Source organism: Scyliorhinus torazame, chromosome 12 (genome assembly GCF_047496885.1).
Source record: "Scyliorhinus torazame isolate Kashiwa2021f chromosome 12, sScyTor2.1, whole genome shotgun sequence".
NCBI classification, from domain to species: Eukaryota; Metazoa; Chordata; class Chondrichthyes; order Carcharhiniformes; family Scyliorhinidae; genus Scyliorhinus; species Scyliorhinus torazame.
In genome coordinates, this window is record NC_092718.1 from 70,040,297 (window position 1) to 70,328,654 (window position 288,358).

Genomic DNA, 288,358 nt, shown 5'->3' on the forward strand with positions numbered 1-288,358 from the left:
AAAGTCTGCTATAATTTGAATTATACACAGGGCCTGCTATTCTCTATAGTATACACAGGGGCGGCTATTCTCTATAATATACACAGGGACTGCTATTCTCTATAATATACACTAGGGGCTGCTCTTCTCTGAATTATACACCAGGCCTGCTATTCTCTATAATATACACAGTGGCTGCTATTCTCTATGATATACACTTGGGGCTGCTACTCTCTATAATATACACAGGGACTGCTATTCTCTGTAATATACACAGGGCCTGCTATTCTCTATAATATACACTAGGTGCTGCTATTTTCTGTAATATACACAGGGTCTGCAATTCTCTAACATATACACTGGGGCTTCTATTCTCTACAATATACACTGGGGGCCGCTATTCTCTATAATATACACTAGGTGTTGCTATCTCTATAATTTCAGCAAGATATCTTTCAACACCAGGTTGAAGTCCAACAGGTTTGTTTTGAATCACTAGATTTTGGAGTACTGCTCGTTCCTCAGGTGAACCTCTTTTATTTGGACTTTCTGAATTCTCCCTCTGTGTACCCAAACAGGTGCCGGAATGTGGCGACTCGGGGATTTTCACAGTAACGTCATTACAGTGTTAATGTAAGCTACGTGGGACAATGATGATTATTAACATACACTAGGACTGCTATTCTCTATAATATATACAGGGCTGATATTCATTATAATATACACAGGGGCTGTTATTCTCTATAATATACACAGGGACTGCTATTCTCTATAATACACACTAGGGGCTGCTATTCTCTATAATATACACAGGGGGCTGCTATTCTCTATAATATGCACTAGGGGCTGCAATTCTATATAATATATACAGGGGCTGCTCGTCTCTATAATATACACTCGGGGCTGCTCTTCTCTATCATATACACTGGCGGTTCTATTCTCTATAATATACACAGGGACTGCTATTCTCTATAATATACACAGGGACTGCTATTCTGTGCAATATACACAGGGGCTGCTATTCTGTATAATACACACAGGGCTGCTATTCTCAAAAATATACGCTAGGGGCTGCTACTCTCTATAATATACACTCGAGGCTGCTATTCTCGATAATATACACTGGGGGTGCTATACTCTGTCATATACACTCGGGGCTACAATTCTCTATAATATACACGAGGGGTTGTTATTCTCTGTAATATACACAGGGGCTGCTATTCTCTGTAAAATACACAGCGGCTGCTATTCTCTATAATATACACAGGACTGCTATTCTCTATAATATACACTAGGGGCTGTTCTTCTCTATTATATATACAGGGACTGCTATTCTCTATAATAGACACAGGGACTGCTATTCTCAATAATATACACCATGGGCTGCTATTCTCCATAATACACACAGGGGCTGCTATTCTCTGTAATATCCACTAGGTGTTGTTATTCTCCATAATATACACAGGGGCTGCTATTCTCTATAATATACACAAGGGGCTGCTATTCTCTATTATATACACTAGGGGCTGCTATTCTCGAGAATATACAACGGGACTGCTATTCTCTATAATATACACTTAGGGCTGCTATTCTCTACAATATACACGGGCTGGTATTCTCCCTAATATACACAGGGGCTGCAATTCTCTATAATATACACCAGGGGTTGCTATTCTCTATAATATACACAGGGGATGCTATTCTATATAATATACACAGGGACCGCTATTCTCTAAAATATACACTAGGGGGTGCTATTGTCTATAATATACACAGAGGCTGCAATTTTCTATACTAAACGCAGGAACTGCTATTCTCTATAATATACACTCGGGGCCGCTATTCTCTATAATAAACACAGGGGCTGCTATTCTCTAAAATATACACCATGGACTGCTATTCTCTATAATAAACTAAGGGACTGCTATTCTCTACAATATACACAGGGACTGCTATTCTCTATAATATACGCTTAGGGCTGCTATTCTCTATCTTATACACAGGGGGCTGCTAGTCTCTATAATATACACAGGGACTGCTATTCTCTATAAATTACACAGAGACTGCTATTCTCTATAATATATACAGGGCTGATATTCATTATAATATACACAGGGGCTGTTATTCTCTATAATATACACAGGGACGGCTATTCTCTATAATACACACTAGGGGCTGCTATTCTCTATAATATACACAGGGGGCTGCTATTCTCTATAATATGCACTAGGGGCTGCAATTCTATATAATATATACAGGGGCTGCTCCTCTCTATAATATACACTCGGGGCTGCTCTTCTCTATCATATACACTGGCGGTTCTATTCTCTATAATATACACAGGGACTGCTATTCTCTATAATATACACAGGGACTGCTATTCTGTGTAATATACACAGGGGCTACTATTCTGTATAATACACACAGGGCTGCTATTCTCAAAAATATACGCTAGGGGCTGCTACTCTCTATAATATACACTCGAGGCTGCTATTCTCGATAATATACACTGGGGGTGCTATACTCTGTCATATACACTCGGGGCTACTATTCTCTATAATATACACGAGGGGTTGTTATTCTCTGTAATATACACAGGGGCTGCTATTCTCTGTAAAATACACAGCGGCTGCTATTCTCTATAATATACACAGGACTGCTATTCTCTATAATATACACTAGGGGCTGTTCTTCTCTATTATATATACAGGGACTGCTATTCTCTATAATAGACACAGGGACTGCTATTCTCAATAATATACACCATGGGCTGCTATTCTCCATAATACACACAGGGGCTGCTATTCTCTGTAATATCCACTAGGTGTTGTTATTCTCCATAATATACACAGGGGCTGCTATTCTCTATAATATACACAAGGGGCTGCTATTCTCTATTATATACACTAGGGGCTGCTATTCTCGAGAATATACAACGGGACTGCTATTCTCTATAATATACACTTAGGGCTGCTATTCTCTACAATATACACGGGCTGGTATTCTCTCTAATATACACAGGGGCTGCAATTCTCTATAATATACACCAGTGGTTGCTATTCTCTATAATATACACAGGGGATGCTATTCTCTATAATAAACACAGGGGCTGCTATTCTCTAAAATATACACCAGGGACTGCTACTCTCTATAATAAACTAAGGGACTGCTATTCTCTACAATATACACAGGGACTGCTATTCTCTATAATATACGCTTAGGGCTGCTATTCTCTATCTTATACACAGGGGGCTGCTAGTCTCTATAATATACACAGGGACTGCTATTCTCTATAAATTACACAGAGACTGCTATTCTCTATAATATACACAGGGGCTGCTATTCTCTATAATATACACTAGGGGATGTTATTCTCTATAATATACACAGGGGATGCTATTCTCTATAATACACACTAGGGGCTGCTATTCTCTATAATATACACAGGGGGCTGCTATTCTCTATAATATACACAGGGGCTGCTATTCTCTATAATATACACAGGGGCTGCTATTCCCTATAATATACACTAGAGGCTGCTACTCTCTATAATATACACAAGGACTGCTATTCTCTATAAAATGCACTCAAGGCTGCTATTCGCTATAATATACACAAAGTCTGCTATTCTTTGAATTATCCACAGGGCCTGCTATTCTCTATAATATACACGGGGCGGCTATTCTCTATCATATACACAGGGACCGCTATTCTCTATAATATACTCTAGGGTCTGCTACTCTCTCTAATATACACTAGGGGCTGCTCTTTGAATTATACACAAGGCCTGCTATTCTCTATAATATACACAGGGTCTGCTATTCTCTATAATATACACAGGGGCTGCTATTCTCTGTGATATACACTTGGGACTGCTACTCTCTATAATATACACAGGGACTGCTATTCTCTGTAATATACACTTAGGGCTGCTATTCTCGATCTTATACACAGGGGGCTGCTAGTCTCTATAATATACACAGGGACTGCTATTCTCTATAAATTACACAAAGACTGCTATTCTCTATAATATACACAGGGGCTGCTATTCTCTATAATATACACTATGGGATGCTATTCTCTATAATATACACAGGAGATGCTATTCTCTGTAATACACACTAGGGGCTGCTATTCTCTATAATATACACAGGGGGCTGCTATTCTCTATAATATACACAGGGCTGCTATTCTCTATAATATACACAGGGGCTGCTATTCTCTATAATATACACTAGAGGCTGCTACTCTCTATAATATACACAAGGACTGCTATTCTCTATAAAATGCACTCAAGGCTGCTATTTGCTATAATGTACACAAGGACAGCTCTTCTCTATAATATACACAGGGGCGGCTATTCTCTATAACATACACAGGGACTGCTATTCTCTATAATATACACTGGGGCTGCACTTCTCTGAATTATACACAAGGCCTGCTATTCTCTATAATATACACTACGGGCTGCTATTCTCTATCATATACACAGGGGCTACTATTCTCTATGATATACACTTGGGGCTGCTACTCTCTATAATATACACAGGGACTGCTATTCTCTGTAATATACACAGGGCCTGCTATTCTCTATAATATACACAGGGCCCGCTATTCTCTATAATATACACTAGGTGCTGCTATTTTCTGTAATATACACAGGGCTGATATTCATTATAATATACATAGGGGCTGTTATTCTCTATAATATACACAGGGACTGCTATTCTCTATAATACACACTAGGGGCTGCTATTCTCTATAATATACACAGGGGGCTGCTATTCTCTATAATATGCACTGGGGGCTGCTATACTCTGTCATATACACTCGGGGCTACTATTCTCTATAATATACACGAGGGGTTGTTATTCTCTGTAATATACACAGGGGCTGCTATTCTCTGTAAAATACACAGCGGCTGCTATTCTCTATAATATACACAGGACTGCTATTCTCTATAATATACACTAGGGGCTGTTCTTCTCTATTATATATACAGGGACTGCTATTCTCTATAATAGACACAGGGACTGCTATTCTCAATAATATACACCATGGGCTGCTATTCTCCATAATACACACAGGGGCTGCTATTCTCTGTAATATCCACTAGGTGTTGTTATTCTCCATAATATACACAGGGGCTGCTATTCTCTATAATATACACAAGGGGCTGCTATTCTCTATTATATACACTAGGGGCTGCTATTCTCGAGAATATACAACGGGACTGCTATTCTCTATAATATACACTTAGGGCTGCTATTCTCTACAATATACACGAGCTGGTATTCTCTCTAATATACACAGGGGCTGTAATTCTCTATAATATACACCAGGGGATGCTATTCTATATAATATACACAGGGACCGCTATTCTCTAAAATATACACTAGGGGGTGCTATTGTCTATAATATACACAGAGGCTGCAATTTTCTATACTAAACGCAGGAACTGCTATTCTCTATAATATACACTCGGGGCCGCTATTCTCTATAATAAACACAGGGGCTGCTATTCTCTAAAATATACACCAGGGACTGCTATTCTCTATAATAAACTAAGGGACTGCTATTCTCTACAATATACACAGGGACTGCTATTCTCTATAATATACGCTTAGGGCTGCTATTCTCTATCTTATACACAGGGGGCTGCTAGTCTCTATAATATACACAGGGACTGCTATTCTCTATAAATTACACAGAGACTGCTATTCTCTATCATATACACAGGGGCTGCTATTCTCTATAATATACACTAGGGGATGTTATTCTCTATAATATACACAGGGGATGCTATTCTCTATAATACACACTAGGGGCTGCTATTCTCTATAATATACACAGGGGGCTGCTATTCTCTATAATATACACAGGGGCTGCTATTCCCTATAATATACACTAGAGGCTGCTACTCTCTATAATATACACAAGGACTGCTATTCTCTATAAAATGCACTCAAGGCTGCTATTCGCTATAATATACACAAAGTCTGCTATTCTTTGAATTATCCACAGGGCCTGCTATTCTCTATAATATACACGGGGCGGCTATTCTCTATCATATACACAGGGACCGCTATTCTCTAAAATATACTCTAGGGGCTGCTACTCTCTCTAATATACACTAGGGGCTGCTCTTTGAATTATACACAAGGCCTGCTATTCTCTATAATATACACAGGGTCTGCTATTCTCTATAATATACACAGGGGCTGCTATTCTCTGTGATATACACTTGGGACTGCTACTCTCTATAATATACACAGGGACTGCTATTCTCTGTAATATGCACTTAGGGCTGCTATTCTCTATCTTATACACAGGGGGCTGCTAGTCTCTATAATATACACAGGGACTGCTATTCTCTATAAATTACACAAAGACTGCTATTCTCTATAATATACACAGGGGCTGCTATTCTCTATAATACACACTAGGGGCTGCTATTCTCTATAATATACACAGGGGGCTGCTATTCTCTATAATATGCACTGGGGGCTGCTATACTCTGTCATATACACTCGGGGCTACTATTCTCTATAATATACACGAGGGGTTGTTATTCTCTGTCATATACACAGGGGCTGCTATTCTCTGTAAAATACACAGCGGCTGCTATTCTCTATAATATACACAGGACTGCTATTCTCTATAATATACACTAGGGGCTGTTCTTCTCTATTATATATACAGGGACTGCTATTCTCTATAATAGACACTAGGGGATGTTATTCTCTATAATATACACAGGGGATGCTATTCTCTATAATACACACTAGGGGCTGCTATTCTCTATAATATACACAGGGGGCTGCTATTCTCTATAATATACACAGGGGCTGCTATTCTCTATAATATACACAGGGGCTGCTATTCCCTATAATATACACTAGAGGCTGCTACTCTCTATAATATACACAAGGACTGCTATTCTCTATAAAATGCACTCAAGGCTGCTATTCGCTATAATATACACAAAGTCTGCTATTCTTTGAATTATCCACAGGGCCTGCTATTCTCTATAATATACACGGGGCGGCTATTCTCTATCATATACACAGGGACCGCTATTCTCTATAATATACTCTAGGGGCTGCTACTCTCTCTAATATACACTAGGGGCTGCTCTTTGAATTATACACAAGGCCTGCTATTCTCTATAATATACACAGGGTCTGCTATTCTCTATAATATACACAGGGGCTGCTATTCTCTGTGATATACACATGGGACTGCTACTCTCTATAATATACACAGGGACTGCTATTCTCTGTAATATGCACTTAGGGCTGCTATTCTCTATCTTATACACAGGGGGCTGCTAGTCTCTATAATATACACAGGGACTGCTATTCTCTATAAATTACACAAAGACTGCTATTCTCTATAATATACACAGGGGCTGCTATTCTCTATAATACACACTAGGGGCTGCTATTCTCTATAATATACACAGGGGGCTGCTATTCTCTATAATATGCACTGGGGGCTGCTATACTCTGTCATATACACTCGGGGCTACTATTCTCTATAATATACACGAGGGGTTGTTATTCTCTGTAATATACACAGGGGCTGCTATTCTCTGTAAAATACACAGCGGCTGCTATTCTCTATAATATACACAGGACTGCTATTCTCTATAATATACACTAGGGGCTGTTCTTCTCTATTATATATACAGGGACTGCTATTCTCTATAATAGACACAGGGACTGCTATTCTCAATAATATACACCATGGGCTGCTATTCTCCATAATACACACAGGGGCTGCTATTCTCTGTAATATCCACTAGGTGTTGTTATTCTCCATAATATACACAGGGGCTGCTATTCTCTATAATATACACAAGGGGCTGCTATTCTCTATTATATACACTAGGGGCTGCTATTCTCGAGAATATACAACGGGACTGCTACTCTCTATAATATACACAGGGACTGCTATTCTCTGTAATATGCACTTAGGGCTGCTATTCTCTATCTTATACACAGGGGGCTGCTAGTCTCTATAATATACACAGGGACTGCTATTTTCTATAAATTACACAAAGACTGCTATTCTCTATAATATACACAGGGGCTGCTATTCTCTATAATATACACTATGGGATGCTATTCTCTATAATATACACAGGAGATGCTATTCTCTGTAATACACACTAGGGGCTGCTATTCTCTATAATATAGACAGGGGGCTGCTATTCTCTATAATATACACGGCTGCTATTCTCTATAATATACACAGGGGCTGCTATTCTCTATAATATACACTAGAGGCTGCTACTCTCTATAATATACACAAGGACTGCTATTCTCTATAAAATGCACTCAAGGCTGCTATTTGCTATAATGTACACAAGGACAGCTCTTCTCTATAATATACACAGGGGCGGCTATTCTCTATAATATACACAGGGACTGCTATTCTCTATAATATACACTGGGGCTGCACTTCTCTGAATTATACACAGGGCCTGCTATTCTCTATAATATACACTACGGGCTGCTATTCTCTATCATATACACAGGGGCTACTATTCTCTATGATATACACTTGGGGCTGCTACTATCTATAATATACACAGGGACTGCTATTCTCTGTAATATACACAGGGCCTGCTATTCTCTATAATATACACAGGGCCTGCTATTCTCTATAATATACACTAGGTGCTGCTATTTTCTGTAATATACACAGGGACTGCAATTCTCTAACATATACACTGGGGCTGCTATTCTCTACAATATACACTGGGGGCCGCTATTCTCTATAATATACACTAGGTGTTGCTATCTCTATAATTTCAGCAAGATATCTTTCAACACCAGGTTGAAGTCCAACAGGTTTGTTTTGAATCACTAGATTTTGGAGCACTGCTCGTTCCTCAGGTGAACCTCTTTTATTTGGACTTTCTGAATTCTCCCTCTCTGTACCCAAACAGGTGCCGGAATGTGGCGACTCGGGGATTTTCACAGTAATGTCATTACAGTGTTAATGTAAGCTACGTGGGACAATGATGATTATTAACATACACTAGGACTGCTATTCTCTATAATATATACAGGGCTGATATTCATTATAATATACACAGGGGCTGTTATTCTCTATAATATACACAGGGACTGCTATTCTCTATAATACACACTAGGGGCTGCTATTCTCTATAATATACACAGGGGGCTGCTATTCTCTATAATATGCACTGGGGGCTGCTATTCTCTATAATATACACAGGGGCTGCTATTCTCTATAATATACACTGGGGGAGCTATTCTCTATAATATACACTAGGGACTGCAATTCTCTATAATATACACTAGGGGCTGTATTTTTATAATATACACTAGGGGCTGCTATTCTGTATAATATACACTATGGCCTGCTATTCTTTATGATATACACTAGGGGTGCTATTCTCTATAATATACACCAGGGGCTGGTACTCTCCATAATATTCACAAGGACTGCTATTCTCTATAATATACACAGGGGCTGCTATTCTCTATGATATACACTTGGGACTGCTACTCTCTATAATATACACAGGGACTGCTATTCTCTGTAATATACACTTAGGGCTGCTATTCTCTATCTTATACACAGGGGGCTGCTAGTCTCTATAATATACACAGGGACTGCTATTCTCTATAAATTACACAGAGACTGCTATTCTCTATAATATACACAGGGGCTGCTATTCTCTATAATATACACTAGGGGATGCTATTCTCTATAATATACACAGGAGATGCTATTCTCTATAATACACACTAGGGGCTGCTATTCTCTATAATATACACAGGGGGCTGCTATTCTCTATAATATACACAGGGGCTGCTATTCTCTATAATATACACAGGGGCTGCTATTCTCTATAATATACACTAGAGGCTGCTACTCTCTATAATATACACAAGGACTGCTATTCTCTATAAAATGCACTCAAGGCTGCTATTTGCTATAATATACACGAGGACAGCTCTTCTCTATAATATACACAGGGGCGGCTATTCTCTATAATATACACAGGGACTGCTATTCTCTATAATATACACTAGGGGCTGCACTTCTCGGAATTATACACAATGCCTGCTATTCTCTATAATATACACTAGGGGCTGCTATTCTCTATCATATACACAGGGGCTACTATTCTCTAAGATACACACTTTCATAGATTTCATAGAATTTACAGTGCAGAAGGAGGCCATTCGGCCCATCGAGTCTGCACCGGCTCTTGGAAAGAGCACCCTACCCAAGCACACAACACCCTATCCCCATAACCCAGTAACCCCACTCAACCAACACTAAGGGCAATTTTGGACACTAAGGGCAATTTAGCATGGCCAATCCACCTAACTTGCACATCTTTGGACTGTGGGAGGAAACCGGAGCACCCGGAGGAAACCCACGCACACACGGGGAGAACGTGCAGACTCTGCACAGACAGTGACCCAGCCGGGAATCGAACCTGGGACCCTGGAGCTGTGAAGCAATTGCGCTAACCGCTATGCTACCGTGCTGCCCCTTTTTATTGTCACAAGTAGGCTTCAAATGAAGTTACTGTGAAAAGCCCCTAGTCGCCACATTCCGGCACCTGTTCTGGGAGGCTGGTACGGGCACTTGGGGCTGCTACTCTCTATAATATACACAGGAGATGCTATTCTCTATAATACACACTAGGGGCTGCTATTCTCAATAATATACACAGGGGGCTGCTATTCTCTATAATATACACAGGGGCTGCTATTCTCTATAATATACACAGGGGCTGCTATTCTCCATAATATACACTAGAGGCTGCTACTCTCTATAATATACACAAGGACTGCTATTCTCTATAAAATGCACTCAAGGCTGCTATTCGCTATAATATACACAAGGACAGCTCTTCTCTATAATATACACTAGAGGCTGCTATTCTCTATAATATACACAAAGTCTGCTATTCTTTGAATTATACACAGGGCCTGCTATTCTCTATAGTATACACAGGGGCGGCTATTCTCTATAATATACACAGGGACTGCTATTCTCTATAATATACACTAGGGGCTGCTCTTCTCTGAATTATACACAAGGCCTGCTATTCTCTATAATATACACAGTGGCTGCTATTCTCTATGATATACACTTGGGGCTGCTACTCTCTATAATATACACAGGGACTGCTATTCTCTGTAATATACACAGGGCCTGCTATTCTCTATAATATACACTAGGTGCTGCTATTCTCTGTAATATACACAGGGTCTGCAATTCTCTAACATATACACTGGGGCTGCTATTCTCTACAATATACACCGAGGGCCGCTATTCTCTATAATATACACTAGGTGTTGCTATCTCTATAATTTCAGCAAGATATCTTTCAACACCAGGTTGAAGTCCAACAGGTTTGTTTTGAATCACTAGATTTTGGAGTACTGCTCGTTCCTCAGGTGTACCTCTTTTATTTGGACTTTCTGAATTCTCCCTCTGTGTACCCAAACAGGTGCCGGAATGTGGCGACTCGGGGATTTTCACAGTAACGTCATTACAGTGTTAATGTAAGCTACGTGGGACAATAATGATTATTAACATACACTAGGACTGCTATTCTCTATAATATATACAGGGCTGATATTCATTATAATATACACTAGGGGCTGCTATTCTCTATAATATACACAGGGGGCTGCTATTCTCTATAATATGCACTGGGGGCTGCTATTCTCTATAATATACACAGGGGCTGCTATTCTCTATAATATCCACTGGGGGAGCTATTCTCTATAATATACACTAGGGACTGCAATTCTCTATAATATACACTAGGGGCTGATATTCTTTATAATATACACTAGGGGCTGCTATTCTGTATAATATACACTATGGCCTGCTATTCTTTATGATATACACTAGGGGTGCTATTCTCTATAATATACACCAGGGGCTGCTACTCTCCATAATATACACAAGGACTGCTATTCTCTATAATATACACAGGGGCTGCTATTCTCTATGATATACATTTGGGACTGCTACTCTCTATAATATACACAGGGACTGCTATTCTCGGTAGTATACACTTAGGGCTGCTATTCTCTATCTTATACACAGGGGGCTGCTAGTCTCTAGAATATACACAGGGACTGCTATTCTCTATAATATACACAGGGGCTGCTATTCTCTATAATATACACTAGGGGGTGCTATTCTGTAAAATATACACTATGGCCTGCTATTCTTTATGATATACACTAGGGGTGCTATTCTCTATAATATACACTGGGGGCTGTTATTCTCTATACTATACACAAGGACTGCTATTCTCTATAAAATGTACTCAGGGCTGCTAGTCGCTATAATATACACAAGGACAGCTATTCTCTATAATATACACTCAGGGCTGCTAATCTCTATAATATACACTAGGGGCTGCGATTCTCTATAATATACACAGTGACTGCTATTCTCTATAATATACACTAGAGGCTGCTATTCTCTATAATATACACAAGTTCTGCTTTTCTCTATAATATAAACTAGGGGCTTCTATTCTCTGTAATATACAAAGGGACTGCTATTCTTTATGAAGTACACGAGGGGCTGCTATTCGCTACTATGTGTTGGGGGCTGCTATTCTCTATAATATACACTCGGGGCTGCTATTCTCTATAATATACACAGGGGCTGCTATTCTCTATAATATCCACTGGGGGAGCTATTCTCTATAATATACACTAGGGACTGCTATTCTCTATAATATACACCAGGGGCTGCAATTCTCTATGATATCCACTAGGGGCTGCTATTCTCTACAATATACACAGGGACTGCTGTTCTCTATAATATGCACAGGGACTGCTATTCCCTATTGTATATACAGGGAATGCTATTCTCTATAACATACACAGGGACTGCTATTCTCTATAATATACACTAGAGGCTTATATTCTCTATAATATACACAAGGTCTGCTACTCTCAATAATATACACTCAGGGCTGCTATTCTCTGTAATATACACAGGGCTGCTATTCTCTATAATATACACTCGGGGCTTCTATTCTCTATAATATACACAGGGGTTGCTATTCTCTATAATATACACAGGGACTGCTGTTCTCTATAATATACACAGGGACTGCAATTCTCTATAATATACAGTAGGGGCTGCTATTCTCTCTAATATACACAGGGGTTGCTATTCTCTATAATATACACAGGGACTGCTGCTCTCTATAATATACACAGGGACTGCAATTCTCTATAATATACAGTAGGGGCTGCTATTCTCTATAATATACACAGGGGTTGCTATTCTCTATAATATACACAGGGGTTGCTATTCCCTATAATATACACAGGGACGACTTCCGGGTGCGGCGATGACCAGCTGAGTCGCACGTTTCGGCAGCTCCCGGTGAAACGGACTTTTGGGCTCTTGATAGGAGCCCCAACGGCAATTTTGACGGCTAAAAACACTGTGCGGTAAACCAGAAGGGAATCCCCCCTGGACACGGATGGAAAAAGGAGGAGAAAGTGGCCAGATTGCAGTGGATCCTTTAGAACAGCGGCAAGGAAGGCAAGCAAAAACCAAGATGGCGTCGGAAGGTGGCAGTTTAACATGGGGCCCTGAACAACAAGAGTTCTTGAAATGCTGTGTGGAAGAGATCAAAAAGGAAATGAAGAAAGAGCTGTTGGCCCCGATACTATAGGCGATCGAAGGGCTAAAGGAGGAACAAAAGACCCAGGAGCGGGAGCTTCGGGTCGTGAAGGCAAAGGCAGCCGAGAATGAGGACGACATACAGGGCCTGGTGGTGAAGACGGAGACGCAGGAGGCACATCAGAAACAATGTGTGGAAAGGTTGGAGGCACTGGAAAACAACGCAAGGAGGAACAACCTGAGGATTCTTGGTCTTCCTGAAGGTGCGGAGGGAGCGGACGTCGTGGCATATGTGAGCACGATGCTGCACTCGTTAATGGGAGCGGAGGCCCCAGCGGGTCCGTTGGAGGTGGAGGGAGCATACCGAGTGATGGCGCGAGGACCGAGAGCAGGAGAAATTCCCAGAGCCATAGTGGTGAGATTCCTCCGTTTTAAGGATAGAGAAATGGTCCTTCGATGGGCGAAGAAAAGACTGGAGTGCGGAGGTGGCGAGAAGGAGGGCGAGCTTTAATCGGGCCAAGGCGGTGCTTCATAAAAAGAAGATAAAATTTGGAATGCTGCAACCGGCAAGACTGTGGGTCACATATCGAGGGAGGCACCACTACTTTGAGACGGCGGATGAAGCGTGGACTTTTATTGTGGAAGAAAAACTGGAATGAGCGGGTTATTAAAAAGAACGTTTGAACAAAGTGGTGGGGCGAATGTGGGGGGCAAAGAAGGGGGTTAAAAAGGGGGGAAAGAGGAGTTTTATGTACTAATCCTGCGATGTGGTAACTTTTCTCTCTCCCACAGGTGGTGATGGGGGGAGGAGGGGAGGTGGAGGAGATGGGGCGTTGGCCATTGGGGGCGGGGCCAAGGGAGAAGCGCGGGCTTGGTTCCCGCGCTATGATAATCATGGCGGGAATAGAGAAGCAGGAAGGAGGGGGCGTCGCACGGTGCGAGCCGAGGTCACGGGGGGAAGCCGAGGTCGGCCAGAGTTTGCTGACTTCTGGGAGCAACATGGGGGGAGTAATTACGCTAGCGGGGGATCTAGCGGGGGGGGGGGGGGGTGGGAGGGGGGAATTACTGGGTTGCTGCTGCTGGGGAGAGGGGGGGAGCTGGTATGGGAGAGGATGGGCGGGGGGGGCACCGCCAGGGGGAGATACAGCTGCGTGGGAACCGGGTGAGGAACTGGAAAAAGGTGATGGCTAATCGACAAGGGGGGGGGTAGGAAGCCCCCCAACTCGGCTGATCACGTGGAACGTGAGAGGGCTGAACGGGCCGATAAAGAGGGCACGGGTACTCGCACACCTTAAGAAACTTAAGGCAGATGTGGTTATGTTACAGGAAACGCACCTGAAACTGATAGACCAGGTTAGGCTACGCAAAGGATGGGTGGGGCAGGTTTCCATTCGGGGCTAGATGCGTGGCTAGATTAGTGGGGAAGCGGGTAATGTTCGAGGCAAAGACTATAGTGGCGGATAACGGGGGCAGATACGTGATGGTGAGTGGCAAACTACAGGGGGAGACGGTGGTTTTGGTAAACGCATATGCCCCGAACTGGGATGATGCCAATTTTATGAGGCGGATGCTAGGACGCATTCCGGACCTAGAGATGGGAAAGCTGATAATGGGGGGAGATTTTAATACGGTGTTGGAACCAGGGCTGGATAGGTCGAAGTCCAGGACTGGAAGGAGGCCGGCAGCAGCCAAGGTACTTAAAGATTTTATGGAGCAGATGGGAGGTGTAGACCCGTGGAGATTTAGCAGACCTAGGAGTAAGGAGTTCTCGTTTTTCTCCTATGTCCATAAAGTCTACTCGCGAATAGACTTTTTTGTGCTGGGTAGGGCATTGATCCCGAAGGTGAGGGGAACGGAGTATACGGCTATAGCCATTTCGGACCACGCTCCACATTGGGTGGACTTGGAGATAGGGGAGGAAACAGGAGGGCGCCCACACTGGAGAATGGACATGGGACTAATGGCAGATGAGGGGGTGTGTCTAAGGGTGAGGGGGTGCATTGAAAAGTACTTGTAACTCAATGATAATGGGGAGGTCCAGGTGGGAGTGGTCTGGGAGGCGTTGAAGGCGGTGGTTAGAGGGGAGCTGATATCAATAAGGGCACATAAAGGGAAGCAGGAGAGTAAGGAACGGGAGCGGTTGCTGCAAGAACTTTTGAGGGTGGACAGACAATATGCGGAAGCACCGGAGGAGGGACTGTACAGGGAAAGGCAAAGGCTACATGTAGAATTTGACTTGCTGACTACGGGCACTGCAGAGGCACAATGGAGGAAGGCACAGGGTGTACAGTACGAATATGGGGAGAAGGCGAGCAGGTTGCTGGCACACCAATTGAGGAAAAGGGGAGCAGCGAGGGAAATAGGGGGAGTGAGGGATGAGGAAGGAGAGATGGAGCGGGGAGCGGAGAGAGTGAATGGAGTGTTCAAGACATTTTATAAAAAATTATATGAAGCTCAACCCCCGGATGGGAGGGAGAGAATGATGGGCTTCTTGGATCGGCTAGAATTTCCCAAGGTGGAAGAGCAGGAAAGGGTGGGACTGGGAGCACAGATCGAGGTGGAAGAAGTGGTGAAAGGAATTAGGAGCATGCAGGCGGGAAAGGCCCCGGGACCGGATGGATTCCCAGTCGAATTCTATAGAAAATATGTGGACTTGCTCGCCCCGGTACTGACGAGGACCTTTAATGAGGCAAAGGAAAGGGGACAACTGCCCCCGACTATGTCTGAAGCAACGATATCGCTTCTCTTAAAGAAGGAAAAGGACCCGCTACAATGCGGGTCCTATAGACCTATTTCCCTCCTAAATGTAGATGCCAAGATCCTGGCCAAGGTAATGGCAATGAGAATAGAGGAATGTGTCCCGGGGGTGGTCCACGAGGACCAAACTGGGTTTGTGAAGGGGAGACAGCTGAACACGAATATACGGAGGTTGTTAGGGGTAATGATGATGGCCCCACCAGAGGGAGAAACGGAGATAGTAGTGGCGATGGATGCCGAGAAAGCATTTGATAGAGTGGAGTGGGATTATTTGTGGGAGGTGTTGAGGAGATTTGGTTTTGGAGAGGGGTATGTTAGATGGGTGCAGCTGTTGTATAGGGCCCCGGTGGCGAGCGTGGTCACGAATGGACGGGGATCTGCATATTTTCGGCTCCATAGAGGGACAAGGCAGGGATGCCCTCTGTCCCAATTATTGTTTGCACTGGCGATTGAGCCCCTGGCGATAGCGTTGAGGGGTTCCAAGAAGTGGAGGGGAGTACTTAGGGGAGGAGAAGAACACCGGGTATCTTTGTATGCGGACGATTTGCTACTATACGTGGCGGACCCGGCGGAGGGGATGACAGAAATAATGCGGATACTTGGGGAGTTTGGGGATTTTTCAGGGTATAAATTGAACATGGGGAAAAGTGAGTTGTTTGTGGTGCATCCAGGGGAGCAGAGTAGAGAAATAGAGGACCTACCGTTGAGGAAGGTAACAAGGGACTTTCGTTACCTGGGGATCCAGATAGCTAAGAATTGGGGCACATTGCATAGGTTAAATTTAACGCGGTTGGTGGAACAGATGGAGGAGGATTTCAAGAGATGGGATATGGTATCCCTGTCACTGGCAGGGAGGGTGCAGGCGGTTAAGATGGTGGTCCTCCCGAGATTCCTCTTTGTGTTTCAGTGCCTCCCGGTGGTGATCACGAAGGCTTTTTTTAAAAGGATTGAAAAGAGCATCATGGGTTTTGTGTGGGCCGGGAAGACCCCGAGAGTGAGGAAGGGATTCTTACAGCGTAGCAGGGATAGGGGGGGGCTGGCACTACCGAGCCTAAGTGAGTATTATTGGGCCGCTAATATTTCAATGGTGAGTAAGTGGATGGGAGAGGAGGAGGGAGCGGCGTGGAAGAGATTAGAGAGGGCGTCCTGTAGGGGGACTAGCCTACAGGCTATGGTGACAGCCCCATTGCCGTTCTCACCGAGGAACTACACCACAAGCCCGGTGGTGGTGGCTACACTGAAGATTTGGGGACAGTGGCGACGGCATAGGGGAAAGACTGGAGCCTTGGGGGGGTCCCCGATAAGAAACAATCATAGGTTTGCCCCGGGGGGAATGGATGGGGGATATGGAATGTGGCAAAGAGCAGGAATAACGCAACTGAAAGATCTGTTTGTGGATGGGAAGTTCGCGAGTCTGGGAGCGCTGACCGAGAAATATGGGTTGCCCCAAGGGAATGCATTCAGGTATATGCAACTGAGGGCTTTTGCGAGGCAACAGGTGAGGGAATTCCCGCAGCTCCCGACACAAGAGGTGCAGGACAGAGTGATCTCAAAGACATGGGTGGGGGATGGTAAGGTGTCAGATATATATAGGGAAATGAGGGACGAAGGGGAGACTATGGTAGATGAACTAAAAGGGAAATGGGAAGAAGAGCTGGGGGAGGAGATCGAGGAGGGGCTGTGGGCAGATGCCCTAAGCAGGGTAAACTCGTCGTCCTCGTGTGCCAGGCTAAGCCTGATTCAGTTTAAGGTATTACACAGGGCACATGTGACTGGAGCACGGCTCAGTAAATTTTTTGGGGTGGAGGATAGGTGTGCGAGGTGCTCGAGAAGCCCAGCGAATCATACCCAGATGTTTTGGTCATGCCCGGCACTACAGGGGTTTTGGATGGGGGTGACAAAGGTGCTTTCAAAAGTAGTAGGAGTCCGGGTCGAACCAAGCTGGGGGTTGGCTATATTTGGGGTTGCACAAGAGCCGGGAGTGCAGGAGGCGAGAGAGGCCGATGTTTTGGCCTTTGCGTCCCTAGTAGCCCGGTGCAGGATATTGCTAATGTGGAAAGAAGCCAAGCCCCCGGGGGTGGAGACCTGGATAAATGACATGGCGGGGTTTATAAAGCTAGAGCGGATTAAGTTCGTCCTAAGGGGGTTGGCTCAAGGGTTCACCAGGCGGTGGCAACCGTTCGTCGAATACCTCGCAGAAAGATAGACGGAATGGAAAAAAGAAGGCAGCAGCAGCAGCCCAGGATCGGGGGTGGGGGGGGGGTGGGGGGTGGTGGGGAGGGGGTGGGGGAGGAGGAACCAGAAGGACTCTCAGGGTTGTTAATATATACTGTATAGTATGTATAGGTCGTTGCTACAGATAATTATATATTGGACTGTTAAATTATATTTTTGGAGAGTGTTACTTGTGACAAGGCAGTTGCCAATTAGGGCTAGTTTTCATTTTTGTTATTTATTATTTATTCATTTTCTGTTTATAAAATAGGTCATTGTTATTTGTGTTGTTATAATATTGTGTAAAGGATGCACAATGTACTGTGTTGGTTGACCAAAAATTTTCAATAAAATATTTAATTAAAAAAAAATATACACAGGGACTGCAATTCTCTATAATATACACTGGGGGCTGCTATTCTTTATAATATACACAGGGGTTGCTATTCCCTATAGTATACACAGGGGTTGCTATTCCCTATAATATACACAGGGACTGCAATTCTCTATAATATACACTAGGGGCTGCTATTCTTTATAATATACACTAGGGGCTGTTATTCTCTATAATATACACCGGGGCTGCTGTTCTCTATAGTATACACAGGGACCACTATTCTCTATAATATATACAGGGGGGTGGATTCTCCAATCGCCGTCACTAAATCGCGTTGGGCGATCGGGGGGAGAATCCCCGTTTACGCCGGAATCGGGGGCGTTGCCGTTTTTGTGATGCTCCGCCCCCTCAACGACATGTACTCAGGGAGTACGCTGCATGCCGTATGGACGGCCTCAAGACGTCAACTGAGGCCCACCACCGATGCTCTGCCCATGATGGGCCGAGTCCCGATGGCGTCGCTTGCGCCTGCTTACACCGTTCGGGGACCTCACATGGGTGCTGCGGACTGAGTCCGGCGCTGACACAGTCGGTGGGGGGGGGGGGATCCGTTCTGCTGGCAGGGGGGGGCTTCGGCGGGGGCTGGGGTGACTGGTGGGGGTTCGTCCGAGGGGGGCAAGGCTTGTTACAGGGGAGGAACTTTTGGCAGGCAGGGTTCACGTGTGGCCGCCGCAGGCCACCGCCATGCGCAGCCATGGACCCGCCCATTCTGCAGCCGTATCAGCAGGTTACGCTGGGCGGCAGCTAGCCCCCCACCAGAAGGAGGATCGGTGCAGGGGCAACGGTGACTTTCTGGTCGTGCCGTACAACATGGCGCCGGCCGTGAGCACACGCACCCACGTCGTTGGGGACTTGGCCCAGCGGGGCGGAGCATCAGGGGAGGGCCAATTGTGAGGCCATCCCAATGGCTTGCAGCATAGTCAGCGATGACACCGTGCCATGGGAGTGTCCTTTAAGAAATGTTTCTGTCTTATCAAATGGCTTCAGTGATGTCATTGTGTTTGTGGAGCTGGGCTGTGGCTCTGGGAGTTGGTTTCACTTTTGCTTTGTATTTGAACTGGTTTTGTTCTGCACAGGTTGAAAAAAGGTTTTTTTTGCTCCATCTGCATTTTAAAAGTTGTTCCCAGACTGCTTGATAACTTGAAAATAAATAACTGTTTTCTGGAAGGAATTCAAACCTGCTGTTTTGGAAAGGAAACAGGAGCGTCCATACCAGGGATGGAGTGCTGTGTTTTGGGCACACCTTTGAAAAGGGGGTACTGGTTTATGGGATCTTGTTATTAAATTGAAACAGTTAAAGGGGGAATTTATTAAGGGTCATACATAGAGTACTGTAGCTGTGTGGGGTATTTATGTTTGAAGTTGATAAAAATGCTTACTGTCTGTATTTATAAAAGTGTGAACTAAATTCGTAGAATAAACTTTGTTTTTGATTAAAGGTGCTTAAGGCCCCCGAAAGGCAGGCCCTTGTGCTCATCGCAACCAAAATCAATAAACAGCTGTAGGTCAGGTGAACTCTATGATATACTTTGGAGTTTTCGAAACCCTGGCCCATAACAAAAAGTCTATCTTTCGTGATTGGGTTGGCTGAGTGAACATAAAGACAGTGAGGGGTGAGCAGATTTGTGTTTGCTTTTCAGGTGTGGCATTATGGTTTAAGTGGGGAGTGTGTTGTGGACAATGGCTCTTTCAGAGTCTCAGAAGATTTTGGGGGTGGAGAAGGTCGCATGCACCACCTTACAAACAGACACTAAAAAAAAGCTTTTAGATTTGGCATAAACATTGCAGTTAATATTGCCGGACAAAATACGAAAAGACGCGATAATTGCAGCGATGGCTGAGCATTTAAAATTGCCTGAGACACAGGCAGAATCATTGGAAATAGCAAGAATTCAATTACAGATCAAGCAGCTTGAACATGAAAAAGAATTAAAGCAGCTTGAATACGAAGAAAGAGAAAAGAAAGAATAGCCCTAGCAGAACAAAAAGAAAGAGAAAGGGAGGTACAGATCAGGGAAAAAGAAAAGGAGAGAGAAAAAAAAGGAAAAAGCAGGAATAGCCCTTGCAGAACAAAAAGCGAGAGAAAGGGAGGTGCAGATCAGGAAGGAGGCTGCCAGCCGCCACCATTCGCCGTGCCGGGGCGCAGTTGGCAGAGGCGGTCAGCGCTGTGGGCAACATTGTCCAGACCAGACAACAGTGCCGTAAAAAACTGCACGTCCTCCTTAGGGCGGCCAGGGTGAGTAGGCAGCACTGTGCCCCTGGCACCAACCCCAGTCCCACACACCCGTATCCCTCCCCTCCCCCACCAGAGGGCGGCAGAACCCCCAACACTACACCACATGTCGGCTCCTATACCAGCCGCCATGGCAAGGTTCCCTCACCACTGAGGCCATCAGCCACCCACCCTCTTGGCTGCATGTGTCGGACTGTCTCACTATCGTTTCCTGTTTCCCCCCACCCCCCAGGAGAAGGCCGCGCACAATCCCCGGGAGCGGGAGTAGACAGTAGGGGGACCACAAGAACTGCGGACCCTCACCCTGGCAAAGCAGAGGGCCCTGGATGTGGTCGATGGCCCGGAGGAATGGGAGGTTGCTGAGGTGGAGTTCCTCCACAGGCGAGGAGTGTGTCAACCCCACCAACACCACCCCACCCCACCCTCACCCCCACCCCACCCTCACCCCCACCAACACCACCCCACCCCACCCTCACCCCCACCAACACCACTCCACCCCACCCTCACCCCCACCCCACCCTCACCCCCACCAACACCACCCCACCCCACCCTCACCCCCCACCCCCACCAACACCACCCCACCCCACCCTCACCCCCACCCCACCCTCACCCCCACCAACACCACCCCACCCCACCCTCACCCCCACCCCCACCAACACCACCCCACCCCACCCGACCAACACCACCCAACCCCACCCTCACCCCCACCCCCACCAACACCACCCCACCCCACCCGACCAACACCACCCCACCCCACCCTCAACCCCACCCCCACCAACACCACCCCACCCCACCCGACCAACACCACCCCCCACCCTCACCCGACCAACACCACCCCACCCCACCCTCACCCCCACCAACACCACTCCACCCCACCCTCACCCCCACCGACACCACCCCACCCCACCCTCACCCTCACCAACACACCCCCACCCCACCCTCACCCCCACCAACACCACCACACCCCACCCTCACCCCCAGCAACACCACTCCACCCCACACTCACCCCCACCAACACCACTCCACCCCACCCTCACCCCCACCAACACCACCCCACCCCACCCTCACCCCCACAAACACCACCCCACCCCACCCTCACCCCCACCACCACCCCACCCCACCGTCACCCCCACCAACACCACCCCACCCCACCTTCACCCCCAGCAACACCACTCCACACCACCCTCACCCCCACCAACACCACCCCCACCCTCACTCCCACCAACACCTCTCAACCTCACCCTCACCCCCACCACCACCACCCCAACCCACCCTCACCCCCACCAACACCACCCCACCCCACTATCACCCCCACCAACATCACCCGACCCCACCCTCACCCTTACCAACACCACTCCACCCCACCCTCACCCCCACCAACACCACCCCACCCCACCCTCACCCCCATCAACACCACTCCACCCCACCCTCACCCGACCAACACCACCCCACACCACCCTCACTCACACCCTCACCCACACTCTCATCCTCACACCACCCTCACCCCCACCCTCACTCAGACCCTCACCCCCACAACCCACACCACCCTCACTCACCCCCTCACACTCACACAACCACACCCCACACCACCCTCACCCACACCCTCACCTACACCCTCACCCCCACACCACCCTCACCCCCACCCTCACCCCGACCAACACCACCCCCGCACCACCTCACCCCACCACTCTCACCCACACTCTCACCCCCACACCACCCTCACCCCACCCTCACTCTTCCCCTCACCCCCACACCACCCTCACTCACCCCCTCACCCCCACACAACCGCACCCCACACCACCCTCACATACACCCTCACCCACACCCTCACCCCCACACCACCCTTACCCACACCCCCACACCACCCTCACTCACCCCCACACCACCGCACCCAACACCACCCTTACCCCCACCCTCACCCCGACCAACACGACCCCCACATCCTCACACCCACCCTCACCCCCCACCATTCACATACTACCTTCACCCCACACCACCCTCACCCCCACCCCCACCTTCACCCCTCCGCCATCCACACCCCACCCTCACCCCACACCATCCTCACCCTCACTCTCACCCCCACCGTCACCCACACCCTCATCCTCACCAACCACCACCCCCACACCACCCTCACCCCCAACATCACCCCCACCCTCACCCCCACACCATCTCACCCCACATCACTCTCTCCCACACCCTCACGCCCCCACCACCCTCACACCACCCTCCTCTCCATCCCCACCCTCACCACTTGCACCCACATGCTCACCCCCCACCACCCCCTGGATCGCGATTATGCAGGCTGGTGATAGGGTGGGCCCATCACTGCCAGAGCCTCCCCCTGAGCCAAGCAGCACCGCGAGCGGCTTAGACACCAGCCCCCCGCCTGAGCCTCAGGAGACCCTGGAGTCGAGTCCGAGGATGACACTGACTTCCCGTCACATCTGTTTCCAACACCCTCCACCATCCCGGAGACACTCACCTCATTGGGCACTTTAGTGAAGAGGCTTCTGGAACAGTATCTGGTGCTCACAACACAGCTGGCCCAGCACAGCAGGTGGCAGGTGGATGTGGGAACATCCGAGGGCAGGCCGAACCCAGGGACTAGCTGCCGTCCGGACGGGTCTCGAGCTTAAACACTTCCATCATTCGCGGAGATGCAGTCGCAGAGCGAGGGACTACATGAGGGGTTGTCTCCGTGCATCCAGCACCTGCGGGTTCGAGGCATCCAACCACGTGCAGCAACCGTGGTGGTGCCGACAATGCGTGCCACCTAGGCCAACGCTGCACGGGTGACGTCCACGGTGGAGACATTAGGGGCGACAGTTTCGATATTGGATCACTGTATCCAAGGCCTTGGGCATTCTGTACAGGCACTGGCAAAGGCCCAGAACAGGGCTAATAACTCACAGGCGACCATGTGCCAGAGCCATGTGGAAATTGCAGCAGCGCCCCTGAGCGTGGCCCAGTCGCAGCAGGCCATGCTGGGACTTTCGGCGGCATTGCCCAGCTGCTGGCGCAGCCACAGAGGGAGGTGGCCCAGTCCTAGAGGGAGATGGCGTTGTTACTGGCTGATGTGACACCAACCCAGAAGGTGGTTGGCACAGTCAATGGGTGATGTGGCGCAGTCCCGGACGGAGATGGTCCACTCTCTGTGCACCAGAGCTTGTCGCAGAATGGGCTGTCATCATCCTCCATCCAATGGACCATACCCACTTTTACTGCTAGCCCAGGGCCTACACCTCATAGCGTGGCAAGTATTTATCACGGAGGGGGTTGTAGGCAGGGTGCGGGGGTGAGGCGGGTGGGGGTGAGAGTGGTGACTGAGGGGGGGGTGGAGTGAGGGTGTGTGTGGGTGGGATGCGGTGTCCGTGCCCCTGACCAGTCCATCCTCTCAGTTGGTGAACCTGAAGGTGATTAGAGTGTCCCATGTCTGGTGATATGCCTGTAGATGATATTACATGTACGCAGCAGTGCGACCTCCCACCAGCAGGTGGCCATGTACTCAGCAGTGTGACCTCCCACCAGTAGGTGGCCATGTATTCAACAGTGTGACCTCCCACCAGCAGGTGGCCATGTACTCAGCAGTGTGACCTCCCACCAGCAGGTGGCCATGTATTCAAAAGTGTGACCTCCCACCAGCAGGTGGCCATGTATTCAACAGTGTGACCTCCCACCAGCAGGTGGCCATGTATTCAACAGTGTGACCTCCCACCAGCAGGTGGCCATGTACTCAGCAGTGTGACCTCCCACCAGCAGTTCTGTGGATTCCTTGCCAGACAAAGAACACTGAACACAACATGGTTCCAGAGTGCTGAAGATTTGAAGATAACGACAATAGTGACAAAGTTAAAATATGGCTGAAGTACCGATCTGGTGAATTGCAGCCATTGCTGACTCAACGCAGTAAAAGACACTGAAGCTCGAGATGGAGGGACTGAAAGCGCCCCACCAGCTTCATGTATCGGGTAACATAGATGTAAACTGGTGTGTCTTCAAGCAGCAGTTTAAACTCTATGTATCAGCCGGGGGTGAGGAGACCGGGCCTGTAAAAGGAGCTGAGTCAGAGGTGGCGGGGCCGGGTAGGTGGAAAGCGCGGGCTTTTTCCCGGGCTGAAGACTGGAGGGGGCGGGGTCGGGGCGGGGAAGCGAGGGTTGATTCCCGCGCTTAGAATGGAAGGGGGAGGGGGAGAGCCTATGGATGGGGACGGGAGAGGAGGGTGTGTCACACAATGGGAGGAGTCGAAGGAGAGGCGGGAGTGGCCGGGGTCAGCTGACTTGCGGAAGTGCAATGGGGGGAGTAAATCAGCTAGGATGGGTCCTAGCCGGGGTGGGGGGGGGGGGGGGAATCGAGTTGCTGCTGCTATGGTCAAGGAGGAGCTGGAACAAGTGGCGGGGGGGGGGGTCGAGACGGGGGTACGCCGCTGTGGGGAACGGGCCAGGTGTGGGGTGCGGGCGCGTGGCTGGCCGAGGAGGGGTCATGGCTAGTCGGCGAGGGAGGGGGGGGCGGGTAGCCCCCTGATCCGGCTGATAACCTGGAATGTAAGGGGACTGAACGGGCCGATCAAGCGGGCCCGCGTGTTCGCGCACCTGAAGGGGCTGAAGGCGGATGTGGTTATGCTCCAGGGGACACACCTGAAGGTGGCAGACCAGGTAAGATTGAGGAAAGGGTGGGTAGGTCAGGTGTTTCACTCGGGGCTGGATGCCAAAAATCGAGGGGTGGCGACCTTGGTGGGAAAGAAGGTGTAATTCGAGGCATCGAGCATTGTGCCAGATAATGGCGGTTGGTACATAATGGTAAGTGGTAAGTTGCAGAGAGAGAGGGTGGTACTGGTCAATGTGTATGCCCCGAACTGGGACAATGCGGGTTTTATGCAGTGCATGTTGGATCGGATCCCAGACTTGGAAGTGGGGGGCCTGATAATGGGGGGAGACTTTAACACGGTGCTGGATCCGGCACTGGATCGCTCCAGGTCTAGGACGGGTAGGAAGCCGGCGGCGGCTAGAGTGCTGAGGGGGTTTATGGACCAGATGGGAGGGGTGGACCCTTGGAGATTTGCAAGGCCGGGGGCTAGGGAATTTTCATTCTTCTCACATGTCCAGAAGGCATATTCCCGAATCGACTTTTTCATTTTGAGTAGGGCGCTGATAGAGTAGAGGATACTGAGTACTCGGCAATAGCCATTTCAGACCACGCCCCGCATTGGGTGGACTTGGAGATGGCGGAGGAGAGGGACCAGCGCCCGCTGTGGCGCTTGGAGGTGGGATTGTTGGCGGACGAGGAGGTGAACGAGCGGGTCCGAGGAAGTATAGAGAGGTACTTGGAGACCAACGACAACGGGGAGGTCCGAGTGGGGATGGTATGGGAGGCACTGAAGGCGGTGGTGAGGGGAGAGCTGATCTCCATTAGGGACCACAAGGAGCGGAGGGAGCGGGGGAGAGGGAGAGGCTGGTGGGGGAGATGGTGAGGGTAGACAGGAGGTATGCGGAGGTGCCCGAGGAAGGATTGTTGAGGAAGAGGCGCAGCCTCCAGGCCGAATTCGACCTAGTGACCAGCAGGAAGGCAGAGATGCAGTGGAGGAAGGCCCAGGGGGGCGATTTACGAGTATGGGGAAAAGGCAAGCCGGATGCTGGCGCATCAGCTTCGGAAGCGGGACGCAGCTAGGGAGATCGGGGGAGTTAAGGGCAGGGGAGGGAGTGTGGTGCGGAGTGGGGTTGGCATCAATGGGGTCTTCAGGGACTTTTACGAGGAATTGTACTGATCCGAGCCCCCATGGGAGGAGGAAGGGATGGGCCGCTTCCTGGACCAATTGAGGTTTCCAAAGGTGGAAGAGGGACTGGTGGCAGGACTGGGGGCCCCGATTGGGCTGGAGGAGCTGACCAAAGGGATAGGAAGCATGCAGGCGGGGAAGGCACCGGGGCCGGACGGTTTCCCGGTCGAATTCTATAAAAATTATATGGACCTGTTGGGCCCGTTGCTAGTCAGGACCTTCAATGTGGCAAGGGAGGGGGGGGCCTTTGCCCCCGACGATGTCCCGGGCACTGATCTCCTTGATCCTGAAGCGGGACAGGGATCCCCTGCAGTGTGGGTCTTAAAGACCAATTTTGTTGCTAAATGTAGATGCCAAGGTGCTGGCGAAGGTCTTAGCCACGAGGATTGAGGATTGTGTGCCGCAGATCATCCATGAAGACCAGACGGGGTTTGTGAAGGGGAGGCAGTTGAACACGAATGTGCGGAGGCTTTTGAATGTTATCGTGATGCCGGCGAGGGAGGGGGAGGCGGAGATAGTGGTGGCGATGGATGCTGAGAAAGCCTTCGATAGGGTAGAGTGGGGATACCTGTGGGAGGTGCTGAAGAGGTTCGGGTTTGGGGAGGGGTTTGTCAGGTGGGTTAGGCTGTTGTATGAGGTCCCGATGGCGAGTGTGGCCACAAACAGGAGGAGGTCCGAGTACTTTCGGTTGCACCGAGGGACGAGGCAGGGGTGTCCCCTGTTCCCCCTGCTCTTCGCACTGGCGATTGAACCCCTGGCTATGGCACTGAGGGAGTCAAGGAACTGGAGGGGGTTGGTGCGGGGTGGGGAGGAGCATAGGGTGTCGCTCTATGCGGACGACCTGCTGCTGTATGTGGCGGACCCGGTGGGGGGAATGCCGGAGGTAATGATGATTCTTAGGGAATTCGGGGACTTTTCGGGGTACAAGCTCAACATGGGGAAGAGCGAGCTGTTCGTGGTTCACCCAAGGGACCAGGAGAGGGGGATTGGCGAGCTCCCACTAAAAAGGGCGGAAAGGATCTTCAGGTATTTGGGGGTCCAGGTGGCTACTGTTTTATTTTGTGGACATGAAAATTGAGTCCACCATAGGAGCGGATGCATGTGAACCCCTGAACTTAGTTGAGCGACTGTATGTCCCAGAAGATGGGTGGCCAGCTGAATACTACAGGTCCACACCAGATATCATAGTGTGCACATTTGATGAGGATTCAGCAGAGGTCCGGACGGAGGACGACAAATCAGACAAAGAAACGGAAGAGCCAGCGAGCCTTCCGCAATTCTGGCTAACAGTCTTCAAGAAGATGTATGTACTCAGTGGTATGAAAGAGGAGCATGACGAGCCCGTATTAAAGCATCTATGACAAGTGAATGTTAAATGTTGAGAGCGTGAACAGCCAATGAACTTCACTCTGGAGTTTAAGTTCCAGCCCAATGAGTATTTCACAAACGAGGTGATTACAAAAGTATACCAGATGGATTCGCGGCCTGACAAGCTTGAATCTTCATTCTTTGATGAACCAAACATAAAGGGGTGCACAGGCTGCCAGATCGACTGGAGGGAGGGCAAAAATATAACGTTGAAAACAATTCAAACTAAACAGAAGCACAAAGGGCTCGCAGAACAGTTACGAAAACTGTACCCAATGAATCGTTCGTTCATTTCTTCAGTCCTCCTGAAGTTCTACAGAGTGGAATGTTAAATAAGAGTACGACAGCAAAACTCGAGGCTGACTTCCATCGGAAGATGAGTGGGAGGAACTGATGATCATCTCGCTATGCAGCTTGATGTATCACACACATATACTCGAGCAGGACCAAGAAAACCCAACATCTGAATTGTCAGGGCCAGAGAGTGTTTGCATCATCATTCTAGTGATTAGGAGTAAGTGAGCGTTGTTTTAGCGAGCCAAGAAGGGGCAGCACCTGTAGTCGTAGCCTCCACCCAGGTACCAGAGAGCGAGGCGCTCCAACACCCAGTTGAGGGCGCAGAATTGGGCATGGTCACACAACCCCATGATGACGGGTTGGCGCATACTCCCATGCACAGGGTGCACACCAGCACTGAACCAGGGGTTGCCACACCCAAACATAAAAAGAGAAGAATTTGCAACCAAGTTGTTAAAACAAGAAGGAGGAAGAGGAGAAGAATGGGAGAGTTGGTACATCCCACTGGCAAAAGCAAAAGAGAAGAAAGCAATGGGATGACTGACAAGCCAGAAACAGAAAAGACAAAAACGCACAACGAAGCAGTAAACAGCACCATTGGAAGGCATGAACATAGAAGAAGCTTGTTACACACGTGTGTCAATTTTGGATGCATGCCTTTCAAAGGCACAGAGTAAAGAGGATAGGAAGCAAGAGACCGGCACGCAACCCAGTCTTCAAAAAGGCCGGCAACAGCCCAAGTGATCACAGGGATGATCCCGCGAGGGAGGCAAAATGACTTGTGCGAAAGGGCCGGACACTGGCCAGCCATATCATGCCCATGGACACCATAGTTAAATCTGTTAAATTGTTATGCACATTACTAATGTATAAAGATAGTAATCATGTTTGTAATGTGGTTTTGGAGGGGTTATCCAGTATGATGCTGGGAGGGTCGCCCGCATCGTGGTGCCCTGCTGCGTCCTCTACAGCAGCTCGCAGCCGAGGGGCGACGTGCTGGAGGAGGAGGATGAACACCAGGCCTTGTCTGATGAGGAAGTTGCTGGAGATGGGGAGGTTGGGCAAGACATGGGGTCCAGGCAGGCACTGGAGGCCCCACGGCGTGGGTGCCAGGGCCAATGTGCACGGGACGCTCTGATCGCCTCCAGGTTCACCGACTGGGGAGGAGGAAACTGGTCAGGGCACAAACACCGCATCCAGCCCCTCCCCTCACCCACCCCCGCCCACCCACCAGCAGCCCCCTCCGTGACACATACCTGCCGTACGGCCGGTTGCGGGCCCTGGGTTGGCAGTAACACCACAGGTCTGGTCCATGGGATGGAGGATGATGACAACCCGCTCTGCGATGAGCTCTGGTGCTCCACATTGTTCGACAATGTTTGACTCCTGCCCATGGTAACACTTTCCACCGTCCACCTGGGTGATCCCTGGGGTAACCATTCCATCACACGATGTCATCGAATACCTGGGGTGATGGTGGTGGGGACGATCAGGAGGTAGGAAGTTAGAGGGGATGGAGCCCAGGCCGACCACGACATCTCCCATTCCCCCACCCACTCCCACCCCGCACCCTCTCCCTGGCCAACCCAGACCAGTCCATCCCTCAGACTCATCTGACAAAGCACCGAGGCAGGTTGTAATACTGTGAACAGGTGTTTAATGTGAACAGAGCTTTGACAAAGAGTCATCGGACTCGAAACGTTCGCTCTTTTCTCTCCCTACAGATGCTGTCAGACCTGCTGAGATTTTCCAGCATTTTCTCTTTCGTTTCAGATTCCAGCATCTGCAGTAATTTGCTTTTATTTAATGTGAACAAATATATATAGAGTCGTGCCTAACTTTCTGGCCTTACATGCACTAAAGCTATGTCCAGGTGAATCCCCAGATGGTACATCAGGAGTGGAGACGGTCTGCTGTGATCCTGCCCTGTGACCTGGGTTCCTCTTGGTGGCTGACTTCTGGGGCAACCGGTCTCGATGGGCCCGGCCGCTGCTCAGCTGTGCCACGTGGCCCTGTTCTACCCGCTGTCCACCAGATGCACCAGGGACCGGAAAGGGAGGGGGAGTCCGAGGTGCTGCAGTGTTCCGGCAGTTCCCCTGCAGGAGTCACCGGCACGGGCCCCATCACCTCCTCCCCCCTCAAGGTGCCCGATGGCCCCTGGGCTACTCCATGGCATGGGGGTGCAAGCAGAGCTATCCCCTGAGGCTCCCCCATCACTTGCTGGTATGGGTGCCAGTATGTCGTGCAGTTTGGCGGTTCGGCCGCCCCCCTGATGGGCCGGTGGGGGGGTGGGTATGGGTGTGTGGGAAGCAGGTTAGTGCCAGGGATACAGTGCTGGCTCCTCACCCTGGCCGCCCTGAGGAGGTCATGCAGAGTTTTACGGCACTGCTGGCCAGACTGGACAGTGCTTACCGCCTCTGCCATCTGCTCACAGGCACAGCTGGCAGCCTCCTTCCTGGGCCAGGGTAGAGGGCCAATAGCCTCTCCTCTATCATGTCCAGGAGGGTCTCTCACTGCCATCGTGTTGGCTAGGATGGTGTGTGTGGGGAGTGCAGTGTGTATATGCGGCTGCAGCTGGTCAGCTTCCTGGCTGTCAATCATAAGTCTGAGGAACCATGCGCCGTCTCTGATTAGAATCGATTGTGTTCCATGTGGCGCCGGCGCTAACCCCCGAACCCTTAGCGGAATCGGTTCAGGTACGGCGCCAGTTTTGCTGTCATGGAACTCCACGAATCCTGTGCCGGAGTCAGCACTTAGTCTCAGGAACAGAGAGTCCAGCTGTCTGAATCCCCCAAAAGCCTGCTGCCTGTGAGTGCTGGTGTTTCTAATCTCCAAAGACCCTGAATGAATGACTCTGCTCTGAAGACCATTACCAGCTGTAAACCATAGACTTTAATCAACTAGCTGTGCTGTGAGGCATGTGTGCTAAAATACCACCACTCACCCACCCACCCCCCACCACCCGCCGCCCACCCTTTGTCTGCCTTGTGTGTGTGAGGAGGGGGTGGGACAGTTAAAGGTGGCAGTAGGTTGGTTTATTGTTATTCAGTGGTATTTAGAATATTGTATTCAGCATATTTCATCAGTATTCTTGTTATGAATAAACTTAATTATGTTTCGACTAACAAACCTGGTGACTGTAATTATTGGACAACCAAGAACCAAAGACCTCAGGAATTATTGGTTAATTGACTTGTGCTGTGACTCCGGGACACATGAGGCTGGAATTGACCGTGCACTAGCCCAGGATGGAGCAACAGGGGTTTCTATTCCGCTATCTGAACAAACGTCCAGCCTCCCTATTTCTGTAACCTCCTTGAGCACCTATAACCTTCACTATCTCTGTAACCTCCTCCAGCACCTTTAACCCTTTCCTTTCTCTTTAACCTCCCCCAGCAACTATATCCTTTCCCTATCTCTGTAACCTTCTACAGCACCTATAACCCTCCCTATCTCTGACACCTACTCCAGCACCTGCAACCCTGCCCTATCTCTGTAACCTCCTCCAGCACTTATAACTCTGTCCTATCTCTTTATCCTCCTCCAGCACTTATAACTCTTTCCTATCTCTTTATCCTCCTCCAGCACCTATAGCCCTTCCCTATCTCTGTTTCTTCCTCAAACACCTATAACCCTTCCCTATCTCTGTTTCTTCCTCAAACACCTATAACCCTTCACTATCTCTGTAACCTCCTCAAACGCCTATAACCCTCCCTATCTCTGTAATCTCCACCAGCCCCTACAGCCCTCCCTATCCCTGTAACCTCCTCCAGCATCTATAACATTTTCCTATCTCTTTAACCTCCTCCAGCACCTATAACCCTTTCCTATCGCTTTAACCTCCTCCAGCACCTAAAACCCTTCCCTATCTCTGTATCCTCCTCGTGCACCTGTAACCCTTCAATGTCTCTATAACCTCCTCGAACACCTATAACCCTTCCCTATCCCTGAAACCTCCTGCAGTCCCTACACCGCTCAGTATCTCTGTAACCTCCTCCAGCCCCTACAACCCTCCCTATCTCCGTAACCTCCTTCAGCCCAGATGACCCTCCCTAACTCTGCAACCTTCTCCAACCCGTACGGCCCTCCCTATCGCTGTAACCTCCTCCAGCCCCTACAAACCTCCCTATCTCTGTAATCACCTCCAGCCCTTACAACCCGTCATCTTTGTAACCTCCCCACCTCTACACTCCTTTCTATCTCTGTAACCTCGTCCACTCAACATCCCTCCCCATCTCTGTAACCTCCTCCAAATGTACAAACCTCCCTATCTCTGTAGCCTCCTCCAGCCCCTTCACCTCTCCATATCGCTGTAACTTCCTCCAGCCCCTTCAACTCTCCCTATCTCTGTAACTTCCTCCAGCTCCTACAACCCTCCCTCTGCCTGAAACCTCCTCCAGCCCTCACAAACCTCACTAGCGCTGTAACCTCCTCCAGCATCTATAACCCTTCCTATCTCTGTAACTTCCTCCAAACCCAACAACCCTCTTTAACTCTGTCACCTCTATCAGCCCCTACAACACACCGTGGATTGGCTTCTCCAGCCGCCGACGCCGAAATCGCGCTCGGCGAACGGTCGGAGAATCCAGGTTTACGACCAGATTGGGGGTGGCGCCGCTTTCGCGATGCAGAGCAGAAGAGGGAGGTGAGCAGGTGGGAGAAGATTAAGGAGAAGTGGGAGGAGGAGCTGGGAGGGGAGATAAACTGGGGAATATGGAGCGAGGTGCTACATAGGGTAAACGCGGCCTCCTCGTGCGCAAGGATGGGCCAGATACAATTCAAGGTGGCGCACAGGGTGCAAATGGCTCGGACGATAATGAGTGGGTTCTTCCAGGGAGTGGCAGGCGAGTGTGAGAGGTGGGTGTGTGAGCGGGGACCAGCGAATCACACACGTATATTTTGGGGCTGCAAGAATAATACTGAGCAGGACGTTTACAGTGCAAACGAAGATTGTGGAGGAGGAGGTTGGGCCGGACCCTTTGGTGGAGGTAATCGGGATGTCGGAGAAGCCGGAACTGATGGAGGGGAGGAAGGTCAATGTCGTGGCCTCCGCATCTCTGTTTGCCCGGCGAAGGATCTTGTTTGAATAGCGGACGGCAACGCCACTGGGGAACGAGGAGACCCAAATAACTTTCTCTGTCTGGAAAAGATTAAATATGAACTGTGGGGTTCAGCGGAGGGCTTTGAGGCGAGGTGAGGATGTTCGTGGCCACGTTTGAGGAGATGTTCGTCGTGGGGGATGGGGGGAGCGGGGTTGAAAATGGGGAATAATTTGTACAAACTGCAAAATTATGTGGTGGGGAGTATATTCCTCGGACTGTTTGTGTTTGCAACCGTTTGAATAAGCCTGGAATAAAATACATTTTTTCAAAAAGTTCACTCCCTGAATGACAGGAAAGGTTTTGAGTCGTAAATCCAGTTCTAAGGAAATGAACCGATTGAAATTCCATCAAAGACAATCATTATCTTGAACCAGTAAACCACACCTGCTTCCAGGAAACATCACCAATTATCATTCTACTCACAACCTTTGATCGCTACCTGTTTCAGATACCGGTGTCCTCTCTAACATTCATTCAATTCTTGGATGCACCAGAGAGGGTATGTACAATATTAACTCTGCAACTTCCTTCAGCCCCTCCAACCCTCCCTATTTCTGTAACCTCCTCCAGCCCCAACAACCCTTCCAACCTCTGTAACCTCCTTCAGCCCAGATGACCCTCCCTATGTCTGCAACCTTCTCCGGCCCGTACGGCCCTCCCTATCGCTGTAACCTCCTCCAGCCCCTACAAACCTCCCTATCTCTGTAATCACCTCCAGCCCTTACAACCCCTCATCTTTGTAACCTCCCCACCTCTACACTCCTTTCTATCTCTGTAACCTCACCCACTCAACATCTCTCCCCATCTCTGTAACATCCTCCCAACCCTCCCTATCTCTGTAACCTCCTCCAGCCCCTCCACCCCTGCCTATCTCTGTAACCTCCTACAGCCCTCCCTATCTCTGTAACCTCCAGCCCCTACAACCCTCCCTATCTCTGTAACCTCCTCCAGCACCCACAACTCTCCCTATCTCTGTAACCTCCTCCAGCCCCTACAACTCTCCCTATCTCTGTAACCTCCTCCAGCCCCTACAACTCTCCCTATCTCTGTAACCTGCTCCAGCTCCTACAACCCTCCCTATCTCTGTAACCTCCTCCAGCCCCTACAACTCTCCCTATCTCTGTAACCTCCTCCAGCCCCTACAACTCTCCCTATCTCTAGAACCTCCTCCAGCCCCTACAACTCTTCCTATCTCTGTAACCTCCTCCAGCCCCTACAGCCTTCCCTATCTCTGTAACCTCCTCCAGCCCCTACAGCCCTCCCTATCTATGTAACTTCCTACAGCCCTCCTTATCTCTGTAACCTCCTCCAGACCCTACAACCCTCCCTATCTCTGTAACCTCCTACAGCCCTCCCTATCTCTGTAACCTCCTCCAGCCCCTACTGCCCTCCCTATCTCTGTAACCTCCTCCAGCCCCACAACCCTCTCTATCTCTGTAACCTCCTCCAGCCCCTACAACCCTCCCTATCTCTGTAACCTCCTCCAGTTCCTACAACCCTCCCTATCTCTGTAACCTCCTCCAGTTCCTACAACCCTCCCTATCTCTGTAACCTCTTCCAGAGCCTACTCCCATCCCTACCTCTGCAATTTCCTCCAGACCCTTCGGCCCTCCCAAGATTTGCAAACTCTTCCATTCCTACAACCCTCACTATTATTGTAACCTCCTCCAGCCCCTACAACCCTCCCTATCTCTGTAACCTCCTCAAGCTCCTGCAACTCTCCCTATCCATGTACATTTTTGTGCAAGTATTTTTGTGTGTTTGTGAGAGTGTATGAGAGTGTGCATGTATTTGTGGCTTGTGTGTATGAGTGTGTGACAGTGTATGTGCGTGGATGAGAGACTGTTGTATGTGAGTGCATGTGTCTGTGTGTGAATGTCTGTGTCTTAGTGAGTGAATGTGTGTAAGAGTGTGTGTGTGTGTGAGTGTGAGTGAGTGTTGTGAAGGATTTAGTTTATTCCGGACCTGATAATACTTTATTAATAACCTATGCTCTAGGTTAACCCACAAAAGATGGAAACCTGTTTCTCTGCTGAGATTCAGAATAGATCTCATGAAGGGTGAATGCTTTTCCGGGTCTCAGACAGTTAAACAGGATCTCAGTTACTTTTTATGGGAAAAGCTCAGATCCGTCACTCATAACTAAATCGTAACCTCTATTGTCGTGGGTCCTTAGTCATTTAAGACTTCCTAAATGAGTGTGTAGGCGTTTAAACTTTGAGAATGAGTCTACACAGTATAATTTTAATCAAAGTATTTTTATTATAAAAAATAGATACAGAATTGCAGAGTTAAAATACAAATCAAATAATAGTCTTTAATTGTCTGTTAACACACTAACTTCTCTTAATAGAATGAGATATCTGAAACGAGGAAAATCCTAAAGTATCTCCTATCAATTTCTTAATACATTTCTAAGAAGTTATACAAAACCATTCTTACAACACCCGTGGTTTTGTCTAACGAGACAAGCTTTTAAGAACAGAACTGACTCTCACGCCGGAGGGGGGTCAGCAGGAAAATGTGTTGGTGTGTTTTTCTGCTAAGATGCCTTCTCGTTATATACATGAAATTCTCTTATCGGTCAAGGGCGGCATCTGTTATCTTGTCACTTATTGTTGGTTAATTACCTATAGCCAAATGGCTAATTGGATGTATTATCATTGATACATCTTTTAATGGTCGTAGGGTCTGTGTAAATGTCAGGTGTCCTAGGATATATTGGCAAAGGGGGACCCTATCTAGGCCTGTCTTTTTTCAGTGTTGTCATGTTCTTTAGATACCAAAACAGACACTTTTGTGAGGGTGTAATTCTAAGCATCAAGAGGTATAGTTAGGGAAAGATTTGTGTATCTGTTGATCTGAAGGGTTCCCTGTCCTTATGTGTTGACTATCTTTAGGTTCAGGTGTAATCTCAAAGAATTTTTATGGCTTATCAAAAGAACAGCCTTTCTTTGCTTGTATTAATGAGTCTTTGAAACCAGCTTCACTTTCTCTTATCAGGTGGTAACCTCTACCTGATCTTTAGCTGAAGTGGTTTTATTCCACATTGAATTAAAAAGCCTTTTGTATTAATGTCTTATTTTAAACCAAATTCTGCGGCGAACGTGATATTCATCACAGTGTGAGTGAGTGTGTGGGTGTGAGTGAGTGAGTGTTTGTACGTGAGCGAGTGTGTGTCTGACTGAGTGTGTGTGTGTCTGACTGAGTGTATGTATGTGTGTGTGTAAGTGAGTGAGTCTATGTGTGTGACTGAGTGTGTATGAGTGAATCTGTATGTGAGTGAGTGTGCATGTGTGTGTGTGTGTGAGTGAGTGTGTGTGAGAGATTGTGTATGTGTGTGACTGTGAGTGAGTATGTGTGTTTGTGAGTGTATGTGTTTGTGAGTGTGTGAGAGTGAGCATGTGTGTGAGTGTATGCGTGTGTGAGTGAGTGAGTGCATGTGTATGAGTGTGTGTGTGTAAGTAAGTGTTTGTGTAAGTGGGTGTTTGTGTGTGTGTGAGAGTGTGTGTGATTGAGGGTGTGTGAGTGAGTCTGTATGTGAGTGAGTTTGTGTGACTGACTGTGCGCGAGTGAGTGTGTGTGTAAGTGAGTGTGTGCATGTGTGTGAGTCAGTGTGTAAGTGGGTGTCTGTGAGAGTGAGTGTGTGAGCATGAGTGTGTGTGTGTGACTGAGTCTGTATGTGAGTGAGTGTGTGTATGTGAGTGTGTATGTGAGTGACTGTGTGTGTGTGAGTGAGTGAGTGTGTGAGTGAATGTGTGGAGGGGTGAGTGAGTGAGTGTGTGAGTGTGTGTGAGTGAGTATGTGAGTGAGTGTGTATGTGTGAGTGAGTGTGGCTGTGTGTGTGTGTGAGTGAGTGTGAGTCAGTGCATGTGTGAGTGTGTGTCAGTGTGTGGGAGTGTCTGTGTGAGTGAGTGAATGTGTGAGATACTGTGTATGAGTGAGTGAGTGTGTGTGTGAGTCTGTATGTGAATGAGTTTGTGTGTGAGTGAGTGAGTGTGTGGGTGTGTGAGTGAGTGTGGGTGTGTGAGTGAGTGTGTGGGTATGTGTGTGAGTGAGTGTGCTTATGTGTCAGTGTGTGTGAGTTAGTGAGTGAGTGAGTGTGTGAGATACTGTGTATGAGTGAGTGAGTGTGTGTGAGTCTGTATGTGAATGAGTTTGTGTGTGTGAGTGAATGTGTGAGTGAGTGTGTATATGAGTGAGTGTATGTGTGAGTGAGTGTGTGGCTGTGTGTGTGTGAGTGTGTGTGAGTGAGTGTGTGAGATACTGTGTATGAGTAAGTGAGTGTGTGTGTGAGTCTGTATGTGAACGAGTTTGTGTGTGAGTGAGTGAGTGTGTGTGTGAGTGAGTGTGAGTCAGCATATGTGTGTGTGTGTGTGTAAGTGTGTGAGTGAGAGTTTGTGTGTGTGTGTGTGAGTGATTGCATGTATGTGTGCATGTGTGACTGTGTGAGTGAGTATGTGTGTGAGTGTGTGCGAGTGCGTATGTGTGTGAGTGAGTGTGTGTGTGAGTGTTTGTGTGTGTGAGAGTGTGTGTAATTGAGTGTGTGTGATTTAGTGTGTGTGGGTGAGTCTGTATGTGAGTGAGTTTGTGTGACTGAATGTGAGTGTGTGAGTGAGTGTGTGTGTATCTGTGAGTGAGTGTGTGTGAGTGAGCGTGTATGAGTGAGTCTGTATGTGTGTGAGAGTGTGTGAGTGAGTGTTTGTGTGGGTGAGTGACTGCGTGTGTCTGTGTGTGTGTGTGTATGCGTATGTGAGTGAGTGTTTGTGCGTGTGAATGTGTGTGAGTGAGTGTGTGTCAGTCTTTGTGTGTGAGTGTGTGTAAGTGAGTGAGTGAGTAAGTGTGTGTGTGAGTGTGTATGTGTGTGAGTCTGTATGTGAGTGAGTGTGTGTGAGTGAGTGTGTGCATGTGTGTAAGTAAGTGTGTATGTGAGTGTATAAGAGTGACTGTGTGTGTGTCTGTGAGTGAGTGTGTGAGTGAGTGTGTACGTGAGTGTTTGTGTAAGTGGGTGTTTGTGTGCGTGAGAGTGTGTGATTCAGTGTGTGTGTGATTGAGGGTGTGTGAGTGAGTCTGTATGTGAGTGAGTTTGTGTGACTGAATGTGCGTGAGTGAGTGTGTGTGTAAGTGATTGTGTGTGTGCTTGAGTGGGTATCTGTGAATGAGTGAGTGTGTGGGTGGTTTTGTGAGTGAGTGTGTGAGTGAGTGTGTGAGTATGTGTGAGTCAGTGTGTAAGTGGGTGTCTGTGAGAGTGAGTATGTGAGCATGAGTGTGTGTGTGTGTGACTGAGTCTGTATGTGAGTGTGTGTATGTGAGTGAGTGAGTGTGTGAGTGAATGTGTGGGGGGTGTGAGTGTGTGTGAGTAAGTCTGTATGTGAGTGAGTGTGTATGTGTGCATGAGTGTGTGGCTGTGTGTGTGTGCGTATGTGAGTCAGTGTGTGGGAATGTCTGTAAGTGAGTGAGTGTGTGTTTGTGAGTGTGTGTGTGAGGGTGTGTGAGTGAGTGCATGTGTGTGATTGTGTGTGCATGTGAGTATGTGTGTCTGAGTGTGTGTGTGCATGTCTGAGCGAGAGTTAGTGTATGTGTGTGAGCGTGTGTGAGTTAGTGTGAGTGAGTGTATATATGTGAGTGAGTGTGTGTGAGTGTGAGTGTGTGTGTGAGAGTGAGTATGTGTGTGAGAGTGTGTGTGAATGAGTGTGTGTGTGTGTGTGTGTAAGTGAGTGTGAGTCCGAGTGAGTCTGTGAGTGTGTGTGGGCATGATACACACATACACACTAACTCGCACTCAGACACGTGTGTGACTGTGTGTGTGAGTGTGTGTATGTGTGTGTGTGCATGAGTGTCTGTGATTGAGGGTGTGTGGGTGTGTGTGTGTGTGTGTGTGAGGGTGTGTGAGTGTGTGTGTGAAGGTGTGTGAGTGTGTCTGCGTGAGTGTGTGCGTGAGTGTGTGTGTGTGAGTATGTGAGTGAGTGTGTATGTGTGAGTGAGTGTGGCTGTGTGTGTGTGTGAGTGAGTGTGAGTCAGTGCATGTGTGAGTGTGTGTCAGTGTGTGGGAGTGTCTGTGTGAGTGAGTGAGTGAATGAGTGTATGTGTGTGAATGAATGTGACTGAGTGTGTGTATGTCTGTGTGAGTGTGTGTGAGTATAAAAGAACAAAGAACAAAGAAAATTACAGCATGCCCTCCCAGCCTGCGCCGATCCAGATCCTTTATCTAAACCTGTCGCCTATTTTCCAAGGATCTACTTCCCTCTGTTCCCCACCCGTTCATATATCCGTCCAGATGCATCTTAAATGATGCTATCCAGGCATTCCAGGCATCCACCACCCTCTGCATGAAAAACTTTCCACGCACATCTCCCTTAAACTTTCCTCGGACTATATTCCTCGGACTGTTTGTGTTTGCAACCGTTAGAATAAGTCTGGAATAAAATACATTTTTTCAAAAAGTTCACTCCCTGAATGACAGGAAAGGTTTTGAGTCGTAAATCCAGTTCGAAGGAAATGAACCGATTGAAATTCCATCAAAGACAATCATTATCTTGAACCAGTAAACCACACCTGCTTCCAGGAAACATCACCAATTATCATTCTACTCACAACCTTTGATCGCTACCTGTTTCAGATACCGGTGTCCTCTCTAACATTCATTCAATTCTTGGATGCACCAGAGAGGGTATGTACAATATTAACTCTGCAACTTCCTTCAGCCCCTCCAACCCTCCCTATTTCTGTAACCTCCTCCAGCCCCAACAACCCTTCCAACCTCTGTAACCTCCTTCAGCCCAGATGACCCTCCCTATGTCTGCAACCTTCTCCGGCCCGTACGGCCCTCCCTATCGCTGTAACCTCCTCCAGCCCCTACAAACCTCCCTATCTCTGTAATCACCTCCAGCCCTTACAACCCCTCATCTTTGTAACCTCCCCACCTCTACACTCCTTTCTATCTCTGTAACCTCGCCCACTCAACATCTCTCCCCATCTCTGTAACATCCTCCCAACCCTCCCTATCTCTGTAACCTCCTCCAGCCCCTCCACCCCTGCCTATCTCTGTAACCTCCTACAGCCCTCCCTATCTCTGTAACCTCCAGCCCCTACAACCCTCCCTATCTCTGTAACCTCCTCCAGCCCCCACAACTCTCCCTATCTCTGTAACCTCCTCCAGCCCCTACAACTCTCCCTATCTCTGTAACCTCCTCCAGCCCCTACAACTCTCCCTATCTCTGTAACCTGCTCCAGCTCCTACAACCCTCCCTATCTCTGTAACCTCCTCCAGCCCCTACAACTCTCCCTATCTCTGTAACCTCCTCCAGCCCCTACAACTCTCCCTATCTCTAGAACCTCCTCCAGCCCCTACAACTCTTCCTATCTCTGTAACCTCCTCCAGCCCCTACAGCCTTCCCTATCTCTGTAACCTCCTCCAGCCCCTACAGCCCTCCCTATCTATGTAACTTCCTACAGCCCTCCTTATCTCTGTAACCTCCTCCAGACCCTACAACCCTCCCTATCTCTGTAACCTCCTCCAGCCCCTACAGCCCTCCCTATCTCTGTAACCTCCTCCAGCCCCTACTGCCCTCCCTATCTCTGTAACCTCCTCCAGCCCCACAACCCTCTCTATCTCTGTAACCTCCTCCAGCCCCTACAACCCTCCCTATCTCTGTAACCTCCTCCAGTTCCTACAACCCTCCCTATCTCTGTAACCTCCTCCAGTTCCTACAACCCTCCCTATCTCTGTAACCTCCTCCAGAGCCTACTCCCATCCCTACCTCTGCAATTTCCTCCAGACCCTTCGGCCCTCCCAAGATTTGCAAACTCTTCCATTCCTACAACCCTCACTATTATTGTAACCTCCTCCAGCCCCTACAACCCTCCCTATCTCTGTAACCTCCTCAAGCTCCTGCAACTCTCCCTATCCATGTACATTTTTGTGCAAGTATTTTTGTGTGTTTGTGAGAGTGTATGAGAGTGTGCATGTATTTGTGGCTTGTGTGTATGAGTGTGTGACAGTGTATGTGCGTGGATGAGAGACTGTTGTATGTGAGTGCATGTGTCTGTGTGTGAATGTCTGTGTCTTAGTGAGTGAATGTGTGTAAGAGTGTGTGTGTGTGTGAGTGTGAGTGAGTGTTGTGAAGGATTTAGTTTATTCCGGACCTGATAATACTTTATTAATAACCTATGCTCTAGGTTAACCCACAAAAGATGGAAACCTGTTTCTCTGCTGAGATTCAGAATAGATCTCATGAAGGGTGAATGCTTTTCCGGGTCTCAGACAGTTAAACAGGATCTCAGTTACTTTTTATGGGAAAAGCTCAGATCCGTCACTCATAACTAAATCGTAACCTCTATTGTCGTGGGTCCTTAGTCATTTAAGACTTCCTAAATGAGTGTGTAGGCGTTTAAACTTTGAGAATGAGTCTACACAGTATAATTTTAATCAAAGTATTTTTATTATAAAAAATAGATACAGAATTGCAGAGTTAAAATACAAATCAAATAATAGTCTTTAATTGTCTGTTAACACACTAACTTCTCTTAATAGAATGAGATATCTGAAACGAGGAAAATCCTAAAGTATCTCCTATCAATTTCTTAATACATTTCTAAGAAGTTATACAAAACCATTCTTACAACACCCGTGGTTTTGTCTAACGAGACAAGCTTTTAAGAACAGAACTGACTCTCACGCCGGAGGGGGGTCAGCAGGAAAATGTGTTGGTGTGTTTTTCTGCTAAGATGCCTTCTCGTTATATACATGAAATTCTCTTATCGGTCAAGGGCGGCATCTGTTATCTTGTCACTTATTGTTGGTTAATTACCTATAGCCAAATGGCTAATTGGATGTATTATCATTGATACATCTTTTAATGGTCGTAGGGTCTGTGTAAATGTCAGGTGTCCTAGGATATATTGGCAAAGGGGGACCCTATCTAGGCCTGTCTTTTTTCAGTGTTGTCATGTTCTTTAGATACCAAAACAGACACTTTTGTGAGGGTGTAATTCTAAGCATCAAGAGGTATAGTTAGGGAAAGATTTGTGTATCTGTTGATCTGAAGGGTTCCCTGTCCTTATGTGTTGACTATCTTTAGGTTCAGGTGTAATCTCAAAGAATTTTTATGGCTTATCAAAAGAACAGCCTTTCTTTGCTTGTATTAATGAGTCTTTGAAACCAGCTTCACTTTCTCTTATCAGGTGGTAACCTCTACCTGATCTTTAGCTGAAGTGGTTTTATTCCACATTGAATTAAAAAGCCTTTTGTATTAATGTCTTATTTTAAACCAAATTCTGCGGCGAACGTGATATTCATCACAGTGTGAGTGAGTGTGTGGGTGTGAGTGAGTGAGTGTTTGTACGTGAGCGAGTGTGTGTCTGACTGAGTGTGTGTGTGTCTGACTGAGTGTATGTATGTGTGTGTGTAAGTGAGTGAGTCTATGTGTGTGACTGAGTGTGTATGAGTGAATCTGTATGTGAGTGAGTGTGCATGTGTGTGTGTGTGTGAGTGAGTGTGTGTGAGAGATTGTGTATGTGTGTGACTGTGAGTGAGTATGTGTGTTTGTGAGTGTATGTGTTTGTGAGTGTGTGAGAGTGAGCATGTGTGTGAGTGTATGCGTGTGTGAGTGAGTGAGTGCATGTGTATGAGTGTGTGTGTGTAAGTAAGTGTTTGTGTAAGTGGGTGTTTGTGTGTGTGTGAGAGTGTGTGTGATTGAGGGTGTGTGAGTGAGTCTGTATGTGAGTGAGTTTGTGTGACTGACTGTGCGCGAGTGAGTGTGTGTGTAAGTGAGTGTGTGCATGTGTGTGAGTCAGTGTGTAAGTGGGTGTCTGTGAGAGTGAGTGTGTGAGCATGAGTGTGTGTGTGTGACTGAGTCTGTATGTGAGTGAGTGTGTGTATGTGAGTGTGTATGTGAGTGACTGTGTGTGTGTGAGTGAGTGAGTGTGTGAGTGAATGTGTGGAGGGGTGAGTGAGTGAGTGTGTGAGTGTGTGTGAGTGAGTATGTGAGTGAGTGTGTATGTGTGAGTGAGTGTGGCTGTGTGTGTGTGTGAGTGAGTGTGAGTCAGTGCATGTGTGAGTGTGTGTCAGTGTGTGGGAGTGTCTGTGTGAGTGAGTGAATGTGTGAGATACTGTGTATGAGTGAGTGAGTGTGTGTGTGAGTCTGTATGTGAATGAGTTTGTGTGTGAGTGAGTGAGTGTGTGGGTGTGTGAGTGAGTGTGGGTGTGTGAGTGAGTGTGTGGGTATGTGTGTGAGTGAGTGTGCTTATGTGTCAGTGTGTGTGAGTTAGTGAGTGAGTGAGTGTGTGAGATACTGTGTATGAGTGAGTGAGTGTGTGTGAGTCTGTATGTGAATGAGTTTGTGTGTGTGAGTGAATGTGTGAGTGAGTGTGTATATGAGTGAGTGTATGTGTGAGTGAGTGTGTGGCTGTGTGTGTGTGAGTGTGTGTGAGTGAGTGTGTGAGATACTGTGTATGAGTAAGTGAGTGTGTGTGTGAGTCTGTATGTGAACGAGTTTGTGTGTGAGTGAGTGAGTGTGTGTGTGAGTGAGTGTGAGTCAGCATATGTGTGTGTGTGTGTGTAAGTGTGTGAGTGAGAGTTTGTGTGTGTGTGTGTGAGTGATTGCATGTATGTGTGCATGTGTGACTGTGTGAGTGAGTATGTGTGTGAGTGTGTGCGAGTGCGTATGTGTGTGAGTGAGTGTGTGTGTGAGTGTTTGTGTGTGAGAGTGTGTGTAATTGAGTGTGTGTGATTTAGTGTGTGTGGGTGAGTCTGTATGTGAGTGAGTTTGTGTGACTGAATGTGAGTGTGTGAGTGAGTGTGTGTGTATCTGTGAGTGAGTGTGTGGCTGTGTGTGTGTGAGTGTGTGTGAGTGAGTGTGTGAGATACTGTGTATGAGTAAGTGAGTGTGTGTGTGAGTCTGTATGTGAACGAGTTTGTGTGTGAGTGAGTGAGTGTGTGTGTGAGTGAGTGTGAGTCAGCATATGTGTGTGTGTGTAAGTGTGTGAGTGAGAGTTTGTGTGTGTGTGTGTGAGTGATTGCATGTATGTGTGCATGTGTGACTGTGTGAGTGAGTATGTGTGTGAGTGTGTGCGAGTGCGTATGTGTGTGAGTGAGTGTGTGTGTGAGTGTTTGTGTGTGTGAGAGTGTGTGTAATTGAGTGTGTGTGATTTTGTCTGTGTGTGTGTGTGTATGCGTATGTGAGTGAGTGTTTGTGCGTGTGAATGTGTGTGAGTGAGTGTGTGTGAGTGAGTGTGTGTGTGAGTATGTGTCAGTCTGTGTGTGTGAGTGTGTGTAAGTGAGTGAGTGAGTAAGTGTGTGTGTGAGTGTGTATGTGTGTGAGTCTGTATGTGAGTGAGTGTGTGTGAGTGAGTGTGTGCATGTGTGTAAGTAAGTGTGTATGTGAGTGTGTAAGAGTGACTGTGTGTGTGTCTGTGAGTGAGTGTGTGAGTGAGTGTGTACGTGAGTGTTTGTGTAAGTGGGTGTTTGTGTGCGTGAGAGTGTGTGTGATTCAGTGTGTGTGTGATTGAGGGTGTGTGAGTGAGTCTGTATGTGAGTGAGTTTGTGTGACTGAATGTGCGTGAGTGAGTGTGTGTGTAAGTGATTGTGTGTGTGCTTGAGTGGGTATCTGTGAATGAGTGAGTGTGTGGGTGGTTTTGTGAGTGAGTGTGTGAGTGAGTGTGTGAGTATGTGTGAGTCAGTGTGTAAGTGGGTGTCTGTGAGAGTGAGTGTGTGAGCATGAGTGTGTGTGTGTGTGTGACTGAGTCTGTATGTGAGTGTGTGTATGTGAGTGAGTGAGTGTGTGAGTGAATGTGTGGGGGGTGTGAGTGTGTGTGAGTAAGTCTGTATGTGAGTGAGTGTGTATGTGTGCATGAGTGTGTGGCTGTGTGTGTGTGCGTATGTGAGTCAGTGTGTGGGAATGTCTGTAAGTGAGTGAGTGTGTGTTTGTGAGTGTGTGTGTGAGGGTGTGTGAGTGAGTGCGTGTGTGTGATTGTGTGTGCATGTGAGTATGTGTGTCTGAGTGTGTGTGTGCATGTCTGAGCGAGAGTTAGTGTGTATGTGTGTGAGCGTGTGTGAGTTAGTGTGAGTGAGTGTATATATGTGAGTGAGTGTGTGTGAGTGTGAGTGTGTGTGTGAGAGTGAGTATGTGTGTGAGAGTGTGTGTGAATGAGTGTGTGTGTGTGTGTGTGTAAGTGAGTGTGAGTCCGAGTGAGTCTGTGAGTGTGTGTGGGCATGATACACACATACACACTAACTCGCACTCAGACACGTGTGTGACTGTGTGTGTGAGTGTGTGTATGTGTGTGTGTGCATGAGTGTCTGTGATTGAGGGTGTGTGGGTGTGTGAGTGTGTGTGTGTGAGGGTGTGTGAGTGTGTGTGTGAAGGTGTGTGAGTGTGTCTGCGTGAGTGTGTGCGTGAGTGTGTGTGTGTGAGTATGTGAGTGAGTGTGTATGTGTGAGTGAGTGTGGCTGTGTGTGTGTGTGAGTGAGTGTGAGTCAGTGCATGTGTGAGTGTGTGTCAGTGTGTGGGAGTGTCTGTGTGAGTGAGTGAGTGAATGAGTGTATGTGTGTGTGTGTGTGTGTGAATGAATGTGACTGAGTGTGTGTATGTCTGTGTGAGTGTGTGTGAGTATAAAAGAACAAAGAACAAAGAAAATTACAGCATGCCCTCCCAGCCTGCGCCGATCCAGATCCTTTATCTAAACCTGTCGCCTATTTTCCAAGGATCTACTTCCCTCTGTTCCCCACCCGTTCATATATCCGTCCAGATGCATCTTAAATGATGCTATCCAGGCATTCCAGGCATCCACCACCCTCTGCATGAAAAACTTTCCACGCACATCTCCCTTAAACTTTCCCCCTCTCACCTTTAAATCGTGACCCCTTGTAATTGACACCCCCACTCTTGGAAAAAGCTTGTTGCTATCCACCCTGTCCATACCTCTCCTAATTTTGTAGACCTCAATCAGGTCCTCCCTCAACCTCTGCCTTTGCAACGAAAACAATCCTAATCTACTCAACCTTTCTTCATAGCTAGCACCTTCCATACCAGGCAACATCCTGGTGAACCTCCTCTGCACCCTCTCTAAAGCATCCACATCCTTCTGGTAATGTGGCGACCAGAACTGCACGCAGTATTCCAAATGTGGCCTAACCAAAGTCCTATACAACTGTAACATGACCTGCCGACTCTTGTACTCAATACCCCGTCCGATGAAGGCAATCATGCTTTATGCCTTCTTGACCACTCTATCGATCTGCGTTGTCACCTTCAGGGTACAATGGACCTGAACTCCCAGATATCTCTGTACATCAAATTTCCCCAGGACTCTTCCATTAACCATATAGTCCACTCTTGAATTAGATCTTCCAAAATGCATCACCTCGCATTTGCCTGGATTGAACTCCATCTGCCATTTCTCTGCCCAACTCTCCAATCTTATCTATATTTTGCTGTATTCTCTGACAGTCCTCCTCGCTATCTGCAACTCCACCAATCTTAGTATCATCTGCAAACTTGCTAATCAGACCACCTATACCTTTGTCCAGATCATTTATTATATCACAAACAACAGTGGTCCGAGCACAGATCCCTGTGGAACACCACTAGTCACCTTTCTCCATTTTGAGACACTCCCTTCCGCCACTACTCTCTGTCTCCTGTTGCCCAGCCCTTTCTTTATCCATCTAGCTAGTACACCCTGAACCCCATACAACTTCACTTTATCCATCAACCTGCCATGGGAAACTTTATCAAACGCCTTACTGAAGTCCATGTATATGACATCAACAGTCCTTCCCTCATCAATTAACTTTGTCACTTCCTCAAAGAATTCTATTAGGTTTGTAAGACATGACCTTCCCTGCACAAAACCATGCTGCCTATCACTGATAAGTCTATTTTCTTCCAAATGTGAATAGATCCTATCCCTCAGTATCTTCTCCAACAGTTTGCCTACCACTGATGTCAAGCTCACAGGTCTATAAATCCCTGGATTATCCCTGCTACCCTTCTTAAACAAAGGGACGACATTAGCAACTCTCCAGTCCTCCGGGACCTCACCCGTGCTCAAGAATGCTGCAAAGATATCTGTTAAGGCCCCAGCTATTTTGTCCCTCGCTTCCCTCAGTAACCTGGGATAGATCCCATCCGGACCTGGGGACTTGTCCACCTTAATGCCTTTTAGAATACCCAAAACTTCCCCCTTCCTTATGCCGACTTGACCTAGCGTATTTAAACATCCATCCCTAGCCTCAACATCCGTCATGTCCCTCTCCTTGGTGAATACCGATGCAAAGTACTCATTAAGAATCTCACCCATTTCCTCTGACTCCACGCTTAAATTCCCTCTTTTTTCTTTGAGTGGGCCAATCCTTTCTCTAGTTACCCTCTTGCTCCTTATATATGAATAAAAGGCTTTGGGATTTTCCTTAACCCTGTTAGCCAAAGATATTTCATGACCCCCTTTAGCCCTCTTTATTGCGCGTTTAAGATTTGTCCCACTTACCCGATATTCCTCCAAAGCTTCATCAGTTTTAAGGCGCCTAGATCATAGATTATCATAGAATTTACAGTGCAGAAGGAGGCCATTTGGCCCATCGAGTCTGCACTGGCTCTTGGAAAGAGCACCCTACCGAAGGTCAACACCTCCACCCTATCCCCATAACCCAGTAACCCCACCCAATACTAAGGGCAATTTTGGACACGAAGGGCAATTTATCATGACCAATCCACCTAACCTGCACATCCTTGGACTGTGGGAGGAAACCGGAGCACCCGGAGGAAACCCACGCAGATACGGGGAGGATGTGCAGACTCCGCACAGACAGTGACCCAAGCCGGAATCGAACCTGGGACCCTGGAGCTGTGAAGCAATTGTGCTATCCACAATGCTACCGTGCTGCTTATGTATGCTTCCTTTTTCATCTAAGCTAGTCTCACAATTCCACCCGTCATCCATGGTTCCCTAATCTTGACATTTCTATCTCTCATTTTCACAGGGACATGTCTGTCCTGCACTCTAATCAACCTTTCCTTAAAAGTCTCCCACATTTCAAATGTGGATTTACCCTTAAACAGCTGCTCCCAAACCACATTCCCTAGCTTCTGCTGAATTTTGTTATACTTGGCCTTTCCCCAATTTAGCACTTTTCCTTTAGGACCGCTCTCGTCTTTGTCCATAAGTATTCTAAAACTTACGGAATTGTGATCGCTGTTCCCAAAGTAATCACCGACTGAAACTTCAACCACCTGGCCGAGATCATTCCCCAATACCAGGTCCAGTATGGCCCCTTCCCGAGTTGGACTATTTACATACTGCTCTAAAAAACTCTTCTGGATGCTCCTCACAAATTCTGCTCCATCTACGCCTCCAACACTACATGAGTCCCATTCAATGTTGGGGAAGTTAAAATCTCCCATCAGGACCACCTTATTGCTCTGACATTTTTCTATAATCTGTCTACATATTTGTACCTCTACTTCACGCTCGCTTTTGGGAGGCCTGTAGTAAAGTCCCAACAATGTTATTGCACCCTTCCTATTTTTTAGCACTACCCATATTGCCTCAGTGCTCGAATCCTCCATCGTGCCCTCCTTAATCACAGCTGTGATATCATCTCTGACCAGTAATGCAACTCCTCCACCCCTTTTACCTCCCTCTCTATCCCTCCTGAAGCATCTATACCCTGGGATATTTAGTTGCCAGTCTTGGCTTCCCTCAACCAAGTCTCAGTAATACCAATAACATCATATTCCCAGGTACTAATCCAAGCCCTAAATTCATCTGCCTTACCTGCTACACTTCTCGCATTAAAACAAATGCACCTCAGACCACCTGTCCCTTTGCGTTCATCATCTCTTCCCTGTCTACTCTTCCCCTTAGTCACATTGAGTTTATTATCTAGTACCTTACTGGCTTTAGTTGCTGCCTCTTTATTGACCTCTAACTTCCTAATCTGGTTCCCATCCCCTGCCACATTGTGAGTATGTGTGAGTGTGTGTGAGTATGAGTGAGTGAGTGTATGTGTGTGTGTGAGTGAGTGTGTGAGTGTGTGGGTGTGAGTGTGTAGGTGTGAGTGTGTGTGAGTGAGTATATGTGTGTGTGTGTGTGGATGAGTGAGTCTGTGTGTGTGTTTGAGTGTGTGTGAGTGAGTCTTTGTGTGTGTATGAGTGTGAGTGCGTGTGTGTGAGTGTGAGTTTGTCTTTGTGTATGAGTGTGTATTTGTGTGTGTGTGAGTGTATGTGAATGTGTGTGTGGGTGCATGTGCGAGTGTGTGTGAGTGTTTGTGTGAGTGTTTGTGAGTGTGTGTGTGTTCACCAGGCCGGAATACCAGCGGAGACGAGGGGAGGGAAACCTCAGCCTCGGAGCCTGCAGCCACAGTGGAGTCTCGGACCCGGGGAGGGCCGACCCCACAGAGCACCCAGCACAGATCCAGGTGCTAAGGGAAGCTGGTGGCTTCATCACCTCTGAGCTCCAGAGACACAGGGTGATGAGGAGAGGCCTCCTGGCAGCCATTGTAATGGCAGTGGAAGCCGTGATGGCCCCCATGAGGAAGGCGATGGTCAATATGGAATGTAGGCTGGAGGCCTCGAGAAGGTCACCACTGACTAAGGGGACCGGATCGCTACACTTGAGTTTGAGGAGACTCAGAAGGGGCTGAACAACAAATTCGCTGGTCGGCGAGGAGGACTTGGCCAAGCCCCTAGAGATAGACCGTTCCCACAGTCGCTTCAGCAGGGGCCCAAGGTGGGGGAGCCACCACGGGCGATAATCGTGAGGCTCCACAGACACCAAGATAAAGAGCAGATCCTGAGGTGGGCGACGAGCGTGAGAGGCTGCAAGTGGGAAGGATATTCCATCTGCTTGTACCGGGACATTGGTGCCGATCTGGTCAAGAACTGGGCAGAATTCAACAGTGCCAAATCTGCCCTGGTCCAAAAGTGGGGTGCGGTTTGGTATTCTCTAGCCTGAAGAGGGGAAGCACGAGGGCAGGAGGTACAGGGGGAGAAACAGACTGGGATAGGGGGAGGGGAGAGGGGGGAGGGCAGAGTGTGATTCCAGCAAACAACACGTAGAGATGGTGAAAATGATGAAGTAGTCGGTGGCCATCTTGGATGGCCTGTGAGCAAGGGCAGGCCCAGACGAACAGGGCCAGGCCCACATGGTGAGTATGGTTGACCCCACAGGAAGGAGGGGAGGAAAGCCCCCCCCTCCAATCTGGTTAATAACGTGGAATGTGAGGGGCCTCAAGGGGCTGGTGAAACGATCCAGAGTCCTCGCCCATCTCAAAAGTCTGAGGGTGGACGTGGCCTTCCTACAGGAGTCCCGCCTGAGAGAGAGGGACTGACAGCGGGTAAGGAAGAGTGGGTGGGGCAAACATTTTATTTATGTTTCATGGCCAAGGGGTGTGGCCATACTAATTAACAGGACTGTTGCATTTGCAGCGACAAAGCACAGTGACGGACCCAGGGGGGGCGATACGCGATGGTCAGCAGGACCCTGGAAGGCAGTCTTGGTAAATGTATACGCCCCGATCTGGGACGATGCTGAATTTGTCAAACAAAATGGCTGAAATCGCGGACCTGGACTCATCATGGGCGGGGAGGACTTTAACTGTGCACTGGACCTGATTTTGGACAGATCCAACCCCAGGACAGGTAACGTGTCAGGCACGGCACAACAATTGAATGCCTTCATGCAGCAGATCAGGTGGTAGACCCGTGAAGGTTCAACCACCCTGGAGAAAAATAATTCTCCCTTTTCTCCCAAGTGCACAAGGCCTACTCACGCATAGATTTTTTTTGTCGTCGGGAAAATGGTGCTTCCAGGATTAACAAAGGCGGAATACTCCGCGATTGTAATCTCCGATCATTCGCCACATTACCGGGATGTGAGGTTGGAGAAGGGATGGGCCCAATGCCCCCCCAAGGAGGCAGGATGCAACTCTCCTTGCCGATAAGGAATTCTGTACAAAGATATCCCAAGCCATCGATGGTTATGTAACCTGCAAGCAGAACAGGGAAGTCTCACCCTCCACATTCTGGGAAGCACTGAAGGCGGTGATCAGGGGGGAAATTATAGCTTATAGAGCCCTTCGGGACAGGAAGGGGAGGAAAGCCAAACAGCGGCTGATCTGGAGGTGGATCGACGGTACTCCACGGCCCCGACCGTGGAACGGTGGAAAGGAAAAAGCTGCAGATGGAGTTTGACCTGCTCTCCATAAGGGAGGCAGTCTACCAGCTGTGGGAGGCACCGGGTGCCGTCTACAAACATGAATACAAGGCCAACCGCATGCTGGTGCACCAGTTGAGAAAACAGGCGGCCGTGAAAGAGAGAGTACAAGTTAGGGATAGCAACAGTGGGATGGTAGCGGCCTCGAACGAGGTTAACGAGGCCTTTACAAACTTTTACCGGGGGCTATATATCTCTGAACTCGGGGATGGAGCAGTTCCTCGACAGACTGGACATACCAGGGCAGCACTGTAGCATTGTGGATAGCACAATTGCTTCACAGCTCCAGGGTCCCAGGTTCGATTCTGGCTTGGGTCACTGCCTGTGCGGAGTCTGCACATCCTCCCCGTGTGTGCGTGGGTTTTCTCCGGGTGCTCCGGTTTCCTCCCACAGTCCAAAGATGTGCAGGTTAGGTAGATTGGCCATGATAAATTGCCCTTGGTGTCCAAAGTTGTCCTTAGTGTTGGGTGGGTTGCTGGGTTGTGGGGATGGGGTGGAGGTGTTGACCTTGGGTGGGGTGATCTTTCCGGGAGCCGGTGCAGACTCGATGGGCCGAATGGCCTCCTTCTGCACTGTACATTCTAATTCTAATACCAGTGGTAGGGGAGGACAGGAAACAAGGACTGAAAGTACCGCTGGGGTTGGGTGAAATCGTGGCATGCATCAACTCCATGTGATCAGGGAAAGTACCAGGACCGGACGTATTACAAAGTATTCTCAGCCGTGCTGGCCCCGCACCTGCGGGAGATGTTCAACCACTCACTGTCAAAGGGGACCCTGTCACCCACACTGGCCCAGGCCTCGAATCCATTGATCCTCAAAAGGGCAAAGACATGACAAAGTGTGGTACAAAACTGTTGTATCCCAATGGAGGTCAGGGCAGATCCAGTCAGCCAGAGAAGGTTAGAAGACGTACATGAGGACAGACGCGTATAGAGATACTTCCCAGGGTGTCTAAAGAAACTCCATGATAACTTGCTCTGTCTCAGATCGTTATCTTACCAAGTGTACATTAATAAAACCCTGTTTGGACAGTCACCAGTAGTTTCCTTGCGAGACAACGAACACTGAACACAACACGGGGATCAGTATAATATGACTTCCCATGACTTCCCGGAGTATAAACTTCTCCTTTAAGGGGGCTGGACTTCCCCTTTAAGGAGGCAGGGCTTCCCCTCTACAAGGACAGCCCAGCTGTATAAAAGCCCTGGCCTAGGTGCAAGTTGGGGAAAGAGACCTTTCAGAGAAGTGGAGGAGTATCAGAATTGTATTGACATAAACCTTGTTCCTAATTTCTCCTATTGTCTATGCATTCTACTTATTGCGGATTCAATACATACAGACCCATATTTCTCCTAAATACTGACACAAAAGTAATGACCCTGTTGTTAACTTTTGGTTGGCTCTTAATTTGGCTCTGTTTAATTACGTTTGCTCAAGAGTCGCCAGGTATCTTTCGACACCGCCACAAGGTTCAGAACCGAATACTGATCAATGACTCGATACACCAGTTAGTAAGTTCAAAAGCAATGCTCATTTATTTACACACAGTCAAATCTACTCATGCATAAACGCTACAAACTAATCTACCACTATTACTAAAGACTATACTTAGCCTCGGGTGCCCACTCCGTCAGAGGAACAATGGCCGTTGCTCGGTTCTGAGGCTGCTGGGTTGAGCTGTTTACAGGGTAGCAACTAGGAGCGTCTATCTCGTAGCGTGCGTTGACTTGGGACTTACTTGGTCTGGTGCAGCTGCTAGGCAGGTCTCTCTCTTCGGTGAGAGCCAAAGCCAAAGGAGGAAGATTCTCCCTTGGGGGATACCTTTTATACTGAAAAGGGCTTCGCACGCTTTTGGACGAGCCTTGAACTTGGCCTTAACTAATTGGGTCTTTCCCAATCAGTCGTATCGATTTTCCTCCAATAGAGGGATGGTTCCCTGATCACTGGGCATGTCCTGGTGACTGTTAGTCTGCTTTGTCTTAGCTTCTTCTGGCGCAGGGGAATCTGTCCTAACATTGTATATCTAAATGTTCCCCTTTTGTCCCTGGAGATGGCTCATTAGTATGTAGATTGTTTGGTAGTTTCTGTCCTGCCTGAGAGTTTAAGGTTCTAATCAACAGACAGAGTTTGCACCTGCTTGTTTCTTAGCATTGTCCAATTTTCCCTGCATCCTTTGCGGGTGTCCATTTTGTAATCGGGACGTGGCCATCCCAGGTGGCTACAACCCCCCCTGGGGTAAGACACCAGAGGTGATTGTCTCCTGGACACTGAGAAAGCCTTTGATCGAGTAGAATGGAGGTACCTCATGGAGGTGCTTGAATGGTTTGGGTTTGAGGTAGGGTTCACCCCGTGGGTAAAGCTCCTGGACAGTACTCCTATGGTGAGCATGCATATTAATGCCATCAGAACCGGCTGCACAGGGGAACGAGGCAGGGATGCCCATTAATCCCGCTCCTGTTCACACTGGCAATTGAGCCGCTGGCTATCGTCCTTAGATCGGTGGAGTGGTGGACGGGTATTCGTAGAGGGTGCAGAGAGCACAGCGTCTCGCTCTCTTTCAGACAGACTCTCGGCGGTTGTGGCAAGGACTAAACAACATAACGGGTTACAAAGCGAAGTCAAACAGTATCTCTGGCAGCAGCGCACCCCTCCCCGATGAACTCAATGCATTCTATGCTCAGTTCGAGCAGGTAACCAACAATCCGCTGTTGAGTGCCCCAGCAGCCCATAATTCACCCATACCCACCATCACAGCTTCCGAAGTCAGATCGGCCTTCCTGAAAGTGAACCCTCGGAAAGCGACGGGCCCAGACGGGATCCCTGGTCGTGCACTCAGAGCCTGCGCGGACCAGCTGGCAGAGGTAGTCGCGGACATCTTTAACCTGTCCCTACTCCACTCCGAGGTCCCCACCTGCTTCAAGAAGACCACCATCATACCGGTACCAAAGAAGAACCAGGCAACGTGCCTCAATGATTACCGTCCAGTGGCCCTGACTTCAGTCGTAATGAAGTGCTTCAAGAGGTTGATCATGAAGCGCATCACCTCCATACTCCCAGAACGCCTTGATCCACTGCAATTCGCATACCGCTGCAACCGGTCCACAACAGACGCCATTTCCCTGGCCCTACACTCATCCCTAGAGCATCTCGAAAACAAGGACTCCTACATCAGACTCCTATTTATTGACTACAGCTCCGCCTTCAACACCATAATCCCAGCCAAGCTCATGTCAAAGCTCCAAAACCTAGGACTTGGCTCCCCACTCTGCAACTGGATCCTCGATTTTCTGACCAACAGACCACAATCAGTAAGAATGAACAACAACACCTCCTCCACAATAGTCCTCAACACCGGGGCCCCGCAAGGCTGTGTACTTAGCCCCCTACTCTACTCCCTGTACACACATGACTGCGTGGCAAAATTTGGTTCCAACTCCATCTACAAGTTTGCTGATGATACAACCATAGTGGGCCAGATCTCGAATAACGACGAGTCAGAATACAGGCGGGAGATAGAGAACCTAGTGGAGTGGTATAGCGACAACAATCTCTCCCTCAATGCCAGCAAAACTAAAGAGCTGGTCATTGACTTCAGGGAGCAAAGTACTGTACACACCCCTGTCAGCATCAACGGGGCCGAGGTGGAGATGGTTAACAGTTTCAAATTCCTACGGGTGCACATCTCCAAAAATCTGTCCTCGTCCACCCACGTCGACACTACCACCAAGAAAGCACAACAGCGCCGATACTTCCTCAGGAAACTAAGGAAATTCGGCATGTCCACATTAACCCTTACCAACTTTTATAGATGCACCATAGAAAGCATCCTATCAGGCTGCATCACAGCCTGGTATGGTAACTGCTCGGCCCAGGACCGCAAGAAACTTCAGAGAGTCGTGGACACCGCCCAGTCCATCACACGAACCTGCCTCCCATCCATTGACTCCATCTACACCTCCCGCTGCCTGGGGAAAGTGGGCAGCATAATCAAAGATCCCTTCCACCCGGCTTACTCACTCTTCCAACTTCTTCCATCGGGCAGGAGATACAGAAGTCTGAGAACACGCACGAACAGACTCAAAAACAGCTTCTTCCCCACTGTCACCAGACTCCTAAATGACCCTCTTGTGGACTGACCTCATTAACACTACACCCTGTATGCTTCATCCGATGCCAGTGCTTATGTAGTTACATTGTATATGTTGTGTTGCCCTATTATGTATTTTCTTTTCTTTCCTTTTCATGTATTTAATGATCTGTTGAGCTGCTCGCAGAAAACTACTTTTCACTGTACCTCGGTACATGTGACAATAAACAAATCCAATCCAATCTATGCGGGTGACCTGCTCCACTATGTGTCAAACCCTCTAGCCAGCATGGGTACGATAACTCAGGGAGTTAGGAGCCTTCTCAGGTTACAAACTCAACCTGGAAAGAGCAGGATCTTCCCGGTGAACCGCTGAGAAGGATGAACGGAGCTGGAGGAATTACCGTTTAATATGACCCAAACTAAGTACAGGTACCTGGGGATGCAAGGGGCCCACACCTGGAAGAGGCTCCTCAAATGGAACCTCGCCATCCTGCTGGAGGATGTGGAGCAGGACCTGAAAAGATGGGCCTTGCTCCCTCTTCCGCTAGCGGGAAGGGTACAGAGGGTCAAAATGAACATGCAGCTCAGATTCCTCTTGGTATTCAGATCATTCCCAATCTTCATCCCCAAATCCTTCATCACCAGGGTCGGCAAGTTAATCATGGCCTTCGTCCGGGGGGGGGGTGGGGGGGGAGAGGCGTTGAGACTCCTTGCACTGAGTGTGTGTATGTAAGTGTGTGTACTCACTTGGTATATATGTTTGCAGAATATTTGTGTGCGTATACTCACTTGGTATACACTGTATACTCTTCAGCAACGTTGATTTGGTCTTCACTCAGTACCTCAAGGAAATAATTGGTTAAACTCTCCAGAGGGATGGTTCTGTTCAAAATCCTTCAGCCTTGAAGTCAGGATTGTGGCAGAATGAATTTGCATTTGTGCGAGTGACCTGGCTCTTGTGACAGGTCACATTTATCACAAGTTAGCTGCCTGCGGCCTGCCTGAAAAGGAGAAACGTAAGAGCACTTGATTTCCACACTGAGATCTAAAAAGAGCATAAACAGGTCAGGGTAATCCCTGGGGCTCTCTGTCTGTGAGCTGTGATCTCCAGAGAGTATAGAGAGATCGGGGAATCTCTGTCTGTGTGCTGTGATCTCCAGAGAGTATAGAGAGATCGGGGAATCTCTGTCTGTGTGCTGTGATCTCCAGAGCGTATAGAGAGATCAGGGGGATCTCAGTCTGTGTGCTGTGATCTCCAGAGAGTACAGAAAGATCTGGAAACTCTGTCTGTGCTGTAACTCCAGAGAGTATAGAGAGATCAGGGGGATCTCTGCCTGTGCTGTGATCTCCAGGGAGTATAGAGAGATCAGGGGGATCTCTGTCTGTGATCTCCAGATAGTATAGAGAGATCAGCGGGATCTCTGTCTGTGCGCTGTGATCTCCAGAGAGTATAGAGAGATCAGCGGGTTATCTGTCTGTAAACTGTGATCTCCAGAGCGTATAGAGAGATCAGGGGTATCTCTGTCTGTGAGCTGTGATCTCCTGAGAGTACAGAGAGATCAGGGGGATCACTCTCTGTGCTCTGATCTCCAGAGAGCTCAGGTGGATCTTTGTCTGAGCTGTGATCTCCAGAGAGTACAGAGTGATCAGTGGGATCTTTGTCTTTGCGTTGTGATTTGCAGACTGTATAGAGAGATCGGGGTGATTACTCTCTGTGCTGTGATCTCCAGAGAGTATAGAGAGCTCAGGGGGATCTCTGTCTGAGCTGTGATCTCCAGAGAGTATAGAGAGCTCAGGGGGATCTCTGTGCGCTGTGACCTCCAGAGTGTATTAAGAGATCAGGGGGATCACTCTCTGTGCTGTGATCTTCAGAGAGTATAGAGAGATCAGGGGGATCTCAGTCTGTGCTGTGATCTCCAGAGAGTATAGAGAGCTCAGGGGGATCTCAGTCTGTGCTGTGATTTCCAGAGAGTATAGAGAGATCAGGAGGATCTCTGTCTGTGAGCTGTGATCTCCAGAGAGTATAGAGAGATCACGGGGATCTCTGTCTGTGGGCTGTGATCTCCAGAGATTATAGAGAGATCAGGGGAATCTCCGTCTGTGTGCTGTGATCTCCAGAGAGTATAGAGAGATCAGGGGAATCTCTGTGCGCTGTGATCTCCAGAGAGGAGAGAGAGATCAGGAGAATCTCTGTCTGTGCTGTGATCTCCAGAGAGTATAGAGAGATCAGGGGGATCTCTGTCTGTGCTGTGATCTCCAGAGAGTATAGAGAGATCAGGGGGATCTCTGTCTGTGCTGTGATCTCCAGAGAGTATAGAGAGATCACAGGGATCTCCGTCTGTGTGCTGTGATCTCCAGAGAGTATAGAGAGATCAGGGGGATCTCTGTCTGTACTGTGATCTCCAGAGATTATAGAGAGATCAGGGGAATCTCCGTCTGTGAGCTGTGATCTCCAGAGAGTATAGAGAGATCAGGGGGATCTCTGTCTGTGCTGTGATCTCCAGAGAGTATAGAGAGATCAGGGGGATCTCTGTCTGTGCTGTGATCTCCAGAGAGTATAGAGAGATCAGGGTGATCTCTGTCTGTGCTGTGATCTCCAGAGAGTATAGAGAGATCACAGGGATCTCCGTCTGTGTGCTGTGATCTCCAGAGAGTATAGAGAGATCAGGGGGATCTCTGTCTGTACTGTGATCTCCAGAGAGTATAGAGAGATCAGGGGGATCTCTATCTGTGCGCTGCGATCTCTAGAGAGTATAGAGAGATCAGTAGGATCTCTGTGCGCTGTGATCTCCAGAGAGTATAGAGAGATCAGGGGGATCTCTATCTGTGCGCTGCGATCTCTAGAGAGTATAGAGACATCAGCGGGATCTCTGTGCACTGTGATATCCAGAGAGTAGAGAGAGATCAGGGGCATTTCTGTCTGTGCTGTGATCTCCAGAGAGTATAGAGAGATCAGGGGGATCTGCGTCTGTGTGCTGTGATCTCCAGAGAGTATAGAGAGATCAGGGGGCTCTCTGTGCGCTGTGATCTGCAGAGTGTATAGACAGATCAGGGGGATGCCTGTCTGTGCGCAGTAATCTCCAGAGAGTATAGAGAGATAAGGTGATCTCTGATTCTGCCCTCTGATCTCCAGAGAGCATAGAGAGATCAGGTGGATCTCTGTCTGTGCTTTGATCTCCAGAGAGTATAGAGAGATCAGCGGCATCTCTGTCTGAGCTGTGATCACCAGAGAGTATAGAGAGGACAGGGGAATCTCTGTGCGCTGTGATCTCCAGAGAGTACAGAGAGATCAGGGGGATCTCTGTGAGCTGTGATCTCCAGAGAGTACAGAGAGATCAGGGGGATCTCTGTCTGCGAGCGCCGATCTCCAGAGAGTGTAGAGAGATCAGGGGGATCTCTGTCTGGGAGCTGTGATCTCCAGAGAGTATAGAGAGATCAGGGGGATCTCTGTCTGTGAGCTGTGATCTCCAGAGAGTATAGAGAGAACAGAGGGATCTCTGTATGAGCTGTGAACTCCAGAGAGTATAGAGAGAACAGAGGGATCTCTGTCTGAGCTGTGATCTCCAGAGAGTAGAGAGAGATCAGGGATTCACTCTCTGTGCTGTGAACTCCAGAGAGTTTAGACAGATCAGGGGGATCTCTGTCTGAGCTGTGATCTCCAGAGAGTCTAGAGAGATCAGGTGGATCTCCGTGTGCTGTGATCTCCAGAGAGTATAGCGAGATTAGGGGGACCTCTGTGTGCTGTGATCTCCACAGAGTATAGAGAGATCAGGGGGATCTCTGTCTGTGATTTGTGATGTCCAGAGAGTATAGAGAGATCAGGGGAATCTGTGTCTGTGATTTGTGATGTCCAGAGAGTATAGAGAGATCAGGGGATCTCTGTCTGGGAGCTGTGATCTCCAGAGAGTAAAGAGTGATCAGGGGGATCTCTGTCTGTGAGCTGTGATCTCCAAAGAGTTTAGAGAGATCAGGGGGATCTCTGTCTGACCTGTGATCTCCAGAGAGTACAGAGTGACCAGGGGGAACTCTGTCTTTGCGCTGTGATCTGCAGGGAGTATAGCGAGATCAGGGATTCACTCTCTGTGAGCTGTGATCTCCAGAGAGTATAGAGAGATCAGGGGGATCGCTGTGAGCTGTGATCTCCAGAGAGTATAGAGAGATCAAGGGGATATCTGTCTGTGTGCTGTGATCTCCAGAGAGCATAGAGAGATCAGGGGGATCTCTGTCTGAGCTGTGATCTCCAGAGAGTACAGAGTGATCAGGGGGATCTCTATCTGTGCGCTATGATCTGTAGAGAGTATAGAGAGATCAGGGATTCACTCTCTGTGCTGTGATCTCCAGAGAGTATAGAGAGATCAAGGGGATCTCTGTCTGTGTGCTGTGATCTCCAGAGAGCATAGAGTGATCAGGGGGATCTCTGTCTGTGCTGCGATCTCCAGAGAGTATAGTGAGATCAGGGGGATCTCTGTCTGTGCTGTGATCTGCAGAGAGAATCGAGAGATCAGGGGGATCGCTGTCTGTGCGCTGTGATCTCCAGAGAGTACAGAGAGATCAGGGGGATCTGTCTGTGCTGTGATCTCCAGAGAGTATAGAGAGATCACAGGGATCTCCGTCTGTGTGCTGTGATCTCCAGAGAGTATAGAGAGATCAGGGGCAACTCTGTCTGTACTGTGATCTCCAGAGAGTATAGAGAGATCAGGGGGATCTCTATCTGTGCGCTGCGATCTCTAGAGAGTATAGAGAGATCAGGGGGATCTCTGTGCGCTGTGATCTCCAGAGAGTATAGAGAGATCAGGGGGATCTCTATCTGTGCGCTGCGATCTCTCGAGAGTATAGAGAGATCAGCGGGATCTCTGTGCACTGTGATATCCAGAGAGTAGAGAGAGATCAGGGGCATTTCTGTCTGTGCTGTGATCTCCAGAGAGTATAGAGAGATCAGGGGGATCTGCGTCTGTGTGCTGTGATCTCCAGAGAGTATAGAGAGATCAGGGGGCTCTCTGTGCGCTGTGATCTGCAGAGTGTATAGACAGATCAGGGGGATGTCTGTCTGTGCGCAGTAATCTCCAGAGAGTATAGAGAGATAACGTGATCTCTGATTCTGCCCTCTGATCTCCAGAGAGCATAGAGAGATCAGGTGGATCTCTGTCTGTGCTTAGATCTCCAGAGAGTATAGAGAGATCAGCGGCATCTCTGTCTGAGCTGTGATCACCAGAGAGTATAGAGAGGACAGGGGAATCTCTGTGCGCTGGGATCTCCAGAGAGTACAGAGAGATCAGGGGGATCTCTGTGTGCTGTGATCTCCAGAGAGTACAGAGAGATCAGGGGGATCTCTGTGAGCTGTGATCTCCAGAGAGTACAGAGAGATCAGGGGGATCTCTGTCTGCGAGCGCCGATCTCCAGAGAGTGTAGAGAGATCAGGGGGATCTCTGTCTGGGAGCTGTGATCTCCAGAGAGTATAGAGAGATCAGGGGGATCTCTGTCTGTGAGCTGTGATCTCCAGAGAGTATAGAGAGAACAGAGGGATCTCTGTATGAGCTGTGAACTCCAGAGAGTATAGAGAGAACAGAGGGATCTCTGAATGAGCTGTGATCTCCAGAGAGTAGAGAGAGATCAGGGATTCACTCTCTGTGCTGTGAACTCCAGAGAGTTTAGACAGATCAGGGGGATCTCTGTCTGAGCTGCGATCTCCAGAGAGTCTAGAGAGATCAGGTGGATCTCCGTGTGCTGTGATCTCCAGAGAGTATAGCGAGATTAGGGGGACCTCTGTGTGCTGTGATCTCCACAGAGTATAGAGAGATCAGGGGGATCTCTGTCTGTGAGCTGTGATCTCCAAAGAGTTTAGAGAGATCAGGGGGATCTCTGTCTGACCTGTGATCTCCAGAGAGTACAGAGTGACCAGGGGGAACTCTGTCTTTGCGCTGTGATCTGCAGGGAGTATAGCGAGATCAGGGATTCACTCTCTGTGAGCTGTGATCTCCAGAGAGTATAGAGAGATCAGGGGGATCGCTGTGAGCTGTGATCTCCAGAGAGTATAGAGAGATCAAGGGGATATCTGTCTGTGTGCTGTGATCTCCAGAGAGCATAGAGAGATCAGGGGGATCTCTGTCTGAGCTGTGATCTCCAGAGAGTACAGAGTGATCAGGGGGATCTCTATCTGTGCGCTATGATCTGTAGAGAGTATAGAGAGATCAGGGATTCACTCTCTGTGCTGTGATCTCCAGAGAGTATAGAGAGATCAAGGGGATCTCTGTCTGTGTGCTGTGATCTCCAGAGAGCATAGAGTGATCAGGGGGATCTCTGTCTGTGCTGCGATCTCCAGAGAGTATAGTGAGATCAGGGGGATCTCTGTCTGTGCTGTGATCTGCAGAGAGAATCGAGAGATCAGGGGGATCGCTGTCTGTGCGCTGTGATCTCCAGAGAGTACAGAGAGATCAGGGGGATCTGTCTGTGCTGTGATCTCCAGAGAGTATAGAGAGATCACAGGGATCTCCGTCTGTGTGCTGTGATCTCCAGAGAGTATAGAGAGATCAGGGGCAACTCTGTCTGTACTGTGATCTCCAGAGAGTATAGAGAGATCAGGGGGATCTCTATCTGTGCGCTGCGATCTCTAGAGAGTATAGAGAGATCAGGGGGATCTCTGTGCGCTGTGATCTCCAGAGAGTATAGAGAGATCAGGGGGATCTCTATCTGTGCGCTGCGATCTCTCGAGAGTATAGAGAGATCAGCGGGATCTCTGTGCACTGTGATATCCAGAGAGTAGAGAGAGATCAGGGGCATTTCTGTCTGTGCTGTGATCTCCAGAGAGTATAGAGAGATCAGGGGGATCTGCGTCTGTGTGCTGTGATCTCCAGAGAGTATAGAGAGATCAGGGGGCTCTCTGTGCGCTGTGATCTGCAGAGTGTATAGACAGATCAGGGGGATGTCTGTCTGTGCGCAGTAATCTCCAGAGAGTATAGAGAGATAAGGTGATCTCTGATTCTGCCCTCTGATCTCCAGAGAGCATAGAGAGATCAGGTGGATCTCTGTCTGTGCTTAGATCTCCAGAGAGTATAGAGAGATCAGCGGCATCTCTGTCTGAGCTGTGATCACCAGAGAGTATAGAGAGGACAGGGGAATCTCTGTGCGCTGGGATCTCCAGAGAGTACAGAGAGATCAGGGGGATCTCTGTGTGCTGTGATCTCCAGAGAGTACAGAGAGATCAGGGGGATCTCTGTGAGCTGTGATCTCCAGAGAGTACAGAGAGATCAGGGGGATCTCTGTCTGCGAGCGCCGATCTCCAGAGAGTGTAGAGAGATCAGGGGGATCTCTGTCTGGGAGCTGTGATCTCCAGAGAGTATAGAGAGATCAGGGGGATCTCTGTCTGTGAGCTGTGATCTCCAGAGAGTATAGAGAGAACAGAGGGATCTCTGTATGAGCTGTGAACTCCAGAGAGTATAGAGAGAACAGAGGGATCTCTGAATGAGCTGTGATCTCCAGAGAGTAGAGAGAGATCAGGGATTCACTCTCTGTGCTGTGAACTCCAGAGAGTTTAGACAGATCAGGGGGATCTCTGTCTGAGCTGTGATCTCCAGAGAGTCTAGAGAGATCAGGTGGATCTCCGTGTGCTGTGATCTCCAGAGAGTATAGCGAGATTAGGGGGACCTCTGTGTGCTGTGATCTCCACAGAGTATAGAGAGATCAGGGGGATCTCTGTCTGTGATTTGTGATGTCCAGAGAGTATAGAGAGATCAGGGGAATCTGTGTCTGTGATTTGTGATGTCCAGAGAGTATAGAGAGATCAGGGGGATCTCTGTCTGAACTGTGATCTCCAGAGAGAATAGAGAGATCAGGGGATCTCTGTCTGGGAGCTGTGATCTCCAGAGAGTAGAGAGAGATCAGGGGATCTCTGTCTGGGAGCTGTGATCTCCAGAGAGTAAAGAGTGATCAGGGGGATCTCTGTCTGTGAGCTGTGATCTCCAAACAGTTTAGAGAGATCAGGGGGATCTCTGTCTGACCTGTGATCTCCAGAGAGTACAGAGTGACCAGGGGGAACTCTGTCTTTGCGCTGTGATCTGCAGGGAGTATAGCGAGATCAGGGATTCACTCTCTGTGAGCTGTGATCTCCAGAGAGTATAGAGAGATCAGGGGGATCGCTGTGAGCTGTGATCTCCAGAGAGTATAGAGAGATCAAGGGGATATCTGTCTGTGTGCTGTGATCTCCAGAGAGCATAGAGAGATCAGGGGGATCTCTGTCTGAGCTGTGATCTCCAGAGAGTACAGAGTGATCAGGGGGATCTCTGTCTGTGCGCTATGATCTGTAGAGAGTATAGAGAGATCAGGGATTCACTCTCTGTGCTGTGATCTCCAGAGAGTATAGAGAGATCAAGGGGATCTCTGTCTGTGTGCTGTGATCTCCAGAGAGCATAGAGTGATCAGGGGGATCTCTGTCTGTGCTGCGATCTCCAGAGAGTATAGTGAGATCAGGGGGATCTCTGTCTGTGCTGTGATCTGCAGAGAGAATCGAGAGATCAGGGGGATCGCTGTCTGTGCGCTGTGATCTCCAGAGAGTACAGAGAGATCAGGGGGATCTGTCTGTGCTGTGATCTCCAGAGAGTATAGAGAGATCACAGGGATCTCCGTCTGTGTGCTGTGATCTCCAGAGAGTATAGAGAGATCAGGGGCAACTCTGTCTGTACTGTGATCTCCAGAGAGTATAGAGAGATCAGGGGGATCTCTATCTGTGCGCTGCGATCTCTAGAGAGTATAGAGAGATCAGGGGGATCTCTATCTGTGCGCTGCGATCTCTCGAGAGTATAGAGAGATCAGCGGGATCTCTGTGCACTGTGATATCCAGAGAGTAGAGAGAGATCAGGGGCATTTCTGTCTGTGCTGTGATCTCCAGAGAGTATAGAGAGATCAGGGGGATCTGCGTCTGTGTGCTGTGATCTCCAGAGAGTATAGAGAGATCAGGGGGCTCTCTGTGCGCTGTGATCTGCAGAGTGTATAGACAGATCAGGGGGATGTCTGTCTGTGCGCAGTAATCTCCAGAGAGTATAGAGAGATAAGGTGATCTCTGATTCTGCCCTCTGATCTCCCGAGAGCATAGAGAGATCAGGTGGATCTCGGTCTGTGCTTAGATCTCCAGAGAGTATAGAGAGATCAGCGGCACCTCTGTCTGAGCTGTGATCACCAGAGAGTATTGAGAGGACAGGGGAATCTCTGTGCGCTGGGATCTCCAGAGAGTACAGAGAGATCAGGGGGATCTCTGTGTGCTGTGATCTCCAGAGAGTACAGAGAGATCAGGGGGATCTCTGTGAGCTGTGATCTCCAGAGAGTACAGAGAGATCAGGGGGATCTCTGTCTGCGAGCGCCGATCTCCAGAGAGTGTAGAGAGATCAGGGGGATCTCTGTCTGGGAGCTGTGATCTCCAGAGAGTATAGAGAGATCAGGGGGATCTCTGTCTGTGAGCTGTGATCTCCAGAGAGTATAGAGAGAACAGAGGGATCTCTGTATGAGCTGTGAACTCCAGAGAGTATAGAGAGAACAGAGGGATCTCTGTCTGAGCTGTGATCTCCAGAGAGTAGAGAGAGATCAGGGATTCACTCTCTGTGCTGTGAACTCCAGAGAGTTTAGACAGATCAGGGGGATCTCTGTCTGAGCTGTGATCTCCAGAGAGTCTAGAGAGATCAGGTGGATCTCCGTGTGCTGTGATCTCCAGAGAGTATAGCGAGATTAGGGGGACCTCTGTGTGCTGTGATCTCCACAGAGTATAGAGAGATCAGGGGATCTCTGTCTGTGATTTGTGATGTCCAGAGAGTATAGAGAGATCAGGGGATTCTGTGTCTGTGATTTGTGATGTCCAGAGAGTATAGAGAGATCAGGGGGATCTCTGTCTGAACTGTGATCTCCAGAGAGAATAGAGAGATCAGGGGGATCTCTGTCTGGGAGCTGTGATCTCCAGAGTGTAGAGAGAGATCAGGGGATCTCTGTCTGGGAGCTGTGATCTCCAGAGAGTAAAGAGTGATCAGGGGGATCTCTGTCTGTGAGCTGTGATCTCCAAACAGTTTAGAGAGATCAGGGGGATCTCTGTCTGACCTGTGATCTCCAGAGAGTACAGAGTGACCAGGGGGAACTCTGTCTTTGCGCTGTGATCTGCAGGGAGTATAGCGAGATCAGGGATTCACTCTCTGTGAGCTGTGATCTCCAGAGAGTATAGAGAGATCAGGGGGATCGCTGTGAGCTGTGATCTCCAGAGAGTATAGAGAGATCAAGGGGATATCTGTCTGTGTGCTGTGATCTTCAGAGAGCATAGAGAGATCAGGGTGATCTCTGTCTGAGCTGTGATCTCCAGAGAGTACAGAGTGATCAGGGGGATCTCTGTCTGTGCGCTATGATCTGTAGAGAGTATAGAGAGATCAGGGATTCACTCTCTGTGCTGTGATCTCCAGAGAGTATAGAGAGATCAAGGGGATCTCTGTCTGTGTGCTGTGATCTCCAGAGAGCATAGAGTGATCAGGGGGATCTCTGTCTGTGCTGCGATCTCCAGAGAGTATAGTGAGATCAGGGGGATCTCTGTCTGTGCTGTGATCTGCAGAGAGAATCGAGAGATCAGGGGGATCGCTGTCTGTGCGCTGTGATCTCCAGAGAGTACAGAGAGATCAGGGGGATCTGTCTGTGCTGTGATCTCCAGAGAGTATAGAGAGATCACAGGGATCTCCGTCTGTGTGCTGTGATCTCCAGAGAGTATAGAGAGATCAGGGGCAACTCTGTCTGTACTGTGATCTCCAGAGAGTATAGAGAGATCAGGGGGATCTCTATCTGTGCACTGCGATCTCTAGAGAGTATAGAGAGATCAGGGGGATCTCTGTGCGCTGTGATCTCCAGAGAGTATAGAGAGATCAGGGGGATCTCTATCTGTGCGCTGCGATCTCTCGAGAGTATAGAGAGATCAGCGGGATCTCTGTGCACTGTGATATCCAGAGAGTAGAGAGAGATCAGGGGCATTTCTGTCTGTGCTGTGATCTCCAGAGAGTATAGAGAGATCAGGGGGATCTGCGTCTGTGTGCTGTGATCTCCAGAGAGTATAGAGAGATCAGGGGGCTCTCTGTGCGCTGTGATCTGCAGAGTGTATAGACAGATCAGGGGGATGTCTGTCTGTGCGCAGTAATCTCCAGAGAGTATAGAGAGATAAGGTGATCTCTGATTCTGCCCTCTGATCTCCAGAGAGCATAGAGAGATCAGGTGGATCTCTGTCTGTGCTTAGATCTCCAGAGAGTATAGAGAGATCAGCGGCATCTCTGTCTGAGCTGTGATCACCAGAGAGTATAGAGAGGACAGGGGAATCTCTGTGCGCTGGGATCTCCAGAGAGTACAGAGAGATCAGGGGGATCTCTGTGTGCTGTGATCTCCAGAGAGTACAGAGAGATCAGGGGGATCTCTGTGAGCTGTGATCTCCAGAGAGTACAGAGAGATCAGGGGGATCTCTGTCTGCGAGCGCCGATCTCCAGAGAGTGTAGAGAGATCAGGGGGATCTCTGTCTGGGAGCTGTGATCTCCAGAGAGTATAGAGAGATCAGGGGGATCTCTGTCTGTGAGCTGTGATCTCCAGAGAGTATAGAGAGAACAGAGGGATCTCTGTATGAGCTGTGAACTCCAGAGAGTATAGAGAGAACAGAGGGATCTCTGTCTGAGCTGTGATCTCCAGAGAGTAGAGAGAGATCAGGGATTCCCTCTCTGTGCTGTGAACTCCAGAGAGTTTAGACAGATCAGGGGGATCTCTGTCTGAGCTGCGATCTCCAGAGAGTCTAGAGAGATCAGGTGGATCTCCGTGTGCTGTGATCTCCAGAGAGTATAGCGAGATTAGGGGGACCTCTGTGTGCTGTGATCTCCACAGAGTATAGAGAGATCAGGGGGATCTCTGTCTGTGATTTGTGATGTCCAGAGAGTATAGAGAGATCAGGGGGATCTGTGTCTGTGATTTGTGATGCCCAGAGAGTATAGAGAGATCAGGGGGATCTCTGTCTGAACTGTGATCTCTAGAGAGATCAGGGGGATCTCTGTCTGGGAGCTGTGATCTCCAGAGAGTAGAGAGAGATCAGGGGATCTCTGTCTGGGAGCTGTGATCTCCAGCGAGTAAAGAGTGATCAGGGGGATCTCTGTCTGTGAGCTGTGATCTCCAAAGAGTTTAGAGAGATCAGGGGGATCTCTGTCTGACCTGTGATCTCCAGAGAGTACAGAGTGACCAGGGGTAACTCTGTCTTTGCGCTGTGATCTGCAGGGAGTATAGCGAGATCAGGGATTCACTCTCTGTGAGCTGTGATCTCCAGAGAGTATAGAGAGATCAGGGGGATCGCTGTGAGCTGTGATCTCCAGAGAGTATAGAGAGATCAAGGGGATATCTGTCTGTGTGCTGTGATCTCCAGAGAGCATAGAGAGATCAGGGGGATCTCTGTCTGGGAGCTGTGATCTCCAGAGAGTAGAGAGAGATCAGGGGATCTCTGTCTGGGAGCTGTGATCTCCAGAGAGTAAAGCGAGATCAGCGGGATCTCTGACTGTGCGCTGTGATCTCCAGAGAGTAAAGAGAGATCAGAGGGATCTTTGTCTGAGCTGTGATCTCCAGAGAGTACAGAGTGATCAGGGGGATCTCTGTCTGTGCGCTATGATCTGTAGAGAGTATGGAGAGATCAGGGATTCACTCTCCGTGCTGTGATCTCCAGAGTGTATAGAGAGATCAGAGGGATCTCTGTCTGAACTGTGATCCCCAGAGAGTATAGAGAGATCAGGGTGATCTCTGTGAGCTGTGATCTCCAAAGAGTATAGAGAGATCAAGGGGATCTCTGTCTGTGTGCTGTGATCTCCAGAGAGCATAGAGTGATCAGGGGGATCTCTGTCCGTGAGCTGTGATCTCCAATGAGTATAGAGAGATCAGGGGAATCTCTGTCTGTGCTGCGATCTCCAGAGAGTATAGTGAGATCAGGGGGATCTCTGTCTGTGCTGTGATTAGCAGAGAGAATCGAGAGATCAGGGGGATCTCTGTCTGTGCGCTGTGATCTCCAGAGAGTATAGTGAGATCAGGGGGATCTCTGTATGTGCTGTGATCTCCAGTGAGTATAGAGAGATCAGGCGGATATCTGTCTCTGCGCTGTGACCTCCAGAGAGTATAGAGTGATCAGGGGGATCTCTGTCTGTGCTGTGATCTCCAGAGAGTATAGAGAGACCAGGGGGATCTCCGTCTCTGCACTGTGATCGCCAGAGAGTATAGTGAGGTCAGGGGGATCTCTGTCTGTGCTGTGATCTGCAGAGAGAATTGAGAGATCAGGGGGATCTCTGTCTGTGCGCTGTGATCTCCAGAGAGTACAGAGAGATCAGGGGGATCTGTCTGTGCTGTGATCTCCAGAGAGTATAGAGAGATCAACTGGATCCCTGTCTGAGCTGTGATCTTCAGAGAGTATAGAGGGATCAGGGGGATCTCTGTGTGCTGTGATCTCCAGAGAGTATAGAGAGATCAAGGGGATCTCTGTCTGTGTGCTGTGATCTCCAGAGAGCATAGAGAGATCAGGGGGATCTCTGTCTGCGAGCGGTGATCTCCAGAGAGTATAGAGAGATCAGGGGATCTCTGTGAGCTGTGATCTGCAGAGAGTATAGAGAGATCAGGGGATCTCTGTGAGCTGTGATCTCCAGAGGGTGTGGAGAGATCAGGGGGATCTCTGTCTGTGTGCTGTGATCTCCAGAGAGTATAGAGTGATCGGGGGATCTCTGTCTGAGATGTTGTCTCCAGAGAGTATAGAGCGATCACGGGGATCTCTGTCTGTGCCGTGACCGCCAGAGCCTATAGAGAGATCGGGGAGATCTCTGACTCTGCCCTGTGATCTCCAGAAAGTATAGAGAGATCAGGCGGTTCTCTGACTGTGCTGTGATCTCCAGAGAGTATAGAGAGATCAGGGGGATCTCTGTCTGAGCTGTGATCTCCAGAGAGTACAGAGAGATCAGGGGATCTCTGTCTGTGCTGTGACCTCCAGAGAGTATAGAGAGATCAGGGGGATCTCTGCCTTTGCTGTGATCTCCAGAGAGTGTAGAGAGATCAGGGGGATCTCTGTCTGTGAGCTGTGATCTGCAGAGAGTTCAGAGAGATCAGGGCCATCTCCGTCTGTGCGCTGTGATCTCCAGAGAGTACAGAGAGATCAGGGGGATCTCTGTCTGTGCTTTGATCTCCAGAGAGTATAGAGAGATCAGCGGGATCTCTGAGCTGCGATCTCCAGAGAGTACAAATAGATTAGGGGGATCTCTGTCTGTGAGCTGTGATCTGCAGAGAGTATAGAGAGATCAGGGGGATCTCTGCCTGTGCAGTGATCATCAGGGGGATCTCTGTCTGTGCTGTGATCTCCAGAGAGTACAGAGAGATCAGGGGGATCTCTGTCTGTGAGCTGTGATCTGCAGAGAGTATAGAGAGATCAGTTGGATCTCTGCCTGAGCTGTGATCTCCAGAGAGTATAGAGAGATCAGGGGAATCTCTGTCTGTGCATTGATCGTCAGGGAGATCAGGGGGATCTCTGTCTGTGAGCTGTGATATCCAGAGAGTATAGAGAGATCAGGGGGATCGCTGTGAGCTGTGATCTCCAGAGAATATAGAGAGATCAAGGGGATATCTGTCTGTGTGCTGTGATCTCCAGAGAGCAAAGAGAGATCAGCGGGATCTCTGACTGTGCGCTGTGATCTCCAGAGAGTAAAGAGAGATCAGAGGGATCTTTGTCTGAGCTGTGATCTCCAGAGAGTATAGAGAGATCAGGGATTCACTCTCTGTGCTGTGATCTCCAGAGTGTATAGAGTGATCAGGGGGATCTCTGTCTGTGCGCTGTGATCTGTAGAGACTATAGAGAGATCAGGGATTCACTCTCTGTGCTGTGATCTCCAGAGTGTATAGAGAGATCAGGGTCATCTCTGTGAGCTGTGATCTCCAGAGAGTATAGAGAGATAAAGGGGATCTCTGTCTGTGAGCTGTGATCTCCAGAGAGTATAGAGAGATCAGGGGGATCTTTGTCTGAGCTGTGATCTCCAGAGAGTACAGAGTGATCAGGGAGAACTCTGTCTTTGCGCTGTGATCTGCAGAGTGTATAGAGAGATCAGGGATTAACTCTCTGTGTGCTGTGATCTCCAGAGAGTATAGAGAGATTAGGGGGACCTCTGTGTGCTGTGATCTCCAGAGAGTATAGAGAGATCGGTGGGATCTCTGTTTGAACTGAGATTTCCAGAGTGTATGGAGAGATCAGGAAGATCTCTGTCTCTGCGCTGTGATCTCCAGAGAGTATAGAGAGATCAGAGGGATATCTCTCTGTGCAGTGATCTCCATGGAGTATAGAGAGATCAGTGGGATCTCTGTCTGAGCTGAGATCCCCAGAGAGTATAGAGAGATCAGTGGTAATCTCCGTTTGAACTGTGATCTCCAGAGAGTATGGAGAGATCAAGGGGATTTCTGTCTGTGCTGTGATCTCCAGTGAGTATAGAGAGATCAGGCGGATATCTGTCACTGCGCTATGACCTCCAGAGAGTATAGAGTGATCAGGGGGATCTCTGTCTGTGCTGTGATCTCCAGAGAGTATAGAGAGATCAGGGGGATCTCCATCTCTGCGCTGTGATCTCCAGAGTGTATAGTGAGATCAGGGGATCTCTGTCTGTGCTGCGATCTGCAGAGAGAATCGAGAGATCAGGGGGATCTCTGTCTGTGCGCTGTTATCTCCAGAGAGTACAGAGAGATCAGGGGGATCTGTCTGTGCTGTGATCTCCAGAGAGTATAGAGAGATCAACGGGATCTCTGTCTGAGCTGTGATCTTTAGAGAGTATAGAGGGATCTGGGGGATCTCTGTGTGCTGTGATCTCCAGAGAGTATAGAGAGATCAGGGGATCTCTGTGAGCTGTGATCTCCAGAGAGTATAGAGAGATCAAGGGGATCTCTGTCTGTGTGCTGTGATCTCCAGAGAGCATAGAGAGATGAGGGGGATCTCTGTCTGCGAGCGGTGATCTCCAGAGAGTATAGCGAGATCAGGGGGATATCTGTCTGGGAGCTGTAATCTCCAGAGAGTAGAGAGAGATCAGGATCTCTGTCTGTGAGCTGTGATCTCCAGAGAGTATAGAGAGATCAGGGTGATCTCTGACTGTGAGCTGTGATCTGCAGAGAGTATAGAGCGATCAGGGGATCTCTCTCTGTGCTGTGATCTCCATAGAGTATAGAGAGATCAGTGGGATCTCTGTCTGAGCTGAGATCCCCAGAGAGTATAGAGAGATCAGGGTGATCTCTGACTGTGAGCTGTGATCTGCAGAGAGTATAGAGAGATCAGTGGGATCTCTGTCTGAGCTGAGATCCCCAGAGAGTATAGAGAGATCAATGGTAATCTCTGTTTGAACTGTGATCTCCGGAGAGTATGGAGAGATCAACGGGATTTCTGTCTGTGCTGTGATCTCCAGTGAGTATAGAGAGATCAGGCGGATATCTGTCACTGCGCTATGACCTCCAGAGAGTATAGAGTGATCAGGGGGATCTCTGTCTGTGCTGTGATCTCCAGAGAGTATAGAGAGACCAGGGGGATCTCCGTCTCTGCGCTGTGATCTCCAGAGAGTATAGTGAGATCAGAGGGATCTCTGTCTGTGCTGTGATCTGCAGAGAGAATCGAGAGATCGGGAGGATCTCTGTCTGTGCGCTGTTATCTCCAGAGAGTACAGAGAGATCAGGGGGATCTGTCTGTGCTGTGATCTCCAGAGAGTATAGAGAGATCAACGGGATCTCTGTCTGAGCTGTGATCTTTAGAGTGTTTAGAGGGATCAGGGGGATCTCTGTCTGTGTGCTGTGATCTCCAGAGAGCATAGAGAGATGAGGGGGATCTCTGTCTGCGAGCGGTGATCTCCAGAGAGTATAGCGAGATCAGCGGGATATCTGTCTGGGAGCTGTAATCTCCAGAGAGTAGAGAGAGATCAGGGGGATCTCTGTCTGTGAGCTGTGATCTCCAGAGAGTATAGAGAGATCAGGGTGATCTCTGACTGTGAGCTGTGATCTGCAGAGAGTATAGAGAGATCAGGGGATCTCTGTGAGCTGTGATCTCCAGAGAGTGTAGAGAGATCAGGCGGTTCTCTGTCTGTGTGCTGTGATCTCCAGAGAGTGGAGAGTGATCAGGGGGATCTCTGTCTGAGATGTTCTCCCCAGAGAGTATAGAGAGATCACGGGGATCTCTGTCTGTGCCGTGACCGCCAGAGCCGAGAGACAGATCGGGGGATCTCTGACTCTGCCCTGTGATCTCCAGAAAGTAAAGAGAGATCAGGTGGTTCTCTGACTGTGCTGTGATCTCCAGAGAGTATAGAGAGATCAGGGGGATCTCTGTCTGAGCTTTGATCTCCAGAGAGTACAGAGAGATCAGGGGGATCTCTGTCTTGGCACTGTGATCTCCAGAGAGTATAGAAAGATCAGGGGGATCTCTGTCTGTGCTGTGATCTCCAGAGAGTATAGAGTGATCAGGGGGATCTCTGTCTGTGCTGTGATCTCCAGAGAGTATAGAGAGATCAGGAGGATCTCTGTCTGTGCTGAGATCTCCAGAGAGTGTAGAGAGATCAGGGGGATCTCTGTCTGTGAGCTGTGATCTGCAGAGAGTTCAGAGAGATCAGGGCCATCTCTGTCTGTGCGCTGTGATCTCCAGAGAGTACAGAGAGATCAGGGGGATCTCTGTCTGTGCTTTGATCTCCAGAGAGTATAGAGAGATCAGCGGGTCTCTGAGCTGTAATCTCCAGAGAGTACAGAGAGATCAGCGGGATCTCTGAGCTGTGATCTCCAGAGAGTACAGATAGATCAGGGGGATCTCTGTCTGTGAGCTGTGATCTGCAGAGAGTATAGAGAGATCAGTGGGATCTCTGTCTGAGCTGTGATCTCCAGAGAGTATAGAGAGATCAGTGGGATCTCTGTCTGTGCTGTGATCTCCAGAGAGTACAGAGAGAACAGGCGGTTCTCTGACTGTGCTGTGATCTCTAGAGAGTACAGAGCGATCAGGGGGATCTCTGTCTGAGCTGTGAGCCCCAGAGAGTATAGAGATATCAGGTGGTTCTCCGTCTGTGTGCTGTGATCTCCAGAGAGTATAGAGTGATCAGGGGGATCTCTGTCTGAGATGTTGCCTCCAGAGAGTATAGAGCGATCACGGGGATCTCTGTCTGTGCCGTGACCGCCAGAGCCTACAGAGAGATCGGGGGGATCTCTGACTCTGCCCTGTGATCTCCAGAAAGTATAGAGAGATCAGGCGGTTCTCTGACTGTGCTGTGATCTCCAGAGAGTATAGAAAGATCAGGGGATCTCTGTCTGTGAGCTGTGATCTCCAGAGAGTATAGAAAGATCAGGGGGATCTCTGTCTGTGCTGTGATCTCCAGAGAGTATAGAGAGATCAGGAGGATCTCTGTCTGTGCTGAGATCTCCAGAGAGTGTAGAGAGATCAGGGGGATGTATGTCTGTGAACTGTGATCTGCAGAGAGTTCAGAGAGATCAGGGCCATCTCTGTCTGTGCGCTGGGATCTCCAGAGAGTATAGAGAGATCAGGGGGATCTCTGTCTGTGCATTGATCGTCAGGGAGATCAGGGGGATCTCTGAGCTGTGATCTCCAGAGAGTACAGAGAGATCAGAGGGATCTCTGTCTGTGAGCTGTGATCTGCAGAGAGTATAGAGAGATCAGTGGGATCTCTGTCTGAGCTGGGATCTCCAGAGAGTATAGAGAGATCAGGGGGATCTCTGTCTGTGCATTGATCGTCAGGGAGATCAGGGGGATCTCTGTCTGTGCTGTGATCTCCAGAGAGTATAGAGAGATCAGGGGGGTCCCTGTCTGAACTATGATCTCCAGAGGAAATAGAGAGATCAGGGGGATCTCTGTGAGCTGTGATCTCCAGAGAGTATAGAGAGATCAGGGGGTTCTCTGCGTGCTGTGATCTCCAGAGAGTATAGAGAGATCAGGGGGATCTCTGTTTGTTTGCTGTGATCTGCAGAGAGTATAGAGAGATCAGAGGGATCTCTGTCTGAGCTGTGATCTCCAGAGAGTATAGATAGATCAGGGGGATATTTGTCTGAGCTGTGATGTCCAGAGAGTACAGAGTGATCAGAGGGAGTACTCTCTGTGCTGTGATCTCCTGAGAGTATAGAGAGATCAGGGGGATCTCTGTTTGTTTGCTGTGATCTGCAGAGAGTATAGAGAGATCAGAGGGATCTCTGTCTGAGCTGTGATCTCCAGAGAGTATAGATAGATCAGGGGGATATTTGTGTGAGCTGTGATGTCCAGAGAGTACAGAGTGATCAGAGGGAGTACTCTCTGTGCTGTGATCTCCTGAGAGTATAGAGAGATCAGGGGGATCTCTGCGCGCAGTGATCTCCAGTGAGTACAGATTGATCACGGGGATCTCTGTCCGTGCCGTGACCACCAGAGCCTATAGAGAGATCGGGGGGATCACTGACTCTGCCCTGTGATCTCCAGAGAGTAGAGAAATATCAGGGGGATCTCTGTCTGTGCTGTGATCTCCAGAGAGAACAGAGAGACCAGGGGGATCTCTGTCTGTGCTGTGATCTCCAGAGAGTATAGAGAGATCAGGGGGATCTCTGTCTGTGCTGTGATCTCCAGAGAGTGTAGAGAGATCAGGGGGATCTCTGTCTGAGCTGTGATCTCCAGAGAGTATAGAGAGATCAGGGGGATCTCTGTCTGTGCGCTGTGATCTCCAGAGAGTATAGTGAGATCAGGGGGATCTCTGTCTGTGCTGTGATCTGCATAGAGAATAGAGAGATCAGGGGGATCTCTGTCTGTGCGCTGTGATCTCCAGAGAGTACAGAGAGATCAGGGGGATCTCTGTCTCTGAGCTGTGATCTGTAGAGAGTATAGAGAGATCAGTGGGATCTCTGTCTGAGCTGTGATCACCAGAGAGTATAGAGAGACCAGGGGGATCTCTGTCTGTGCTGTGATCGTCAGGGAGATCAGGGGGATCTCGGTCTGTGCTGTGATCTCCAGAGAGTACAGAGAGATCAGGGGGAACTCTGTGTGCTGTGATCTTCACAGAGTATAGGGAGATCAGGGAGATCTCTGTCTGTGTGCTGTGATCTCCAGAGAGCATAGGGAGATCAGAGTGTCTCTGTCTGAGCTGTGATCTCCAGAGAGTATAGAGAGATCAGGGGGATCTCTGTCTGTGTGCTGTGTGATCTCCAGAGAGCATAGGGAGATAAGGGGGTTCTCTGTCTGTGTGCTGTGATCTCCAGAGAGCATAGGGAGATCAGAGTGTCTCTGTCTGAGCTGTGATCTCCAGAGAGTATAGAGAGATCAGGGGGATCTCTGTCTGTGTGCTGTGTGATCTCCAGAGAGCATAGGGAGATAAGGGGGTTCTCTGTCTGTGTGCTGTGATCTCCAGAGAGCATAGGGAGATCAGAGTGTCTCTGTCAGAGCTGTGATCTCCAGAGAGTATAGAGAGATCAGGGGGATCTCTGTCTGTGTGCTGTGTGATCTCCAGAGAGCATAGGGAGATCAGGGGGTTCTCTGTCTGTGTGCTGTGATCTCCAGAGAGTATAGAGTGATCAGGGGGATCTCTGTCTGAGATGTCGTCTCCAGAGAGGATAGAGAGATCACGGGGATCTCTGTCCGTGCCGTGACCACCTGAGCCTATAGAGAGATCGGGGGGATCTCTGTCTGAGCTGTGATCTCCAGAGAGTATAGAGAGATCAGGGCATCTCTGTCTTGGCAGTGTGATCTCCAGAGAGTATAGAAAGATCAGGGGGATCTCTGTCTGTGCTGTGATCTCCAGAGAGTATAGAGAGATCAGGGGGATCTCTGCCTGTGCTGTGATCGCCAGAGAGTATAGAGAGATCAGGGGGATCTCTGTCTGTGCTGTGATCTCCAGAGAGTGTAGAGAGATCAGGGGGATCTCTGTCTGAGCTGTGATCTCCAGAGAGTATGGAGAGATCTGGGGGATCTCTGTCTGTGCGCTGTAATCTCCAGAGAGTATAGTGAGATCAGGGGGATCACTGTCTGTGCTGTGATCTGCAGAGAGAATAGAGAGATCAGGGGGATCTCTGTCTGTGCGCTGTGATCTCCAGAGAGTACAGAGAGATCAGGGGATCTCTGTCTGTGAGCTGTGATCTGCAGAGAGTATAGAGAGATCAGTGGGATCTCTGTCTGAGCTGTATTCTCCAGAGAGTACAGAGAGATCAGGGGGATCTCTGTCTGTGAGCTGTGATATCCAGAGAGTATAGAGAGATCAGGGGGATCTCTGTCTGAACTGTGATCTCCAGAGAATATAGAGAGATCAGGGGGATCTCTGTGAGCTGTGATCTGCAGAGAGCATAGAGAGATCAGGGGGAATCTCTGCGTGCTCTGATCTCCAGAGGGTATAGAGAGAATAGTGGGATTTTGGTTTGTTTGCTGTGATCTCCAGAGAGTATAGAGGGATCAGAGGGATCTCTGTCTGAGCTGTGATCTCCAGAGAGCATAGAGAGATCTGAGGGATCTCTATCTGAGCTGTGATCTCCAGAGAATATAGAGAGATCGGGGGATCTCTGTCTGAGCTGTGATCTCCAGAGAGTATAGAGAGCTCAGAGGGATCTCAGTCTGTGCACAGGGAGCTTCAGAGACGACTGAGAGATCAGTGGAATCTCAGTCTGGCCACTGGTAGCTCCAAAGATTACAGAGATGTAGTGAATCTCAGGATAAAAGCTAATTACTGCAGATGCTGGAATTTGAAACCAAAAGAGAAAATGCTGGAAAATCTCAGCAGGTCTGGCAGCATATTTAGGCAGAGAAAAGAGCTAACGTTTCGAGTCCAGATGATCCTTTGGCAAAGCTTTTGTCTCTTTTGGTACGAGGGATCTCTGTCTGGGCACTGGGATCTCCAGAGAGTACAGAGAGATTTGGGGGGTGTCTGTCAGAGAGATCAGCGGTTCTCAATCTGTGCACTGGGATCTAAAGACAGCAAAAAGAGGTCAAGGGGAGGATCTCCAACATGTCAGCGGGCTTGAGATCCATGGGGGGATCGTAGAAACCTGAATCAAAACTGCTCAGATCCCTGGACCTATCCGAAACCGCTGGCTTCAGGTCTGGGTCACACACATCAGAAGGGAGATATAGTCCTGGGAGAGGGCAAAGAAAGCAGCTCAGATTCACCAGAATGATCCCAGGGCTGAAAGGGTTAACTTCTGGGGCAGGCCTCACAGGCTTGTGTTCCCTCCGGTCCAGGAGATGAAGTGGGTGATCGAATTGAGGGGGAGGGGTGTGTGGTGGGGTTGAGATGATTAAAGGATTCGATAGGGTCAATTGAGAGAAACGGTGATAATGATTGGATTATATACTCGGTTTGTTCTCACTGGAACGAAGGAGGTTGAGGGGCGACCTGATAGAGGTATACAAAATTATGAGGGGCATAGACAGAGTGGATAGTCAGAGGCTTTTCCCCAGGGTAGAGGGGTCAATTACTAGGGGGCATAGGTTTAAGGTGAGAGGGGCAAAGTTTAGAGTAGATGTACGAGGCAAGTTTTTTACGCAGAGGGTAGTGGGTGCCTGGAACTCACTACCGGAGGAGGTAGTGGAAGCAGGGACGATCGGGACATTTAAGGGGCATCTTGACAAATATATGAATAGGATGGGAATAGAAGGATACGGACCCAGGAAGTGTAGAAGATTGTAGTTTAGTCGGGCAGTATGGTCGGCACGGGCTTGGAGGGCCGAAGGGCCTGTTCCTGTGCTGTACATTTCTTTGTTCTTTGTTGTTCTATTACTCTGTCACACGGGTTGGTTTTGTATCTTCCAGGATGGAAGTGAAGATGAAGATTTTGTCCAGAATCCTGATCTGCCTCTGGGCCAGTGGAGTTCTCAGCTTCCAGCCCTTGACCAGCAAAGGCAGCGTCACCCACAGTGACATCACGAAAAAAGGAGCCCTGCGAATCACCCGCACAGTGTTCCAGCAAATTCCCAACTTCCAGGGCCAGCTCCTCGCTCCCAACTCCGTCACGGTGAGTATGGGCCTGGCGGCCTGCTCCTAGCTCAGGCTCGTTGTGGCGACAGCCGCCAGGCACACTTCAGCTCAGATTCACTGCTAACACGTGAGGCAGATGGCAGAGTGGGTGTCCGTAGATCCGCTACCCCACCATCTCTCAGCTTTACTCTGTATCTAACCTCGTGCTGTACGTGCCCCAGGAGTGTTTGATGGAGACAGTGTAGAGGGAGCTTTACTCTGTATGTAACCCCGTGCTGTACCTGTCCTGGGAGTGTTTGATGGGGACAGTGTACATAGAACGATACAGCGCAGTACAGGCCCTTCGGCCCACGATGTTGCACCGAAACAAAAGCCATCTAACCTACACTATGCCATTATCATCCATATGTTTAGCCAATAAACTTTTAAATGCCCTCAATGTTGGCGAGTTCACTACTGTAGCAGGTAGGGCATTCCACGGCCTCACTACTCTTTGCGTAAAGAACATACCTCTGACCTCTGTCCTATATCTATTACCCCTCAGTTTAAAGCTATGTCCCCTCGTGCCAGCCATTTCCATCCGCGGGAGAAGGCTCTCACTGTCCACCCTATCCAACCCCCTGATCATTTTGTATGCCTCTATTAAGTCTCCTCTTAACCTTCTTCTCTCCAACGAAAACAACCTCAAGTCCATCAGCCTTTCCTCATAAGATTTTCCCTCCATACCAGGCAACATCCTGGTAAATCTCCTCTACACCAGCTCCAAAGCCTCCACATCCTTCCTATAATGCGGTGACCAGAACTGTACCAATACTCAAAATGCGGCCGTACCAGAGTTCTGTACAGCTGCAACATGACCTCCTGACTCCGGAACTCAATCCCTCTACCAATAAAGGCCAACACTCCATAGGCCTTCTTCACAACCCTATCAACCTGGGTGGCAACTTTCAGGGATCTATGTACATGGACACCTAGATCCCTCTGCTCATCCACACTTCCAAGAACTTCACCATTAGCCAAATATTCCGCATTCCTGTTATTCCTTCCAAAGTGAATCACCTCACACTTCTCTACATTAAACTCCATTTGCCACCTCACAGCCCAGCTCTGCAGCTTATCTATATCCCTCTGTAGCCTGCTACATCCTTTCACACTATCGACAACACCACCGACTTTAGTATCGTCTGCAAATTTACTCACCCACCCTTCTGCGCCTTCCTCTAGGTCATTGATAAAAATGACAAACAGCAACAGCCCCAGAACAGATCCTTGTGGTACTCCACTTGTAACTGAACTCCATTCTGAACATTTCCCATCAACCACCACCCTCTGTCTTCTTTCAGCTAGCCAATTTCTGATCCACATCTCTAAATCACCCTCAATCCCCAGCCTCCGTATTTTCTGCAATAGCCTACCGTGGGGAACCTTATCAAACGCTTTGCTGAAATCCATATACACCACATCAACTGCTCTACCCTCGTCTACCTGTTCAGTCACCTTCTCAAAGAACTCAATAAGGTTTGTGAGGCATGACCTACCCTTCACAAAGCCATGTTGACTATCCCTGATCATATTATTCCTATCTAGATGATTATAAATCTTGTCTCTTATAATCCCCTCCAAGACTTTACCCACTACAGACGTGAGGCACACCGGTCTATAGTTGCCGGGGTTGTCTCTGCTCCCCTTTTTGAACAAAGGGACCACATTTGCTATCCTCCAGTCCTCTGGCACTATTCCTGTAGCCAATGATGACATAAAAATCAAAGCCAAAGGTCCAGCAATCTCTTCCCTGGCCTCCCAGAGAATCCTAGGATAAATCCCATCAGGACCCGGGGACTTATCTATTTTCAGCATGTCCAGAATTGCTAACACCTCTTCCCTACATACCTCAATGCCATCTATTCTATTAGCCTGGGTCTCAGCATTCTCCTCCACAACATTATCTTTTTCCTGAGTGAATACTGACGAAAAATATTCATTTAGTATCTCTCCTATCTCTTCAGACTCCACACACAACTTCCCATCCCTGTCCTTGACTGGTCCTACTCTTTCCCTAGTCATTCGCTTATTCCTGACATACCTATAGAAAGCTTTTGGGTTTTCCTTGATCCTACCTGCCAAATACTTCTCATGTCCCCTCCTTGCTCGTCTTAGCTCTCCCTTTAGATCCTTCCTCGCTACCTTGTAACTATCCATCCCCCCAACTGAAACTTCACACCTCATCTTCACATAGGCCTCCTTCTTCCTCTTAACAAGAGATTCCACTTCTTTGGTAAACCACGGTTCCCTCGCTCGACGCCTTCCTCCTGCCTGACCGGTACATACTTATCAAGAACACGCAGTAGCTGATCCTTGAACAAGCTCCACTTATCCAGTGTGCCAACACTTGCAGCCTACTTCTCCACCTTATCCCCCCCAAGTCACGTCTAATGGCATCATAATTGCCCTTCCCCCAGCTATAACTCTTGCCCTGCGGTGTATACTTATCCCTTTCCATCATTAACGTAAACGTCACCGAATTGTGGTCACTGTCCCCAAAGTGCTCTCCTACCTCCAAATCCAACACCTGGCCTGGTTCATTACCCAAAACCAAATCCAACGTGGCCTCGCCTCTTGTTGGCCTGTCAACATATTGTGTCAGGAAACCCTCCTGCACACACTGTACAAAAAACGACCCATCTAATGTACTCGAACTATATCTTTTCCAGTCAATATTTGGAAAGTTAAAGTCTCCCATAATAACTACCCTGTTACTTTCGCTCTTATCCAGGATCATCCTCGCCATCCTTTCCTCTACATCCCTAGAACTATTTGGAGGCCTATAGAAGACTCCCAACAGTGTGACCTCTCCTTTCATGCTTCTAACCTCAGCCCATACTACCTCGGAAGATGAGTCCCCATCTAGCATCCTCTCCGCCACCGTAATACTGCTCTTGACTAGCAGCGCCACACCTCCCCCTCTTTTGCCTCCTTCTCTGAGCTTACTAAAACACCTAAACCCCGGAACCTGCAACATCCATTCCTGTCCCTGCTCTATCCATGTCTCCGAAATGGCCACAACATCGAAGTCCCAGGTACCAACCCATGCTGCCAGTTCCCCTACCTTATTTCGTATACTCCTGGCATTGAAGTAGACACACTTCAAACCACCTACCTGAACACTGGCCCCCTCCTGCGACGTCAAATCTGTGCTCCTGACCTCTATACTCTCATTCTCCCTTACCCTAAAACTACAATCCAGGTTCCCATGCCTTTTGTTTAGTTTAAACCCCCCCCAAAGAGCACTAACAAATCTCCCCCCCAGGATATTTGTGCCCCTCAGGTTCAGATGTAGACCATCCTGTCTGTAGAGATACACCTTCCCCAGAAAGAGCCCCAGTTATCCAGAAATCTGAATCCCTCCCGCCTGCACCATCCCTGTAGCCACGTGTTTAATTGCTCTCTCTCCCTATTCCTCATCTCACTATCACGTGGCACGGGCAACAACCCAGAGATAACAACTCTGTTTGTTCTAGTTCTGAGCTTCCATCCTAGCTCCCTGAAAGCCTGCCTGACATCCTTGTCCCCTTTCCTACCTATGTCGTTAGTGCCAATGTGGACCACGACTTGGGGCTGCTCCCCCTCCCCGCTAAGGACCCGGAAAACACGATCCGAGACATCACGTACCCTTGCACCTGGGAGGCAACATACCAAACGCGAGTCTCTCACGCTCCCACAAAATCTCCTATCTGTGCCCCTGACTATCGAGTCCCCAATTACTAATGCTCTGCTCCTCTCCCCCCTTCCCTTCTGAGCAACAGGGACAGACTCCGTGCCAGAGGCCCGTACCCCATGGCTTACCCCTGGTAAGCCGTCCCCCCCACAAGTATCCAAAGCGGTATACTTGTTTCTCAGGGGAACGACCGCAGGGGATCCCTGCACTGACTGCTTCTTCCCAGTCCCTCTTACAGTTACCCATCTATCTCCAATCTTTGGTGTAACTAATTCCTTGAAGCTGCTATCTATGACCCCCTCTGCCTCCCGAATGATCCGAAGTTCTTCCAACTCCAGTTCCAGTTCCCTAACTCGGTCTTGGAGGAGCTGGAGATGGCAGCACTTCCTGCAGGTAAAATCAGCAGGGACACTAACGGCATCCCTCACCACAAACTTCCTGCAGGAGGAACATTGCACTCCCTTCCCTGCCATCCCTCTAACTTTCTACCAAGATCTGGCTAACAACTAAATTAAATTTTAAAAAAAAAAATAATAATAATAAAATATGGTACTTACCTCACACCAATGGGTTTTATTATTAGGTTAGAGGAGGAGGGCGGGTGGGAGACACTACACGTGTAGTGTCTCGGGTTTCCTCTCCACCAGAATTTATTGGTGAGGGTCTTCCCAGAAGTCCGCGGTTCGAACTTCCTGTTCCCGCCTTAAACACTAAAATTTAAAAAAAACAGCAAAGAGGGACCGAAAACGGGACCAGGTAAGTGTTTACCGCTGAAATTGACTAGCCTGCTCCTGTGAAGGTCTCCCAGAAATCACTAACGCACCGCTCCCGCTGAAATCGACTGGCCTGCTCCTGCAAAGACAAGTGTTTTTAAAGGAGAGACTTACCTCCCAGAAATCACTTGCGCACTGCTCCCGCTGAAATTGACTAGCCTGCTCCGCTCCCGCTGAAATCGACTGGCCTGCTCCTGCAAAGACAAGTGTTTTTAAAGGAGAGACTTACCTCCCAGAAATCACTTGCGCACTGCTCCCGCTGAAATTGACTAGCCTGCTCCACTCCCGCTGAAATCGACTGGCCTGCTCCTGCAAAGACAAGTGTTTTTAAAGGAGAGACTTACCTCCCAGAAATCACTTGCGCACTGCTCCCGCTGAAATTGACTAGCCTGCTCCGCTCCCGCTGAAATCGACTGGCCTGCTCCTGCAAAGACAAGTGTTTTTAAAGGAGAGACTTACCTCCCAGAAATCACTTGCGCACTGCTCCCGCTGAAATTGACTAGCCTGCTCCACTCCCGCTGAAATCGACTGGCCTGCTCCTGCAAAGACAAGTGTTTTTAAAGGAGAGACTTACCTCCCAGAAATCACTTGCGCACTGCTCCCGCTGAAATTGACTAGCCTGCTCCGCTCCCGCTGAAATCGACTGGCCTGCTCCTGCAAAGACAAGTGTTTTTAAAGGAGAGACTTACCTCCCAGAAATCACTTGCGCACTGCTCCCGCTGAAATTGACTAGCCTGCTCCGCTCCCGCTGAAATCGTGTTTTTAAAGGAGAGGGAGCTTTACTCTGTATCTAACCCCGTGCTGTACCTGTCCTGGGAGTGGTTGATGGAGACAGTGTAGAGGGAGCTTTACTCTGTATCTAACCCTGTGCTGTACCTGTCCTGGGAGTGGTTGATGGAGACAGTGTAGAGGGAGCTTTACTCTGTATGTAACCCCGTGCTGTCCCTGTCCTAGGAGAGTTTGATGGGAACAGTGTAGAGGGGGCTTTACTCTGTATCTAACCCTGTGCTGTACCTGTCCTGGGAGTGGTTGATGGAGACAGTGTAGAGGGAGCTTTACTCTGTATCTAACCCTGTGCTGTACCTGTCCTGGGAGTGGTTGATGGAGACAGTGTAGAGGGAGCTTTACTCTGTATGTAACCCCGTGCTGTCCCTGTCCTAGGAGAGTTTGATGGGAACAGTGTAGAGGGGGCTTTACTCTGTATCTAACCCCTTGCTGTACCTTTCCTGGGAGTGTTTGATGGGGACTGTGTAGAGGGGGCTTTACTCTGTATCTAACCCCGTGCTGTCACTGCCTGGGAGTGTTTGATGGAGACAGTGTAGTGGGAGCTTTACTCTGTATGTAACCCCGTGCTGTCCCTGTCCTGGGAGTGTTTGATGGGGACAGTGTTGAGGGAGCTTTACTCTGTATCTAACCCTGTGCTGTACCTATTCTGGGAGTGTTTGATGGAGAAAGTGTAGAAGGTGCGTTTGATGGGGACGTTTTGCATTGGTCTGAATGTTAACCCTTTACCCTTTCAGGATGATCAGTTGACGGCAGAGTATTTATTCCAAGCATATTACGAGGGAACGGTTTCCCCTTCGCTGTTCAATCAGGTACTGGATGAGTTGGCCTTGCACAATGCTGCTGTTGATGTCTTGTATGTCCTCTCCTCCAAACGTCACTTCGATTCCGAGACGCTACTGGAGGGAAAGGAGCAGATCCTGGAACTGCTACAATCAGTTATTCGGGGCATCCAGCAGGAGAATCTTCAAACCGCTCGGAAAAACATGGGCCGACTGTTGCACACACTGCAGGTAATTGAGGAACGTCGCAGGGAAGCATTCCCCACCATCCCCCTTCCCAGCTCCCACTCGGGTTTTCCAATTTACCTTTTTCCATGGGTTCGAACATCCTCCTCCCAAAAAACACCAGACTCAGCTCCAGCTGAGAGAACAATATAGATATTGCACCAGGAGGGGCTTCACGATTAGCAGATGTGCTCGTCGGGAACGCTGTGACAATTTACCAGAACGGGACCAGCACCCTAAGGGTTAAAATGCGAGGAGAGGTTAAAGACAAGCTAGCCTCGTATTTCCAGGAATTTAGAAAGTCAAGGCGGTGGGATTTGATTGAAATGGAAAGAAACGCTGGTGAGGCCACAACTGGAGTATTTGTGTGTCGTTCTGGTCACCACATTACAGGAAGGGCGATATTGCTCTGGAGAGAATGCAGAGGAGGTTTACAAGAATGTTGCCACGGCTGGAAAAGCACATCTACGAAGAGAGATTGGATAGGTTGGGGTTATTTTCCTTCGAACAAAGAAAGCTGAGAGGTAACTTAATTGAGGTGGAAAGAACTATGAGGGGAAGAGATAGAGTGGGCAGGATCAAATTGTTTCTCTTGGTGGAGGATTCTAGAAGCAGGAGACATAGATTCAAGATAAGTGGCAGAAGGTATCGAGAGGGCATGAGGAAGAATCTTTTTACTGGAAGGTAGTGGGAGTCTGGAATTGTGCTTGAGTTGGTGGTGGAGGCAATGACCCGAAATACTTGTAAAAAGTAATTAGATCTGCATCTTAAGTGCTGTAAGATACAGGGCTATGGACTGGGTGCAGGAAGGTGGGATTGGAAAGAGCACCTTGGTGTCCTTGGGGTGGCATGGACAAGATGGGCCGAATGGCCTATTTCTACACTGTGACGTTTCTATGGTTCTATGGCTCAGGATATTAAGGGGAACAGATAGGGGTCCATAGAGAGAAATAAGTTACACCCGTTGGGCGGGGGGGGGGGTCGCTGACCAGGGGCCGGACTCTAAATGTGCGAGGCAGTTCTTTCAGGAGTGGAATTCGGAAACATTTCTACACACACAGGAAGGGGGAAGGTTGGGACTTCTCTTCCTCAAACAATAATCAATAGATTGTTCATTTTAAATCTGACATTCTGGGTGCGATTCTCCGCTCCCGCGCCGGTTGGGAGAATCGCCTGGGTCGCCAAATTTTCCCGCCATGCCGGTCCGACGCCCTCCCGCGATTCACGGGAGCGGCCAGATTGGCACAATCGCGTTTTGCGTGGCGCAGTCCAGTGAATCGCCCGAGACAGCCAAAATGGCGATTCACCGGTACCCCCGCGATTCTCAGTGCAGATGGGCCGAGCGGCCAGCCCAAAACGGCGGGTTCCCCCCGGCGCCGTCCACACCTGGTCGCTGCCGGCGGGAACAGCGCGGGAAAGCTGGGGGGGGCCGCCTGCGGGGGGAGGAGAGGGGATCCTGCACCCGGGGGGGGGGGCCTCAATGGGGTCTGGCCCGCGATCGGTGTCCACCGATCGTTGGGCCGGCCTCTCTGAAGGAGGACCTCCTTTCTTCCACAGCCCCGCAAGATCCGTCGGACATCTTCTTGCGGGGCGGACTCGGAGAGGACGGCAACCATGCATGCGCAGGTGATGCCAGTTATGTGGCGCCGGCGGCGTCATGCATGCGGCGCCGCCTTTACGCGGCGCCAAGGCCTGGCGCGCGTAAATGACGCGGCGCCGCTCCTAGCCCATTATCCGGCCCTGAATCGGTCGGGATAGGGGCCGTTTCGCGCCGTCGTGAACCTCGACGGCGTTCACGACGGCGCGAACAGTCTGTCTCCATTTCGGAGAATCCCGCCCAGAGGATTTTGTGATCCAAAGGTTCACATTGAACAGTGAAGAGACTCGAGGGGATGAATGGGCCTCCTCTTGTTCCTGTCTAACAGTAACGGCACAGTAGCACAGAGGTTAGCACTGTGCTTCACAGCGCCAGGGACCCGGGGCGGGGGGGCGAATGGGCCTCCTGTTCTTGGGTGAAATTAACCATTTTTCTAACTGCACCTTTATTTTCAGGATTTTTACAGCCACAGTAACTGGATTGAATTGGGTTTCGCCGAACCAAACAGCAACATCATCATTCCAGACCGAGACATCGGACTGAGGGCAGGTAGGAACCCAACCTGAATCACACTTAATCTCACTGCGGTGAGAGGAGACCATTCAGCCCTTCTCGAGCCTGTTACACATGAACAGGAGGAGACCCATTGCACCCCCTCAATCCTGTTACACAGGAACAGGAGGAGGCCATTCAGCCCCGTATGACCATAAGACCATAAGGCATTGGAGCAGAATTAGGCCATTCGGCCCATCGAGCCTGCTCCACCATTCCATCATGGCTGATATGTTTCTCATCCCCATTCTCCTTCTCCCCATAACCCTGATCCTCTTATTGATCAAGAACTTATCTATCTCTGTCTTAAAGACACTCAGTGAGTGTGCACAGCCTCCACAGCCTTCTGTGGCAAAGAGTTCCACAGATTCACCACCCTCTGGCTGAAGAAATTCCTCCTCATTTGGTTTTAAAGGATCGTCCCTTCAGTCTGAGGCTGTGTCCTCGGGTTCTAGTTTTTCCAACTAATGGAAACATCCTCTCCACATCCACTCTATCCAGGCCTCGCAGTATCCTGTAAGTTTCAATAAGATCTCCCCCAACCTTCGAAACTCCAACGTGTACAGGCCCAGGGTCCTCAACTGCTCTTCATATGACAAGCTTTTCATTTCAGGGATCATTCTTGTGAAGCTCCTCTGGACCCTTTCCAAGACCAACTAATATCTTTAGATATGGGGCCCAAAACTGCTCACGATACTCCAAATGGGGTCTGACCAGAGCCTTATACAGCCTCAGAAGTACATCCCTGGTCTTGTGTTCTCGCCATGGTTCGAACCCATGGAAAAAGGTAAATTGGAAAACCCGAGTGGGAGCTGGGAAGGGGGATGGTGGGGAATGCTTCCCTGCGACGTTCCTCAATTACCTGCAGTGTGTGCAACAGTCGGCCCATGTTTTTCCGAGCGGTTTGAAGATTCTCCTGCTGGATGCCCCGAATAACTGATTGTAGCAGTTCCAGGATCTGCTCCTTTCCCTCCAGTAGCGTCTCGGAATCGAAGTGACGTTTGGAGGAGAGGACATACAAGACATCAACAGCAGCATTGTGCAAGGCCAACTCATCCAGTACCTGATTGAACAGCGAAGGGGAAACCGTTCCCTCGTAATATGCTTGGAATAAATACTCTGCCGTCAACTGATCATCCTGAAAGGGTAAAGGGTTAACATTCAGACCAATGCAAAACGTCCCCATCAAACGCACCTTCTACACTTTCTCCATCAAACACTCCCAGAATAGGTACAGCACAGGGTTAGATACAGAGTAAAGCTCCCTCAACACTGTCCCCATCAAACACTCCCAGGACAGGGACAGCACGGGGTTACATACAGAGTAAAGCTCCCACTACACTGTCTCCATCAAACACTCCCAGGCAGTGACAGCACGGGGTTAGATACAGAGTAAAGCCCCCTCTACACAGTCCCCATCAAACACTCCCAGGAAAGGTACAGCAAGGGGTTAGATACAGAGTAAAGCCCCCTCTACACTGTTCCCATCAAACTCTCCTAGGACAGGGACAGCACGGGGTTACATACAGAGTAAAGCTCCCTCTACACTGTCTCCATCAACCACTCCCAGGACAGGTACAGCACAGGGTTAGATACAGAGTAAAGCTCCCTCTACACTGTCTCCATCAACCACTCCCAGGACAGGTACAGCACAGGGTTAGATACAGAGTAAAGCCCCCTCTACACTGTTCCCATCAAACTCTCCTAGGACAGGGACAGCACGGGGTTACATACAGAGTAAAGCTCCCTCTACACTGTCTCCATCAACCACTCCCAGGACAGGTACAGCACGGGGTTAGATACAGAGTAAAGCTCCCTCTCCTTTAAAAACACGATTTCAGCGGGAGCGGAGCAGGCTAGTCAATTTCAGCGGGAGCAGTGCGCAAGTGATTTCTGGGAGGTAAGTCTCTCCTTTAAAAACACTTGTCTTTGCAGGAGCAGGCCAGTCGATTTCAGCGGGAGCGGAGCAGGCTAGTCAATTTCAGCGGGAGCAGTGCCTACCTAACTGCTGATTGAACCTGCACGTTAACCTTAAGAGAGTCTTGAACTCGGACTCCTCAGTGTCTTTGTGCTTCTGATTTCCGAAGCCTTTTCCCCATTTAGAAAATAGTCTATGGCTCCATTGTTCCGACCAAAGTGCATAACCTCACACATTGTATTCCATCTGCCACTTCTTTGCCCACTCTCCGAGCCTGTCCCAACTCCTTCTGCAGCCCCCCCGCTTCTTCAATACCACATGTCCCTCTGCAGAGGTTTGTATCATCTGCAAACTTAGCAACAGTGCCCTCAGTTCCTTCTTCCAGATCATTCGTGTATCTGTGAAAAGTTGTGGTCCCAGCACAGACCCCTGAGGCACACCATGAGTCACCGGCTGCCATCCTGAAAAAGACCCCGTTATCCCCACTCTCTGCCTTCTGCCAGTCAGCCAATCCTCTATCCGTGTCAGTATCCGACCCTTAACACGATAGGCTCTTAACTTATTTAACAGCCTCCTATACGCACCTTGTCAAAGGCCTTCTGGAAATCTAAATAGATCACGTCCACTGGTTCTCCTTTGCCTAACTTCTTTGTTACGTCCCCAAAGAATTCTAACAGATTTGTCAGACGTGTCCTCCGCTTGACGGAGCCGTGCTGACTCAGTCCTATTATATCATGCACTTCCAAGAACTCTGTAACCTCATCTTTAATAATGGACTCTAAAATCTTGGCAATGACCGAAGTCAGGCTAACCGGCCTATCATTTCCCATCTCAGTGAAACCACTTATCTTCCCAGGCTGCTGTTCGGATTTCTCATGCTCTGCTCAGTTCCGGTCTCATTACTACCATTAGAGCCCGACAGATTATAAACCACAAAACATATTTTCAAACTATAAGTGATAAAAGTTGGAAAGATTGACCTACCTTGTCCATCACTTAGCTCTCAGCTCTCTCCATTGTATCCTCAGCTGCAGCAGGGCAAGACCCCTTTCTGAAGATTTAAAAGTTACAAAGCAAGGAGAAAACGCAAAGAGCACCTCTTGCAACTCTGGAACGAATTACTACTCAGCTTCAAATTCACAAGTTTAAAGCTCCCTCTGCCTGTGCCTCCCTCCGGATGTGGCCTCTCTCACTGCTAATGCGCAAAGCCCCCCGCCTCGAGCCTGTTACACAGGAACAGGAGGAGGCACAGAAAACAGTTTCACTCTCTCGACCCTATTGAATCCTTTAGTCATCTTAAATCTGTCCATTAGATCACCCCCTTCATCTTCCTGACCAGGGGGTACTCAAGCCCATTCTGTGCGACCTGCCCTCATAATTTAACCCTTTCAGCCCGAGAACAGTCTGGTGAACCTGAGGTGCCCCACCTCAAAGGTCAATATCTCCTTTCTGAGATGCAGGGGCCCAGAACGGAACCCGGTGGACTCCCGATGTGGGTGGGATCTGAGCAGAGGTTGATAAATCTAGAAGATCATGGCGCCGAGGACCCGAGTTTGATTCTGGCCCTGGGTCACTGTCCGTGTGGAGTTTGCACATTCTCCCCGTGTCTGCGTGGGTCTCACCCCCACAACCCAATGATGTGCAGGGTAGGTGGATTGGCCATGCTAAATTCGCCCTTAATTGGAAACAAAATTAAAGATAAATCTGGAAGGATATTTGGATTGTAGGTGTCCGATTGGAGCGGGTTATCCGGAACATGGAGGCGGAGCCCGCGACTGAATTTAATCCCTTATGTGCCTGACAGGAAAGGACGAGAGGACGTGCAGCAACTGCGGGACCGATGTTTGTCACGGTAACATTCCCGAAAGTATCAAATTCAGGAAGGTCCTCACCACCGGATATTTCAACATCCTGCCATTGGGCAAGCCGGAAGGTGAGTGCGTGAAGGCCCGGTGGAGGGGAGGGTGTTGGGTTCACAGAGTCTAAAGTGCCTCAGTCTGCGGACTCCGCCAACTGCAGTGCTGGACTCCCAAGAAGGTTCTCAGGAACTCTGGACCTTGGCAACAGAGCAGCTCCCAGGAATCTGGAATGAAACCCAGTGTGTAAATATGATTTACTGGGATGTTCACTAGGGTAAAGATTGTGTATAAATATGATTCACTCGGATAAAGGTAGTGTATCAATATGATTTTGATGACTCTATTGTGGTTTCAGGTAAATGTAGCCATGGAGGCAAACTCGACGGGACGCGTCACAGCGATGCTGAGGGTGGGATTAATAAAGATACTGTCAGCTCTCCTCATGGATACCTGCACAGTGAAGCAGCCCGCGTGGCCATTCTAGCAACTGAAGAGGCATTTGGGCATATCCGCGAAGCGGTTGGTGACAAACATTTCCTGAGGTGAGGCAGGGTCCATGGCTGATCGAAGCCCAATTGAAACACAGATCGAGTGTATTCAGAGTTATCTACGGGGATGGGAATCCCGCTCGGCGTTAGATTCACTGGACCAGTAATGCAGCGGCCCAGTTAAACCTCCGGGAACATGGGTTCAAATCCTAAACATGGAAGCCGATGAAATTGAAATTTAGTTAAGAAAATCCAGATTCGAAAGTTCGTCTCAGTAATGGTGACCCCCCATGACAATGTCCACCTGTCTCAGCAATGGTGACCCCCCACATGACAATGTCCACCTGTCTCAATAATGGTGACCCCCCATGACAATGTCCACCTGTCTCAGCAATGGTGACCCCCCACATGACAATGTCCACCTGTCTCAATAATGGTGACCCTTCATGCAAATGTCCACCTGTCTCAGTAATGGTGACCCCCCATGACAATGTCCACCTGTCTCAGTAATGGTGACCCCCATGAAAATGTCCACCTGTCTCAGTAATGGTGACCCCCCATGAAAATGTCCACCTGTCTCAGTAATGGTGACCCCCCATGACAATGTCCACCTGTCTCAGTAATGGTGACCCCCCATGACAATGTCCACCTGCCTCAGTAATGGTGACCCCCTATGACAATGTCCACCTGTCTCAGCAATGGTGACCCCCATGACAATGTCCACCTGTCTCAGTAATGGTGACCCCCCATGACAATGTCCACCTGTCTCAGTAATGGTGACCCCCCATGACAATGTCCACCTGTCTCAGTAATGGTGAGCCCCCATGAAAATGTCCACCTGTCTCAGTAATGGTGACCCCCCATGACAATGTCCACCTGTCTCAGTAATGGTGAGCCCCCATGACAATGTCTACCTGTCTCAGTAATGGTGACCCCCATGAAAATGTCCACCTGTCTCAGTAATGGTGACCCCCCATGACAATGTCCACCTGTCTCAGTAATGGTGACCCCCCATGAAAATGTCCACCTGTCTCAGTAGTGGTGACCCCCCATGAAAATGTCCACCTGTCTCAGTAATGGTGACCCCCCATGACAATGTCCACCTGTCTCAGTAATGGCGACCCCCCATGACAATGTCCACCTCTCTCAGTAATGGCGACCCCCCATGACAATGTCCACCTGTCTCAGTAATGGTGACCCCCCCCATGACAATGTCCACCTGTCTCAGTAATGGTGACCCCCATGACAATGTCCACCTGTCTCAGTAATGGTGACCCCCATGACAATGTCCACCTGTCTCAGTAATGGTGACCCCCCATGAAAATGTCCACTTGTCTCAGTAATGGTGACCCCCCATGACAATGTCCACCTGTCTCAGTAATGGTGACCCCCCATGACAATGTCCACCTGTCTCAGTAATGGTGACCCCCCATGACAATGTCCACCTGTCTCAGTAATGGTGACCCCCCATGACAATGTCCACCTGTCTCAGTAATGGTGAGCCCCCATGAAAATGTCCACCTGTCTCAGTAATGGTGACCCCCCATGACAATGTCCACCTGTCTCAGTAATGGTGAGCCCCCATGACAATGTCTACCTGTCTCAGTAATGGTGACCCCCATGAAAATGTCCACCTGTCTCAGTAATGGTGACCCCCCATGACAATGTCCACCTGTCTCAGTAATGGTGACCCCCCATGAAAATGTCCACCTGTCTCAGTAATGGTGACCCCCCATGAAAATGTCCACCTGTCTCAGTAATGGTGACCCCCCATGACAATGTCCACCTCTCTCAGTAATGGCGACCCCCCATGACAATGTCCACCTGGTCCAGCAATTTCCCCTTCACAGAAGGGAATTTCCTTGTGAAACTCGGTGTGGAGTACACAGGTCAGGTGCCCCGAACCTGACGGACTGCGTACGGGTCTCCTGAATGGGCCGGAAGGAACCTGCACGTATGCAGTTCTGCCCCCTCGCGTTCTTCGGGCTCGGGACAGCTCCCTGCCCATTTCTGTCCAAAGAGAAAAGCAGAAGGGTGACCGAGTGCAGAGTACCAGAGCGGAACAGCGGAAGCAGACAGAGAGAGGTCCCGGCCTGGGAGTTCCAGCTAAGAGGCAGAGATCTGTTTTGATTACATTTGGTATTTGGGTGTGCCACATGATGTGCTTGAGCACAATCCGCCTGTTAATTCACATGGAAGTCAAACTAACCCCGAATGTTAGAGCATAAGACAGACATTGATCATTGTTTAGAAGTATTATCATTAGAAGTATTTAAAGTGGAGGTGCATAAATGTTTGATAGATCGAGGAACAGGGCTACGGGAAACGATCAGCCATGATCATATCGAATGGCGGGGCAGGCATGTGACCTCCTTTTGCTTCTGATTCTTGTGTTCTTTTGTCTTCTTGACCTCGCTTGATAAAGTTCATTTTATTTGTTCGGAACCCAGGGAAGCACATAGTTCACATCACCGAGCAAGTCGTTGGAGTCTCAAACCTTGGCTGACTTTAGTCAAAACGCTATCAGCCACTAACTGGACCTTAGGCGGGGCAGGCGGGCGGGAGATCAAGCCGAGGATGGTAACAACTTGCCGTCCTCGCCCATATCTAGGCCGAGGGGGGACGCCAGACTGGCTGCAATGCGATGGACACTTTAATTGACCTATGTCTGATATGGCTGGGCCCAGACCCTCCGCCGAAACAGGGGCGGACTGCAAAATGATCCGGCACACCCAGCCAGGCACACCCACATGCCGCGGAGAATACCCACCGCAGATTGTGAGAATCAGAGGATTGTGAGGGGGCAGGAGGAGGCCATTCGGCCCATCATGTCTGCATCGACTCTCCAAATGAGCATCCTGATTGATGCGACCATCAATTCACACGAAATCAGGAGTAGAAGTAAACTGTGGCTTTAATCAACTAGAACAGTGCCTGCCTGCGACTGATCTGTTAGTGGGTGCCGCCTACAGGATGACTCTTCTTATACCTCACCTCAAGGGGCGGAGCCAGGGGCAGAGCCCACACAGGCCCCAACATGCTACATCATAGGTAATACCTTACAATGGTCCATAGGTGGAGCCCACATGGGCAACAGCATAATACAGATATGTATATGGTGAATTGTTACAGCAATACATTCACCACACTGACTTAATGCCTTTCCCCTGCTTTTTCCCCGGACCCCTGCACATTGTTTCTGTTCAAGTAATTACGTAATAGCCCCTCGAGCCTCTCGATTGAACCTGCCCCCACCACACTTCCAGGCAGAATGTTCCAGATCACAACCATTCACTGTGTAGGAAAAGGTTTTCTCTCACATCAGATTTGCTTCTTTTAAGAATCACTTTAAATCTATGCCCTCTCGTTCTTGATGCTTTTACAATTCTCCCCTTCTACTCTGTCCATCCCCTCCATCCCCTCATGATTCAGAACATCTCTATCAAATCGTCTCTCAGCCTCCTTGTGTCCAAGGGGAACAGCTCCAACCTCTCCAATCTATCCTCATAACTGATGTTTCTCACCCCTGGTGGATGTGGTCAGGAGTGAATGGTGAGTGAAGTCTGCTGCTCTGCCTTGTGTTAAATGACTCACTGGACTGTTGTCGCCCGATGTCCATGTTGCAGGTTTCTGAATGCTGACAGCCCCTCAGCCCTGAGCTTTGTCATCGACACCACGCGGAGCATGGCAGCAGAGATCAAGGCGGTGAAAGAGATAGCCAGCTCCATCATTGACAGCAGACAGGGGACCCTTCAGGAGCCCAACTTCTATGTATTGGTGCCCTTCAACGATCCAGGTCAGAGCACTGCGCCGGAAGCAGAGTGAGGCAGGGTACCTGGGAAAGAGCTTGATAGAGTGACAAGCGTTTACAGTGCAGCACCAGGCCCTCTGTGCCCTTCTGTTTCTTGCCGATGCTGACCATGCAGTGACTGCCTCAGCATCCACGACAATCCCAGGGAATCATTAGCCTAGAATCTTCTGCGAGTGGCTGCACACGGCAGTGCCCGGATGTTGACTCAGTCCCGTCCACACCCGCCTGCCCGCCAGCATTCACTCGCTGACACGGATTGAGTCCCAGAACGGCAACGCTGCAATTCTAAAGCTGTCGTTGTTTTCAAATCTCTCCTCATCCCGCACACTGGGCTGGATTCTCCGCATTGCGTTCGGTGACAGGACGGAGAATTTGTTTTCCTGCACAAAATCGGGACCGGCGGCAGTTTCGGAATTCTCCGCCACCGAAAACCAGCGTACGCGCCGAGTATCCACCGCCTCAGGCAATTTGCCTGAGGCCCGCCCAGCGATTCTCCGTCCACAACCGGCCGAATTCCCGACGGCGTGGACCTATCATGGTCCCACTGTCCGATATCCTCGCGTAGTGGCTGCGGACTCAGTCCGGGATCGCTACAGTCGGGGCAGGGCCAATCGGAGCGCGGGGGGGGGCCTCATTCGGGACTGGGGGACTATGTGTGTGGGCGGTCCGGGGCAGGCAAGCGCCCAATGCAAGGCACTATTTTGTTGGTCCAGGTCCGCAGGCTGAGTCTGCCATGGAGCACAGTGCGTGCCCATGCATGACCCCTGATCCAGAAGTGCAGGGGGCAGTATCGGCAGCTACAGCTGCGAGCTCTGACAGCTGCCTGCTAGCCCCCTGCAAGACGGTGAATCTGTGGCCTTTTGAAGCCTGTTTTCCTGGCGTAAAAAGACCACAGTTTTCACGATGGCGTGGGGACATACTCTGAAACGTCCTCCAGTCCCTGCAACCCACCCTATCTCTGTAACCTCCACCAACAACCCCTAAAAATCTTCCTATCACTGTAACCTCCCCCAGCCCCTACAACCCACCCTATCTCTGTAACCTCCTCCAGCCCGACAACCCTCCCTATCTCTGTAGCCTCCCCCAGCCTCTACAGCCCTCCTTATCTCTGTAACCTCCTCCAGTCCCTACATCTCTTCCTATCTCTGTAATCTCCTCCAGCCCCTACAACCCTCCCTATCTCTGTAATCTCTTCCAGTCCCTATATCTCTTCCTATCTCTGTAACCTCCTCCAGTCCCTACAACACTCCCGATCTCTGTAACCTCCTCCCCCCTAGAACCCTCAGTAGCTGTGTAACCTCCTCCAGCCCCTACAACCCTCCCTCTCTCTGTAACCTCCCCCAGCCACTACAACCCTCCCTATCTCCGTAACCTCCTCCAGCCCAACAACCCTCCCTATCTCTGTAACCTTCTCCAGCCCTACATCGCTCCCTATCTCTGTAACCTCCCTTGGCCCTACAAGCGTCCCTACCTCTGTAACTTCCTCCAGTCCGACAACACTCCCTATCTCTGTAACTTCCTCCAGCTCCTACAACCCTCCCTATATCTGTAACCACCTCCAGCCCCTGAAACCCTCCCGATCTCTGTAACCTCCTCCAGGCCCTACAATCCTCCGAGATCTCTGCACCCCTCCAATTCCGCCCTCTCGATCATCCCGCGATTCCAATCGCTCCATCATTGGTTGCCTTGCATTCAGCTGCCTGGGGAGGCGCTAAGCTCTGGAATTACCCCCTAAACCTCTCCACGTCTCTGTCATGATATGCAAACACGCAACCAGTGAACACTCAGAATAGGACACAACCAATGGACAGTCAGGATACTCAGAGGTGGCATCACCACAAGGGGGCATGACATAAACACTATAAAAGGGATGAGGGACTCACACCCTGCCTCTTTACACAGACAGACATCTAGAGAGTTAGACAGGGTTGATCAGTAGCATCACAACCCAGCACGTGGCTTAGAGCAAGCTGGTACAGTTAGACTGAGTTACTACAGTTAGATTAGCAGAGAGTCGAACTCATTTGAGAACTGTGTTAATAGTTCAATAAACACGTTGAACACATTTCAGAGTCTGGAGCATCCTTTAGTTAAAACTGCATCAAGTAGCAGCCTGTGTTATCCAAAGCAGCAAAACACAACATGATACCAGGAGTGACTGTTCAATCTATTTAGTTCAACTCAGCAAGATCCGTGACAACCAGCTACTGCATACAGGCACAATGGACAAGATTCAGGCTCCTCATCAGCTCAGGACCACCGGCAATCTTAGTGCCAACTGGCGATCATTCAAGCAGAAATTTCAACTATACATGGAAGCATCCGACCTCAATGGCGCGACCGATGCTCGGAAGATAGCTCTTCTACTCATTACTGCGGGTGACCATGCAATAGAGATCTTCAACTCCTTTCACTTTTCTGAAGGGCAGGACAAAACGAAGTACCAAACCATCCTGGACAAATTCGACAGCCACTGCAAGGTGGACAAGAACAAAATCTTTGAGCGCTACATCTTCAAGCAGAGGATGCAAGGTAAAGCCGAATCCTTCACCTCCTATCTAATGACTGCTAGCGTGATCCTGCAACTTCGGTGATATCACTGACTCCATGATCAGAGACCAAATCGTTTTTGGAGTCCACGCAGATCCTCTGCGAGAGCAATTGTTGAAAATCATGCACATGACCCTGCCAGTCGTGATTGAAACGTGTACTGTGCATGAGCACTCTAAAAATCGCTAATCACAGTACAAAACGGCAGAAAGTGAAAAACAAGCCTCCCACGAGGTGGAGAGTGTTCAGGCCATCTCCCGGATGCAGCGCCTCCACATTGGCGTAAACGGCCATTTTGCGCGCTCTTCCAGGGGCCCGACGCATGCGCAATGCAATCGGGAACACGAAACGGCCAAAAACCGCACTGCGCTGGTGCAGACGTCTATGAACCGCACCGCGCATGCGCAACAACGCACTGAGCAGACGTCATGATGTGTGCGAACTGCGGCACCGTGCATTTTTTAAAAAACTGCCCTGCAAGAGGCAGACGCTGTTTAAACTGTGGGAAACCAAACCACTATGCAGCCCTGTGCAGATCTGCACCACCAGTCAGGAGCCAGCGCTCCCAATTCCGACAGCGGTAGGGTAGGGTGCTCTTTCCAAGAGCCGGTGCAGACTCAATGGGCCGAAGGGTCTCCTTCTGCACTGTAAATTCATTGTTAATTAGAGATAGTATAACAGCTGCAGAAAGGCAGTTCGAGGAGTATCAGCCTACTGAGGTAGTATGGGTTGAAGTCAGAAATAGGAAAGGAGCAGTCACCTGGATAGGAGTTTTCTATAGGCCCCCCAATAGTAGCAGAGATGTGGAGGAACAGATTGGGAAACAGATTTTGGAAAGGTGCAGAAGTCACAGGGTAGTAGTCATGGGTGAGTTTAACTTCCCAAATATTGAGTGGAAACTCTTTAGATCAAATCGTTTGGATGGGGTGGTGTTTGTGCAGTGTGTCCAGGAAGCTTTTCTAACACAGTATGTAGATTGTCCGACCGAGGAGGGGCAATATTGGATTTAGTACTTGGTAATGAACCAGGACAAGTGATAGATTTGTTAGTGGGGGAGCATTTTGGAGATAGTGACCACAATTCTGTGACTTCCACTTTAGTAATGGAGAGGGATAGGTGCGTGCAACAGGGCAAGGTTTACAATTGGGGGAAGGGGAAATACGATGTTGTCAGACAAGAATTGAAGTGCATAAGTTGGGAACATAGGCTGTCAGGGAAGGACACAAGTGAAATGTGGAACTTGTTCAAGGAACAGGTACTACGTGTCCTTGATATGTATGTCCCTGTCAGGCAGGGAAGAGATGGTCGAGTGAGGGAACCATGGTTGATAAGAGAGGTTGAATGTCTTGTTAAGAGGAAAAAGGAGACTTATGTAAGGCTGAGGAAACAAGGTTCAGACAGGGCGTTGGAGGGATACAAGATAGCCAGGAGGGAACTGAAGAAAGGGATTAGGAGAGCTAAGAGAGGGCATGAACAATCTTTGGCGGGTAGGATCAAGGAAAACCCCAAGGCCTTTTACACATATGTGAGAAATATGAGAATGACTAGAGCGAGGGTAGGTCCGATCAAGGACAGTAGCGGGAGATTGTGTATTGAGTCTGAAGAGATAGGTGAGGTCTTGAACGAGTACTTTTCTTCTGTATTTACAAATGAGAGGGGCCATATTGTTGAAGAGGACAGTGTGAAACAGACTGGTAAGCTCGAGGAAATACTTGTTAGGAAGGAAGATGTGTTGTGCATTTTGAAAAACTTGAGGATAGACAAGTCCCCCGGGCCTGACGGGATATATCCAAGGATTCTATGGGAAGCAAGAGATGAAATTGCAGAGCCGTTGGCAATTATCTTTTCGTCCTCACTGTCAACAGGGGTGGTAACAGGGGATTGGAGAGTGGCGAATGTCGTGCCCCTGTTCAAAAAAGGGAATAGGGATAACCCTGGGAATTACAGGCCAGTTAGTCTTACTTCGGTGGTAGGCAAAGTCATGGAAAGGGTACTGAAGGATAGGATTTCTGAGCATCTGGAAAGACACTGCTTGATTAGGGATAGTCAGCACGGATTTGTGAGGGGTAGGTCTTGCCTTACAAGTCTTATTGAATTCTTTGAGGAGGTGACCAAGCATGTGGATGAAGGTAAAGCAGTGGATGTAGTGTACATGGATTTTAGTAAGGCATTTGATAAGGTTCCCCATGGTAGGCTTATGCAGAAAGTAAGGAGGCATGGGATAGTGGGAAATTTGGCCAGTTGGATAACGAACTGGCTAACCGATAGAAGTCAGAGAATGGTGGTGGATGGGAAATATTCAGCCTGGATCCCAGTTACCAGTGGTGTACCACAGGGATCAGTTCTGGGTCCTCTGCTGTTTGTGATTTTCATTAATGACTTGGATGAGGGAGTTGAAGGGTGGGTCAGTAAATTTGCAGACGATACGAAGATTGGTGGAGTTGTGGATAGTGAGGAGGGCTGTTGTCGGCTGCAAAGAGACATAGATAGGCTGCAGAGCTGGGCTGAGAAGTGGCAGATGGAGTTTAACCCTGAAAAGTATGAGGTTGTCCATTTTGGAAGGACAAATATGAATGCGGAATACAGGGTTAACGGTAGAGTTCTTGGCAATGTGGAGGAGCAGAGAGATCTTGTGGTCTATGTTCATACATCTTTGAAAGTTGCCACTCAAGTGGATAGAGCTGTGAAGAAGGCCTATGGTGTGCTAGCGTTCATTAACAGAGGGATTGAATTTAAGAGCCGTGAGGTGATGATGCAGCTGTACAAAACTTTGATAAGGCCACATTTGGAGTACTGTGTACAGTTCTGGTCGCCTCATTTTAGGAAGGATGTGGAAGCTTTGGAAAAGGTGCAAAGGAGATTTACCTGGATGTTGCCTGGAATGGAGAGTAGGTCTTACGAGGAAAGGTTGAGGGTGCGAGGCCTTTTCTCATTAGAATGGAGAAGGATGAGGGGCGACTTGATAGAGGTTTATAAGATGATATGGGGAATAGATAGAGTAGACAGTCAGAGACTTTTTCCCCGGGTGGAACAAACTATTACAAGGGGACATAAATTTAAGGTGAATGGTGGAAGATATAGGGGGGATGTCAGAGGTAGTTTCTTTACCCAGAGAGTAGTGGGGGCATGGAATGCACTGCCTGTGGAAGTAGTTGAGTCAGAAACATTAGGGACCTTCAAGCAGCTATTGGATAGGTACATGAATTACGGTAAAATGATATAGTGTAGATTTATTTGTTCTTAAGGGCAGCACGATAGCATTGTGGATAGCACAATTGCTTCACAGCTCCAGGGTCCCAGGTTCGATTCCGGCTTGGGTTACTGTCTGTGCGGAGTCTGCACATCCTCCCCGTGTCTGCGTGGGTTTCCTCTGGGTGCTCCGGTTTCCTTCCACAGTCCAAAGATGTGCAGGTTAGGTGGATTGGCCATGATAAATTGCCCTTAGTGTCCAAAATTGCCCTTAGTGTTGGGTGGAGGTGTTGACTTTGTGTAGGGTGCTCTTTCCAAGAGCCGGTGCAGACTCAATGGGCCGAATGGCCTTCTTCTGCACTGTAAATTCAATGATAATCTATGATTAATCTAGGACAAAGGTTCGGCACAACATCGTGGGCCGAAGGGCCTGTTCTGTGCTGTATTTTTCTATGTTCTAGCAGTGCACCAGAAGTGTGCAACACCGAATGCATGACTCTGATCCAGGCAGTGCGGCGGATCCAGATGATGAATACCTGGACAACACTTACCGAGTGGGCATTATTACGAAGTGCGAATACGCCACACCGGACACATCGCGAGTCCAATCAATCCTGGCCGTGGATTCTGAGGACGAATGGCATGCAGTGATGAAGGTCAACGACTGCCCCACTCAGTTCAAACTGGACACAGGTGCCTTCGCCAACCTGATTTTGCAGGTGGACTTCAAGGGAATCGAGAAGCCCCCCACAATCCTTCCAGCTGCCTGCAAACTCCTGGACTACAATGGAAACTCAATCAAGGCACTGGGGTCCTGCCATCTGCAGGTGTCCAGCTGACACACACAAGCAAGCTTACGCTTCGAGATTGTTAAACCAGACAGGGCGTCCCTGCTAGGTGCGCACGCCTGCAAGCAACTGAACCTCATTCAAAGGGTCTACACCATGACGCCGTCCCATTCGGATCTTCAGACCAGCATCGATGACATCCTAACCCAGCACCCAGATGTATTTAGTGGGATGAGCAAACTGCCGTACGAGTACAAGATTCTACTGCAGCCTGATGCCAAGCCAGTGGTCCATGCACCACGACGAGTCCCTGCTCCACTGAGAGAGCGCCTGAAAGCAGAGTTCACGAGTCTACAACAAAAAGGCATCATCTCCAAGGTCACTGAACCAACCGACTGGGTCAACTCGATGGTGTGCGTAAAGAAACCTTCGGGGGACCTACGCATCTGCATTGACTCCAAGGATCTAAACAAAAACATTATACGGGAACGTTACCCCATCCCTAAGAGGGAAGAAATCACGAGTGAGATGGCACACGCGCGCTTCTTCACAAAATTGGACGCATCCCAAGGATTTTGGCAAATCCAACTTGAAGAATCCAGCAGAAGGCTCTGCACCTTCAACAGGCCTTTTGGCAGGTTCTGCTACAACCGAATGCCATTTGGCATCATCTCGGCATCAGAGATTTTCCATCGCATCATGGAACAGATGATGGAGGGAACAGAAGGGGCTCGTGTCTTTGTTGACGATGTCATAATCTGGTCCACAACCCCAGAGGAACATGTGTCGTGACTCAAGAAAGTATTCCGATGCATACATGAACATAGCCTCAAGCTAAACATGCCACCGATCTGGACGTGTTATCCCCGGCAGACACACTCAGGATCAAGATACCGGATGGTGGGTGGTCTGCTCCAGCTGTTGTTGTTCGACAGGCCGCGCCCAGATCCTGTGTCATACGTATGGCTGATGGCTCCATTGTGCAAAGGAATCGAAGGGCTCTGCGAAAAGTTTCTTGTCCACAACCACTTTCCCCTCCATTTCCACATGTCGAATTGCCACCTCCAGACATCTTGAACCACGAGGCCACCAGTCGTGCCTCACACTCGCCTGTCAAGACACCGTCATTCCCTCCACCACCTCTCCGGCGATCCATGAGGATCAGACGCAAGAGTCAGAGACTGGACTTATCAGCATTTGTTCTGTTTGTTCTGTTCTGTATTCCTCAGTCAGTCACATTAGACGGACACATTCACATGTATATACATCTCAAAAAAAGGGGGAGATGTCATGATATGCAAACATGCAACCAATGAACACTCAGAATAGGGCACAACCAATGGGCAGTCAGGACACTCAGAGGTGGCATCACCACAAGGGGACATGACATAAACACTATAAAAGGGATGAGGCACTCACACCCTGCCTCTTTCCACAGACAGACATCTAGAGAGTTAGACAGGGTTGATCAGCAGCATCACACCCCAGCACGTGGCTTAGAGCAAGCTGGTACAGTTAGACTGAGTTACTACAGTTAGATTACCAGAGAGTCGAACTCATTTGAGAACTGTGTTAATAGTTCAATAAACACGTTGAACACATTTCAGAGTCTGGAGCATCCTTTGTTAAGACTGCATCAAGTAGCAGCCTGTGTTATCCGAAGCAGCAAAACACAACAGTCCCTCCCCCTCTCTCTCTCTCTGTCTCTGTCAGACATAGCTTGCAGTGAGGGTTTCTTGGAGTGAAAAAGGCTGGGAGGTACTCGCTGTGTGTTCCTCATTGCGGAGGGGGCTGGTGACATGCGTGGGGAATTGGGAGGGGGGAATGTGCGGGGTCGGGGTTGGCATGGCCACAGATGGTTACTAACATCCGTGCTGATTCTCCCGCAGATTTCGGTCCCGCCTTCAAGACCACCAACTCGGATAAATTCAAACGGAAACTCTCATCACTGATAGCTAGAGGAGGAGGTGGTGGAACAGAAATGAGTCTGAGCGGAATACAGGCCAGTCCTCTCAAAATACTGCTACACCTGGGGATGTCTCTCTAAATACCCACCCCCCTCCCCCCACCGCCATTACACTCCTGTATCTGGGGAGGTCTCTCTAAACCTCTCCGTATCTCTCTCACACTCCTGTATCTGGAGAGGTCTCTCTAACCCTCTCTCTCTCTCTCACTCCTGTATCTGGAGAGGTCTCTCTAACCCTCTGTCTCTCTCACTCCTGTATCTGGGGAGGTCTCTCTAACCCTCTCTCTCTCTCTCTCATTCCTGTATCTGGTGAGGTCTCTCTAACCCCCTCTCTCTCACACTCCTGTATCTGGGGGGGTCTCCCTAACCCTCTCTCTCTCTCTCTCACTCCTGTATCTGGAGAGGTCTCTCTAACCCTCTCTCTCTCTCTCTCATTCCTGTATCTGGTGAAGTCTCTCTAACCCCCTCTCTCTCACACTCCTGTATCTGGGGAGTTCTCTCTAACCCTCTCTCTCTCTCTCTCTCTCACTCCTGTATCTGGGGAGGTCTCTCTAACCCTTTCTCTCTCGCACTCCTGTATCTGGTGAGGTCTCTCTAACCCTCTCTCACACTCCTGTATCTGGGGCGATCTCTCTAACCCTCTCTCTCTCATACTCCTGTATCTGGGGAGGTCTCTCTACCCCTCTCTCTCTCTCACTCCTGTATCTGGGGAGGTCTCTCTAACTCTCTCTCTCTCACACTCCTGTATCTGGAGAGGTCTCTCTAACCCTCTCTCTCTCTCTCACTCTTGTATCTGGGGAGGTCTCTCTAAACCTCTCTCTATCTCTCTCACACTCCTGTATCTGGGGAGGTCTCTCTAATCCTCTCTCTCTCTCACACTCCTGTATCTGGGGAGGTCTCTCTAACCCTCTCTCTCTCTCTCACTCCTGTATCTGGAGAGGTCTCTCTACCCCTCTCTCTCGCACACTCCTGTATCTGGGGAGGTCTCTCTAACCCTCTCTCTCTCTCACTCCTGTATCTGGGGAGGTCTCTCTAAACCTCTCTCTATCTCTCTCACACTCCTGTATCTGGGGAGGTCTCTCTAATCCTCTCTCTCTCTCACACTCCTGTATCTGGGGAGGTCTCTCTAACCCTCTCTCTCTCTCACTCCTGTATCTGGGGAGGTCTCTCTAACCCTCTCTCACTCACACTCCTGTATCTGGAGAGGTCTCTCTAACCCTCTCTCTCTCACACTCCTTTATCTGAAGAGATCTCTCTAACTCTCTCTCTCTCACACTCCTGTATCTGGGGAGGTCTCTCTAACCCACTCTCTCTCACACTCCTGTATCTGGGGAGGTCTCTCTAACCATCTCTCTCTCTCAATCCTGTATCTGGGGAGGTCTCTCTAACCCTCTCTCTCTCACACTCCTGTATCTGGGGAGGTCTCTCTAACCCTCTCTCTCTCTCAATCCTGTATCTGGGGAGGTCTCTCTAACCTCCTCTCTCTCACACTCCTGTATCTGGGGAGGTCTCTCTAAACCCCCCCCCCCCCCCCCCCGTCTCTCTCTGACACACATTCCTGTATCTGGGGAGGTCTCTCTAACCCTCTCTCTCTCTCACTCCTGTATCTGGGGATGTCTCTCCAACCCTCTCTCTCTCTCTCACTCCTGTATCTGGGGAGGTCTCTCTAATCCTCTCTCTCTCTCACTCCTGTATCTGGGGAGGTCTCTCTAACCCTCTGTCTCTCTCTCTCCTGTATCTGGGGAGGTCTCTCTAATCCCTCCCTCTCTCTCACTCCTTTATCTGGGGAGGTCTCTCTAACACCACCCCCCTCCCTCTCTGACACACAGTCCTATATATCTGGGGAGGTATCTCTAACCACCCCCCTCCTCTCTCTCACTCCTGTATCTGGGGAGGGCTCTCTAACCCGCCACCCCTCCCTCTCTGACACACTCTCCTGTATCTGGGGAGGTCTCTCTAACCCCCCCCTCTCTCTATGACACACACTCCTGTATCTGGGAGGTGTCTCTAACCGCTGTTGCTAACTTTTGGTTGGCTCTTAAATGTTGTTTGTTGTGTCTTTCCTTAATTTGCTCTGTTTCTATAACCTTTGCTCTTGAGTCACCAGGTACCTTTATGATACCACCACTATGTTCAAGTTCAAGTGCTGATCAATATCTCAATACACCAGTTAGTACGTTTCAAGTCAAAACACATTTTTTATACACAGTCAATCACTACTCATGCATAAAACTCTACTTACTAGACTATCTCTAACACTAAAAGGCCTATACTTAGCTTTGGAACTGGCCCACCAGGTCAGGGGAACAAATGGCCTTTCATTCGATTCTGAGTCTGCTGGCTTCAAAGCTGGTATAGACTGGTAGCTAGGAGCGCCTATCACATAGCATGCGTTGACTGGAGACTTTCTTGTTGGTGCAGCCACTAGGCAGGTTACGGTCAAGGGTTGTTTCGAGCTGCTGAGAGACCCTGCCAAGAAGGACAAATTGAACATGGAGACTCTATTTTATAGTCCCCAGGGGCTTTACGCCCTTTTGGGCGGACCCCGTACCTGGTTCCAAGTGATTGGACTAAGTTCTGATCACTTGGATCGATTTCTCCAATACTGGAGCTGTTCCCTGATCGCTGGGCGGTTCCTAAGTGTCCGTTGGCCTTCCTTAGTCTTGGCTCCTGCTGGCGCCGAGGAGTCTGGCTTGGCCTTGTTTACCTTAACTGTTTCCAATTGTTCCCGGGGATCGCTCATTAATATGTAGATAGTTGTTAGTTTCAGTGCTGTCTGGGTTCCTGCAAGTTCTGATATACAGGAAACTTTGCACCTACTTGTTTTTCCTGTGTTTGACTGAATTTCCCTGCATTCTTAGCGGATCTCCATTTTAAAGTCGGGAAGATGCCAACCCAAGTGGCTACACACCCTCCTTGTGATCCCTAACGCGAAGCGTGAAGGATCACGTAACTGCGTCGTCTTCACTCCCTGACCCAGCGAGCACTCTTCCCTGGCCTTTACACTGACCATAACTATGCAAGAAATTTTTAACTGACAATTCTAAGTGTCGCCATGTCACAACAGGGACATGCAGTACAACATATATATAAAAATACGGTACCTCTAACTATCTTCCATAAACTACACTCACTTAAACATCCAATCATACTAACTTCCTAACAATACAAAAATAATAGCAGCATTCACATTTCCCTCTGGCTTGGTGGTCAAGCTCAGAGTTGTACAATCTTTCAGTTGCAAATGAGACATATTCCTTTATTCACAAATGACACAAAACAAATGTCCTTTATTGTAGATCAAGGGGTTCGGGGGCCTGGTGAAAACCAAAAGTAGAGGATCTTATCCTGTATACCAGGGTACGAGAGCGGTAGGCTCTCCTTCACCATTTTCTCATGCGGATAGTCTGCACGATGCTGCAGAATATCGCCAGTGCTAAAAGGGATTCAATTACATATGAAAGGGAGTACCACGTTATAAACCTATCACACCATGATGGTGTGTTGTTACTTGTCACTGGGCTCTGGGTGCTGTGGGGAAGTGAATCATTGACTGCTGGGGGGAGTTGCGGTCAGGGGGTTCGCGTTTGCGCGTAACCGAATACAAATGACAATGATAACGAAAAACACGTATGATGTCTTCATTGTTCTCTTCTTTCTTCTCTCCTCTTCCTTTTCATCTCTTCTCTCTTCCTGGAGCTTCTGGAATTCTGTGGATCAAGCATAGTTTCTGTTACTATCTTGTTTAATACCTTGCACGTTAGCATGTCTGTCTTTTAGTGCCAATTTCCCTTTATAATTGGTCACCATGTGTGACTCCCTCATTTAAATTTTTTTTTAAAAAACCGAATATTTGGACAAGACATCTAAGAAAATACTGCGGTACTGCGAGCCGTCTCGCAGCCTGTGTGATTTACCATCCCAGTGTTGGAGGATGTAAATAGCAGAGGGAAGCAACCTTAGGGTTGCCAAAACCAAACAAAAGAACTTTGAACGTAACGAGCCAAAATGGGGTGCGTATGGGCCGCGGCGGGTAAGATTTGGATGGAATCCCCGGGTAGGACGGTGATCAATGCCGTATATGCTCTACCCGAGCGGAGCTGACCAGAGGGGGGTCCTCAGGCAGGGCGGGGTTCAAAGCCGTTTCTCCACTGCCTGGGCAACCGGCAAGGACGGGTAAGAATGTGGTCGTCGTGGGGGCTGCCTCTCGAATTAGGAGAGCAACTATGAGTCGGGTTCTGTCGACAGGCTAGTTCCTCTGAACTATTGTCTGGGACAAACTTGTTCCATTAACAATTTTCTGTCGACAAACTAATTCCTCTGAACTATTGTCTGGGACAAACTTGTTCCATTAACAGCCGGGGGGCGTTAAAGGAGTGGTGGCATGGGGCCGTGAAAAACTTTCCGAGTTTATACACAACACTTAATGATAACACTAATTGAACAAACATTCAACAAACATGGTGCAGGTTCTATCAGAAAGGACACAGTTTCTCCCAAGCGGTTCCTTTTAAAATATCATCTGGACACCTCAGTTATCGGTTGCGAACAGGGTCGCAAAGAGGTTCTCGTTTTGGGAGTCAGACTCAATGTCATCCTCTTCTCCCGGATGCCATACTCTTGAATGGATGAGGGTTGCTAAAGCTGCATGGTGTAACTTAGGGTCCATCTCGTCGTTTCGTACAAGCCTGTACGAATTGTCACGGTGCCAAATAGTCGTGTCTAATTCTGTGGAGATGGAGTCGGGGTCGTCATCGTAGGGTGATTAAGGAATGTGATCATGAAGGGATCACTCGAATCGTGTTCAGATTCGCTGGGTGTGGGGCCTGTTGCATGGGGATAGTAGGGAGGCGTGCTGTGGCTAACGTCTTTGCCACAGTCGCTGTCGCTGCTGCTACTGTCTGTGGGCGTTCCGGGGCGGAGTCTAGAGTTCGGGGGTGGAGTCGAGGTCGAGTCCATGGATGGGGTGGACGTGTTGGGGGAGGGTAGGGATTCGTTGGCTGTGGCCGGGGCGTGGTCTGCTGCGGTGAGTATGACGTGCTGTGCGTGGTTAGACTGCGAGCCATATGCCTTGAGCTGGTTAATATGAAACCATGCGGTCCTCCCTTTGGGGTACTTAATCTTATAAACGGAGGGGCTTACTTTGTTCACAATGGAGTACGGACCCGAATACTTGGGTGACAGGAACATGCTGGGGTTGTAAATGGATAGCTAGACCTGCTGTCCTACATCAAACTCAGTCGCATGCACTGTCTTGTCGAAACAGGCCTTGCTCTGTTTCTTCCTGGTGCCTAATTTTACTGCGGCTGCTAGCTGAGCCCTTTTTACATTCTCTACTAATTGTTTCACTGCGTTCTCGTGTGTGAGGGCCGCCACTTCGGGGCTGGTCAAGTCAAGTCCTAATAAAAATTCTGTGCCTTTCATGGGGCGTCCGGTCATGAGAGTGTGTGGGGTGTGTCCTGTGGATGTCGAAACAGTGTTACACAAAAACATTAGAGCAAAAGGGAGGACTGAATCCCAAGTGGTGCTGTTTTGTTGGACCATTTTCCTGAGGGTTGCTTTTAGGGTCCGATTCATTCACTCCACGATACCACTTGACTGGGGGTGGTATGCGATGTGGAATTTTTGGGTAATGCCAAATATCGTGAGGACGTTCTTCATGACACGTCCAGTAAAATGGGAACCTTGGTCGGATTCAATGCTGCGGGGGAGTCCCCATCTCGTAAAGATGTGGTGGGTTAAAAGCTTGGCTGTAGTCTTTGCCGTGTTTGTTCTAGATGGGAATGCTTCTACCCATTTCGTAAACGTGTCTATAACAACTAACACATACTTGTAACCATTCCTGCAAGGGGGCAATGGTCCTATAAAATCAATCTGGAGGTTAGTCCAGGGGCCATTAACGGGGTGGGTGTGGATAAGCTGAGCTTTCTTCGCATATCTGTCCGGATTGTTTTGGGCACAGATAAGGCAATTTTCCACATAGTGCGTGACGTCTTCCTTTAAATTCAGCCACCAAGAGAGCTGCCTGAGGTGGGCTGTAGTGGGGTCAATTCCCTGATGCCCATGATTATCATGGAACAAACAAATAAGCTGATTCCTGTCCTGTTCAGGAACCACATAAAGAGTGTCTTTTAGGACCACACCGTCATGTGTGGTCAGTGCATTTTTAAACCTATCGTATGGGGCTGGAAACTTTCCTTTTAAAATCTCCCTGAGATTACGATCTTGCTTCTGGGCCTGCACTAAATCTTCGATATTTGTCTGTGAGACCTGAACTGCACTCACTGGGGCGCTTTCGGGGGGTTCCAAAAATATCCATGTCTGGAACCTGCTTTAGCCAGTGCGTCGGCTTTTACATTTCCAGGTGGGGAGGAACGGTGGTGACTTCGTACTTTAATAATACCAAATATCCTGTCCTGTGCTTTGTCCAAAATGTGTCGGAACAATGGGGCTGAAGGGAGGGGTTTTCCATCCACGGAAACAAATCCTCTTGCTTTCCACAGGGGTAAGAATTCTGTGAGGCTGTTACAGACATAGAGGCTGTTCGAGTATATGTCTGCTGGGCTGGGGAAGGAATCTGGGTGATCGATAATGTATGCAATGGCTGCTAGTTCTGCCGCCTGTGCGCCTAAGTGTCCTGGCAGTTTTAACGAGATTTCTTCTAGGGCGCGTCCCTGCGCGTCCTCAACATAGATGCCGCATCCTGTAATGCGCTTCCCGTTTAATATAGTGGAAGAACCATCCACATATATTCTCAAGAGTCTGTGTGTTGGGGGCTCTGGGGTGAACTACCTATCATTTTGGGGGGGGTTTCGCGATAAAGGGGCCTGTGTTGTGGTGCGGTGAGATGATTTCACATTTGTGGGGGGTGCTTGGGTACTGAAGGTTGTCGGCTAGGAAAGTGTGGGTCTTGGTCCTTTTAACAGTGATGTCCCATCCCTGCAAAAGAAGGGTCCATCTGGCTGCTCTGATCTGACTTACTGTACCGTTCTTAAGTCGTCCGTCTAGTAAAAGTTGGGTCGGGGTGTGTTCCGTGAGGATTGTGATGGGGTTTAGTCCGGTGATATATGAAAAGTATTGAACTGCCCAGAAAACTGCGAGCAGGTGCCTTTCACAGGCCGAAAATCCCTGCTCCACAGGATCTAAAACTCTGGAGGCGTAAGCCACGGGTCTTAACTGTTTGTGCCGTTCCTGGAGGAGCACGGCCGAAAGGGTATGATCTGTGCTAGCTATCTCTATAGCAGAGGAGGAAAGCGGGTCTGGAACCTGTAGTGCGGGGGTGCGATGAGTGCGCGCTTTAAAGCATCTACGGCATCCGTGTGCCGCGGAAGCCATTCCCAAGGGGCTCCTTTCTTTAGGAGTTCCGAGAGGGGTGCTGCTTTGGTGGCGAAACCGTCAATATGGTTTCGGCAGTAGCCAACCAGTCCTAAATACAACCAGAGGGTGGAAACATTCTGGGGAAGGGGCAATTTGATAATCGAGTCAATTCTTTTATGCTCGATCTCGCGTTTACCAAACGTGATAATCGTTCCCAAATATACCACTTTGTTTTCCAAAATTTGGGCCTTCTTGGGTTTCACTTTACATCCAATTCGCTGTAGGAGTTCCAGGAGTTCGGACAGAAGCGCGATGTGCTCTGCCTTGGTGTCTTGTCTGCAGTAATAGGTCGTCTACATACTGGACCAGACATTCGGGGCGAGAAAATTTTGATAAACCATTGGCCAGCTGTCGGTGGAAAATGGAGGGGGAGTTGTGGAATCCTTGTGGAAGGCATATCCACGTGTACTGCTGACCTTTAAAAGTGAAGGCAAATTTGTACTGGCACGCTTTTGCCAATGGAATGGACCAGAATCCGTTACTGATGTCCAAAACCGTAAAATATCGTGAGTTGAGTCCCTGTTTGAGCATGGTCTCGGGACTCGTGGCTACCGCGGGGGCTGCTGCGGGGGTGACTTTGGTAATCAATGGTCAGTCACCATGATCCATTGGGCTTTCTCACTGGCCAAATCGTGGCATTATTAGTAGAGGCTACTGATCTTAAGACCATAAGACCATAAGACATAGGAGTGGAAGTAAGGCCATTCGGCCCACGAGTCCACTCCACCATTCAATCATGGCTGATTTCAACTCCATTTACCCGCTCTCTCTCCACAGCCCTTAATTCCTCGAGAAATCAAGAATTTATCAACTTCTGTCTTAAAGACACTCAACGTCCCGGCCTCCACCGCCCTCTGTGGCAATGAATTCCACAGACCCACCACTCTCTGACTGAAGAAATTTCTCCTCATCTCTGTTCTAAAGTGACTCCCTTTTATTCTAAGGCTGTGCCCCCAGGTCCTAGTCTCCCCTGCTAATGGAAACAACTTCCCTACATCCACCCTATCTAAGCCATTCATTATCTTGTAAGTTTCTATTAGATCTCCCCTCAACCTCCTAAACTCCAATGAATATAATCCCAGGATCCTCAGACGTTCATCGTATGTTAGGCCTACCATTCCTGGGATCATCCGTGTGAATCTCCGCTGGACCCGCCAGTGCCTGTATGTCCTTCCTGAGGTGTGGGGCCTAAAATTGCTCACAGTATTCTAAATGGGGCCTAACTAATGCTTTATAAAGCTTCAGAAGTACATCCCTGCTTTTATATTCCAAGCCTCTTGAGATGAATGACAACATTGCATTTGCTTTCTTAATTACGGACTCAACCTGCAAGTTTACCTTTAGAGAATGCTGGACTAGGACTCCCAAGTCCCTTTGCACTTCAGCATTATGAATTTTGTCACCGTTTAGAAAATAGTCCATGCCTCTATTCTTTTTTCCAAAGTGCAAGACCTCGCACTTGCCCACGTTGAATTTCATCAGCCATTTCTTGGACCACTCTCCTAAACTGTCTAAATCTTTCTGCAGCCTCCCCACCTCCTCCATACTACCTGCCCCTCCACCTATCTTTGTATCATCAGCAAACTTAGCCAGAATGCCCCCAGTCCCGTCATCTAGATCGTTAATATATAAAGAGAACAGCTGTGGCCCCAACACTTAGTACGCCTTGTTCTAATAAACTATCAATAACTTTTGAGATTTCTCCCTCTGCCTCTTGGGGAAATCCATATTGCTTCTGGGGTCTAGGGTCAGGTCCTGTTATTTGAACCGAACCAACCATCCTGCTGCAGTCATGTTTATGACTTGCAAATGCGGTCCTGTTCTTCTGGAGAACTGCCCTAACCTGTTTGTCTGCGCTAATCGTGGTCGGGTCAAACCAAAAATCGCCGACTGTGCTAATCTTATCAGCATACTCACCTACTGTGAGCGTTGCGGGGGCTCTTGCTGACTTTGTCATTTTCCAGACACATTGATTTACTGGGTCAAATGACAGGTTGTGGGAGTTCATGAAATCGATGCCCAAAATGTGTTCTGCTGTGTGGGGCAGATCGACCAAAAGTACGGGGTGTTTTGTTGTAATGTTGCCAATTTGAATGGGTACAGGGGCTGTGATGTGTCCCTGCTGCGAGTGACCTGTGAAGCCGCTGAGGGTGATTGTGGCTGCAGTGGGCCTCGTGTCTTTTTGGAACATGGTGGAGGAATTAATTGTGGTACGGGACCCTCCTGTGTCCCAGAGAAATTCGATGGGCTGTCCCCGTATTTTCGCTGCAACGACTGGTCGGCCGGACCTATCCCAAAGGGTGTCGCAGACCCAAGTGGGGGAGCCCGAACACCGTCAGTCAGTTCCGTTCATGTCTGTCTGGTCTGAACGGGTGCTTACACTATGTATGGGCTTTGTCCTGTTACTATTCAGAGTGCCTGCCTGCTGGGCTCTCTGTGGCTTTCGTGGGGCATTGCATTCTCGTGCAAAGTGACCTAATTGTCCACAGTTGTAACACTCCTGTGGTTTCTGTGGGGGGCTGTTCATGCCTTCGTTCACCCATGCGAGGTTCTGGTGCACTTTAACTGCTTGGATATCTGCCTCTGCCTGCTGTTCTTCGGGTTTCCTAATCGCGGGTTTGTTGTGGACAGATTGCTCCCAGGGGCGGGACAACCTTTTTAAAACGCACTTTTCGTTGTTTGTTTCTTCCGAGTGGTCATAATTAGTACAAGCTTTTTGTCCTGCCTCTGTGGCATGGGAGATAAGGGTACGGGTCCATTTGCCCATGTTGTCTGGGGACAAATGGGCGCGGTCTAAGTTTCCGAAAACAGCTGTAAAATGGATCCACAGGCGTCCAGCAAACGCTGTGGGGTGTTCTGTTTTCTTCTGCCTGCACTTATTCAGGCCTTCTACTGGGTCACCTCTGTTATAACCGATCGCGTCTAGAATCGCCGTGTGCATCTCTGCAAGGGTGCCTCCTCCTACATTCTGTGGGTCGGGAAGGGCTGCTACAACAGAAGGGTCTAAGCTTAAAACTGTGAGCTTCACTTGCTCATGCTCATCCAGGCCGTACATGGTCGCCTGCTGCTTCACTCTAGCAAAGAAGTGGTGGGGGTCTGAGGTGGGGAGGAACGGTGTGATCTTTTTGCACGCGTCCCGTAATTGGGTCACGGTTAAGGGGGTGGTGTAAAGAAATTCTGCCTCTCCGTCCAATGTGACTGTGCAGTGGGTAGTTACTGGATTCATGGGTGCCTGATCTATCTGCTCTGTGGGGGGTTGGGTGCTTTTCTCCTTTGGGGCTTTCCTTGCGCACATGTTCACTGTATATATCTATGCGCGGTTTTGTTTAGTTCTTGCCAATCAGGGCCGTCTTCTTCATCTAATTATGATCCAAAGGTGCTTTGAAACCCATTTTGCACTGAAAGCAAAGACTGCAGGTCCGCAATCTGCTTCCGGCATTTTGCATGATCCACTGAGCTTTGTCTGTGCTCCGTGGTGGCAGTATGGAGTGCTCTTAATGCTGCCTTTAGATCGCTGCACTGCCTTTGCAATGCCTCTACCTGTTTCTCTGTCTCTTCTCTGACCAGGACTGTACGTTGCGTGTCCTTATTGTATTGGGTTTGGAAGCTGCTCAGATGCGCTAGACAAGACTGGTGTGCCCGCTTGGCATCATCCACCTCTCCGTCCTTTGCTGCCAACTTCCTTCTCAATTCTACATTCGCTCTCTCGATCTCACTAACATCGACCTTGCTCATTCGATGTCTCTCTTCTATCTCTTTGCGGAGCGTCCGAACGACCTCCTCTGTGCCTCACAATTGTGCCAGACAGGACACGATTGCCATCGGCTTGCGAGCTTTCCCTAAGTTCTTCTTATGGATTTCGCTCAGGTTCTCCCACCATATAGATCCTATACTCCCGGGACCTGTTTCCTTATTTGAACAAAAGTCACTCCAAAGGGGCCATCCCTTCCCTTTGAGGTACCTTCTAATCTCAACTTCCCAAACGGGACACTGACCTACTCTGCTGCTGGTCGCTGCGACCACGAATTCTTGGGGTTCATGAGGCGTTCCATTGCCTTCATTGCCATTTTTCCGATCTGAATGCTCTCTTTTAAAATTTGGAACGAGGGGTACTAAGGCGGTGCTGTAAACACGGGTACGGCGTTCGCTACTTTCCGGAATACAAACTCCCGACAGTTTTTCGCAACAAAACCTATCAGTTTTACCTTAAAGCCCTGTTAGTTACGCATGCATTAACACGCTTCCGGATTATGAGGATTGATCAGAACACTTGTGAATGTCTCTGTTCCCAATTGGATTTTCCATTCAAATTTTGGGTTCTCCCGGAGTGGTTAGGCCACTTCTAAGTCAGGTCCCGTCAGATGTCACCAGTAAATGTTGCTAACTTTTGGTTGGCTCTTAAATGTTGCTCGTGTCTTTCCTTAAGTTTCTCTGTTTCTATAACGTTTGCTCCAGAGTCGCCAGGTATCTTTATGATACCACCACGAGGTTCAAGTTCAAGTGCTGATCAATAACTCAATACACCAGTTAGTACGTTTCAAATCAAAACACATCTTTTATACACAGTCAATCACTACTCATGCATAAAACTCTACTTTCTAGACTATCTCTATCACTAAAAGGCCTATACTTAGCTTTGGAACTGGCCCACCAGGTCAGGGGAACAAATGGCCTTTCGTTCGATTCTGAGTCTGCTGTCTTCAAAGCTGGTATGGACTGGTAGCTAGGAACGCCTATCACATAGTGTGCGTTGACTGGAGACTTACTTGGTTGGTGCAGCTACTAGGCAGGTCACGGTCAAGAGTTGTTTCGAGCTGCTGAGAGACCCTGCCAAGAAGGATGAATTGAATTGGGGACTCTACTTTATAGTCCCCAGGGCCTTTGCGCCCTTCTGGGTGGACCCCGTATCTGGTTCCAAGTGATTGGACTAAGTTCTGATCACTTGGATCGATTTCTCCAATACTGGAGCTGTTCCCTGATCGCTGGGCGGTTCCTAAGTGTCCGTTGGCCTTCCTTTGTCTTGGTTCCTGCTGGCGCGGAGGAGTCTGGCTTGGCCTTGTTTACCTTAACTGTTTCCAATTGTTCCCGGGGATCGCTCATTAATATGCAGATGGTTGTTAGTTTCAGTGCTGTCTGGGTTCCTGCAAGTTCTGATATACAGGAAACTTTGCACCTGCTTGTTTTTCCTGTGTTTGACTGAATTTCCCTGCATTCTTAGCGGATCTCCATTTTAAAGTCGGGAAGTAGCCAACTCAGATGGCTACACCGCCCCCACCCGGTCATGATAGGTTCATCTGTACCTCAGATCACCCAACACCACACACCCACTCTCTCTCTCTCTCTCTCTCTGTGACACACTCTCCTGTATCTGAGGGGGTCTCTCTAACCACCCCCCCCCCCGCCCCCCCCGCCCCCCCCCCCCCCCCCCCGGCTCTCTCTCTAACACCCCCCCCCTCTCTCTCTCTCTGACACACTCTCCTGTATCTGAGGGGGTCTCTCTAACCACCCCCCCCGCCCCCCCGCCCCGGCTCTCTCTCTAACACCCCCCCCCCCTCTCTCTCTCTCTGACACACTCTCCTGTATCTGAGGGGGTCTCTCTAACCACCCCCCCCGCCCCCCCCCCCCCGGCTCTCTCTCTAACACCCCCCCCCCCCTCTCTCTCTCTCTGACACACTCTACAGTATCTGAGGGGGTCTCTCTAACCCCCCCCCCCCGGCTCTCTCTCTAACACCCCCCCCCTCTCTCTCTCTGACACACTCTCCTGTATCTGAGGGGGTCTCTCTCACCCCCCCCCCCACCCCCCCCCCCCCCCCCCCCACCCCGGCTCTCTCTCTAACACCCCCCCCCCCTCTCTCTCTCTGACACACTCTACAGTATCTGAGGAGGTCTCTTTAAACCCCGCCCCCCCATCTCTCACTCTAACACTCCCCCCCCCCCCCCACCCCTCTCTCTGACACACTCTCCTGTATCAGAGGTCTCTCTAACCACTCCCCCCACCCGTCTCTCTCTCTCTCTCTAACAGCCCCCCCCCCTCTCTCTCTGACACACTCTACTGTGTCTGAGGAGGTCTCTCTAAACTTCCCACCCCGCCGTCCCTCTCTCTAACCCTCTTCCCCCCCCCCCCCCCCCCCCCCCGCCTCGCTCTCTCTGACACACACTCCTGTATCTGGGGAGGTCTCTAACCCCCCCCCCCCCCCCTCCTCCCCCGTCTCTCTCTCTCTCTAACAGCCCAACCCCCTCTCTCTCTCTCTGACACACTTTACTGTATCTGAGGAGGTCTCTCTAACCGCCCCCCCCTCTCTCTCTCTGACACACTCTCCTGTATCTGGGGAGGTCTCTCGAACCGCCACCCCCTCTCTCTCTCTGACACACTCTCCTGTATCTGAGGAGGCCTCTCTAACCCCCCCCCCCGTCTCTCTCCCTAACCCCCACCCCCCCCTCTCTCTCTCTGGCACACTCCTGTATCTGGGGAGGTCTCCCTAACCCTCTCTCTCTCTCTCTCTCTCTCTCACTCCTGTGTCTGGGGAGGTCTCTCTAACCCTCTCTCTCTCACACTCCTGTATCTGGAGAGGTCTCCCTAACCCTCTCTCTCTCACTCCTGTGTCTGGGGAGGTATCCCTAACCCTCTCTCTCTCACACTCCTGTATCTGGGGAGGTCTCTCTAACTCTCTCTCTCTCTCACACTCCTGTATCTGTGGAGGTCTCTCTAACCCTCTCTCTCTCACACTCCTGTATCTGGGGAGGTCTCCCTAACCCTCTCTCTCTCTCACTCTTGTATCTGGGAAGGTCTCTCTAACCCTCTCTCTCTCTCACACACGCCTGTATCTGGGGAGGTCTCTCTAACCCTCTCTCTCTGACACACTCCTGTATCTGGGGAGGTCTCTCTAACCCATCCCCCCCCCCTCTCTCTCTCTGATACTCTCTCCTGTATCTGGGGCGATCTCGCTAACCCTCTCTATCTCTCACACTCCAGTATCTGGGGAGGTCGCTCTAACCCATCCCCCCCCCCCCCCCCCCGCCCCCTCTCTCTCTCTCTGACACTCTCTCCTGTATCTGGGGCGATCTCTCTAACCCTCTCTCTCTCACTCCTGTATCTGGGGAGGTCTCTCTAACCCTCTGTCTCTCTCACTCCTTTATCTGGGGAGAGACGTGTCTCTCTAACCCCCCCTCTCTCTCTCGCTGACACACACTCCTGTATCTGGGGAGGTCTCTCTAACCCTCTCTTTCTCTCACACTCCTGTATCTGGGGCGATCTCTCTAACCCTCTCTCTCTCACTCCTGTATCTGGGGAGGTCTCTCTAACCCTCTGTCTCTCTTACTCCTTTATCTGGGGAGAGACGTGTCTCTCTAACCCCCCCTCTCTCTCTCGCTGACACACACTCCTGTATCTGGGGAGGTCTCTCTAACCCTCTCTTTCTCTCACACTCCTGTATCTGGCGAGGTCTCTCTAACCCTCTCTCTCTCACTCCTGTATCTGGGGAGGTCTCTCTAACCCTCTGTCTCTCTCACTCCTTTATCTGGGGAGAGACGTGTCTCTCTAACCCCCCCTCTCTCTCTCGCTGACACACACTCCTGTATCTGGGGAGGTCTCTCTAACCCTCTCTTTCTCTCACACTCCTGTATCTGGCGAGGTCTCTCTAACCCTCTCTCTCTCTCACACTCCTGTATCTAGGAAGGTCTCTCTAACCCTCTCTCTCTCTCTCACTCCTGTATCTGGGGAGGTCTCTCTAACCCTCTCTCTCTCTCTCACTCCTGTATCTGGGGAGGGTCTCGCCAACTCTCTCTCTCATACTCCTGTATCTGGTGAGGTCTCTCTAACCCTCTCTCTCTCTCACACCCCTGTATCGGGGTAAGTCTCTCTAACCCTCTCTCACACTCCTGTATCTGGGGAGGTCTCTCTAACCCTCCCTCACACTCCTGTATCGGGAAAGGTCTCTCTACACCCCCTCTCTCTCTCTCCTCTCTCAATGACACACACTCCTGTATCTGAGGGGGTCTCTCTAACCACCCCCCTCTCTCTCTCTGACACACACTCCTGTATCTGGGGAGGTCTCTCTAACCCTCTCTCTCTCTCACATCCCTATATCGGGGGAGGTCTCTCTAACCCTCTCTCACACTCCTGAATTGGGGGAGGTCTCTCCAACCCCCCCCCCCCGCCTCTCTCTCTCTCTCTGGCACACTCTCCTGTATCTGGGGAGGTCTCTTTAACTCTCGCTCTCCCTCTCACACTCCTGTATCTGGGGAGGTCTCTCTAACCCTCTCTCCATCTCACACTCCTGTATCTGGGGAGGTCTCTCTAATCCTCTCTCTCTCACACTCCTGTATCTGGGGAGGTCTCTCTAACCCTCTCTCACACACTCCTGTATCTGGGGAGGTCTCTTAACCCTCTCTCTCTCTGACACTCCTGTATCTGGGGAGGTCTCTCTAACCCTCTGTCTCTCTCACTCCTGTATCTGGGGAGGTCTCTCGAACCCTCTCTCTCTCAGACTCCTCTATTTGTGGAGATCTCTCTAACCCTCTCTCTCTCACACCCCTGTAGCTGGGGGGTCTCTCTAACCCTCTCCCTCTCACACTCCTGTATCTGGGGAGGACATAGATCATAGAAAATACAGCACAGAACAGGCCCTTCGGCCACGATGTTGTGCCGAACCTTTGTCCTAGATTAATCATAGATTATCATTGAATTTACAGTGCAGAAGGAAGCCATTCGGCCCTTTGAGTCTGCACCGGCTCTTGGAAAGAGCACCCTACCCAAATTCAACACCTCCACCCAACACCAAGGGCAATTTTGGACACTAAGTGCAATTTATCATGGCCAATCCACCTAGCCTGCACATCTTTGGACTGTGGGAGGAAACCGGAGCACCCGGAGGAAACCCACGCAGACACGGGGAGGATGTGCAGACTCTGCACAGACAGTGACCCAAGCCGGAATCGAACCTGGGACCCTGGAGCTGTGAAGCAATTGTGCGATCCACAATGCTACCGTGCTGCCCTTAAGAACAAATAAATCTACACTATATAATTTTACCGTAATCCATGTACCTATCCAATATCTGCTTGAAGGTCCCTAATGTTTCCGACTCAACTACTTCCACAGGCAGTGCATTCCATGCCCCCACTACTCTCTGGGTAAAGAACCTACCTCTGATATCCCTCCTATATCTTCCACCTTTCACCGTAAAATAATGTCCCCTTGTAATGGTTTGTTCCACCCGGGGAAAAAGTCTCTGACTGTCTACTCTATCTATTCCCCTGATCATTTTATAAACCTCTATCAAGTCGCCCCTCATCCTTCTCCGTTCTAATACGAAAAGGCCTAGCACCCTCAACCTTTCCTCGTAAGACCTACTCTCCATTCCAGGCAACATCCTGGTAAATCTTCTTTGCACCTTTTCCAAAGCTTCCACATCCTTCCTAAAATGAGGCGACCAGAACTGTACACAGTACTCCAAATGTGGCCTTACCAAAGTTTTGTACAGCTGCATCATCACCTCACGGCTCTTAAATTCAATCCCTCTGTTAATGAACGCGAGCACACCATAGGCCTTCTTCACAGCTCTATCCACTTGAGTGGCAACTTTCAAAGATGTATGAACATAGACCCCAAGATCTCTCTGCTCCTCCACATTGCCAAGAACTCTCCCGTTAACCCTGTATTCCGCATTCATATTTGTCCTTCCAAAATGGACAACCTCATACTTTTCAGGGTTAAACTCCATCTGCCACTTCTCAGCCCAGCTCTGCATCCTATCTATGTCTCTTTGCAGCCGACAACAGCCCTCCTTACTATCCACAACTCCACCAATCTTCGTATCGTCTGCAAATTTACTGACCCACCCTTCAACTCCCTCATCCCAAGTCATTAATGAAAATCACAAACAGCAGAGGACCCAGAACTGATCCCTGCGGTACGCCACTGGAAACTGGGATCCAGGCTGAATATTTGCCATCCACCACCACTCTCTGACTTCTATCGGTTAGCCAGTTCGTTATCCAACTGGCCAAAGTTCCCTCTATCCCATGCCTCCTTACTTTCTGCAGAAGCCTACCATGGGGAACCTTATCAAATGCCTTACTAAAATCCATGTACACTACATCCACTGCTTTACCTTCATCCACATGCTTGGTCACCTCCTCAAAGAATTCAATAAGACTTGTAAGGCAAGACCTACCCCTCACAAATCCGTGCTGACTATCCCTAATCAAGCAGTGTCTTTCCAGATGCTCAGAAATCCTATCCTTCAGTACCCTTTCCATTACTTTGCCTACCACCGAAGTAAGACTAACTGGCCTGTAATTCCCAGGGTTATCCCTAGTCCCTTTTTTGAACAGGACCACGACATTCGCCACTCTCCAATCACCTGGTACCACCCCTGTTGACAGTGAGGACGAAAAGATCATTGCCAACGGCTCTGCAATTTCATCTCTTGCTTCCCATAGAATCCTTGGATATATCCCGTCAGTCCCGGGGGACTTGTCTATCCTCAAGTTTTTCAAAATGCACAACACATCTTCCTTCCTAACAAGTATTTCCTCGAGCTTACCAGTCTGTTTCACACTGTCCTCTCCAACAATATGGCCCCTCTCATTGGTAAATACAGAAGAAAAGTACTCGTTCAAGACCTCTCCTATCTCTTCAGACTCAATACACAATCTCCCGCTACTGTCCTTGATCGGACCTACCCTCGCTCTAGTCATTCTCATATTTCTCACACATGTGTAAAAGGCCTTGGGGTTTTCCTTGATCCTACCCGCCAAAGATTGTTCATGCCCTCTCTTAGCTCTCCTAATCCCTTTCTTCAGTTCCCTCCTGGCTACCTTGTATCCCTCCAGCACCCTGTCTGAACCTTGTTTCCTCAGCCTTACATCAGTCTCCTTTTTCCTCTTAACAAGACATTAACCTCTCTTGTCAACCATGGTTCCCTCACTCGACCATCTCTTCCCTGCCTGACAGGGACATACATATCAAGGACACGTAGTACCTGTTCCTTGAACAAGTTCCACATTTCACTTGTGTCCTTCCCTAACAGCCTATGTTCCCAACTTATGCACTTCAATTCTTGTCTGACAACATCGTATTTCCCCTTCCCCCAATTGTAAACCTTGCCCTGTTGCACGCACCTATCCCTCTCCATTACTAAAGTGAAAGTCACAGAATTGTGGTCACTATCTCCAAAATGCTCCCCCACTAACAAATCTATCACTTGCCCTGGTTCATTACCAAGTACTAAATCCAAATATTGCCCCTCCTCTTGTCGGACAATCTACATACTGTGTTAGAAAAGCTTCCTGGACACACTGCACAAACACCACCCCATCCAAACGATTTGATCTAAAGAGTTTCCACTCAATATTTGGGAAGTTAAAGTCACCCATGACTACTACCCTGTGACTTCTGCACCTTTCCAAAATCTGTTTCCCAATCTGTTCCTCCACATCTCTGCTACTATTGGGGGGCCTATAGAAAACTCCTAACAAGGTGACTGCTCCTTTCCTATTTCTGACTTCAACCCATACTACCTCATTAGGGTGATACTCCTCAAACTGCCTTTCTGCAGCTGTTATACTATCTCTAATTAACAATGCCACCCCCCCCCCCACCTCTTTTACCACCCTCCCTAATCTTATTGAAACATCTATAACCAGGGACCTCCAACAACCATTTCTGCCCCTCTTCTATCCAAGTTTACGTGATGGCCACCACATCGTAGTCCCAAGTACCGATCCATGCCTTAAGTTCACCCACCTTATTCCTGATGCTTCTTGCGCTGAAGTATACACACTTCAACCCATCTCCGTGCCTGCAAGTACTCTCTTTTGTCAGTGTTCCCTTCCCCACTGCCTCATTACACGCGTTGGCGTCCTGAATATCGGCTACCTTAGTTGCTGGACTACAAATCCGGTTCCCATTCCCCTGCCAAATTAGTTTATACCCTCCCGAAGAGTACTAGAAAACCTCCCTCCCAGGATATTGGTGCCCCTCTGGTTCAGGTGCAACCCGTCCTGCTTGTAAAAGGTCCCACCTTCCCCAGAATGCGCTCCAATTATCCAAATACCTGAAGCCCTCCCTCCTACACCATTCCTGCAGCCACGTGTTCAACTGCACTCTCTCCCTATTCCTCGCCTCGCTATCACGTGGCACCGGCAACAAACCAGAGATGACAACTCTGTCTGTCCTGGCTTTTAACTTCCAGCCTAACTCCCTAAACTTGTTTATTACCTCCACACCCCTTTTCCTACCTATGTCGTTGGTACCAATGTGCACCACGACTTCTGGCTGCTCCTCCTCCCCCTTAAGGATCCTGAAGACACGATCCGAGACATCCCTGGCCCTGGCACCCGGGAGGCAACGTACCTTCCGGGAGTCTCGCTCGCGACCACAGAATCTCCTATCTATTCCCCTAACCATTGAATCTCCTACAACTATTGCTTTTCTATTCTCCCCCCTTCCCTTCTGAGCCCCAGAGCCAGACTCAGTGCCAGAGACCTGGCCGCTAGGGCCTTCCCCCGGTAGGTCATCCCCCCCAACAGCATCCAAAACGGTATACTTGTTTTGAAGGGGAACGGCCACGAGGGATCCCTGCACTGTCTGCCTGTTTGTTTTTTTCCCCCTGACTGTAACCCAGCTATTCTTGTCCTGTACCTTGGGTGTGGTTACCTCCCTGTAACTCTTCCAAATCACCCCCTCTGCCTCCCGGATGATCCGAAGTTCATCCATCTTCAGCTCCAGTTCCCTAACACGGTCTTTGAGGAGCTGAAGTTGGGTGCACTTCCCGCAGGTATAGTCAGCGGGGACACCGGTGGTATCCCTCACCACCCACATCCTACAGGAGGAGCATGCAACTGGCCTAGCTCCATCACCTCTTACCTGACAGAATATAGCTGCCCTGTGGACCAACTAGATCTCCGCCCTCCGACTCTGCTCCCAGTCAGCTACACTTTCTGTAAACTCCTGGCTCTCTTCTCACTCTTTGCGGAAATGTCAGAAACAAAATGAAAGGAGCACCTTACTCCCTCCTCACCTAACTCCCACGGTCACCAAACTCTTACTATAGCACTCAAAAAGCACCAAATTCAGCACTCCCTCGGTCACCAAACTCTCACTATAGCACTCAAAATGCACCAAATTCAGCACTCCCTCGGTCACCAAACTCTTATTATCGCACTCAAAATGCACCAAATTCAGCACTCCCTCGGTCACCAAACTCTTACTATAGCACTCAATGCACCAAATTCAGCACTCAGTGCAAACAAAGTCTGCACTGTAGGGGATCACTTTTATACTGTGAATCTCGCCTCTGAAAACTGACCTAATCCAATTAACTAATTAACAAGCTCCAGCTGCAAGTGCCTACAAGTAGAAGCTTGTTTAAAGCTGATTGAAAATTCACCTTCTAAACCAAACAGCAACTTTTAAGTTAATTAACTAAATAAAAGAAAGACTAAACTTTAGATAAAAACGAAGCCTTATACTCCCTCGGTCACCAAACTCTAACTATAGCACTCAAAATGCACCAAATTCAGCACTCAGTGCAAAACCCACTCACATTCGTGTATCTGGGGCGGTCTCTCTCACCCTCTTCTTCTCACACCCCTGTATCTGGGGAGGTCTCTCTAACCCTCTCTCTCTCACACTCCTGTATCTGGGGAGGTCTCTCAAACCCTCTCTCTCTCACACTCCTGTATCTGTGGAGGTCTCTCTAACCCTCTCTCTCTCTCTCTCTCACCCTTGCACCTGGGGAGGGTCTCTCTAACCCTCTCTCACACTCCTGTAATGGGGGAGGTCTCTCTAATCCCCCCCTCTCTCTCTCGTCTCTCTCTGACACACACTCCTGTATCTGAGGGGGTCTCTCTAACCACCCCCTCCTCTCTCTCTGACACACACTCCTGTATCGGGGGAGGTCTCTCTAACCCTCTCTCACACTCCTGAATCGGGGGAGGTCTCTCCAACTCTCCCTCCCCCCCCTCCCCCCCCCCTCTCTCTCTCTCTCTGACACACTCTCCTGTATCTGGGGAGGTCTCTCTAACTCTCTCTCTCCCTCTCACACTCCTGTATCTGGGGAGGTCTCTCTAATCCTTTCTCCCTCTCACACTCCTGTATCTGGGGAGGGTCTCTCCAACTCTCTCTCTCATACTCCTGTATCTGGGGAGGTCTATCTAACCCTCACTCTCTCTCACAATCCTGTATCTGGGGATGTCTCTCTAACCCTCTCTCACACTCCTGAATCGGGGGAGGTCTCTCCAACCCTCCCCCCCCCCCCCCCCCTCTCTCTCTCTCTCTGACACACTCTCCTGTATCTGGGGAGGTCTCTCTAACCCCCTCTCCCTCTCACACTCCTGTATCTGGGGAGGGTCTCTCCAACTCTCTCTCTCATACTCCTGGATCTGGGGAGGTCTCTCTAACCCTCTCTCTCTCTCACACTCCTGTATCTGGGGAGGTCTCTCTAACCCTCCCTCTCTCACACTCCTGCATCTGGGGAGGTCTCTCTAACCCTCTCTCTCACACTCTTGTTTCTGGGGAGGTCTCTCTAATGCTCTCTCTCTCACACTCCTGTATCTGGGGAGGTCTCTCTAACCCTCTCTGTCTCTCACACCCCTGTATCGGGGGAGGTCTCTCTAACCCTCTCTCACACTCCTGAATCGGGGGAGGTCTCTCCAACTCTCCCCCCCCCCCTCTCTCTCTCTCTCTGACACACTCTCCTGTATCTGGGGAGGTCTCTCTAACTCTCTCTCTCTCCCTCTCACACTCCTGTATCTGGGGAGGTCTCTCTAACCCTCTCTCCCTCTCACACTCCTGTATCTGGGATGGGTCTCTCCAACACTCTCTCTCATACTCTTGTATCTGGGGAGGTCTCTTAACCCTCTCTCTCTCTGACACTCCTGTATCTGGGGAGGTCTCTCTAACCCTCTCTCTCTCTCTCACACTCCTGTATCTGGGGAGGTCTCTCTAAGCCTCTCTCTCTCACACTCCTGCATCTGGGGAGGTCTCTCGAACCCTCTCTCTCACACTACTGTATCTGGGGAGGTCTCTCTAACCCTCTCTCACACACTCCTGTATCTGGGGAGGTCTCTTAACCCTCTCTCTCTCTCTGACACTCCTGTATCTGGGGAGGTCTCTCTAACCCTCTCTCTCTCTCTCACACTCCTGTATCTGGGGAGGTCTCTCTAAGCCTCTCTCTCTCACACTCCTGCATCTGGGGAGGTCTCTCTAACCCTCTCTCACACACTCCTGTATCTGGTGAGGTCTCTCTAACCCTCTCTCTCTGACACACTCTCCTGTATTTGGGGAGGTCTTTCTAACCCTCCCCCTCTCTCTCTCTCTCTCTGACACACACTCCTGTATCTGGGGAGGTCTCTCTAACCCACCCGCCTCCTCTCTCTCACCCCTGTGTCATGATATTCAGGTAAACATCATAACACATACATACATACTGATGGACAGATCCAGGGACCAATCAACACACAACACGACAGCCAATCACAGGCAAGAGCATACACTGTACAAAACAGGGAACACGACACTTCCTGGGGACTCGAGCAGGAGACGGCTCAGGGCACAGAGCTCATTGCAGGCCGCTCAGACATCCCACATGTGCTGAGTGCCAGTAACAAGATAGAATTAGGAATAGGTCCACAGAATCAAGGGTCAGGATCGACCCTCAGTAAACAGTTTACCAGTGTGAATAGATGTTTGAAATAAAACTGTGTTGTACCATTCACAACCGTGTTGGTTCATCTGTGTAGCAGAGCACCCAACACTTCACCCTGTATCTGGGGAGGTCTCTCTAACCCACCCCCTCCTCTCTCTCTCTCTCTCTGACACAGTCTCCTGTATCTGAGGAGGTCTCTATAACACCCCCCCCCCCTCTCTCTGACACACACTCCTGTATCTAGGGAGGTCTCTCTAACCCACCCCCTCCTCTCTCTCACCCCTGTATCTGGGGAGGTCTCTCCAACCCAACCCCCCCCCTCTCTCTCTCTCTCTCTGACACAGTCTCCTGTATCTGAGGAGGTCTCTATAACACCCCCCCCCCCTCTCTCTGACACACACTCCTGTATCTAGGGAGGTCTCTCTAACCCACCCCCTCCTCTCTCTCACCCCTGTATCTGGGGAGGTCTTTCTAACCCTCCCCCCTCTCTCTCTCTCTCTCTCTCTCTGACACACAGTCCTGTATCTGGGGAGGTCTCTCTAACCCTTCCTGTCTCACACTCCTGTATCTGGGGAGGTCTATCTAACCCTCTGAGGGGGTCTCTCTAACCCCCCCCCCCACCCCCCCCCCCTCTCTCTCTCTCTCTGACACACTCCTGTACCTGGGGAGGTCTCTCTAACCCACCCCCCTCTCTCTCTCTGACACACTCCTGTATCTGGGGAGGTCTCTCTAACCCCCCCTCCCCCCTCTCTCTCTCTCTCTCTGACCCTCTCCTGTATCTGGGAAGGTCTCTATTACCCTCTCTCTCACACCCTCCTGTATCTGGGGAGGTCTCTCAACCCCCCCTCCCCCCCCCTCTCTCTCTCTGACACACTCCTGTACCTGGGGAGGTCTCTCTAACCCACCCCCCTCTCTTTCTCTCTGACACACTCCTGTATCTGGAGAGGTCTCTCTAACCCACCCCCCTCTCTCTCTCTCTCTCTGACATACTCTGCTGTATTTGGGGAGGTCTCTGAAATTCTCGTATCAGGGAATTGTTTCTCTCAGAACACTGATAATCGTCATAAATAAATTTCCCTTCCTTGTGTTCCAGCTCGCACTCACCAACTCCGCTCCAAGCTCCCTGATCTATGTGTTCACTGATGCCTCAGCACACGATGGATTCCTGGAGAATACAATCCGAGCCCTCGTTCAGGAAACCAACTCACAGGTCAGAATTACCAAGAAGTTTCTAAACTTCCTCATGTCAATCCATGTGGGACCCATCCCCCAGTGAGAGTCAGTGGGCAGGATTCTCCGTCCACTGACACCAGAATGGGAAAACGCAATTGGGCGGAGAATCGTTTTTAAAAAATATTTTATTCAGGAATTTGCATAAACAAACACCAATGAACCAAACAAAGCACAAGTAAAATTATAAAATGTAATAAATAACCAACACCCACTCCCTTTCCCACCGTACCCCCTCCTCCCATCCTGCCTTCCCCATTTTAACCCCCTCTCCCCTCCGTTCTCCCTCTGCTAACACCTGAGGAAGGAGCAGCGCTCCGAAAGCAAGTGTTTGAAACAAACCTGTTGGACTTTAACCTGGTGTTGTAAGATTTCTTACTGTGCTCCTTAAAGAAGTCAATGAACGGTTTCCACCTCCGAACCCATCAAACGACCCCCTCAGGACGAACTGAACCTTCTCGAGCCTCAGACGTTCCGCCAGGTCGATCATCCACACCCCTGCTTTCGGCAGCTCAGAGTCCCTCCATCCAAGTAGAATCCGTCTCGGGGCTATCAGGGAGGCAAAGGTCAAAACATCGGCCTCTCTTGCCCCCTGGACTCCCGGGTCTTCCAACACCCCAAACATCGCTACCTCTGGACTCAGGGCCATCCTCACCTCTACACCTGAAATGAAATGAAATGAAAATCGCTTATTGTCACAAGTAGGCTTCAATGAAGTTACTGTGAAAAGCCCCTAGTCGCCACATTCCGGAGCCTGTTCGGGGAGGCTGGTACGGGAATTAAACCGTGCTGCTGGCCTGCCTTGGTCTGCTTTAAAAGCCAGCGATTTAGCCCAGTGTGCTAAACCACCTCGGACATTACTGTTACGTTCTAGTGCGTAGCAATGATTGAATCAGTGCACCAAAGAACGTCTAGTTCGTGGCTAGTTAAGGTTTATTAAATTACAATAAGATGCGTAGAAAACAACACTACCACTGCTAATGAACTGTAAACTGTTCACAACTAGAATAGAAGAACTAATACTGAACACGACTATCCGCGATGACTCCTCACTCAGACTCCCCGAGGTTGCAGCGTCACGTGGTGTAGTTCTACTGCCACCTGCTGGTTAGAGGTCTATTATATTAACATACAGAAATCCTTACGCATATAATTACATCCCCTTTCCTTTAGATTTATACAAAAATATAATATACATCATTCTAACCAATTATCATACATATGGGGCTGGATTCTCCAATTCTGGGGCTATGTCCCCACGCCGGCGTGGAACGGTGGCAAGAAAACTGCCGCAAAATGGCCACCGATACACCATTTTGCTGGGGGCAACAGTGTCTACTGTACGTGCAGAGCAAAACGCATTGATGCCATTTTTGAGGAGACGGAGAATCGCGATTTGGCGTCAAATCGGCACCTTTCCCGATTTCAGTGTCAGCCAATGGAGAATCCCGCCCATGATATGCATAGCATAACAATTCTGATTATTTACAATTGCAGTGTCCACTACAGATTCAGTCTGTCAGGATTCTTTTGATGTCTCGTTGACCTTCTAAGATTTTGTTCATCCGCCGATTCTGCTTGACATTCTAGTGGCTCTGAAGATGCCTCTGTTGGAACTGAATTACTCTGTGCATCTTTAATCTTTAATCTTTAATCTTCACTTGATTCTTGTTCAGTTTGAGTAGGTTTGGATAGATAGAAGTTTGACACAAATCATCTGCAGACAGTGAAGTAACTGGTTGCTGAATTTTTAGCAAGGCTCTTCTGTTCTTGTTCTGTGATGACTGTTCGTCGATCAGTAGACTTTTTTTAGTAGAACTGTTTCTAAGTTCTTTACTTCAGATCTTCATTCGTAGATCACCACTTCTGGTGACATGTTACATTCTAATGCGTTGCAATGATCGAGTCAGTGCACCAAAGAATGTCTAGTTCATGACCAGTTAGATTTATTAAATTACAATAACAGTGGATAGAAAACAATACTAATACAACTAAACTGTTAATAGCTAGAATATGAGAGCTAATACAAAACATGACTATCCATGATGACTCCTCACCCAGACGCCCTGAGGTTGCAATGTCACGTGGTATAGTTCTACTGCCACCTGCTGGTTGGAGGTCTAACATATTAGCATGCAGAATTGCTTATGCATATCATTACTATTACGTCCACAAAGCCCTGCCAGAACCCCTTTAGCTTCAAACATGCCCAAAACATGTAGACATGATTCGCCAGCCTCCCCGGGCAGTGCCCACATCTATCCTCTACTCCCTCAAAGAACCCACTCACCCTCACCACCGTCATATGTGCCATGTGGACTACTTTAAACTGAATAAGACTGAGCCTCACACACGACAAGGAAACATTCATCCTCCGCAGAGCCTGCTCCCACGTCCTGGCCTCCACCTCCCTACCCAGCTCCTCTTCCCACTTCCGCATAATGTCCCCCATCTGGGCTTCCTCCTAATCCATCAACTCCTTGTTACCTGAAACCATTCCCCCTGGGCAGCTCATACTCGTCCTCCAGGTCCTCTAATTTCACAAAGCTGCCCCCCATGAACAGGTCCCTGAATCGCTCAATCCCTGCCTGCCACCAACCCCAAAACCTGGCATCCAGCATCCCCCCTGATGCAAACCAATGATTACCACAGATCTGTGCTAAGGCTGAGGCCCTCCGCCCACCAGCCCCAAATGCTGCCTCCACTGCCCCCATACCCTCAAGGCCGACACCATCACTGGGCTCACGGAGTACCTGGCGGGCGAGAACGGCAATGGCGCCGTTAGCAATGCTCGTTCCCTACAATAGGCCATCTCCATCTGCCCCCATACCAACTCCTCCCCCACTACCCATTTCCTAACCATAACGATGTTTGCCGGCCAGTAGTAATTCATTATATTCGGCAATGCCAGCCCCCCCACTCACCCAGTTCCAAAAAAGCCCTTTTGATCCGCGGGGTTTTCCCCACCCATACAAACTCAGAGGTCAGCGCATTAACCTTTTTAAAGAATGACTTTGGGACAAATGTGTCCAAGGCGTTGCACATCGGTGACGGCCATGTTTGAGGGTCTCGGCAAAATATCTGCCTCGCTGGGGGATGTCACCCAATACTAGGCCGACCTTGATGGGGTTCTGCGGGACATGTCCCGCTCTCAGACGGGCAAGGCCGAGGCACTGCCGAACACGTCCCAGTCACTGAGGAGCATGGTTGAGGGCGTCAACACCATGGTCCAGGCATCGGGGAGCCACCAGGGCGAGCAGAGCCAGATGACCCAGGGCAGCTGGGGCTTGAACCAGCTGCCGCTCCATCCCATGGTAAACCCCAGGGCCCTATGGGCACCTACCGGGAGGAGGGGACTCTGAGTGCCAACCCGGACCCATCCCTTGGAGTGGGGATGGTGACCATCAGCGTCCCCCAGACCCGCCCCACTGATAAAGCCGCGTCTTGCAGCCAGCACACGGGACAAGGAGGCATGACTGCACACGTGCCGCCAAGTGAGCCGGGGCCCTCGGCCCCAGAGCCCCCAGAGGACGTCCACCAGAGGCATTGAAGGCCATGGGACGAGGTAGGTAGCTGGCTGCCTCCACCTCAGGTGTGCATCTTGGGGAGACACCTAGACGTAGGGCCAAGCACATCGAGGATCACTGAGGGCACCGGGGGGAGGGGGGAATGGGGAGTGGGGGGGGATAGGTGGGGGTGAGAGGGGTGGGGCAGGCAGCACCTTCGGGAGAGTGGGGAATTGTTAAACACAATAAACAGCCTTGTGCACAGCCAGTATGACGCCTTTGTCACTTTCTTCCACAATGCGGGCCGACCTCGGAATCCTTGGCTCATCTCTCCAGGCATCCCCCCCTCCCCGGGCACACCGTGGGTAGGTGATGGGTGTGAGCGAGCACTCAGCAGACAGGCAGGGGTCAGACTCTGGCATAGATTGAGGAGCATCACCGCCCAGCTCTCTGCGGGTTATCATCACCCCCCTGCCCCTATCAGTGACCCGCTGACAGTGCCAACACAGTCCCAGCACCCTTGAGTGATGTGAAAGATACCCTGGGAGGGTGGGAAATGGGGGTGGGGGGTCACGGACCAGGCCATGTCCTGAGTGAATTGGGCGAGTCTGAGGGTCTCCCTGGCACTCCGGGATTGCCGGACCCTTGCCGCTGCCGCCTGTCCTGCAGCCTCCGGCTGGTCCTCAGGTTCCTCCCCGGCCTTATCCTCCAGCCCCTGCTGGTCCGGCGCCTCATCATCATCCTCGTCCTCCTCTTCCTCGGAGGTGGCCAGATGTTCCTCATCACCAACCTCCATCTCGTCGCCCCGTTGCTTTGGCAGATTGTGGAGGACACAGCAGACCACCACAAAGGGGGTGACCTTCCGGGGGGTGTACTGGAGGGCACCACTAGAGCAGTCGAGGCATCAGAACCACATCTTGAGGAGTCCAATGCACCGCTCGATCACAGCCCGGGTGGCCACATGGGCCTCGTTGTACTGGGTCTTCGCCTCGGTCTCTGGTCTCTGTACTGGCATCAGGAGCCAGGGCCTCAGCGGCCTTTATCCCCCAAGAGACAGCCGCCCATCCTGGGTGATCCTCAAAGAGGCTAGTAATGTCTGACTGCCCCAGGATGGAGCTGTCGTGGGACACTGGGAAGCGCGCACAACTCTTCATCTGGTGGTTGGTCACCAGCTGTATGCTGAGGGAGCGGAACCCTTTTTGGTTACCGTTGGGCACTCCCAGATGGCGGAGAAACCCGCTGCCCGGGCATCTTGTTGGGCTTGGTCCATGTCGAAGATGATATCATTTTCCGCCCGGGCAAACAAGGCATCCGGATGCACCTGTGGGCTGTGGCCTGTGAGATGCCCTGGAAGGATCCCGAGGTGTAAAAGTTCAGGGCTGTAGTGACCTTGACTGCCACTAGGAGCAGCTGTCCTCCTCCCCCATGTGGTGCCAAGTCCGCAAGGACATAGCACAGGGCCGCGCCGTCTCCTTGTTGAGGCAGAGCATCCTGCAGCATGCGCTGTCTGTCACCTTGTCGAATGACCAGCAATGCCTGTACACCCCGGGCAGCCGCAGGTCTCCCCCCGCAACTCCTGATGTGTTGGGTGTTCTGGGTCACAAACAGGTCACCAACACTGGAAGTGGTGCAACTCTATATTCTTATAAGGTTAACTATATTAACATACTTGAACTGTTGGTAAATGCAATACCAGCTTAACTATTGACCCTTGCCTAGTCCTAACCAGGTGATGCACTCAGCACATGGTGAATGTCTGTGTTGCAGGCTGTGAGCTCTGTGCTCTGAGCTGGCTGCTACTAGAATGAGCGGGAACTCTCCTGTCCCCTGTCTTTATAGTGCTCTCCCTGTCCGTGGCTTCGAGGAAGAGCTGGAAGCGCTGTTTAAAAATCTTCCAATTGACCCCGAGATTGCCGGCGATGCGGAGCGGCGGCGGATTGATGTTCTCCATACTTCAGGATGCCGGAATGCTGATTAGTTGCAGGCGGGTCTCAGAAGTGCTCGTATGCAACCACTCCTTGTACCATGATGTGTTGGGTGTTCTGGATCACAAACAGGTCACCAACACTGGAAGTGGTGCAACTCTATTAACATACTTGAACTGTGGGTAAATGCAATACCAGCTTTAACTATTGACCCTTGCCTAGTCCAAACCAGGTGATGCACTCAGCACATGGTGAACGTCTGTGTTGCAGGCTGTGAGCTCTGTGCTCCGAGCTGGCTGCTACTAGTGCGTGTGCTCTCACTGGTGATTGGCTGCGGTGTTGTGAATGCTGATTGGTCCCACTGCATGTCCATCAGTGTGTGTGTGTGTGTCTGCACCATAATATACTGGTGTATATTATGACATCCTCCCTTTTATATAAATAACATGTGCCTGCGTGACAATAAATATCGTGTAGTGAATGTACCTGACTATGTGTGTGCGTGTTATTTACATGACTATGTACATGAGGCTAATCTATTTACACGGGAAGGTGCCTAGTGCAGAGAAATAGGGTGTCACACCAACAACGAAATGAACATTCTATACAAACTACTGGAACGATGAAACAGGATAACAGAACAGATCAAAGAGTCCAACATTGTAAAACTCATAAGTCAAGTCTCTGAGGTGGGCGACGAATTCTGGTTGACCGCCTCAAGGGTGGGTCAGGAGCCACCGGCTGAGGAATGGGCTGGGCCACGGCAGAGTGAGGAGGATGCAAAGTATTCGGAATCTCCACATAGTCGAGGTTGGGGACAACAGGAGGGCGTGGCACCGGTGGAGGATCACGTAGCGAGCGTGGAAAGAGACGAAAGGCACGCCGATTGCGGCGGCGAATGGAACCATCTGGCAGACGAACCAGGAACGAGCGGGGAGACACCTGCCGAAGTACCACAGAAGTTGCAGACCAGCCACCGTCCGGAAGGTGGATGTGGACGTTGTCATCCGGCACCAGAGCAGGGAGATCAGTCGCCCGAGCGTAATGCGCCGCCTTGTGTTGTGCACAAAACTTGCATCCGCTGAAGGACCGGAACGTGGTCGAGGTCTGGGACGTGAATAGACGGCACCGTGGTCCTGAAGGTGCGACCCATGAGCAGCTGGGCTGGCAACAGGCCCGTGGAGAGTGGGGCCAAACGATAGGCCAGCAAGGCAAGGTAGAAGCCGGATCCTACATCGGCAGCCTTGCAGAGGAGCCGTTTGATGATGTGGTCGCCCTTTTCCGCTTTGCCATTGGATTGGGGGTGCAGGGGACTGGATTTCACATGCACAAAGTTGTACCTGCTGGCAAAGTTTGACCATTCCTGGCTCGCGAAGCAGGGGCCACTGTCCGACATCACAGTGAGTGGGATGCCGTGACGAGCAAAGGTCTCCTTGCAGGCACGGATGACCGCCGATGATGTGATGTCGTGCAGGCGTATGACTTCCGGGTAGTTCGAAAAATAGTCTACAATCAGAACTTAGTCACTGCCGAGTGCATGGAACAGGTCAACGCCTACCTTAGCCCAAGGGGACGTGACCAACTCATGGGGCTGTAGGGTCTTACGTGGTTGGGCCGGCTGGAACCGCTGACAGGCGGGGCAGTTGAGCACTGTGTTGGCGATGTCCTCATTGATGCCAGGCCAGTACACAGCCTCTCGGGCCCTCTTCGACACTTCTCCACGCCAAGATGGCCCTCGTGTAGCTGTTCCAAAATGAGCTGGCGCATGCTGTGCGGGATCACGATGCGGTCCAGCTTCAGGAGGACACCATCGACTACTGCCAGATCGTCTCTGATATTGTAGAACTGCGGGCATTGGCTCTTGAGCCACCCGTCCGTCAGGTGGCGCATGACACACTGTAGTAGGGGGTCAGCCGCAGTCTCGCAGCGAATGTGGATAAGGCGTTCATCCGTGGCCGGCAGATTGGAGGCCGTGAAGGCCACATGGGCGTCAACCTGGCAGACAAACCCCTCTGGGTCACACGGGGTGTTGACTGCCCTGGACAGAGCGTCGGCTATGATCAGGTCCTTGCCCGGGGTGTATAACAGCTGGAAATCGTACCACCGGAGTTTAAGGAGAATGTGCTGGAGGCGAGGGGTCGTATCATTCAGGTCTTTTTGTATAATGTTGACCAGCGGGCGATGGTCGGTCTCGACAGTGAATTGGGGGAGGTCGTACACGTAATCATGAAATTTGTCGACCCCAGTCAACAGGCTCAGGCACTCCTTTTTGACCTGCGCGTCGCGCTGTTCCGTGGGGGTCATGGCACGTGACGCATATGCAATGGGGGCCCATGATGAGGCCACATCGCGTTGCAGGAGCATCGCCCTGTTGCTCTTATTAGCCTTGTTTTTATTAACTCTAATTCTGTCACCTTTGCTCACGAGTCACCAGGTATCTTTCTGATCCGCCACGTGGTTCAAGCTCAAGTAATGATTAATAATACAGCACACCGCTGAGTAAATGTTATTTCAACGATCATTTATTATATACAGCAATAAATACTTATACAATAATCCTACTTCTAGACTATTACCTATCACTAAAGGCCAATACTTAACTTTGGTGATGGCCCACCAGGTCAGGGAAACGAATGGTTTATCGAATTGGGTCTGGCCTGCGGGATTCAAAAAGGCTGGTACGGGTCGATAGTCTGGAACACCTATCTGGTAGCGATCGCTGGAGTAAGACTTACTTGTTCTTTTGCCGAAGGATCTCGAAGGTTGCGAGTAGGAGAAGAAGGGTTGATCTGAACTTGGCCCCTATCTTTATAGTTCCCAGGGGCTTCCCGCCTCTCGGGGCGGACCTTGACCCTGGTCCCAAGTGATTGGACTTGTTCCCAATCACTGGGTTTGATATGCTCCAATAATGGGGCGATTCCTTGATCGGGGTCGTTCACCTGTCTTTGTCTCGGCCACTGCTGGCGCCGAGAGGTCTGGATCGGCATTCAATTGCTAATTTGTAGCAATTGTTCCCGGGGATCGCCGATTAAACTGCAGATGTCTGTGTTGATGTGCTGCTGATGGTTGCAGGTATCGGTCTGGGCCGACTTCCCCAGAGCCGAATACGCTGTTCTGCCTGCAGCTGTCCGTTTTGAGTCCTGTTGGCTGATTTTCCCATCAGCCTCTTTAGTTCACCATTTTACATCGGGGTTTGGCCAAATTAATCGTGAATCAGCCATTTTAGGTGGCGACAGCCCCAATGCCGGATTGGCTGGCACCCGTTGAAATTTTTGTTCCTTCGTGGGCTCAAAAAATGCCAATACCGGGGCCGTGGTAAGCTTGGTCTTAAGCTCCTCCCATTCGTGCTCGTGGGCGGGAAGCCATTGGAAGTCTGTCATCTTCCTGACCAGGTTCCGGAGAGCTGTGGTATGGGAGGCGAGGTTGGGGATGAACTTGCCCAGGAAGTTGACCATGTCCAAAAATCGGAGGACCGCCTTCTTATCCACTGGCTTCTGCATGGCCGTGAGGGCTGCCACCTTGTCCGCATCCGGCCGCACACCCAACCGGGAGATGTGGTCCCCGAGGAACTTGAGTTCCGTCTGGCCGAAGGAACATTTGGCTCTGTTGAGGCGAAGGCCTTGGTCCCGTATTCGTTTGAAAACGCGCTGTAGGCGACTGATATGCTGTAGGCAAATGATAATGTCATCAACATAGACGCACACACCCTCAATGCCCTCCATCATTTGCTCCATGATCCGGTGGAATACTTCTGATGCCGATATAATCCCAAACGGCATCCTGTTGTAGCAGTATCTGCCAAACGGGGTATTAAAGGTCCACAGCTTTCTGCTGGACCTGTCTAGTTGAATTTGCCAGAATCCTTTCGAGGCGTCAAGTTTGGTGAAGATGTTGGCCCGAGCCATCTCGCACGTGATCTCCTCGCGCTTGGGGATAGGGTAATGCTCCCTCATTATGATGCGATTCAGATCTTTTGGGTCAATGCAGATCCGGAGCTCGCCGGAAGGCTTCCTTACGCACACCATGGAATTGACCCAGTCGGTTGGTTCCATCACTCTGGAGAGCACTCCTTGGTCCTGGAGGTCCTGTAGCTGCTGCTTGAGGAGGTCCCAGAGGGGTGCTGGGACTCTGCGAGGTGCATGAACCACAGGCGTAGCGTCTTGTTTGAGCAGGATTTTGTAAATGTATGGAAGCGTGCCCATGCCTTCGAAAACGTTGCGGTGCAGGTCGATGATGGCATTGAGTTGCGCCCTGAAGTCCGCATCCTGGAAGGCAGACGTGTCCTCTGGAGAGAGAGAGTGTACTCGTTGAACGAGGTTTAGGAGTTTGCACGCCTGTGCGCCTAGCAGAGAGTCCTTCGAGGAGCCCACGATCTCGAAGGGAAGTTGTGAGTTGTGCGTCACTTCGAGTTGGCATGAACTGGTAGCAGGAATGACGTTGCCATTGTAGTCCACTAGTTGGCAGGTCGATGGAAGAATGGTTGGTTTAACCCCAAGGGTCTGAAAGGCTGACCACGCTAGGAGATTAGCGGAAGCACCAGTGTCCACGCGGAATCGTATCTGGGATCGGTTGACCGTCAGGGTGGTACACCACTCGTCTGGATCATTGCTGTGCACCGACAGCGGCTGGTGGTTTTGATTCGGGGACAGCCTGTTCTTTGTTATAACAGCGACTCGAAAAGGCTCCCTCGGGTCCACTGATCTGCGGGAAGTCGGAATCGGACTCAGTGAACGTGGGTTGAATTGCCCGAACGTTCCAGCGAGGCTGGCTGAAGCGATGCGAATTGGCAGGCTGAGCTGCTCGACAGCAGGCAGCATAGTGGCCAAGTCTGCCACATCGTAGGCATTGTCACGATTTTGCAGGACATTGCCGCTTTAAATGGGCGGAGCCACAGTTGCCGCATGTTGTGACGTCAGTACGCTCGTTGCGCCACCGCGCATGCGCGGTGCGGTCCTGCGTGGTGCGTGTCTGCGCATCACTTTCCTCCACGTCACCGTCCCCTCGTTTGGCGCGTACAAGCGTGGGAGGCCGCGAAAAGCGCGCGAAATGGCTGCTCTCATCCAGGCTGCAGCCTTGGAGGTGTTCAATTGTTTGGACCCGTTCCGCCTCGTGGGGACCTTGCCGCGCCGTTTCAGCTGCCTGTATGTGGGAGTGCCGGCTGGTGGCATTTTCATGCAGGACACAGATCTCGATGGCAGTCGCTAGGGTGAGTTGCTTAACTTTGAGGAGCTGCTGACGCAGGACACTAAATACGATCTGGTCGCATATCATGGAGTCGGAGGTGGGCCCATAGCCGCAGGACTGCACAAGGATGCGGAGGTGTGTTAAAAAGGATTGGAAAGGCTCGTCCTTACCCTGCAAGCGCTGCTGGAACAGGTATCTTTCGAAGCTTTCATTGACCTCTATGCTGAAGTGGGTATCGAATTTGAGGAGAACCGTCTTGTACTTTGTCTTGTCCTCGTCGTCTGTGAATGTGAGGGAGTTGAAGATGTGGATGACGTGTTGCCCGGCCGTGGAGAGGAGCAGAGCAATCTTCCTGGTGTCCGAGGCGTTCTCCCTGTCCGTGGCTTAGAGGAAGAGCTGGAAGCGCTGTTTAAAAATCTTCCAATTGACCCCGAGATTGCCAGCGATGCGGAGCGGCGGCGGGTTGATGTTCTCCATACTTCAGGATGCCGGAATGCTGATTAGTTGCAGGCGGGTCTCAGAAGTGCTAGTATGCAACCACTCCTTGTACCATGATGTGTTGGGTGTTCTGGATCACAAACAGGTCACCAACACTGGAAGTGGTGCAACTCTATTAACATACTTGAACTGTGGGTAAATGCAATACCAGCTTTAACTATTGACCCTTGCCTAGTCCAAACCAGGTGATGCACTCAGCACATGGTGAACGTCTGTGTTGCAGGCTGTGAGCTCTGTGCTCCGAGCTGGCTGCTACTAGTGCGTGTGCTCTCACTGGTGATTGGCTGCGGTTTTGTGTATGCTGATTGGTCCCACTGCATGTCCATCAGTGTGTGTGTGTGTCTGCACCATAATATACTGGTGTATATTATGACAACTCCCCTCTTGGTCCCTCCCCGGCCGAATGGGCAACCAGGTCCTCAGGGTGTGGGGCGGGGTACAACACATGATCCACCACCTCGAGCCTCTGCAGACGCTGCTGTTGCCGCCATCTCCGGCGTCAGGCCGCCCGGCCTAGCAGCAGCACTAATCGGGCAAGTACTGGGTCCAATATCCCTGCCATAGTGTTCCATATCCTTAAAGACTTGGGGGAGGGTGTTAGACTGGCAAACAGCGGTGGCCCCCACCCCAGGACCCTCCATTCCCCCACTGATTCCCCCCACCCATCCTACCTGGAACGCTCTGCCCACACACAGCCGGCCGCAGCGGGCCCCCGTCACCGGACCCCAGACCTTGTACCCCGGACACCCGCTCATAACGTCACCTGGGCTTGGTGCTGGTCCCCTCCCCTTTGAACTCACCCACCCTCTAGCCGTGGACATGTCCCCGGAGCTGTGTCCCAAACCCTGGGTTTTTGGATGTTGGCTGCTGCGTCTGTGGTGTTGCCTCCCACATTGTTCAGGTAGTGTCCAGGCATCGCGGTCTGATTGGGATGCTAGGCAATGGCTCGCACATGCTACATGGTCTGCTCACCCATGGAAATCCACTTGGGTTGTGTGAAGTGCTCACTTAACCATGATTGCAAATTCCCTCTTAACAATAGCCGATTAGCAATAGCCTTCAACCGCACGACCAGAGGCCTCGGCACTCGGTTGGAGTTATGGGTGGTCGGTGGGGCAGATGGCGAGGGACAAGGTTTGCCCCTGGAACTGGTACACATGATCCAGAGGTTGGCATGGTGGTGCCGCGAGCGGTTGCCCCCCCAGACCCTCCCCCCACCCCCCCATGTTGTCCACCCCAGCCAGGGATATCACCTCCCCAGCACCCCCCCAGACGAGGGTCCCCACCAACCACCGAGCACTGGGGTGCCAAGCCCAGCGCCCCGGGGCACTTTGCCTGTGAGCAAAGATGGCTACTCACCTCTTCTGCTGCCCATGGAAACTCTTCCGCCAGGTTCACGTTTCTCAAAAGGAGTACTAATCGGTGCCAGCGTAACCACCTGCTGGGAGGTCAATGAATGACGGGAGGCCGTTGGATACGTGGTGGCTCCCATTAATTGTATGAAAATAGGGCTTATGTGGTGATGTCTGGTCACCCATGCTACTACGAGATTCCGATTTTGCCTACAGGAGCAGGCCGGTAAACCCCAAACTGTTTGGCGCCTGGCGCAGTTCTTCTTTTTGGCCTGCCCCGCTGTTCATTATGCTTGGGCGAGAGCATAACAAGGGGAATCCCGCCCTTAGTCTCAGGAACAGAAAATCCTGCTAAGTGTGTGTGGACCCATTCTCCAGTGAGAGTCAGTAGGCGGTATTCGCTTCCCAACGCCAAAATCGCGTTCGACGACGGGGCGGAGAATCCGTTTTTCCACCGAAATCGAAAGGGGCGCCGGTTTCTGAGTTGTCCGCCCCCTGAAAAGCGGCGTATTCTAGGAGTGAGCCGCGCCGAGCATCCACCGCCTCAGGCCAGTGCCTGAGGTCCGTCCCACGCTGCTCCGTCACCGACCGGTCAAATTCCCGATGGCGTGGGTTATGTGTGCTCATACCGTCCTGGAAGCTCGCGTGGTGGCTGCGGACTCAGTCCGGGACCATCACAATCGGGGGAGGGCCGAGTGGCGGGCAGGGGGGGTTCATTCGGGGTGGGGGGCAATGTGGGCAGGGGGTGCGGGGCACGCGAGCGGCCAATGGGGGGCACTACTTTGGCAGCCCAGGTCTACAGGCTGGGTCAGCCATAGAGCATGGCGCAGCCACTGCAGGCTCCCGCCGTCCGCATGCGCGTCTCTGAACCTGAAGTGCTGGGGGCCGAATTGGCAGCTAGAGCTTCGGGCTCAACACTGCCGCCCTGCTAGCCCCCAGCAAAACGGCGAATCGGTGGCCTTTTCGCACCTGTTTTCCTGCCATAAAAGACCACCTTTTTCACGCCGGCGTGGGGGCTTAGTCTCCAATACGGAAAATTCAGCCCAGTGCGCGTGGAACCTGTACCCCAGTGAGAGTCAGTGTGTGTGGAACCCGTTCCCCAGTGAGAGTCAGTGTGTGTGGAACCCATACCCCAGTGAGAGTCAGTGTGTGTGGAACCCGTACCCCAGTGAGAGTCAGTGTGTGGAACCCATACCCCAGTGAGAGTCAGTGTGTGTGGAACACGTACCCCAGAGAGAGTCTGTGTGTGTGGAACCCGTATCCCAGTGAGAGTCTGTGTGTGTGGAACCCGTACCCCAGTGAGAGTCAGTGTGTGTGGAACCCATACCCCAGTGAGAGTCAGTGTGTGTGGAACCCATACCCCAGTGAGAGTCAGTGTGTGTGGAACCTGTACCCCAGTGAGAGTCTGTGTGTGTGGAACCCATACCACAGTGAGAGTCAGTGTGTGTGGAACCTGTACCCCAGTGAGAGTCTGTGTGTGTGGAACCCATACCCCAGTGAGAGTCAGTGTGTGGAACCCGTACCCCAGTGAAAGTCAGTGTGTGTGGAACCCATACCCCAGTGAGAGTCAGTGTGTGGAACCCGTACCCCAGTGAAAGTCAGTGTGTGTGGAACCCATACCCCAGTGAGAGTCAGTGTGTGTGGAACCCGTACCCCAGTGAGAGTCAGTGTGTGTGGAACCCATAACCCAGTGAGAGTCAGTGTGTGTGGAACCCATACCCCAGTGAGAGTCAGTGGGTGTGGAACCCGTACCCCAGTGAGAGTCAGTGGGTGTGGAACCTGTACCTCAGTGAGAGTCAGTGTGTGTGGAACCCGTACCCCAGTGAGAGTCAGTGTGTGTGGAACCCGTACCCCAGTGAGAGTCAGTGTGTGTGGAACCCGTACCCCAGTGAGAGTCAGTGTGTGTGGAACCCGTACCCCAGTGAGAGTCAGTGTGTGTGGAACCCATACCCCAGTGAGAGTCAGTGTGTGTGGAACCTGTACCCCAGTGAGAGTCTGTGTGTGTGGAACCCATACCCCAGTGAGAGTCAGTGTGTGTGGATCACGTACCCCAGAGAGAGTCAGTGTGTGTGGAACCCATACCCCAGTGAGAGTCAGTGTGTGTGGAACCCGTATCCCAGTGAGAGTCAGTGGGTGTGGAACCCATAACCCAGTGAGAGTCAGTGTGTGTGGAACCCATACCCCAGTGAGAGTCAGTGTGTGTGGAACCCATACCCCAGTGAGAGTCAGTGTGTGTGGAACCTGTACCCCAGTGAGAGTCTGTGTGTGTGGAACCCGTACCCCAGTGAGAGTCAGTGTGTGTGGAACACATACCCCAGAGAGAGTCAGTGTGTGTGGAACCCATACCCCAGTGAGAGTCAGTGTCTGGGGAACCCATACCCCAGTGAGAGTCAGTGTGTGTGGAACCTGTACCCCAGTGAGAGTCAGTGGGTGTGGAACCCATAACCCAGTGAGAGTCAGTGTGTGTGGAACCCATACCCCAGTGAGAGTCAGTGGGTGTGGAACCCGTACCCCAGTGAGAGTCAGTGGGTGTGGAACCTGTACCTCAGGGAGAGTCAGTGTGTGTGGAACCCGTACCCCAGTGAGAGTCAGTGTGTGTGGAACCCGTACCCCAGTGAGAGTCAGTGTGTGTGGAACCCGTACTCCAGTGAGTCAGTGTGTGTGGAACCCATACCCCAGTGAGAGTCAGTGTGTGTGGAACCCGTACCCCAGTGAGAGTCAGTGTGTGTGGAACCCGTACCCCAGTGAGAGTCAGTGTGTGTGGAACCCGTACCCCAGTGAGAGTCAGTGTGTGTGGAACCCGTACCCCAGTGAGAGTCAGTGTGTGTGGAACCCGTACCCCAGTGAGAGTCAGTGTGTGTGGAACCCGTACCCTAGTGAGAGTCAGTGTGTGTGGAACCCGTACCCCAGTGAGAGTCAGTGTGTGTGGAACCCGTACCCCAGTGAGAGTCAGTGTGTGTGGAACCCGTACCCCAGTGAGAGTCAGTGTGTGTGGAACCCGTACCCCAGTGAGAGTCAGTGTGTGTGGAACCCGTACCGCAGTGAGAGTCAGTGTGTGTGGAACCCGTACCCCAGTGAGAGTCAGTGTGTGTGGAACCCGTACCCCAGTGAGAGTCAGTGTGTGTGGAACCCGTACCCCAGTGAGAGGCAGTGTTTGTGAAATCTGTACCTCAGTGAGAGTCCGTGAGTGTGGATCCCGTACCCCAGTGAGAGTCAGTGTGTGTGGAACCCGTACCCCAGTGAGAGTCAGTGTGTGTGGAACCCGTACCCCAGTGAGAGTCAGTGGGTGTTTTCCAGTCTTGATCCTCGGCTTATCTTTGTGTTTCACAGGTTTATTTCCTCCTGACCACACAAGATACAAAGCGGAACGGCGGTTTATTGGAACGTTTGCTCACAGAGACTGTTGCTGGTTTTCGTCTTTATCGCAGAATCGCCATCTCCTCCGGGGGTCTCGCTATATCCCTTTCCAAGCAACATTTGTTTGATGTCACTTCGATCATTGAGGAAAGCACAACTTCCATGCTGGTAATGTGTCCTGGAGGGAACAGCCTTTCCCCTGGGTGTCTGTATCACGGGGAGACACTGTTCCCCTGCGGGTCTGTATCCCGGAGAGAGACTATTCCCCTGAGTGTCTGTATCCCTGAGAGAGACTGTTCCCTGTGGGTCTGTATCCCGGGGAGAGACTATTCCCCTGGGAGTCTGTATCCCTGAGAGACACTGTTCCCCTGGGGGTCTGTATCCCGGGGAGAGACTATTCCCCTGGGGTTCTGTATCACGGGGAGACACTGTTCCCCTGGGGGTCTGTATCACGGGGAGACACTGTTCCCCTGCGGATCTGTATCCCGGGTAGAGACTATTCCCCTGGGGGTCTGTATCCCAGAGAGAGACTGTTCCCTGTGGGTCTGTATCCCTGAGACTGTTCCCCTGAGGGTCTGTATCCCTGAGACTGTTCTCCTGTGGGTCTGTATCCCGGGGAGAGGCTAATCCCCTGAGGGTCTGTATCCCTGAGAGAGACTATTCCCCTAGGGGTCTGTTACCCGGAGAGACACTGTCCCCTGGGGGTCTGTATCCCGGAGAGACACTGTTCCCCTGAGGTCCTGTATCCCAGAGAGACACTGTCCCCTGGGGGTCTGTATCCCAGAGAGAGACTGTTCCCTGTGGGTCTGTTACCCAGAGAGACACTGTTCCCCTGGGGATCTGTATCCCAGAGAGACACTGTTCCCCTGGGGGTCTGTATCCCGGAGAGACACTGTTCCCCTGGGGGTCTGTATCCCGGAGAGACACTGTTCCCCTGAGGGTCTGTATCCCGGAGAGACACTGTTCCCCTGAGGGTCTGTATCCCGGAGAGACACTGTTCCCCTGGGGGTCTGTATCCCGGAGAGACACTGTTCCCCTGGGGGTCTGAATCATAAGAACATAAGAACTAGGAGCAGGAGTAGGCCATCTGGCCCCTCGAGCCTGCTCCACCATTCAATGAGATCATGGCTGATCTTTTGTGGACTCAGCTCCACTTTCCGGCCCGAACACCATAACCCTTAATCCCTTTATTCTTCAAAAAACTATCTATCTTTATCGTAAAAACATTTAATGAAGGAGCCTCTACTGCTTCACTGGGCAAGGAATTCCATAGATTCACAACCCTTTGGGTGAAGAAGTTCCTCCTAAACTCAGTCTTAATCTACTTCCCCTTATTTTGAGGCTATGCCCCCTAGTTCTGCTTTCACCTGCCAGTGGAAACAACCTGCCCACATCTATCCTATCTATTCCCTTCATAATCTTATATGTTTCTATAAGATCCCCCCTCATCCTTCTAAAATTCCAACGAGTATAGTCACAGTCTACTCAGCCTCTCCTCGTAATCCAACCCCTTCAGCTCTGGGATTAACCTAGTGAATCTCCTCTGGACACCCTCCAGTGCCAGTACGTCCTTTCTCAAGTAAGGAGACCAAAACTGAACACAATACTCCAGGTGTAGCCTCACTAACACCTTATACAATTGCAGCAGAACCTCCCTAGTCTTAAACTCCATCCCTCTAGCAATGAAGGACAAAATTCCATTTGCCTTCTTAATCACCTGTTGCACCTGTAAACCAACTTTTTGCGACTCATGCACTAGCACATCCAGGTCTCTCTGCACAGCAGCATGTTTTAATATTTTATCATTTAAATAATAATCCCTTTTGCTGTTATTCCTACCAAAATGGATAACCTCATATTTGTCAACATTGTATTCCATCTGCCAGACCCTAGCCCATTCAAATCCCTCTGCAGACTTCCAGTATCCTCTGCACTTTTTGCTTTACCACTTATCTTAGTGTCGTCTGCAAACTTGGACATGTTGCCCTTGGTCCCCAACTCCAAATCATCTATGTAAATTGTGAACAGTTGTGGGCCCAACACTGATCCCTGAGGGACACCACTAGTACTGATTGCCAACCAGAGAAACACCCATTAATCCCCACTCTTTGCTTTCTATTAATTAACCAATCCTCTATCCAAGCTACTACTTTCCCCTTAATGCCATGCATCTTTATCTTATGCAGCAACCTTTTGTGTGGCACCTTGTCAAAGGCCTTCTGGAAATCCAGAGATACCACATACATTGGCTCCCCGTTATCTACCGCACTGTTAATGTCCTCAAAAGATTCCACTAAATTAGTTAGGCATGACCTGCCCTTTATGAACCCATGCTGCGTCTGCCCAATGGGACAATTTCCATCCAGGTGCCTCGCTATTTCTTCCTTGATGATAGATTCCAGCATCTTCCCGACTACCGAAGTTAAGCTCACTGGCCTATAATTACCTGCTTTCTGCCTACCTCCTTTTTTAAACAATTTTGCTAATTTCCAATCCGCTGTAACCACCCCAGAGTCTAGTGAATTTGGGTAAATTATCACGAGTGCATTTGCAATTTCCCTAGCCATCTCTTTTAGCACTCTGGGATGCATTCCATCAGGTCCAGGAGACTTGTCTACCTTTAGCCCCATTAGCTTGCCCATCACTACCTCCTTGGTGATAACAATTCTCTCAAGGTCCTCACCTGTCATAGCCTCATTTCCATCAGTCCCGGGGAGAGTCAGTGCTCTGGGAGTCTGTGTCCCGGAGAGAGTCAGTGCCCTGGGAGTCTGTATCCCGGGGAGAGACAGTGCCCTGGGAGTCCGTATCCCGAGGAGAGTCAGTGCTCTGGGGGTCTGTATCACGGGGAAAGTCTGTGCCCTGGGGCCTGTATCCCGCTGAGACTCAGTGCCCTGGGAGTCTGTATCCCGGGGAGAGTCAGTGCCCTGGGGTCTGTATCCCGGGGAGAGTCAGTGTCCTGGGGTCTGTATCCCGGGGAGAGTCCGCGCCCTGGGTGTCTGTATAACGGGGAGAGTCAGTGCCCTGGGGTCTCTATCCCGGGGAGATTCAGTGCCCTGGGAGTCTGTATCCCGGGGAGAGACCGTGCCCTGAGGGTCTACATGCCGTGGTGAGTCCGTACCCTGGGAGTCTGTATCCTGGGGTGAGTCATTGCCATGGGAGTCTGTAACCCAGGGAGAGTCAGTGCCCCGGTAGTCTGTATCCCGGGGAGAGTCAGTGTCCTGGGGGTCGGCATCCCGGGGGAAAACAGTGCCCTGGGAGTCTCTATCCCGGGTAGGTCCTGGGAGTTTGTATCCCGGGGAGAGTCAGTGCCCTGGGAGTCTGTATCCTGGGGAGAGTTGGTGCCCTGGGGGTCTATATGCTAGGGGTAGTCAGTGCCCTGGGAGACCGTATCCCGAGGAGAAACAGTGCCCTGGGGTCTGTATCGCGGGGAGATTCAGTGCCCTGGGAGTCTGTATCCTGGGGAGAGTCAGTGCCCTGGGAGTCCATATCCTGAGGAGAGTCAGTGCTCTGGAGTCTGTATCACGGGGAAAGTCTGTGCCCTGGGAGTCTGTATCCCGGCGAGAGCCAGTGCCCTGGGGGTCTAATTGCCGGGGAGTGTCAGTGCTCTGGGAGTCTGTGTCCTGGGGAGAGTCAGTGCCCTGGGAGTCCATATCCTGAGGAGAGTCAGTGCTCTGGAGTCTGTATCCCGGCGAGAGCCAGTGCCCTGGGGGTCTAATTGCCGGGGAGTGTCAGTGCTCTGGGAGTCTGTGTCCCAGGGAGGGACAGTGCCCTGGGAGTCTGTATCCCGGGGAGAGTCGGTGCCCTGGAGGTTTGTGTCCTGTGGCGAGTCAGTGCCCTGGGAGTCTGTATCCTAGGAAGAGACAGTGTCCTGGGGGTCTATATGCCGGGGTGAGTCCGTGCCCTGGGAGTTTGGATCCATGGAGAGTCAGTGCCCTGGGAGTCTGTATCCCGGGGAGAGTCAGTGCCCTGGGGGCCGGCATCACGGGGGGAGACAGTGCCCTGGGAGTCTGTATCCCGGGGAGGACGTGGGAGTTTGTATCCCGTGGAGACTCAGTGCCCTGGGAGTCTGTATCCTGGGGAGAGTTGGTGCCTGGGGGTCTATCTGCTGGGGATAGTCAGTGCCCTGGGAGTCTGTATCCTGGGGAGAGTTGGTGCCCTGGGAGTCTATATCCCGGGGGGAGTCAGTGCCCTGGGAGTCAGTATCCCGGGGAGGGTCAGTGCCTTGGGAGTCTGTATCCCGGGGAGGGTCAGTGCCTTGGGAGTCTGTATCCCGGGCAGAGTCAGTGCCCTGGGGGTCTGTATCCCGGGGAGAGTCAGTACTATGGGAGTCTGTATCCCAGGGAGAATCAGTACCCTGGGAGTCTGTATCCCGGGGAGAGTCAGTGCCCTGGGAGTCTGTATCCCGGGGAGAGTCAGTGCCCTGGGAGTCTGTATCGCAGGGAGAATCAGTGCCCTGGGAGTCTGTATCGCAGGGAGAGTCAGTGCCCTGGGAGTCTGTATCCCGGGGTGTGTAGGTACCCTGGGAGTCTGTATCCCGGGGAGAGTCAGTGCCGTGGGGGTTTATATGCCGGGGTGAGTCCGCACCCTGGGGGTTTGTATCCCGGGGAGAGTCAATGCCCTGGGAGCCTGTATCCCGGGGAGAGTCAGTACCCTGGGAGTCTGTATCCCGGGGAGAGTCAGTGCCCTGGGGGGTCTATATGCCGGGGTGAGTCCGTGACCTGGGGGTCTGTATCCCGGGGAGAGTAAATGACCTGGGGGTCTGTATCCCGTGGAGAGTCAGTGCCCTGGGGGTCTAGATGCCGGGGTGAGTTCGTGACCTGGGGGTCTGTATCCTGGGGACAGTCAGTGCCCTGGGAGTCTGTATCCCGGGGAGAGACAGTGCCCTGGTAGTCTGTATCCCGGGGAGAGTCAGTGTCCTGGGGGTCGGCATCCCGGGGGGAAACAGTGCCCTGGGAGTCTCTATCCCGGGTAGGCCCTGGGAGTTTGTATCCCGGGGAGAGTCAGTGCCCTGGGAGTCTGTATCCTGGGGAGAGTTGGTGCCCTGGGGGTCTATATGCTGGGGGTAGTCAGTGCCCTGGGAGTCCGTATCCCGGGGAGAAACAGTGCCCTGGGGTCTGTATCCCGGGGAGAATCCACGCCCTGGGTGCCTGTATCCCGGGGAGATTCAGTGCCCTGGGAGTCTGTATCCCGGGGAGGGTCAGTGCCCTGGGAGTCCATATCCTGAGGAGAGTCAGTGCGCTGGAGTCTGTATCACGGGGAAAGTCTGTGCCCTGGGAGTCTGTATCCCGGCGAGAGCCAGTGCCCTGGGGGTCTATATGCCGGGGAGTGTCAGTGCTGTGGGAGTCTGTGTCCCAGGGAGGGACAGTGCCCTGGGAGTCTGTATCCCGGGGAGAGTCGGTGCCCTGGAGGTTTGCGTCCTGTGGAGAGTCAGTGCCCTGGGAGTCTGTATCCTAGGAAGAGACAGTGTCCTGGGGGTCTATATACCAGGGTGAGTCCGCGCCCTGGGAGTCTGTATCCCAGGGAGAGTCAGTGCCCTGGGAGTCTGTATCCCGGGGAGAGTCAGAGCCCTGGGAGTCTGTATCCCGTGGAGAGTCAGTGCCCTGGGGGTCTAGATGCCGGGGTGAGTTCGTGACCTGGGGGTCTGTATCCTGGGGACAGTCAGTGCCCTGGGAGTCTGTATCCCGGGGAGAGACAGTGCCCTGGTAGTCTGTAACCCGGGGAGAGTCAGTGCCCTGGGAGTCTGTATCCCGGGGAGAGTCAGTGCCCTGGGAGTCTGTATCTGGGGAGAGTCAATGACCTGGGGATCTGTATCCCGGGGAGGGTCAGTGCCCTGGGGGTCTGTATCCCGGGGAGAGTCAGTGCCCTGGGGGTCTGTATCCCGCGGAGAGTCAGTGCCTTGGGAGTCTGTATCCCGGGCAGAGTCAGTGCCCTGGGGGTCTGTATCCTGTGGAGAGTCAGTGCCCTGGGAGTCTGTATCCCAGGGAGAGTCAGTGCCCTAGGAGTCTGTATCCCGGGGAGAGTCAGTGCCCTGGGAGTCTGTATCCCGGGGAGACTCAGTGCCCTGGGAGTCTGTATCGCAGGGAGAATCAGTGCCCTGGGAGTCTGTATCGCAGGGAGAGTCAGTGCCCTGGGAGTCTGTATCCCGGGGTGTGTAGGTACCCTGGGAGTCTGTATCCCGGGGAGAGTCAGTGCCGTGGGGGTTTATATGCCGGGGTGAGTCCGCACCCTGGGGGTTTGTATCCCGGGGAGAGTCAATGCCCTGGGAGCCTGTATCCCGGGGAGAGTCAGTACCCTGGGAGTCTGTATCCCGGGGAGAGTCAGTGCCCTGGGGGGTCTATATGCCGGGGTGAGTCCGTGACCTGGGGGTCTGTATCCCGGGGAGAGTCAATGACCTGGGGGTCTGTATCCCGTGGAGAGTCAGTGCCCTGGGGGTCTAGATGCCGGGGTGAGTTCGTGACCTGGGGGTCTGTATCCTGGGGACAGTCAGTGCCCTGGGAGTCTGTATCCCAGGGAGAGACAGTGCCCTGGTAGTCTGTATCCCGGGGAGAGTCAGTGTCCTGGGGGTCGGCATCCCGGGGGGAAACATTGCCCTGGGAGTCTCTATCCCGGGTAGGCCCTGGGAGTTTGTATCCCGGGGAGAGTCAGTGCCCTGGGAGTCTGTATCCTGGGGAGAGTTGGTGCCCTGGGGGTCTATATGCTGGGGGTAGTCAGTGCCCTGGGAGTCCGTATCCCGAGGAGAAACAGTGCCCTGGGGTCTGTATCCCGGGGAGAATCCACGCCCTGGGTGTCTGTATCCCGGGGAGATTCAGTGCCCTGGGAGTCTGTATCCCGGGGAGGGTCAGTGCCCTGGGAGTCCATATCCCGAGGAGAGTCAGTGCGCTGGAGTCTGTATCACGGGGAAAGTCTGTGCCCTGGGAGTCTGTATCCCGGCGAGAGCCAGTGCCCTGGGGGTCTATATGCCGGGGAGTGTCAGTGCTGTGGGAGTCTGTGTCCCAGGGAGGGACAGTGCCCTGGGAGTCTGTATCCCGGGGAGAGTCGGTGCCCTGGAGGTTTGCGTCCTGTGGAGAGTCAGTGCCCTGGGAGTCTGTATCGCAGGGAGAGTCAGTGCCCTAGGAGTCTGTATCCCGGGGAGAGTCAGAGCCCTGGGAGTCTGTATCCCGTGGAGAGTCAGTGCCCTGGGGGTCTAGATGCCGGGGTGAGTTCGTGACCTGGGGGTCTGTATCCTGGGGACAGTCAGTGCCCTGGGAGTCTGTATCCCGGGGAGAGACAGTGCCCTGGTAGTCTGTATCCCGGGGAGAGTCAGTGCCCTGGGAGTCTGTATCCCGGGGAGAGTCAGTGCCCTGGGAGTCTGTATCTGGGGAGAGTCAATGACCTGGGGGTCTGTATCCCGGGGAGAGTCAGTGCCCTGGGAGTTTGTATCCCGGGGAGTGTCAGTACACTGGGGGTCTGTATCCCGGGGACAGTCAGTGCCCTGGGAGTCTGTATCCCGGGGAGAGTCAGTGCCCTGGGGGTCTATATGCCGGGGTGAGTCCGTGACCTGGGGGTCTGTATCCCGGGGAGAGTCAATGACCTGGGGGTCTGTATCCCGGGGAGAGTCAGTGCCCTGGGATCTGTATCTGGGGAGAGTCAATGACCGGGGGGGTCTGTATCCCGGGGAGAGTCAGTGCCCTGGGGGTCTAGATGCCGGGGTGAGTTCGTGACCTGGGGGTCTGTATCCCGGGGACAGTCAGTGCCCTGGGAGTCTGTATCCCGGGGAGAGACCGTGCCCTGAGGGTCTATATGCCATGGTGAGTCCATGCCCTGGGAGTCTGTATCCCAGGGAGAGTCAGTGCCCTGGGAGTCTGTATCCCAGGGAGAGACAGTGCCCTGGGAGTCTGTATCCCGGGGAGAGTCAGTGCCCTGGGAGTCTGTATCTGGGGAGATTCAATGACATGGAGGTCTGTATCCCAGGGTGATTCCGTGCCCTGGGAGTCTGTATCCCGGGGAGAGTAAGTGCCCTGGGGGTCTAGATGCCGGGGTGAGTTCGTGACCTGGGGGTCTGTATCCCTGGGACAGTCAGTGCCCTGGGAGTCTGTATCCCGGGGAGAGACAGTGCCCTGGGAGTCTGTATCCCGGGGACAGTCAGTGCCCTGGGAGTCTGTATCCCGGTGAGGCCGTGGGAGTTTGTATCCCGGGGAGAGTCAGTGCCCTGGGAGTCTGTATCCCGGGGAGAGTCCATGCCCTTGGCGTCTATATGCTGGTGATAGTCAGAGCCCTGGGAGTCTGTATCCTGGGGAGAGGTGGTGCCCTGGGAGTCTGTATCCCGGGGAGAGTCCGCGCCCTGGGAGTCTGTATCCCGGGGCGAGTCAGTGCCCTGGGAGTTTGTATCCCTGGGAGAGTCAGTGCCCTGGGGGTCTGTATCCCGGGGAGAGTCAGTGCCGTGGGGGTTTATATGCCGGGGTGAGTCCGCACCCTGGGGGTTTGTATCCCGGGGAGAGTCAATGCCCTGGGAGCCTGTATCCCGGGGAGAGTCAGTACCCTGGGAGTCTGTATCCCGGGGAGAGTCAGTGCCCTGGGGGGTCTATATGCCGGGGTGAGTCCGTGACCTGGGGGTCTGTATCCCGGGGAGAGTCAATGACCTGGGGGTCTGTATCCCGGGCAGAGTCAGTGCCCTGGGGTCTAGATGCCGGGGTGAGTTCGTGACCTGGGGGTCTGTAACCTGGGGGTCTGTATCCTGGGGACAGTCAGTGCCCTGGGAGTCTGTATCCCGGGGAGAGACAGTGCCCTGGTAGTCTGTATCCCGGGGAGAGTCAGTGTCCTGGGGGTCGGCATCCCGGGGGGAAACAGTGCCCTGGGAGTCTCTATCCCGGGTAGGCCCTGGGAGTTTGTATCCCGGGGAGAGTCAGTGCCCTGGGAGTCTGTATCCTGGGGAGAGTTGGTGCCCTGGGGGTCTATATGCTGGGGGTAGTCAGTGCCCTGGGAGTCCGTATCCCGAGGAGAAACAGTGCCCTGGGGTCTGTATCCCGGGGAGAATCCACGCCCTGGGTGTCTGTATCCCGGGGAGATTCAGTGCCCTGGGAGTCTGTATCCCGGGGAGGGTCAGTGCCCTGGGAGTCCATATCCCGAGGAGAGTCAGTGCGCTGGAGTCTGTATCACGGGGAAAGTCTGTGCCCTGGGAGTCTGTATCCCGGCGAGAGCCAGTGCCCTGGGGGTCTATATGCCGGGGAGTGTCAGTGCTGTGGGAGTCTGTGTCCCAGGGAGGGACAGTGCCCTGGGAGTCTGTATCCCGGGGAGAGTCAGTGCCCTGGGGGTCTGTATCCCGGGGAGAGTCAGTGCCGTGGGGGTTTATATGCCGGGGTGAGTCCGCACCCTGGGGGTTTGTATCCCGGGGAGAGTCAATGCCCTGGGAGCCTGTATCCCGGGGAGAGTCAGTACCCTGGGAGTCTGTATCCCGGGGAGAGTCAGTGCCCTGGGGGGTCTATATGCCGGGGTGAGTCCGTGACCTGGGGGTCTGTATCCCGGGGAGAGTCAATGACCTGGGGGTCTGTATCCCGGGCAGAGTCAGTGCCCTGGGGGTCTAGATGCCGGGGTGAGTTCGTGACCTGGGGGTCTGTATCCTGGGGACAGTCAGTGCCCTGGGAGTCTGTATCCCGGGGAGAGACAGTGCCCTGGTAGTCTGTATCCCGGGGAGAGTGAGTGTCCTGGGGGTCGGCATCCCGGGGGGAAACAGTGCCCTGGGAGTCTCTATCCCGGGTAGGCCCTGGGAGTTTGTATCCCGGGGAGAGTCAGTGCCCTGGGAGTCTGTATCCTGGGGAGAGTTGGTGCCCTGGGGGTCTATATGCTGGGGGTAGTCAGTGCCCTGGGAGTCCGTATCCCGAGGAGAAACAGTGCCCTGGGGTCTGTATCCCGGGGAGAATCCACGCCCTGGGTGTCTGTATCCCGGGGAGATTCAGTGCCCTGGGAGTCTGTATCCCGGGGAGGGTCAGTGCCCTGGGAGTCCATATCCTGAGGAGAGTCAGTGCGCTGGAGTCTGTATCACGGGGAAAGTCTGTGCCCTGGGAGTCTGTATCCCGGCGAGAGCCAGTGCCCTGGGGGTCTATATGCCGGGGAGTGTCAGTGCTGTGGGAGTCTGTGTCCCAGGGAGGGACAGTGCCCTGGGAGTCTGTATCCCGGGGAGAGTCGGTGCCCTGGGAGTCTGTATCTGGGGAGAGTCAATGACCTGGGGGTCTGTATCCCGGGGAGAGTCAGTGCCCTGGGAGTTTGTATCCCGGGGAGTGTCAGTACACTGGGGGTCTGTATCCCGGGGACAGTCAGTGCCCTGGGAGTCTGTATCCCGGGGAGAGTCAGTGCCCTGGGAGTCTGTATCTGGGGAGAGTCAATGACCTGGGGGTCTGTATCCCGGGGAGAGTCAGTGCCCTGGGAGTTTGTATCCCGGGGAGTGTCAGTACACTGGGGGTCTGTATCCCGGGGACAGTCAGTGCCCTGGGAGTCTGTATCCCGGGGAGAGTCAGTGCCCTGGGGGTCTATATGCCGGGGTGAGTCCGTGACCTGGGGGTCTGTATCCCGGGGAGAGTCAATGACCTGGGGGTCTATATGCCATGGTGAGTCCATGCCCTGGGAGTCTGTATCCCAGAGAGAGTCAGTGCCCTGGGAGTCTGTATCCCAGGGAGAGACAGTGCCCTGGGAGTCTGTATCCCGGGGAGAGTCAGTGCCCTGGGAGTCTGTATCTGGGGAGATTCAATGACATGGGGGTCTGTATCCCAGGGTGATTCCGTGCCCTGGGAGTCTGTATCCCGGGGAGGCCGTGGGAGTTTGTATCCCGGGGAGAGTCAGTGCCCTGGGAGTCTGTATCCCGGGGAGAGTCCATGCCCTTGGCGTCTATATGCTGGTGATAGTCAGAGCCCTGGGAGTCTGTATCCTGGGGAGAGGTGGTGCCCTGGGAGTCTGTATCCCGGGGAGAGTCCGCGCCCTGGGAGTCTGTATCCCGGGGCGAGTCAGTGCCCTGGGAGTTTGTATCCCTGGGAGAGTCAGTGCCCTGGGGGTCTGTATCCCGGGGAGAGTCAGTGCACTGGGAGTCTGTAACCCAGGGAGAGTCAGTACGCTGGGAGTCTGTATCCCAGGGAGTCAGTGGCCTGGGAGTCTGTATCCCGGGGAGAATCAGTGCCCTGTGAGTCTGTATCACAGGGAGAGTCAGTGCCCTGGGAGTCTGTATCCCAGGGAGAGTCAGTGCCCTGGGAGTCGGTATCGCAGGTACAGCCAGTGCCCTGGGAGTCCGTATCCCGGGCAGAGTTAGTGCCCTGGGCTTCTATATACCAGGGTGAGTCCGCGCCCTGGGAGTCTGTATCCCAGGGAGAGTCAGTGCCCTGGGAGTCTGTATCCCGGGGAGAGTCAGAGCCCTGGGAGTCTGTATCCCGGGGAGTGTCAGTACACAGGGTGTCTGTATCCCGGGGAGATTCAGTGCCCTGGGAGTCTGTATCCCGGGGAGGGTCAGTGCCCTGGGAGTCCATATCCCGAGGAGAGTCAGTGCGCTGGAGTCTGTATCACGGGGAAAGTCTGTGCCCTGGGAGTCTGTATCCCGGCGAGAGCCAGTGCCCTGGGGGTCTATATGCCGGGGAGTGTCAGTGCTGTGGGAGTCTGTGTCCCAGGGAGGGACAGTGCCCTGGGAGTCTGTATCCCGGGGAGAGTCGGTGCCCTGGAGGTTTGCGTCCTGTGGAGAGTCAGTGCCCTGGGAGTCTGTATCGCAGGGAGAGTCAGTGCCCTAGGAGTCTGTATCCCGGGGAGAGTCAGAGCCCTGGGAGTCTGTATCCCGTGGAGAGTCAGTGCCCTGGGGGTCTAGATGCCGGGGTGAGTTCGTGACCTGGGGGTCTGTATCCTGGGGACAGTCAGTGCCCTGGGAGTCTGTATCCCGGGGAGAGACAGTGCCCTGGTAGTCTGTATCCCGGGGAGAGTCAGTGCCCTGGGAGTCTGTATCCCGGGGAGAGTCAGTGCCCTGGGAGTCTGTATCTGGGGAGAGTCAATGACCTGGGGGTCTGTATCCCGGGGAGAGTCAGTGCCCTGGGAGTTTGTATCCCGGGGAGTGTCAGTACACTGGGGGTCTGTATCCCGGGGACAGTCAGTGCCCTGGGAGTCTGTATCCCGGGGAGAGTCAGTGCCCTGGGGGTCTATATGCCGGGGTGAGTCCGTGACCTGGGGGTCTGTATCCCGGGGAGAGTCAATGACCTGGGGGTCTGTATCCCGGGGAGAGTCAGTGCCCTGGGATCTGTATCTGGGGAGAGTCAATGACCGGGGGGGTCTGTATCCCGGGGAGAGTCAGTGCCCTGGGGGTCTAGATGCCGGGGTGAGTTCGTGACCTGGGGGTCTGTATCCCGGGGACAGTCAGTGCCCTGGGAGTCTGTATCCCGGGGAGAGACCGTGCCCTGAGGGTCTATATGCCATGGTGAGTCCATGCCCTGGGAGTCTGTATCCCAGGGAGAGTCAGTGCCCTGGGAGTCTGTATCCCAGGGAGAGACAGTGCCCTGGGAGTCTGTATCCCGGGGAGAGTCAGTGCCCTGGGAGTCTGTATCTGGGGAGATTCAATGACATGGAGGTCTGTATCCCAGGGTGATTCCGTGCCCTGGGAGTCTGTATCCCGGGGAGAGTAAGTGCCCTGGGGGTCTAGATGCCGGGGTGAGTTCGTGACCTGGGGGTCTGTATCCCTGGGACAGTCAGTGCCCTGGGAGTCTGTATCCCGGGGAGAGACAGTGCCCTGGGAGTCTGTATCCCGGGGACAGTCAGTGCCCTGGGAGTCTGTATCCCGGTGAGGCCGTGGGAGTTTGTATCCCGGGGAGAGTCAGTGCCCTGGGAGTCTGTATCCCGGGGAGAGTCCATGCCCTTGGCGTCTATATGCTGGTGATAGTCAGAGCCCTGGGAGTCTGTATCCTGGGGAGAGGTGGTGCCCTGGGAGTCTGTATCCCGGGGAGAGTCCGCGCCCTGGGAGTCTGTATCCCGGGGCGAGTCAGTGCCCTGGGAGTTTGTATCCCTGGGAGAGTCAGTGCCCTGGGGGTCTGTATCCCGGGGAGAGTCAGTGCCGTGGGGGTTTATATGCCGGGGTGAGTCCGCACCCTGGGGGTTTGTATCCCGGGGAGAGTCAATGCCCTGGGAGCCTGTATCCCGGGGAGAGTCAGTACCCTGGGAGTCTGTATCCCGGGGAGAGTCAGTGCCCTGGGGGGTCTATATGCCGGGGTGAGTCCGTGACCTGGGGGTCTGTATCCCGGGGAGAGTCAATGACCTGGGGGTCTGTATCCCGGGCAGAGTCAGTGCCCTGGGGTCTAGATGCCGGGGTGAGTTCGTGACCTGGGGGTCTGTAACCTGGGGGTCTGTATCCTGGGGACAGTCAGTGCCCTGGGAGTCTGTATCCCGGGGAGAGACAGTGCCCTGGTAGTCTGTATCCCGGGGAGAGTCAGTGTCCTGGGGGTCGGCATCCCGGGGGGAAACAGTGCCCTGGGAGTCTCTATCCCGGGTAGGCCCTGGGAGTTTGTATCCCGGGGAGAGTCAGTGCCCTGGGAGTCTGTATCCTGGGGAGAGTTGGTGCCCTGGGGGTCTATATGCTGGGGGTAGTCAGTGCCCTGGGAGTCCGTATCCCGAGGAGAAACAGTGCCCTGGGGTCTGTATCCCGGGGAGAATCCACGCCCTGGGTGTCTGTATCCCGGGGAGATTCAGTGCCCTGGGAGTCTGTATCCCGGGGAGGGTCAGTGCCCTGGGAGTCCATATCCCGAGGAGAGTCAGTGCGCTGGAGTCTGTATCACGGGGAAAGTCTGTGCCCTGGGAGTCTGTATCCCGGCGAGAGCCAGTGCCCTGGGGGTCTATATGCCGGGGAGTGTCAGTGCTGTGGGAGTCTGTGTCCCAGGGAGGGACAGTGCCCTGGGAGTCTGTATCCCGGGGAGAGTCAGTGCCCTGGGGGTCTGTATCCCGGGGAGAGTCAGTGCCGTGGGGGTTTATATGCCGGGGTGAGTCCGCACCCTGGGGGTTTGTATCCCGGGGAGAGTCAATGCCCTGGGAGCCTGTATCCCGGGGAGAGTCAGTACCCTGGGAGTCTGTATCCCGGGGAGAGTCAGTGCCCTGGGGGGTCTATATGCCGGGGTGAGTCCGTGACCTGGGGGTCTGTATCCCGGGGAGAGTCAATGACCTGGGGGTCTGTATCCCGGGCAGAGTCAGTGCCCTGGGGGTCTAGATGCCGGGGTGAGTTCGTGACCTGGGGGTCTGTATCCTGGGGACAGTCAGTGCCCTGGGAGTCTGTATCCCGGGGAGAGACAGTGCCCTGGTAGTCTGTATCCCGGGGAGAGTCAGTGTCCTGGGGGTCGGCATCCCGGGGGGAAACAGTGCCCTGGGAGTCTCTATCCCGGGTAGGCCCTGGGAGTTTGTATCCCGGGGAGAGTCAGTGCCCTGGGAGTCTGTATCCTGGGGAGAGTTGGTGCCCTGGGGGTCTATATGCTGGGGGTAGTCAGTGCCCTGGGAGTCCGTATCCCGAGGAGAAACAGTGCCCTGGGGTCTGTATCCCGGGGAGAATCCACGCCCTGGGTGTCTGTATCCCGGGGAGATTCAGTGCCCTGGGAGTCTGTATCCCGGGGAGGGTCAGTGCCCTGGGAGTCCATATCCTGAGGAGAGTCAGTGCGCTGGAGTCTGTATCACGGGGAAAGTCTGTGCCCTGGGAGTCTGTATCCCGGCGAGAGCCAGTGCCCTGGGGGTCTATATGCCGGGGAGTGTCAGTGCTGTGGGAGTCTGTGTCCCAGGGAGGGACAGTGCCCTGGGAGTCTGTATCCCGGGGAGAGTCGGTGCCCTGGGAGTCTGTATCTGGGGAGAGTCAATGACCTGGGGGTCTGTATCCCGGGGAGAGTCAGTGCCCTGGGAGTTTGTATCCCGGGGAGTGTCAGTACACTGGGGGTCTGTATCCCGGGGACAGTCAGTGCCCTGGGAGTCTGTATCCCGGGGAGAGTCAGTGCCCTGGGAGTCTGTATCTGGGGAGAGTCAATGACCTGGGGGTCTGTATCCCGGGGAGAGTCAGTGCCCTGGGAGTTTGTATCCCGGGGAGTGTCAGTACACTGGGGGTCTGTATCCCGGGGACAGTCAGTGCCCTGGGAGTCTGTATCCCGGGGAGAGTCAGTGCCCTGGGGGTCTATATGCCGGGGTGAGTCCGTGACCTGGGGGTCTGTATCCCGGGGAGAGTCAATGACCTGGGGGTCTATATGCCATGGTGAGTCCATGCCCTGGGAGTCTGTATCCCAGAGAGAGTCAGTGCCCTGGGAGTCTGTATCCCAGGGAGAGACAGTGCCCTGGGAGTCTGTATCCCGGGGAGAGTCAGTGCCCTGGGAGTCTGTATCTGGGGAGATTCAATGACATGGGGGTCTGTATCCCAGGGTGATTCCGTGCCCTGGGAGTCTGTATCCCGGGGAGGCCGTGGGAGTTTGTATCCCGGGGAGAGTCAGTGCCCTGGGAGTCTGTATCCCGGGGAGAGTCCATGCCCTTGGCGTCTATATGCTGGTGATAGTCAGAGCCCTGGGAGTCTGTATCCTGGGGAGAGGTGGTGCCCTGGGAGTCTGTATCCCGGGGAGAGTCCGCGCCCTGGGAGTCTGTATCCCGGGGCGAGTCAGTGCCCTGGGAGTTTGTATCCCTGGGAGAGTCAGTGCCCTGGGGGTCTGTATCCCGGGGAGAGTCAGTGCACTGGGAGTCTGTAACCCAGGGAGAGTCAGTACGCTGGGAGTCTGTATCCCAGGGAGTCAGTGGCCTGGGAGTCTGTATCCCGGGGAGAATCAGTGCCCTGTGAGTCTGTATCACAGGGAGAGTCAGTGCCCTGGGAGTCTGTATCCCAGGGAGAGTCAGTGCCCTGGGAGTCGGTATCGCAGGTACAGCCAGTGCCCTGGGAGTCCGTATCCCGGGCAGAGTTAGTGCCCTGGGCTTCTATATACCAGGGTGAGTCCGCGCCCTGGGAGTCTGTATCCCAGGGAGAGTCAGTGCCCTGGGAGTCTGTATCCCGGGGAGAGTCAGAGCCCTGGGAGTCTGTATCCCGGGGAGTGTCAGTACACAGGGAGTCTGTATCCCGGGGAGAGTCAGTGCCCAGGGAGTTTTGTATCCCGAGGAGAGTCAATGCTCTGGGAGTCTGTATCCCAGGGAGAGTCAGTGCCCTGGGAGTCTGTATCCCGGGCAGAGTCAGTGCCCTGGGCGTCTATATACCAGGGTGAGTCCGCGCCCTGGGAGTCTGTATCCCAGGGAGAGTCAGTGCCCTGGGAGTCTGTATCCCGGGGAGAGTCAGAGCCCTGGGAGTCTGTATCCTGGGGAGAGTCAGTGCCCTGGGAGTCTGTATCCCAGGGAGAGTCAGTGCCCTGGGAGTCTGTATCCCGGGGAGTGTCAGTACACTGGGAGTCTGTATCCCGGGGAGAGTCAGTGCCCAGGGAGTTTTGTATCCCGAGGAGAGTCAATGCTCTGGGAGTCTGTATCCCAGGGAGAGTCAGTGCCCTGGGAGTCTGCATCCCAGGGAGAGTCAGTGCGCTGGGAGTTTGAATCCCTGGGAGAGACAGTGCCCTGGGAGTCTCTATCCCGGGGACAGTCAGTGCCCTGGGAGTCTGTATCCCGGGGAGGCCGTCGGAGTTTTTATCCCGGGGAGAGTCAGTGCCCTGGGAGTCTGTATCCCGGGGAGAGACCGTGCCCTGGGAGTCTGTATCCCGGGGAGAGTCAGTGCCCTGGGAGTCTGTATCCCGGGCAGAGTCAGTGCCCTGGGGGTCTGCATCCCAGGGAGAGTCAGTGCGCTGGGAGTTTGTATCCCGGGGACAGTCAGTGCCCTGGGAGTCTGTATCCCGGGGAGAGACCGTGCCCTGAGGGTCTATATGCCATGGTGAGTCCATGCCCTGGGAGTCTGTATCCCAGGGAGAGTCAGTGCCCTGGGAGTCTGTATCCCGGGGAGAGTCAGTGCCCTGGGAGTCTGTATCCCGGGGAGAGTCAGTGCCCTGGGAGTCTGTATCTGGGGAGAGTCAATGACCTGGGGGTCTGTATCCCGGGGAGAGTCAGTGCCCTGGGAGTTTGTATCCCGGGGAGTGTCAGTACACTGGGGGTCTGTATCCCGGGGACAGTCAGTGCCCTGGGAGTCTGTATCCCGGGGAGAGTCAGTGCCCTGGGGGTCTATATGCCGGGGTGAGTCCGTGACCTGGGGGTCTGTATCCCGGGGAGAGTCAATGACCTGGGGGTCTGTATCCCGGGGAGAGTCAGTGCCCTGGGATCTGTATCTGGGGAGAGTCAATGACCGGGGGGGTCTGTATCCCGGGGAGAGTCAGTGCCCTGGGGGTCTAGATGCCGGGGTGAGTTCGTGACCTGGGGGTCTGTATCCCGGGGACAGTCAGTGCCCTGGGAGTCTGTATCCCGGGGAGAGACCGTGCCCTGAGGGTCTATATGCCATGGTGAGTCCATGCCCTGGGAGTCTGTATCCCAGGGAGAGTCAGTGCCCTGGGAGTCTGTATCCCAGGGAGAGACAGTGCCCTGGGAGTCTGTATCCCGGGGAGAGTCAGTGCCCTGGGAGTCTGTATCTGGGGAGATTCAATGACATGGGGGTCTGTATCCCAGGGTGATTCCGTGCCCTGGGAGTCTGTATCCCGGGGAGAGTAAGTGCCCTGGGGGTCTAGATGCCGGGGTGAGTTCGTGACCTGGGGGTCTGTATCCCGGTGACAGTCAGTGCCCTGGGAGTCTGTATCCCGGGGAGAGACAGTGCCCTGGGAGTCTATATCCCGGGGACAGTCAGTGCCCTGGGAGTCTGTATCCCGGTGAGGCCGTGGGAGTTTGTATCCCGGGGAGAGTCAGTGCCCTGGGAGTCTGTATCCCGGGGAGAGTCCATGCCCTTGGCGTCTATATGCTGGTGATAGTCAGAGCCCTGGGAGTCTGTATTCTGGGGAGAGGTGGTGCCCTGGGAGTCTGTATCCCGGGGAGAGTCCGCGCCCTGGGAGTCTGTATCCCGGGGCGAGTCAGTGCCCTGGGAGTTTGTATCCCTGGGAGAGTCAGTGCCCTGGGGGTCTGTATCCCGGGGAGAGTCAGTGCCGTGGGGGTTTATATGCCGGTGTGAGTCCGCACCCTGGGGGTTTGTATCCCAGGGAGAGTCAATGCCCTGGGAGCCTGTATCCCGGGGAGAGTCAGTACCCTGGGAGTCTGTATCCCGGGGAGAGTCAGTGCCCTGGGGGGTCTATATGCCGGGGTGAGTCCGTGACCTGGGGGTCTGTATCCCGGGGAGAGTCAATGACCTGGGGGTCTGTATCCCGGGCAGAGTCAGTGCCCTGGGGGTCTAGATGCCGGGGTGAGTTCGTGACCTGGGGGTCTGTATCCTGGGGACAGTCAGTGCCCTGGGAGTCTGTATCCCGGGGAGAGACAGTGCCCTGGTAGTCTGTATCCCGGGGAGAGTCAGTGTCCTGGGGGTCGGCATCCCGGGGGGAAACAGTGCCCTGGGAGTCTCTATCCCGGGTAGGCCCTGGGAGTTTGTATCCCGGGGAGAGTCAGTGCCCTGGGAGTCTGTATCCTGGGGAGAGTTGGTGCCCTGGGGGTCTATATGCTGGGGGTAGTCAGTGCCCTGGGAGTCCGTATCCCGAGGAGAAACAGTGCCCTGGGGTCTGTATCCCGGGGAGAATCCACGCCCTGGGTGTCTGTATCCCGGGGAGATTCAGTGCCCTGGGAGTCTGTATCCCGGGGAGGGTCAGTGCCCTGGGAGTCCATATCCCGAGGAGAGTCAGTGCGCTGGAGTCTGTATCACGGGGAAAGTCTGTGCCCTGGGAGTCTGTATCCCGGCGAGAGCCAGTGCCCTGGGGTCTATATGCCGGGGAGTGTCAGTGCTGTGGGAGTCTGTGTCCCAGGGAGGGACAGTGCCCTGGGAGTCTGTATCCCGGGGAGAGTCAGTGCCCTGGGGGTCTGTATCCCGGGGAGAGTCAGTGCCGTGGGGGTTTATATGCCGGGGTGAGTCCGCACCCTGGGGGTTTGTATCCCGGGGAGAGTCAATGCCCTGGGAGCCTGTATCCCGGGGAGAGTCAGTACCCTGGGAGTCTGTATCCCGGGGAGAGTCAGTGCCCTGGGGGGTCTATATGCCGGGGTGAGTCCGTGACCTGGGGGTCTGTATCCCGGGGAGAGTCAATGACCTGGGGGTCTGTATCCCGGGCAGAGTCAGTGCCCTGGGGGTCTAGATGCCGGGGTGAGTTCGTGACCTGGGGGTCTGTATCCCGGGGACAGTCAGTGCCCTGGGAGTCTGTATCCCGGGGAGAGACCGTGCCCTGAGGGTCTATATGCCATGGTGAGTCCATGCCCTGGGAGTCTGTATCCCAGGGAGAGTCAGTGCCCTGGGAGTCTGTATCCCAGGGAGAGACAGTGCCCTGGGAGTCTGTATCCCGGGGAGAGTCAGTGCCCTGGGAGTCTGTATCTGGGGAGATTCAATGACATGGGGGTCTGTATCCCAGGGTGATTCCGTGCCCTGGGAGTCTGTATCCCGGGGAGAGTAAGTGCCCTGGGGGTCTAGATGCCGGGGTGAGTTCGTGACCTGGGGGTCTGTATCCCGGTGACAGTCAGTGCCCTGGGAGTCTGTATCCCGGGGAGAGACAGTGCCCTGGGAGTCTATATCCCGGGGACAGTCAGTGCCCTGGGAGTCTGTATCCCGGTGAGGCCGTGGGAGTTTGTATCCCGGGGAGAGTCAGTGCCCTGGGAGTCTGTATCCCGGGGAGAGTCCATGCCCTTGGCGTCTATATGCTGGTGATAGTCAGAGCCCTGGGAGTCTGTATTCTGGGGAGAGGTGGTGCCCTGGGAGTCTGTATCCCGGGGAGAGTCCGCGCCCTGGGAGTCTGTATCCCGGGGCGAGTCAGTGCCCTGGGAGTTTGTATCCCTGGGAGAGTCAGTGCCCTGGGGGTCTGTATCCCGGGGAGAGTCAGTGCCGTGGGGGTTTATATGCCGGTGTGAGTCCGCACCCTGGGGGTTTGTATCCCGGGGAGAGTCAATGCCCTGGGAGCCTGTATCCCGGGGAGAGTCAGTACCCTGGGAGTCTGTATCCCGGGGAGAGTCAGTGCCCTGGGGGGTCTATATGCCGGGGTGAGTCCGTGACCTGGGGGTCTGTATCCCGGGGAGAGTCAATGACCTGGGGGTCTGTATCCCGGGCAGAGTCAGTGCCCTGGGGGTCTAGATGCCGGGGTGAGTTCGTGACCTGGGGGTCTGTATCCTGGGGACAGTCAGTGCCCTGGGAGTCTGTATCCCGGGGAGAGACAGTGCCCTGGTAGTCTGTATCCCGGGGAGAGTCAGTGTCCTGGGGGTCGGCATCCCGGGGGGAAACAGTGCCCTGGGAGTCTCTATCCCGGGTAGGCCCTGGGAGTTTGTATCCCGGGGAGAGTCAGTGCCCTGGGAGTCTGTATCCTGGGGAGAGTTGGTGCCCTGGGGGTCTATATGCTGGGGGTAGTCAGTGCCCTGGGAGTCCGTATCCCGAGGAGAAACAGTGCCCTGGGGTCTGTATCCCGGGGAGAATCCACGCCCTGGGTGTCTGTATCCCGGGGAGATTCAGTGCCCTGGGAGTCTGTATCCCGGGGAGGGTCAGTGCCCTGGGAGTCCATATCCCGAGGAGAGTCAGTGCGCTGGAGTCTGTATCACGGGGAAAGTCTGTGCCCTGGGAGTCTGTATCCCGGCGAGAGCCAGTGCCCTGGTGTCTATATGCCGGGGAGTGTCAGTGCTGTGGGAGTCTGTGTCCCAGGGAGGGACAGTGCCCTGGGAGTCTGTATCCCGGGGAGAGTCAGTGCCCTGGGGGTCTGTATCCCGGGGAGAGTCAGTGCCGTGGGGGTTTATATGCCGGGGTGAGTCCGCACCCTGGGGGTTTGTATCCCGGGGAGAGTCAATGCCCTGGGAGCCTGTATCCCGGGGAGAGTCAGTACCCTGGGAGTCTGTATCCCGGGGAGAGTCAGTGCCCTGGGGGGTCTATATGCCGGGGTGAGTCCGTGACCTGGGGGTCTGTATCCCGGGGAGAGTCAATGACCTGGGGGTCTGTATCCCGGGCAGAGTCAGTGCCCTGGGGGTCTAGATGCCGGGGTGAGTTCGTGACCTGGGGGTCTGTATCCTGGGGACAGTCAGTGCCCTGGGAGTCTGTATCCCGGGGAGAGTCAGTGTCCTGGGGGTCGGCATCCCGGGGGGAAACAGTGCCCTGGGAGTCTCTATCCCGGGTAGGCCCTGGGAGTTTGTATCCCGGGGAGAGTCAGTGCCCTGGGAGTCTGTATCCTGGGGAGAGTTGGTGCCCTGGGGGTCTATATGCTGGGGGTAGTCAGTGCCCTGGGAGTCCGTATCCCGAGGAGAAACAGTGCCCTGGGGTCTGTATCCCGGGGAGAATCCACGCCCTGGGTGTCTGTATCCCGGGGAGATTCAGTGCCCTGGGAGTCTGTATCCCGGGGAGGGTCAGTGCCCTGGGAGTCCATATCCCGAGGAGAGTCAGTGCGCTGGAGTCTGTATCACGGGGAAAGTCTGTGCCCTGGGAGTCTGTATCCCGGCGAGAGCCAGTGCCCTGGGGGTCTATATGCCGGGGAGTGTCAGTGCTGTGGGAGTCTGTGTCCCAGGGAGGGACAGTGCCCTAGGAGTCTGTATCCCGGGGAGAGTCGGTGCCCTGGGAGTCTGTATCTGGGGAGAGTCAATGACCTGGGGGTCTGTATCCCGGGGAGAGTCAGTGCCCTGGGAGTTTGTATCCCGGGGAGTGTCAGTACACTGGGGGTCTGTATCCCGGGGACAGTCAGTGCCCTGGGAGTCTGTATCCCGGGGAGAGTCAGTGCCCTGGGAGTCTGTATCTGGGGAGAGTCAATGACCTGGGGGTCTGTATCCCGGGGAGAGTCAGTGCCCTGGGAGTTTGTATCCCGGGGAGTGTCAGTACACTGGGGATCTGTATCCCGGGGACAGTCAGTGCCCTGGGAGTCTGTATCCCGGGTAGAGTCAGTGCCCTGGGGGTCTATATGCCGGAGTGAGTCCGTGACCTGGGGGTCTGTATCCCGGGGAGAGTCAATGACCTGGGGGTCTATATGCCATGGTGAGTCCATGCCCTGGGAGTCTGTATCCCAGAGAGAGTCAGTGCCCTGGGAGTCTGTATCCCAGGGAGAGACAGTGCCCTGGGAGTCTGTATCCCGGGGAGAGTCAGTGCCCTGGGAGTCTGTATCTGGGGAGATTCAATGACATGGGGGTCTGTATCCCAGGGTGATTCCGTGCCCTGGGAGTCTGTATCCCGGGGAGGCCGTGGGAGTTTGTATCCCGGGGAGAGTCAGTGCCCTGGGAGTCTGTATCCCGGGGAGAGTCCATGCCCTTGGCGTCTATATGATGGTGATAGTCAGAGCCCTGGGAGTCTGTGTCCTGGGGAGAGGTGGTGCCCTGGGAGTCTGTATCCCGGGGAGAGTCCGCGCCCTGGGAGTCTGTATCCCGGGGCGAGTCAGTGCCCTGGGAGTTTGTATCCCTGGGAGAGTCAGTGCCCTGGGGGTCTGTATCCCGGGGAGAGTCAGTGCACTGGGAGTCTGTAACCCAGGGAGAGTCAGTACGCTGGGAGTCTGTATCCCAGGGAGTCGGTGGCCTGGGAGTCTGTATCCCGGGGAGAATCAGTGCCCTGTGAGTCTGTATCACAGGGAGAGTCAGTGCCCTGGGAGTCTGTATCCCAGGGAGAGTCAGTGCCCTGGGAGTCTGTATCGCAGGTACAGCCAGTGCCCTGGGAGTCCGTATCCCGGGCAGAGTCAGTGCCCTGGGCTTCTATATACCAGGGTGAGTCCGCGCCCTGGGAGTCTGTATCCCAGGGAGAGTCAGTGCCCTGGGAGTCTGTATCCCGGGGAGAGTCAGAGCCCTGGGAGTCTGTATCCCGGGGAGTGTCAGTATACAGGGAGTCTGTATCCCGGGGAGAGTCAGTGCCCAGGGAGTTTTGTATCCCGAGGAGAGTCAATGCTCTGGGAGTCTGTATCCCAGGGAGAGTCAGTGCCCTGGGAGTCTGTATCCCGGGCAGAGTCAGTGCCCTGGGCGTCTATATACCAGGGTGAGTCCGCGCCCTGGGAGTCTGTATCCCAGGGAGAGTCAGTGCCCTGGGAGTCTGTATCCCGGGGAGAGTCAGAGCCCTGGGAGTCTGTATCCTGGGGAGATTCAGTGCCCTGGGAGTCTGTATCCCAGGGAGAGTCAGTGCCCTGGGAGTCTGTATCCCGGTGAGTGTCAGTACACTGGGAGTCTGTATCCCGGGGAGAGTCAGTGCCCAGGGAGTTTTGTATCCCGAGGAGAGTCAATGCTCTGGGAGTCTGTATCCCAGGGAGAGTCAATGCCCTGGGAGTCTGCATCCCAGGGAGAGTCAGTGCGCTGGGAGTTTGTATCCCTGGGAGAGACAGTGCCCTGGGAGTCTCTATCCCGGGGACAGTCAGTGCCCTGGGAGTCTGTATCCCGGGGAGGCCGTGGGAGTTTTTATCCCGGGGAGAGTCAGTGCCCTGGGAGTCTGTATCCCGGGGAGAGACCGTGCCCTGGGAGTCTGTATCCCGGGGAGAGTCAGTGCCCTGGGAGTCTGTATCCCAGGGAGAGTCAGTGCCCTGGGAGTCTGTATCCCGGGGAGTGTCAGTACACTGGGAGTCTGTATCCCGGGGAGAGTCTGTGCCCTGGGAGTTTTGTATCCCGAGGAGAGTCAGTGCCCTGGGAGTCTGTATCCCGGGCAGAGTCAGTGCCCTGGGGGTCTGCATCCCAGGGAGAGTCAGTGCGCTGGGAGTTTGTATCCCGGGGACAGTCAGTGCCCTGGGAGTCTGTATCCCGGGGAGAGACCGTGCCCTGAGGGTCTATATGCCATGGTGAGTCCATGCCCTGGGAGTCTGTATCCCAGGGAGAGTCAGTGCCCTGGGAGTCTGTATCCCAGGGAGAGACAGTGCCCTGGGAGTCTGTATCCCGGGGAGAGTCAGTGCCCTGGGAGTCTGTATCTGGGGAGATTCAATGACATGGGGGTCTGTATCCCAGGGTGATTCCGTGCCCTGGGAGTCTGTATCCCGGGGAGAGTAAGTGCCCTGGCGGTCTAGATGCCGGGGTGAGTTCGTGACCTGGGGGTCTGTATCCCGGGGACAGTCAGTGCCCTGGGAGTCTGTATCCCGGGGAGAGACAGTGCCCTGGGAGTCTGTATCCCGGGGACAGTCAGTGCCCTGGGAGTCTGTATCCCGGTGAGGCCGTGGGAGTTTGTATCCCGGGGAGAGTCAGTGCCCTGGGAGTCTGTATCCCGGGGAGAGTCCATGCCCTTGGCGTCTATATGCTGGTGATAGTCAGAGCCCTGGGAGTCTGTATCCTGGGGAGAGGTGGTGCCCTGGGAGTCTGTATCCCGGGGAGAGTCCGCGCCCTGGGAGTCTGTATCCCGGGGCGAGTCAGTGCCCTGGGAGTTTGTATCCCTGGGAGAGTCAGTGCCCTGGGGGTCTGTATCCCGGGGAGAGTCAGTGCACTGGGAGTCTGTAACCCAGGGAGAGTCAGTACGCTGGGAGTCTGTATCCCAGGGAGTCAGTGCCCTGGGAGCCTGTATCCCGGGGAGAATCAGTGCCCTGTGAGTCTGTATCACAGAGAGAGTCAGTGCCCTGGGAGTCTGTATCCCAGGGAGAGTCAGTGCCCTGGGAGTCTGTATCGCAGGGACAGCCAATGCCCTGGGAGTCCGTATCCCGGGCAGAGTCAGTGCCCTGGGAGTCTGTATCCCGGGGTGTGTAGGTACCCTGGGAGTCTGTATCCCGGGGAGAGTCAGTGCCGTGGGGGTTTATATGCCGGGGTGAGTCCGCACCCTGGGGGTTTGTATCCCGGGGAGAGTCAATGCCCTGGGAGCCTGTATCCCGGGGAGAGTCAGTACCCTGGGAGTCTGTATCCCGGGGAGAGTCAGTGCCCTGGGGGGTCTATATGCCGGGGTGAGTCCGTGACCTGGGGGTCTGTATCCCGGGGAGAGTCAATGACCTGGGGGTCTGTATCCCGTTGAGAGTCAGTGCCCTGGGGGTCTAGATGCCGGGGTGAGTTCGTGACCTGGGGGTCTGTATCCTGGGGACAGTCAGTGCCCTGGGAGTCTGTATCCCGGGGAGAGACAGTGCCCTGGTAGTCTGTATCCCGGGGAGAGTCAGTGTCCTGGGGGTCGGCATCCCAGGGGGAAACAGTGCCCTGGGAGTCTCTATCCCGGGTAGGCCCTGGGAGTTTGTATCCCGGGGAGAGTCAGTGCCCTGGGAGTCTGTATCCTGGGGAGAGTTGGTGCCCTGGGGGTCTATATGCTGGGGGTAGTCAGTGCCCTGGGAGTCCGTATCCCGAGTAGAAACAGTGCCCTGGGGTCTGTATCCCGGGGAGAATCCACGCCCTGGGTGTCTGTATCCCGGGGAGATTCAGTGCCCTGGGAGTCTGTATCCCGGGGAGGGTCAGTGCCCTGGGAGTCCATATCCCGAGGAGAGTCAGTGCGCTGGAGTCTGTATCACGGGGAAAGTCTGTGCCCTGGGAGTCTGTATCCCGGGGAGAGTCAGAGCCCTGGGAGTCTGTATCCCGGGGAGTGTCAGTGCCCTGGGAGTCTGTATCCCGGGGAGAGTCAGTGCCCTGGGAGTCTGTATCCCGGGGAGAGACCGTGCCCTGGGAGTCTGTATCCCGGGGAGAGTCAGTGCCCTGGGAGTCTGTATCCCAGGGAGAGTCAGTGTCCTGGGAGTCTGTATCCCGGGGAGTGTCAGTACACTGGGAGTCTGTATCCCGGGGAGAGTCAGTGCCCTGGGGGTCTGCATCCCAGGGAGAGTCAGTGCGCTGGGAGTTTGTATCCCGGGGACAGTCAGTGCCCTGGGAGTCTGTATCCCGGGGAGGCCGTGGGAGTTTGTATCCCGGGGAGAGTCAGTACCCTGAGGGTCTATATGCCATGGTGAGTCCGTGACCTGGGGGTCTGTATCCCAGGGAGTGTCAGTACCCTGGGAGTCTGTATCTGGGGAGATTCATTGACATGGGGGTCAGTATCCCAGGGTGATTCCGTGCCCTGGGAGTCTGTATCCCGGGGAGAGTCCGCGCCCTGGGAGTCTGTATCCCGGGGCGAGTCAGTGCCCTGGGAGTTTGTATCCCTGGGAGAGTCAGTGCCCTGGGGGTCTGTATCCCGGGGAGAGTCAGTGCACTGGGAGTCTGTAACCCAGGGAGAGTCAGTACGCTGGGAGTCTGTATCCCAGGGAGTCAGTGCCCTGGGAGTCTGTATCCCGGGGAGAATCAGTGCCCTGTGAGTCTGTATCACAGGGAGAGTCAGTGCCCAGGGAGTTTTGTATCCCGAGGAGAGTCAATGCTCTGGGAGTCTGTATCCCAGGGAGAGTCAGTGCCCTGGGAGTCTGTATCCCGGGCAGAGTCAGTGCCCTGGGCGTCTATATACCAGGGTGAGTCCGCGCCCTGGGAGTCTGTATCCCAGGGAGAGTCAGTGCCCTGGGAGTCTGTATCCCGGGGAGAGTCAGAGCCCTGGGAGTCTGTATCCTGGGGAGAGTCAGTGCCCTGGGAGTCTGTATCCCAGGGAGAGTCAGTGCCCTGGGAGTCTGTATCCCGGGGAGTGTCAGTACACTGGGAGTCTGTATCCCGGGGAGAGTCAGTGCCCAGGGAGTTTTGTATCCCGAGGAGAGTCAATGCTCTGGGAGTCTGTATCCCAGGGAGAGTCAGTGCCCTGGGAGTCTGCATCCCAGGGAGAGTCAGTGCGCTGGGAGTTTGTATCCCTGGGAGAGACAGTGCCCTGGGAGTCTCTATCCCGGGGACAGTCAGTGCCCTGGGAGTCTGTATCCCGGGGAGGCCGTGGGAGTTTTTATCCCGGGGAGAGTCAGTGCCCTGGGAGTCTGTATCCCGGGGAGAGACCGTGCCCTGGGAGTCTGTATCCCGGGGAGAGTCAGTGCCCTGGGAGTCTGTATCCCAGGGAGAGTCAGTGTCCTGGGAGTCTGTATCCCGGGGAGTGTCAGTACACTGGGAGTCTGTATCCCGGGGAGAGTCAGTGCCCTGGGGGTCTGCATCCCAGGGAGAGTCAGTGCGCTGGGAGTTTGTATCCCGGGGACAGTCAGTGCCCTGGGAGTCTGTATCCCGGGGAGGCCGTGGGAGTTTGTATCCCGGGGAGAGTCAGTACCCTGAGGGTCTATATGCCATGGTGAGTCCGTGACCTGGGGGTCTGTATCCCAGGGAGTGTCAGTACCCTGGGAGTCTGTATCTGGGGAGATTCATTGACATGGGGGTCAGTATCCCAGGGTGATTCCGTGCCCTGGGAGTCTGTATCCCGGGGAGAGTAAGTGCCCTGTGGGTCTAGATGCCGGGGTGAGTTCGTGACCTGGGGGTCTGTATCCCGGGGAGAGTCAATGACCTGGGGGTCTGTATCCCGGGAAGAGACAGTGCCCTGGGAGTCTGTATCCCGGGGAGAGACAGTGCACTGGGAGTCTGTATCCCGGGGAGAGTCAGTGCCCTGGGAGTTTTGTATCCCGAGGAGAGTCAGTGCCCTGGGAGTCTGTATCCCAGGGAGAGTCAGTGCCCTGGGAGTCTGCATCCCAGGGAGAGTCAGTGCGCTGGGAGATTGTATCCCTGGGAGAGTCAGTGCCCTGGGAGTCTATATCCCGGGGAGAGTCCGCGCCCTGGGAGTCTGTATCCCAGGGAGAGTCAGTGCCCTGGGAGTTTGTATCCCTGGGAGAGTCAGTGCCCTGGGGGTCTGTATCCCGGGGAGAGTCAGTGCACTGGGAGTCTGTAACCCAGGGAGAGTCAGTGCCCTGGGAGTCTGTATCCCGGGGAGTGTCAGTACACAGGGAGTCTGTATCCCGGGGAGAGTCAGTGCCCAGGGAGTTTTGTATCCCGAGGAGAGTCAATGCTCTGGGAGTCTGTATCCCAGGGAGAGTCTGTGCCCTGGGAGTCTGTATCCCAGGGAGAGTCAGTGCCCTGGGAGTCTGTTACCCGGGCAGAGTCAGTGCCCTGGGCGTCTATATACCAGGGTGAGTCCGCGCCCTGGGGGTCTGTATCCAAGGGAGAGTCAGAGCCCTGGGAGTCTGTATCCCGGGGAGAGTCAGAGCCCTGGGAGTCTGTATCCTGGGGAGAGTCAGTGCCCTGGGAGTCTGTATCCCAGGGAGAGTCAGTGCCCTGGGAGTCTGTATCCCGGGGAGTGTCAGTACACTGGGAGTCTGTATCCCGGGGAGAGTCAGTGCCCAGGGAGTTTTGTATCCCGAGGAGAGTCAATGCTCTGGGAGTCTGTATCCCAGGGAGAGTCAGTGCCCTGGGAGTCTGCATCCCAGGGAGAGTCAGTGCGCTGGGAGTTTGTATCCCTTGGAGAGACAGTGCCCTGGGAGTCTCTATCCCGGGGACAGTCAGTGCCCTGGGAGTCTGTATCCCGGGGAGGCCGTGGGAGTTTTTATCCCGGGGAGAGTCAGTGCCCTGGGAGTCTGTATCCCGGGGAGAGACCGTGCCCTGGGAGTCTGTATCCCGGGGTGAGTCAGTGCCCTGGGAGTCTGTATCCCAGGGAGAGTCAGTACCCTGGGAGTCTGAATCCCGGGCAGAGTCAGTGCCCTGGGCGTCTATATACCAGGGTGAGTCCGCGCCCTGGGAGTCTGTATCCCAGGGAGAGTCAGTGCCCTGGGCGTCTATATACCAGTGTGAGTCCGCGCCCTGGGGGTCTGTATCCAAGGGAGAGTCAGAGCCCTGGGAGTCTGTATCCCGGGGAGAGTCAGAACACTGGGAGTCTGTATCCCGAAGAGAGTCAGTGCCCTGGGAGTTTTGTATCCCGAGGAGAGTCAGTGCCCTGGGAGTCTGTATCCCAGGGAGAGTCAGTGCCCTGGGAGTTTGTATCCCTGGGAGAGTCAGTGCCCTGGGAGTCTGTATCCTGGGGAGAGGTGGTGCCCTGGGAGTCTGTATCCCGGGGAGAGTCAATGCTCTGGGAGTCTGTATCCCAGGGAGAGTCAGTGCCCTGGGAGTCTGCATCCCAGGGAGAGTCAGTGCGCTGGGAGTTTGTATCCCTGGGAGAGACAGTGCCCTGGGAGTCTCTATCCCGGGGACAGTCAGTGCCCTGGGAGTCTGTATCCCGGGGAGGCCGTGGGAGTTTTTATCCCGGGGAGAGTCAGTGCCCTGGGAGTCTGTATCCCGGGGAGAGACCGTGCCCTGGGAGTCTGTATCCCGGGGAGAGTCAGTGCCCTGGGAGTCTGTATCCCAGGGAGTGTCAGTACACTGGGAGTCTGTATCCCGGGGAGAGTCTGTGCCCTGGGAGTTTTGTATCCCGAGGAGAGTCAGTGCCCTGGGAGTCTGTATCCCGGGCAGAGTCAGTGCCCTGGGGGTCTGCATCCCAGGGAGAGTCAGTGCGCTGGGAGTTTGTATCCCGGGGACAGTCAGTGCCCTGGGAGTCTGTATCCCGGGGAGGCCGTGGGAGTTTGTATCCCGGGGAGAGTCAGTACCCTGAGGGTCTATATGCCATGGTGAGTCCGTGACCTGGGAGTCTGTATCCCGGGGAGAGTCAGTACCCTGGGAGTCTGTATCTGGGGAGATTCATTGACATGGGGGTCAGTATCCCAGGGTGATTCCGTGCCCTGGGAGTCTGTATCCCGGGGAGAGTAAGTGCCCTGGGGGTCTAGATGCCGGGGTGAGTTCGTGACCTGGGGGTCTGTATCCCGGGGAGAGTCAATGACCTGGGGGTCTGTATCCCGGGAAGAGACAGTGCCCTGGGAGTCTGTATCCCGGGGAGAGACAGTGCACTGGGAGTCTGTATCCCAGGGAGAGTCAGTGCCCTGGGAGTCTGTATCCCGGGGAGTGTCAGTACACTGGGAGTCTGTATCCCGGGGAGAGTCAGTGCCCTGGGAGTTTTGTATCCCGAGGAGAGTCAGTGCCCTGGGAGTCTGCATCCCGGGCAGAGTCAGTGCCCTGGGAGTCTATATCCCGGGGAGAGTCCGCGCCCTGGGAGTCTGTATCCCAGGGAGAGTCAGTGCCCTGGGAGTTTGTATCCCTAGGAGAGTCAGTGCCCTGGGGGTCTGTATCCCGGGGAGAGTCAGTGCACTGGGAGTCTGTAACCCAGGGAGAGTCAGTACCCTGGGAGTCTGTATCCTGGGGAGAGTCAGAGCCCTGGGAGTCTGTATCCGGGGAGAATCAGTGCCCTGGGAGTCTGTATCGCAGGGAGAGTCAGTGCCCTTGGAGTCTGTATCTCAGGGAGAGTCAGTGCCCTGGGAGTCTGTATCCCAGGGAGAGTCAGTGCCCTGGGAGTCTGTATCGCATGGAGAGCCTGTGCCCTGGGAGTCTGTATCCCGGGGTGAGTCAGTGCCCTGGTAGTCTGTATCCCAGGGAGAGTCAGTACCCTGGGAGTCTGAATCCCGGGCAGAGTCAGTGCCCTGGGCGTCTATATACCAGGGTGAGTCCGCGCCCTGGGAGTCTGTATCCCAGGGAGAGTCAGTGCCCTGGGAGTCTGTATCCGGGGGAGAGTCTGTGCCCTGGGAGTCTGTATCCCAGGGATAGTCAGTGCCCTGGGAGTCTGTATCCCGGGGAGTGTCAGTACACTGGGAGTCTGTATCCCGAAGAGAGTCAGTGCCCTGGGAGTTTTGTATCCCGAGGAGAGTCAGTGCCCTGGGAGTCTGTATCCCAGGGAGAGTCAGTGCCCTAGGAGTCTGTATCCCGGGGAGAGTCAGTGCCCTGGGAGTTTGTATCCCTGGGAGAGTCAGTGCCCTGGGAGTCTGTATCCTGGGGAGAGGTGGTGCCCTGGGAGTCTGTATCCCGGGGAGAGTCAGTGCCCTGGGAGTCTGTATCGCAGGGAGAGTCAGTGCCCTGGGAGTCTGTATCCCAGGGAGAGTCAGTGCCCTGGAAGTCTGTATCCCAGGGAGAGTCAGTGCCCTGGGAGTCTGTATCCCGGGGTGAGTCAGTGCCCTGGGAGTCTGTATCCCAGGGAGCGTCAGTACCATGGGGGTTTATATGCCGGGGCGAATCCGTACCCTGGGAGTTTGTATCCCGGGGAGAGTCAGTGCCCTGGGAGATTGTATCCCGGGGAGAGTATATGCCCTGGGAGTCTGTATCCCAGGGAGAGACCGTGCCCTGAGGGTCTATATGCCGTGGGGAGTCCGTGCCCTGGGAGTCTGTATCCTGGGGAGAGTCAGTGCCATGGGAGTCTGTAACCCAGGGAGAGTCATTGCCCTGGGAGTCTGTATCCCGGGAAGAGTCAGTGCCCTGGGAGTCTGTATCCCGGGGAGAGTCAGTGCCCTGGGAGTCTGTATCCCAGGGAGAGTCAGTGCACTGGGAGTCTGTAACCCGGGAAGAGTCAGTGCCCTGGGAGTCTGTATCCCGGGGAGAGTCAGTGCCCTGGGAGTCTGTATCCCAGGGAGAGTCAGTGCACTGGGAGTCTGTATCCCGGGGAGAGTCAGTGCCCTGGGAGTCTGTATCCCAGGGAGAGTCAGTGCACTGGGAGTCTGTAACCCAGGGGGAGTCAGTACCCTGGGAGTCTGTATCCCGGGGAGAGTCAGAGCCCTGGGAGTCTGTATCCCGGGGAGAGTCGGAGCCCTGGGAGTCTGTATCCCGGGGAGAGCCAGTGCCCTGGGAATCTGTATCCCGGGGAGAGTCAGTGCCCTGGGAGTCTGTATCCCAGGGAGAGTCAGTGCCCTGGGAGTCTGTATCCCGGGGAGTGTCAGTACACTGGGAGTCTGTATCCCGGGGAGAGTCAGTGCCCTGGGAGTTTTGTATCCCGAGGAGAGTCAGTGCCCTGGGAGTCTGCATCCCGGGCAGAGTCAGTGCCCTGGGAGTCTATATCCCGGGGAGAGTCAGTGCACTGGGAGTCTGTAACCCAGGGAGAGTCAGTGCCCTGGGAGTCTGTATCCCGGGGAGTGTCAGTACACAGGGAGTCTGTATCCCGGGGAGAGTCAGTGCCCAGGGAGTTTTGTATCCCGAGGAGAGTCAATGCTCTGGGAGTCTGTATCCCAGGGAGAGTCTGTGCCCTGGGAGTCTGTATCCCAGGGAGAGTCAGTGCCCTGGGAGTCTGTTACCCGGGCAGAGTCAGTGCCCTGGGCGTCTATATACCAGGGTGAGTCCGCGCCCTGGGGGTCTGTATCCAAGGGAGAGTCAGAGCCCTGGGAGTCTGTATCCCGGGGAGAGTCAGAGCCCTGGGAGTCTGTATCCTGGGGAGAGTCAGTGCCCTGGGAGTCTGTATCCCAGGGAGAGTCAGTGCCCTGGGAGTCTGTATCCCGGGGAGTGTCAGTACACTGGGAGTCTGTATCCCGGGGAGAGTCAGTGCCCAGGGAGTTTTGTATCCCGAGGAGAGTCAATGCTCTGGGAGTCTGTATCCCAGGGAGAGTCAGTGCCCTGGGAGTCTGCATCCCAGGGAGAGTCAGTGCGCTGGGAGTCTGTATCCCGGGGAGAGTCAGTGCCCTGGGAGTCTGTATCCCGGGGAGTGTCAGTACACTGGGAGTCTGTATCCCAGGAAGAGTCAGTGCCCTGGGAGTCTGCATCCCAGGGAGAGTCAGTACCCTGGGAGTCTGTATCCCGGGGAGAGACCGTGCCCTGGGAGTCTGTATCCCGGGGAGAGTCAGTGCCCTGGGAGTCTGTATCCCGGGGAGAGTCAGTGCCCTGGGGGTCTGTATCCCAGGGAAAGACCGTGCCCTGAGGGTCTATATGCCGTGGGGAGTCCGTGCCCTGGGAGTCTGTATCCTCGGGAGAGTCAGTGCCCTGGGAGTCTGTATCCCGGGGAGAGTCAGTGCCTTGGGAGTTTGTATCCCAGGGAGAGTCAGTGCCCTGGGGGTCTGTATCCTGGGGAGAGTCAGTGCCCTGGGGGGTCTGTATCCCGGGGAGCGTCAATGACCTGGGGGTCTGCATCTCAGGGAGAGACCGTGCCCTGAGGGTCTATATGCCGTGGGGAGTCCGTGCCCTGGGAATCTGTAACCCAGGGAGAGTTATTGCCCTGGGAGTCTGTATCCCGGGAAGAGTCAGTGCCCTGGGAGTCTGTATCCAAGGAAAGTCAGTGCCCTGGGAGTCTGTATCCTGGGAAGAGTCAGTGCCCTGGGGGTCTGTATCTCGGGAAGAGTCAGTGCCCTGGGGGTCTGTATCTCAGGGAGAGGCAGTGTCCTGGGGCTCTGCATCTCGGGGAGAGTCAGTGCCCTGGGGGTTTATATCTTGAGGTGAGTTGGTCCTCAGAGGAACCCCAACCCCAGGGACAGTAATATACAACAACATGGTGCTTCCATTCCGCAGGTCACCGTGTTGCAAATATCGAGCAGGCAAAGCCATTTGGAAAATCCACTCAACTGTTCACTGGACCAAACGATCAAGAACATCACTATTTACATAACCGATAATCCACAAACTATCACATTGACAAACCCCAAAGGTAAGAACAAATACTGATACCATTAAAACTGCAGGATGGGTTCCACACACACTGACTCTCACTGGGCTACGGGTTCCACACACACTGACTCTCACTGGGGTACGGGTTCCACACACACTGACTCTCACTGGGCTACGGGTTCCACACACACTGACTCTCTCTGGGGTACGGGTTCCCCACACACTGACTCTCACTGGGGTACGGGTTCCACACACACTGACTCTCACTGGGCTACGGGTTCTACACACACTGACTCTCACTGGGGTACGGGTTCCACACACACTGACTCTCACTGGGGTACGGGTTCCACACACACTGACTCTCATTGGGGTACGGGTCCCACACACACTGACGTTCACTGAGGTACGGGTTCCACACACTGACTCTCACTGGGGTACGGGTTCCACACACACTGACTCTCACTGGGGTACGGGTTCCACACACACTGTCTCTCACTGGGGTGCGGGTTCCACAAACACTGACTCTCACTGGGATAGGGGGTTCCACACACACTGACTCTCACTGGGGTACGGGTTCCACGCACACTGACTCTCACTGGGGTACGGGTTCCACACACACAGACTCACACTGGGGTATGGGTTCCACACACATTGACTCTCACTGGGATACGGGTTACACACACACTGACTCTCACTGGGGTACGGGTTACACACACACTGACTCTCACAGGGGTACGGGTTCCACACACACTGACTCTCACCGGAGTACGGGTTCCACACACTGACTCTCACTGTGGTACGAGTTCCACACACACTGACTCTCACTGGGGTATGGGTTCCACACACACTGACTCACACTGGGGTACGGGTTCCACACACACTGACTCTCACTGGCGTACAGGTTCCACACACTGACTCTCACTGGTGTACGGGTTCCTCACACACTGACTCTCACTGGGGTACATGTTCCACTCACACTGACTCTCACAGGCGTACAGGTTCCACACACTGACTCTCACTGGTGTACGGGTTCCTCACACACTGACTCTCACTGGGGTATGGGTTCCACACACACTGACTCTCACTGGGGTACGGGTTCCACACACATTGACCCTCACTGTGGTATGGGTTCCACACACACTGACTCTCACTGGGGTACGGGTTCCACACACACTGACTCTCACTGAGGTACGGGTTCACACACACTGACACTCACTGGGGTATGGGTTCCACACGCACTGACTCTCACTTGGGGATGGGTTCCACACACACTGACTCTCACTGGGGTAGGGGTTGCACACACACTGACTCTCACTGGGGTACAGGTTCCACACACACTGACACTCACTGGGGTACGGGTTCCACACACACTGACTATCGCTGGGGTACGGGTTCCACACACACTGACACTCTCTGGAGTACATGTTCCACACACACTGACTCTCACTGAGGTACAGGTTCCACACACACTGACTCTCACTGGGGTACAGGTTCCACACATACTGACTCTCACTGGGGTACGGGTTTCACACACACTGACTCTCAGTGACGTACAGGTTCCACACACTCTGACTCTCACTGGGGTATGGGTTCCACACACTGACTCTCACTGGGGTACGGGTTCCACACACACTGACTGTCGCTGGGGTACGGGTTCCACACACACTGACACTCTCTGGAGTACAAGTTCCACACACACTGACTCTCACTGAGGTACAGGTTCCACACACACTGACTCTCACTGGGGTACAGGTTCCACACATACTGACTCTCATTGGGGTACGGGTTCCACACACATTGACTCTCACTGGGGTACAGTTCCACACACACTGACTCTCGCTGGGGTACGGGTTCCAGACATACTGATTCTCACTGGGGTACGGGTTCCACACACACTGACTCTCGCTGGGGTACGGGTTCCAGACATACTGATTCTCACTGGGGTACGGGTTCCACACACACTGACTCTCATTGGGGCATGGGTTCCACTCACACTTACTCTCACTGGGGTACGGGTTCCACACACACTGACTCTCACTGGGGTACGGGTTCCACAAACACTGACTCTCACTGGGGTACGGGTTCCACACAGACTGACTCTCACTGGGGTACAGGTTCCACACACACTGACTCTCACTGGGGTACGGGTTCCACACACACTGACTCTCACTGGGGTACTGTTCCACACACATTGACTCTCACTGGGGTACGGGCTCCACACACACTGACTCTCACTGGGGTACGGGTTCCACACACACTGACTCTCTCTGGGGTACGGGTTCCACACACACTGACTCTCACTGGGGTACGGGTTCCACACACACTGACTCTCACTGGGGTACGGGCTCCACACACACTGACTCTCACTGGGGTACGGGTTCCACACACACTGACTCTCTCTGGGGTACGGGTTCCACACACTAACTCTCACTGGGGTACGGGTTCCACACACACTGACTCTCACTGGGGTACGGGTTCCACACACTGACTCTCACTGGGGTACAGGTTCCACACACACTGACTCTCACTGGGGTATGGGTTCCACACACACTGACTCTCACTGGGGTACGGGTTCCACACACACTGACTCTCACTGGGGTATGGGTTCCACACACACTGACTCTCACTGGGGTACGGGTTCCACACACACTGACTCTCACTGGGGTACGGGTTCCACACACACTGACTCTCACTGGGGTACGGCTCCACACACACTGACTCTCACTGGGGTACGGGTTCTACACACACTGACTCTCTCTGGGGTACGGGTTCCACACACTGACTCTCACTGGGGTACGGGTTCCACACACACTGACTCTCACTGGGGTACGGGTTCCACACACACTGACTCTCACTGGGGTACGGGTTCCACACACTGACTCTCACTGGGGTACAGGTTCCACGCACACTGACCCTCACTGGGGTACGGGATCCACACACACTGACACTCACTGGGGTACGGGTTCCACACACACTGACACTCTCTGGAGTACAACTTCCACACACACTGACTCTCACTGGGGTACAGGTTCCACACACACTGACTCTCACTGGGGTACAGGTTCCACGCACACTGACCCTCACTGGGGTATGGGTTCCACACACACTGACACTCACTGGGGTACGGGTTCCACACACACTGACTATCGCTGGGGTACGGGTTCCACACACACTGACACTCTCTGGAGTACAAGTTCCACACACACTGACTCTCACTGAGGTACAGGTTCCACACACATTGACTCTCACTGGGGTACGGGCTCCACACACACTGACTCTCACTGGGGTACGGGTTCCACACACACTGACTCTCATTGGGGAACGGGTTCCACACAAACTGACTCTCACTGGGGTGCGGGTTTCACACACACTGACTCTCACTGGGGTACAGGTTCCACACATACTGACTCTCACTGGGGTGCGGGTTTCACACACACTGACTCTCACTGAGGTACAGGTTCCACACACACTGACTCTCACTGGGGTATGGGTTCCACACACTGACTCTCACTGGGGTACGGGTTCCACACACACTGACTGTCGCTGGGGTACGGGTTCCACACACACTGACTCTCACTGGGGTATGGGTTCCACACACTGACTCTCACAGGGGTACGGGTTCCACACACACTGACTCTCACTGGGGTATGGGTTCCACACACACTGACTCTCACTGAGGCACAGGTTCCACACACACTGACTCTCACTGGGGTACAGGTTCCACACATACTGACTCTCTTTGGGGTACGGGTTCCACACACATTGACTCTCACTGGGGTACAGTTCCACACACACTGACTCTCGCTGGGGTACGGGTTCCAGACATACTGATTCTCACTGGGGTACGGGTTCCACACACACTGACTCTCGCTGGGGTACGGGTTCCAGACATACTGATTCTCACTGGGGTACGGGTTCCACACACACTGACTCTCATTGGGGCATGGGTTCCACTCACACTTACTCTCACTGGGGTACGGGTTCCACACACACTAACTCTCACTGGGGTACGGGTTCCACACACACTGACTCTCACTGGGGTACGGGTTCCACACAGACTGACTCTCACTGGGGTACGGGTTCCACACCCACTGACTCTCGCTGGGGTACGGGTTCCAGACATACTGATTCTCACTGGGGTACAGGATCCACACACACTGACTCTCACTGGAGTACGGGTTCCACACACACTGACTCTCACTGGGGTACGGGTTCCACACAGACTGACTCTCACTGGGGTACGGGCTCCACACAGACTGACTCTCACTGGGGTACTGGTTCCACACACACTGACTCTCACTGGGGTACTGTTCCACACACATTGACTCTCACTGGGGTACGGGCTCCACACACACTGACTCTCACTGGGGTATGGGTTCCACACACACTGACTCTCACTGGGGTACAGGTTCCACACACACTGACTCTCACTGGGGTACGGGTTCCACACACACTGACTCTCACTGGGGTACGGGCTCCACACACACTGACTCTCACTGGGTTACGGGTTCCCCACACACTGACTCTCTCTGGGGTACGGGTTCCACACACTAACTCTCACTGGGGTACGGGTTCCACACACACTGACTCTCACTGGGGTACGGGTTCCACACACACTGACTCTCACTGGGGTACGGGTTCCACACACTGACTCTCACTGGGGTACAGGTTCCACACACACTGACTCTCACTGGGGTATGGGTTCCACACACACTGACTCTCACTGGGGTACTGGTTCCACACACACTGACTCTCACTGGGGTACGGGTTCCACACACACTTACTCTCACTGGGGTACGGGTTCCACACACACTGACTCTCACTGGGGTACGGGTTCCACACACACTTACTCTCACTGGGGTACGGGCTCCACACACACTGACTCTCACTGGGGTACGGGTTCCACACACACTGACTCTCTCTGGGGTACGGGTTCCACACACTGACTCTCACTGGGGTACGGGTTCCACACACTGACTCTCACTGGGGTACAGGTTCCACGCACACTGACCCTCACTGGGGTATGGGTTCCACACACACTGACACTCACTGGGGTAAGGGTTCCACACACACTGACTATCACTGGGGTACGGGTTCCACAAACACTGACACTCTCTGGAGTACAAGTTCCACACACACTGACTCTCACTGAGGTACAGGTTCCACACATACTGACTCTCACTGGGGTACGGGTTTCACACACACTGACTCTCACTGAGGTACAGGTTCCACACACTCTGACTCTCACTGGGGTATGGGTTCCACACACACTGACTAACGCTGGGGTATGGGTTCCACACACACTGACTCTCACTGAGGTACAGGTTCCACACACACTGACTCTCACTGGGGTACAGGTTCCACACATACTGACTCTCATTGGGGTATGGGTTCCACACACATTGACTCTCACTGGGGTACAGTTCCACACACACTGACTCTCGCTGGGGTACGGGTTCCAGACATACTGATTCTCACTGGGGTACGGGTTCCACACACACTGACTCTCGCTGGGGTACGGGTTCCAGACATACTGATTCTCACTGGGGTACGGGTTCCAGACATACTGATTCTCACTGGGGTACGGGTTCCACACACACTGACTCTCATTGGGGCATGGGTTCCACTCACACTTACTCTCACTGGGGTACGGGTTCCACACACACTGACTCTCACTGGGGTACGGGTTCCACACACACTGACTCTCACTGGGGTACGGGTTCCATACAGACTGACTCTCACTGGGGTACGGGTTCCACACACACTGACTCTCGCTGGGGTGCGGGTTCCACACACACTGACTCTCGCTGGGGTACGGGTTCCAGACATACTGATTCTCACTGGGGTACAGGATCCACACACACTGACTCTCACTGGGGTACGGGTTCCACACACACTGACTCTCACTGGGGTACGGGTTCCACACAGACTGACTCTCACTGGGGTACGGGCTCCACACAGACTGACTCTCACTGGGGTACTGGTTCCACACACACTGACTCTCACTGGGGTACTGTTCCACACACATTGACTCTCACTGGGGTACGGGCTCCACACACACTGACTCTCACTGGGGTATGGGTTCCACACACACTGACTCTCACTGGGGTACGGGTTCCACACACACTGAGTCTCTCTGGGGTACGGGTTCCACACACACTGACTCTCACTGGGGTACGGGTTCCACACACACTGACTCTCACTGGGGTACGGGCTCCACACACACTGACTCTCACTGGGGTACGGGTTCCACACACACTGACTCTCTCTGGGGTACGGGTTCCACACACTGACTCTCACTGGGGTACGGGTTCCACACACACTGACTCTCACTGGGGTATGGGTTCGACACACACTGACTCTCACTGGGGTACGGGTTCCACACACTGACTCTCACTGGGGTACAGGTTCCACACACACTGACTCTCACTGGGGTACAGGTTCCACACATACTGACTCTCATTGGGGTATGGGTTCCACACACATTGACTCTCACTGGGGTACAGTTCCACACACACTGACTCTCGCTGGGGTACGGGTTCCAGACATACTGATTCTCACTGGGGTACGAGTTCCACACACACTGACTCTCGCTGGGGTACGGGTTCCAGACATACTGATTCTCACTGGGGTACGGGTTCCAGACATACTGATTCTCACTGGGGTACGGGTTCCACACACACTGACTCTCATTGGGGCATGGGTTCCACTCACACTTACTCTCACTGGGGTACGGGTTCCACACACACTGACTCTCACTGGGGTACGGGTTCCACACACACTGACTCTCACTGGGGTACGGGTTCCATACAGACTGACTCTCACTGGGGTACGGGTTCCACACACACTGACTCTCGCTGGGGTGCGGGTTCCACACACACTGACTCTCGCTGGGGTACGGGTTCCAGACATACTGATTCTCACTGGGGTACAGGATCCACACACACTGACTCTCACTGGGGTACGGGTTCCACACACACTGACTCTCACTGGGGTACGGGTTCCACACAGACTGACTCTCACTGGGGTACGGGCTCCACACAGACTGACTCTCACTGGGGTACTGGTTCCACACACACTGACTCTCACTGGGGTACTGTTCCACACACATTGACTCTCACTGGGGTACGGGCTCCACACACACTGACTCTCACTGGGGTATGGGTTCCACACACACTGACTCTCACTGGGGTACGGGTTCCACACACACTGACTCTCACTGGGGTACGGGCTCCACACACACTGACTCTCACTGGGGTACGGGTTCCACACACACTGACTCTCTCTGGGGTACGGGTTCCACACACTGACTCTCACTGGGGTACGGGTTCCACACACACTGACTCTCACTGGGGTATGGGTTCGACACACACTGACTCTCACTGGGGTACGGGTTCCACACACTGACTCTCACTGGGGTACAGGTTCCACACACACTGACTCTCACTGGGGTATGGGTTCCACACACACTGACTCTCACTGGGGTACGGGTTCCACACACACTGACTCTCACTGGGGTACGGGTTCCACACACACTGTCTCTCACTGGGGTACGGGTTCCACACACACTGACTCTCACTGGGGTACGGGTTCCACACACACTGACTCTCACTGGGGTACGGGCTCCACACACACTGACTCTCACTGGGGTACGGGTTCCACACACACTGACTCTCTCTGGGGTACGGGTTCCACACACTGACTCTCACTGGGGTACGGGTTCCACACACACTGACTCTCACTGGGGTACTGGTTCCATACACACTGACTCTCACTGGGGTACGGGTTCCACACACTGACTCTCATTGGGGTACAGGTTCCACACACACTGACTCTCACTGGGGTACGGGTTCCACACACACTGACTCTCACTGGGGTACGGGTTCCACACACACTGACTCTCACTGGGGTACGGGTTCCACACACACTGACTCTCTCTGGGGTAGGGGTTCCCCACACACTGACTCTCACTGGGGTACGGGTTCCACACACACTGACTCTCACTGGGGTACGGGTTCCACACACACTGACTCTCTCTGGGGTAGGGGTTCACCACACACTGACTCTCTCTGGGGTACGGGTTCCACACACACTGACTCTCTCTGGGGTAGGGGTTCCCCACACACTGACTCTCACTGGGGTACGGGTTCCACACACACTGACTCTCACTGGGGTACGGGTTCCACACACACTGATTCTCACTGGGGTGCAGGTTCCACACACACTGACTCTCACTGGGGTACGGGTTCCACACACATTGACTCTCACTGGGGTACGGGTTCCACACACACTGACTCTCACTGGGGTACGGGTTCCACACACACTGACTCTCACTGGGGTACTGGTTCCACACACACTGACTCTCACTGGGGTATGAGTTCCACACACACTGACTCTCACTGGGGTATGAGTTCCACACACACTGACTCTCACTGGGGTACGGGTTCCACACACACTGACTCTCACTGGGTACGGATTCCACACACACTGACTCTCTCTGGGGTAGGGGTTCCCCACACACTGACTCTCACTGGGGTACGGGTTCCACACACACTGACTCTCACTGGGGTACGGGTTCCACACACATTGACTCTCACTGGGGTACGGGTTCCACACACATTGACTCTCACTGGGGTACGGGTTCCACACACACTGACTCTCACTGGGGTACTGGTTCCACACACACTGACTCTCACTGGGGTATGGGTTCCACACACACTGACTCTCACTGGGGTACGGGTTCCACACACACTGACTCTCACTGGGGTACGGGTTCCACACACACTGACTCTCACTGGGGTACGGGTTCCACACACACTGACTCTCACTGGGGTACGGGTTCCACACACACTGACTCTCACTGGGGTATGGGTTCCACACACACTGACTCTCACTGGGGTACGGGTTCCACACACACTGGGCTGGATTCTCCGATTTTGAGACTGAGTGCCGATGCTGGCGTGGGGACTGTGGTGTTTTGCGACAAAAAACACAGCGCACCTGCGGCACCGATTCAGCTACTCTAAATGGGCTCGCACCATCGGCACGTGGAACACAACTAATTCCATGGAAAACGGTGCCCGACTCACCGCGCCCATGATTGGCGCACATGGGGCTCACACGCCACAGCCACACTTAACCGATCCATCCCCCCACAGACACACCGTCCCAGTCAGCAAGGTGGCTGGAGGAGCAGTGCCACGGTCCAGGGACGCTGAGCTGGACACCCTCCTGGACGCCGTGGAGGAGAGGCAGGTGATCCTGTACCCCAGCCCAGGAGGATGGCCGCCAGGTACCAGACAAAACTCCACGACCTCCTCAGGGCGTCCCCGGTGAGTTGGCTGCTCCATGCCCCTGGCACTAACCCCGCCCCCCACACACACCCGTAACCCGGCCCCTCACCCCCGGGGGATGGCCAAACCCCCAACCTGCCCCACCTGCCAGCACCTATGACAGTCGCCATGGCTGGGTGCCCTGGCCACTGAGGCCATCATCTACCCAACCCCTGGGCTGCATGCGTCAGACTGTCTAACGGTGTTGTTTGTGTTTGCGCCCCCACCCCCTCAGGAGAAGGCCGCACACAACTGCTGGGAGTGGGAGAAGACCGGATGCAGAGGGCACTGGATGTGGTCGGCGACCCGGAGGAAAGGGAGGTTGCCGAGGTGGATTTCGGTGGCAGGCGAGGAAGTGAGACCCTCTGCTTAGTTGCGCATCCCCATGACACATGTTAGAACAAACACCCCCCTCGCCCGCAATCCACACATCCGTCAGCCCACACACCCCTTAGCCTCCCCCCCTCCCCCCGCCCCTCTGCCCGCTCTCTAACCATACATGCCGTCTTGTGTCCTACAGGACCTGCCGAAGATAGTGTTGATCCATCCGGAGCCCCTCGCCCCAGCCAGTGCCAGAGCCGGTGCCCCCCCAGACAGCCGAGCACTGGCGGGGAGAGCAGCCCGGACACCAGCCCTCCGCCCGAGACTAGGAGACCCCGGAGCTCGGGTCGGAGGAGGACACGGACTTTCCGTCACTGCTGTCTCCAACACCCTCCACCATCCCAGAGACTATCCCCTCGGTTGGGCACATTAGTGAAGAGGCTCCTGGGACACTATCTGCTGCGCACCACACATCACATCCAGCACAGCAGGTGGAGGTAGGAGCAGCCGAGGGGCCAGACGGTCAGAGGGCAGCCCAGCCCCAGCAGCCAGCTGCCGACCAGACGGGTCCCGGGCTCCTGGAACATCCAGTCCCAGCCACAGTGGAGATGCAGTCAGAGGCCCAGGGACAGCAAGAGGGGATGACGGCCGGCTTCCAGCACCTGCAGGCGCAGGTGGAGGAGTCCATCCACGTGCAGGAGCAGGGGGTGATGCCAGTCATGCATTCCACCCAGTCCAACAGCACGCGGGTGGAGTTCGCGATGGAGGCATTGGGGCCAACGGTGTCGGATATGGGTCAGCGTGTCCAAGGCCTGGGGCATTCTGTGCAGGCGGGGACCGAGGCCCAGGACAGGGCTGCCCTCTCACAGGCAGCCACCTGAACTTTGCAGCAGCCCCCCTCAGCATGGCCCAGTCACAGCCATGGCTGGGAACGTCAGCGGCATTGCCCAGGCGCTGTACAGCGTTGCACAGACATTGGGCAGGCACGCCCCATTCCAGAGGGTGGTGGTTCAGTCCCAGGGCAAGGTGACCCAGTCACTGGCTGATGTGGCACAGACCCTCAGGATGGTGGCACAGTCACAATGTGATGTGGTGCAGTACCAGACAGAGATGGTCCACTCCCTGTGCTCCATGGCCGCGAACGTGCAGACCCTTGTCGAGACCAGAGCTTGGCTCCAGGACTGGCAGCAACAGGTGGCGGGGGGCCCTCAGGGGATGGCTCCGCTCGCACCCCCGTCCCATGGAGTAGCCCGGGGCCATCGGGCACCCCGAGGGAAGAGGAGGCGATGGGGCCTGAGCTGGTGACTCCCGTAGGGGAGGTTCCGGAACACCGCAGTACCTCAGATACCATCCCCCCCACACCCTCCTGTCCCTGGTGCATCTGTTGCGCAGCGGGTAGAACAGGGTGGCACCATAGCCCTGGGACACCCGAGCTGCGGCCAGGCCCATCCAGGCCAGGTCGCCCCAGGAGACTTGCGCCAACGGGGACCCTTGTCGCAGGGCAGGAGTCACAGCAGGCCGCCTCCACTTCTGCTGTACCATCTGGGGAACCACCAACGCATAGTGTTAGGGCCCCGTTGGGGCTGTTTTAGCACACTGGGGCTAAATCGCTGGCTTTGAAAGCAGACCAAGGCAGGCCAGCAGCACGGTTCAATTCCCGTACCAGCCTCCCCTAACAGGCTCTGGTGCTCCATATCATATGACAATGTCTGACTCATGCCCACAGTAGCACCTTCCACCTGGGTGATTCCTGCATGCGAGCTGGCCAGTCCATCACACGGTCCCGTCGAATCGCTGGGGTGAGGGTGCTGGGGACAGTCTGGGCATGGTCTTCCCACAGGGCCTGCACTGGTCTCCCCCCTCCGGACAGCCCGGACCAGGCCATCCCCACACCCAGCAGACTGAGCACCGAGGCAGGTTTCAACGGCGGTAACAGGTGTTTATTGTGGAGGAATCTACACAGTCTGTGCCCTCGCACCTCTCACTCAACTGTGCCCTGCACCCATGCCAGCTTAACTGGTGTTTAACTTCCTGGCCTTATGAATGAATGAATGAATGAAAATTGCTTATTGTCACAAGTAGGCTTCAAACAAAGTTACTGTGAAAAGCCCATAGGCGCCACATTCCGGCGCCTGTTCGGGGAGGCTGGTACGGGAATTGAACCGTGCTGCTGGCCTGCCTTGGTCTGCTTTCAAAGCCAGCTATTTAGCCCAGTGTGCTAAACCAGCTGTAATGATCCGCCTGGGCATATAGGGCATCTGTGATGGCGCGGATGCACCTATGCACCGAAGTCTGTGAGATCACGGCCAGGTCCTCACTCGGCGACTGGAAGGACCCCGTCGCGTAGAAGTTCAGGGCGGCCATCAGGAGCGGGTGTCCTCCCCCCATACCCCTGCTCCTCTGCAGCCTGCTCCTCTCCAGCCTGCTCCTCTGCAGTCTGCTCCTCTCCAGCCCGCTCCTCTGCAGCCCGCTCCTCTCCAGCCTGCTCCTCTCCAGCCCGCTCCTCTGCAGCCCGCTCCTCTCCAGCCCGCCCCTCTGCAGCCCGCTCCTCTCCAGCCCGCTCCTCTGCAGCCTGCTCCTCTCCAGCCCGCCCCTCTGCAGCCCGCTCCTCTCCAGCCCGCCCCTCTGCAGCCCGCTCCTCTCCAGCCCGCTCCTCTCCAGCCCGCTCCTCTGCAGCCCGCTCCTCTGCAGCCCGCTCCTCTCCAGCCCGCCCCTCTGCAGCCCGCTCCTCTCCAGCCCGCTCCTCTCCAGCCCGCTCCTCTGCAGCCCGCTCCTCTCCAGCCTGCTCCTCTCCAGCCCGCTCCTCTGCAGCCCGTTCCTCTGCAGCCCGCTCCTCTCCAGCCCGCCCCTCTGCAGCCCGCTCCTCTCCAGCCCGCTCCTCTCCAGCCCGCTCCTCTGCAGCCCGCTCCTCTCCAGCCTGCTCCTCTGCAGCCCGCTCCTCTGCTGGCTGTTCCGCTGCTGCCTGCTCTACAGCTGCCCACTCCGCTATGCCCACTCCACTGCTGCAGCTTCCCCCTCCTCTCCGCACGGAGAGCATTGCCACGGCGGCCAGCATTGCTGGTTGACCACCAAATGCCATTGTCTGCAGGCATGGAAGGCCAACATGTTAGCATGTTCTAAGGGCTACACGGTGGCCCAGGTTGGCATTGCGAGCCCCGCCCACCCATATCCCTCCCCCACTCCCGCACCCCATCCCGTCGGTATCCGGCAATGTCGGTGCCCCCGGTCCTGGCGCCCGTCCCTGCTGCCGGGATACCGTTGGCTGGCACTGCCCTCACTGGGGGCTGCCGGAGGTGTGGCCCTGGGTGGTCCCCCGCTGGATGGCGGCTAGTTGGGCGGGGTGTTTGATGCCGGGGAGAGCGGGCTGAGGCGGGGCGTGAGGTTCAGGGGTGGGCGCATCCATACAGCCGGTGTCACTGTGTCGAACCAGGAGTCGAGGTGGGTGGTCAGTGGGCGCGCAGCAAGATGGCCGCCGTAATGGGGGTCGGTGCCTGGGCACCTCCCCAGTCCTGCGAGTAAGCCGCTTTTCAGGGGCGGGGTGGACAGCTGCATACACTGCATACCTGCTTTAAACCCTAACCCTCGGTTGTATAGGTGACCCCCCCCTGAGTGCCCTCTGGCCCCAACTGACCCAGCAGCTGTATGGGCACTCCGACACAACCTACCCCATCTTTTTGGCCCCGATCAGTGTGCATGTGTAGGGTGCGTATGTTTTAAAAAAAAAAAAATTTACAGTACCCAATTCAATTTTTCCAATTAAGGGGCAATTTAGCGTGGCCAATCCACCTACTGCACATTTTTTGGAATGTGGGGGCGAAACCCCGCAGACAGGGGGAGAATGTGCAAACTCCACACGGACAGTGACCCAGAGCCGGGACCGAACCTGGGACCTCGGCGTCTTGAGGCAGCAGTGCTAGCCACTGCGCCACCGTGCTGCCTTGGGTGCGTATGTTTAAGCGCGGCAGCAGCTTGTCAGCCCTGAGAATGTCCATTTCAGACCCGGCAAATCCCGCACTGTTTTTCCTGAGATTCGACGGTGTTCCAGGCAGCACCGGTGCTAGCCCCTCACCGGTATCAGATTCGGTGCAGGTGTGCCGCCAATTTTCCTGTCATAAAGGGACACAGATTCTCCATTGGTGTCAAGACTTAGTTGCAGAAACGGAGAATCCAGCCCACTGACTCTCATTGGGATATGGGTTCACACACACTGATCCGGTTCGACACTTTGCTTGAAGGCAGTATGATTTATTTCTAGGTATAAGTCAGTCGATTGTGGATGGTGCTGGAAACTTGGCCAATACTAAAACGTTTGGGAATTTAAAAGTGATCCGGCTGCACTCAACAATCGATCCTGGAGTCTGGAAACTGAAATTCACAACTGACTCGGATTATTCAGTGAAAATCACTGGTTAGTACAAGGAAATATACACCACAAACCCCGACCGCCAAACACCCCGAACCCAAAACACCCCGACCCCTAAACACCCTGACCCACAAACACCCCGACCCCCAAACACCCAGACCCCCAAACACCCCGACCGCCAAACACCCCGAACCCAAAACACCCCGACCCCTAAACACCCTGACCCACAAACACCCCGACCCCCAAACACCCAGACCCCCAAACACCCCGACCGCCAAACACCCCGACCCACAAACACCCCGAACCCAAAACACCTCGACCCCTAAACACCCTGACCCCCAAACACCCCGACCCCGAAACACCCCGACCCCGAAACACCCCGACCCCGAAACACCCAGACCCCGAAACACCCTGACCCCTAAACACCCTAACCCCCAAACACCCCGAACCCCAAATACCCCGACCCCAAAACACACCGCCCCAAAAACACCCCGATCCCCAAACACCCCAACCCCCAAATACCCCGATCCACAAACACCCTGACCCCTAAACACCCGACCCCTAAACATCCCGAACCCCAAATATCCCGACCCCAAAACACCCTGACCTCCCAAACACACCGACACCTAAACACCCCGACCCCCAAACACCCCGCACCCCAAATATCCCAACCCCGAAACACACCGACCCCCAAACACACCGACCCACAAACACCCCGACCCCAAACACCCCGAATCCCAAACACCCCAACCACCAAACACCCCGGCACCAGAACACTCCGACCCCAAACACCACAACCCCCAAACACCCCAAACCCCAAACACCCCGAACCCCAAACACCACAACCCCCAAACACCCCAAACCCCAAACACACCGAACCCCTAAAACCCCAACCACCAAACACACCGACCCCCAAACACCCCGACCCCCAAACACCCCGACACCCGAACACTCCGACCCCAAACACCCCGAACCCCAAACACACCATGCCCCAAACACCCCAAACCCCAAACACACCGAACCCGTAACACCCCAACCACCAAACACACCGACCCCCAAACACCCCGACCCCCAAACACCAAACACACCGACCCCCAAACACACCATCCCCCAAACACCCCGAATCCCAAACACCCCAAACCTCAAACACCCCGAACCCTAAACACCCCGAACCCCAAACATCCCGAACCCCAAACACCCCAAACACCCTGACACCCAAACTCCCCGAACCCCAAACACCCCGACCCCCAAAACATCAAACACACCGACCCCCAAACACCCCGAACCCCAAACACCCCAAACCTCAAACACCCCAACCCCCAAACACCCCAACCACCAGACACCCTGACACCCAAACTCCCCGAACCCCGAACTCCCCGAACCCCAAACACCCCGAACCCCAAACTCCCCGAACCCCAAACATCCCGAACCCCAAACACCCTGACCACCAAACACCCTGACACCCAAACTCCCCAAACCCCAAACACCCCAACCCCCAAACACCCTGACCCCCCAAACCCCCCAACCACCAAACACCCAAACACTCCGACCCCAAACATCCCAAACCCCAAACACCACGACCCCCAAACACCCAAACCCCAAACACACCGAACCCCAAACACCCCAAACCTCAAACACCCCGACCCCCAAACACCCCGACCCCCAAACACCCCGAACCCCAAATACCCCGACCCCAAAACACACCAACCCACAAACACCCCGATCCCCAAATACCCCGACCCCCAAACACCCTGACCCCCAAACACCCCGAACCCCAAACACCCCGACCCCAAAACACACCGACCCACAAATACCCCGATCCCCAAATACCCCGACCCCAAACACCCTGACCCCCAAACACCCTACCCCTAAACACCCCGAACCCCAAATACCCGACCCCAAAACACCCTGACCCCCCAAACACACCGACACCTAAACACCCCGACCCCCAAACACCCTGCACCCCAAATATCCCAACCCCGAAACACACCGACCCCCAAACACACCGACCCACAAACACCCCGACCCCCAAACACCCCGACACCCAAACACTCTGACCCCAAACACCCCGAACCCCAAACACCCCGACCCCCAAACACCCCGACCCCCAAACACCCCGAACCCCAAATACCCCGACCCCAAAACACACCGACCCACAAACACCCCGATCCCCAAATACCCCGACCCCCAAACACCCTGACCCCCAAACACCCCGAACCCCAAACACCCCGACCCCAAAACACACCGACCCACAAACACCCTGATCCCCAAATACCCCGACCCCCAAACACCCTGACCCCTAAACACCCTACCCCTAAACACCCCGAACCCCAAATATCCCGACCCCAAAACACCCTGACCCCCCAAACACACCGACACCTAAACACCCCGACCCCCAAACACCCTGCACCCCAAATATCCCAACCCCGAAACACACCAACCCCCAAACACACCGACCCACAAACACCCCGACCCCCAAACACCCCGAATCCCAAACACCCCAACCACCAAACACCCTGACACCCAAACACTCCGACCCCAAACACCCCGAACCCCAAACACCCCGACCCCCAAACACCCCGAACCCCAAACACCCGAACACTCCGACCCCAAACACCCCGAACCCCAAACACCACGACCCCCAAACACCCCAAACCCACCGAACCCCTAACACCCCAAACCTCAAACACCCCGACCCCCAAACACCCCGAACCCCAAACACCCGAACACTCCGACCCCAAACACCCCGAACCCCAAACACCACGACCCCCAAACACCCCAAACCCACCGAACCCCTAACACCCCAAACCTCAAACACCCCGACCCCCAAACACCCCGACCCCCAAACACCCCAAACCCACCGAACCCCTAACACCCCAAACCTCAAACACCCCGACCCCCAAACACCCCGAACCCCAAACACCCCAAACCTCAAACACCCCGAACCCTACAAACACCACAACGCCCAAACACATGCCTCCCAAACACACCGACCCCTCAACACCCCGAATCCCAAACATCCCAACCCCCAAACACTCCGCCCAGCAAACACCCCGACCCCCAAACATTCCAACCCCCAAACACCCCGACCCCCAAACACCCCGACCCCCAAACACCCCAACCCCCAAACACCCCGACACCCGAACACTCCGACCCCAAACACCCCGAACCCCAAACACCACGACCCCCAAACACCCCAAACCCACCGAACCCCTAACACCCCAAACCTCAAACACCCCGACCCCCAAACACCCCGACCCCCAAACACCAAACACACCGTCCCCCAAACACACCATCCCCAAACACCCTGAACCCCAAACACCCCAAACCTCAAACACCCCGAACCCTAAACACACCGACTCCCAAACTCCCCGAACCCCAAACATTCCGACCCCCAAACGCACCGACCCCGAAACACCCCGAATCCCAAACACCCCGAACCCCCAAAACACCAACACCCAAACACCCCGAACCCCAAACACCCCGACCCCCAAACACCACAAACCACAACCACCCCGACCCCCAAACACCCCGACCCCCAAACACACCGACCCCCAAACACACCGACCCCCAAACACACCGACCCCCAAACACACCGACCCCCAAACACACCGACCCCCAAACGCACCGACCCCTAAACACCCCGAATCCCAAACACCCCGAACCCCCAAAACACCAACACCCAAACACCCCGAGCCCCAAACATCCCGACCCCCAAACACCCCGACCCCCAAACACCACAACGCCCAAACACCCGCCTCCCAAACACCCCGACCCCCAAACACCCCGACCCCCAAACACCACAACGCCCAAACACCCGCCTCCCAAACACCCCGACCCCCAAACACCCCGACCCCCAAACACCACAACGCCCAAACACCCGCCTCCCAAACACCCCGACCCCCAAACACCCCGACCCCCAAACACCACAACGCCCAAACACCCGCCTCCCAAACACCCCGACCCCCAAACACCCCGACCCCCAAACACCCCGACCCCTAAACACCCCGAACCCCAAACACCCCGACCCCCAAACACACCGACCCCCAAACGCACCGACCCCTAAACACCCCGAATCCCAAACACCCCGAACCCCCAAAACACCAACACCCAAACACCCCGAACCCCAAACACCCCGACCCCCAAACACCACAACGCCCAAACACCCGCCTCCCAAACACCCCGACCCCCAACCACCCCGACCCCTAAACACCCCAAACACCCCGAACCCCAAACACCCCGACCCCCAAACACCACAACGCCCAAACACCCGCCTCCCAAACACCCGCCTCCCAAACACCCCGAACCCCAAACTCCCCGACCCCTAAACACCACAACGCCCAAACACCCGCCTCCCAAACACCCCGAACCCCAAACACCCCGACCCCCAAACACCCCGACCCCTAAACACCCCGAATCCCAAACACCCCGAACCCCCAAAACACCAACGCCCAAACACCCGCCTCCCAAACACACCGACCCCCAAACGCACCGACCCCCAAACACCCCGAATCCCAAACACCCCGAACCCCAAACACACCGACCCTCAAACACCCCGACCCCCAAACACACCGACCACCAAACGCACCGACCCCTAAACACCCCGAATCCCAAACACCCCGAACCCCCAAAACACCTACACCCAAACACCCCGACCCCCAAACACACCGACCCCCAAACGCACCGACCCCCAAACACACCGACCCCCAAACGCACCGACCCCTAAACACCCCGAATCCCAAACACCCCGAACCCCCAAAACACCAACACCCAAACTCCCCGACCCCTAAACACCACAACGCCCAAACACCCGCCTCCCAAACACCCCGAACCCCAAACACCCCGACCCCCAAACACCACAACGCCCAAACACCCGCCTCCCAAACACACCGACCCCCAAACGCACCGACCCCCAAACACCCCGAATCCCAAACACCCCGAACCCCAAACACCCCGACCCCCAAACACCACAACGCCCAAACACCACAACGCCCAAACACACGCCTCCCAAACACCCTGACCCCCAAACACCACAACGCCCAAACACCCGCCTCCCAAACAACCCGACCCCCAAACACCCCAACCCTCAAACACCCCGACCCCCAAACACCACATTGCCTAAACACCCGCCTCCCAAACACTCCGCCCAGCAACCACCCCGTCCCCCAAACATCCCAACCCCCAAACACCCCGACCCCCAAACACCACAACGCCCAAACACCCGCCTCCCAAACACTCCGCCCAGCAACCACCCCGTCCCCCAAACATCCCAACCCCCAAACACCCCGACCCCCAAACACACCGACCCCTAGACACCCCGAAACCCAAACACCCGCCTCTCAAACACCCTGACCCCCAAACACCACAACGCCCAAACACACGCCTCCCAAACACCCCGACCCCCAAACACCACAACGCCCAAACACCCCGCCTCCCAAACACCCGAATCCCAAACACCATGAACCCCCAAAACACTGATCCCTAAACACCCCAAACCCCAAACAAACCGACCTCCAAACACCCTGACCCCCAAACACCCCAACCCACAAACACCCCGACCCCCAAACACACCGAACCCCAAACACCCGGAACCCCAAACACCTCGAACCCCAAACCCAAAACACCCCAACCCCCAAACACACCAAACCCCAAACACCCCGAACCCCTAACACCCCGAACCCCTAACACCCGGAACTCAAACACCTCGAACCCAAACCCAAAACACCCCGACCCCCAAACACACCGAACCCCAAACACCCCGAACCCCTAACACCCCAAACCCAAAAAACCCTGATCCCCAAACACCCTGAACCCCAAACACCCCGAACCCCAAACACCCTGAACCCCAAACACCACAAACATCCCGAACCCCCAAACTCTGAACACCTAACACCCCAACCCCAAACACCCCGAACCCACAAAACCCTGACCCACTAACACCCCGCCCCCAAACATCCCAACCCCCAAACACCCCAAGCACCAAACAGCCCGAACCCCAAACACCCCGACCTCCAAACACCCCGAACCCCAAACACCCCGAACCCCAAACACCCCGAACCCCAAACACCCCAACCCCTAAACACCCCAACCCCCAAACACCCTGAACGCCTAGCACCCCAAACCCCCAAAACCTGACCCCAAACACCCTGAGCCCCAAACACAGCAAACATCCCGAACCCCTAAACACTGAACCCCTAACACCCCAACCCAAACACCCCGAACCCCAAAAACCCTGACCCCAAACACCCCGATCCGAATTGTCCCGCCCCCAAACACCCCAGATCCCAAACCCCAAAAACCCTGACCCACTATCACCCCGCCCCCAAACACCACGACCCCCAAACACCATGACGCCAATTATCCTGCCCCCAAACACCCCAGACCCCAAACACCCCAACCCGAATTATCCCGCCCCCAAACACCCAAGATCCCAAACACTCCGACCCACAAACAGCCCGAAAGCCAAAAAAATCCGACCCCCAAACCCCGACACCTAAACACCCCGACTCCCAAACACACCGACCCCCAAACACCCTGACCCCCAAACACCCCGAACCCCAAACACCGCGAACCCCAAACACTCCAACTCCCAAACACTCCGAGCCACAAACACCCTGACCACCAAACATCCCAACCCCCAAACACCCCGTCTCCCAACCACCCCAACCCCCAAACACCCCGACCCCCAAACACCCCAACCCCCAAACACCCCAACCCCCAAACACCCCGAACCCCAAACCACCGACCCGCAAACACACCAACCCCCAAACCCCAAACATCCCAACCCCCAAACACTCCACCCAGCAAACACCCCGACCCCCAAACATCCCAACCCCCAAACACCCCGACCCCCAAACACACCGACCCCTAAACACCCCGAATCCCAAACATCCCACCCCCAAACACTCCGCCCAGCAAACACCCCGACCCCCAAACATCCCAACCCCCAAACACCCCAACTCCCAAACACCCCAACCCCCAAACACCCCGACCCCCAAACACCACAACGGCCAAACACACGCCTCCCAAACACCCCAACCTCCAAACACCACAACGCCCAACCACCCCGCCTCCCAAACACCCCGAATCCCAAACACCGCGAACCCCCAAAACACCGACCCCTAAACACCCCAAACCCCAAACAAACCGACCTCCAAACACCCTGACCCCCAAACACCCCAACCCACAAACACCCTGAACCCCAAACACCCCAAACCTCAAACACCCCGAACCCTAAACACACCGACTCCCAAACTCCCCGAACCCCAAACATTCCGACCCCCAAACGCACCGACCCCTAAACACCCCGAATCCCAAACACCCCGACCCCCAAACACCACAAACCACAACCACCCCGACCCCCAAACACCCCGACCCCCAAACACCCCGACCCCCAAACACCACAACGCCCAAACACCCGCCTCCCAAACACACCGACCCCCAAACGCACCGACCCCCAAACACCCCGAATCCCAAACACCCCGAACCCCAAACACCCCGACCCCCAAACACCACAACGCCCAAACACACGCCTCCCAAACACCCTGACCCCCAAACACCACAACGCCCAAACACCCGCCTCCCAAACAACCCGACCCCCAAACACCCCAACCCACAAACACCCCGACCCCCAAACACACCGAACCCCAAACACCCCGAACCCCTAACACCCCGAACCCAAAAAACCCTGATCCCCAAACACCCTGAACCCCAAACACCGCAAACACCCCAAACCCCCAAACTCCGAACCCCTAACACCCCAACCCCAAACACCCCGAACCCCAAAAACCCTGACCCACTAACACCCCGCCCCCAAACACCACGACCCCAAACACCACGACCCCAATTACCCCGCCCCCAAAAACCACGACCCCCAAACAGCGCAAACCCCAAACACCCCAACCCAAATTATCCCGCCCCCAAACACCCCAGATCCCAAACACCCCGAACCCCAAATAACCTGACCCACTAACACCCCGCCCCCAAATACCATGACCCCGAAACTCCACGACCACAATTATCCCGCCCCCAAACACCCCGACCCAAATTATCCCGTCCCCAAACACCCCAGATCCCAAACACTCCGACCCACAATCAGCCCGAAGCCCAAATAAATCCAACCCCCAAACCCCGACACCTAAACACCCCGACCCCCAAACACTCCAACTTCCAAACACCCCAACCCCCAAACACCCCAACCCCCAATCACCCCGAACCCCAAACACACCGACCTGCAAACACACCAAACCCCAAACACCCTGACCCCCAAACATCCCAACCTCCAAACACCCCGCCTCCCAAACACCCCGACCCCCAAACACCCCAACCCCCAAACACCCCAACCCCCAATCACCCCGAACCCCAAACACACCGACCTGCAAACACACCAACCCCCAAACACCCCAACCCCCAAACATCCCAACCCCCAAACACTCCGCCCAGCAAACACCCCGACCCCCAAACACCCCGACCCCCAAACATCCTAACCCCCAAACACCATGACCCCCAAACACCCCGACCCCCAAACACCACAACGCCCAAACACATGCCTCCCAAACACACCGACCCCTAAACACCCCGAATCCCAAACATCCCAACCCCCAAACACTCCGCCCAGCAAACACCCCGACCCCCAAACATCCCAACCCCCAAACACCCCAACTCCCAAACACCCCAACCCCCAAACACCCCGACCCCCAAACACCACAACGCCCAAACACACGCCTCCCAAACACCCCGAACCCCAAACACCACAACGCCCAACCACCCCGCCTCCCAAACACCCCGAATCCCAAACACCGCGAACCCCCAAAACACCGACCCCTAAACACCCCAAACCCAAAACAAACCGACCTCCAAACACCCTGACCCCCAAACACCCCAACCCACAAACACCCCGACCCCCAAACACACCGAACCCCAAACACCCCGAACCCCTAACACCCCGAACCCAAAAAACCCTGATCCCCAAACACCCTGAACCCTAAACACTGCAAACACCCCAAACCCCGAACCCCAAACACCCCGAACCCCAAAAACCCTGACCCACTAACACCCCGCCCCCAAACACCACGACCCCAATTACCCCGCCCCCAAAAACCACGACCCCCAAACAGCGCAAACCCCAAACACCCCAACCCAAATTATCCCGCCCCCAAACACCCCAGATCCCAAACACCCCGAACCCCAAATAACCTGACCCACTAACACCCCGTCCCCAAACACCATGACCCCGAAACACCACGACCACAATTATCCCGCCCCCAAACACCCCGACCCGAATTATCCCGCCCCCAAACACCCCAGATCCCAAACACTCCGACCCACAACCAGCCCGAAACCCAAATAAATCCAACCCCAAAACCCCGACTCCTAAACACCCCGACCCCCAAACACTCCAACTTCCAAACACCCCGTTCCCCAAACACCCTGACCCCCAAACATCCCAACCTCCAAACACCCCGCCTCCAAAACACCCCAACCCCCAAACACCCCGACCCCCAAACACCCCAACCCCCAAACACCCCAACCCCCAATCACCCCGAACCCCAAACACACCGACCTGCAAACACACCAACCCCTAAACACCCCAACCCCCAAACATCCCAACCCCCAAATACTCCGCCCAGCAAACACCCCGACCCCCAAACATCCCAACCCCCAAACACCCCAACCCACAAACACCACAACGCCCAAACACCCCGCCTCCCAAACACCCCGAATCCCAAACACCGCGAACCCCCAAAACACTGACTCCTAAACACCCCAAACCCCAAACAAACCGACCACCAAACACCCCGACCACCAAACACCCCAACCCACAAACACCCTGACCCCCAAACACACCGAACCCCAAACACCCTGACCCCCAAATACCCCGAACACCAAACACCCGAAACACCCCAACCCACAAACACCCCGACCCCCAAACACCCCGACCCCCAAACACACCGAACCCCAAACACCCCGAACCCTTAACACCCGAACCCAAAAAACCCTGATCCCCAAACACCCCGAACCCCCAAACACTGAACCCCTAACACCCCAAACCCAAACACCCCGAACCGCAAAAACCCTGACCCACTAACACCCCGCCCCCAAACACCACGACCCCAAACACCACGACCCCAATTACCCCACCCCCAAACACCACGACCCCCAAACACCACAACGCCCAAACACATGCCTCCCAAACACACCGACCCCTAAACACCCCGAATCCCAAACATCCCAACCCCCAAACACTCCGCCCAGCAAACACCCCGACCCCCAAACATCCCAACCCCCAAACACCCCAACTCCCAAACACCCCAACCCCCAAACACCCCGACCCCCAAACACCACAACGCCCAAACACACGCCTCCCAAACACCCCGAACCCCAAACACCCCAACCCAAATTATACCGCCCCCAAACACCCCAGATCCCAAACACCCCGAACCCCCAAGTCCCTGACCCACTAACACCCCGCCCCCAAACACCATGACCCCCAAACACCCCAGACCCGAAACACCCCGACCCGATTTATCCCACCCCAAACACCCCAGATCCCAAACACTCCGACCCACAAACAGCCCGAAACCCAAAAAAATCCAATCCCCAAACCTCGACACCTAAACACCCCGACCCCCAAACACACCGACCCCCAAGCACCCTAACCCCCGAACCCCAAACACCCCGAACCCAAAAACCCTGATCCCCAAACACCCTGAACCGCAAACACCCCGAACCCCCAAACTCTGAAACCCTAACACCCCAACCCCAAACACCCCGAACCCCAAAAAACCCTGACCTACTAACACCCCGCCCCAAAACACCACGACCCCAAACACCCCGACCCGAATTATCCCGCCCCCAAACACCCCAACCCCCAAACACCCCGACCCCCAAGCATCCCGACCCCCAAGCATCCCGACCACCAAACACCCCGACCCCCAAACATCCCGACCCCCAAACACCCCGACCCCCAAACACACCGACCCCTAAACACACCGCATCCCAAACACCGCGAACCCCCAAAACACCGACCCCTAAACACCCCAAACCCCAAACAAACCGACCACCAAACACCCTGACCCCCAAACACCCCAACCCACAAACACCCCGACCCCCCAAACACCCCAACCCCCAAACACCCCGACCCCCAAACACTACAACGCCCAAACACCCCGCCTTCCAAACACCCCGAATCCCAAACTCCGCGAGCCCCCAAAACGCTGACCCCTAAACACCCCAAACCCCAAACAATCCGACCGCCAACAACCCTGAGCCCCAAACACCCCAACCCACAAACACCCCGACCCCCAAACACCCCGACCCCCAAAGAACCCCAAACCCCAAACACCCTGACCCCCAAACACCCCGAACCCAAAACACCTTGAGCCCCAAACACCCCGAACCCCAAATATCCTGACCCCCAAACATTCTGACCCCCAAACACCCCGACCCACAAACAACCCGACCCCTAAACACACCGACACCCAAACACCCCGAGCCCCAAACACCCCGAACCCAAACCCCCAAACACCCCAAATCCCAAACACCCCCAAATCCCAAACACCCCTAACCCGAAACACCCCAACCCCCAGACACCCTGAACCCCAAACACCAGGACCCCAAAACACCCCGAACCCCAAACACCACAACCCCCAAACACCCTGACCCACAAACAACGCGAACCTCAAACACCCCGAACCCTAAACACCCCGATATATAAACACCCCGAACAACAACACCCCGATATGGGAACACCCAGAACACCAACACCCCGATGCATAATCACCCCGAACACCAACTCCCTGATATATAAACACCCCGAACACCAACACCCCGATATATAAACACCCCGAACACCAACACCCCGATATATAAACATCCCGAACACCAACACCCCAATACATAAAAACCCTGAACACCAACACCCCGATATATAAACACCCCGAATACCAACACCCCGATACATAAACACCCCAAACACCAACATCCCGATACATAAACACCCAGAACATCAACACCACGATATATAAACGCCCCGAACATCAACACCCCGATATCTAAACACCCCGAACACCAACACCCCAATACATAAACACCCTGAACACCAACACCCCGATATATAAACACCCCGAACACCAACACCCCGATACATAAACACCCCGGACACCAACACCCCGATATATAAACACCCCGAACACCAACACCCCGAACACCAACACCCCGATATATAAACACCCCGAACACCAACACCCCGATACATAAACACCCCGAACACCAACACCCTGATATATAAACACCCCGAACTCCAACACCCCGATATATCAACACCCCGAACACCAGCACCCCGATATATAAACACCCCGAACACCAACACCCCGATATATAAACACCCCGAACACCAACACCCCGATATATAAACACCCCGAACACCAACACCCCGATATATAAACACCCCGAACACCAACACCCCGATATATAAACACCCCAAACACCGTCACCCCGAACACCAACACCCCGATACATAAACACCCCGAACACCAACACCCCGATATATAAACACCCCGAACACCAACTCCCCGATATATAAACACCCCGAACACCAACACCCCAATATATAAACACCCCGAGCACCAACACCCCGATATATAAACACCCCGAACACCAACACCCCGATATATAAACACACCGAACACCAACACCCCGATATATAAACACCCCAAACACCAACACCCCAATATATAAACACCCCGAACACCAACACCCCGATATATAAACGTCGCGAACACCATCACCCGATACATAAACACCCCAAACTCCAACACCCCGATACATAAACACCCCGAACACCAACACCCCGATATATAAACACCCAGAACACCAACACCCCAATATATAAACACCCCGAACACCAACACCCCGATATATAAACACCTCGAACACCAACACCCCGATATATAAACACCCCAAACACCAACACCCCGATATATAAACACACCGAACACCAACACCCCGATATATAAACACACCGAACACCAGCACCCCGATATATAAACACCCCGAACACCAACACCCCGATATATAAACACACCGAACACCAACACCCCGATATATAAACACCCCGAACACCAACACCCCGATATATAAACACACCGAAACCAGCACCCCGATATATAAATACCCCGAACACCAGCACCCCAATATATAAACACCCCGAGCACCAACACCCCGATATATAAACACCCCAAACACCAAAACCCCGATATATAAACACCCCAAACACCAACACCTCGATATATAAACACCCCGAACACCAACACCCCGATATATAAACACCCCGAAACCGACACCCCGATATATAAACACCCCGAACATCAACACCCCGATATATAAACACCTCGAACACCAACACCCCGATATATAAACACCCCGAGCACCAACACCCCGATATATAAACACCCCGAACACCAACACCCCGAACACCTACACCCCGATATATAAACACGCCGAGCACCAACACCCCGATATATAAACACCCCGAAAACCAACACCCCGATATATAAACACACCGAACACCGACACCCCGAACACCAACACCCCAAACACCAACACCCTGATATATAAACACCCCAAGCACCAACAACCCGATATATAAACACCCCGAACACCAACACCCCGATATATAAACACCCCGGACACCAACACCCCGATATATAAACACCCCGAACACCAACTCCCCGATATATAAACACCCCGAACACCAACGCCCCGATATATAAACACCCCAAACACCAACACCCCGATATATAAACACCCCGAACACCAACACCCCGATATATAAACACCCCGAACACCAACACCCCGATATATAAACACCCCAAACACCAACACCCCGATATATAAACACACCGAACACCAACACCCCGATATATAAACACCCCGAACACCAACACCCCGATATATAAACACCCCGAACACCAACACCCCGATATATAAACACCCCAAGCACCAACACCCCAATATATAAACACCTCGAACACCAACACCCCAATATATAAACACCCCGAACACCAACACCCCGATATATAAACACCCCGAGCACCAACACCCCGATATATAAACACCCCGAACACCAACACCCCAATATATAAACACCCCGAGCACCAACACCCCGATATATAAACACCCCGAACACCAACACCCCGATATATAAACACCCCAAACACCAACACCCCGATACATAAACACCACGAACACCGACACCCCGATATATAAACACCCCGAACACCAACACCCCGATATATAAACACCCCAAACACCAACACCCCGATACATAAACACCCCGAACACCGACACCCCGATATATAAACACCCCAAACACCAACACCCCGATACATAAACACCCCGAACACCGACACCCCGATATATAAACACCCCGAACACCAACACCCCGATATATAAACACCCCAAGCACCAACACCCCGATACATAAACACCCCGAACACCGACACCCCGATATATAAACACCCCGAACACCAACACCCCGATATATAAAAACCCCGAACACCAACACCCCGATATATAAACACACCGAACACCAACACGCCGATATATAAACACCCCGAACACCAACACCCAGATATATAAACACCCCGAACACCAACACCCCGATATATAAAAACCCCGAACACCAACACCCCGATATATAAACACCCCGAACACCAACACCCCGATATATAAACACACCGAACACCAACACCCCGATATATAAACACCCCGAACACCAACACCCCGATATATAAACACCCCGAACACCAACACCCCGATATATAAACACACCGAACACCAACACCCCGATATATAAACACCCCGAACACCAACACCCCGATATATACACACACCGAACACCAACACCGCGATATATAAACACCCCAAACACCAACACCCCGATATATAAACACCCCGAACACCAACACCCGATACATAAACACCCCGATATATAAACACCCCGAACACCAACACCCCGATATATAAACACACCGAACACCAACACCCCGATATATAAACACACCGAATACCAATACCCCGATATATAAACACCCGAACACCAGCACCCCGATATATAAACACCCCGAGCACCAACACCCCGATATATAAACACCCCGAACACCAACACCCCAATATATAAACACCCCGAGCACCAACACCCCGATATATAAACACCCCAAACACCAACACCCCAATATATAAACACCCCGAGCACCAACACCCCAATATATAAACACCCCGAGCACCAACACCCCGATATATAAACACCCCGAACACCAACACCCCGATATATAAACACCCCAAACACCAACACCCCGATATATAAACACCCCGAACACCAACACCCCGATATATAAACACCCCAAACACCAACACCCTGATACATAAACACCCCGAACACCAACACCCCGATATATAAACACCCAGAGCACCAACACCCCGATATATAAACACACCGAACACCAATACCCCGATATATAAACACCCCGAACACCAACACCCCGATATATAAACACCCCAAACACCAACACCCCGATATATAAACACCCCAAACACCAACACCCCGATATATAAACACCCCGAACACCAGCACCCCGATATATAAACACCCCAAACACCAACACCCCGATATATAAACACACCGAACACCAACACCCCGATATATAAACACCCCGAACACCAACACCCCGATATATAAACACCCCAAACACCAACACCCCGATATATAAACACCCCGAACACCAACACCCCGATATATAAACACCCCAAACACCCCGATATATAAACACCCCAAGCACCAACACCCCGATATATAAACACCCCGAACACCAACACCCCGATATATAAACACCCCAAACACCAACACCCCGATATATAAACACCCCGAACACCAACACCCCGATATATAAACACCCCGAACAACAACACCCCGATATATAAACACCCAGAACACCAACACCCCGATACATAAACACCCCGAACACCAACACCCCGATATATAAACACCCAGAACACCAACACCCCGATATATAAACACCCCGAACACCAACACCCCGATATATAAACACCCCAAACACCAACACCCCGATATATAAACACCCCAAACACCAACACCCCGATATATAAACACCCCGAACACCAACACCCCGATATATAAACACCCCAAACACCAACACCCCGATATATAAACACACCGAACACCAACACCCCGATATATAAACACCCCGAACACAAACACCCCGATATATAAACACCCCAAACACCAACACCCCGATATATAAACACCCCGAACACCAACACCCCGATATATAAACACCCCAAACACCAACACCCCGATATATAAACACACCGAACACCAACACCCCGATATATAAACACCCCGAACACCAACACCCCGATATATAAACACCCCGAACACCAACACCCCGATATATAAACACCCGAACACCAGCACCCCGATATATAAACACCCCGAACACCAACAACCCGATATATAAACACACCGAACACCAACACCCCGATATATAAACACCCGAACACCAGCACCCCGATATATAAACACCTCGATCACCAACACCCCGATATATAAACACCCCGAACACTAACACCCCGATATATAAACACCCCGAACACCAACACCCCGATATATAAACACCCCAAACACCAACAACCCGATATATAAACACACCGAACACCAACACCCCGATATATAAACACCCGAACACCAGCACCCCGATATATAAACACCTCGATCACCAACACCCCGATATATAAACACACCGACCACCAACACCCCGATATATAAACACCCGAACACCAGCACCCCGATATATAAACACCTCGATCAGCAACACCCCGATATATAAACACCCCGAACACCAACACCCCAATATATAAACACCCCGAGCACCAACACCCCGATATATAAACACCCCGAACACCAACACCCCAATATATAAACACCTGGAGCACCAACACCCCGATATATAAACACCCCGAACACCAACACCCAGATATATAAACACCCCGAACACCAACACCCCGATATATAAACACCCCGAACACCAACACCCCGATATATAAACACCCCGAACACCAACACCCCGATATATAAACACCCCGAACACCAACACCCCGATATATAAACACCCCGAACACCAACACCCCGATATATAAACACCCCAAACACCAACACCCCGATATATAAACACCCCGAACACCAACACCCCGATATATAAACACCCGAACACCAACACCCTGATATATAAACACCCCGAACACCAACACCCCGATATATAAACACCCCGAACACCAACACCCCGATATATAAACACCCGGAACACCAGCACCCTGATATATAAACACCCCGATATATAAACACCCCGAACACCAACACCCCGATATATAAACACCCCGATATATAAACACCCCGAACACCAACACCCCGATATATAAACACCCCGAACACCAACAGCCCGATACATAAACACCCGGAACACCAGCACCCTGATATATAAACACCCCGAGCACCAACACCACGATATATAAACACCCCGAACACCAACACCCCGATATATAAACACCCCGAACACCAACTCCCCGATATAGAAACACCCCGAGCACCAACACCCCGATATATAAACACCCGAACACCAACACCCCGATATATAAACACCCCGAGCACCAACACCCCGATATCTAAACACCCCGAACACCAACACCCCGATATATAAACACCCCGAACACCAACACCCCGATATATAAACACCCCGAACACCAACACCCCGATACATAAACACCCCGAACACCAACACCCCGATATATAAACACCCCGAACACCAACTCCCCGATATATAAACACCCCGAACACCAACACCCCGAACACCAGCACCCCGATATATAAACACCCCGAACACCAACACCCCGATATATAAACAACCCGAACACCAACACCCCAATACATAAACACCCCGAACACCAACACCCCGAACACCAGCACCCCGATATATAAACACCCCGAACACCAACACCCCGATATATAAACATCCCGAACACCAACACCCCGATATATAAACACCCCAAGCACCAACACCCCGATATATAAACACACCGAACACCAACACCCCGATATATAAACACCCCGAACACCAGCACCCCAATATATAAACACCCAGAACACCAACACCCCGATATATAAACACCCCAAACACCAACACCCCGATATATAAACACCCCGAACACCAACACCCCGATATATAAACACACCGAACACCAACACCCCGATATATAAACACCCCGAACACCAACACCCCGATATATAAACACCCCGAACACCAACACCCCGATATATAAACACCCCGAACACCAACACCCCGATATATAAACACCCCGAACACCAACACCCCGATATATAAACATCCCGAACACCAACACCCCAATACATAAACACCCCGAACACCAACACCCCGATATATAAACACCCCGAACACCAACACCCCGATATATAAACACCCCGAACACCAACACCCCGATATATAAACACCCCGAGCACCGACACCCCTATATATAAACACCCCGAACACCAACACCCCAATACATAAACACCCCGAACACCAACACCCCGATATATAAACACCCCGAACACCAACACCCCAATACATAAACACCCCGAACACCAACACCCCGATATATAAACACCCCGAACACCAACACCCCAATACATAAACACCCCGAACACCAACACCCCGATATATAAACACCCCGAACACCAACACCCCGATATATAAACACCCCGAACACCAACACCCCGATATATAAACACCCCGAACACCAACACCCCGATATATAAACATCCCGAACACCAACACCCCGATACATAAACACCCCGAACACCAACACCCCGATATATAAACATCCCGAACACCAACAGCCCGATATATAAACACCCCGAACACCAACACCCAGATATATAAACATCCCGAACACCAACACCCCAATACATAAACACCCCGAACACCAACACCCAGATATATAAACATCCCGAACACCAACACCCCGATACATAAACACCCCGAACACCAACAGCCCGATATATAAACACCCCGAACACCAACACCCCGATATATAAACACCCCGAACACCAACACCCCGATATATAAACATCCCGAACACCAACACCCCAATATATAAACACACCGAACACCAACACCCCGATATATAAACACCCCGAACACCAACACCCCGATATATAAACACCCCGAACACCAACACCCCAATACATAAACACCCCGAACACCAACACCCCGATATATAAACACCCCAAACACCAACACCCCGATATATAAACATCCCGAACACCAACAGCCCGATATATAAACACCCCGAACACCAACACCCCAATACATAAACACCCCGAACACCAACACCCCGATATATAAACACCCCAAACACCGACACCCCGAACACCAACACCCTGATATATAAACACCCAGAACACCAACACCCCGATATATAAACACCCAGAACACCAACAGCCGATATATAAACATCCCGAACACCAACACCCAGATATATAAACATCCCGAACACCAACACCCCGATATATAAACACCCCGAACACCAACACCCCGATATATAAACATCCCGAACACCAACACCCCAATATATAAACACACCAAACACCAACACCCCGATATATAAACACCCCGAACACCAACACCCCGATATATAAACACCCCGAACACCAACACCCCAATACATAAACACCCCGAACACCAACACCCCGATATATAAACACCCCAAACACCAACACCCCGATATATAAACACCCCGAACACCAACACCCCGATACATAAACACCCCGAACACCAACACCCCGATATATAAACACCCCAAACACCAACACCCCGATACATAAACACCCCGAACACCAACACCCCGATACATAAACACCCCGAACACCAACACCCCGATATATAAACACCCCAAACACCAACACCCCGATATATAAACACCCCGAACACCAACACCCCGATATATAAACATCCCGAACACCAACACCCCAATATATAAACACACCAAACACCAACACCCCGATATATAAACACCCCGAACACCAACACCCCGATATATAAACACCCCGAACACCAACACCCCAATACATAAACACCCCGAACACCAACACCCCGATATATAAACACCCCAAACACCGACACCCCGAACACCAACACCCTGATATATAAACACCCAGAACACCAACACCCCGATATATAAACACCCAGAACACCAACAGCCGATATATAAACATCCCGAACACCAACCCCCGATATATAAACACCCCGAACACCAACAGCCCGATATATAAACACCCCGAACACCAACACCCCGATATATAAACAACCCGAACACCAACACCCCGATATATACACACCCAGAACACCAACACCCCGATATATACACACCCAGAACACCAACACCCCGATATATAAACACCCCAAACACCAACACCCCGATATATAAACACCCCAAACACCAACCCCCCGATATGTAAACACCCCGAGCACCAACACCCCAATATATAAACACCCCGAACACCAACACCCCGATATATAAACACCCCGAACACCAACACCCCGATATATAAACACCCCGAACACCAACACCCCGATATATAAACACCCCGAACACCAGCACCCCGATATATAAACACCTCGAACACCAACACCCCGATATATAAACACCCCGAGCATCAACACCCCGAACACCAACACCCCGATATATAAACACCCCGAACTCCAACACCCCGATATATAAACACCCCGAACACCAACACCCTGATATATAAACACCCCGAGCACCAATGCCCCGATATATAAACACCCCGAGCACCAACACCCCGATATATAAACATCCGGAACACCAACACCCCGATATATAAACACCCCGAACACCAACACCCCGATATATAAACACCCCGAGCACCAACACCCCGATATATAAACACCCCGAACACCAACACCCCGATATATAAACACCCCGAACACCAACACCCCGATATATAAACACCCCGAACACCAACACCCCGATATATAAACACCCCGAACATCAACACCCCGATATATAAACACCCAGAACACCAACACCCCAATATATAAACACCCGAAACACCAACACCCCGATATATAAACACCCCGAACACCAACATTGAGAACATCAACAACCCGATATAGAAACACCTTGATCACCAATCCATAAGAATTAAAACCTTGCAAATTTCTTTGTTAGGGCAGAGTCTGATCGATTTTTCGTACAGATTTATTGAGCCTTCTGATGGACCGCACCCTGATTTCTCTTCCATCTCTGGTCAACCAATTTCAGGTATGTTTGCTCCAAGCTCCTTTCTTCAAGCTGTAAAACTCCCTCAACACTGTGTTATGGGCTAGGGTTTAGAGAACCCCAAAGTGTATCATGGAGTTCACCTGACCCATAACTTTTAATAGATTGTGGTATGGGGAACACACTGCCCACTCTACAGGTGTGGTAGAGCAGAAATGGAAAAGTATTTTTTAAAGCAAAACAATGTTTATTTTATGAACTCAAGTTAACCTTTTTAAAACATACAGTGAACATCTTAACAACCATTAATTCAAATACAACCCCAAAGAATACAACACTAAGTAATCCTTTAAGCTTTCCTTTTAACATACGTAAGACTTAAAACACCTTTTACCAGAAGCACATCAGGTTAAAGTCACTACCGTTATTAGTTTTAAATCACCAGGATCGATTTACAGTCTTTAGATTACAGAGAGAGATTCATACACCTTCTGGCTGTGACTGCAGCGATCCAGCTCTGAAAACGAAACTAAAACACACCCTGCAACAAACAGCCTAAAATGAAAGTAAAAAGCTGACAGACAGCCCAGCTCCACCCACTCTCTGACATCACTGCAGTAGTAAACACCCATTTCTTAAAGGTACTCTCACTACAGATACTCGTATACACACCCATTTATAAACACCCATTTCTTAAAGGTACTCTCACATGACAACTGTCCCCATCAAATACTCCCAGATCAGGTACATCACGGGGTTAGATACCGAGTAAAGCTCCCACTGCACTGTCCCCATCAATCAATCCCAGGACAGGTACATCACGGGGTAAAGCTCCCTCTACACTGTCCCCATCAAACACTCCCAGGTCCAAGAAGGTGCGGAGCTGGGTCAGAGGGGTTGATTCCCAGTGGGTCAGAGTGGAGGAGAGTTTGTGCAGGGGGTCGGGATTGAAAGCACGAGCAACAGCGCCGCTCCGATGGCCCCGGGGAAATACTCAGAGAGTCATGTATTAATAGCTTCATTGAGAATTTGGAGGCAGGTTCGCCAACGCTCCGGGGTGGGGGCAGGGTCAAGAGAAATGCCGATTCGGGGGAAGCACAGATTTGGGCCAGGGAGGTGGGATGGAAATTTTCGGAAATGGGAGGAGGAGGGGATTAAGACACTAAAATATTTGTTTCTTAGGGGTCGGTTTGCAGGATTGAAGGAGCTGGAAGCGAAGTATGGGCTGGAGCAGGGGGAGATGTTCAGATACATGCAGGTTCGAGATTTTGCCAGAAAGGAGATACAGAGCTTCCCGGTGGAGCCGGCCTCCCCATTGCTGGAGGAGGTGCTGACGACAGGAGACTGGAGAAGGGGTTGGGTCAGCGGTTTACGGAGCTATTTTGGAAGAGGAGAAGGCACCACTGGAAGGGATCAAAGCAAAGTGGGAGGAAGAGTTGGGAGAGGATAATATGGAGGAGGGGTTCTGGTGTGAGGTGTTCCAGAGAGTGAACGCCTCCATCTCGTGCGTGAGGCTGGGGCTGGTACAGTTGAAGGTGGTATACAGAGCACACCTCACGAGGGCGAGGATGAGCTGATTCTTTGAAGGAGTAGAAGATGTGTGTGAACGTTGCGGGGGGGGGGGGCGGGGGGCGCTAATCACGTTCACAAGTTTTGGTCCTGTCCAAAACTAGAGGATTACTGGAAGGAGGTTTTTAGGGTAATTTCTAAAGTGGTGCACTTGAATCTGGACCCGGGCCCTCGGGAGGCCATATTCAGAGTGTCGGACCAGCCAGGGTTGGAGATAGGTGCGGAGGCAGATGTTGTAGCTTTCGCCTCGTTGATCGCCCGAAGGCGATTCCTGATAGGTTGGAGAGCAGCCTCTCCACCCTGTGTCCTGGCGTGGCGGGAGGACCTGTTGGAATTCTTAACTCTTGAGAAGGTTAAGTTTGAACTGAGGTGAAGGATGGAGGGGTTCTACAATTCATGGGCATTATTCATTTTGCACTTTCAAGATCTGGATAACATCGAACATTAGTTGGGGCGTGTGGTTGGGAGGGTTGGGGGAGGGGGGCTGTGTGTGTTAATGGCGACCATGGGTGATCCCTAATTCTTTTTTGTCATTTGTGTGAACATGCGGGCTAAAGTTTGGGGTTTGGTGGGAGGATGGGATCGTTGTTATTGATATGGGGATTGACATATTTGTTACTGATTATTGTTTATTGTTGGTGGGTGTAAATCTGGGGGAAAATGTGAAAAAGTAGGAGAATAAAAAATATTTTTTTAAAAACACTCCCAGGTCAGGTACATTACGGGGTTAAATACAGAGTAAAGCCCCCTCGACACTGTCCCCATCAAACACTCTCAGAACAGGTACAGCACGGGGTTATATACAGAGTAAAGCTCCCTCTGCACTGTCCCCATCAAACACTCCCAGGACAAGTACAGCACAGGGTTAGATACAGAGTAAAGCTCCCTCTACACTGTCCCCATCAAACACTCCCAGGACAGGTACAGCACGGGGCTAGATACAGAATAAAGCTCCCTCTACACTGTCCCCATCAAACACTCCCAGGACAGGTACAGTACGGGGTTAGATATAGAATAAAGCTCCCTCTACACTGTCCCCATCAAACACTCCCAGGATAGGTACAGCACAGGGTTAGATAAAGAGTAAAGCTCCCTCTGCATTATCCCATCAAACACTCCCAGGACAGGTACAGCATGGGGTTCGATATAGAATAAAGGTCCCACTGCACTGTCCCCATCAAACACTCCCAGGACAAGAACAGAACAGATTAGATACAGAGTAAAGCTGCCTCTATACTGTCCAGATCAAACAGTCCCTAGCCAGGAACAGTACAGGTTTAGATACAGAATAAAGTTCCATCTATACAGCCCCCATCAAACTCTCACAGGAGAGGTATAGCACAAGTTTAGGTACAGAGTAAAGCTCCCTCTACACTGTCCCCATCAAACTCTCCCGGGACAGGTACAGCACGGGGTTAGATACAGAGTAAAGCTCCCTCTCCCTGCCCCCATCAAATACTCCCATGACAGGTACATCACAGGGTTAGACACAGACCAAATTTGACTCTATATTGTCCCCATCATACACAGCAAATACAGGTATGTCACACGGTTAGATACAGATTAAAGCTCCCTCTACACTGTCCCCATCAAACACTCCCAGGACAGGTACAGCACGGGGTAGATAAAGAGTAAAGCTCCCTCTACACGGCCCCATCAAACACTCCCAGGATGGGCATAGCATGGGGTTAGAACCACAAGGATCTGTTTTGGGGCCACTGCTGTTTGTCATTTTTATATATGACCTACAGGAGGGCATAGAAGGATGGGTGAGTAAATTTGCAGATGACACTAAAGTCAGTGGAGTTGTGGACAGTGCGGAAGGATGTTACGAGTAACAGAGGGACATAGATAAGCTGCAGCGCTGGGCTGAGAGGTGGCAAATGGAGTTTAATGCAGAAAAGTGTGAGGTGATTCATTTTGGAAGGAATAACAGGAAGACCGAGTACTGGGCTAATGATAAGATTCTTGGCAGTGTGGATGAACAGAGATCTCGGTGTCCATGTACATAGATCCCTGAAAGTTGCCACCCAGGTTGAGAGGGTTGTTGAGAAGGCGTACAGTGTGTTAGCTTTTATTGGTAGAGGGATTGAGTATCGGAGCCATGAGGTCATGTTGCAGCTGTACAAAACTCTGGTGCGGCCGCATTTGGAGTATTGCGAGCAATTCTGGTCGCCGCATTATAGGAAGGATGTGGAAGCATTGGAAAGGGTGCAGAGGAGATTTACCAGAATGTTGCCTGGTATGGAGGGAAGATCTTATGAAGAAAGGCTGAGGGACTTGAGGCTGTTTTCATTAGAGAGAAGAAGGTTAAGAGGTGACTTAATTGAGGCATACAAGATGATCAGAGGATTGGGTAGGGTGGACAGTGAGAGCCTTTTTCCTCAGATGGTGATGTCTAGCACGAGGGGACATAGCTTTAAATTGAGGGGAGATAGACATAGGACAGATGTCAGAGGTAGGTTCTTTACTCAGAGAGTAGTCAGGGTGTGGAATGCCATGCCTGCAACAGTAGTGGACTCGCCAACACTAAGGGCATTCAAATGGTCATTGGATAGACACATGGACGATAAGGGAATAGCGTAGATGGACTTTAGAGTGGTTTCACAGGTCGGCGCGACATCGAGGGCCGAAGGGCCTGTACTGCGCTGTAATGTTCTATGTTCTATGTACTGCACAGTTCCCATCAAACACCCCCAGGGCAGTACACACGGGGTTAGATACAGAGTGAAGCTCCCTCTACACTGTCCCACCAAACACTCCCAGGACAGGTATCGCACAGGGTTAGATACAGAGTAAAGCTCCCTCTACACTGTCCTCATCAAACACTCCCAGGACAGGTACAGCACGGAGTTAGATACAGAGTAAAGCTCCCTCTACACTGTCCTCATCAAACACTCCCAGGGCAGGTATAGAACGGGGTTAGATTCAGAGTAAGGCTTCCTTTACGCTGTCCCAATCAAACACTGCCAGGACAGGTACAGCAAAGGATTGATTCAGGGCAAATTGCCCTCTACACCATCCTATCAAACACTACCAGGACAGGTACAGCAGGGGGTTAGATACAGAGTAAAGCTCCCACTGCACTGTCCTCATCAAACACACCCAGGACAGGGACAGCACAGGATTAGATACATAGCAAATTTCCCTTTATGCTGTCCCCATCAAACTCTCCCAGGACAGGTATAGTAGGGGGTTAGATACTCCAGAGTAAAGGTCCCACTGCACAGTTCCCATCAAACACTCCCAGGACAGGTACAGCACGGGGTTAGATACAGAGTAAAGCTCCCTCTGCACTTTCCCCATCAAACATTCCCAGAACAGGTACAGCATGGGCAGAGATGAAGAGTTAAGCTCCCTCAACACTTTTCCCATCAAACATTCCCAGGACATACCCAGCACAGGGTTAGATACAGAGTAAAGCTCACTCAACTCTGTCCCCATCAAACATCCCAGGACAGATACAGCACCGGGTTAGATACAGGGTCATGCTCCCTCTGCACTGACCCCATCCAGCACTCCCAGGGCAGGTACAGCACGGGGTTAGACAGAGTAAAGCTCACTCTCCCCGTCCCCATCAAATACTCCCATGACAGTTACATCTCAGGATTAGACACAGTCCAAAGTTCTCTCCACGCTGTCCTCATCATACACACCCAAGACAAGTACGTCACAGCGTTAGATACAGAGTACAGCTCACTCTACAGTATCCCCATTAAACACTCCCAGGTATCATAGATAGTTTTTTGAAGAATAAAGGGATTAAGGGTTATGGTGTTCGGGCCGGAAAGTGGAGCTGAGTCCATAAAAGATCAGCCATGATCACATTGAATGGCGGAGCAGGCTCAAGGGGCCAGATGGCCTACTCCTGCTTATGTTCTTATGTTCTAACACAGGGTTGGATAAATACTCGCTCAACACTGTCCCCATTAAACATTTCGAGGACATGGGGTTATATCATGAGGTGCAGAGTAAAGCTCCCTCAACTATGTCCCCATCAAACATCCCAGAATAGATACAGGACCGGGTTAGATACAGAAAAATGCTCCATCTACACTGTTCCCATCAAACATCCCAGAATAGATACAGGACAGGGTTAGATACAGAATAATGCTCCGTCTACACTGTTCCCTTCAAAAACTCCCAGGACAGGTACAGCACGGGATTAGATACAGAGTAAAGCTCCCTCTACACTGTCCCCATCAAACACTCCCAGGACAGGTACAGCACAGGGTGAGATACAGAGTTAAGCTCCCTCTGCACTTTCCCCATCAAACACTCCCAGGACAGGTACAGCACAGGGTGAGATACAGAGTTAAGCTCCCTCTACACTGTTCCCTTCAAAAATTCCCATGACAGGTACAGCACGGGCTAGATACAGAGTAAAGCTCCCTCTACACTGTCTGCATCAAACACTCCCAGGACAGGTACAGCACGGGGTTAGATACAGAGTAAAGCTCCCTCTACACTGTCTGCATCAAACACTCCCAGGACAGGTACAGCACGAGGTTAGATACAGAGTAAAGCTCCCTCTACACTGTCCCCATCAAACATTCCCAAGACGGGTATAGCACAGGGTTACATGCAGAGTGAGTTCAGCCTGTTGATTTCCCAGTTTTGTGCCAATCCGATTGCTCACTGATTATTTCTCTGACCTTTTCCCTCTGCCAGGTCGGAATGCGACACTAATGATCTCAGTGACTGGTCTCTCTGTCTTTCACAACTCATTGATATCTCATGTTCTGCTGCTCGATGTGAACGGGGAGATCTTGCAGGTCGGAAAGGTCCTGAACTTGACGGAATCTACCCAGACCCTCCTGGTGGATATTGAGATGGTCCCAAGGGCGTCGTTCTTTCTGCTTGTCCGAGGAGAGGATGGGATGGGGAATGTGTTCCAAAGGCAGTCCAGCACCTTGATCTCCACCTCTCTAGCTACGCTGACGGTACCTGTTCAAAATAGACCCTGTGGCCCCTGCTGAAACTTCAAACCAGAAGCTAATCCTTTCCTTGAGAACCACTCTGTGTACAGATTGCAGGATTACAAATGTCTGCCTCTTACTTCACAACCTAGTGCTGCAGCAGTCTCTCTTTATATGTACTCTATGTCCTGCTCTGCAAATATTTGACAACACAATCAACCGACCCTTAACAACTGACTTTCATGCCTGAAGACAGGTCTGCATATCTCCGGCATCATTCAGACCCCCCCCCTCCCCCACCCCCAGCCATCCCCCCTCACCCCCCAGCATGCACCGAATCCTCCCACCTCCAGTGAAGGACTGGTTTTGTATTGAGGTCATTGTTGCAATGTAGGATCTCTGCAGATAATCTACGCACAGCAAGATCCCACAGATGACAATGTGATAGACATAGAAACATAGAAGATAGGTGCAGGAGTCGGCCATTCAGCCCTTCGGGACTGCACCACGATTTAATTTGGGCAGCATGGTAGCATAGTGGTTACCACAGTTGCTTCACAGCTCCAGGGTCCCAGGTTCGATTCCCGACTTGGGTCACTGTCTGTGCGGAGTCTGCACCTTCTCCCCGTGTCTGTGTGGTTTCCTCCGGGTGCTCCGGTTTCCTCCCACAATCCAAAGATGTGCAGGTTAGGCAGATTGGCCTTGCTAAATTGCCCTTAGTGTCCAAAAAGGTTGAGTGGGGTTGGGTTATGGGGATAGGGTGGAGGTGTGGGCTTGGGTAGGGTGCTCTTTCCAAGGGCCGGTGCACTCGATGGGCCGAATGGCCTCCTTCAGCACTGTAAATTCTATAATTCTATGATAATATGATCATGGCTGATCATGTAAATTCAGTATCCCACTCCCGCTTTCTCTCCATTCCCCATGATCCCTTTAACTGCAAGGGCCATGTCCAGCTCCCTCTTGAATATATCCAACAAACTGGCCCCAACAACTTTTTGTGGCTGAGAATTCCACAACTTCACAACTCTCTGAGAGAAGAAGTTCTTCCTCATCTCGGTCCTGAAATGCTTACCCCTTATTCTTAGGCTGTGACCCCTAGTTCTGGACGTCCCCAACATCGGGAACATTCTTCCTGCATCTAGCTTCTCCAGTCCCATCAGGATTTTATATGTTTCTATGAGATTCCCTCTCATTCTTCTAAACTCCAGTGAGTACAAGCCCAGTCGATCCAGTCTTTCTTCATATGTCAGTCCTGCCATTCTGGGAATTAGTCAGGTGAACCTTCACTGGACACCCTCAAGAGCAAGAATGTCCTTCCTCAGACTAGAACAAAACTGCATACACAATTCAAGGTGTGGCCTCACCAAGGCCCTGTATAACTGCAGCAAGACATCCTTACTCCCATACTCAAATCCTCTCACTATGAAGTCCAGCAAACCATTAGCTTTCCTCACCGCCTGCTGTACCTGCATGCCAACCTTCAGCGACTGTTCCACCATCACACCCAGGTCTCGTTGCACTTCCCCTTTTCCTAAACTGCCGCCATTCAGATAATAATCTGCCTTCCTGTTTTTGCCACCAGAGTGGATAACCTCACATTTATTCACATTATTTTGCATTTGCCAAATATTTGCCCACTCAGCCAGTCTGTCCAAGTCACCCTGCAGCCTCTTTTACCCTCCTCACAGCACACACTGCCACCCAGCTTAGTGTCGTCTGCAAAGTTGGAGATGCTGCATGCAATTCCTTAAACAAATCATGAATGTATATTGTGAACAGCTGGGATCCCATCACTGAACCCTGTGGTACCCCACTAGTCACTGCCTGCCACTCTGAAAAGGACCCATTTATTCCCACTCTCTGCTTCCTGTCTGTCAACTATTTCTCTATCCACATCAATACATTACCCCCAATACCATGAGTTTTAATTTTGCTCACAAATCTCTTGTGTGGGATCTTGTCAAAAGCCTTTTGAAAGTCCAAATACACAACATCCATTGGTTCACCCTTATCCACTCTACTGGTCACATCTTCAAAAAATTCCTGAAGATTTGTCAAGCATGATTTCCCTTTCGTGAATCTTTGCTGACTTGGACCGATCCTGTCCCCACATTCCAAATGCTCATTTATTTCATCCTTAATAATTAACTCCAGAATTTTTCCCATCACCGATAACAGGCTAACCAATCTATAATTCCCCATTTTCTCTCTCCCACCTTTTTTAAAAAGTGGGGTTACATGAACTATCCTTGTAGCACTGCAGCCTCATGACAATGAGGTCCCAGGTTCGATCCGGTTCTGGGTCACTGTCAGTGTGGAGCTTGCACATTCTCCCCATGCTTGCGTGGGTTTCGCCCCCACAACCCAAAGATGTGTAGGTCGATTGGCCACGCTAAAATGCCCCTTAATTGAAAAAATTAATTGGGTACTCTAACTTAATAAAAAGAAAAAGAAAATAAAACATTAGCTGTCCTCCAATCCATTGGAGCTCTTCAGAGTCTATAGAATGCTGGAAAATGATCACCATTGCATCCACTATTTCTAGGGCCACTTCCTTAAGTACTCTGGAATGCAGAGCATCAGGGCCTGGGAACTTATTGGGCATTAATCCCATCAATTTCCCCGATATAATTTCCTGACTAAGAAGGATTTCTTTCAGTTCCTCCTTCATGCTAGACCCTCTGTCCCCTAGTATTTCTGGAAGGTTATTTTTGTCCTTAGTAAAGACAGATTGAAAGTAATTGTTCAACTGGTCTGCCATCTTCTTTTTTGCCCAGTGTGAATTCACCTGATCCTAACTATAAGGGACCTACATTTGTCTTCACCAGTCTTTTTCTTTTTCTCTTTGCATATCTATAGAAGCATTTGCAGTCCGTTTTTTATATTTTCTGCAAGCTTATTCTTGTTTTCTATTTCCCCCTTCCGAATTAAACCCTTTGTCCTCCTCTGCTGAATTGTAAATTTCTCCCAGTCCTCAGGCTTGCTGCTTTTTCTGGCCAATTTATATGCCTCTTCTTTAGCTTTAACACTATTCCTGATTTCCCTTGTTAGCCATGGTTGAACCACCTTCCCCGTCTTACTCTTGCTCCAGACAGGGATATATAATTCCCGCAGTTCATCCCTGTGTTCTTTAAATATCTGCCATTGCCTATCCACTGTCAACCCCTTAAGTATCCTTTGCCAGTTTATCCTAGCCAATGCACGTCTCATACCATCAAGGTGAGCTTTCTTTAAGTTCAGGACCTTAGTCACAGACTTAACTGTATCACTCTCCATCTTAATGAAGATGTCTACCATATTATGGTCACTCTTCCCAAAAAGATCTCACACCACAACATTGCTAATTAATCCTCTCTCATTGCACAATACCCAGTCTAGGATGGCCTGCACTCTCTAGTTGGTTCCTCAACATATTGGTCGAGGAAACCATCCCTTATACATTCCAGGAAATCCTCCTCCAGCGCATTGCTACTAGTTTGATTAGTCCAATCAATATGCAGATTGAAGTCACCCATAATAACTGCTGTAGCCTTACTGCACGCATCTCTAATTTCCTGTTGATTGCCATCCCCAACCTCACAACTCCTGTTTAGTGGTTGGTGGGCCCACTAACGCCTTTTGCCCTTTAGTGTTCTGCAGCTTCACCCATACAGATTCCACATTGTCCAGGCTAATGTCCTTCCTTACTATTGCGTTAATCTCCTCTTTAACCAGCAACACTACCCCACCTCCCTTTCCTTTCCTTCTATCTTCCCTGAATATTGAATACATCTGGATGTTGAATCCCCATGCTTGGTCACCCTGGACCCAGGTCGCCGTGATCCCAATTACATCATATCCGTTAATGATTGTCAGCGCAGTTAATTCATCAACCTTATTACAAATGAACTTCACATTGAGCCACAGAGCCATCAGGCTTGTTATTTTGACATTTGTTGCACTTTTAGATTATGATGTAATGCGGCCCTTTTTGATTTTTGGCTTTGGTTTCCCTGCCTTCCACTTTTCCCTTTCCTGTCTTTTGTTTCTGTTCCCACTGTACTTCCCCCCCAACTTCCTGCATCATTTCCCATCCCCCTGCCACATTAGTTTAAACCCTCCCCAACAACACTAGCAAACACTCCCCATTGGACATTGGTTCCGGTCCTGCCCAGGTGCAGACAGTCCGGTTTGTACTGGTCCCAACTCCCCCAGAACAGGTTCCAATGTCCCAGAATTTGAATCCCTCCCTCTTGCTCCATCCCTCAAGCCATGTATTCATCTTAGATATCCTGCCATTTCTACTCTGACTAGCACGTGGCACTGGTAGCAATCCTGAGATCACTACTTTTGAGGTCCCGCTTTTTAGTTTAACTCCTAACTCCCTAAATTCAGCTTGTAGGACCACATCCCATTTTTTGCGTATATCATTGGTGCCTATATGCACCACGACAGCTGGCTGTTCACCCTCCCCCTCCAGAATGTCCTGCGGCCGCTCCGAGATATCCTTGACCCTTGCACCAGGGAGGCAACATACCATCCTGAAGTCTCATTTACGGCCGCAGAACCGCCTGTCTATTCCCCTTACCATTGAATCCTCTATCACTAGAGCTCTGTCACTCTTTTTCCTGCCCTCCTGTGCAGCAGAGCCAGCCATGTTGTTATGAACCTGGCTGCTGCTGCCTTCCCCTGATGAGCCATCTCCCCCAACAGTACCCAAAACAATATATCTGTTTTCGAGGGGGGTGACCGCAGGGGACCCTGCACTGCCTACCTACTCTTCCTCTGTCTGGTGGTCACCCATTCCCTATCTTCCTCAGTAATTTTTATCTGCGGTGTAACCAACTTACAAACGTGCTATCCACGACTTCCTCAGCATCGCGGATGCTCCAAAGTGAATCCACCTGTAGCTTCAGAGCCGTCAAACGGTCTGACAGGAGCTGCAGTTGGACACACTTCCTGCACATGAAGGAGTCAGTGACACCAGAAGGGTCCCTGAATTCCCACATCGCACAAGAGGGGCATGACACAGGTCTGGGATCTCCTGCCATGACTTAACCTTTAAGTTAACTTTCCAACAAAGCCAAGAGAGAATAAGTGAAAAGGAAATAGAAAATAAAAATAAAAACTACTTGCAAGTCACCAGCCCATCACTTCCCTGCTAGTTGTGATGTCACGGATCGATTTCTTCCTTGCGGCTGTGGTCAGGTTCCCAGTACCTTCTCAGCTACAACAAATTTTCTCGCAACCTCTCTCAATCTCTCTCTCCCTTTTTTGTGTTAGAGGAAGAGGGAAGGATGGACACTACACTAATGTTTGGGGCTTACCGTTCCTTGACACCGGGTTCTTCCGCGATCCGCTGTTCAGTCGTGGTGACTGCGCCGACTACTCCCAGAATGCACTCAGTGACATCTCTCCGCCACCTTCTTACTTGTCCTCCTCACAGTGCTTTTTTTTTTGGTCAGAGGAGGAGGGAGGAAGGGAAACACTAATGTAGTGTTTCGGGCTTAACCGCTCCTTGGCATCACTCCTTCGGCTCCCCACAGTACAGTCGAGGTGACTTAGTTGACTTCTCCCAGAATCCTCTTCTGCTGGATGATAATGACCCAGATCATCTATATATTCGGCGATGTTGATCAAGGGAGAAATATTGGGCCCCAGGGCACCATGGAGAATGTCCGCACCATCCCCCACCTCCCACCCCCTCACCCCATGACCACTTCTTCCAAATAGTGACCGGGGGGTATTTGACACCCACCCAAGCAGGCAGGTGGAACCTTGGTTTAATGTCATATCCTGAAAGTGTAAATTAAAAGTACATCAGATTCTAAGGGCCCCCTCTTAATGAGGATGTTTCCACACCAGCAATGGCAGTTACAGAGGAATCATCCCATTCTCTCTCAGCCACCCCATGCCTCTCACCCTCTCTGGATCACATTCTCACTGTCTGTCTGTCTGTCTCTCTATCCTTCTCTCTGCCTTTCTCTCCCTCTGTCATTGCCTGTCATTGGGCGGAATGGTAGCACATTAATTAGCACTGTTGCTTCATTGCACCGGGGTCCCAGGTTCGATTCCCAGCTTGGGTCACTGATTGTGCGGAGTTTGCACGTTCCCCCCGTGTCTGTGTGGGTTTCCTCCAGTTGCTCCGGTTTCTTCCCCCAAGTCCGAAAAACATGCGGTTCGGTGAATTGGACATTCTGAATTCTCCCTCTGTGTACCCGAACAGGGGCTGGAATATGGCGACTCGGGCTTTTCACAGTAACTTCATTGCAGTGTTAATGTAAGCCTACTTGTGACAATAAAGATTATTACTAATTACCTTTATCTGTCTGGCTCTTTCCCTCTCTGTGTCTCCTATTCCTCCAGCTCCCTCTCTCTTCTGCTTTCTTTCACTCAATTCTCTCTCACTCCCTCTCTTTCTGTCACTCTCCACTCTCTTCCGTCTATCTCTTCCAATCTCTTCTCTGTCCCTCTCTTTGTGTTCCTCTCACTGTTTCTCTTTCCTCCCATTTTATTTCTTTCATTTCCTCAGTTTTTCTCAGTCTCTCTCCCTCTGTATCTCTCTCTGTTTTTCTCTCTCTCTCCCTCCTTCTCTCGCTCTCAATTTCTCTCTAAGTTTCTCTCTCTTCTCTCCCTTCTCTCGCTCTCTCCATGGAGCCCGGTCACAGAAAGGATGTTGTACACTGATGTGTAGACCAGGAGGTGCAGCCGATATGTAACATTCTGGGACTCTCTCTCCAACCAGGTACAGGATAAGGAAATTATCCAATCAGGACAGGATTTCAACTTGACATTTACTCTGAAATCAGAGGCTCCGTCTTCAACCTACAACCTGGTTGTCAGAGATGATCAGAATTTCGCCAAAGGAATCAGCCCTTCCAGGTAACAACTCATCACAGCATGGGGTTAGCTTCAGGGTAAGGCTCCCTCTACATTTTCCCATCATTGGGGCCGTTTTAGCTCAGTTGGCTGGGCAGCTGACTTGTGATACAAAGCAAAACCAACAACGCAGGTTCAATTCCCAAAGCGGCTGAGGTAATTCATGAAGGCCTCGCATTCTCAACCTGACATGAGCTGTGGTTTGGGCAGCATGTAGTGGCACATGTAGTGATCTCTATGTGTGCATGTACACAAGGGGTTAACGTGCAATCAGTAGCACCACATGATCACTAGAGGGCCAGACCAACAGGGATATAAAAGGCAGCACTGGGTCTCTCTTGGGTGCACTGTGATCAAAGCAACAGCAGACTAGTTTAGATGGCCAGTGGAGTTACGTATAGTTACGATAGTTAGATCTTGTTAACCTTATCACTAGTATCAAAGTTAAAGGAAAGAACTCATGTCAATATTGTTGAAGTTACTCAATAAACCTTTTGTTTCTACTGGAAGAGTTCGAATCTTCTTCATCGGGATTCAGAATACCTCATCACTAACCAAGGATTGAGTAGCACATGTTACCTACCACATAGGTAACAAAACATGGTACCAGGTCAGTGGCTTTAACAGAACTAGTTAGATTAGGTTAGACAAAAAGAGATTAGACAAAAAGGGAAGAAAAAGAGAAGACTGGACTTTCGACTGTGGAAGGCTTCGCACAAATGGATCCTCAACGACTAACAATGGGACTCATTGTACCTCTAGGGCAGCTGGAAACAACCGGTAATTTAAGTTATGACTGGAAAAGATTTGAACAGATATTCCAAATATTTATCGCAGCTAATGGTTTAAGCACGGTCTCTAACGCAATGAAAATAGCACTACTACTCTCAATAGGAGGGCATGAAGCTAGAGAAATCTATAATTGCTTTAATTACTTAGAAGGTGAAGACGACACCGAAATAGAAATAATACTCAAAAAATTTGATGAACACTATAAGAGTCAGTCTGGTGAGATGCTGGAAAGATTTAACAATTGTCATAAATTCCAGAGAAACGGAGGGACCATCACTGATTTTATTAATCTCAAATTAATCTATAAATCTCAAGTTAATACCACAAGGCTGTGATTATGCTGATTTCAGAGACAATGTGATAATGAACCAATTAATTTCTGGACTATCTGATAAAAATTTGAGGGAAGAACTATCACAAAATAAGTGTCTAACTCTAGAAATCGCTATACAAAAATGCCTTGCTTATGAACAAAAACAAAATCAATACTTTGAGTCTCTTCAAACACAGAATCATTATTTAGAAAACAAAATCAATAAAAAGGGCGCGAATACTCACCACGAGGCAGAGTTGAAATTTAAGAAGACGGAAGTTCTGAGCGGCAGCCATCTTGAGAAAGGAGCCGCACATGCGCACTTCCCTAAAAGAAGCAAACCAGCAACCGCGCATGCGCAGTTGCAAAAAGAGGCGCACAGCACAGGAAACTCGGAGTGGGCCCGCGCAAGCGAGTCTTACGCATGACGTCACTAGCGTCATGACGTCATGGACCGTGACCACTCCCACTTAAAAGGGAAATGCACAAAAATGAACAAAACAAAATTTAAAGCTGCAAAACCTAATTTTCTTACCTCAAAAGACAGAACAATGCCCGAACTTACACCAGCAGTTGAAAATAACTTTCACAATACCCTGGAACAAGCAGTCTGCACCACCCAAAGTGAAGCGCACAATGAAAAATCCGAAACCAAGGAAGATGATTTGTTCATTGAACATTAAGAGAACGATAACAACTCCAAAACAAAAATAGATGATTTGTCTACTGAACAATACACACAATACTACTCAGACATGGCTAAGTTATTCGGATATGCTGATCACAGCATCAGCCACAAGGTTGAAAAGCTCAATACGACTCTTCTCATGGTAGATGAATCCAATACCATGATGCCATGGCAGATCGTCTATACATTGGATGACAGCAATACCCAAGAAGAAGACGACACCACACAGAGAGCACAGATCGACTATACAGCGAGAACACTGCACGACTCCACAGAGAGAGCGATGACAGACTCCACAGAGAGAGCGATGAAAGACTCCACAGAGAGAGCAATGAAAGACTCCACAGAAAGAGCGATGAAAAACTCCACAGAGAGAGCGATGAAAGACTCCACAGAGAGACCGACACCAGCCTCCACAAAGAGAGCGACACAAGCCTCCACAAAGAGAGCGACGCCCGCCTCCACAAAGAGAGCGATGCCCGCCTCCACAAAGAGGGCGATGCAAGCCTCCACAGACAGCTTGGTGACAGACTCAAAAAGGGAAGCAAGCAAACACTCCATAGCGAACGCCATACATGAACAAGACCATGAAGATCTATCAAGCTTATTTGAGCCACCAGAAGAAGACACTGAATGTCTACCCACTGTATGTGAGACAAGTGACGAAGAAATCACAATTCCCATACAGGATGTGCAGGATCACAGCGGGACTGACATATCTCAGCTCGTCTGCACAGAAGCACTCAACAATCAGAGGGATGGCTACTCACTCAGGGCAGCACGGTAGCATCGTGGATAGCACAATTGCTTCACAGCTCCAGGGTCCCAGGTTCGATTCCGGCTTGGGTCACTGTCTGTGCGGAGTCTGCACATCCTCCCCGTGTGTGCGTGGGTTTCCTCCGGGTGCTCCGGTTTCCTCCCACGGTCCAAAGATGTGCAGGTTAGGTGGATTGACCATGCTAAATTGCCCTTAGTGTCCAAAATTGCCCATAGTGTTGGGTGGGGTTGCTGGGTTATGGGGATAGGGTGGAGGTGTTGACCTTGGGTAGGGTGCTCTTTCCAAGAGCCGGTGCAGACTCGATGGGCCGAATGGCCTCCTTCTGCACTGTAAATTCTATGAATCTATGAATCATGAGTCCAGAGAGACCACGTCAATAGAAATCTTGAAAATTTTGACTCCAGAAGAGGAGCACCAAGAAACCAAAGGTGATTCAAATGAAACAAAAATAACACCAGAAGAGCACAAAGAGATCACAGATGATTCAAATGAAACAAAAATAACACCAGAAGAGGAGCACAAAGAGATCACAGATGATTCAAATGAACCAGAAATGACTCCAGAAGAGGAGCACCAAGAGATCATAGATGATTCAAGTGAACCAGAAATGACTCGAGAAGAGGAGTACCAAGGAAGCAAAGAAGAGGAATCGAATCCACCACAAATGACTGATGTCACCAACATCAATGCAACATCAGATCATTCTCACAATTCTCAAGAAGAAACGCTCAATGTAGCAGATACCACAAATACACTGACACCAATAACTGTGACAATGACTCACATCATCCACACAGAACACTCATTGAGCGCAACAGGAACAACAAAAACCACAAGAAGCACAGCAGAAACAAGAACAACGACAGCAACATCAAAAACTACAAGCACAACAACAAATACTACAAGAAGCATAACAAAAACAGAAACAACAAGCACGACAAAAACAACAACAAGAACGACAACAAGAAGAACGACAATGAAAACGACCAAGACAGAAACGACAACAATGAAACAACGACCTGTACAACATGGTACAACTCTGCACATGAAGGACACTGCCATAGCACGCTGCAAAACAATGGCGAGTGTACAAACATGCCATGGCATGGCAACAAATCTCACAAATTCAAATTTGCTCCACAACAAACAAGCAAATCAGCTTTCAAGAATAATGACATGCAGAATCAATACCACAAACGCAGGAAAAAGTCCATGCCAGACAACAAATATGTAACACAGAAGGCAAAGCAAATAAAAAAGTTAGGAGATTAAAAGTATTAACACTTGACGGACCAACTCATTGATTTTATGTAATGCCTTTGCAAACTGCATCCATTATGTTTGTTCAATTTTCTTTACAACAGACAGAAAATATGTAACACAAAAAAAAGGGGGATGCGGTGATCTCTATGCATGTACACAAGGGGTTAATGTGCAATCAGTAGCACCACATGATCACTAGAGGGCCGGACTAACAGGGATATAAAAGGCAGCCACATTGGGTCTCTCTCTCCCTCGGGTGCACTGTTATCAAAGCAACAGCAGATTAGTTTAGATGGCCAGTGGAGTTACGTATAGTTACCATAGTTAGATCTTGTTAACCTTATCATTAGTATCAAAGTTAAAGTAAAGAACTCATGCAAATATTGTTGTAGTTACTCAATAAACCTTTTGTTACTACTGTAAGAGTTCAAATCTTCTTCATCGGGATTCAGAATACCTCATCACTAACCAAGGATTGAGTAGCACATGTTACCCACCACACAGGTAACAAAACAGCACAGTGGTTTGAACTGTTGCCTCACAGCACCAGGGACCCAGGTTCGGTTCCAACCTCAGATGACTTGCCATGTGGGGTTTGCACTTTCTCCCCATGTCTGCGTGGGTTTCCTCTGGGTGCTCCGGTTTTCTCCCACAGTCCAAAGATAGGCAGGTTTGGTGGTTGGCCATGCTAAATTGGCCCTTAGGGTGGGATTGCAGGAATAGGGTGGGGGTTTGGGCCTGGGTAGGGTGCTCTTTCAAAGAGTCGGTACAGACTTGATGGGCTGAATGGCCTCCTCCTGCACTGGAGGGATGTGTCCACTGCATTTCCTCCTCTCCTTTTTGCACCAATTCTCAATTTTCACCGGCTGACTGACCTCCATCACTCCGGTAACCTGCAACTCTGGATAAACCTGGACAAACAGCAGGGCCATTTTAGATACAGAGTAAAGTTCCCTCCACAGTGTCCCCATCAAACACTCCCAGGACAGGTACAGCACGGGGTTAGATACAGAGTAAAGCTCCCTCTACACTGTTCCCATCAAACGCTCCCAGGACAGATACAGCACGAGGTTAGATACAGAGTAAAGCTCCCTCTACACTGTCCCCGTCAAACCCTCCCAGGACAGGTACAGCATGGGGTTAGATACAGAGTAAAGCTCCCTCTATCTACACTGTCTTATAAAAAGGACCGAGAGGCACTCTACAGCATGCAAAACAGTTCACAAGGATACTACCTGAACTGAGAGGTTATAATCATTGGGAAAGAGCGAACAGGTTGAGGGAGAAGGCTGAGAGGGTGACCTGATTGAGGTCTTTAAAATTCAAAGAGATGTGAATGCATCTTCGTCATGTGCTAGGCTTAGCCTTATTCAGTTTAAAGTGGTCGATAGGGCACACATGACTGTGGCTTGGATGAGCAGGTTCTTTGAAGGGGTGGAGGATAGGCGTGGGCAGTGCGTGTGTGGGCCCGCGAAACATGTCCACATGTTTTGGGCCTGTCCGAAGCTTGGGGGATTCTGGTGGGGATTTGTCGATGTTATGTCGGTAGTCTTGGGGGTGAAGGTGGTCCCAAGTCTAGAAGTAGCGATCTTTGGAGTGTCAGAAGACCCGGGGGTCCAGGGAGTGAGAGAGGCTGAGGTCCTGAACTTTGCCTCCCTGATGGCCTGGAGACGGATCTTATTGGAATGGAGGGATTCGGGGCTCCCGAAACCGGGGGTGTGGGTGAGTGACCTGGCAGAGTTCCTCAGACTGGAGAAGATATAGTTCGCCTTGAGAGGGTCTGTGGAGAAGTTTGCCCGGAGATGGCAACCGTTCATCGACTTTTTCGAAAACAGTTAAGATGTCAGCAGTGGGGGGGAGGGGTGGGGGGGTTAAAAAAGGAGGTAGGGGAGCTGGGGATAGGGAGGTGGGACAGAGGGGTGTTAGATATTTATTTGTTTTGATTATTTGCATTCCTGTTTGCTTGCTTTTTTATGGTTGTGTTTGATGTATATATATAGAAATGCTTCAATAAAATGTCTTTCAAAACAAAAATTTGGAAAGGGTTTCCATAGCGTCGACGTGGAGATGTTTATATTTGTATGTGAATGTGTATATTTGACTATGTGAATGACTATGAATTAGTAGCCGTTACTGAAACATGGTTAAAGGATGGTCACGACTGGGAGTTAAATGTCCAAGGGCATCAAACTATTCGGAAGGACAGAGTAGATGGTAAGGGAGGTGGTGTAGCTCTGTTATTTAAGGATGACATCCGGGCAACAGTAAGGGATGACATCGGTGCTATGGAGGATAAGGTTGAATCCATTTGGGTGGAAATCAGGAATAGTAAGGCGAAAAATTCACTGATAGGAGTAGTCTATAGTGTTATGGGTTAGGGTTGACAGAACCCCAAAGTGTTTCACGGAGTTCAACCGACCCACAACTTTTAGTAGATTGTGGTGTGGGAAGCACACGGCGTACTCTCCAGGTGTGATACTGCAATTATGGACAAATGGTTTTTAAAATAAAACAATGTTTATTCTATGAACTCAATTTAACCTTTAAAAAACAAACATTGAATATCTGAACACCCATTCCTTCAAAGATAACCTCAAAAGACTACACCACTAAATAATCTTCAACCTGTTCCTTTAAACAACCAAAAGACTTCAACCTTCAAAAACAGACATGAGGTTACATTCAATATATTTATAGTCTTTGGATTTGCAGACATCCACAGACCAGCTCTGTTTCTTCCTGCAGCTCTCAGCAAAACACACAGACACTCCCAGCTGCCTCCTCAAACTGAAACCAAAAGCAGAAGTGAGCTCAGCTCCCCCCACCCTCTGACAATACTAATATAAACAGTAAGATAGATTATGAGAGTAAACTTGCTCAGAATATAAAAACAGATAGTAAAAGTTTCTACAAATATGTAAAACAAAAAAGAGTGGCTAAGGTAACTATTGTTCCTTTAGAGGATGAGAAGGGAGATTTAATAATGGGAGATGAGGAAATGGCTGAGGAACTGAACAGGTTTTTTGGGTCGGTCTTCACAGTGAAAGACACAAATAACATGCCAGTGACTGATGGAAATGAGGCTTTAAAAGGTGAGGACCTTGAGACGATTGCTATCACTAAGTGATGGGGCTAAAGGTAGACAAGTCTCCTGGCCTTGATGGAATGCATCTCAGGGTACTAACAGAGATGGCTAGGGAAATTGCAAATGCACTCAGGATAATTTACCAAAATTCACTAGACTCTGGGGTGGTCCCGGCGGATTGGAAATTAGCAAACGTGACACCACTGTTTAAAAAAGGAAGTAGGCAGAAAGCGGGTAATTATAGGCCAGTTAGCTTAACTTCGGTAGTAGGGAAGATGCTGGAATCTATCATCAAGGAAGAAATAGCGAAGCATCTGGATGGAAATTGTCCCATTGGGCAGACGCAACATGGGTTCATAAAGGGCAGGCCGTGCCGAACCAATTTAGTGGAATCTTTTGAGGACATTACCAGTGCGGTAGACAACGGGGAGCCAATGGATGTGGTATGTCTGGATTTCCAGAATACTTTTGACAAGGTGCTGCATAAGATAATGATGCATGGCGTTAAGGGGAAAGTAGTAGCATGGATAGAGGATTGGTTAATTAATAGAAAGCAAAGAGTGGGGTTTAATGGGTGTTTCTCTGGTTGGCAATCAGTAGCTAGTGGTGTCCCTCAGGGATCAGTGTTGGGCCCACAACTGTTCACAATTTACACAGATGATTTGGAGTTGGGGACCAAGGGCAATGTGTCCGAGTTTTCAGACGACACTAAGATGAGTGGTAAAGAAAAAAGTGCAGAGGATACTGGAAGTCTGCAGAGGGATTTGGATAGTTTAAGTGAATGGGCTAGGGCCTGGCAGATGGAATACAATGTTGAAAAATGTGAGGTTATCCATTTTGGTAGGAATAACAGAAAAAGGGATTATTATTTAAATGATAAAATATTAAAACATGCTGCTGTGCAGAGGGACCTGGGTGTCTTAGTGCATGAGTCACAAAAAGTTGGTTTACAGGTGCAACAGGTGATTAAGAAGGCAAATGTAGTTTGTCCTTCATTGCTAGAGGGATGTAGCTTAAGACTAGGAAGGTTATGCTGCAACTGTATAAGGTGTTAGTGAAGCCACACATGGAGTATTGTGTTCAGTTCTGGTCTCCTTACCTGACAAAGGACGCACTGGCACTGGAGGGTGTGCAGATGAGATTCACTAGGTTAATCCCAGAGTTGAGGGGGTTGGATTGCGAGGAGAGGTTGAGTAGACTGGGACTGTACTCGTTGGAATTTAGAGGGATGCGGGGGCGGGGCTCTTAAAGAAACATATAAAATTATGAAGGGAATAATAAGATAAATGCAGGGAGGTTATTTTTACTGGCGGGTGAAAGCAGAACTAAGGGGCATAGCCTCAAAATAAGGGGAAGTAGATTTAGGACTGAGCTTAGGAGGAACTTGTTCACCTAAAGGGTTATGAATCTATGGAATTCCCTGCCCAGTTACGCAGTTGAGGCTCCTTCATTAAATGTTTTCAAGATAAAGATAGATAGTTTTTTGAAGAATAAAGGATTATGGTGTTTGGGCGGGAAAGTGGAGCTGAGCCCACAAAAGATCAGCCATGATCTCATTGAATGGCGGAGCAGACTCAAAGGGCCAGATGGCTTACTCCTACTCCTGCTCCTAGTTCTAGGGCGGGATTCTCCGACCCCCCGCCGGGTCGGAGAATCGCCGGGGGCTGGCGTGAATCCCGCCCCCGCCGGTTGCCGAATACTCCGGCACCGGATATTCGGCGGGGGCGGGAATCGCGCCGCGCTGGTTGGCGGCCCCCCCCGGCGATTCTCCGGCCCGCGATGGGCCAAAATCCCGCCACTGTCAACCCACGGCAGCCAGCGTGGATTGAACCACCTTTGGGACGACGGGACACGGCGGAACGGGCGGGCTCCAGGGTCCTGGGGAGGGCGCGGGGTGATCTGGCCCCGGAGGGTGCCCCCACGGTGGCCTGGCCCGCGATCGGGGCCCACCGATCCGCGGGCGGGCCTGTGCCGTGGGGGCACTCTTTTCCTTCCACCTTCGCCATGGTCTCCACCATGGTCTCCACCACTGCGCCTGCGCGGGGATGCCGTGAGCGGCAGCTGACGCTCCCGCGCATGCGCCGCCCGGCAAAGTCATTTCCGCGGCAGCTGCCGGGGCACCAAAGGCCTCTCCCGCCAGCTGGCGGCGCGGAAATCAGTCCGGCTCGGGCCTAGCCCCTCAAGGTGAGGGGTCGGCCGCTCAAGATACGGAGGATTCCGCAACTTTGGGGCGGCGCGATGCCGGACTGATTCGCGCCGATATTGGTGCCGGTCGGCGGACGCCACGCTGATATCAGAGAATGCCGCCCCTTATGTTCATATATATCAGAGGAGAGACCAGGGGCAAAATTCTCCGTAATTGGCGCGATGTCCGCCGACCGGCGCCAAAAACAGCGCAAATCAGTCCGACATCGCGCCGCCCCAAAGGTGCGGAATCCTCCGCATCTTGCCGGGCCGAGCCCTAACCTTGAGGGGCTAGGCCCGAGCCGGACTGATTTCCGCCCCGCCAGCTGGCGGGAAAGGCCTTTGGTGCCCCGCCAGCTGGCGCGGAAATGACATTGCCGGGCGGCGCATGCGCGGTAGCGTTAGCGGCCGCTCACGGCATCCCCGCGCATGCGCAGTGGAGGGGGTCTCTTCCGCCTCCGCCATGGTGGAGATCATGGCGAAGGCGGAAGGAAAAGAGATGCCGGACTGATTCGCGCCGTTTTTGGCGGACATCGCGCCGATTGCGGACAATCCCGCCCCAGAATTCAGACCATCAATATGTGGCAGTCACTAATGTACCGATGGGGAATTCAGGGGAAACTGCCTTTACCAAGAGAGTGGAGAGAATGTGGTACTCATTCCCACAGGGAATGGGGAAGAAAGTGGGACTAGCTCCCACAGGGAGTGGGGAGAATGTGGGACTCACTCCCAGAGGGAGTGGGGAGAATGTGGGACTCGCTCCACAAGGTGTGCAGAAGAATGTGGGACTCGCTCCCACAGTGAGTGGGGAGAATGTGGGACTCGCTCCCACAGAGAGTGGGGAGAATGTGGGACTCGCTCCGAGGGGGAGTGGGGAGAATGCGGGACTCGCTCACACAGGGAGTGGGGAGAATGTGTCAGTGGCTCCCACAGGGAGTGGGGAGAATGTCAGACTCTCTCGAGTGGGAGTGGGGAGAATGCGGGATTCGCTCCACAAGGTGTGCGGAAGAATGTGGGACTCGCTCCCACAGTGGGTGGGGAGAATGTGGCACTCGCTCCGAGGTGGAGTGGGGAGAATGCGGGACTCGCTCCCACAGGAAGTGGGGAGAATGTGGGACTCGCTCCGAGGTGGAGTGGGGAGAATGCGGGACTCGCTCCCAGAGGGAAAGGGGAGAATGTGGGACTCTCTCCACAAGGTGTGCGGAAGAATGTGGGACTCGCTCCCACAGGGAGTGGGGAGAATGTGGGACTCGCTCTCACAGAGAGTGGGGGGAATGTGGGACTCGCTCCGAGGTGGAGTGGGGAGAATGCGGGACTCGCTCCCAGAGGGAGTGGGGAGAATGTGGGACTCGCTCCACAAGGTGTGCGGAAGAATGTGGGACTCGCTCCCACAGTGGGTGAGGAGAATGTGGGACTCGCTCCGAGGGGGAGCGGGGAGAATGCGGGACTCGCTTCCACAGTGGGTGGGGAGAATGTGGGACTCGCTCCGAGGGGGAGCGGGGAGAATGCGGGACTCGCTCCCACAGGGAGTGGGGAGAATGTGGGACTCGCTCCGAGGGGGAGTGGGGAGAATGCTGGACTCGCTCCCACAGGGAGTGGGGAGAATGTGTCAGTGGTTCCCACAGGGAGTGGGGAGAATGTGTCAGTGACTCCCACAGGGAGTGGGGAGAATGTGTCAGTGGCTCCCACAGGGAGTGGTTGAGGTGAATTGTGTTAACAATAAACAAAGAACAAAGAAATGTACAGCACAGGAACAGGCCCTTCGGCCCTCCAAGCCCGTGCCGACCATGCTGCCCGACTAAACTACAATCTTCTACACTTCCTGGGTCCGTATCCTTCTATTTCCATCCTATTCATATATTTGTCAAGATGCCCCTTAAATGTCCCTATCGTCCCTGCTTCCACCACCTCCGCCGGTAGCGAGTTCCAGGCACCCACTACCCTCTGCGTAAAAAACTTGCCTCGTACATCTACTCTAAACCTTGCCCCTCTCACCTTAAACCTATGCCCCCTAGTAATTGACCCCTCTACCCTGGGGAAAAGCCTCTGACTATCCACTCTGTCTATGCCCCTCATAATTTTGTATACCTCTATCAGGTCGCCCCTCAACCTCCTTCGTTCCAGTGAGAACAAACCGAGTTTATTCATTTATGGGTGTTGATGTATTTCAGGGGAAAATTGGATAAACACATGAGGAGAGATAAATAGGAGGATATGGTGATGGGGCGAGATGGGGTGGGAGGAAGCTCGTGTGGGGCAGGGAAAACAGCACATGGCAGATGGGCCGAATGGCCTGGTTCTCTAATGTACATTCTCTGTAAATCACTTTCTCTCTTCCAGTGTGCCTCTTCAGGAGGGCGAGAGTGTCAAAGGTGTTGCCTTCTTCTCCATCCCAGACCATGCACCCGATGGAACGACCATGACTATCATCATCGAAGCGTCGTCCAAGGAAACCAGTGACTTCAACTACGGTCTGCTCCGTCTGACCGTCACGAACTTCGGGACCCAGCGCTGGAGCAAGTCCAGTATTTACTGTCAAATAGCTTCATGTCTGATTCTCAGTCTCCTCGTGTCCATCTTGTAAACAATTGGTTTGCAAGTTGCCAGGCAACATCTCTGTGGGTTCTGGGTGTCTCTGGGTGTCGGGTGTCTCTGGGTGCTGGGCTTTGGGTGCTGGGTACTGGGCTCTGGGTGCTGGGTTCTGGGTGCTGGGCTCTGGGTGCTGGGCTCTGCGTGCTGGGCTCTGCGTGTTGGGCTCTGGGCGCTGGGCTCTGGGTGCTGGGCTCTGGGTACTGGGCTCTGGGTTTCGGGGTTCTGTGTGCTGGTTTCTGGGTGCTGGGCTCTGCGTGCTGGGCTCTGCGTGCTGGGCTCTGGGCGCTGGGCTCTGGGTGCTGAGCTCTGGGTACTGGGCTCTGGGTTTCAGGGTTCTGTGTGCTGGTTTCTGGGTGCTGGGCTCTGGGTGCAGGGCTCTGGGTGCTGGGCTCTGGGTGCCGGGCTCTGGGTGCCGGGCTCTGGGTGTCTCTGGGTGCCGGGCTCTGGGTGCTGGGCTCTGGGTGCCGGGCTCTGGGTGTCTCTGGGTGCCGGGCTCTGGGTGCTGGGCTCTGGGTGTCTCTGGGTGCTGGGCTCTGGGTGCTGGGCGCTGGGTGCTGGGTTCTGGGTACTGGGCTCTGGGTGCTGCGCTCTGGGTGCTGGGTTCTGGGTGTTGAGCTCTGGGTGCTGGGCTCTGGGTGCCGGGCTCTGGGTGCTGGGCTCTGGGTGTCTCTGGGTGCCGGGCTCTGGGTGCTGGTTTCTGGGTGCTGGGCTCTGGGTGCCGGGCTCTAGGTGCTGGGTTCTGGGTGCTGGGCTCTGGGTGCTGGGTTCTGGGTGTCTCTGGGGGTCTGGTTCTGTGTTCCGGGCTCTGGGTGTCAAGCTCTGGGTGTCTCTGGGTGCCGGGCTCTGGGTGCTGGGCTCTGGGTGCCAGGTTCTGGGTGTCTCTGTGCCCTGGGCTCTGTGCCCTGGGCTCTGGGTGCTGGGCTCTGGGTGCTGGGTTCTGGGTGCTGGGCTCTGGGTGCCGGGCTCTGGGTGCTGGGCTATGTGTGCCAGGCTCTGGGTGCTGGGCTCTGGGTGTCTCTGGGTGCCGGGCTCTCTGTGCTGGGTTCTGGGTGCTGGGCTCTGGGTGCTGGGCTCTGGGTGCTGGGCTCTGGGTGCTGGCTTCTGGGTGCTGGGCTCTGGTGCCGGGCTCTGGGTGCTGGGCTCTGGGTGCTGGGCCCTGGGTGTCTCTGAGTGCCGGGCTCGGGGTGCTGGGCTCTGGGTGTCTCTGGGCGCCGGGCTCTGGGTGTCTCTGGGTGCCGGGCTCTGGGTGCTGGGTTCTGGGTGCTGGGCGTCTCTGGGTGCCGGGCTCGGGGTGCTGGGCTCTGGGTGCTGGGCTCTGGGTGCTGGGTTCTGGGTGCTGGGCTCTGGTGCCGGGTTCTGGGTGCTGAGCTCCGTGTGCTAGGCTCTGGGTGCTGGGCTCTGGGTGTCAGGTGTCTCTGGGCGCTGGGCTCTGGGTGCCAGGCTCTGGGCGCTGGGCTCTGTGTGCCAGGCTCTGGGCGCTGGGCTCCAATAGGATTAGCCGCACCTCCCCTAGGTGATGTTAGGAGGTGGTTGCGTTTGAAAATGTTCTTGTTAACAGTGATATGCAGGCAGTCTCCACTCCAGGTTAATTGAATACTAATTCTTTTTTTTAATAAACAGTTTTAATGAGGTATTTTTTGGCATTGTAAACAGTAGAATTACAGAACGAGAAAACAAAAGGACTGTACAGTAAACAAAGTACATAGTGCAATTGCCGTAGCCCGTCCCACCCAGATCTGCCTAATTGACCCCCTGTACTACATTCCCCTAACCCTCCCTCCCCCCCTCCGACGATTAATTCTCCGCAAAGAAGTCAATGAATGGTTGCCACCTTCGGGCGAACCCTAACAACGACCCTCAAAGCGAACTTGATTTCCTCTAAGCCCAGGAAACTCGCCATGTCTGACAGTCAGGCTTCCGACTTCAGGGGCTTTGAGTCCCCCCAAGCTAGAAGTATCCATCTCTGGGCTACCAGGGAAGCAAAGGCCAAAACGTCGGCCTCTTTCTCCCCCTGGACTTCCGGGGCCTCTGAAACCTCAAAAATCGCCACCTCTGGACTCATTGCCAACTTCGTGTTCAGTACTCTAGTCATGACGTCCTCGAACCCCTGCCAGTATCTCCTCAGTTTTGGACACGCCCAAAACATGTGGACATGGTCTGCCGGTCCTCTCAGACACTTTACACACCTGTCCTATACGCCGAAGAATCTGTTCATCTGGGACACTGTCATGTGGGCCCGGTGGACGACCTTAAATTGAATCAGGCTGAGCCTGGCACATGTTGCAGTCCCATTGACCCTGCTCAGCGCGTCCGCCCACAGGCCTTCCCCAATCGCCCCTCCCAACTCCTCCTCCCATTTATGCCTCAGCTCCTCGGTCTGCGTCTCCTCCGCCCCCGTGAGCTCCTTGTAAATATCCGAGACACTTCCCTCCCCCACCCATCCTTGAGACACTACCCTATCATGGATCCCTGTTAGTGGCAAGAGTGGAAAAGATGGCACCTGCCTGCGCAAAAAGTCCCGCACCTGAATATACCGGAATTCATTCCCCCTCGACAACCCAAACTTGGCCTCCAGCGCCCTCAAGCTAGGGAAGCTCCCTTCCAAAAACAAATCTCCCATCCGCTCAATCCTCCCCCCCCTCCACCATACCCGAAGCCCCCTGTCCAACCTCCCCGGAGCAAACCGATGGTTGTCACATATCGGGGACCAGACCGATGCTCCCGTTGCTCCCACGTGCCTCCTCCACTGTCCACAGATCCAAAGGGCCGCCACCACTACAGGACTGGTGGAGAAGCGCGCCGGCGGAACGGCAGAGGCGCCGTCACCAACGCCCCCAGACTGGTACCCCTACATGAGGCTGCCTCAACCCACTCCCAAGCCGACCCTCCCCCCACCACCCACTTCCTTATCATGGCTATGTTGGCCGCCCAATAATAGCTGCTGAAATTCGGTAGTGCAAGCCCCCATTCCCTCCGGTGCCACTGGAACATCACCCTCTTCACTCGCGGGGACTTGCCCGCCCATACAAAGCCCAAAATGATCTTGCTTACCCTCTTAAAAAAGGAACGTGGAATGAAAATGGGGAAACACTGGAACATGAATCTCGGGAGGACCGTCATTTTAACTCATCATCATAGAATTTACAGTGCAGAAGGAGGCCATTCGGCCCATCGAGTCTGCACCGGCTCTTGGAAAGAGCACCCTACCCAAGGTCAACACCGCCACCCTATCCCCATAACCCAGTAACCCCACCCAACACTAAGGGCAATTTTGGACACTAAGGGCAATTTATTATGGCCAATCCACCTAACCTGCACATCTTTGGACTGTGGGAGGAAACCGGAGCACCCGGAGGAAACCCACGCACACACGGGGAGGATGTGCAGACTCCGCACAGACAGTGACCCAAGCCGGAATCGAACCTGGGATCCTGGAGCTGTGAAGCAATTGTGCTATCCACAAGGCTACCGTGCTGCCCCTGTCTGTACTCTCCCAGCTAACGACAGCGGGAGCGCATCCCACCTCCGGAACTCCCCTCGCATTTGATCTACCAGCCGGGACAGGTTCAGCTTGTGTAGTCATCCCCAATCCCGCGCCACTTGTATTCCCAGGTACCTGACACTGTCCCCAACTAACCGGAACTGCAGCTCCCTCAGCCGGTCCCCTCGGCCCCTCTCCTGAACTACAAACATTTCACTTTTTGTCATATACAATTTGCACCCTGAAAACCGGCTGAATTCCCCCAGGGTCGCCATGATTCCATCCATCCCCGCCAAGAGCAGGTCACCTGCATTCAATGAAACTTTATGCTCCACCCCCCCCCCCCCCCCACCGCGCCCCCCCCCCCCCCTGAACCAGCCCCTTCCAACTCTCTGAAGCCCTCAGAGCAATTGCCAGTGGCTCTATAGCTAGCGCAAACAGCAGTGGGGAGAGGGGGCACCCCTTTCTCATCCCGTGGTGCAGTCTAAAATAGTCATAAGTCGTCCTGTTTGTCCTCACACTTGCCTCCAGGGCCTGATATAGCAGCCTGATCCAGTCGATGAAACCCACCCCAAATCCAAACCCAGCACCTCCCATAAGTAGTCCCACTCTACCCGGTCAAACGCCTTCTCCGTGTCCATTGCCACCCCTACCTCTACCTCCTTTCCATCTGGGGGCATCATGATCACATAGAGCAATCTTCTTATATTCGCCACCAGTTGCCTACCTTTAACCTGTTTGGTCCTCCCTAATAACACTCGGCACGCAATCCTCAATCCTCGTGGCCAAAAGCTTTGCCAGCAGTTTAGCATCCCCGTTAAGAAGGGAGATCGGCCTATAAGATCCACACGACTCTGGGTTCTTGTCCCGTTTTAGAATCAAGGAGATGGCAGCCTGCGACATCATCTGGGGCAGCACCCCTCTGTCCCTTGCCTCGGGGCTTTTCACAGTAACTTCATTTGAAGCCTACTTGTGACAATAAACTATTTTCATTTCATTAAAAATCTTGACCAGCAGCGGCCCCAATATCCCAGAGAACTTTTTATAAAATTCTACCGGGTACGCATCCGGCCCCGGGGCTTTTCCTGACTGCTTGGCCTTTAAGCCCTCAAATATCTCCTCAGCTCTGATCGGGGTGCCCAGCCTTTCTACTAGCCCCCAACCCACTTTTGGGAATGTCAAGCCGTCTAAGAAGCATCTCATCCCCTCCGCGGGGGGGCTCTGAGCTATAGAGTCTGCTATAAAAGTCCTTGAGAGCCCTGTTCACACCCGCCGCATCCCCTACCAAGTTACCGCCTCCATCCACCACTTTACCTATTGCCCTAGCCGCCTCCCTCTTTCTGAGTTGCTGAGCCAGCATCCTGCTGGCTTTCTCCCCATGTTCATATACCGCACCCCTCGCCTTTCTGAGCTGCTCCACTGCCTTACCCGTGGACATCCCCCCCAAACTCCGCCTGCAGCCTCCTCCGTTCCCTCAAGAGCTCCGTACTCGGGGTCCCCGCGTACCTCCTGTCAATCTGCAGGATCTCCACTAACAGTCGGTCCGTTACTGCCCTGTCCATCTTGTCTCTGTGAGCCCGGATTGAAATCAGCTCCCCTCTCACAACTGCCTTGAGCACCTCCCACACCACCGCTGCTGAGACTTCCCCCGTATCGTTGACCTGCAGGTAGTTTTGTATACACTTCCTCACCCTCTCGCACACCCCTTCGTCTGCCAGCAGTTCCATATCCAGCCTCCACTGCGGGCGCTGGAAGCTCTCTTCACTCACCTGTAGCTCGACCCAATGCGGGGCATGGTCGGAAATGGTGATTGCCGAATACTGCGCATCCACCATCCCTGTCAGTAGATCCCTACTCAGTATTAAAAAATCGATCCGGGAGTAGACCCTATGGACGTGCAAGAAAAAGGAGAACTCCTTCCCTGTCGGCCTTCTAAACCTCCACGGGTCGACCCACCACCATCCCCCTCACAACATAGAAAACCCCCCAAAATCGAATAATTTTTAAATGACTTTCCCCTTCTTAAACAAAACAATTATCGAAGGGAAAAGCCAAGAACGAAAACGAATGAACGAGTAAATCAGTGCAAACAGCATTTAGAACGAACAGGAAAAAACAGTTTCTCAAACTCAGAGCAGAAGTCTCTCAAGTTGGCACCAGTCCTTTCCTCCTGGCGAACTCCATAGCGTCCTCGGGCGACTCAAAGTAATGATGTTGGTCCTCATGCGTAACCCAGAGTCGCGCCGGATACAACAGTCCGAACTTAACCTGCTTCTTGAACAGGATCGACTTTACTTGATTAAAGTCTGCCCTCCTCTTGGCTACCTCCACGCTTAAACCTTGATACACCCGCAAAATGCTGCTGTCCCACTTACAGCTCCGCGTGCTCTTGGCCCACTGGAGAATGCAATCCTTATCCAGGTACCTGTGGAACCTGACCACCATCATCTGAGGGGGGTCTCCCTGCCGCGGCTTCCTTGCCAGCGCTCTGTATGCCCGATACACCTCCAACGGTCGGGGGAAAGCCCCATCTCCCAGCAGCTTCTGGAACATGTTCGCCACAAACTCCCCGGCATAAGCCCCCTCCGCCCCCTCCGGGAGGCCAACAATCCTTAGGTTTTGCCTATGGGACCTGTTTTCCAAATCCTCTACCTGTTCCAGCAGCCTTTTTTGCCGGTCCCTCAGCATCCCCACCTCCATCTCCACAGCCGTCTGGTGTTCCTCCTGTTCAGCTAGCGCCTTCTCCAGTTTCTGGATCGCCCGGTCCTGGGCATCTAGCCTCCGCTCCATCCTCTCCACCGTTTCCTTAATCGGGTCCAGGCATTCCCGTTTCTGTCGAAGCCTTCCCGGATGACCTGCATCAGCTTATCCGTTGGTGGTTGGGCCGAAGCCCCAGGGGTCTGGACACCGGCCATCTTGTCCGCTGCTGCAGCCAACACCCAGCTCGAGCCTGTCTTTTTGTTTCTTCCCTTTCGATCGCTTCGGGCTCTCTGTTCCATAAACTAACATATACACCAGACACTTGTTCACTGCTTCTTCAAGTCCAGTGCTTAAAAACGCAAACAAAATCGGGGGGAAAGGTCCGAATGTCTAGCCAGAGGGGGAGCCACCAAATGTGCGGCCTACTCCCTCATAGTCGCCACCGGAAGCCTTGAATATTAATTCTGTATAACTGTTTGAAGCTGGTGGGGAATCACTTGAATTTTCTAGATAAAACCAGGCATCAGCAGTTACTCTTGGATTAGGAGGTGTGTGCATGTAATGTGTATTTCTTGCAAACAAATGAAGCGTGTAAGGATAGGCTCCAGCTCCATCTTTCAACACCTGGCTTTCAGTCAGTGTGCCTGTTTAAAAAAAAAAAATTTAGAGTACCCAATTCTTTTTTTTCCAATTAAGGGGAAATTTAGTGTGGCCAATCCACCTGCCCTGCACATCTTTTGAGTTGTGGGGGCTAGACCCATGCAGACACGGGAGAATGCACAAACTCCACATGGACAGCAATCCGGCGCTGGGATCGAACACCGGGCCCTCGGTGCCATGAGGCAGCACTGCGCCACCATGCCACCTTCAGTCAGTGTGTCTGTGTGAGAATGCGGGAGAGTATTTGTGTGTGTGTGTGTGAGGGTGTATGTGAGAGAGAATCTATGTGTGGTGTGTGTGTGTCTGTGTGCGAGTGTGTGTAATAGTGTTTGAAAAATTGAGTGTGTGAGAGGGAGTGCCTGTATGTGGTGCATGTGTGTCTGTCTGTGTGTATAAAGACTGTGTGTGTGTGTGTTTGTGTGAGTCTGTATGTGTGTGGGAAAGAATGTGTGAGGGACTGTGTGAGGAAGTGTGTGTGGGAGTTGGAGTGTGTATGGGGGGGGGAGTGTGTGTGAGTGTGCAATTGTGTGGCTGAGTATGGGAGTTGGAGTGTATGTCTGCGTGAGAGTTTGTGCGTAGGAGTTGGGTGGGGTGTGGTGGCGTGTGAGTATGTGCGAGAATGTGTGTGTGCGGGAGTGTGCGCGCAGGAGTGCACGCACACGGGAGAGTGCGTGCGCACGGGAGTGTGTGTGGGTGTATTTGAGTGTAAGGAGTGTGGAAGTGTGTGAGCGAGTGTGGGAGTTGGAGTGTGTGTGTGGGGGTTGTGGTGTTCTTTGATTTTTGAATCAGAATGGCTTTGAAGTGTAGTGTCTCACAAAGAATATCAAACGATGTATTGAACAAAGCTAATTTAATTACACGACAACTAAATAGATTTGACTTGCTTGCTGAGATATAAAAGATAACAGATGGACTGAAACTATGATTCTAAATAAAGAGGTCCTGATAACACGATTACTCACTATCTTGCCGAACAACCTTCCTCCTGAATCAAGAGTATCACTTAATCCACGTGTATGCACTTGATCGCCATCTTGTGGTTGGATGTGGTGTTACAGTAAATTGTTAACCCTTCACTATTCTTACAATACACATGTTGTCACAGTCCTCTTTCTTTTGAAGTTGTTGGATATGCATTCCGACATTTTTACAGTACATGATGCTTGTTGAGGTTAGACATGGTTTCACAATGCTATTGTCCATCTGGTTGTTATGGACCAGGGTTTAGAGAACCCCAAAGTGTATCATGGAGTTCACCTGACCCACAACTTTTAATAGATTGTGGTATGGGGAGCACACGGCCCACTCTACAGGCGTGGTAGAGCAGAAATGGAAAAGTATTTTTTAAAGCAAAACAATGTTTATTCCATGAACTCAAGTTAACCTTTTTAAAACATGCAGTGAACATCTTAGCAACCATTAATTCAAATACAACCCCCAAAGAATACAACACTAAGTAATCCTTTAAGCTTTCCTTTTAACATCCATAAGACTTAAAACACCTTTTACCAGAAGCACATCAGGTTAAAGTCATTACTGTTATTAGTTTTAAATCACCAGGATCGATTTACAGTCTTTAGTTTACAGAGAGAGACTCTAATACACCTTCTGGCGGTCACTGTAGCTATCCAGCTCTGAAAACGAAATTAAAACACACCCTGCAGCAAACAGCCTAAAACGAAAGTAAAAAGCTGACAGACAGCCCAGCTCCCCCCACTTTCTGACATCATTGCAGTAATAAACACCCATTTCTTAAAGGTACGCTCACTACAGATACTTATATACACACCCATTTATAAACACCCATTTCTTAAAGATACTCTCACATGACACTTGCCCCAAAGAAAAAAAAACCCATCAACTTCAAGATGGTTTCATTTTTCACCTTTTCACTATCCTTTAAGAAATGCACACAGTAAATATACTTTCTCGTTTCAGTAAACAACACGTGCAAACAGCTATAATAATATGGTCCATTTTTGTTCTTCTTCCTCCAATTGAAATCCTTCTGGATTGACAGTCTCTTTGAACAAGAAGGTCGCTGCATGATCCGTCCATTTCTCTGCGCCTCTGCATTTCTCTTTAAAGTCAGATACGTTAGTTTAATCTGATCACAGAATTCCTTGTGATTCTCCAACACAGGAGCATTGGTTATCACAGCTTTCAGGCCGTCAAATGCCTGTTGAAAGTCTGCTGTCCATTGACATTTTTGACGTTTCTTCAGCAAGTCCGTCAGTGGAGCAACCACGCTACAAACTTTTGCACAAATGTTCGATCAAATCCACTCATGCCAAGAACTCGCATTATTTCCCATCATCCTGAGGGTATCGGAAACTCCTCAATAACTGTTGGTTTCACATCCCGTGTGACCACTCGACCCTGTCTGATTTTATGGCCAAGGAAAGTGACTTGGGCTTTTCCAAATTCACTTTTGGCTAGGTTTATCAACAAACCCACCTCCTGAAGTTGATCGAATAACTCCATCAGATGTTTCAAATGTTCTGTCCATGTCTGGCTGAAAATTACCATATCGCTGATGAATATCGCACAATTGGGTAATCCTGAAACAACTTTGTTAGTTAGCCATTGAAATGTGGCTGGGGCGTTTTTCATATCAAATGGCATAACTTTGAATAGGTATGTACCATCTGGAGTCACAAAAGCTGAAATCTCCTTCGCCCTTTCGGATAAAGGTACCTGCCAGTAACCTTTGAGTAAATCCAGTTTGGAAATAAAAGCTGATTGTCCCACTTTTCATCCGCCTGCATATGTAAAGGTTTCCATGTTCTCATCAAGACATCACTTTTACGGTAATAACACTCTGGTATATACTCAGATTCCTCTTCTGTGTATGCTTTCTGATACATCCGTTTTATTTCTATATCTTTTTGTTGTAACTCCGCCAATTTTCCTGAACTAAAAATATCCGCCTCATCTTCCACCTGTTCTTGTTCTTTTTCAACCAACTGATCAAAAATCGTTTCTGATAATTGCACTTCAACTTCATCTTCACTCTTTGATTTCTCCTCTTGTCTTAACCTGTGACTTTGCGACTTTGTTACTACACAATCCGGAAAAATCCCAGGATATTCGACCTTCAATCCTTCAGTTGTCTGATTTTCCACTGGCTTATCAACCACAGTAGGCATCACTCCCACCTGCGATCCAGCTATATCATTATCCAAGATAAACTGTATTCCTGGACAAGATAGTTTCTCTGTTACTCCTACTACCACTTCACCACTCATCACTGGACTTTCCAACCTCACCTTATATAATGGATCACTGCTCCTCTCACCCTGAATTCCACACCTTTTCTGGCAACATTCTTCCCAAACTACATAACGCCTCATCTCTGACCATTAAAGATTGACTAGCTCCCGTATCCCTTAAAATTGTGACTTCTTTACCTGCTCCTCCTGATACACATGAGTAAACTTTACCCACACAAGTAAATTCTTTAAAGAGATCTGGCACCTTCTTAAGAATCATCTCTTGATCAGGCTGTACAATCTTTTGCACCTCCTTCGCTTCACTTGGGCTTTCCTTTACCACTTTAACAAATCCCACTGTCTTATCCTGTTTTACCACATCAGCATTCCCAGTGCTTTTCTTCAACCACCAACACTGTGACTTTACATGGCCTAGTTTATTACAGTGAAAACATTTGAAACTTTTCATGTCCCTTCTTTTTTAATCTGAGGTACACTCTCCTTATTATCTCCCATCAGATCACCTTTACTTTTACCACTTGAGTATTTCTCATGTCCCCAGTTTCTATCCCTCACAGGCTGAATCTGATGTCTGAAACCAAGCTTTGATTTATGAACTAATTCACAATCATCTGCAATTTCCGCTCCTAATCTCGCAGTTTTAACACTCTGCTCTTCCACATGAATTCTCACTACATCAGGAATTGAATTTTTAAACTCTTCCAAAAGCATAATTTCTCTGAGAGTTTCATACGTTTGGTCTATTTTCAAAGCCCTTATTCACCTATCAAAATTACTCTGTTCGATCCTTTCAAACTCCATGTATGTTTGACCAAATTCTTTACTTAAATTTCTAAACCTTTGTCTGTAGGCTTCAGGCACTAGTTCATATGCACCTAAGAGGGATTTTTTCACCTCCTCTTACGTCCCAGATACCTCCTCCGGTAGTGATGCAAACACTTCACTAGCTCTACCTACCAGCTGTGTTTGAATCAGTAATACCCACATGTCCTGTGGCCATTTCATTTGTTTAGCTACCTTCTCAAATGAAATGAAAAAGGCTTCTACCTCCTTCTCGTCAAACCTTGGCAATGCTTGGACATATTTAAATGGATTCCCACCAAGCCTTCGACTTTGACGCTCTTTCTCACTAGCCTCATCACTATCCACCAACTGTACATTTTCCTTTACGTCTGCCAATTTTAACTGACTGTCATGTTCCATGGCCATTTTCGGAAGTTCAAACTCTGTCTCTTTATCTTTTTCTCTGATCTTTATCTCCCTTTCTCTTTCTTTTTGTTCTGCTCGGGCTATTCGATCTGTTTTCCTTTCTTCTCTCTCTTTTTCCTCTCTCTCTCTTTCTCTTTCTCTTTCTTTTTCCACTCTCTCTCTTTCGTATTCAAGCTGCTTTAATTCTTTCTCATATTCCATTTGTTTAATTTGTAACTGAATTTTTGCTATTTCCAATGAGTCAAACTGTATCTCAGGCAACTTTAAATGCTTAGCCACCGCCATAGTGACCTCATCTTTTCGCATTTTGTCAGGTAATGTTAACTGCAATGTTTTTGCCAAATCTAACAGTCTGCTTTTAGTCTCTGTCCATAAGGTACTGCATGTGACTGTCTCCACCCCCAAAAACTTCAGAGCCTCTGAAAGAGCCATTGTCCACAACACACTCCCTACTTAAACCAAAATACCACACCTGAAAAGCACCCACAATATGCTCACCCCTCACTGTCTTTAAGTTCACAAAGCCAATCCAATAGATAGACTTTTATCCCGCTCGAGCCCCCAATTTGTTATGGGCCAGGGTTTAGAGAACCCAAAGTGTATCATGGAGTTCACATGACCCACAACTTTTACTAGATTGTGGTGTGGGGAGCACATGGCCCACTCTACAGGTGTGGCAGAGCAGAAGTGGAAAAGTATTTTTTAAAGCAAAACAATGTTTATTCTATGGACTCAAGTTAACCTGTTTACATACAGTGAACATCTTAGCAACCATTAATTCAAATACAACCCCCAAAGAATACAACACTAAGTAATCCTTTAAGCCTTCCTTTTAACATCCATAAGACTTAAAACACCTTTTACCAGAAGCACACCAGGTTAAATTCACTACTTTTATTAGTTTTAAATCACCAGGATCGATTTACAGTCTTTAGATTACAAAGAGACTCTAATACACCTTCTGGCTGTGACTGCAGCTATCCAGCTCTGAAAACGAAACTAAAACACACCCTGCAACAAACAGCCTAAAACCAAGTAAAAAGCTGACAGACAGCCCAGCTCCACCACTCTCTGACATCACTGCAGTAATAAACACCCATTTCTTAAAGGTACTCTCACTACAGGTACTTATAGACACACATTTATAAACACCCATTTCTTAAAGGTACTCTGACATGACATGGTTAACAATTTTTTTCTTTTTTACAAATTAAGTCCGTCTGTTTTTCTTTCTGAGACGTGTAAATTTTCTCAGTGCAACTTTGTCTTGCAGTTGTGTTTGGTTATTCTGCAATGCTTCTGCATTGTATTATTCCAATGCTGCTGTTGTTGTTTCTCTGCTGGACTGATGCCTTCCTAACATACTGCTGGACTTGACACTGCTTAACTCTGTTTGTATGTTTCGGTAGTTGGAACATGTTACTTTGTGCCACCATCCCACCTGTATTTTAACATTCGTTGGATAGTTTTGCCCTTACTTGTTTCGTCTTTGATTAATTTCGACTTGTTGTCAGACACAGGCCGGTTCTTCAATGAGGGTTGTTTGAGCTTCAATGATCTGTACGATATCTGTCGTCCCTGGATCATCAGTTGGGCGTGATAGCACATCAGCTATAACTACTTCCTTTCCTGATGTGTAGACTAATTCAAAATCGTACCTTTGAAGTTTCATGACCATTCTCTGTAGTCGTGGAGACATCTCGTTTAAATTCCTTTCTATAATTGAGACAAGAGGATGATGATCGATTTTGACTGTGAATGTGGGTAACCCAGACACGTAGTCATGGAATCTGTCCATACCCATGAGTACACCCAAACACTCCTTTTCAATTCTCACGTAGCGCTGCTCAGTTGGTGTCATCGCTCTCGAGGCAAATGCAACTGGTTGCCATAGCCCTTCACTTGTCTGTTGTAATAGCACTGCGTCTATGCCGTCTTTGCTGACATCTGTCAAGATCTTCGTATTGCTTTTGGGATCGAAGAACGACAGACAGGTGCTAGAGTGAATGCTCTTTTCAGATCAGACCACTCTCTGTTGTGTTCATCAGACCAATTGAACGTCACATTCTTTCAGATAAGCTGTCTTAGTGCCGTGGTGCGTGATGCCAAGTTTGAAATGAATTTTCCAAAAAAAGTGACCACACCTAGCATCCTTACGACTGCCTTTTTGTCTTTTGGATTTGACATTCTGGTAATGGCTGCTATATTTTCACTGTCTGGCTGGACTCCTTAAGCTGATAGTTGATCACCCAAGAAAATTAGCCTGGAGATGCCAAATTGGCATTTGGCTCTGTTCAGTTTGAGACCAAACTTTTCAATGTGCTTCATGACTTGCAGCAGTCGTGCAATCTGTTCCTCTTCATTGGATGACCAAATGATTGTGTCATCTATGTACACTCGTACGCCTGTGATACCTTCAACCATCTGTTCCATAGCCCGATGAAAAATTTTGGCAGCTGAAATGATCCCGAAAGGCATTCTGTTGAAACAGTCTCTCCCGTATGGTGTCTTAAACGTGCAGAGTTTTTTTACTTGCAACATCTAATTTTAGTTGCCAGAAGCCCCTGGACGCGTCTAGCTTGGTAAAGATCTTGGTACCTGTCACTTAACTAGTAATTTCCTCCCTTTTAGAATCGGAGAGTGTTCCCGTTTAATATTGTGATTCAGAACCTTGGGATTGATACAGATTCTCAGGTCACCATTGGCGTTCTTCACACAAACCAGAGAACTAACCCAGTCAGTTGGTTTTCCCACTTTGGTGATTATTCCCAACTGCTGCATAGGATCAAGTTCCACTTTTAAACGTTCCCTCGAAGGAGCTGGTATCCTCCTAAGTGGATGAATTGCTGGTTTGGATTTTGTATTCAAATGGTAGTGTTCCCATACCATGAAAGACGTGAGGAAATTTTGGAATAATTTCCTCAATCTGGTCGTTGCAATTGGATGAAACCCTGTCCGAGTTTTAAATGTGTTTCACGAACTGCAGAATCTCACACGCCTGAACACCAAGTAATAATAATCTCTTTGGTCCAACAATCTCAAATTTAATTGAAATCTTCTTCTCTTTAACTTTGGCAGTTAAATAGCAGGTACCCATGATTTTCAACTGCGAGATTATAATGGCAACTTGATAACCACAACCATTCTCGTCAATCACTGGATTTATTCTGAATCTGGCTTTATCTGTTTAAGTAATAAGATTGGCTCTTACTCCGGTATCCAATTTTACCTTAATGTTGGTTCCATTTATTATTAAAGGAATCATCCATTCATCTGTATTCTGAACGATGGAAATTTGTTTTAAAGTTTCCGAATTGGGAATTTTTTGATGTGCGTTTTCTCTGCTTTCCACTATTTCAAAAAAGAAGGAATCCTCTAAGTCAAATTCATCTTCCTCTGAGTCAGGTTTTATCGCTTGTTTGCAATTTTGTTTATGCTTACTTCTTGCACAGCTCTTCCTTTGTTTGCTGTGCTAAGCTATTTAAACTGCTGCAAATTTGTTCCCGTTCTACATTAAGATGCGTAGTGGTTGAGCTTGCAACATTTAGCACAGGTTTTTCCATTTGCAGGGCATTTTTTTAACCTGATGAGTGTTGCTACACCTTTGACACATTATGACGCTCGTGATGTCATGCGTAAATGGCTGCCGTCATTATTAAAATGGATTGGATTGGATTTTGTTTATTGTCACGTGTACCGAGGTACAGTGAAAAGTATTTTTCTGTGAGCAGCTCAACATATCATTAAGTACATGAAAAGAAAAGGAAATAAAATAAAATACATAATAGGGCAACACAAGGTACACAATGCAACTAGATAGCACCGGCATCGGGTGAAGCATGCAGGGGTGTAGTGTTAATGAGGTCAGTCCATAAGAGATTCGGTTAGGAGTCTGGTAACAGCGAGAGAAGCTGTTTTTGAATCTATTAGTGCATGTTCTCAGACTTTTGTATCTCCTGCCCGATGTAAGAAGTTGGAAGTCTTTGATTATGCTGGCTGCATTCCCCAGGCAGCAGGAGGTGTAGATGGAGTTAATGGATGGGAGGCAGGTTCGTGGGATGGACTGGGCTGTGTTCACAACTCTCTGAAGTTTCTTGCGGTCTTGGGCCGAGCAGTTGCCATACCAGGCTGTGATGCAGCCAGATAAGATGCTTTCTATGGTGCATCTGTAAACGTTGGTAAGAGTTAATGTGGACATGCCGAATTTCCTGTTTACTGAGGAAGTATAGGCGCTGTTATGCTTTCTTGGTGGCAGCATCGACGTGGGTGGACCAGGACAGATTTTTGATGATGTGCACCCCTAGGAATTTCAAACTGCTAACAATCTCCACTTCGGCCCCATTGATGCAGACACGGGTGTGTACAGTACTTTGCTCCCTGAAGTCAATGACCAGCTCTTTAATTTTGCTAGCATTGAGGAATAGATTGTTGTCGCTGCACCACTCCATTAGGTTCTCTATCTCCCTCCTGCATATTCTGACTCGTCGTTATTCGAGATCCGACCCATTATGGTCGTATTATCAACAAACGTGTAGATGGAGTTGGAACCAAATTTTGCTATGCAGTCGTGTGTGTACAAGGAGTATAGTAGAGGGCTAAGAATGCAGCATTGCAGGCTGCCGTCTGGAGCACGTTTCTTTTTTAGGTGCACCACTGCATTAATGGCGTCGGCCACATTGTTAGTTCTCGTGCCAGTTTCTCCGACAATCATTTTGGAAAATTGATTTCTGGCAAGTTTGCTTGTTCTACACAAACTGATTGTGCCTTCTAATGTCAAATCAGACTGTCGCAATAACCTTTCTTGCAGTTTGTCACTTTTTACTCCTTAGACTATCTGATCTCGCAAAAGTGAGTCGTGGAGAATCGAAAAAGTACATGTCTGCGCTTTAGTCTCAGATCCATTGTGAAGCTGACAAGTGTTTCTTTCACCTGCTTTTTGCACTCTTTACCTGAACACATACCGTTTTAACATTTTATTTTGTTGCAACTGGCAATGATTGTCAAACTTCCCGATAACTTTGTTGTATTTTTTAAAATCTGCTTCATCCTCAAATCGGAATGAGTTAAAGATTTCAATGACATGTGAGCCAGCCACTGTTAAGAATAGTGCTATTTTGCACTGGTCGCTGGCGGCTTCTAGGTCTAGGTCAGAGATATTTAATTCAAACTGCTGCTTGAAATTGTGCCAAGTATTGTCTACTTTACCCAAAGTATGAAATTGCTGTGGAGTTTGCAGACCTTCCATCTCGCCTCGACTGGGATTTACTTCTGACGTCGTCGTTGAAGTCAGACTCTGATTAGAAATGTTTTTAATCAAACATTTTTGGCAAGCTTCTCTTTTCTCTCTGTACCTTTCAACTGATCTTTAGCGAGCACACCTGGTACCTTTTGATGTCTACTCCTGGTATCATGTAATGTTCTTTGATTTCTGATGGCTTCGAAGTGTAGTGTCTCACAAAGAATATCAAGCGATGTATTGAACAAAGCTAATTTATTGACACTACGACCAAATAGATTTGACGTGCTTGCTAAGATATAAAAGATAACAGATTGACTAAAACTATGATTCTAACATGATGTGGAGATGCCGGCGTTGGACTGGGGTGAGCACAGTAAGATGTCTCCTTCCTCAGGTTGAATCTAACTACAGAGGTTGTGATACCACGACTATTCTCTATCTCGCCGAACAACCTTCTCCCCAAATCAAGAGTATCACGTGATCCACATGTATGTGCTTGATCGACATCTAATGGTTGGATGTAGTTACAGTAAATTGTTAACCCTTCAGTATTCTTACAATACACATGTCACAGGAGTGTGAGAGTATGAGTGTGCGTGTGGGAGTGTGTGTGTGTGTTTCTGTGGAAGTGTGTGTGAGAGAATGTGTGAGGATGTGTGTGCGGGAGTGTGTATGTGTGCGGGAGTGTGTGTGAGCTGGATGTGTGTGTGGGAATGTGTGTGTGAATTGGATGTGAGTGTGGGAGTATGTGAGTGGGGGAGTATGCGAGTATGGGAGTATGTGAGCATGAAAGTATATGACTGTGGGAGTATGTGAGTGTGGGTGTGTGAGCATGGGAGTCTGTGCGTGAGTGTGTGTGCGGAAGTTGGACTGTGTGTGTATCAGTGTGGGAGTGTGGGAAGTGTGTGTGTGTGTGTAGGGGGGGGGGGGTGGATGGGGGCAGAGAGTGTATTTGTGTGACCCAAGAAATCGGAGGGATTTGGTTCAATTGGTTGGCTGGCGGCCAATGGATTTGCCATGTACTGTATTCTGCCTGGTAACAGACAGTGATTGGTTCCTGCCAGGTGGGGTTCTCAGAGAACCCAGCAGAAAGTTCCTGGACACTGTGTTGCTCTCTCTTTCTCCCAAATGTTTCCTGCCTGCTGGTTCCGAGTCTGCAGAGAAGTCTCGAGACCTTGATGAATATACAATGAAAACCATTACAGACAAAAAGCAAAGACCTCACCCAACTGGAAGCCTAGACTGAAGAAAGATCTAACCGGAAGACATCTACCTCAGAGACTTTTGTCGTTTTATTTTTTGTGTTATTTTTACACCCCTCTTTCCCCTCTATTAGTTTGTCTTCTGTGTGTGTAGAGGGTGGAGGTGAGTTAAAGAGAGGGGATGTTAGAAATTAGATAATAGTTAACTTGTTGCATTTGCTGCCTATTTAATTAGTAAAAATTAATTGTGTTTAAATTTACAAATCTGGTGACTGTACTGTTGGGCAGCCAAAGACTTCAGGTTTTTAAATTATTTTTTTATTATAAAAACATTTTATTAAGGCATTTGTAATTTTTTTAACAACAATTTTGAAAGCAAACACAACAGTGAATAGTACGCCCCCCAACCAGCAACCATACCCAGCCAACATGGCTTAACATACACAGTTCCCCAGTGCCCCCCCTCCTCTCGCTGATCCCGTCAAATCTATCTCCCCCTGCCTCCACCCCCTCCCATCCCCTATCGAATCTGCTGGCAGCTTAATTTTCTCTGAAGAAGTCGATAAACGGCTGCCACCTCCGGGCGAACCCTAGCATCGATCCTCTCAGGGCGAACTTGATCTTCTCAAGCCTGAGAAACCCAGCCATGTCACTAACCCATACCCCTGTTTTGGGGGGCTCCGTGTCCCTCCACACCAATAAGATCCGTCTCCAGGCTACCAGGGAGGCAAAGGCCAAAACGTCAGCTTCTCTCGCCCCCTGGTCTCCCGGGTCTTCCAACAATCCAAAAATCACCACCTCTGGACTCGGCGCCACCCTCATTTTTAGCACCGTGGACATGACATCGGCCAATCCCTGCCAGAATCCCCTAAGCTTCGGGCATGCCCAAACATGTGGACATGATTTGCGGGCCCTCCCGCACATCGCCCACACCTGTCCTCGACCCCTTTAAAGAACCTGCTCATCCGGGCCACCGTCATGTGTGCCCGGTGGATCACCTTAAATTGTATCAGACTGAGCCTGGCACACGATGAGGACGTGTTGATTCTACTCAGAGCATCCTCCCACAGACCTTCCTCCAGTTTCTTGCCCAACTCATCCTCTCACTTAGGCTTTACCTCCCCTATCTGGGTTCCCTCCCACTCCATGAGCTCTGTGGTGAATGTATAATTACTGATAATTCACCAGTGCACTGTGTTATGTTATAGGCTCTACCTGTGGGCCATTGTGTGGCTTCACCCACAGGGGGATATGTTGGGGCATGTAGGGGCTCCGCCCATGGCTCCACCCCATTTACAGGAAGTATGAGAGCTGCCGACCTGCGGGGCCGCCTTCAGTGTAGTACCGGTCACAGGCAGGCTCAGTTCTAAGCTGATTAAAACCACGGTTTACTTCTCCACGTGACTTTGAGTGAATTGATGGTCGCATCAATTTAATCAGCTTAAAATACTACTATGGAATCAGCCCTCAAACCTGACAGACTGGAACTCGATCCACAGGCTGCGGAGGCGAAAGACATTTTTTCACATTGGCTTCGATGCTTCAAGGCCTATCTCGCCGCGTCGTCTACGCCATCCGTCACTGACAAACAGAAGCTGAGCCTCCTCCACGCACGGGTGAGCCATCGCATTTCTGTGTAGTTCGACGAAGCCGCTTCCTATACAGAGGCCCTCGCACTACTCGAACACCTCTACGTGCGGCCTGTGAACGAGGTATACGCGCGACACGTCTTCACCACTCGCCGCCAGCGCCCCGGGGAGTCGCTAGATGATTACCTACGCGACCTCAAAGCCCTCGCGCGCAACTGTAACTACCAGGCCGTTATGGCCACTCAGCACATGGAGCTCGCCGTCTGAGACGTTTACGTGGCGGGGGTCCGATCGAACTATGTGAGACAGCACCTGCTCGAAAAAGGGGCCCAAGACCTGGACGACATGGTAAAACTGGCTACCTCTCTGGAGGCCGCTTTTCAGAGCCTTACTGCGTTCCCGGCCGATCACGCAACCCCCTCGTGGGCCCCCGACCCGAGACTACACCAGGCCTGTGCCACGCGTCCGCCCGCCCATCATGGGGCGCTGCCCTGCTACTTTTGCAGCCAGTCCCAACACCCCCGGCAGCACTGCCCGGCCCCCAACGCGAACTGCAGCAGCTGCGGGTGAAAAGGACACTTCGCCAAAGTCTGCCTGGCCAGGTCTAAGAACTCGAACTCACAGACCCGATCCACAGACTCACAGGCCCGCAGACCCCGCAAGGTGGCAGCGTGTCTGCCGCCTCCGCCTCCGCATAACATGTGCGACTCATGGGGGCCGCCATCATGGCCATCCTCCCCCACGCGGCCGGCCACGCTCGACCAACGGGGGCCGCCATCATGGCCACCATCTGCTACACCGCTCGACACGTACGACCTACACGGACAGCCATCGCGGGGCCGCCCCAGCACCTCCGATCACGCCGCCGGCTACCCACACCTCAGCACGGTCACCCTGGACCAGTCGCGACCTAAGCACCTCCGGAGCTCCATGATGGCCGTCCGGGTTAACGGGTACGAGACACCTTGCCTTTTTGACTCCGGGAGCACAGAGAGCTTCATTCACCCGGACATGGTAAGGCGCTGCTCGCTCCCAATATTCCCGACGCAACAAACCATATCCCTCGCCTCTGGGTCGCACTCGGTGCAAATCCAAGGGTGCACTACTGCAACCCTAGCGATACAGGGCGCTGAGTACGTTAATTTTCAACTATATGTGCTCCCAGACCTCTGCGTCCTCTCCTTTTGGGACTCGACTTCCAGTGCAACCTCAGGAGCCTAACTCTTAAGTTCGGGGGGCCCCTGCCCCCGCTCACCATATGCAGCCTCGCGACCCTAAAAATCGCCACCCCCCCTCTTCGCAAACCTCACCGCCGACTGCAAACCAGTCGCCACCAGAAGCAGGCGGTATAGCATGCAGGACAGGACGTTCATTAGGTCCGAGGTCCAGCGTCTCTTGTGGGAGGGGGACATAGAGGCCAGCAATAGCCCCTGGAGAGCTCAGGTGGTGGTCGTCAAGGCCAGGGAAAAGTTCCAGATGGTGGTTGATTACAGCCAGATCATTAACCGGTTTACGCAACTCGATGCGTACCCCCTTCCCCGGATTGCAGACATGGTAAATCAGATCGCCCACTACCGCGTGTTCTCCATGGTGGATCTGAAGTTTGCATACCACCAGCTCCCAATCCGCCCGGAGGACCGCCACTACACGGCGTTTGAGGCAGATGACCGCCTTTTCCACTTCCTCCGGGTCCCCTTTGGCGTCACGAACGGGGTTGCGGTGTTCCAACGAGCGATGGACTGAATGGTGGACCAGTACGGGCTGCGGGCCACGTTTTCGTACTTGGACAATGTCATCATCTGCGGCCATGATCAGCAGGACCACGACGCCAACCTCCACCGATTTCTCCAAACCGTCCTAAAGCTCAACCTCACCTACAACAAGGAGAAATGCATTTTCCGCACAACCAGGCTAGCCATCCTCGGCTACGTCGTGGAAATCGGGGTCCTAGGGCCCGACCCTGACCGTATGCGCCCCCTCCTACAACTCTTTCTCCCTCACTGTCCCAAGGCCCTGAAGAGGTGCCTTGGACTTTTCTCCTACTACGCCCAGTGGGTCCCCCAGTATGCGGACAAAGCCCGCCCACTATTTAAGGCCACCCTCTTTCCACTGGCAGCCGGGGACCGCCAGGCCTTCAACTGCATCAAGGCGGACATCGCCAAAGCTGCGATGCGCGCGGTGGACAAGTCCGTCCCCTTCCAGGTGGAGAGCGACGCCTCAGAGGTCGCTCTCGCCGCCACCCTCAACCAAGCAGGCAGACCGGTAGCGTTTTTTCACGCACCCTCACCATCTCTGAAATTCGACACTCCTCGGTCGAAAAAGAAGCCCAAGCCATCGTGGATGCCGTGCGGCACTGGAGGCACTACCTCGCTGGTAGGAAGTTTACCCTCGTCACCGACCAACGATCGGTTGCCTCCATGTTTGACAATACGCAGCGGGGCAAGAGCAAGAATGATAAGATCGTGAGGTGGAGAATCGAACTCTCCACCTATAACTACGATATAGTATATCGTACTGGGAAGCTTAACGAGCCCACAGATGCCCTGTCCCGCGGCACATGCGCCAGCGTGCAAGATGACCAATTACGGGCTATCCACGATGACCTTGCCACCCGGGGGTCACCCGGCTCGCCCATTACATCGAGGCCCGCAACCAGCCCTACTCCACCGAGGAGGTCAGAGCTATAACCAGAGACTGCCAAATCTGTGTGGAGTGTAAACTATCGACCGGATAAGGCCCACCTGGTAAAGACATCCCGGCCCTTTGAACGCCTCAGTATCGATTTCAAAGGGCCCCTCCCCTCTGTCATGATATTCAGGTCAACATCATGGTACAAACATACATACATACTGATGGACAGATCAACGGACCAATCAACACACACACAACACCACAGCCAATCACAGGCAAGAGCATACACAGTACAAAACGGGGAACACAACACTTCCCGGGCATTCCAGCAGGAGACTGCTCAGGGCACAGAGCTCACAGCAAGCCACTCAGAGATCCACCATGTGCTGAGTGCCACTCCAAGATAGTGTTAGGAATAGGTCCACAGATTCTAGGGTTATGATCGAACCTCAGTAACCAGTTTACCACTGTAAATATATGTTAGTAATAAAACTGAGTTGTACCATTCGCAACCGTGTTGGTTCGTCTGTGTAGCAGAGCACCCAACACATCATAGTACCAGGATTGGAACCCGGTAACTGTGGGACCTACCTACGAATCCTCAGGAATCTGCCATACTGCGCCATGGACACCGTCAGCACGCCGCAGCCTCTACAAGTTGCTGGAAACCTCGGCGTCAATTGGAAGCTGTTCAAACAGCTCTTCCAGCTCTTCCAGGAAGCCAACGAAAAGGAGAGCGCTTCGGACACCAGAAAGATCACCATCCTCCTTTCCACGGCAGGTCAACATGCCATCCATGTCTTCAACTCCCTGGTGTTTGCGGAAGGTGAGGACAAGACCAAGTACAAGACGGTCCTTCTCAAACTCGACTAACACTTCAGCGTCGAGGTAAACAAGAGTTTCGAGAGGTATCTCTTCCAGCAGCGCCTGCAAGTGTAAGGATGAGCCCTTTCAATCCTTCCTTACGCATCGCCGCATCCTCGCGCAGTCCTGCGGTTACGACACCACCTCCGATTCCATGATTCAGAACCAGGTTGTTTTTGGGGTCCCCTCGGGCACCCTACGCCAGCAGCTCCTCAAAATCAAAGGCCTCACCCTAGCCTCCGCAATCGAAGCCTGTGTCGTGCATGAAAACGCGACTAGCCACTACTCCCAATTTCAAGCGACCGAATCGGCGCGGCAGGGTTCCTACGCGGCCGGATCAGCGAGGCGGGTGTCCTACGAGGCCGAACGGGTCCAGGCGATCGAGTTCCTCCCGGCCCGCGGCCCGGACGAGGGTGACCATTTTGCGCACTTTTTTTGGCCTCCCGCGTTTGTGCGCGCCAAAAACGACGTCGACACAGAGGGACGTGATGCGCAGGCGCGCTCGACGCAAGACCGAACTGCGCATGCGTGGTGGTGCAACGAACACCATGACGTCACGACGTGCGGCAACTGCGGAGCCGCACATTTAAAGCGGCAATGTCCGGCAATAAACCGACAATGCTTCCGCTGTGGCAAGATGGGCCACTACGCTGCCTGCTATCGAGCAGCTCAACCTGCCAATGTTCCCCAATTCCGACAACCTCGCAGGGACGTGCGGACCATTCAGCCTCCGTACTACGAGTCGTGCCCAGACGATATCCAGACCAGTGACACAGACGACCGGGACGCCTTCCGTGTTGCGGTCATTGATGGGAACCGGATGTCTCCAGCCAGGACCCACCGGCCTTTGCAAGTGAACACTGTCAATCCGGGTGATGAATGGTGTGCCACCCTAATGGTCAACCGATCACCGATAACATTCCGTCTGGACACTGGCGCCTCCGCCAACCTCATAGCATGGTTAGCCTTCTACGCCATGAAGGTCAGACCACCAATTCGGCCATCCCGTTGCAAGATGGTCAACTACAATGGGAACGTTATCCCGGCTATGGGATCCTGCCAGCTCCAGGTGACACACAACACACACATGGCCACACTCTCATTCGAAATAGTCGGATCATCAAAGGACTCCCTGCCAGGGGCACAGGCATGCAAGGTTCTCCACCTCGTGCAGCGGGTCCACGCTCTGTCTCCAGAAGGCACGTCAGACTTCCCGGATGCAGAATTTAGGGCACAGCTTCAATCGCTCCTCGCCCACAACCAGTAGGTATTCGAGGGCATGGGAACACTGCCCTACACCTACAGAATTCGGCTCAAACCGGACGCCACCCATGTCATTCACACACCTCTCAGTGTCCCAGCGCCACTCAAAGACCGCCTCAAGCAGCAGCTGCAGGATCTCCAGGACCAAGGGGTGCTATCCCGGGTCACGGAGCCCACACCACGGGTCAGCTCCATGGTGTGTGTTAAGAAGCCCTCTGGCGAGCTCTGGATCTGCATTGATCCAAAATACCTCAACAACAACATCATGAGGGAACACTACCCCATACCCAAACGGGAAGAGATCACGAGCGAAATGGCCCGGGCTAAAATCTTCACAAAACTGGATGCCTCGAAGGGTTTTTGGCAGATCCAACTGGATCAGGCCAGCAGGAAGCTGTGCACCTTCAACACCCCTTTCGGCAGGTTCTGCTACAACAGAATGCCATTTGGCATCATCTCGGCATCGGAGGTCTTTCACAGGATCATGGAGCAGATGATGGAGGGCATCGAAGGGGTGCGTGTCTACGTGGACGACGTCATCACCTGGTCCACCACACCACAGGAGCACATCAATCGTCTCCAGCGCGTCTTTGCGTGCATACGGGAAAATGGCCTGCGCCTCAACCGAGCCAAGTGTTCTTTCGGCCAAACCGAGCTGAAGTTCCTGGGGGACCACATTTCCGAGTCAGGGGTCCGTCCGAATGCAGACAAGGTGAGCGCCATTACAGCCATGCCGCAGCCGGCAGACAAGAAGGCAATGCTACGCTTCCTAGGCATGGTCAACTTCCTGGGGAAGTTCATTCCCAACCTTGCCTCCCACACGACGGCTCTGCGCCACCTCGTCAAGAAGTCCACAGAGTTCCAGTGGCTGCCCACACACCAGAAGGAATGAGAGGAGCTCAAAATTAAGCTCACGACAGCCCCGGTATTGGCGTTTTTCGACACATCTAGTGACACTAAAATTTCGACTGATGCCAGCCAGTCCGACATTGGGGCGGTACTCCAACAGCGGGATGACACTGCGTCATGGGCCCCGGTCGCCTATGCCTCGTGGGCCATGACCCCCACAGAACAGCGCTACGCGCAGATCGAAAAGGAGTGCCTGGGTTTGCTAACCGGAATAGACAAGTTCCATGACTACGTGTATGGTCTCCCCCAGTTTACCGTTGAGACTGACCATCGCCCCCTGGTCAGCATCATACATAAGGACCTGAACGAGATGACCCCTCACCTCCAGCGCATCCGACTCAAACTCAGGAGGTATGACTTCCAACTGGTCTACACCCCGGGAAAGGACCTTATCATTGTGGATACCCTATGTAGAGCAGTGAGCACACTGCCAGATTCGGAGGGGTTCGTCTGTCAGGTCGAGGCGCAGGTGGCTTTCAAATCGGCCAATCTGCCAGCTGACGACTCCAGTCTGGCCCGTATTCGCCGGGAGACTGCGGCTGACCCCCTTCTACAACGGGTGATGCGCCACATGACGGGAGGGTGGCTCAAAGGACAGTGCCCGCAGTTCTACAATGTCCGAGACGACTTGGCCGTCATTGATAGCGTCCTTCTAAAGCTGGACCGGATTGTGATTCCACACAGCATGCACAAGCTGGTCCTCGACCAACTACGCAAAGGCCATCTGGGTGTCGAGAAGTGCAGACGGAGGGCCCGAGAGGCGTATACTGGCCGGGCATCAGTGATGACATTGCCAATATGGTGCTCAACTGCCCAACCTGCCAAAGGTTTCAACCGGCGCAACCTCCTGAGACGCTTCAGCCCCATGAGCTGGTGACGTCCCCCTGGGCGAAGGTGGGTGTGGACCTTTTTCACGCACTTGGCAGGGACTATGTAATCGTCATTGATTACTTTTCAAACTATCCAGAGGTCATACGCCTGCACGACTTGACATCGTCCGCCGTCATAAGGGCCTGCAAAGACACCTTCGCTCGCCACGGCATTCCGATTACTGTCATGTCGGACAATGGGCCCTGTTTTGCCAGCCAGGAATGGTCGTCCTTTGCTGCTTCGTATGGCTTCACACACGTGATGTCCAGCCCTCTGCATCCCCAGTCCAATGGAAAGGCGGAGAAGGGCATTCACATCGTCACGCGGCTCCTCTGCAAGGCTGCTGCTGCCGGATCGGATTTCTGCCTAGCCCTGCTGGCCTATCGCTCGGCCCCACTAGCTACTGGCTTCTCACCAGCCCAGCTGTTGATGGATCGCACCCTCAGGACCACTGTGCCATCCATTCTGGTACCCACAACCAACCGTGCTCCGGTACTACACAGAATGCAACAGCAGCGCATTCGCCAGAAGAGGGCATATGACACACGGGCAACTGAGAGGGCAGCACGGTAGCATAGTGGTTAGCGCAACTGCTTCACAGCTCCAGGGTCCCAGGTTCGATTCCCGGCTGGGTCACTGTGCGGAGTTTGCACGTTCTCCCCGTGTCTGTGTGGGTTTTCTCCGGGTGCTCCGGTTTCCTCCCACAGTCCAAAGATGTGCGGGTTAGGTGGATAGGCCATGCAAAATTGCCCTTAGTGTCCAAAAAAGGTTAAGTGGGGGTTCCTGGGTTACGGGGATAGGGTAGATACGTGAATTGAGTAGGGTGCTCTTTGTAAGGGCCGGTGCAGACTCGATGGGCCAAATGGCCTCCTTCTGCACTGTAAATTCTATGATTCTATGATTCTATGATCTTTCCGCCCTGGCGCCTGGAGACGACGTCCGCATCCACCTACCAGAAGGTGACTGGTCAGCACCTGCCGAAGTTCTCCGACGCGTGGCTCCCCACTCGCTCCTGGTTCGCATGCCTGATGGATCCAATCGCCGGGCTCTTCGCCTACTTCCACGCTCGCTACGGGAACATACACCGGCACCGCGCCCTCCTGTTGTTCCTGATGTCGACTTCGTGGAGCTTCCTGCCACCATGCCCCTTCCGTCGTCGCCCGTGGCCAGGCCCATTCCTCAGCCGGTGGATCTAAACCCACCCTTGAGGCGGTCAACCCAAATTCGTCGCCCACCTACTAGGCTGGACTTATGAGCCTGTTTGTACATTGACCTCATAATACCACTGTGTTAATATGTTTCTGTTCTTCCTTGTCGTTACAGGAGTTCGTTTTGTCGTTCAACATTTCCCCGTTCTTTCTTTATGGTACAACCTCGTTGTTATGTCGCACCCAACATCGCCACTTGTATATAGTTTAGTCCCACGCACATGCTGTAGATATTGCACACACACACATTCAGCTGCACTCAGTACACATCTCTATTTATAACCACATAGGCACATGTTCTTGTAAAAAAGGAGGGATGTCATGATATTCAGGTAAACATCATGTTACAAACATACATACATACTGATGGACAGATCAACGGACCAATCAACACACACACAACACCACAGCCAATCACAGGCAAGAGCATATACAGTACAAAACAGGGAACACGACACTTCCCAGGCATTCCAGCAGGAGACAGCTCAGGGCATAGAGCTCACAGCAAGCCACTCAGACATCCACCATGTGCTGTGTGCCACTCCACGATAGTATTAGGAATAGGTCCACAGATTCTAGGGTTATGATCGAACCACAGTAACCAGTTTACCACTGTAAATAAATGTTAGTAATAAAACTGAGTTGTACCATTCGCAGCCGTGTTGGTTCGTCTGTGTAGCAGAGTACCCAACACATCACCCTCCAATTACCGCAACACGTACTTCCTTAACATCATGGATGAGTTCTCCCGCTTCCCGTTTCCCATCCCCTGCCCTGATATGACCACCCCCACTGTCATTAAAGCCCTGCATAGTGTCTTCACCCTGTTTGGTTTCCCCAGTTATGTCCACAGTGACAGGGGCTCGTCGTTCATGAGCGACGAACTGCGTCAGTACCTGCTCAGTAAGGGCATCGCCTCGAGCAGGACTACCAGTTATAACCCCAGGGGAAACGGGCAGGTGGAGAGGGAGAACGCGACGGTCTGGAAGACCGTCCTACTGACCCTGCAGTCCAGGAATCTCCCAGTTTCTCACTGGCAGGAGGTCCCTCCCGATGCGCTCCACTCTATCAGGTCCCTCCTTTGCACGGCCGCAAACCAGACTCCTCATGACCGCTTGTTTCTTTTCCCGAGGGGAGCTACCTCAGGGGCTTCGCTTCCGCCCTGGCTGATGACACCGTGTCCAGTCTTCCTCCGAAAACATGTTCGGAGCCATAAGACCGACCCCCTGGTAGAGAGGGTCCAGCTCCTGCACTCCAACCCACACTATGTGTACGTCGAACACCCCAATGGCCAGCAAGATACTGTCTCCCTCCGGGACCTAGCGCCCGCAGGCTCCAACACCACGACCACTACTGCATCTCCCACACTATGTCCCATCCAACCTCCCATGTTCAGCCCCCCCACCCCTATATGGTTCCTGCGCTCCCTCCCACCCGCCGCACCGGTCCACAGGAATGAAGCTCCGGAAGAGCCGCTCCCAGAGTCCACGCCTGTGCCCGCACCGGACCCACTTCCACAGCCACCCGAAGCGGCTGCAACACCAGTGCTTCGGCGGTCGCAACGTACGATCCGGGTACCGGACCTACTGAATCTATGAGCCCGTCGCACCCGCCGGACTTCATTTTTTAAATAGGGGGTGAATGTGGTGAATGTATAATTACTGATAATTCACCAGTGCACTGTGTTATGTTATTAACCCTGTGGGCTCTACCTATGGCCCATTGTGTGGCTTCACCCACAGGGGATATGTTGGGGCATGTACGGGCTCCGCCCATGGCTCCACCCTCTTTACAGGAAGTATAAGAGCTGCCGACCTTCAGTGTTGTACCGGTCACAGGCAGGCTCAGTTCTAAGCTGATTAAAACTACAGTTTACTTCTCCACGTGTCGTCAAGTAAATTGATGGACGCATCAAGCTCTTTATAAATATCTGAGACCTTCCCCTCGCCCACTCCCACTTTCGGAACTACCTTGTCCTGTATCCCCTGAGGCGGTAGAAGCGGACAGGTTGAAACCTGCCTCACTTGCAGATAGTGGATTCCATTCCCACCCAGCAGCTCAAACTCCTTCAAGTCATCCAAGCACGAAAGCTGCGTCAATGAACAGGTCCCCCATCCGCTCAATCCCAGCTCGCTGCCACCTCCGGAACCCCCAACTCGCGTCCCCGTCACAAACCGGTGGTTACAACAAATTGGAGCCCATACTGACACTCCCTCCACTCCCACGTGCTTCCGCCACTGCCCCCACACCCTCAAAGCCGCCACCACTAGCTCACTCAGTTCGTCCACACGCTCACTACCGGAGCCTGATACAGCATCCGGACCCAGTCCACAAAATCCTGCCCAAACCCAAACCGCCCCAGGACCTCCCACAGGTACTCCCATTCCACCCGGTCAAAGGCATTCTCTGCATCCATGGCAACCACAACCTCCACCTCCCTTCCCTCGGAGGGCATCATAATCACGTTTAAAAGCCTTCTGCGTTGGCCGTTAACTGCCTCCTGTCATGTTAAGCACACTGAGATAACACAGGCTGCAACTGGATGCAGCTATAACTGAAATATACTCCAGACCTTGAAGTTAGTTCAATTTGATTTATTGAACCTGTCACACAGTTAGCTCAGTTCTCTGTGAGTTCGACTCTCTGCTAACTTAAGTGTGATTACTCTGACTGAACCAGACTAGCTCTTAGCCACGTGCTGTAGGTGTTATGTGATATATACACCGGACTCACTCTGTAGATATCCCCAGTGGAAAGAGGTGGTATGAGTGCCTCATGCCTTTTATAGTGGGAAACCACCCCCAAGTGTTCTGCCTGCTGATTGGTTATGTCCTGTTCGCTGTGTTCATTAGCTGTCTGTCTGTATCTCATTATGTGCATGTCTGCATATCATGACATCTCCCCTTTTGAAATGTTTTTCTGCAGCATATGTGAAAGTATTTACATGTGTAGGCCGTAAAACTAACTTATTTACATACAATGGCAGATGGGAACATATGTACATGTTATAAAATTGAACATAGCAAACAAAACAAATGTTCATAAGTCCAGTCTCCGGGGCTTGCATCTGATCCTGGTCGACCGCCGGAAAGGTGGTGGTGGGGATGACGGCGCCTTGATAGGCGGGATTGAATCCTGACTGGTGGCCTCGTGGTTTGAGGTATCAGGAGGTGGCACAATAACAGATGGAAACAACTAAGAATGTGGTTGCGGGCGGGCAACTGTGCGCAGTGCCCGTCTGTTTCGCCGCACAACAGAGCCATCAGCCATACATACGCACAACATACGATCGAGGAGCAGCCTGTCGAACAACAACAGCTGGAGCTGACCAGCCTTCATCAGGTAGCTTGATCCGAACAGCATCTTCCAGAGAGAGCACAGGTAAATCGGTGGCATGAGCATCATAGCCCTGCCGGTCCCTGAATTTCTGCACCTTCTGCAGCACTGGGAGGTGATCCAGGTTAGGCCAGGTCGATTTCGGCGTGAGAACAGCTGGTGAGTCAGTTTCAGCGGGAGCAGTGCGGAAGTGGTTGCTGGGAGGTAAGTCTGTCCTTTAAAAGCACTTGTCTTTGCAGGGGCAGGCCAGTCGATTTCGGCGGGAGAATCAGCTGGTGAGTCAGTTTCAGCGGGAGCAGTGCGGAAGTGGTTGCTGGGAGGTAAGTCTGTCCTTTAAAAGCACTTGTCTTTGCAGGGGCAGGCCAGTCGATTTCGGCGTGAGAACAGCTGGTGAGTCAGTTTCAGCGGGAGCAGTGCGGAAGTGGTTGCTGGGAGGTAAGTCTGTCCTTTAAAAGCACTTGTCTTTGCAGGGGCAGGCCAGTCGATTTCGGCGGGAGAATCAGCTGGTGAGTCAGTTTCAGCGGGAGCAGTGCGGAAGTGGTTGCTGGGAGGTAAGTCTGTCCTTTAAAAGCACTTGTCTTTGCAGGGGCAGGTCAGTCGATTTCGGCGGGAGTGGAGCTGGCTGGTTAGTCAATTTCAGCAGGAGCTGAGAATTTTTTAAAAAAAATTAGTGTTTTAGGCGGGAACAGGAAGTCGACCCGCGGACGTCTGGGAAGACCCTCACCAATAAATTCTGGTGGAGAGGAAACCCAAGACACTACACGTGTAGTGTCTCCCACCCGCCCTCCTCCTCTAACCTAATAATAAAACCCATTGGTCTGAGGTAAGTACCATATTTTATTATATTATTATTATTTTTTATAAAAAATTTAATTTAGTTGTTAGCCAGATCTTGGTAGAAAGTTAGAGGAATGGCAGGGAAGGGAGTGCAATGTTCCTCCTGCAGGATGTTTGAGGTGAGGGATGCAGTTAGTGTCCCTACTGATTTTACCTGCAGGAAGTGCTGCCATCTCCAGCTCCTCCAAGACCGAGTTAGGGAACTGGAGCTGGAGTTGGAAGAACCTCGGATCATTCGGGAGGCAGAAGGGGTCATAGATAGCAGCTTCAGGGAATTAGTTACACCAAAGATTGGAGATAGGTGGGTAACTGTAAGAGGGACTGGGAAAAAGCAGTCAGTGCAGGGTTCCCCTGCGGTCGTTCCCCTGAGAAACAAGTATACCGCTTTGGATACTTGTGGGGGGGGGGACTTACCAGGGGTAAGCCATGGGGTACGGGCCTCTGGCACGGAGTCTGTCCCTGTTGCTCAGAAGGGAAGGGGGGAGAGGAGCAGAGCATTAGTAATTGGGGACTCTATAGTCAGGGGCACAGATAGGAGATTTTGTGGGAGCGTGAGAGACTCACGTTTGGCATGTTGCCTCCCAGGTGCAAGGGTACGTGATGTCTCGGATCGTGTTTTCCGGGTCCTTAGGGGGGAGGGGGAGCAGCCCCAAGTCGTGGTCCACATTGGCACTAACGACATAGGTAGGAAAGGGGACAAGGATGTCAGGCAGGCTTTCAGGGAGCTAGGATGGAAGCTCAGAACTAGAACAAACAGAGTTGTTATCTCTGGGTTGTTGCCCGTGCCACGTGATAGTGAGATGAGGAATAGGGAGAGAGAGCATTTAAACACGTGGCTACAGGGATGGTGCAGGCGGGAGGGATTCAGATTTCTGGATAACTGGGGCTCTTTCTGGGGAAGGTGGGACCTCTACAGACAGGATGGTCTACATCTGAACCTGAGGGGCACAAATATCCTGGGGGGGAGATTTGTTAGTGCTCTTTGGGGGGGTTTAAACTAATGCAGCAGGGGCATGGGAACCTGGATTGTAGTTTTAGGGTAAGGGAGAATGAGAGTATAGAGGTCAGGAGCACAGATTTGACGTCGCAGGAGGGGGCCAGTGTTCAGGTAGGTGGTTTGAAGTGTGTCTACTTCAATGCCAGGAGTATACGAAACAAGGTAGGGGAACTGGCAGCATGGGTTGGTACCTGGGACTACGATGTTGTGGCCATTTCGGAGACATGGATAGAGCAGGGACAGGAATGGATGTTGCAGGTTCCGGGGTTTAGGTGTTTTAGTAAGCTCAGAGAAGGAGGCAAAAGAGGGGGAGGTGTGGCGCTGCTAGTCAAGAGCAGTATTACGGTGGCGGAGAGGATGCTGGATGGGGACTCTTCTTCCGAGGTAGTATGGGCTGAAGTTAGAAACAGGAAAGGAGAGGTCACCCTGTTGGGAGTTTTTTATAGGCCTCCTAATAGTTCTAGGGATGTAGAGGAAAGGATGGCGAAGATGATTCTGGATAAGAGCGAAAGTAACAGGGTAGTTATTATGGGAGACTTTAACTTTCCAAATATTGACTGGAAAAGATATAGTTCGAGTACAATAGATGGGTCGTTTTTTGTACAGTGTGTGCAGGAGGGTTTCCTGAAACAATATGTTGACAGGCCAACAAGAAGCGAGGCCACGTTGGATTTGGTTTTGGGTAATGAACCAGGCCAGGTGTTGGATTTGGAGGTAGGAGAGCACTTTGGGGACAGTGACCACAATTCGGTGACGTTTACGTTAATGATGGAAAGGGATAAGTATACACCGCAGGGCAAGAGTTATAGCTGGGGGAAGGGCAATTATGATGCCATTAGACGTGACTTGGGGGGGATAAGGTGGAGAAGTAGGCTGCAAGTGTTGGGCACACTGGATAAGTGGGGCTTGTTCAAGGATCAGCTACTGCGTGTTCTTGATAAGTATGTACCGGTCAGACAGGGAGGAAGGCGTCGAGCGAGGGAACCGTGGTTTACCAAGGAAGTAGAATCTCTTGTGAAGAGGAAGAAGGAGGCCTATGTGAAGATGAGGTGTGAAGTTTCGGTTGGGGCGATGGATAGTTACAAGGTAGCGAGGAAGGATCTAAAGAGAGAGGTAAGACGAGCAAGGAGAGAACATGAGAAGTATTTGGCAGGAAGGATCAAGGAAAACCCAAAAGCTTTCTATAGGTATGTCAGGAATAAGCGAATGACTAGGGAAAGAGTAGGACCAGTCAAGGACAGGGATGGGAAATTGTGTGTGGAGTCTGAAGAGATAGGCGAGATACTAAATGAATATTTTTCGTCAGTATTCACTCAGGAAAAAGATAATGTTGTGGAGGAGAATGCTGAGCCCCAGGCTAATAGAATAGATGGCGTTGAGGTACGTAGGGAAGAGGTGTTGGCAATTCTGGACAGGCTGAAAATAGATAAGTCCCCGGGACCTGATGGGATTTATCCTAGGATTCTCTGGGAGGCCAGGGAAGAGATTGCTGGACCTTTGGCTTTGATTTTTATGTCATCATTGGCTACAGGAATAGTGCCAGAGGACTGGAGGACAGCAAATGTGGTCCCTTTGTTCAAAAAGGGGAGCAGAGACAACCCCGGCAACTATAGACCGGTGAGCCTCACGTCTGTAGTGGGTAAAGTCTTGGAGGGGATTATAAGAGACAAGATTTATAATCATCTAGATAGGAATAATATGATCAGGGATAGTCAGCATGGCTTTTGAAGGGTAGGTCATGCCTCACAAACCTTATTGAGTTCTTTGAGAAGGTGACTGAACAGGTAGACGAGGGTAGAGCAGTTGATGTGGTGTATATGGATTTCAGCAAAGCGTTTGATAAGGTTCCCCACGGTAGGCTATTGCAAAAAATACGGAGGCTGGGGATTGAGGGTGATTTAGAGATGTGGATCAGAAATTGGCTAGCTGAAAGAAGACAGAGGGTGGTGGTTGATGGGAAATGTTCAGAATGGAGTACAGTCACAAGTGGGGTACCACAAGGATCTGTTCTGGGGCCGTTGCTATTTGTCATTTTTATCAATGACCTAGAGGAAGGCGCAGAAGGGTGGGTGAGTAAATTTGCAGACGATACTAAAGTCGGTGGTGTTGTCGATAGTGTAGAAGGATGTAGCAGGTTACAGAGGGATTATAGATAAGCTGCAGAGCTGGGCTGAGAGGTGGCAAATGGAGTTTAATGTAGAGAAGTGTGAGGTGATTCACTTTGGAAGGAATAACAGGAATGCGGAATATTTGGCTAATGGTAAAGTTCTTGAAAGTGTGGATGAGCAGAGGGATCTAGGTGTCCATGTACATAGATCCCTGAAAGTTGATAGGGTTGTGAAGAAGGCCTATGGAGTGTTGGCCTTTATTGGTAGAGGGATTGATTTCCGGAGTCGGGAGGTCATGTTGCAGCTGTACAGAACTCTGGTACGGCCGCATTTGGAGTATTGCGTACAGTTCTGGTCACCGCATTATAGGAAGGACGTGGAGGCTTTGGAGCGGGTGCAGAGGAGATTTACCAGGATGTTGCCTGGTATGGAGGGAAAATCTTATGAGGAAAGGCTGATGGACTTGAGGTTGTTTTCGTTGGAGAGAAGAAGGTTAAGAGGAGACTTAATAGAGGCATACAAAATGATCAGGGGGTTGGATAGGGTGGACAGTGAGAGCCTTCTCCCGCGGATGGATATGGCTGGCACGAGGGGACATAACTTTAAACTGAGGGGTAATAGATATAGGACAGAGGTCAGAGGTAGGTTCTTTACGCAAAGAGTAGTGAGGCCGTGGAATGCCCTACCTGCTACAGTAGTGAACTCGCCAACATTGAGGGCATTTAAAAGTTTATTGGATAAACATATGGATGATAATGGCATAGTGTAGGTTAGATGGCTTTTGTTTCGGTGCAACATCGTGGGCCGAAGGGCCTGTACTGCGCTGTATTGTTCTATGTTCTATGTTCTATGGCTGGAAGAATCATCTGCAGGTCCCTATTCATCAGGAGCTGAGCCGGTGACATGCCGGTAGACAGAGGGGTTGCCCTGTACACAAGCAGCGCAAGGTTGATGTCAGAAGCAGAATCCGTAGCCTTGCAGATGAGCTGCTTCACTATGTGCAACCCTTTCTCAACCTTCCCGTTGGACTGCGGGTAATGTGGGCTGGAAGTGACGTGATGAAACTGATATAGCTGGGCAAATCTTGACCACTCTTGGCTGCCGAAGTAAGAACTGCTGTCACTCATGACAGTGAGTGGGATACCATGCCTGGAGAACGTCTCCTTACAGGCCTTGATGACGGTCTTGGATGTGAGGTCCGAGAGCTTCACGACTTCTGGGTAGTTGGAAAAATAATCAATGATTAACACATAATCACGACCATTGGCGTGAAAGAGGTCGATGCCCACCTTGAACCATGGGGAGGTCACAATTTTGTGCTGCTGAAGCGTCTCCTTGCTCTGTGCTGGCTGGAAGCGCTGACAGGTCGGACAGTTGAGGACCATATTTGAGATGTCTTGATTAATCCCAGGCCAGTAGACAGCTTGCCTGGCTCTGCGCCTGCAGTTCTCGACACCCTGGAGACTGAGTGGAATGACAATGCGATCCAGCCTGAAGAGGATGCCATCAACTACTGTCAGGTCGTCCTTCACATTGAAGAATTGAGAGCACTGCCCTTTTTGCCAGCCATTGGCGAGGTGGCGCATGACACGCTGCAGAAGAGGGTCTTTGGCTGTCTCGTCGCGAATGCGAATCACCTTTTCATCCGACGCGGGGAGGTTGCTGGCCCACAGCTGCACCTGTGATTCGATATGTTGGATGAATGTCGGCGGGTCAGCAGGCAAGGTTATGGAGCGGGACAAGGCATCCGCAATAATGAGCTCCTTGCCAGGTGTGTACACGAGTTCAAAGTCATATCTTCTGACCTGAGGAGGATGTGCTGCAGCCGGGGCGTCATGTCGTTCAGGTCCTTGTGGATAATGTGGACCAGAGGCCTGTGGTCCGTCTCGATGGTGAACATCGGCAGGCCGTAGACATAATCGTGGAACTTGGGAATTCCAGTGAGAAGGCCCAGGCATTCCTTTTCAATTTGGGCGTACCGCTGCTCGGTGGGTATCATCGCCCGTGATGCGTAGGCAACCGATGCCCAGGATGAGGTGTCATCGCGCTGGAGCAACACCGCGCCGATTCCGCCCTGTCGAGATTTTCATTTCCCTGTCAGGGTCAAAAAAATGCCAATACAGGTGCAGTGGTGAGCTTGGCTTTCAGCTCCAACCACTCTGCTTGATGAGCTGCCTGCCACTCAAAGGCAGTAGACTTTCACCAGGTGTCGGAGGGCCTTGGTGTGTGAGGCCAGGTTTGGGATAAACTTGCCCAAAACTTTTGCCATTCCTAGGAAGCGCAGCACCGCCTTCTTGTCTTCAGGGGTCTTCATGGCTTCGATGGCCTTGACCTTGTCTGTGTCCGGGCGCACACCCTGCTGAGATATCTGGTCACCTAAGAACTTAAGTGTCGACATGCCAAAGCAACACTTGGTCCTGTTCAGCTTGAGGCCATTGGCATAGACACGGCGGAATACCTGCTGGACTCATCCAGCTGGATTTGCCAGAATCCATGTGACGCATCTAACTTTGTGAAAAACCGGGCGTGTGCCATCTCACTTGTGAGTTCCTCCCACTTCAGGATGGATTAGTGTTCCCGCATTATATTCTGGATGTGATCCTTGGGATCAATGCAGATGTGCAGCTCTCCCAAAGGCTTTTTTACACATAACCATCAAGCTGACCCAGTCAGTCAGTTCTGTAACTTTGGAGATGATGCCCTGGTCCTGAAGATCCTTTAGCTGCACCTTCAGGCACTCCTTCAGTGGAGCCGGGACCCTGCATGGTGCGTGGACCACAGGCATGGCATCGGGCTGCAGCAGGATCTTGTACCGATATGGCAGAGTGCCCATCCCGTCAAACACATCCGGATACTGAGCGAGGATGTCGTCAATGCCGGCTTGAAGATCCACGTTGGGGGAGGTGATTGTGTAGACCCGCTGCATAAGGTTTAGCAGCTTGCATGCCTATGCACTGAGCAGGGAGGCCCTGTCTGGCTTGACGATTTCAAACCAAAGCCTTGCGTGAATGCTCCTGTTGGAGACGAGCAGATGGCAGGATCCCAGTGCTGTGATGGCATTGCCGTTATAGTCCAGGAGCTGGCAGGCTGCTGGAAGGAGCTTGGGTGACTTCTTGATGCGGCTGAAATCTGCCTGTGAAGGAGATTGGCAGAACCACCTGTGTCCAGCTTGAACTGGATAGAGCATTGATTTATTTGCATCACCGCACGCCATTCGTCCGCAGAATCCACAGTGAGGATGGGCAGGCTCCGTGATGATGTCGGTGAGGCATGTTCATGTGTGGTAATAATGCCCACATGGTAGGGGGACTCCAGGTAATCGTCCTCTGGATCCGTTATACTGCCAGGATCAGGATCCTGTGAACCTTGTTGGACACTCCGAATGCGCCTGCGCCGGAATTGGGAGCGCTGGCCCTTGACTGGTGCTGCAGACCTGCACAAAGCTGCATAGTGTCCAGGCATTCCGCAATTTAAACATCGCCTGCCTCTTGCAGGGCAGTGTTTCTTGAAGTGGGCGGTGCCGCAGTTCAGGCACGTCATGACGTCGTTACGCTCCGTGCGTCATCGCACATGCGCATGCGGTCGGCAGACGTTCGCACCTGCGCAGTGTGGTGATCGGCCGCTTCGTTATCCCATTCGCATCGTGCATGTGTGGGGCTCCGGGAAGAGCGCGCAAAATGGTCGCTTTCATCAATGCTGAAGCGCTGCGTCCGGGAGATGGTCTGCACACTCTCTGCCTCGTGGGAGGCTAGTTTCTCATTTTCAGCCGATTTGTATTGGGAATACTGATTTTTGGCGTGCTCATGCACTGTACACGTTTCAATCGCGACTGACAGGGTCATATGCTTGATTTTTAAAAGCTGCTCTCTCAGAGGATTAGAGTGAACTCCAAAATCGATTTGGTCTCTGATCATGGAGTCAGCAATATCAGCAAAGTTGCAGGACAGCGCTAGTAGACGAAGATTAGTTAAGAAGGAGTTGAAAGATTCATCTTTACCTTGTAGGCGTGTTTGAATATATAGCGCTCGAAGATTTCATTGGTGTCCATTTCACAATGACTATCAAACTTGTCCAGGATGGTCTGAAGCTTTGTCTTGTCCTGGCCTTCGGTGAAGTTAAACGAGTTGAAGAGTTTGATGGCTTGATCCCCCACAGTTGAGAGGAGAAGCGCGATCTTTCTTGTATCAGACGCACCCTCGGGGTCTGAGGCTTCGATGTACAGCAGAAACCTTTGCTTGAATGTCCGCCAGTTGGCACTGAGATTGCTGGAGGTCCGCAGCTGTTGAGAAGCTGCCATGATGCCGGGATACATTTGCTGGTCGTCACGGAACAGATTGAGGTAAACCACCTAGGGATAGCAGTCTTCTGGTACCATGTCGTGTTAAGCACATTGAGATAACACGGGCTGCAACTGGATGCAGCTATAACTGAAATATACTCCAGACCTTGAAGTTAGTTCAATTTGATTTATTGAACCTGTCACACAGTTAGCTCAGTTCTCTGTAAATTCGACTCTCTGCTAACCTAAGTGTGATTACTCTGCCTGACTGAACCAGACTAGCTCTTAGCCACGTGCTGTAGGTGTTATGTGATATATACACCCTGACTCACTCTGTAGATGTCCCCAGTGGAAAGAGGCAGAGTGTGAGTGCCTTGTGCCTTTTATAGTGGGAAACCACCCCCAAATGTTCGGCCTGCTGATTGGGTATGTCCTGTTCTCTGTGTTCATTCGCTGTCTGTCTGTATCTCATTATAAGCATGTCTGCATATCGTTATGGGAGAGGCGTTTTCAGAACCCCAAAATGTATCATGGAGTTCAACCAACCTCCCCCTTTAATGCTATTGCTGCTTTTCTGAGCACACGGCTTGTTCTCCAGGGGTGGGATTACAATTATGGACACGTGGGTTTTTAAACACAAAACAATGTTTATTCCATGAACTCAACTTAACCTTTTAAAATAAACATCCATCAAACCAGCCAGGCACTTTTCAGCTGCTCTCCTCAAACCAGCCAGGCACGTTTCAGCTGCTCTCCTCAACCCAGCCAGGCACTTTTCAGCTGCTCTCTTCAAACTGAAACTAAACTGCAAAATGGCTGAACTAAAACCAAGCTCCACCCACACTCTGACATCACTGCATTTCTTAAAGGTACATTGCTTAAACACCCATTTCTTAAAGGTACCCTCACATAACACCTCCCCCAAGAAAAAAAAACCATCAACTTCAAGATGATTTCATTTTTCACTTTTGCACCATCCACTAAGAAATGTACACAATAAATATACCTTTTTGTTTTAAAAAAAACAACACACGCAAACAGGTATAACCATATAGTCCATTTTTCTTTGTTCTTCTTCCTCCAACCGAAATCCTTCTCGATTGACAGTCTCTTTGAACAAAGTCTCTGCACGATCCATCCATTCCTCTACTCCTCGGCATTTCGCTTCAGAGTCAGATACTTTAGTTCATTCTGACCACAGAGACCCTTGCAATTATCCAATACAGGAACATTGGTGATCACAGCTTTCAGGCAGTCAAACACCTGTCGAAAGTCCGCTGTCCATTGAAATTTTTTACGTTTCTTTAGCAAGTCCATCAGTGGAGTAATCACGCCACAAAACTTTTGCACAAATGTTAGATCAAATCCACTCATGCTAAGAAATCGCATTATTTCCCTTCGACTTGAGGGTATCGGAAACTCCTCAAGGAAAGTGATTCGGGCTTCTCCAAATTCACTTTCGGTTAGGTTCATCACCAAACCCGCCGCCTGAGGTCAATCGAAGAACTCCATATGATGTTTTAAATGTTCTTTCCATGTCTGGAAGTTGGAAATAAAAGCAGATTGTCCCACTTTCTCAATGCAATCCTTCAAACGTGGGATAGGATAAGAGTCCGTTCTTGTAACTGCATTCACCTTTCGATAGTCCACACACAACCGCTGGGTACCGTCTGGTATAGGTACCATCATTATGGGTGAGCTCCATTGACTGCAACCCACTTCAATTATGCCATTTGTAAGCATACTCTCAATCTCTTTGTTAACCTGTGCCAATTTTAAAGGATTAAGTCTATATGGATGTTGTTTGATTGGAACAGCATTTCCCACATCTACATCATGTATAGCCATTTTAGTACTTCCCAATTTATCTCTACAAACTTGTCCATGTGATATCAATAACTCTTTCAGGTCAGTTTGTTTTTTCTCTGGAAGGTAATTTAACAATTCATCACAATTTAATTTGAGGCATGTCAAATTCACCGTCATCTGGATTTGGTTTGTCACTTTGAGTTAGAATCATTAAAACCTCCTTTTTCTCTCCTTCCCTTTCAAAGTACATTTTAAGCATATTCACATGACACACTCGGTGAGTCTTCCTTCTATCTGGCGTTTTTACCACATAATTCACCTCACTTAATTTCCTTTCAATCTGATATGGTCCACAAAACCTAGCTTTTAAAGGCTCCCCTACCACTGGTAACAACACTAAAACTTTATCCCCATTGGCAAAACTACAAACTTTGGATTTCTTGTCCGCTACCCGTTTCATCACATTTTGTGCAACTTTCAAAAGTTGTATAGCCAATTCACCTGCTCTATTTAATCGTTCCCTAAAATTTGACACGTAATCCAATAGTGTAATTTCCGATTTCTCACCCACCAATTTCTCCTTAATCAATTTAAGTGGTCCTCTTACCTCATGACCAAAAATTAGTTCAAAAGGGCCAAATTTGGTAGACTCATGAGGTGCATCACTAATTGCAAACAATACGAATGGGATTCCTTTATCCCAATCCTCTGCATCATCTTGACAATACGCCCTCAACATTGTCTTTAATGTCTGATGCCACCTTTCTAATGCTCCGTGCGATTCTGGATGGTACGCAGTTGATTTAAATTGTTTTATTCCTAAGCTATCCATAACTTCTTTGAATAACTTTGAAGTAAAATTCGATCCTTGATCCGATTGAATTTCTGTGGGTAGTCCATATCTAGTAAAGAATTTAAGTAACTCCTCCACAATCTTTTTAGCTGTAATATTACGTACTGGAATGGCCCCTGGAAACCTAGTAGACACGTCCATTATAGTCAAAAGATATTGATTCCCACTTTTTGTTTTAGGAAGCGGTCCTACACAATCAATTAGGACCCTCGTAAAAGGTTCCTCAACTGCTGGAATGGGTATTAAGGGTGCTGATTTTATCACTGCTTGAGGTTTCCCTATCACTTGACATGTGTGAGGTGATTGACAAAATTTAACTACATCTTTATGTAGTCCAGGCCAATAAAAATGTTTCTGGATTTTAGCTTGAGTTTTCCTTATTCCCAAATGACCTCCCATTGGTACCTCATGTGCAACTCGCAACACTTCCTTTCTATCCCTACCAGCAATACTACTTGATGAACTTCTGCCCACTTTTCATCCGCCTGCATATGTACAGGTCTCCATTTTCTCATCAAGACATCACTTTTACGGTAATAACACTCTGGTATACACTCAGATTCCTTTTCCGTATATGCTTTCTGATATATCCGTTTTATTTCTCCATCTTTCTGTTGTAACCCCGCCAATTTTCCTGAACTAAAAATACCCGCCTCATCCTCCACCTGTTCTTGTTCTTTTTCAACCATCTGATCAAAAATCGTTTCTGATAATTGCACTTCAACTTCATCTTCACTCTTTGATTTTTCCTCTTGTCTTAACCTGTGACTTTGCGACCTTGTTACCACACAATCCGGAAAAATCCCAGGATATTCGTCCTTCAACAATTCTGTTGACTTATTTTCCACTGGCTTATCAACCACAGTAGGTATCACTTCCACCTGCGATCCAGCTATATCGTTACCCAAGAGAAATTGTATTCCTGGACAAGATTGTTCCTCTAATACTTCTACTACCACTTCACCGCTCTTCACTGGACTTTCCAACCTTACCTTATATAATGGAACGCTACTCCTCTCACCCTGAATTCCACATATCACCACCTTTTCTGGCAACATTCTTCCCAAACTACATAATTCCTCATCTCTTACCATTAAAGATTGACTAGCCCCTATATCTCTTAAAATTGTGACTTCTTTACCTGCTCCTCCTGATACACATGAGTAAACTTTACCCACACAAGTAAATTCTTTAAAGACATCTGACATCTTCTTAACAATTACTTCTTGAGACTTCCGGGTGCGGCGATGACCAGCTGAGTCGCACGTTTCGGCAGCTCCCTGTGAAACGGACTTTTGGGCTCTTGATAGGAGCCCCAACGGCAATTTTGACGGCTAAAAACACTGTGCGGTAAACCAGAAGGGAATCCCCCTTGGATACGGATGGAAAAAGGAGGAGAGAGTGGCCAGAATGCAGTGGATCCTTTAGAACAGCGGCAAGGAAGGCAAGCAAAAACCAAGATGGCGTCGGAAGGTGGCAGTTTAACATGGGGCCCTGAACAACAAGAGTTCTTGAAATGCTGTGTGGAAGAGATTAAAAAGGAAATGAAGAAAGAGCTGTTGGCCCCGATACTACAGGCGATCGAAGGGCTAAAGGAGGAACAAAAGACCCAGGAGCGGGAGCTTCGGGTCGTGAAGGCAAAGGCAGCCGAGAATGAGGACGATATACAGGGCCTGGTGGTGAAGACGGAGACGCAGGAGGCACATCAGAAACGATGTGTGGAAAGGTTGGAGGCACTGGAAAACAACGCAAGGAGGAACAACATGAGGATTCTTGGTCTTCCTGAAGGTGTGGAGGGAGCGGACGTCGGGGCATATGTGAGCATGATGCTGCACTCGTTAATGGGAGCGGAGGCCCCGGCGGGTCCGTTGGAGGTGGAGGGAGTATACCGAGTGATGGCGCGAGGACCGAGAGCAGGAGAAATTCCCAGAGCCATAGTGGTGAGATTCCTCCGTTTTAAGGATAGAGAAATGGTCCTTAGATGGGCGAAGAAAACTCGGAGCAGTAAATGGGAGAACGCGGTGATCCGCGTTTACCAAGACTGGAGTGCGGAGGTGGCGAGAAGGAGGGCGAGCTTTAATCGGGCCAAGGCGGTGCTTCATAAAAGAAGATAAAATTTGGAATGCTGCAACCGGCAAGACTGTGGGTCACATATCGAGGGAGGCACCACTACTTTGAGACGGCGGATGAAGCGTGGACTTTTATTGTGGAAGAAAAACTGGAATGAGCGGGTTATTAAAAAGAACGTTCGAACAAAATGGTGGGGCGAATGTGGGGGGCAAAGAGGGGTTTTATGTACTAATCCTGCGATGTGGTAACTTTTCTCTCTTCCACAGGTGGTGATGGGGGGACGAGGGGAGGTGGAGGAGATGGGGCGTTGGCCATGGGGGCGGGGCCAAGGGAGAAGCGCGGGCTTGGTTCCCGCGCTATGATAATCATGGCGGGAATAGAGAAGCAGGAAGGAGGGGGCGTCGCACGGTGCGAGCCGAGGTCACGGGGGGAAGCCGAGGTCAGCCAGAGTTTGCTGACTTCTGGGAGCAACATGGGGGGAGTAATTACGCTAGCGGGGGATCTAGCGGGAGGGGCGGGAGGGGGGGAATTACTGGGTTGCTGCTGCTGGGGAGAGGGGGGAGCTGGTATGGGAGAGGATGGGCGGGGGGGCACCGCCTGGGGGAGATACAGCTGCGTGGGAACTGGGTGAGGAGCTGGAAAAAGGTGATGGCTAATCGACAAGGGGGGGGCGGGGGTAGGAAGCCCCCCAACTCGGCTGATCACGTGGAACGTGAGAGGGCTGAACGGGCCGATAAAGAGGGCACGGGTACTCGCACACCTTAAGAAACTTAAGGCAGATGTGGTTATGTTACAGGAAACGCACCTGAAACTGATAGACCAGGTTAGGCTACGCAAAGGATGGGTGGGGCAGGTGTTCCATTCGGGGCTAGATGCGAAAAACAGGGGGGTGGCTATATTAGTGGGGAAGCGGGTAATGTTCGAGGCAAAGACTATAGTGGCGGATAACGGGGGCAGATACGTGATGGTGAGTGGCAAACTACAGGGGGAGACGGTGGTTTTGGTAAACGTATATGCCCCGAACTGGGATGATGCCAATTTTATGAGGCGGATGCTAGGACGCATTCCGGACCTAGAGATGGGAAAGCTGATAATGGGGGGAGATTTTAATACGGTGTTGGAACCAGGGCTGGATAGGTCGAAGTCCAGGACTGGAAGGAGGCCGGCAGCAGCCAAGGTACTTAAAGATTTTATGGAGCAGATGGGAGGTGTAGACCCGTGGAGATTTAGCAGACCTAGGAGTAAGGAGTTCTCGTTTTTCTCCTATGTCCATAAAGTCTACTCGCGAATAGACTTTTTTGTGCTGGGTAGGGCATTGATCCCGAAGGTGAGGGGAACGGAGTATACGGCTATAGCCATTTCGGATCACGCTCCACACTGGGTGGACTTGGAGATAGGGGAGGAAACAGGAGGGCGCCCACCCTGGAGAATGGACATGGGACTAATGGCAGATGAGGGGGTGTGTCTAAGGGTGAGGGGGTGCATTGAAAAGTACTTGGAACTCAATGATAATGGGGAGGTCCAGGTGGGAGTGGTCTGGGAGGCATTGAAGGCGGTGGTTAGAGGGGAGCTGATATCAATAAGGGCACATAAAGGGAAGCAGGAGAGTAAGGAACGGGAGCGGTTGCTGCAAGAACTTTTGAGGGTGGACAGACAATATGCGGAAGCACCGGAGGAGGGACTGTACAGGGAAAGGCAAAGGCTACATGTAGAATTTGACTTGCTGACTACAGGCACTGCAGAGTGTAGAGGGTGCCATCTCCGCTACTCCACTACTGGGCCGATATCTGGGGTTTGAATATCTGTGTGTGTCTCTCTCCAGCTGGCACTGAAACTTCAGAGGCCAGGGGATGTCGCACTGGGACACTTCCACTGAAGAGAGCACTGATTCAAGCCTGCCGTTTATTCCTAACCGACAGCCTGAGACTTATAGCACACAGATCTCCAGACCCCTACCAATACCCAGGTGATTCTCTCTCTTGCCGGTGGTACAACACCCACCCGGTTCCTACTCCACTAGAGTAGCTTTCCCAAGAGAGAGAATAGGACACTGCTGTTTATTTCCTAACCAGCAGTCTGTCCTGAGTGAATCGCTCAAGATGACCCTCGATTCTTGAACCCGGAATTAAGGTGAGGAGTATTTTAACAATGACTTGGTCAGAGATCGCTGGTGAAAGATTGAAGAATTTAAACGACTCCAATTATCATCAAATCAAGGTTTATTACAAAACCCAGGTCAAAATCATCAACAGAAGAAACACAATAAAATCTTATGCTCTAATACAAACTAAGTCTATTCAAAAGTAATATAGCAGACACAACGAAAATTCTTATGATTACACAGTTTTTAGCAATATCACAAGGCACAAAACAAGTTCCCTTCCCCAAAGCCTCAACCACTATTAAAGTCAAGGGAGTTTCGTAAGCTGCTGCAGGGTACTTACGGTCACAGGCTGCAGAGGTCAAGTCAGGGGTGTAGAGGTCGAGCCAAGAACGAAGAGACCCCCAATCGAAAACACAGCCCCTTTTATATTGTTTTACCTGGCTTTGTCCTGTGATCGGCCAGCCCCTTTTGCATTGAAAAAGGTAAGATTTAAAGTTCCCGCTGGTCCCGCCCCCTTTGAGCCGGTCAGACCTGTCGAGATGGGAGTACCTCCCCTAGGTCCGCCTCCAGTCTGTTTTTTTGAGATAACGAGGTTGAGCTCCCTTGAAGATTTTCAAAGACTTCCATCTGCTCCGGAGATAGCTGCTATGTTGATGGGGTGTTGATTGGATTCTGCTCTGGTGGAGGCCAGGTCATTTACATCTGCATGGGGCTATGACCATCCCATTGTCCTGCTTGCAGGCAGGCCCCCTGTGTATTCCCGTGCCCCTTGGTCTGTGTTTTGATCTTATCTCGTTGTCTGGCTCCTTCTTCCTTGTAGCTCCTAGGGGGGGGGGTTTGTAAATACTTATGTTCCCTACTCAGCTCAGCGGACCAGGCCTGCTGGGAAAACTGGTTCCGTTCTCTTGGCTGAAAAGTCAGTTTACAGTCTCTGAGTTTTTATTCTTGGGCAGTTCCAAAAAGGCCGAATTGCCCGAAAACCTTACAGATGCCCCTTCGATACGTCCCTACCTGCTTGGACCGTATCGACACAGGTGAAGGGCAATCATTTCCTCTTGTGTGGACCGTAGGCCCCCCCCAACAACATGCGAAATTACAATTCCCAAGACAGTTCCCTTAATCTAGGCTACCCCTGGTTTCAATGAAAGGGAAAGACAAGACCATATCTAATTTAAACACACAGTAACATATACACATTTCACCGGAACCCCAAACGTAAGGGTCCCTGTACATATATCACAATCAAGTACACATTTCACCGGAACCCCAAACGTAAGGGTCCCTGTACATATATCACAATCAAGTAACTGAAACCCGCGAATCCATACAACTATTTACAATTGCATCTCTTTATTTCACCAAGGATCCTCCTTTCTTGGCTGCACTTCGTTTCTTCCCGTTGAAGGCTCTTCATTTATCCTCCATCGTCGATACCTGCAGCTGAGAGGTTTAGTCCAACTGAGGCGACAGCATAATGTACCCCCTGTACAACATTTCCTTTGTGGGGGCAAACACTAAACCATTCTCAGGCCCCCCCCCTGGTGGTGATCGGACAGTTGTGAGGGTCGATCGGTGGGGCTGTGGGCAGGGGTCGCTTTACCTGAACCAGCAGTTCGGTAGCTTCTACAGTCATCCCTTCCCTGGGCGTTACACATCCCTCCCCAGTGCGGTCAATTCATCCCGTTCCCTGGGTTCTGCCACCACCTTACAAAAGTGATTAATGCCCCTTGTGGACATGCCTTGGTAGATCCCCATGAACACAAATAAATGCCCTGGTCAGAAGCCCACCACTTATCCCAGCAAACGGTGATCCTACCCGGTGACCCCGTGATGGTCCGGTAGGTGTTGTCCAGTCCGTTCCCAGTCCGAGGACCGATCCCTCATGTCCAGCCTCAGCTTCCTGGGCCACCACCGTCTCCCCAAAGGAAGGTCCCCCTCACAGGTTGAACACACCCGCCTGCCCTCAGTCACCCTAACCCGGTCAGTCGAAGGACTCTTCTGTCTCGCCTCTGCGGAGTTCTCCCGGTCCCACCATCGCCAAGATCCTCAAACTCCACATCGTCGGGTGCCCCATCTGTAAAAAACAAAACACATTCTTGCCTCTACAGCCCTACCTACCTTAAAGTGCATGGGTTCTATCCAGTGGCAGCAGCAGCTCCCGCTTTGAAGTTGCCGCAGCCTGTCTGTGATTCTGTGTCCACAGCCCGGCTCCCCAGGGTCCTAGTGCCTGCCGCTATCCGGCGGCAGCAGCAGCTCCCGCTTTGAAGTTGCCGCAGCCTGTCTGTGATTCTGTGTTTACAGCCCGGCTGCACCAGGGTCCTAGTGCCTGGTGCTTCATCATTTTACCCTTGCACCAGGCGCTTCTGTGTTCCCACGATCCTAAATACTTTACACACAACTACACACTAATTAGAACTAGCAGGGGGAAAGAAAAAGGAATATGATATATACAATGCCACCCGTCTCCGGGTGGCCAAATTAAAACTGTGCCCCACTAAACTGGGGCAGTTCACCTGTTTGGTCCAACGGCTCAGGCCAGACCGTCCCCTCCCGGGGGTTCGGGCTGCCCCTTGCCTCTCCTTCCCCAACCGGGTTCGGGGATCCCTCAGCGTTCCCTTCTACTCGGGCCCCCTTACTGCGGGACCGGGTTATTGGGAGGTGTGATGGGGACCATCTTAGAGGGGGCTTGGAGACCCGATTGCTCCTTCGTCCCCTGACTGGTTCCCAAACCCAAGGTGATACCTCCACTTCCTCCGCCTCCTTAGCCTCTATACTAAGGCAGGCCACCTGACCCACAGGTAAGGGCTTGGGAATCGTTACTGTCCCTGGGCTGGGTGCTTGCAGCACTGTCGGTCTCTTTGGGACTGCCCCTTCGGGACAGCACCTTGTCACCGGTTGTGTGACCGTGGAGTCAGGGACCTCCCCCACCGTCGTTAATTCTACGGGGGGTTTCTCCACTACCACCCCCCGTCTTCCCCCCACCTTGCTCTTTTTTGTCCTTATGGGGTGGAACAATTTAAATTGACTGATGTGGCGTTCGCATGGGTCCCACCTTAAGGGATTTAAACTGCACATAGCCGCTGAGGCAGCCTCCAGAATGGGACCCTGCACCTGGACCGGACCAGGGTCTGGGGCTAGAACTACCCCTGCGCTCCCTTTTTCCTGAGGCTGCTCCCTGGGTAGTCATACGGGTTCTTGTGGTGTGGGTGCGGGCAGGCCCTGGCCCGTTGCCATTGCCACCTGTCCCGACCCAGCTGCTAGGCTCTGCAAAAAGGCTAAAAGTTTCTTTACCTCGAAGGTTTCCGGGGCAGCTGCTCCTGCCGCCGGGGTCTGACTCTCTACTGCGGGAGCCCTCTCCTGCTTGCTAGGGTTTTTACATTCCCTCTTGAAATGCCCGGCCTTCCCACACCCGTAGCATACCGGTTTCTCGTCGGAGGTCCGGGTGCCGTCATGCTTCCACTCTCTCTTAGGGGCTGCTGGCGCGATTTCATGCACCCTACCCTTAAGGGGCTTGTCCTCACCCCTCTCCCCATTACGATATGCGAGGGTAAGTTTCCGAAGGACCTCTTCCTCATTAAGGTCCGGACTCTGCGGGTCGAACCAGTGTTCGGCTTTTGCCCTAACGTTAGGGAGACAGTTGGCAACTAGGGTCTTCAGCCAGTGGGCGGTTCTTTCCCCTAAATTCCGTCTATCCGCTTGAACCCCGCATGCCTCTATATAGACAGTCCACAGTCTGTCTGCGAACATGGTGGGAGATTCCCCTGGTTGCTGCTTGGTTTCCCCCACCCTCATGAAAGGGCTCCCCAGATTTAAGCCCATCGCCTCCAGAACAGCAGTCTGTGCTGCCGCCCATGTGTCAGGTCTTCCCCCATTCCCAGAGGTCACTGTCCTGCATAGCTGTGCATCTAGGGTCATCAGGAGCATCTTTATTTGCTCCCCTTCGTCGCAGTCATTGATGCTGGCTGCCTGTTCCACCTCCATAAAATGAAGCGACGGATCCCCTTTTGGAGTTAGTCTGGGAACGTGGGCCACCATCCCCCTGAGCTCGGATGCCCCATGAGGAACGATAATGTCGCCCTCAACCGGTCCCCTATTTGCCATCCCCGCCGGGGGACCATACCTTCGTTGCCTGACAGGGCACATCTGCCCTACCTGGGGTTCCTGCTCCTCCTCCCCACTGTCCAGCTCTCCTGCCCCGTTGGGTAGCCCCCCTGTCCCCGGGCTAGCTACCCATATAGGAGACGCCGCTATCTGGGGATACACCACTGACCCCCCTTGGACCTGCCCCTGACCGGGCGGTCCAAACCCTACCTGCTGACCCGGCCCCATCACCGGCATCCCAGGCAGCGGTCTGTCCCCATCCCATGGGGACCCACATACGAAACCAGGCGGACACGCCTCCAGCTGGGGGTACCCTGCCGACCCCCCTTGGACTTGCCCCTGAACGTGCAGTCCGTTCCCCGCCTGCCGACCCGGGCACGATCCCGGTGCCTCAGGAGGCGGTCTATTCCCCTTGGCCTGTGGGGAATCATCCGCTGCGAGGAGCACCTTGCCCCTTTGGAACCCCCCTGGACCTACCAGGTGTACCTGTCCCCTGACCTTGGACAAGGCCTCCTCCAACTCCGTTATTCGTGCCTGGCACGGCCCATGGGCACAGTCCCCTACTTCCTCGCGAGCCACTCGGTACGCTGCCTGGATGTCCCGGGACTTCCCCTCCAGCTTCCTACACTGCTCTGTACTCCGAGCATAGAGTTCCTGGAGCCTCCGTTCCTTTTCTTTACCCTCCACTATCTGGCAGTGGAGATAGTCCTTCTCACACCGGTTAGACTCGCTTTCCTGTTTCATTTCTGCCATTTCTTCCCGCAGTCGTTCCGCTGCGCTAGCGCTGTCCCCTGCGCTGGCCCTCACTTCTCTCAACTCCTGCTCTAACTCTTCGACCCTATCCTCTGTTTTGACTACCTGCTCGGACAGGCAAACCAGCCAAACTGCCTTCTCCAAGTGCCTTTTGTGCGCCTTACTGTCTGTCCATGCAGCCGCTGCCATTACCGGTTGCTCCGCATTGATTAATTCTGAAACCCAAGGTTTGGTGAGGTTGACCTTTTGCCACAAATACGAGGATATTCTCTCCTCCATTTTGCTTCGTTCCCTCACCCCCTCTGCCAAGTCACATACTC

At 51.7% G+C, this 288,358-nt stretch overlaps 1 protein-coding gene across 1 annotated transcript; it reads left to right on the top strand.

Moving 5' to 3' along the window:
* Positions 1–29,162: 29,162 nt before the first annotated feature.
* Positions 29,163–238,783, top strand: LOC140387056 (von Willebrand factor A domain-containing protein 7-like). The gene is made up of 16 exons (XM_072470067.1): positions 29,163–29,353; positions 78,858–79,059; positions 85,031–85,306; positions 87,353–87,446; positions 91,172–91,300; positions 91,582–91,768; positions 95,341–95,510; positions 103,942–104,054; positions 128,142–128,258; positions 144,074–144,268; positions 177,206–177,341; positions 191,210–191,362; positions 212,642–212,734; positions 218,933–219,204; positions 225,905–226,041; positions 237,482–238,783. Exons 1-16 carry the CDS (start codon positions 29,163–29,165, stop codon positions 237,723–237,725), a joined length of 2,709 nt encoding a protein of 902 aa, XP_072326168.1. The 3' UTR covers positions 237,726–238,783.
* The last annotated feature ends 49,575 nt before the right edge of the window (positions 238,784–288,358 follow it).

Excerpts from the sequence above, each read along its gene's own strand:
- LOC140387056 (XM_072470067.1), top strand. The coding sequence starts at position 29,163 with ATGGGAGAGTTGGTACATCCCACTGGCAAAAGCAAAAGAGAAGAAAGC. Across the intron at positions 91,769-95,340 it reads GGTGACAAACATTTCCTGAG|GTTTCTGAATGCTGACAGCC; the intron begins GTGAGGCAGGGT and ends TCCATGTTGCAG. Across the intron at positions 212,735-218,932 it reads CTCTGGTCAACCAATTTCAG|GTCGGAATGCGACACTAATG; the intron begins GTATGTTTGCTC and ends TCCCTCTGCCAG.